At 39.4% G+C, this 244965-nt stretch overlaps 3 protein-coding genes and 1 pseudogene across 14 annotated transcripts; 2 read left to right on the forward strand and 2 right to left on the reverse strand.

The window, feature by feature from the left end:
- Positions 1-10213: 10213 nt before the first annotated feature.
- LOC105475836 (probable C-mannosyltransferase DPY19L2) lies at positions 10214-136260 on the reverse strand. 12 transcript variants are annotated; one of them, XM_071095014.1, is made up of 22 exons: positions 136196-136260; positions 110842-110866; positions 108764-108851; positions 106378-106515; positions 89815-89935; positions 86979-87072; positions 79421-79478; positions 77003-77094; positions 74221-74320; positions 71111-71188; positions 70254-70340; positions 61164-61223; positions 52933-53013; positions 50432-50533; positions 48597-48668; positions 46590-46636; positions 36622-36646; positions 35211-35330; positions 33378-33552; positions 23273-23372; positions 21237-21362; positions 10216-12428 (listed from the first exon to the last, which is right to left on the reverse strand). In XM_071095014.1, the coding sequence occupies exons 1-22, from the start codon at positions 136257-136259 to the stop codon at positions 12278-12280; spliced, it is 2004 nt and encodes a 667-aa protein (XP_070951115.1). In that variant the 5' UTR covers position 136260; the 3' UTR covers positions 10216-12277. The 12 variants fall into 12 exon arrangements, 11 of the variants coding, with proteins under 11 accessions (XP_070951113.1, XP_070951114.1, XP_070951115.1 ...); XM_071095010.1 differs by lacking the exon at positions 136196-136260 and adding an exon at positions 113396-113909; XM_071095016.1 differs by lacking the exon at positions 136196-136260 and adding an exon at positions 113718-113902 and having other exon boundaries at positions 10217-12428.
- On the forward strand, positions 96389-96727 carry LOC105475835 (protein S100-A11 pseudogene; annotated as a pseudogene).
- A 13575-nt stretch (positions 136261-149835) lies between the features above and the next one.
- Positions 149836-161071, forward strand: LOC105475833 (protein C-mannosyl-transferase DPY19L1-like). The gene is made up of 6 exons (XM_071095021.1): positions 149836-149849; positions 150586-150705; positions 152162-152336; positions 153387-153486; positions 154640-154765; positions 160759-161071. The coding sequence occupies exons 2-6, from the start codon at positions 150640-150642 to the stop codon at positions 160913-160915; spliced, it is 624 nt and encodes a 207-aa protein (XP_070951122.1). The 5' UTR covers positions 149836-149849; positions 150586-150639; the 3' UTR covers positions 160916-161071.
- Positions 161072-194430: 33359 nt separating this feature from the next.
- LOC105475855 (kelch repeat and BTB domain containing 2) lies at positions 194431-206422 on the reverse strand. Its single transcript, XM_071094046.1, has 3 exons — positions 206054-206422; positions 201321-201486; positions 194431-197151 (listed from the first exon to the last, which is right to left on the reverse strand). The coding sequence occupies exons 1-3, from the start codon at positions 206221-206223 to the stop codon at positions 195616-195618; spliced, it is 1872 nt and encodes a 623-aa protein (XP_070950147.1). The 5' UTR covers positions 206224-206422; the 3' UTR covers positions 194431-195615.
- Between the last annotated feature and the right edge of the window lie 38543 nt (positions 206423-244965).

The raw sequence follows: 244965 nt of genomic DNA on the forward strand, positions 1-244965 counted from the left end.
TTCTCTGAGTTTTGATGTCTGCTCCTACTCCTCAGTTCCATAATTAGGGCCACTTTCATTTCAAAGCAGTGAGATAAAAAAGCAAAAATAACTCAGGATTCTCATCCTAATACTGGTTTTTCTTCAAGTTTTGATTTTCAAACTATCTTCTGGTGTTTACTTTTCAGAGTCCTTAAATAGTTGCTTTCTGTATTCATTTTTAGCTGTAATCTGTGAGAGACCGACTATAGAGGGCTGGCTTTATCTTGGCCAGCAATGACAGTCTCAGTAATATTTAACGTCTAATAATTATTGAATTCCATGTACGACTCGCATCTCCTATCCTACCTTCTTTAGGAGGGCTTTTAAGAATGTTGGATAGTGGGAATTTTAGAGACATTATAGGATGACTTCTGTTTTCACTGGGAGAGGTGGTAACAGCTTTGTTAGGTAAGCATTTTCTGGCATCTACTTGGGACTCATTTGCATATTGGTAGCTTCAACCTCACACAAATCACATTGATCCGGTATCCCATTTTTATGTTCACACTCTGGAAACAGGTACTACTACTGCCACCAGTATCTGCAATACTTAGTGTGATTGCTGGTTTATATGTCTGTCTCCTCCTTGAGATTCCTTAAGGACAGAGAATGTTCTCTACTTTCTGAGCTCCTAGCACAAATTCTGGCACATAGAAGGAATGTAATAATTTTTTTTTTAACATGGGACCTTGCTTTAAAATTGACTTTCATATTCTCGGAATGAGGGATAGCATTTTTCTTGTCTTGTTAAACAGGTATGATAAAAATGCCCCACACATCTCTGAGAACCATCGTGTAACTGCAGCCTTCTCATGCCTGAGAAAGGTAAACACTACACACAAGAGTATCATGGAGTGGCCGCACTGTGTTTTCTCTGCTTCAGAGATAGGTAAATCAAGGCACAGGAAAGTCAGGTGTCTTTGTATTCAACCTGACATTATCAAGCACCTCAAAGAACCTGAAATGGACAATCTGCGTCAACTCTTACTTAGAATGGCAGTTCTGATCTCAATTTCCTTCAGCTGCATAATAGAATACACAACTCAGTATCTATTTACACATCACTGCTTTTTCTTTTTGCAATAAAACATCATTTTAGAATAGGTTTTCTGACTTCCTCTGTGTCTCTGGCTGCATTAACTACCAAAAACGTGGCTGAGCCACACTTCACTGACATCATTGTGCTCCCACCTCGAATCATTTTCATCCTATTGTGAAGCAAAAGCCTTAAAAATGCTCTTTAGGTTTTTTATTATTATTATTTTTAAAGGGCATTTACATTCAGCCATTTTATAAGTGCAGTCAAGGCAATTTCATGTTATTTTCCAAGGCTTTTACACACTTGGAGAGCCTGGCAAAATGCATCCAAGACGTTTGAGCAAGAGGTCCCATCAGTCATTCACATGCATGTTTTAAATTGAGTGCCTGCCCTGTCCGGCTGAACGCTCCATTCATTGAATTGCCTGGAACAGCTCCATGGCCCTCAGGAGCCTCACGCCACCTCACACTGTTGCAAAATTGCCTTCAGACAGGATTCTGATTTCCGTCAGAGAATTTTAAATTCTAGCTAATGGAATGCTTCGAAGGCATGTGCCACAGACTTCTGCCCAGTGCAAGTCCTGTGTATGAGCAAATCTAGCAGGGATTCCAGAGTCTGGACAGCAGAAAGCTGCACTTCCTCAAGAGGATGCAGGATCCTCTCACTTTCCCAGTTATCCTACAGCAGACTAGTCACTGAGGGATTCACCTGGAGTCTATATCTCCCCACTAGCTTCTTACTGTGGGAAGAGAAAGAACAGGATCCTGCTGGGAGCCAGGAGCTCCTGGGTTTAACTAATGGCCTTTTGGCTTGCTTCCCTTCCCCTCTCCACCGTGTGTACTGGTGGACACTGGTCCCCATCCCTGAGGTTCCGTCCTGCCCTGGATTCCAGGTCTACACCAAGCCCGAGAAGGTTTTGGATGAGAAGAGCTGAGTAATTTGCTTGGTCAACAATTTTTGAAACAATGCTTGAGATAACCTTTGGAATCTGAGTTCTTCAACTACAGGGTTTCTGTCTTACTTTTCTCTTGCAGGAGGGTCAGTGCTTTTATTCTCAGCCAGCTATTCCTTGTTCTTCATGTCCTCTACCACCTAGTCCAAAATATACAGTGAGAACTCCTGGATCTCTTAGTTTCTAGTTGTCCAGTTCTACTTCCCCTTAAATTAATGACACAATGGTTTTGTTTGATTGTATCAATGGATCAGACAGGCCCAAATTTAATTGCAAGCTTTGCCCCTGTCTAGTTGGAGGGCCTTAAGCATTGCACTTGACATCTCTGAGACCCAATTTTCTCATCTGCAAAGCAGTTTTACTAAGATGTCCTAAAGATTAAATTACATAATATATAAAGAGTCTAGCAGACAGTAAGCCTGTAAATGATGGCTATTATTATTATTTTTAGTAGTATTTGACTATCCATTTATTCCGTGACTATTGCCCGAGTTTCCAATGCTCTTCAGACTTATTTTTCTTTGACCACACATCAGTGAGTCCATGGCTAAATGAGTCTATCTTTGGCCCAACTCTCACATTCAGATATATTCTATGCTTTCACCTGAACTTGGGGATCCTCTGTGGATTACTGGTCCTACCTGAATTATTTTTCCTGCTTGTTCTCTGCTTTATTTGTCCTTCTACTTCCTGCGCCCCTAATTTATTCATGTGAAAAAGCAAAATTGTACAATGTAAATTCTGTGAGAACAGCTTCACTCTAAGGTAAATTGTAATGTCTTGTCTTATTCAGGAAATGACTGGATGTTGATGGTCATGTATATCATCTACTAAAATGACAGAATGAATGCTTTAGACACTCTAGAAATCGTTTGTTCCATTTTTCTCTACTTGACTGATGATCTCTTGGGATCAGAACAGATATTCACAATATTAAAACTATAGTAAATTGTTTTGTGGTTGTAACCAATGACAAATAATTTTTTTATCTTTGAATCTGACATCCTCCACATCTACTCTCTGGGATGGAAATGTCTTTAGTGGTACTGCCAAAAGAAGCATCAGAGAGCAATTAGATAGAGATGACCTTTCCGTGAATTTTAAGAGGAAGACTCTGATATGGTTTGGCTTTGTGTCCCCGCTGAAATCTCATCTTGAATTGTAATCCTCAGATGTCAAGGGAAGAACCTGGTGGAAGGTGATTGGATCATGGGGATGGTTTCCCCCATGCTATTCTCATGATAGTGAGTGAGTTCTCATGAGGTCTGATAGTTTTAAAGTGTGGTACTTCCTGACTCTCTCTCTCTCTCTTTCTCTCTCACTCTCTCTCTCTGTTGCCTGCTACATGTAAAATGTGCCTCGCTTCCCCTTCACCTTCTACCATGATTATAAGTTTCCTGAGGCCTCCCCAGCCATGCAGAACTATGAGTCAATTAAACCTCCTTTCTTTATAAATGCTCAGTCTCTGGTGGTATTCTTCATAGCAGTGTGAAAACGGACTAATACAGAGAATTGGTACTGAGGTAGTGGGGTACGGCTATAAAGATAACTTGAGAATGTGGAAGCAACTTTGGAACTGGATAATAGGCAGAGGTTGGAACCATTTGGAAGGCTCAGACGAAGACAGGAGGATGAATGAAAGTTTGGAACTTCCTAGAGACAGGAAGTTTGGAACTTCCTAGAAAACAGGAATAAATAATATACAAACACTTTTATTAAGTAATTCAGAGTTCAATAAAAGACTTCAAAGGAAAACAGATCATTTTGAAATGATTGAACTATGTGACAGGTGGAGTGGCATTAGCAGATCACAGAGGAGTCAGGACTGGCTGCTGGCAGGAGGGGACATCTGAGCAGGTGAGAGGCAGGGGTGTAGGAGGAAGACAGGTAAGACCTTAACAGGCAAGGGGACAGTGTGAGCACTGGCAGGAAAAAGAGTTGCTGGACATTTCCAGCAGTTCATTGTTGCTGAAGCAAAAGGTGTGATGTCGGGGAGTCCCTGATCCTGGAGAGCAGGTGGGATGCAAAGCATGGAGATCCTTTTAAGGCACCAGAGGAGGGAGAGAGATTGAATTAATAGAAGAAGTGGGTGGGTGAGGGAGAGAGGGGCCACTGAGATCATCACAACTCAAACAAAACTAAAACAGGTGTAGTTCATGTCCTTGAGTTCTCTTCCTTTCTCGCATTTTCTATTAAAACGTGCAAACTAGCACCTTAACACGTTTTGTAATTTCATGGCAAATGCTATCATATTTCATAACCAGCAGATGGCACTAAGTATACATAAAATGAACATTTTGCACGCCATCACTTTTTTTTTTTTTTTTCTTGAGACAGACTCTCACCTTGTTGCCCACACTGGAGTGCAGTGGCGCAATCATGTCTGTCTGCATCCTGGGCTCAAGGGATCCTCCTGCTTCAGCTTCCCGAGTAGTTGGGACCACAGGCGCCTACCTCCTACTTATTTTAAGAGTTCAATCCAGGCTCTACTGTTCTCAAGGGACTTTTCTCCATACTAGAACTCTAAAATTTGACAGGGATCTGGATCTGTGAGATAGGGCAGGCATCTTTCAGGTACAGGGTCCTCTCTTCTGCCACGGGCTACTGTGCTGTAGTCCTGGAGGGAATTCGTCAGGGGATCCCAGTAAGGTTGTAAAATGAATAATGGTCTTGGTGGCACCATCTCTGTGTAGTGAGGAAAACTTATGTAAAACTGGAATGGGTGAAGGGGTGAAACTAGGAAGGTGTCATAGCTGTTAGAGGAGGGGGAGCAGGATTGGGTAGGTAAAGCCTTCAGCTGTGAGGCCCGTTGATATCTATGAAAGAGGAAGAAAGCAGGAGAGCCTCCAGCTGCAAAGGACGGCTGACTGGGGCTTGGCTTGCTCAGTGAGGAGCTTAGAGCAAAGATTGCCTGATGAAGCAGTTCAGCATCGGGCCAAAACAGCCAGGCTCTACAGTACCCTTCTCATCTGGTTTGGCTCTGTCCCCACCCAAAATCTCATCTTGAATTGTAATCCCCATAAGCCCCACATGTCAAGGGAGAGACCAGGTGGATGTAATTGAATCATGGGGGTGTTTTCTCCCATGCTGTTCTCGTGATAGTGAGTTCTCACAAGAGCTGATTATTTTGTGTTTGGTAGTTTCTCCTGCGTTCATTTCTCCTTCCTGCCGCCTTGTGAAGAAGGCGGCTTGCTTCCCTGTCACCTTCTGCCATAATTGTAAGTTTCCTGAGGCCTCCCCAGCCATGCTGAACTGTGAGTCAATTAAACTTCTTTCCTTTATAAATTACCCAGTCTTGGGTATTTCTTTATAGCAATGTGAGAACAGACTAGTATATCTTCCTTGCTTGGTCATTGGCTGGGGGTTGCCTAGGAAGAATGTGACCCAGCGTGAATGCAGCGCAGATGCTGATGGTGCTGCAGTTGACGGCTGTCAGTTAACTCTGCTCCCTGCAGCTGGACAGCAGGTTCTCAGAGGAATACTCTAGAGGTGGTGTACTTTTGTGGCTGCCACACCATCCTTGTTAAAGAAATAACTCTCGTATGATACCCATTGCATTTCTTAGGTCTATATGAAGCTGTGTAAACAGGCTTGCTCTTTTCAATAGCTGAGGTGCTTTTTAAATTCATAGGTTCTTGGATATGATTCAATCCAGTATATTCCGTGAACTGGCTTTGCAGCTTCATCTGAATAGTCTCAATATTATATATGAGTTATATGTATCTCTTGGATAAAAAATTTAAAAGTAAAGGCCATTATCTATATGTGCTCAAAGAATATAAAAGAATTTTAATCTCAGAAAAACATAATAAGGAAGTCAATATCTATTTTAATCTCAGGCAAGCATACTAAGGAAGTCAGTAGCTGCAAAAGCTCCTCAAATAATTATTCAAAGTCAAATATAAATAATCTTATTGCTCTTTTGGATTATGAATACATCATAGCTTTTTTATTGACATCCAATTCAAAGTTGGCCTATTGTCTGGTGGTATTAAAATGGATCACACGTGTAGCCCTTAATCATGCACATTGACTTGGAACACCTTGCTTAATCCTCATAATTCTATGAGGTAGGTATTACCACCTATGTACAGATGAAGAAACACATCCTGAGAGATGTGAATTTTAATGCAATTTCTATGAATGACATCTTTTTTTCAGAATCCTATGAAACACAATCCGGTAATTTTTAAGACGCTATACCATTCCTTCCTTACACCATATACAAAAATCAACTCCAGATGGATGAAAGACTTGAATGTAAAACTTAAAACTATAAAAACCCTAGAAGAAAACAGGAAAGGCCATGCACATAGGCCTTGGCAAGGACTTTATGATGAAGATGCCAAAAGCAATTGCAGCAAAAACAAAAATTGAAAAATGAGATCCGATAAAACTAAAGAGCTTCTGCACAGTAAAAGAAACTATCAACAGAGTAAACATACAACCTACAGAATGGGGGAAGAACACCTGCAAACTGTGCATCTGACAAAGGTCTAATATCCAGCACCTGTAAGGAACTTAAATCAACAAGCAAAAACAAACAACCTCATTAAAAATGGGCAAAAAATGTGAACAGACACTTCTCAAAAGAAGACATGCATGTAGGCAACAAGCATATGAAAAACTGTTCACCATCACTAATCATTAGAGAAATGCAAATCAAAACCACAGTAAGATACCATCTCACACCAGTCAGAATGGCTATGATGAAAAAGTAAAATAATAATAATAATAATAAGATGCTGGTGAAGTTCTGGAGAAAAGAGAACACTTATACACTGCTGGTGGAAATGTAAACCAGTTTGGCCACTGTGGAAAGCAGTTTGGAGATTTTTCAAAGAATTTAAAACAGAGCTATCATTCAACCCAGCAATCCCATTGCTAGATATATACCCAAAGCAATATAAATTGTTCTACCATAAAAACACATAGACACGTATGTTCATTGCAGCATTATTCACAATAGCAAAGACATGGAATCAACCTAAATGCCCATCAATGGCGAAATGGATAAAGAAAACGTGGTACATATATACCATGGAATACTATGCAGCCATATAAAAAGAATGAGATCATGTCCTCTGCAGCAACACAGCTGGAGCTGGAGGCCGGTATCCTAAGTGAACTAACACAGAACAGAAAACCAAATACTGTATGTGCTCCTTATAAGTGGGAGCTAAACATTGAGCATACATGGACAAAAAGAAGGGAATAATAGGCCCCAGGGCCTACTTGAGGGTGGAGGGTGGGAGGAGAGGGAGGACTGAGAAAATGCCTATCAGGTACTATGCTTATTACCTGGGTGACAAAATAATCTGTACACCAAACCCCCATGATATGCAATTTACTATATAACAAACCTGCAAATGTACTCCTGAACCTAAAATAGAAGTTGGAAGGAAAAAAATACATTGCACAAATGGAAACAATAAAATCTACAATTTGAACATTTATTTGAATAGCTGGATGTGTCATCAGAACAACTCTTGATGCTTATTTAAGCACCCAGAGCTACCTAAAGAGAACATGAGGTTTAAGAACCACTGATGAGGAATCAAAGCCCTACTTTGAAGAGTATAAATATATATTAAGCAGTATATACATATATACACACACACATTTTAAAGAAGTGTAAAATGAACACTTGTATACTTAACACCAAGAAATTGAATATTAACATTGAAGCACCCAGGGCTTCTCCTGTATTGCATTCTTCCCTAGAAGTGATCACCAGCCTGTTTTGAATTATGCCTATGCTTTCGCTATTTTGCCACACCGTATCTTCTATAATATTGTCTTGTTTGCTTTTAGGCCATATGTAAATGGCGTATATATTGACATGCACACACATCCCCTTTGATGACTTAGTTTTTAATCTTTAACAGTCTATTTGACATTGGTTCCTGCTGATGCTTGTGACTGTGGATCACATTCACTCCTTTACAATATTACTTTGTATTGAAGTATTCATTTTGTCCATTCTGCTGGTGGGCCTTTGAGTTATTTTCAGCTTTTTTTCTCAGGTACAAATAATGCTTCCATGAAGATTCTTGTAATTGGTTTCCTTGGTATATTTGTACCAACATTTCTTTAGGGTGAAAGTATAAATCGCAGAGACTACATACCTTAAAACCTATTAGGTAATAAAAACTTATTTTCTAATTTACACTGCTACTATAATTTCATGAGAGTTCTTGTGGCACCCTGTCCTCACCAATTCTTATCCAACATGTGAATGTTACCGTGTGGTTTTCATCTGTATTTCCCTATTTTCTTCTAAGACTTTAAAAGTTTTGCTTTCATTTAAGTCCTTGACCCATTTAAATTTGACTTTTGTACATGAAATTATATATATACCTGTCCTTTGGAAAATTTCCTTATATTTCTCATATTAAGAATTTTCAAAGATTTTTCTTTCCCCTTATCTCAATCCCCATCCTTTATGAAGAGACTCAATGAATTAAAGAATATGAACCCATACGGAGCTTCAGAGATGTACACTTTCTAAAGAATATGGTGAGTTTTTCTGAACATAGACTAAATATAAATGAAAATAATAACTACTATGTTGGGCCTCACAAATTAGCAAAATATATTCTTAACAAGGCTAATTAATCCCAGTGAGAGTGTTGTAAAACAAGCATTGTTATACACACTAACTGTTGATGGTGCATACAATCCAAAAGGTTTATACATACCTTTGCAAAGGTAATTTGAGGCTAACTGCATTGAAGGCTTTAAGGGTGTCCACCATTTTTTAAAGGAAATTTAACTTAATGAAATCTATAACTTTAAAATCATAAAGTATGAGCTAAGATGTTCATCGCAGTGTCTGTCTGTATATCTTAACCACTTTTGAGCTATTGCCATTTTTGCTACTATGTGTGTGTATATATATAATTGTCCCCTTCTTTAAAATGTTCTGTTTTATTCAAAACTAATTTTTCTATGATTTTGTCCTTCATATATAATAGACACATGTAATGTATAAAAATATAAACATCATTTTGTTATTAAAGTACTCAGATTTTTGGTGCCTGTCAGCAGCAAAGTGGTAGGACACATACTATTTGTCGAGCTGTGCATTAGCTTCTGACAACTGGATGATGGAAGGAATTGTTGCAGCTTGTGTGCACCTCACTTCTGGCCATAGTTTCAGATTAGCGCGCAAAAATAGGATCCTAGAAACTATGGAAAAAGTTTCATTGCATTAAGTGAACATCTTCTGTTTAAAAAGAATAAAAAATAAAATATATACAGGCAAGAATTCAGTAGAACAATTTGTATAAGAACGAGCTGCAGCCCAGTACTCCTATTTGTTGACATCAAATAAAGGTGAGACTATTTGGAATTCTGAAATGAGCTAACCTCACTCTGTAACTTGATATTACTGAAATGGTTATTAGTGAGCTGTAGGGGGCGGTGCAGAAGAAACTAGTGTTTGTTGAGTGCCTTTATGTGCCAGGTACTTCAAAACATTGTTTCACTAATCCTCATAATGACCCTGCTAAGTAGGTACTGTGAGTTCTGCTTTACAGGTGAAGAAAGCTCATGGAGTTAAGTAACATGACCAACCTTAGCACGGTGCCTGAAATACAGTAAGGGCTTAATGAGTATCTTTTGAATAGATGGTAAGCAATGTACCTAACTAATGGAAGAACCAGTATTCATACTTAGATCCATCTCATTGCATAGCTCACACTATTTCCATCATAGTGTATTGCCTTCTGTGTAAGACTACACAGAATCATTTTTAAATGCCTAAGAAACAGCACTGCCAATGTAAACACAGCTAGTAAGCCCAGCAACCTGTGATTTCTCCCTTTATATCAGAACAATTTCAATTTCAAAATGTATGCATTGTGAAGGATGAGAAAAGACAGAAAACAGGATCTTCAAGGGCTTTACAGTTACTTAACACAGATAGTACATGAAAATAACAAATATATATGAAAACATCATATGTGTATGGAACATTTTATTAATACAGCTCATCCATTTTTTGTTGAGTTCAACTGACTTTTTAAAATTCATTTTACTTTTAAGTTCTGGGATACATGTGCAGAACATGCAGGTTTGTTACATAGGTATACATGTGCCATGGTGGTTTGCTGCACCTATCAACCCGTCATTTAGGGTTTAAGTCCCACATGTATTATGTATTTGTCCTAATGCTCTCCCTCCCCTTGCCCCCCACTCACACCCACCACCAACAGGCCCTAGTGTGTGATATTCCCCTGTGTCCATGTGTTCTCATTGTTCAACTCCCACTTATGAGTGAGAACATGTGGTGTTTGGTTTTCTGCTCTTGTGTTAGTTTGCTGAGAACAATGACTTCCGGCTTCATCCATGTCCCTGCAAAGAACATGAACTCATCCTTTTTTATGGCTGCATAGTATTCCACGGTGTGTATGTGACACATTTTCTTTATCCAGCCTATCATTGATGGGTATTTGGGTTAGTTCCAAGTCTCTGCTACTGTAACATCATCTGAAATGTGTTAATTTTATGAATGTTAGGTGTTATGTCTCTTTTCCTTTTTTGCCCCACACATCACTGAAACAAATTATTTGAAAATGCTAAAATAAGTAAAATGTGTGGCATGCTTTCTTAGATGCTTTGTCTCCTGTACCAAAATAATTTACAAATACAAAAGTTGAAAATAATTGTTATTAGTTTTTTAATGCATAAATCCAAACATATATTTGTACTGAATATTTTATTAGCTAATAGAGTACCATTTTTAAAATTCTACCAACTTATTTAAAATATTTCCTGTAAAAACATCATCCAAAATGTACTTTGTTAATTTTTATGAATGTTAGGTGTTATGTCTCTTCTCTTTGATGCTTTCTTTTTTATCCTGTGCTTACACCAAAAACAAATTATTTGAAAATGCTAAAATAAATAAAATGTGGCATGTTTTCTTAGCTGTTTTGTATCCTGTTATAAAATATTTTACAACTGTGAAAGTTGAAAAATAACTTTATTGGTTTTGCTGCATATAACTGCCTGTCTACTGTAAGAGAACTCATCTATACAATTAAGGCATTTTGTTATTTCAAGTACAGAGGGGCAAGAATATAAGGGAATTATAAAAACCCCAAGATGACTCATTTAAAGTAGATGCACATTAAAATGCTATAGATCTGGCATATTTCATATTTATAAAGCAGACAAAAAGAATGTTTATCTTTGCATTTGGCAAGAGTATCTTCAAGATAACTATTTACCACTTTTCAAAGCACTATTGTTGGGAAGGTTTTATTAGGGGAGAGGACTTAGAGAACACGACTTTCCTCATCCAAAACCAAAAACAAATGAGGGCTTAAAATATATTATTTAAGAAGACAGTGGCCAGAAATAAAGACCATGACCAACAAGCTTTGGGGCCATCAAGATGAAAAGATCTTTGCTTTATTCAAGATCTAGGATCTGAAAATCTCACTTGATAAATTTAACTGGATTTTATTTTCTGATTATGTTTAACTCCAAAATTTGGCTGTATACTGTAGCAATTTCTATTTTACCTGGATGTTGAAAGACAAACCACTGGAATCTAAAGAGAGATGAATAACCTCTTGAGCTTAGATGGAGAACTAACCAGTGGCAAATATGTATCTAGTGGGGTAAATACATCTCAAGAGAGTCAAACCATTACAAAACAAGGTGTTTTTAAAAATACTTCAACTTGAAATTATTAAAAAAAAAAAAAGCATTAAAAGGTATTAGAGATTTTTCTTAAGTGCTGGTAAAATAAAAACACCTTAAAAGACACACTGTTACAATTTCCTCACAGAGGTAAAGAGGTTGTGACCAGCATCAGTATCGTAAGGATGTCGTTTCCGAGCTTGATTCTTCTGCCCTAAGTGGTTCAAAGAGCTTGAGCGGGTACACTCTGGTACTAGGGAAAATCTGAAGCAATTCACCTAGTTGGATGAAAAAGGACTTACGTGCCCTTGATTTATTAAAATTCATTGTTCTTTTATATACATTTCACTTTAAAACTCTGAAATGAACGTTTGTTTATGCAGTATGACATGAATGATTTCATAATGTATATGACAAGCTTAATAAGGCTGACATTCAATGAACAGAAAAGTAATTTACCTTTTAGTAATCAGAAAAACTTTCAATCCATTTTTATCTTATTTTTAAGTGTCTGTTATTAAAGCTTGTGATTTTTATTAATGTAAACAAGCCAAAGGGTGATTGTTTTTGACACACGGCATTGTACCATAGTGTAATGGGTAGTTTCCTTCTCAGTTAACCTTCAATACTCTGTACACACTATTCTGAAACACTGTGGTGAAGTAAGGCCTCGCATCTTTGAGCAGGACGCTACATAAGGGAGGGTTCGCTGCATTGGAAGGGTCTTCCACATCCCAGATTTCAAGCATACTGCAACCAGGCCTGAGAAAAGATAGACATATATATCCATATCAGAAATGTATTCCTGTCCAGAAAAAATAGATACATAACACAACATCCAGATTTTCAGAGACAGATTTATTTAATAAGTTAAATATTTTAAAGCGTCATTTCAAAAAACATAATTTCAATGTTTAGAAATTTTAAAAATAGAAATTAAGTATGTTGCATTTTCACATCTCATCTTACCAAATGAAAGACATATCCTAATAATAAACCTTCAATATACATTCATAAATATACATTTAAAAGCTCACTTTCAAGATGAAACAAACATAAATATACTCTCCAAGTGCCATCACCATCTAAACATAAGGCCCATTTGTAGTAAAATAAGACAAAACCTAATCGAATTCCTGATGAATTTCATATTTTTTAGCATAAACTGTCTTGGATTAGCATGAAATCATCCAAGGCAGGGACAGGAGACTCTCATGGCAGTTTGCTTTCTTCAGTGCTTTCCCGTTTTGGGCGGCTGTATGACTGGGCTACACGAGACACTGTTCCTCCCCGGAGAGTAACCCTGCATGGCAGCCATTAAAGGGAAGGAGTCAGGCAAAACTGATGTCTAATTTTTTAACATCTATATTGAAGTATAAGTTACACACAACAAAATTCACCTACTTTATGTGTAAAGTTTGGCAGGTACGGACAAATGTGTATAGATGTGCAAGCACTACCACAATCATAATACAGAAAATTTCCATCACCCCCACAAGTTCCCTGTGCCCTTTTGCAATCTACCTCCTTCCCCAAACATGGCCTCAGGCAACTACTGTGCTTTCTGCACTATAGTTTTGCTTTTTCTAGGATTTCATATAAATATATTATTAGTCTTTTCACTTTTGGCTTCTTTACCATAGCATGTTTTTGATATTCATATCTGAGCTGTAGTTCCTGCTTCTGTTGAGGTTCAGTAGTTCCTTCCTTTTTGTTGCTAAATAATATTTCATTGTATACAGAGAACACAATTTGTTTATCCATTTGCAAGTTAATGAACATTTGAGATGTTTTGAGTTTTTGGTGACCATGCACAATGCTGCCATAAGCATTCATGGACAAGGCTTTTTGTGGACATGTGTTATCATTTCTCTTAGGGAAACACTTAGGAGTGGAATTCCTGGGTTGCATGGTTATGTATGATTAAGTGCGGATTTATCTTTATAAGCAAGTTCAAAACTGTTTTCCAGAGTAGATGCACCATTTTCCATTTCCACCAAAAATGCATGAGATTTTAAGTTGTACCAGTTTTTGTAATTTTAATCATTATAGTATGGTTATGGATGATTCAAAATATCTTCTTTGGTGGAATGTCTATTCAAATATTTTGCCACATTTTGTGTTGTTTCTTATTGAGCTGTGAGAGTTCTTTGTATATTCTGGGTAAACGTCTGCCAGATATTTTTAGCAGATGTATTAAGGTGTAATTGCTCAATAATTACCCAATAAGCTGCACATATTTAGTATCCACTTGGATACATATTAACATGTGTATACACCTGTAAAACAGCAGCCACAATAAAAATCATGAACATATCCATCTCTCCCAAAAGTTTACTTCTGCTCTTTTGTAATCCTAATTATTGCATGCTTTCTTTTTTGACTGGCTTCTTGTCCTCAGTAGAATTATTTTGAGATCCATCCATATTGCTGTATCAATATGTTGCTCATTTTTATTAGTGAGTAGTATTTACATTGTTTGGATATTCTAGTAGTGTGTTTATACGTTCATCTGTTGATAAATAAGTGGATTATTTCCAGTTCAGGGCTATTACAGAAAATAAGGTGCTATGAACATTTGTGTACAATTACTGGGATGGATATATGCTTTCTTTTATCTTAATACATACAGTAGTTGTATGTTTAACTTTTAATAAAATTGCTAAACTGTCTTGCAGAGTGGGTGTACCATATTACTTTTGCACCACTGGTGTATGAGAGTTCTAAGTCCTCCATAGTGTCAGCAACACTTGGCATCATCAGGTTTTCTTTTTTTTTTTTTTTCAATTATAGCTATTTTAGTAAGTATTTAGCGATATCTCACTGTAATTTGCATTTGCATTTCACAAATCACTTGTAACATCAAGCATCTTTGTGTGTGATTTTCCATCTGTCCTTTCGTCCTTTTTTTTTTTTTTCACAAGATCTTGCTCTGTTGCCCAGTGGAGTGCAATGGCACAATCTCGGCTCACTGCAACCTCTGCCTTCTGGGTTCAGGCGATTATCCTGCTTCAGCCTCCTGAGTAGCTGGCATTATATGCACCCACCATCACACCTGGCTTTTTGTATTTTTAGTAGAGATGGGGTTTCATCATGTTGGCCTGGCGGATCTTGAACTCCTGACCTCAGGTGAGCCTCCCAAAATTCTGGGATTACAGGCATGAGCCACCCACTGCGCTCAGCCTATTTTGTCCATTTTTAATTGGGTTGTTTTCTTATTATTGGGTTTTGAGAGTTCTTTATACATCTAGAGAAAGTCCTTTATCAAACATAGGCTTTGAAAATATTTTCTCCCAGACTGTGGCTTATCTTTTAATTCTTAACACTGTTTATAAAAAAGCAGAGGTTTACAGTTTTAATGAAATCCTATTTATCAATATGTTCTCTTGTATATCATGATGTTACTGTATCTGAGAAATCTTAGCCTAATCCAAGGTTACAATAATTTTCTTCCATATTTTCTTCTAGAAATTTTATATTCTTAGATTCTTAGTAGCAAGTTACCTTCTACTCCTAGTTTCCTGAGGGTTTTTAATCAGTTATGGATACTGAATTGTGTCAAATACTTTTTCCTGAATGCACTGAGAGGATGATGCGGTCTTTCTTTTTCAGTTTGTTACTATGGTGAATTCACTTGATTGGTTTTCAAATAGTGAGACAACTCTGCATTCCTGGGATAAACTCCACTGGTACATTATGTATTGTCTTTCTTTAATATATTGCTGGATCCATTTGTTACAGTTGTACTTACAAATTTCACATACATGTTCATGATACATTTTGATTGGTTTCCTTTTATTGTAATGTTTCTCTCATGTTGGTTTCAGGATAATGCTGACCACACAGAACCAGCTGGGAAGTAATCCCTCCTTTTGAATTTTCTGGAATAGTTAGTAGAATTGGAATTATTTCCAGTGAAGATATCCGTCTTAAAGTTTTCTTTGTGACAATTCTTTTTACTACAAATATAATTTTATTAATAGATATAAGGTCATTCATAAAAAGGTATAGGTATAAGTTTTTCTATTTCTTAAGTGAGCTTTGGTTTTGCATCTTTCAAGGAACTTGTCCATTTTATCTATTTTGTCCTACTTAGTGAAGTTGTTCCTAAAACTCCCTCATTATCCTTTTCATTTCTTCAGATCCTGTAGTGATAAAATCTTTCTTATTCCTGATATTAGTAATTTCTGTCTTCAATCTTTTCGTTTGGGCAAAATTTATCAATTTTATTAATCTCAAGAATCAGTATTTGGTTTTATTTACTTTTCCCTGTTTTTGGGGGAAATTCACACTGATTTTGATTCTAATCTTTATGCTTTCTTTTCTTCTCCTTACTTTGGAGTTTACTTGTTCTTTTTTTCTAGTTCCTTAAGGTGAAGCCGAGTGACTGATATGAGGCCTTTCTTCTTTTTCTATTATAGGCATTCAACATAAAAACAAATCTCTCTACTGCTGTATCTGCATCCCACAAATAGCGGGATGGTGTTCTCATTTTCCCTTAGGTCAAAATACGTTGAAACTCACCCTCCTTTTGTTTCTTCTTGACCATGGATTATCTGGAAGTGTATTGCTTAGTTTCTAAACATTTGAGGGAATTTCCATATAGAATTCTGTTACTGATTTCTAATTTAATTTCATTGTAGTCAGAGATTGTACTTTACACGACCTAAAGTATTTTAAATGTGTCAATACTTGTTTTGTGGCCTAGAAACTGATCTTTTTTGATAAATAGTCTGTGTGTGCTTGAATGTCTACTTTGCTGTTCTAGGGTGGTGTGTACTATAAATGTCAATTAGGTCATAATGGTTGATGGCGTTATTCAAGTCTTCTGTATTCTTGCTGGATTTCTTTTTATTCTACCAATTATTTAGAGACGGCTATTAAAATTTCTAACTATACTGTAGATTTGTCTATTTTTTCCTAAAGTTCTATCAATTGTGCTTCATATATTTGAAGCTCTGTTATCTGAGTGCATAAATGTTCAGGGTTGCTACATCCTCTTGAAATATAAATCCCTTCATTTAAAAATCCTTGTTTAACCTTGATAATATTCTTAACATTCGAATGTACTTTGATGTTATTACAGCCACTCCAGCTTTCACTGACTAGTTGTAGCATCACATGTCCCTTTCCTATCTGTTAACTTTTAACGTCTTCGTTTCTTTATATTTAAATAAATTTTTTGAAAGTAGCCTATAGTAGGGTCTTGCTTTGCTATGCAATCTGACAATTCTTGCTTTTCATTTGTGGTGTTTAGAGCTATATTAGTTTCCTATTGCTGCTATAGCAAAGTACCATAAACAGTTGCTTAAAGCAACATGTATTTATTCTCTTTCAAATTTTGGAGCTCATAATTCTAAAATCATGGTATTGGCAGGACTCCAATCCTTCAGGAGGTTCGAGAAGAAAATCCACTTCCTTGCCTTTTCCAGCTCCTAGAAGCTGGCCTCATTCCTTGGCTCGTGGCCTTATATCACTCCAACTTCTGCTTCTACCATCACATCACCTTTTTGATCTCTTACTCTTTTGCCTCCTCCTTATAAAGACTTTGTGATTACATCTGTCCTACCTGGATAATAAGGATAATCTCCACATCTCATGAGCATTAATTTAATCACATTTGCAAATTTCCTTTTTCCATGTGAGTAAGGTAATTCACAATTTCTGGGAGTTAGGACATGGCCATCGTGGGGGGCTCATTATTCAGCCTACCACAAGTCCATTTACACTTAATGTGATAATTGATATGGTTAGATTTAAGTCTATCATCTCGATGTTTTCTCTTTGTTCCATCTTTGTCTCCCTTTTCCACTTCTTCTGTCTTATTTTGGATTGAGTGATTTTTATAATTCCATTTTAATCTTGTTTGTTGCCTTTTGGGTTCTGTCAATTTTTGCTTCATATATTTTGAAATTCTCTTTTAAGTTCATATGCACTCAAATTATTACATCTTTCTCCTGTACTGAACTATTCTGCATTATAAAACATAGTCATTTCCATAATATTCTTTGTCTTAACATCTGTCTTATCTGATATTTATACATTTTTCACTTCAGCTTTCTAATGTTTACTCACATGATATCTTTTCCATTCTTTTTCCTTCAGCCAATATACATATTTGCATTTAAAATGCACCTCTTGCAGGCAGCCCATAGATAGGTTTTGCTCTTATATTCAGTTTGCCAATCTCCGCCTTTTGTTTGGAAGAATTTAGTCCTCTTTCACTTTGAAATTACTGATATGGTTTGATATAGGCTTGCTATTGTGCTCTTTTGTTTTTTTAAAAAAAACTTTATTTCAAGACATTTGGAGATCCACATTAAGTGAGAGATAATACAAGTAGCTCTTGTACAGTCTTTAGACAGTGTCCCCCGCCATGGTAACATCTTGAACATTTGTATAATATCACAGCCAGATAATTCACATTGATAGAATGGTGACAGAGAGCATTTCCATCACCATGGAGATCGCTTGTATAGCCACACATACTATACTTCCCCCACATTCCCACCCCACCCTAACCCCTCGCAACCACAAATCATTATCCACATTTATAATTTTGTCATTTGAAGACAGTTATATAAATGGAATCATACAGTATGTAACCTTTGGGTATTGTCTTTTCTGCATTCAAACAATTCTCTGGAGATCCATCCAGGATCTTGAGTGTATCAATAGTCTGATCCTATTGCTGAGCGGTATTCCATGGTATGAATAGATCACTATTATTTAACCATTCATCTTGTGAAAAACACCAGGGTTGTTTCAGGTTTAGGCTATTACAAATAAAGCTGCTATAGACATTTTTCTACAGAATTTTGTATGAACACAACTTTTCACCTGTCTGCAAAAAAATGCCCAGTACAGTTGCTGGGTCTTAAGTTGGTTATATGTTTATGTTTTTTCCCCTTTTACTTTTAGTTGACAAGTAATACTTGTACATATTTATGGAGTATAGAGTGATATTTCAGTGCATAATTACAATGTGTAATGATCAAATCAGGGTAATTAGGATATCCATCACCTCAAATGTTTACCACCTGTTTGTGCTGGGAACATTCAGAATCCTCTGTTCTGGCTTACTTGACATATACGATAAATTACTGTTAACTAATCTTCACTCTACAGTGCCAGAGAACACTAGAACTTATTCCTTCTATTTATCTCTAATTTTGTATCTCTTAACCACCCTCTCCTTATCTTCTCCTCCTCCTTACCCTTCCCACCTAGCCTCTAATTACCACAATTCTACTCTACTTCTATGAGCTACTTCTTTTAGCTTCCACATGAGTGAAAATATGCACTATTCATCTTTCTGTAGCTGACTTATTTCACTTAATGCATCCAGGTTCATCCATGTCTAGGCTTGCCATTATGATCTTCCCCCCCCCCCCCAGTTTTATTTATTTTTTTAGTGGTTTTTGTTAGGGATGACAACAAGCATCTTTAACTTGTTTTTTTTTTTTTTTTTTTTTTTTGAGACGGAGTCTTCTGTGTTGCCCAGGCTGGAGTGCAGTGGCGCAATCTCGGCTCACTGCAAGCTTTGCCCCCTGGGTTCACGCCATTCTACTGCCTCAGCCTCCCAAGTAGCTGGGACTACAAGCATCCGCTACCATGCCCGGCTAATTTTTTGTATTTTTAGTAGAGACAGGGTTCACCGTGTTAGCCAGGATGGTCTCAATTTCTTGACCACGTGATCTGCCTGCCTCAGACTCCCAAAGTGCTGGGATTACAGGCATGAGCCACTGCACCTGGCCAACATATCATGATTTACTTACCATTTAAATTGGGTTATTTCTAGTAAATCATACATTTCCATTTACTCAATTTTTGTGCTGTTGTCATGTATATTTAATTTCTATCATAAACTAAAAAATATAATGGTATCACCTTTGCCTTAAATAATATCTTCTAAAGATTTTCAGAGAAGAAAATGTGTAGTGATTAATATCCACATATTTACCATTTCCAGCGCATTTCAGTATTTCTTGTATATCTGAGTTACCATCTGGCATCATTTCTCATCAGCTGATAGAACTTCTTGTCCATCTTGAAGTATAAATCTGTTACCAACAAATTATCTTAGATTTTGTTGATCGGAAAAATGTACTTTTGGCCTCCATTTTAAAAAGATACTTTCATTAAATATAGAATTCTTGATTTTCCTTCTTCAGCACTTTGAATTATCATTCCAGTGTCTGTTAATTTCCACCATTTATGTTGATAAGTCAGATGTTTATATAGCATATCATTTTTTTCTCTTCAAGATTTTCTCTTAATCTTTGATTTTACCACTTTGACTATAATGTGCCTTGCTTTGGTTTTCTTTGGGCTTAACCCAGTTGGATTTGTTGAGCTTAGCAGATCTTTAAGTTAGTAGCTTTCATCAAACTTGAGAAATTTTTGGCCAACATTTCTTCAATATTTTTTCCTTCATGTTCTTTTTTTCATTACATCTAATGCTAAAATTATGCATGTGTTGAACTACTTAATGTTACACAGGTCTGTGACGTTGGTTATTTTTCAATATTTTTGGTTCTGTTCTTTTGATTATTCTGTCTTGATCTATCTTCAAATTCACTGAATTTTCTGTTCAAATGTTCTGTTTTCATCTCAAAATTGTTGAGTACATTTAAATAATTTTCATTTCATTTATTATACTTTTCAGCTCTAGAATTTCCATGGGGGCTGGAGTATTTCTATTTCTCTGCTGAGATTCCACATCTCTTCACTCATGGATACCATGTTTTCTTTTAATTCGTTGAATATATTTTTCTTAAGCCTTTGAATGTATTTGTAATAGTGGCTTTGCAATCTTTGGCTGCTAAATTCAACATCTGGACCTACTTGGATCGGTTTCTATTAACTTTTTTCAGAGTATTGGTCATACTCTCTCATTTTAGTTTGCATCTCTGAAACCTTTTGCACATTGCAAATGATATATTGAAGTGACTGTAGAACCCGTTTTGTTCTTCTGATTGCTAATGTGCTGTTCTAGGAGACAATTAATGTGCCTAAATTTCCTGTCATGTGCAGGAGCTAATATCTCTGCTTAGAAGCCTAAACAAAGGCCTCAAAAGATCAATTACACATCTTAGAATTTTACGATTTTTAGAGATTCAAAATTCAGAAATTAAAACATTTTAATTGGGAATGTTTTTCTTATGTCATTTTGGGTTTTGTCACTTTTCTTTTAAGTCTTACAAATCCAATATAATTCAGCTATATAGTACAGAATGCCAATATCTCACTTTGTTGTGAATTCAAATCCATATTTCAGATATCTAATACAAATTTTCATAAATATTTCAAAAATTATGAAAAAAGCTAAGTTGAAGATGTTAAATTGAAAAATCAGTATATTAAAGTATACTATAATGTTTGGAATTAAATTCTTCTTCATTGATAGCATAGTTTTACTTCTCTAGATGAAATAATTTAAACTGAGATACCAGGATATTTTAATAAATTTAAAATAAAAATTCTTAAAGAATCAGGACTACTGTAATAAACTGAAACATTTGTTGCTTAAAAATATACCATATCAGATAGCATAGGGTTAATACTCACTTAGTTCTCACAACACACCATGCCTCTTCTAAAACACAATAATTCACATGTAACTCCAACAATTTATCTCTTACTTCTTTGGCAGATTTTCGACTATATGTAGAATAAACTATTTTTGTCCGGGCCCTTTAAATTTAAACAATAGTTTAAAAGATTTTAAAATAAATAATAGAATAGACTAAAAAAATCTTACCGGCAAATTGAAATCTCAGTACTTACTAGACAGAACACTGATATACATGACTCAAAACAGCATCAATTATTTTGGGGATGGCAGTTTCCACATTCCTACTTATATTTTGAATGTAATAAAACTTACAGCAATTTAATTTTGCATATACTGCTCATTAGTGTATAAAATAGTCTGAAGTTGTACTGGGTAGCAGAGAGCAGCTTAGGATATAAAATTTTCTTCTCATAACTCACAAAGTTTTCAGAGAATATATTCTGACAGAGACAGAATGCAGTGAAAACCTATCTTTCAATGCTTACTTTCATCTAAAGAAGCTCTGACAAACACATGAATTGAAATTGAGTGTATCAAGTAGAACACTTAGACAATGGGCATCCAGGGTGTCAGAACAGGTGGGAAAAGCACCTTCACAGAATCTTTTTTTTTTTTTTTTTTTTTTTTTTGAGACAGAGTCTCACTCTGTCGCCCAGGTTGGAGTGCAGTGGCACAATCTTGGCTCACAGCAAGCTCCGCCTCCCGGGTTACGCCATTCTCCTGCCTTAGCCTCCCGAGTAGCTGGAACTACAGGCGCCCGACACCACGCCCAGCTCATTTTTTGTATTTTTAGTAGAGATAGGGTTTCACCGTGTTAGCCAGGATGAGCTCGATCTCCTGACCTCCTGTTCAAATGTTCTGTTTTCATCTCAAAATTGTTGAGTACATTTAAATAATTTTCATTTCATTTATTATACTTTTCAGCTCTAGAATTTCCATGGGGGCTGGAGTATTTCTATTTCTCTGCTGAGATTCCACATCTCTTCACTCATGGATACCATGTTTTCTTTTAATTCGTTGAATATATTTTTCTTAAGCCTCCTGATCCACCCACCTCGGCCTCCCAAAGTGCTGGAATAACAGTCGTGAGCCACCGTGCCCGGCCCACAGAACCTTGAGAAATGGGGATGGTCACCAAAATACGGTACAATAGGTGATTTGACCATAGTGGGAGTTCTTACAAAATCCTGACAATCACTTATGCATTGGATGTTGCTTAGAATTTCAAGCATATGCTTAGTCACCACAGTGGTTTCCATGCCAGTTCACCACAGTAGAACAGAGAGCATCAGGTGCATTTCTAAGGTGTCTGACTCCAAGCCCTGGCTCCTAGACAGCAGACCTAAAACTTTTAAATAATTTAAACATTTGCCTCTAACAATAGGCCAAAAATCGCTTTAAAAAAAGATTACCCTGACAACTACTAGAATAACCAAAATAAATTTTTAAACCAGCCATTTAAGGAAAGCAAAACTTTGACATCAATGGAAACTAGAGTTCTTATAATCAGCTAACAAAAATACTCTAAATTTTCATGAAAGCAGGTAACATATAGTAGCAACTTTCATGTACTTTTTCTAACTGTCACAAAAGGCTAGTCATTAGCCACCACTAAGATCTAGAAGTCATTTCTTAAATCAGAGTGGGGCTTGTGCTGTAGAGCAGGGGTTGGCAAACCATGGCTGTGAGTAAAATCCATCCTATCTCCTGTTCCAACTACCTAGTAGTTTTACTGGAATACACACACACATCATAAATATGTGACACGTTTGTCACTTTGGGAAAAACTGGCTTTTGCATTTTTCAGTTTTCAGAGGTCTGCTTGCTCCAGAGGCAACAGGTATGTATTGTCATTTCTGGACTGGTTATTGTCATTTTTTTTTAACTTCCAGCATGAAAATAAGGATGAGTTTGTGTGTGTGTGTGTGTGTGTGTGTGTGTGTGTGTGTGTGTGTATAAAAATGTTCCAAATTCCTAAGAATTGGGAGTCACCAAGTGAGTCTTGGTGAAATACTCATCGGCTGCCAACCTCAAGTCTGCATCTTCGTAAAGTGGATGATTCACAATGGGATGAAGTGTAGACAGCTTGACACTTGCCATTGTAGGCATGGCACCTGCGAAGACAGCACCTGGAAAAAAAAAAGGCTATATTCTTCAATGAAATGTTTTAAAGAAAATCAGAAGTTAAACTTACCTCTAATACGTGAACCCAGATTAAGAAGGATGATGCCAATTTACATGACCAGGGACCTCATTCTTTTTATTGACTCAATAGTTATTCATTGTCTACTATAATAATAGCTGACTTTTGTTAAATGCTATCTTGGTGCTAGAAACTGTGCTCTATATTTTAATAAGAATTAAATAACTTAATTTGCACAATTCTAAGAGGTGTATCCTCTGTTCTTACTTTGTAGAATCTACAAACTGAGCATGTGAGGGGTCTGGGTTGTGCACTCATTAGAATCTAATGCCTGATGATCTGAGGTGGAACAATTTCATCCAGAAACCACCCCATATCCTCCAGTTCTGTGGAAAAAATGGTCTTCCATGAAACCAGTCCCTGGTGCCAAAAAGGCTGGGGACTGCTGTTATAGACGATGAAGAGACAGAGCCAAGTTAAATGACTTGCCCAAGACTGCACAGCTAAGAAGTTCCAGAGCCTGCCCTCTTAGCTGCTTCACTAAAGCTTCCTGCTATGCTAGAGCACCACGCGAACAGCAGGACTACAGACACACATGAAACAAAAGGAATGTAAAATGTCATATCTGTTCCAATAATGTGGAATGCCAGGAACTGAGAGGCTGCTATGAAGGGCAAGTCTCAAGAGACATTTTTTCAAATGACTTTTGTGGCTTGTGAACTGTAGTCCTGTGGATGTGCCATAAAAAAACAAAAGCATTGTTTTCTTCCCTCAGATCATCTTTAATAAAGTTCTCAGAGTTATCGTTTGACTTGACACCATTTATACATGCCATGAAATCATTTCATTACTTGCTGCTAGTACTTTTTGGAGTAATAACATGTATAAATTTGGTCATAACTACAGATACAGCAAAATCTACTATCTGGCTTCCATTTCATCTTTTTTTTTTTTTTTTTTTTTTTTTTTTTTTTGAGACAGAGTCTCGCTCTGTCGCCCAGGCTGGAGTGCAGTGGCGTGATTTCCACTCACTGCAAGCTCCGCCCCCGGGGTTCACGCCATTCTCCTGCCTCAGCCTCCCGTGTAGCCGTGACTACAGGCGCCCGCCACCACGCCCGGCTAGTTTTTTTGTATTTTTTTAGTAGAGACGAGGTTTCACCGTGTTAGCCAGGATGGTCTTGATCTCCTGACCTTGTGATCCGCCCGTCTCGGCCTCCCAAAGTGCTGGGATTACAGGCGTGAGCCACCGCGCCTGGCCCATTTCATCTCTTGAAACACCAGAAGACCAAATGCTTACTTCTTGGTACTTTTATATAAAAAACAATTATATAATTGTGAAGATTATTATCATTTTTAATCAGCACAATAAAATCAGTAATAAAGACAAGACATATTTTTCAGATCCACTGTAAAAAACTGTATGTTGGAGAGGAGGTAGAGCATGATAACCAAACAGAAGCCTCCACTGTTCATCCTCCCTTTAGGAACACCAAATTTGATAAGGATCTACACAAAAAGCATCTTCATAAGAATCAAAGGTCAGCTTAGGTACCAGCGTGGCCGCAGTGGGGAGGAGCACCAAGCAGGCTCTTGTGGTCCCCGATTCCAGGGCTCTTGGATGGCATTTCTCGACCTGCCATGGGCTGGAAGAGAGCCCGTTGCTCCGAAGGGCGAGTCCCAGGCCTGGCAGCACTCACCACAAGCTGACTGAAGGGTCCTTGGGCCTTAAGTGGATGTTGGCGGTAGCCAGGCAGTACCTCCCAATGGGCCTGTGGTAGTGGTGGAAATGGAGAGAGACCCCTCTGCCTGGGGAAAGGAGAAGGAAGGGTGGGAAGGACTTTGGTGGTTTCAGCACCAGCTCAGCTGCAGTAGAATAGAGCATCAGGTAGATTTCTAAGGCATCTGAGTCCAGGCCCTGGCTCCTGGACAGCAGCATCTCTGGACCTGACTATGACCTGGGGGATCTTGCCACCCTGAAGGGAAGGTCATCAAAGTCTGGTTTGCTTTGCCACCTGCCGACTGTAGAGCCCTACACCCTGAGCAAACATAGGTGGTAGCCAGGCAGTAGTTACAATGAGCCTTGGGCAAGACCCAGTGCTGTGCTAGCTGCAAGTCTGACCCAACACATTCCCAGTAGTGGTGGCCACAGAGGTGTTTATATCACCCCACTCCTAGCTCCAGGCAGCTTAGCACATAGAGAGAAAGAGAGAGAGAGAGACTCCATATGGGAGAGAGTAAGGGAAGAGAACAAGAGCTTCTGCCTGCTAATCCTGAGAATTCTGGATTTTATCCAAGACCACCAAGGTAGTACCTCTAAAAGTCTGCAATAGCTTCAGCATTACTGGGCATGGGGTGCCTCCTAGTGCAGATACAGCTGCAGTGACCAGAAACTTAGATCACAACACTGAAGTCCCTTTGAATACCTGGAAAGCCTTTCCAAGAAGGATGGGTACAAACAAGCCCAGACTGCAAAAACTACAATAAATACCTAACTCTTCAATGCCCAGACACTGACAAACATCCACAAGCATCAAGACCATCCAGGAAAACATGACCTCACCAAACAAACTAAATAAGGCACTAGGGGGCCAATCCTGGAGAGACAGAGATATGTGGCCTTTCAGACAGAGAATTCAAAATAGCTGTGCTGAGGAAACTCAAAGGAATTCAAGATAACACAGAGAACGAATTGGTAATCCTATCGGATAAAGTTAACAAATAAACTGAAATAATTAAAAAGAATCAAGCAGAAATTCTGGAGCTGAAAACTGCAACTGACATACTGAAGAATGCATCCGTCTCTTAATAGCAGAACTGATCAAGCAGAAGAAAGAATTAGTGAGCTTGAAGACAAGGAGTTAGAGAGAGAGATAGCAGTAGGAAGTTTATTCAAAAGTATAACAGAGAACCTCTCAAAGCTAGGGAAAATATCAATATTCAAGCACAAGAAGGTTCTAGAACATCAAGCAGATTTAACCCAAGGCTAACTCAAGTCATTTAATATCAAACTCCCAAAGTTCAAGGATAAAGAAAGGATCCTAAAAGCAGCAAGAGAAAAGAAACAAAAAACATACAATGGAGCTCTAATACATCTGGCAGCAGACTTTTCAGTTGAAACCTTAACAGGCCAGGAGAGCATGTCATGACACACTTAAAGTGAAGGAAAAAACCTTTTACCCGAGAGTAGTGTATCCAGAGAAAATGTCCTTCAAACCTAAAGGAGAAGACTTTCCCAGACAAACAAAAGCTGTGAAATTTGATCAACACCAGACCTATCCTACAATAAATGCTAAAGGAAATTCTTCAATCTGAACGAAAAGGACATTAATAAGGAAGAAAGAATTGGAAGGTACAAAATTCACTGGTAATAGTACGTAAACAGAAAAACACAGAATATTATAGCAGTGTAATTATGGTATATAAACTACTTATAGGATAAGTAGGAAGACAAAAAGATGAACCAATAAAAAATAACTACAACAACTTTTGAAGAGACAGACAGTACAATAAGATATAAATAGAAATAACAAAAAGGTAAAAAGTAGGGAGATGAAGTTAAAGTTTAGAATTTTTATTAGCTTTCCTTTGGCTTATTTGTTTATGCAATCAGTGTTGTCATCAGTTTAAAATAATGGGTTATAAGATATTATTTGCAAGTCTCATGGTAAACTCAAGTTTAAAAACATACAATGGATATGCAAAAAATAAAAAGCAATAAGTTAAAACACACCACCAGAGAAAATCACCTTCAATGAAAGACAAAGAGGAAAGAAGAGAAGACCACAAAACGATGAGAAAACAAATAACGAAATGGCAGGGGTAAGTCCGTATCAATAATAAAACTGAATGTAAATGGACTAAACTCTCCAACCAAAAGACAAAGAGTGACTGAATAAGAAAACAAAACCCTAAGAATCTGTTTCACCTACAAGAAACACACTTTACTTGTAAAGGCAAATATAGACTGAAAACAAAGGGATGGAAAATTATATTCCATGCCAATGGAAACCATAGAAGAACAAGAATAGTCATACTTATATCAGACACAATAGATTACAAGACAAAAACTATAAAAAGAGACAAAGAAGGTCATTATATAATGATAAAGGAGTTAATTCAGCAAGAGTATATAACAGTTGTAAATATACATACACCCAATACTGGAGCACCCAGATACATAAAGCAAATATTATCAGAGCAAAAGAGAGAGACAGATCCAAATACAATAATAGCCTGACACTTCAACACCCCACCTTCAGCAGTGGACAGGTCATCTAGACAGAAAATCAATGAAGAAACACTAAACTTAATCTGCACTATAGATCAAAAGGACCTAATAGATACTTACAGAACATTTCATCCAACAGCTACAGAATACACATCCTTCTCCTCAGCACATGGATCATTCCTCAAGGATAGACCACAAAACAAGGATAGGCCACAAAACAAGTCTGAAAACATTTTTAAAAATGGAAACAATATCATGTATCTTTTCTGACCACACTGGAAAAAAACTAGAAATCAGTAGTAAAAGGAATTTTGGAAATTCTACAAACATAGAAATTAAAAAATATGCTCCTGAATGACCAGTTGGTTAATAAAGAAATTAAGAAGGAAATTGAAAATTTTCTTGAAACAAATGATAATGAAAACACAACATATCAAAACCTATGGGATACAGCAAAAGCAGTATTAAAGAAGGAAGTCTATAGCTATAGGTGCCTACATCAAAAAAGAAGAAAAAGGCAAACAAAACCCAAAGTTAGTAGGAAAAATAAAATAATAAAGATCAGAGCAGAAATAAATGAAATTGCAATGAAGAAAACAATATAAAAGATAAACTGGTTTTCTGAAAAGACAAAATTAACAAACCTTTAGCCAGACTAAGAAAAAAAGAGAGAAGGCCCAAATAAATAAAATCAGAGATTTAAAAAAAAGGAGACATTACAACCAATATCGCAGAAATTAAAGGATCATTAGAGACTACCATGAGCAACTATATGCCAATAAATTGGAAAACCTAGAAATGGATAAATCCCTAGATACATAAAACCTACCAAGATTGAACTATATAGAAATCCAAAACCTGAACAGACCAATCACAAGTAATGAGATCAAATCTCTAATGAAAAGTCTCTCAGCAAAGAAAAGCCCAGGACCCGATGGCTTCACTGCTGAATTTTATCAAACATTTAAAGAAGAACTAATATCAATCCTACTCTAACGATTCCAGGAAATAGAGGAGGAGGGAATACTTCCAAACCCGTGGTATGAGACCAATATCACTTTAATACCAAAACCATACAAAGACCCATCAAAAAAAGAAAACTATGGGCCAATATCTCTGATTAATGTTAATGCAAAAATCCTCAACAAAATGCTAGCAAACTGAATTCAATAACACATTAAAAAGATTGTTCATCATGACCAAATAGGATCTATCTCAGGGACACAAAGATGGTTCAACACAGCAAATCAATGTGATACGTCATATCAACACAATGAAGGGGAAAAAATCATATGATCATCTCATCTCCATAGATGCAGAAAAATCATTTGATAAAATTCAACATCCTTTCATGATAAAAACCTTCAAAAAAACTGGGTATAGAAGGAACATTAATCAACATAATAGAAGCCATATATAGCAGACGCACAGCTAGTATCATACTGAGTGAGGAAACAGTGAAAGTCTTTCTTCTGAGATCTGGGACATGACAAGGATGCTCACTTTTTACCACATTATTCAACATAGTATTGGAAATCCTAGCTAGAGCAATCAGACAAGAGAAAGAAATAAAGGGCATCCAAATTTGAAAGGAAGAGGTCAAATTATCATTGTTTGCAGATGATATGATCTTATATTTAGAAACAACTAAAGTCTCCACCAAAAAAACTGTTAGAACTGACAAATTCAGTAATGTTGTAGCATACAAAATCAGACAAAAATCATTAACATTTCTATATGCCAACAGAGAACAATCTGAAAAAGAAAATTTAAAAAGTAATTCCATTTACAGTACCCACATATAAAATTAAATACCTATAAATTAACTAAAGAAATGAAAGGTCTCTAGAATAAAAGCTATACAAAACTGGAGAAAGAAATTGAAGCAGACACAAAAAATGGAAAGCTATTCCATGTTCAAGCATTGGAAGAATCAGTATTGTTAAAATGTCCATACTATTCAAAGCACTCTACAGATTCAATGCAATCCCCATCAAACTACGAATGATATTCCTCACACAATCCTTATTTATATGAAAACACAAAAGACCTAGAATAGCTAAAGCTACCCTGAGCAAGAACAACAAAACTGAAGGAATCACAATACCTGACTTCAAATTATACTACAGAAGTATAGTAACCAAAACATCACGGTACTGCCATAAAAACAGACACACAGACCAGTGGAACAGAGTGGAGAACCCAGAAAGAAATCCATACATCTACAGTAAACTCATTTTTTATAGCAGTCCCAAAAACATACACTGGGGAAAGGGCAATCTCTTCAATAAACGGTGCTGGGAAAACTGGATATCCATATGCGGAAGAATGAATGTACACCCCTATCTCATGCCATATACAAAATTCAAATCCAAATGGATTAAAGACTTAAATCGAAGACCTCAAACTCTGAAATTACTACAAGAAAACTTTGGGGAAACTCTCCAGGACTTTGGATTGGGCAAAGATTTCTTGAGTAAATACCCGCGAAGCACAGGCAACCAAAGCAAAAATGAACAAATGGGATCACATCAAGTGTAAAAGCTTCTGCACAGCAAAGGAAACAATCAGCAAAGTGAAGAGACAACCCAAAGAATGGGCGAAAATATTTGCAAACTACCAATCTGACAAGGAATTAACAACCAGAATATACAAGGAACTCAAACAACTCTGTAGGGAAAAAAAAAAAATCTAAAAGTCTACTTAAAAATGGGCAAAAGATCTGAATAGACATTTCTCAAAAGAAAACATACAAGTCACAAACAGCTACACGAGAAGGTGCTCAACATCACTGATGATCAGAGAAATGCAAATTAAAAACTACAGCGAAATAGCATCTCACTCCAGTTAAAATGGCTATTACTCAAAAGACAGGCAATAACAAATGGCTGTTATCCAAAAGACAGGAAAAGATGTGGAGAAAAGGGAACTCTCGTACACTTTTGGTGAAAATGTAAATTAGTACAACCACTATGTAGAAGAATTTGGAGGTTCCTCAAAAAACTAAAAATAGAGTTACCAAATGATCCAGCAATCCTACTCTTAGATATATACCCCAAAGAAAGGAAATAAATGTTTAGAAGAGTTATCTGCACTCCCGTGTTTATTGCAGCACTTCTCACAATCGCCTAGATTTGGAAGCAACCTAAGTGTCCATCAGCAGGTGAATGGATAAAGAAAATGTGGTACACTGACACAATGCAGTGCTATTCAGCCATAAAAAAGAATGAGATCCTGTCATAAAAAAAGAATGAGATCCTATCCATAACATGGATGGAACTGGAGTCCTTTACATTAATTGAAATAAGCCAGGTACAGAAAGACAAAGTTTGCATGTTCTTACTTATTTGTGGGAGCTAAAAATTAAAAGAGTTGAACTTAGGGAGATCAAGAATAGAATGAGGGTTACCAGAGGCTGGGAAGGATAGTGAGGGGGTAGAGGGGAAGTGAGGATGGTTAATGTGCACAAACAAAATAGAAAGAAAGGATAAGATGTAGTGTTTGGTAACACAGAAGGGTGACTATAGTTAACAAAATTTAATTGTACAATTGAAAGTAACTGAGAGAGTATTACTGGATTGTTTGTAACACAAAGGATCAATGCTTCAGGTGATGGATACTCCATTTACCCTGATGTGATTATTACACATTGTATGCCTGTATCAAAATATCCCATCTACCCCATAAATATACACACCTGCTATGTACCCACATAAATTAAAAACTTTGAGAACCCTGAGTGTTTCCTTTCCAATATAACTAAGCATTCTAAAAGCAACTTTGAATGAAAATTTCTTTATATGCCTCAAATTTGAAAATATGTAAGCCAATCAAAGAATGTGTATTTATTATTGGAGACTCAATAATTAATGATGACAAGCTGTTAAGGTAGAGAAGTGGTTCTCAAGCAGGCATGATTTTGCTCCCTAGGGAGCACTGTCAACTCTGGAGACATTTTTGGATGTCATGCTATGGGGAGGAGGGAGGAGATGCTGTTGGCATCTTGTAGATAGAGGCCAAGGATTTCTTGTAATACACAGGACAGCCTCAATGTCAACAGTGCTAAGGTTGGGAAATGCTGGGCAAGAAGAACTGAAAGCCCAGGGCCAGGGTCTTCCAGAAAAAACTAGGCACACCTGTCCAGCAAGAGCTGGACCCACTGAGTTGTCGTCTATGGCAGACAAAGAGGAAGAAATACCCTCCCCCTCCACCTTCTGTTTTTTTGGCCGTGAAGTCAATGAGCATAACAAAGAAATATCAGATATTTTCCTATCACCGTATGGAAGTTTCCATTTAGCCTACACACAGATTAGAAAAATGTATTCCCCTGACTTGACAGAGCCCCCTTTGTACATAGCATGATGAGTGGACCACAAGCTGGATTTAAGCTTTCACTTATCCTCTCAATTGGTCACCTTTGTGCAGTGCACAAACTATACAACCTTATATGGCAGACCTCAACATAAGCACCAGTTCCATTAATACTACAAAACTTCATACAGCTTTTAATATGTGGTAACCATGAGATAACTCATAATAAGAGTAATTAAAAGGAGAACAAGACAGATTGAAAAGAAGAGGCATCTAAAAGTGAGATAGGGGTTTGTGGCAGTTATCTTAGAAGGATAAGTTGCCAAATGTAGGCTCTCTGTAAGGAACCCAATACAAACACCAGAACAAAGAAAGACACAAGAAAAGATTAAAAGGGCAGCTATCTTTAAAAGCTTGGGAAAAATAGCCATAACTGGGGAGGGGCAAGAGAGAGTAAAGAAAGGGAGTGATTATCTTGAGCTTCTATGTGGAAAAAGTCTGTTGGGGATTACTTTTAAAATTCGAATTAAACTGGCTTGGCAGTTTAATGAGGCGCTGTCACCTACACCCTTTGAAAGCTATAGACCAAATATCTTAGTTAATGCCTATAAAGATTTACCTTAATGATGGTTAATTAGCAAAAAAGTGGCTATCAAATAAGAAATAAGAGGAAACAAGCTCAGGAGTCATAAGAAAATTTAAATAAACCATAGTGAAGAACTCGTACCAGAGAAAGTTTCTAAATATCAAAAATAATCTTAGATTTACAAATTTAGTTACAGAAAATGTTATAGAATATACTTATTCTCTGGAAAGGTATTTAAAAATATCTATCTGCTTGAGATAGTTCTGAATAAAGACAGAAAGAAAAGAAGGTAAGCTAAAAAGAAAATTTTGGAGTATTTAAAAGTCGGGTGTATACTATCTCTATGAGATGATTTTGTGAAGAAAATAGAATATCCAAGACTTTAACTCTTCTGCCAATGACCTGTTTACAGAATTAGAGGAGAGGGCACTGATTGGAGTGACAGAAGCGGTGCCAGTTCTCCCCACCATCAAAAGTATCTTCTGCTGTGCCTGGCACAAGGTGTGAAATTTCATTTTTAAAGATTTATTTCTTTGATTTGTCATTGTTATGGTTAAAATGCTATAGTGCTCTCTGAGAGTTAAAGGACATAACTTGTGAAAAATCATTAATTTCCTGGTGCTAATTTAAATTTGATAATTATCTGGGAGGGGCTTAAAGGGGGCGCAAAATTGTGTTTTGGAAGGGTTTAATTGATTGACATTGCAATAGTCTGCTCAAAGTCTGTGAGAATATGAATGTCTATTTGTAAATCTGTCATACACACATAAACACATATATCAGAAATAAGAATTATATAGTATACACAAATGTGTTTGTGAGTATGTTTGCGCAAAACTAGGCATATAACCAAAATACCTACACACCTGGTGTGGTATTGTATTTGATCCACTGTAAAAGTTCTTCCTGAGGCAAATTATTAAATTCTCCTATTATGCTCCATTGATTATGGAGGTTTGCATAACCTTGTATTGACATCACTGTTAGAATGCCAAAGATAACATTCTCAAAACGAACTCTGCGAAAAAGCCAGCCAAAGAGCTGAAACGACAGAAATCATTTATTTATAGTTCTTATAATGAAGCGTACTGTAGGGTCAACAATAAATTCTCACCTTGTTACTCAAACCAATGTGAATTACCCTTTGATATCAGCACACACGTATACAGAATTACCATCTCCGGTTGTTTCTAAAGCAACGAATATGTTAGCATTACAGGGCTCAGGTGAAAACGGAACTTTCTCTCCCCTGGGAAGAATTAAGGAAGGAATGCCTGATCCTTCTAGTACTAATTTACTACCAGGGATTAAAATAAACAAATCACAGCTGTGAAACATCTTAGAACTAAATCCTTTCATCCTTGGCTGCCTTTTGTGGACATCGTTAGTAGACAGGGAAGCCCTATTAGCTTGACATATATAGATTCTTCTCAGGAAAACAGGCATTATGGTATTTTAAGGCTATACACTCATAATCAAAACTAAGTAAGGTGTTTGTAGAAATACCTCTGGCCCAATATTCTAGCTAATTTATCTAGTTCTTTTGTATGTTAGATACAGTGATAGAACCCCAGAATTTCTTACAGATTCTTTGAGCCAAACAGGACCGTACTAGAGCAATTACTCTGCATCTGCTCTGGTATTGGATGAGCACTTCAGGGTACTTTTTTTTTTTTTTAGAGGTAGTCTCACTCTGTCTCCCAGGCTGGAGTGCAGTGGTGCGACCTCAGCTCACTTCCACCTCTGCTTCCTGGGTTCAAGCAATTTTCCTGCCTCAGCGTCCTGAGTAGCTGGGATTACAGGCACACACCACCATGCCCGGCTAATTTTTGTATTTTAGTAGAGACAGGGTTTCACCATGTTGGCCAGGCTGGTCTTGAACTCCTGACCTCAAGTGATCTGCCCACCTTGGCCTTCCAAAGTGCTGGGATTTCAGCTGTGAGCCACTGTGCCTGGCCACCAGGAAACTTTTTTTTTTTTTTTTTTTTGAAACAGAGTCTCACTCTGTCACCCAGGTTAGAGTGTTGTGGTGCAATCTTGGCTGACTGCAGCCTCTGCCTCCCAGGTAAGCGATTCTCCTGCCTCAGCCTCCCAAGTAGCTAGAATTACAGGCACTTGCCACCATGCCTAGCTAATTTTTGTATTTTTAGTAGAGATGGGGTTTTACCATGTTGGCCAGGAAGGTCTCGAACTCCTAGCCTCAAGTGATCCACCCATCTAGGCCTCCCAAAGTGCTGGGATTACAGGTGTGAGTCACTGCGCCAGGCACTCTTACACAAACCTGAACTCCAAAAGGTTATGTTCATGGACAGGATATTAACAGAGGGGAAATATTTGCCTAATCGCTTGTTATAGAACTATCAATTAAAATCTAGAAATACTTTTCAAAGCCACTTGAAACTGCTTTTCTTGCTTATAGTGAATCATTAAGTAATATTTTAAATCATTTAAGTTAGTTAAGTTAAAAACATTTAGTGTGTTTATATTTTGAATTAGTTGGCAAAGCCGCAGTAATTATAAGTGTAGCTGCTATAGCTGAGGTCGCACCCCTGCACTCCAGCCTGGAAGACAGAGTGAGACTCCGTCTCAAAAAAAAAAAAAAAAAAAAGTACCCTGGAGTACTCAGTCTGAAACTTTTGAGTACCAATATGATGTTCAAAGGTTATGCTTGTATTGTTATAAAAGAATGAATCCCTTACCCGCCGAGAGCATATCAAGGAAGCCATAACACACATGTGTGGCGTCAAGAACAGCTTTAGCCTCATAATTAAAATGGCAAGGGCAGTAAACGCTAACAACTGCAACGTGTGAAAAGCCAGCTATAAAAACACAAATAAGACAAAATCATATTTTTGCTTTTCATATTTTTAAATTAATGAAGTATATTAAAACTGTATTATTCATTAAGACAAGGACCTTCTAACTTAGTAATGAGCCTATTAGCATTCATTCATTCAGCAACAATTTATCGAACGCCTACTATGTTCCAGGTCCTCTTCTGGGTGCTTCAGATACAACAGTGAGCAATTTCTGCCCTTGTATTGTATTTAAGTACATTTAGTAATGAAAGACAGACAATACATAGACATAGCAAATAAATAAATACATTACATAGTCTACTGTAAGGCAATAAGTGCAGCCGGCAAGAAAATGGAGCAGGCAGAGGAGCCAGGGAGAGCAGGAGGTGGTGCGAGGAGGCGGAGGACCAACACAGTGGGCCTCACTGTAAAGTGACAAAGTTACCAATGCATCCCTGATGCAAACATCTGAAATCTACAATGCTCCAAAATCTGAAACTTTTGAGTACCAATATGATGTTCAAAGGTTATGCTAAAACAAATGCTCATTGAAGCATTTTGGATTTTGGATTTTCAGATTAGGGATCTCAGCTAAGTAACTACAGTATAAATATTCCAAAATTCAATAAAATCTGAAATCTGAAACGCCTCTAGTCCTAAGCATTTTGGATAAAGGATACTCAACATGTGTCATAAACTATCCCTATTAAGTTCAAATTCAGTTACCCACTCCTGTCAATTTGACCTTTACCTCAACACCCACTTAAAGTTCTATCAAATAGGAAATTATTTCCAGCCCACACTGATCTTTTCCTTTTTATGCCACAAAATGATTTTGCACCATATAAAATGTTGTCTTATTTGTCTCCTTTGTAAACTTACACATACTGAAAGGCAGGAACATTACTTTAGTATCTTTTGAGTCCTTCAACACTTCTGAGCTTGTCGCTGACTGACCAGCAAATCTACGTGGTGGCAGATGGCCACCAGTCACAGGGCGAGGGGTGCCTGCCCTAATGGACTGTAGCTGATTAGCTCAGCAGGCTAGAAACCAAATGCTTGTTATTGTTAAATGAATGCAATTTAATTTAATTCTGTACTATAGTCACAAATCAGCCTTCTAGCTTTTAAATCCTTATTACTATTCAAAAGTAAGAGCAGATGAAAGAGCGAGAAGGATCAGCAGAAATGTATCACCAATGCTGACAACTCACGACTGATGGTGCGTCAGCAGCAGGTTATACCTTTGTCAATTATCTTCAAACTAGAATGTAATACACAAGTCTACCAGAGATTAAAATGAAAGCTTTACCTCACCGTGTTCAAGGAGCTTTTTTCTAGAATAAAACAAAAATATTATCTATTTACTGATGTCTCTTATACTATGAATACATAAAAATAAGCTTCATTTGTTTGATCTTAGATTTTAAAAATCTGAATATCTCTAAACTACTTAGGAACATACATAAAAATAAAAATATCAGATAATACTACAAAAATTACAACAATTTAAAAGTCATAATTTATAGTCATCATACTCAAGATATGTCAAAAATTTGTTCTTTGGTTAAAACAAAATAGATTTTACAGACCCCTGGAGACTGTACCTCTCATGAATAAATGAATAGGATGACCTTCTATTAAACCTATATATACAGTGTATACAATACTTTAGATGACCACTGTTAAAACTTTTGAGTTGTTTTCATTTTTCACAATTACAAATAACATAAACACTCGTGCATAAAACTTTGTAAGCATCTCTGAATATTTCCTTAGCATAAATTTCCAGCAGAAAAATTGGGTAAAACATAAATATTTTTAGTTTCAGAAAAGTTATCCCTTTACAAAACACTTACAGTACACCTACTGTATTCTAGGCACTGTGCAACGAAATGAATACCACAGTCCCAGCTTATCCTCCGATCCTCACTTTCCACAGTTTCAGTTACCTGTGGTCAACTGCAGTCCAAAAATATTAAACGAAAAGTTCCAGGAAATAAACAATTCCTAAGTTTTAAATTGTGCACCATACTGAATAGTGAAATCTCAAGTCATCCTGCTTCATCCTACCTGGGACGTGACTCACCCCTTTGTCCAGCATATCCATGCTGTATACGTCACCAGCCTGTTAGTCACATAGTTACCATATCAGTTATCAGATGGACTCTGGTGGTAGCTCAGTGCTTGTTTTCATGTAACCCTTTTTCTGACTTAATAATGGCCCCAAAGTGCAGGAGCAATGATGCTGGCAGTTGAGATATGCCAAAGAGAAGCTGTAAAGTGCTTTCTTTAAGAGAAAAGGTGAAAGTTCTCAAAAGAAAAAACATCATATGCTGTGGTTGCTAAGATTTACAGTAAGAATAAATCTATCCATGAAATTGTGAAGAAGAAAAAATTAATGCTAGTTTTGCTGTTGCATCTACAACTGCAAAAGTTATGGCCACAGTCCATGATAAGTACTTAGTTAAGATGGAAAAGGCATTAAATTTGAGGGTGGAAGACATGAACAGAAATGTGTTCCAATGATGGCAATCCGGTGTGTTACTCTCTGCAGTTTCAAGCATCCACTGGGGGTCTTGGGATGCATTGCCCTGAGATAAGGGCAACTGCTGTGCAGCATGAACAGTATGGACACAACACTTACCTTCATGGAGTTTCTATTAGAGTAAGACAAGAGGTAGGAGGCTGCCTATTTTATTCTTCTCTTGAAAAGACTGGGTATTTTACTTTTATGAAAGGTTTTATAGCCTGCAGGGGCATTCTGATACGGATTTTGGGGGTGTAGAGAGAAATAAGTGTAGAAACTAAATTCAGAGGTACACAGACCCATAGGTTTTTTTTAAAAGAGAAGTCAGGGGAAGGTCTCTTAAGATAGTAGTGGAGCCCAGATTATTCTATCTGCCTTGTAGCTCCTACCCTTTGTATGCAGTAGTTTTTTTTTACACAGAAGACGGGAAGGTCTCTTAAGGTAATAGTGGAGACCAAATTATTCTATCTCCCTTGTAGCTCCTTCCCTGGGCATGCAGTTAACAGAGTGCGGTTTCCCCACTTGTCCCGAAATCTTCTAGGCACAACAGATTCCTGTAGTGAGCTGCATGCAAGGAAGAAGCCTGGTAGGTGAGTAATTATTATAATCACCAAGAACTCTGAAAGTAACTACTGATACTTTATTTAAATCAGGTAGCTAATTAAAAATGTGATTATACAACCAAATCCCAAGACACAAATAGCATGAAAAGGAAACATCAAAATAAATGAGTAAAAAACTTGACCTCTCATGAAATGGCTAATGCAAATGAAAACTCCAGTTATTATTTTCACAGAAGTTTAAGAGGATAATGCATCCATATAATTAAAATAGGCTTCAGTGAAAAGGAGTTTTCAGAAATTCTAAGAAAAATATATTTGCCTAATTTAAAGCCTCAAAAGGAGGTTGAAGAGCAACATGTACACAGCTGAAGTTGACAGTATTAAAGACTCAGCGATGATATTCTCTGACAACACAGAAAGAAAAGAAATAGATAGTATGATAAAAGCAGTAACAGAAATTCAAAAAAGAGAGGCTAAAGTGAAAGAATAAGAGAACAACAACGCACATACATCACCCCTCCAAACCTTATAAATTTCCAGAGAGAAAAACTATATAGGAATTTTCATCTGTAATGCTCAATGCTAGAACACAAAGAAGCAATGTCATCAAAATGTTGACTGAAACCCACAAATATCTATAAACCTATCTATCCATCAAATGAGGGCAAAATAAAGCCATTTTTCAGGTGAGAAAGCACCCAGAAAGCATGCCAATTCTACATGTCAAGGAAAAATAAATCAGTAAAATTTGAAGTCAAGTCCAAAGATTCCTGGTGTCTTTAATGTAAATGTTTAGAGACTTCTTAAAACATAACAGATAAGACAACAATCTAGAAGTAAATTTCAGCATAACCTGGAAGGAGAGGGTGCGTAGGCAGGGACAAGTAACAATATTCCGACAGCTCAGGGCTGAAGCAAGCAGGTCCTCTAAGTACAGAGCCTGAGTATGAATTCTGCCTCCACTACTCACTAGCTGTGTGCCTTTCGGAAAATTACTTACCTTCTTACTGGTTTCCTCATCTGTAAATAATGGGAATAACTGACTCCCTTCTCACAAGATGGTTGTGAGGATTTACTGAGTTAATACTGGTAAGAAACTTAAAATACTGTCAGACACACAGAAAATAATAACTGTTAGCTACTATCGGTGGTGGTAACAGGTTTTAGATGCTGATGAATTCTTAATATCAAGATGAATATATTTGCTAATAATTTAAGAAAAATCACCAGGAAATACAGAAATAGGATATAGCTAACAATTCAGCAAGTATCAAGAAAATAATTTTTGAAAAGCACAATGAATAGAAAACATAAAATCAGACGGCAGAAAGAAGTACAAACACAGCAGTTATCACAGTTAATATGAAAATGGGTTAAATTCACCAATTAGAAAATGAGTATTAGAGGAATTTGAATAGAAAAAATATAATAATGAGAAATATACCTAAACCAAAATGTCACAAAAATGTTAAAAAATAAATAAATAAATAAATACAGGTAAACCAGGCAAATCTATAAAAAAGAAAGCAGATGTGGCAATATTAATTTTCTACAAGGAAAAATTTACAGCAAAAACCACTAAGTGAAGCAAAGAATATCCTTTATAATAATCAAAAGTACAATCCTATAATAATCATGCAATGAACAACAGCACTATCTATATAAAGCAAACACTATTAAAATTACAAGACAATTTTGAAAAATTCATTTTTAATGTTGTATGTGAAGATAGCATTCTAAGAAAACAGATAAAGTAGAAAAATAAGTTGGTGTACTAGACCATTTAGGATAGCACATTAATAACATGATAATAACATGTAACATTGAACTTCCCCCAAATAAGGAATGAACATTTAAAAAAATCCTCATAGAGCATTTACTAAAACTGAACATCCATCTCAATAAATAGCAAGTTAATTTTAAAGGCAAAATATACAACAGAAGAAACTAGTTAGACATTTTTAAAAATTATTATTATTATTATTTTGGAGACGGAGTCTCACTCTGTTGCCAGGCTGGAGTGCAGTGACGATCTTGGCTCACTGCAACCTCCATCTGCTGGGTTCCAGGGATTCTCCTTCCTCAACCTCCCAAGTAGCTGGAACTACAGGTGCGTGCCACCACGCCTGGCTAATTTTTGTATTTTTAGTAGAGACGGCGTTTCGCTGTGTTGGCCAGGATGGTCTCGATCTCCTGACCTCGTGATCCACCCACCTCAGCCTCCCAAAGTGCTGGGATTACAGGCATGAGCCACCACACCCGGCCTAAAACTAGTTAGACATTTTAGGACATTCTTCTAAATGATTTTGGATTAAATGATCAAAACTCAAATCACAGACTACACGGAAATAACATTAATGGTAATGCTACACACATCGTGGGATGCAGTGTGAGTTTTCTTCAGAGAAAAAGTTATAACTTTTAAATGTATTTACTAGGACACAATAATGATTGATAATAAATGATGTGAACTTTAAACACAGAAAAACAACAAAAGTGCGCCAAAAGAAAAACTAAGGACATAAAAATATAAGCAGAGGTTAATAAAATGGAGAACCTTCATAAATATAATAAAACCAAAAGCTGGTTTTATGAAAAATCCAAAACAGAATTACCCTGTTATGGACTAACGCAGCTGGCGACTTTCCGTTGAAGCCAATGTTCATTTACCACTTTGAAAATCCTGAGGCCTTTTTTCAGAATTATGCTAAATCTACTCTGCCTCTACTCTACAAATGGAACAACAAAGCCTAGATGACAGCACATCTGTCACAGCATGATTTACTGAATATTTTAAACCCACTCTTGAGACCTACTTCTCAGAAAAAAGATTCCTTTCAAAATATTATTGCTCATTAACAATGCAGCTGGTCACCCAAGAGTTCTGATAGAGATGGACAAGGAGATTAAGGTTGCAGGAAAGCAGTCTGGATCAAGGAGTCATTTCAACTTTCAAGTCTTATTATTTAAGAAATATATTTCATAAGGCTATAGCTGTCATAGATAGTGATTCCTCTGATGGATTTGGGTAAATTGAAAACCTTCTGGAAAGGATTCACCATTCTAGATGCCATTAAGGATATTTGTGATTCATGGATGGAGGTCAAAATACTAACATCAATAAGAGATGGGAAGCAGTTGATTCCAACTTATTTTCTACTTTATCTGTTATTTTCTTAGAATGTTTTCTTCTCATATAACATTAAAAATGATTCCAACCCTCATGGGTGACTCTGAGGGGTCCAAGACTTCAGCAGAGGAAGTCACTGCAGATGTGGTGGAAACAGCAAGAGAACTAGAATTAGAAGTGGAGCCTCAAGACGTGGCTGAATTGCTGCAATCTCACGATAAAACTTGAATGGATGAGGAGTCACTTATTATGGATAAGCAAAGAGAGTGATTTCTTGAGATGGAACCTACTCCTGGTGAACATGCTGTGAACATTGTTGAAATGAAAGCAAAGGATTCAGAATATGACATAAACTTGGTTGATAAAGCGTGGCAGGGTTTGAGAGGACTGACTCCAATTTTGAAAGTAGTTCTATGGTGGGTAAAATGCTATCAAACAGCATTGTATGCTACCGAGAAGTTTTTCACGAAAGGAAGAGTCAATCAATGTGGCAAACTTCATTGTTGTCTTATTTTAAGAAATTGCCACAGCCACCTGATCAGTAAGAAGCTATCACCATTGAAGCAAGACCTTCTACCAGCAGAAAGATTACAACTCTAATGTACATGTCAGGATAGACATTATCCAAAAAACAAAAGATAATTAGTGTTGGCAAGAATGTAGAGAAATTGAAATCCTTGCACAGGTGGAATTACAAATGACGCACCTGCTATGGAATACAGGATGGAGGTTCACCAAAAAAATCTTTAAAAAATTAAAAGTAGAACTACCATAAAATCCAGTAATCCCACTTCTAAGTATTTATCCAAAAGAGTTGAAATCAAAATCTCAACGAGATATTAACACTCTCATGTTCACTGCAGTGCTATTCATAGTAGTCAAGATGTGGAAACCGACTAAATGTCCATCAACAGATGAATAATAAAAACGCAGCATACATAAGCAATGGAATATTGTTCAGCCTAAAAAAAGAAGGAAATTCTTCAATGTGAGACAGCATGGATGAACCTGAAAGGCATTATGCTAACTGAAATAAGCCAATCCCACAAAATACATAATGCACAATTCCACTTCCATGAGGTACCTAAAATAGTCAACGTCATAGAGTCAAAGAGTGGAATGGTGTCACCAGGAGCTGCAACGAGGGGAAATGGGGAGTTACTAATCAACAGGCTTAAAGCTTCAGTTAAGCCAGATGAATAAGTTCAAGAGATTGACTGTGGAATGTTGCATCTATAGTCCACAACACAGTATTGCACAGTTAAAAAATTGTTAAGAGAGTAGATCACATGTTAAGCGTTCTTACCACAAATTTTAAAATGCGTGTAGTTATTAATAAGGAGAAAAAATATATAGTAATCACCAAAATAGTTTTAAAGCCATTTAAAAATTCACATTCACTTTTTACTGCTTTATTGAGTTACAGTTCACACATTATACACTTTCAACATCTATTTTTAATTTTTTAAATTATCCTGGCTTATATAAACCCAAAGGAAACTTTCTTAATGAAATGAAGGCTCCCTATTATATACTAACAGCAAATGAAACAGTGAGACACTAAAAGCATTCTTCACTTTAGAGTCAGAAACAAAGTAAGGACAAGCCCATTATCACTGCAATTCAAAGTTGTTCTAAAAGTTCTAGCTAATATGTAAGACAAGGAAATAGAGAAATATAAATATTAGAAAGTTAATATTATTTGTGGATTAAATGATAACCTGCCTAGGAAATTCAGAGCATCAGTAGAAAAACTATTAGAACTGGAAAGAAAGTTTGGTGATGTGGCTAGATACAAATGTGATGCAAAAAAAAAAAAGAAAGTAATACAGCTTTCCTATAAACTAACAGATCAATATAAGAGACAATCTAAAACAGACTCAAGTATAATGAGAATTGGTAAGTGATAAAAAACTGACATTTCAAATGACTGGAAAAAAGATTTATGCAATACTGTGTTGGAACAATACCTCGTTTGAGGGGGAAAAGGTAAACTCCTCTGTGTCACTATACCACAGAATTAATGCAAGAGTAATTAATCACCTATATGTAATAGAAAATTATAAAAGAAAATCTGAAAACATATTTTAATGTTTTTGATGTAGGGAAGAGTTTCTAAGCAACATATGAACCCAGAAAAAAATTTGTCACTGTGATTATACAGAAATTTAGAAGTTCTATAAAGCAGAGACCATAAATGAACTATAAGTTGACATCTTAAAAGATACTATGTAATGCACATAAGAGACAAAAGGTTACTGTCCATGGACAAAGCAAAAACATAACGCATGGCTAGGTGGGCGTAGGGGCTCATGCCTGCAATCCCAGCACTTTGGGAGGCCAAGGTGGGCGGATCACCTGAGGTCAGGAGTTTGAGACCAGCCTGGCCAACATGGAAAAACCTTGTCTCCACTAAAACTACGAAAATTAGCTGGGTGTGGTGATGGGCGCCTGTTATCCCAGCTACTCCAGAGGCTGGGGCAAGAGAATCGCTTGAATCCAGGAGGCGGAGGTTGCAGTGAGCCGAGATCGTGCCACTGCATACACAGCAGCAAGACTGAAAAAAAAAAAACAACCCACAAAACAACTTCTAAAGGTCAAAAAGAAACATAGTAAACAAACACATGAAAAGCTGCAAAACTTCACTGACAAAGAATTTATACAATAAAATGAACTTTTTTTTCCTATCAGAAAAAATTAGAAGCTTGATAACAATGTTGGTGGAGGTGCAGGGAAATGGACACTCTCCTCATTATTATTTCTCAGTATTTATCAAATTCTAACATATGCAAGCCTCATAATCAGCAGTCCAAATTCAAATATTTTATACTATAGAAATACATAGAATAAGTGTACCAAGATACAGGAACCAATCCTCAAAACATTGGTTTTTATGACAAAAGTTATATATATTCTAAACTTTCATTGATATGGGAAAGGCTAACCACATGGCAGTCACACATGATGGTCAACAATAAAATCCTAAGACCATTATAAAGTATAATGAAGATCAAGGCAGAGGCCCAAGACACACTATTAAATACAAGTAACAAGCTGCAGATAAGAATACTACAATTCTATTTTTTAAAAATACTGTGTTCCTATATGTGTTTTCTAAAATAAAACATACAAAGCTACTTACAGTCAGCACCTGGAGGAGCAGATCTAAGAGAAGGGAGTATTCCCTCTCTTTTTGATACACTGGTTTTTCAGAATGTATTACTACTAGCCCCTGCTATTATTATTTTTGCAATTTAACCCAGAACCCTCTGCCCATACACAACAGGCCTGTCACTTTCAAATATGTAATCAGTACATAAGACTTCCATATTCTGAGTAATTATCTTCCATCCACTGGCCCCTGTGAGTCTGATGCTTCCACATTACACCCTCTGCAATATATGAAGACAGTTGCCACATACCCTTCAATCTTCTATTATCCAATTAAATATCCCAAGTCCCTTCATGCACTCCTTATGGGAATAGTGTCCAGGGTTTGCCATTCATTCTTTTTTAGAATGCCAAGACACATTTCCCTGGGCTCCATCTGTCCAGAACAATATAGAATGGGTCTATTATCCCCTTTATTTTGGAAACAATTTCAACAGATGCACCTAACAGCTTAATTAGCTCTTCTGACAACCATACACAGCTGGTTTATTAAAAATACAAGCATGGAGGATGGGGTTCAGGGAAATTCTTTCTACTGTCTTCACAATTTTTCTATAAATCTAAAACGATTCTATAAAGTAGAAGTCACAAAATAAAATCAAATATTCTACTTACAAATATAAAATGTAACTTGAAAACTACTACTATGTTCACTACCTGGGTACAATATACCCATGTAACAAGCCTGTACATGTGCCCCCTGTATCTAAAATAAAAGTTGAACATTAAAAAACATGTCATTTGAGATATTTCCCTCAGAAGGAAATTTTCTTCACAATTTACTTCTTGAGTCCTGTAGCAATTTACTTACGTGTGACTGATACAATACATTTTGCTGGCATCTGCTTATGCTAGTGACATTACTAAAACCATCCAAAAATGTTCTACAATAAATAGTTTTAACAATAAGTTTAGAAGAAAATTCATAAATATTCGGGAACACAATTATACCCCCTCTGAAAGTTAAAAAAGAAAGAAAAGCCTGACCAATATGGTGAAACCCCCCTTTACAAAAAAATACAAAAATTAGCTGGGCATGGTGATGCACACCTGTAGTCCCAGCTGCTTGGCAGAGCTGAGATGAGATGATCGCTTGAGCCCAGGATGTCCAGGCTGCAGTGAGCAGAGATCATGCCACTGCACTCAAGCTTGGGTGATAGAGCAAGACTCTGTCAAAAGAAAGAAAAGAAGAAAGGAAAGGAAAGGGAAAGGGAAAGAAAAGGCAAGGCAAGACAGAGAGAAGGAAGGCAGGCAGGAAGGGAGGGAGGGAGGGAGAGACAGAGCGAGAGAGGAATTCCAAAAATAAATCTTTAGCTTACTGACTTTAAATTCTAATGATATATTATAATTTATCAATTTAAACTTTGAGTTAGTTCACAAATATAAATATCTCCAAAACAAGTCCAAATACATATAAGAAATCTGTAAGAGGCTGGGCACGGTGGCTCACGCCTGTAATCCCAGCACTTTGGGAGGCCGAGACAGTCAGGAGATCCAGATCATCCTGGTTAACACGGTGAAACCCCGTCTCTACTAAAATACAAAAAAAAAAAATTAGCCAGGCGTGGTGGCGGGTGCCTGTAGTCCCAGCTACTCAGGAGGCTGAGGCAGGAGAATGGCGTGAACCCGGGAGGCGGAGCTTGCAGTGAGCCGAAATCGCGCCACTGCACTCCAGCCTGGGCCACAGAGTGAGACTCGTCTCAAAAAAAAAAAAAAAGAAATCCATAAGAATAATATTTTAAAGAAAACATTTACGTTTGATTCATATCTCCTTTCTTAATCATAATGCTAAATTTTAATGCATATTCATTTGAAAAATTAATGTTACAGTAAGTTATTTAATAACTGAATACAGTATATTTTAAAAACAATGATGATATATTTACCTTAGATAAGTGTTTGTAGCTAAAACACACGAAATATCACGAATAGTCTGTGAATCGAATCAAATCAATGAAACTTTTCTAAGGAATACTGCAATATTTAAAATGCTCTGATTCATTAATGTAAACACTCCGCCAAGGAAAGAAGTATTTTTTGATGTTTAAGGGAGTCCTCAGGAATGGGATGGTCATACTACACACACCTTCCTTTTCTCCTTCCGAGAAGTGACTTCACATGATTGAAAACTAAATGACCATCAGAAGTATCCTTGGGGTGAAAAATAAGCCACAATAGGACAAATAAAGACTGAGGAGTTTATAAGAAAGCAGAAAGGAAGGAGTGAAACTTGGCTGGCTGCAGCGATGAGAGAGAGAGAGACAGAGTATGTGTGTATGTGTGTGTGTGTGTGTGTGTGTGTGTGTGTGTATGAAACTTGGCCAGCTACAGGGATTAGTGTGCGTGTGTGTGTGTGTGTACGTGTGTATGTGTGTATGAAACTTGGCTTGCTGCAAGGATGAGTGTTTGTGTGCACATTTGTGTATGTGTATATGAAACTTGGCTAGCTGCAGGGATGTTTGTGCGTGTATGTGTGTGTATGAAACTTGGGCAGCTGCAGGGATGTATGTGTACGTGTGCGTGTGCGTGTGCGTGTGTGTGTATGAAACTTGGGTGGCTGCAGGGATGTGTGTATGTGTGTGTATACGCACATGCCCCTGCTAGTGCACATGCATAGTTCAGGATGTGGTGTGTTTGGAGACTAGTAATGTATTTATAAGTCTTGGATCTTAATTTTTTTAAATATAGCAGTTGCGGATCTAGCTATCAGTTTCTCTCACATTGGCTGACTCTCTGCTGAATAGTTAATTCGTGCATTGGCCTCTCTAAGTGGAGCCTTGTAAGAATAACTTGACATTTTGCCTTGATGGAAAAGAAACAGGTCAGTAGAGAAAATCTTCATTCTAAGCCAGCATGGGCCGAAAGGATGCAGGGCAGTAAACCTGCTCACATTTTACTCATTCCTCCTTGTTTCCTTTATCCTGACTTTCCACATGGTCCCCAGGGAACTGGATCAAGGGTAGAACAACAGAGATGTTGAGGGAGATACCTTTCTCACTCTTAAATTATTCACATCTATGTGTAAATAAAGGAGTGAGAAGTGTGGCAACTAAAACTACATAGGGAAGATATGCAATTTGACTTTAAATACAGAAAACTCCTTTCAACAAGAATACAACTGGTATGGTGGTAGGGAAATTGCATTATTGTTATCTGCTTAAAAGTATAAAATAAATACATACTGGCTTAAGACAAGATAGCTTGTAAATAATATAAATAAAGATGGCTCAAGACTGCTAAATAAATAAATAAATAAATAAATAAAACCCCACTGTCTTTAACCATGCTTTTAGATAAACTCTACCCAGACCAAGAAAACCTGCCACTGGTATTTTAAAGATTATTTCTTTTATTGAGATATTATTTTCTTCTGTCATGGAAACAGTGAACATATAGAAAAATATTTTTTAATTAGCTATACAAATTTCTTCTACGCAGGCCCACTCAAAATAGATCAAGACTTCACCGTGCTTTGTATTTGAAAGACATTAATGTTGTTGTCACTGGACTTTTCTTTCATAGTACCTATAAAAATTTTAATTCTTTAGACATTTGTATGATTATTTGCTTCATGTCTGCACCCCCACCCCCAGTAATCCAGGACTGTAAGTTCCAAGACAGGAGTGGCCACATTTTATTTGTCCAGGTGTACCTACAATATTAATGTAGTCCTTGATACACAGCTGGTGACTGGTATGTATCTTTTGAAAGAAAAAATAAGAATACCTTTTATCATGGCTTTTTATAAAAAGATCAATAATGAAATATCTAAATAAAAAACAAACTTTGAGAGAAAGAATTCATCCTAAAAATAACGTGGAATTCTGAGCAATTTGCATTATTATAGTCCTTATATTGATGCCAAAAACAAATAATAATTGGTTTAAAAATACCTTTTTAAAGATAAAACATGTAATCACCATAACAACTGGAAGCAATAATGTCTTTGTGTATCTCAGCGGAGTCTGAAATATACCAAATTATTCAAAATAGTTACTTACGAATTTTACATTAAATTAGTAAACATCTAAGTCAAACTAAGTGCCATGATAACATTTCTTAAAAGTAAAAGGTAAAATTTCTTTGTCACCAGCAGAATATATATTTATCCTCTTCCATGCATTAATAAAATAAAATTATAAAAATAGTTATAAAAAGTATTCCAAAAATTTAATGAAAAATGTACTATTTTAATAAAAATAGAATTGCTATATCTATTTTTTCTTTTCTTTTTTAATTTACATAATACTAAGTTTTAAAATGTGTGTTTACCAATCCCTGGGTCCTACATTGTAATTTTCCGTACTACATAGCTCCATTATTTTCATTAGTGAAACTAGAGCTAACAAGAAAGAAAGCTAACCAAAGTTAATTACTAAAACTATGAATAAATACAGAAATAACATTGGCTAACTAATTCTGATGACCTGTTATTGTGATAAGGAGTAATTTACCACGTAACTAAATTATACATTTCTTAAAAGCAAGAAACCAGTTCCTTTTCCTCTTTGTCGTGCTATAGCAAACTGCCTCATGGATAACTAGTGGTCAATAGTAGTTTCTGAATGAATGGATGACTGATTGGATGGATAAGAGAAGAATGTAAAATTTTATTATATACCACTAAATCATAATTCATAATGATTACACAAGGAATAATCAATTCAGTAGCAACTTTGTTACATTCTTTGAAAACAATTAAGCTACATATAGAGGAAAGAGCCCTGGATTGAGAGTTCTAGAATCGATTAGAATCCATGTCCTGATCTTAGCTTGTGTGTGCTTTAAGCAAATCTTTTAAGTTTTTCTTTATCTGCAAATGAAAGAACTATATGGCATGGCCTCTAGGAGCCCTTCCTGATCTTGTGTTCCATGATTCTACAAAGAGGCCAATTTTTTTTCTTTTCTTTTCTTTTTTTGATACAAAGTCTCACTCTGTTGCCCAGGCTAGAGTGCATTGGCACGATCTCAGCTCACTGCAATCTCTGCCTCCAGGGTTCAAGCAATTCTCCTGTCTCAGCCTCCTACTCAGGCTGGGACTACAGGCATGCACCAACATGCCTGGCTAATTTTCATATTTCTAGTAGAGATGGGGTTACCACCATATTGGCCAGGCTGGTCTCAAACTCCTGACCTCAAGTGATCCACCGCCTCGGCCTCCCAAAGTGCTGGGATTATAGGGATGAACCACCACGTCCAGCCTATATTCTAAAGCTTTATGGCATGAACTTTTTAAAAAGAATAATACTTTGCATATACTTAAAATGAATTTTTATATGTTCATTAAAACTCATCAGTAGCATACCTTTCTTGGTAACACTTTGTTAAAAATGTTATAATATTTGGGGTGTTAACTGTAATAAAACTGAATTTCTTAAAAACAGAAACAAGAATTGAGACTTTTTCCTGAATGGTCCCATATTTCTTATTGGCCTAGATTATTAAAATTGATTTGTAATAATAGTAATTATTATGGGTCATATTGTATGTTAAACACTCTCTCAGATTATCTCATTTAACCATCATCAATAACTCTATAAGATAAAGGCTATCTTTTTTTTATTTTACAGACAAAAATACAAGTGAGGAAGGTGGATTAGCAAAGTTACAGTAAAAAAATATAAAATAAGTTGACTTTCTGAGTAAAAATTTTGAGTTTCAGATAAAAAAAAAAAAAACTAGAGCAAAAACTCCTATTAGTAGAGAAGGAGAAAAGAAACATTCATACCGCTTTTTCCATGAAGTCAAATTCAGGAGCACAGGTGTATATTAAAGTATCAAAATCTGTATACCTTAAGATTCTGGCTGCTATAAGATCACTCAGGTGAATCTGGGAGAAAATAAAGTAAAATGAATTAAAATTATACAAATGAGTATAGCCTATAGCCAGTAATACTTTATTGATGTAAGAATAACAAAACTTATAGACCAGATAAATCTAATATATTTAGACATCCCTCTAAGAAAACAAAAAACTACAGTGAACCAAATATACGATGTGCTGACTTCTCAAGCTAACTGAAAATAAAGAGAAATATCATGAAAAATGAAAAGTAGAAAGAAGTCAGAAAAAAATAAAGAGATGATAAAGAGTGAGTTAAAATCAATATCTGCTGAGAAGAAACCACCATGGAGTTAATTACCCTTTATAAGAAGACAATTTACGATGAAAAAGTATTTTACTTAACCTCTTTCAACATACATTGTAGGTCATAAGCTTTCTGTGCACTGTCATTTTCACAAAGCCTCACAGACTGATTACAATATTTGGTACTTCTTGATGTTTCACAGACATATATTTAAACCATTGAATATGAGACCTGATCCTCATAAGAATTACCACAAGTATACATACCACTTTGATCTTTGACTTAGCTATTTGATCTCTAAGGCTAAAAATAGATACCAACAACCAAACCCAATGCAGAACTTCTATTTTTCCACTGATTATTTACAACCTGCTCTTGGTGAGACAATTATTTTTCCACAGCATCCTCAGAAGGCCAGAAAAAGGAAAATATTTGGCAAGCAAACTCTTAATTCAAATTATTTTATAGGGATAGGAATTATTTTATAACAAGTTTGATGATTATGAGTGGTTTTCATTCAATTATTTTTCCTAATCTACCAGTACTCAAGGATAATTTAGAGTTGCACTTCATTTTTCTAATTTAGAGTAGGCCTGCTGACTAACAGTAATTTAACCAAACCACTATAATTTCAGGTCTTCCTCATAACTGTCACATAAAGGAAGTCACTCAGGACTACCAAGGAAGCATGTTTGTATTTTTTTTGTTTGTTTTTAATTTGTAGGGCAGGGATGGTGGTTCACACCTGTAATCCCAGCACTTTGGGAGGCCAAGGCAGGCGGATCACTTGAGGTCAGGAGTTTGAGATCAGGCTGGCCAACATGCTGGAACCCCATCTCTACCAATAATACAAAAATTAGCCGGGCATGGTGGCACGTGCCTATAATCTCAGCTATTCAGGAAGCTGAGGCACAAGAATTGCTTGAACCTGGGAGGTGGAGGTTGCAGTGACCCGAGATTGGCCACTGCACTCCAGCCTGGGTGACAGAGTGAGACTGTGTTTCAAAAAAAAAAAGATTTGTAAAGAGCTGGGGGTCAATGTGAAGTAAGTGTGAAGTAAGGCAAGAAACATAATCATGAACAAACTTAACAGATAAATAAGTAACTTAGAAGGTCTAAATAAAGTTTATCATAAGACATATATAATAAAGTTAAAAACAATAAAAAGGAAAGGAGAATGGGGAAATATATCAGACATACCAGAGAACAGCAGCAACAAATAAACTAATAAACCACCATGCAAAGCTAGCAATAAATGGCAAATGCTTACATTTAGAAATTTTATGTAATATAAACATGTTGCATGTTATATAGAGATAGCATTTGACCTTTTAGAGAAGTAATACTATAACCCCTTGTCAAACTACATAATTTCAGCATCAAACAGGGCCCTAATTGGATAGCATTAAATGAAGTAAATTTCAAAATTGATTATTGTATGATATACTCATGTATGCTTATTTCTAAACAGAAAATGCTAGAAATAAAAAGTAGATTCATACATTGTTTTCTATTACCTAAACCAGTTAGTTAAGCAGGGACTTAGGCCTTGAAAAGGGCTACTCTTTAAGACATTAACAAACAAAATACCACATGAGAGAGAAATGTTCTGCATGTATTTCCTAGAAAATGAAAAGATCAAAAATTTTTAACATTCTCTTTTTATATAACAAGAAAGGCCTTAAAACATCAAATCATAAATTGATTTTAGTCCATAGTTATAAATACATAAAACAACACTGAGATTGTAAGAGTTCTGTATTTTCAAAGCTGAGGACAGCCTCCCATATGTTAACATCTGCAATAACATCATAAATGGATAACTTACGATGTAAACAACTAATTATTTCTATTTTAACTGAAATATAAACAAATAACTACTTAACAAACTATTAGTGTTTTTTTTCCTAAAAGGCCAAGTCAGCATTGATGAATATTCTTTCTTTTTAGTGGGTTGCAAAGATCACTGAACTTTTGACTTGCAGCTATTGACTTATTGACTCTGCCAATAACTCGTCTAGAGACCTTAAAGAAGACACTTAATCTCTGTAAAATGAAGAGATAAGAATAGATGGCTTCAAAGTTTTCATTCAGCTACATATTTATAAGAACTTTTATGTTTTAACTAAAAAGTACTTACGTGGTCTGAAACACCTAAGATTTTAGATGTCAGAAATTTCAAAATGATTGTTCCACACCACCAGGCACTACCTTGAATTAGCTAGAAAATAAAAGAGAAGTCCAGTATTTAAAACTACAAATCACCCAGTTAAAGTATTCAATTATATCTATAAATGACATAGAAAAATTTTAATTATGTGAGATATAAATGGTGAGGTTAAAAAAAATTTCCTTTAGAAAATCTTGTTTAAAAGCAAAGAATTAAAACTGATGACACTGGTATGAAATATATAGCAACACTAGAATTCTACATATCCTAAATTTTTTTTTTTTTTTGTCTTAAGGAGTGAAAAGGTTAATAGGCAAGAAAGAAAGAAGGAAGAAGAAAACAGCTCCCCATACAGAGACAGAGGGAGGGGGATTTGAACAAAGAGAAAACCCCGTGTGCGTCGGAAAAGTGGCTGCTTATACATATCCTAATCTAAAGGAAGTTTTAAAAGCTTACTTCTTTTTGATTTCTGTTAAGAAAAGGGGGTGTTTATGTGTTTGTTTCCAAATATTATTTCTCAGCTGAAAATCCATTTTTCAAAACACTACCTTAAAAGTTCTTCTACCACTCCTGTGGAAATATATGAGCCCATCTTCAAGAAATAACAGTGTGAAATGTGAAAACTTAAGCTTTCCTTTAAGAGAGAAGGATATGAACTAGAACTGGCCATGAGGCTTCTATTTTGTTGTTGTTGTTGTTTATTTTTTGACTAGCCTTGATTAAAAAGGGAACAATTGTGCACTTCTGGTTAGCCTGGGGAAAGTTACAGCAGCCTAAATTCAAATCTTTGCATATATCAACCAAGTAGAACAGTACAACCACATATATGGAAAAAAGGTAACAGCACAAACTTCAAATTACCTATGAATCGAAAAGGAAGCAACGAATATATAGAGTTATACCTCAAGTCCCTGACCTAAGCCTTTGCAGGGAATGAGGGGAGACCCACAAAAGGATAAAGAAGAAAAGGAAAGACAGGGGTCAAAATTGGAACTAAAATAACCCAAGAAAGAGAAAAGTCCACCCTATGTGTAAAAAGAGCCCTGGGAAATTGGTAAATGGGAGTACAGAGCAGGGCCTAAGAGTGAGTAGGGACAAAAACACCGATGTCAGAAAGCCATCATTTCTGGAAAGAAAGGAGAATAAAAAGGGGAGTGCAAGAGGGAAAAAGTATCCAGCAGGAAAAATGAGAACCCAAACCAAAAGACTATCCATCACTACTGCCATCACGCACAAAAAAAAAAAGTTATTCGTTGAAAAACATCACACTATGCTACATTTTCAGAAGAGGTTTGCACTTGGACTAGAAAACACAAAATAATTATTAGATGAAAAAATGCCTATATAAATATCCAGAGCTTCTTTAAGAAGATAACAAACATGAAAGTCAAATATTTCAGCTAATGAAATCCACACCACTGAAAGATAAAATCTCACAAAGCAGAAGAAAATTATGCAGAATTAAAAGTTGAATTAAATATCCTCAAACGAGCATTCAGAAATATTAAAAAAGCAATTTAAACAAGAAATTCAAAAACCAAGAACAGAAATGGGGAAAAAATCAGAAAGAAAGAAAGAGTTTATTAGACATAGAAAGGGAATGGAAGAAAAGAAGAACATGATCAAAAATAAAAACGAAATCACAAGATGATTAAAAGAAAAGAAATTCAAATAAGTTAATGAAGGAATTGAAGTAAAGGCACTAAAACAATGAAGAATGAAAATGATACCAGAGAAAGAAGTGAGAAGTATCAGACAAAGTGGCAGAAATGGAAGAAAGGCACATACTTACAACTGAAGTGCCTGAAAAAAAAAACAAACAACTCACAGCAATGAATCAAAACTAGTGTTTAAATTATAATCCAAGAAAACTTTCCAGAAATAAAAGAAGACATGAATCGGGATTTAGAAAGGATCCAGGGGTACTGGAAAAAATTAATCTGGTATGGTAAACTAACTCAAGACATCTTTCAGTAGAACTATGAAAAATGAAGAAAAATTCCTCAGAACCTCCAGGCACAAAAGTCACATAATTTATAAGGGACAGAACAATTTGGCTAGCATCAGACTTGTTAAACGAAACTTACAAACCAAAGCAGTGCTGTAGACGCATTTTTAAGAAACTTTAAAAAGTGAGAACCAAGGATTTTATAGTTAGCCAATCTGTCATTCAAGTATAGAAGTTATAAAAAAGTTTCAAATATGCAATAATTGAGGAAATAGTAACTTTCCTAAATACAAAAAGTTTAAAAAAGAATCATATACAGAAACAAAGCAAATATAGTCAAATACACTAAAACTTACAACAAAGGTTTTCACATTATCTCACAAAGCAAAGACACAGGGAAGACAAACAAAAACATTCAGAAAGGTGAAAAATAGAATGATGGCAGCAGCATGGCAGGCAAATACCATTTCCATATGGAAACTAAGGAAGACATTTAAAGCAAGGATAAGGAGCAAATTCATGGCCTCAAAAGCTTTATCCATAAAAATGAAAGAGTGAAAATAAATGAATTAAATCCTTGACTTAAAAATCTAAATAAAGAATAACAAAATAAAGTGAAAAAAGTACACGAAAGGAAATACTCATGAGAAGAATAGTCTATTATATCTACCCCTCTGTGTATCTATTTTGCTGTTTTATATTTCTTCCCTATATTCTAGGATTCCTTCTTTCATTTCCTTTTTGTTTTCAGAACTTTTTAAGTTTTAATTTCAGGGGTACATGTGCAGGATGTGCATGTTTGTTACATAGCTAAACATGTGCCATGGTGGTTTGCTGCACCTATCAACCCATTACCTAGGTATTAAGCCCAGCATGCATTAGCTATTTTTTCCTGATGCTCTCCCTCCCACTACCCTCCCCTGACAAGCCCCAGTGTGTGTTGTTCCCCTCCCTGTGTCCATGTGTTCTCACTGTTCAGCTCCCACTTATAAGTGAGAACATGCAGTGTTTGGTTTTCTTTTCCTGCATTAGTTTGCTGAGGATAATGGCTTCCAGCTCCATCCATGTCCCTGCCAAGGACATGATCTCATTTCTTCTTATGACTGCATAATATTCCATGGTGTATATGTACCACATTTTCTTTAGCCAATCTGTCATTCATGGGCAATTTGGGTTGATTCCGCGCTATCAAAAAAGAGCTCATATAGCCAAGACAATCCTAAGCAAAAAGAACAAAGCTGGCCGGGCGTGGTGGCTCACGCCTGTAATCCCAGCACTTTGGGAGGCCGAGGTGGGCGGATCACAAGGTCAGGAGATCGAGACCATGGTGAAACCCCGTCTCTACTAAAAATAGAAAAAAAAAAATTAGCCAGGCGCAGGGGCGGGCGCCTGTAGTCCCAGCTACTCGGGAGGCTGAGCCAGCTTGCAGTGAGCCGAGATTGCGCCACTGCACTCCAGCCTGGGCAACAGAGCGAGACTCCGTCTCAAAAAAAAAAAAAAAAAAAAAAGAACAAAGCTGGAGGCCTCAGGCTACCAGACTTCAAACTATATTACAAGGCTACAGTAACCAAAACAGCATGGTCCTGGTACAAAAACAGGCACATAGACCAAAGGAACAGAATAGAGAACTCACAAATAAAACCACGTATCTACAACCATCTGATCTTCAACAAACCTGACAAAAGAATTTCAATTAACCATTCTTTAAGGTTCTCTGCTAGCCACAAATTATCTTAATTTTCCTTGATTGGAGAATGTCTATTTCCCCTTCATTCCTAAAGGAAACATCCACTGGATATGTAATTCACCTTGACAAATGTTCTGCCACAACCTTCTGGCCTCCCTAGTTTCACATGAGAAGTCTGCTACAATTCAAGTCAGTTTTGCCCTGTAGGTGATGTGTCATTTCTCCATACCTGCTTTCAAGATTTTTTTTCTTTTAGTTTTAAAAGTTAACTTATAGTGTATCTTGGCATGGATTTCTCTGGGTTTGTCTTACTTGGGAATCGCTCAGTGTCTTCACTCTGCAGGTGTGTCTTTCACCAAATTTGGGGAGTTTTTAGCGATTACTTGTAAAAATACTATTCAGCCCCACTCTCTTTTTCCATTCCTTTGGAATTTTGATGATACAAATATTAGATCTTTCGTTACTACACCATAGGTCCCGGAGGCTCTATCCTTTTTCCTGTGATTTTCTCTCAATTTACATTGGGAGATTTCTATTGTTCTATCTTCAAGAGCACTGATTGCTTCCTCTGTAAAATTCACTCCACTACCAAGTCCATTTACTGAATTTTAATTTCAGTTATTGTATTTTCCAGTTCTATAATCACCAAGTTGTTCTTTAAAAAAAAACACACAATTCTTTAGTGAGATTTTATAGCCTTTTCATTCCCTTCCAGAGTATTTAAAACTGCTCACTGAAGTGTTTTTATGAGACTGCTTTAAAACCTTTGTCAAATAATCCCCACATCCTATTCATCTCAGTGTTGACATCTGTTGATTGTCTTTTCTCATTCAAGTTTGCTATTTTCTCCATTCTTGCTATGATAAGTGGTTTTTCTATTGTGTCCAGTACACTTTTTATATTATGTTAGAGACTGTGGATCCTATTTTAAATTTCTGTTTCAGCAGAGAGTCACTTTGTTTTTAGGTTTATCACGCAAGTCCTGGCCTACTTCTGTGTGCTATAGTTACAATGACGTTTAGTGTTCAGAGCCTTTGCAGTGCTAGTGCTATTCTGGTCAGCTTGATTCATCTGGTGCCCTGGTACTCTGTCTCCGCCCCAAATAATGCTGCCGACGCAGGAAGAATGTACTTCCCAAGTCCTGTTGCCATGAGGTGGAAGGTACAGACATCAGGATTGTGGGGTAGGGGGTCGGCAGAGGGCAGAGGGCAGAGGGCTCTTTCCTGGGCTGCCTAGTCCAAGCAGGGCACCTATTAGATCCCTGCTGCTGCTACCTGCATGGGCAGCCTCCCTGGAGGGAACAGTAGACACCAGACCCACAGGATGGAGAGCATTTCCCTGGACCCTCTTTCTGAGTGTCTTCTGCCACTGGATGGAGTTTCAGGAGATGGCAGCCTGTGGTGTTTTTCTGGGAGTTCTGAGGTACCTAACTAGGCTGCCTTTCTATAGCATTGGGCTGGGATTGGAGCTATAGTTATGAAATCATGATTTCATACACACACACGTGCACATATGTGCAGTGAAAGGGCCTAGAAACAAGGACACACTGGTAGTAATGAGTGCACATACCACTCAGGTCTTGGTTTCCAAATACCATTCTCCTCTAAAAGGAACCAGGGCTCCTTGGAAAAAATGGCTGATTCCAAGGCTAGCACAAGGAAAATCAAGAAAAGCCTGGAGCATGATAAATTTATAAAGACATGTCAAAAAGACATCCAGCTTAGGAACATTCAAAATGGCTAGGCCTGGAACTGATATTTGTGTATAACATACGGTTTTTCTCATATAGGCTATTCCAGCATCATTTAGTGAACAGTGACCTGCAAGCCAATCTGGCTGAAATTGCTTTGAATCTGAACATCAGCTGGGGAGAACTGCATTACATGAACCTTCACACACATAAATGTGTTTTATTTTTCTATTTATGTCTTAGAATTTTTAAAATAAATTTCCATACAAATACTATATGTATTTTGTTAGTTTCATTCAGATCCTATGCATTTTTCTTCCTAATACATAAGGCATAGTTTTAAAAAATATATTTTCTGTTTGTTGCCAAAGAATAGAAATGCAACTGATTTTTTAATATTAAACTTAAATCTAACCATGGTATTGAATTCTTCTAATTCCTAATAATTTGTCAATAATTTTATTCTTTCTAGGTAAATATTGATACTATAATAAATTTTCCTTCTTTTTGTTCCTTTCCTTTTCCTATTATTTACTTTTCTTGCATTACACTAGGCTAGTTTGGACTTTAATAAAATGTGAAAAAGCATATTTATCTTTATCTTGATTTTAAATAGAACACTCTAAATACCTTATTATTGGTAAGATTAGTGACTGCTGAAGAATTTTACTGAGTTAAGAAAACTGTTATTTGTATTGTGTTACATGTTTTCATTATAAATGGATGTTCAATTTTATGAATTTTATTTTCTGCATCTAATGGGATGATCATAAGACATTTTTCTCTTTTAATCTATTAGTATGATAACTTATATTTTTGGATTTTCCAGAAACATCTTTGGATTCCTAGAATAAGCCAGTTTTATCACAAATGGATTATCTTTATCATATAAATGGCTGTTCTTGAGCTACTAATCTTCTACACTTTTGTGTGTATGAAATATTTTTAATCGAGGTGAAATTTTGAATCTATGTTCATGAGTAAGAATATCCTTTCTCATACTATCCTTATCTGGCCTGAGTACTGAGCTTTAGATTATCTTGGAGGTTCCATTTCCCTTCTTGTAATGATTCTCATGCCTCATGGCACACACAAAGTTCCCCTTTGTAAATTTCAGCATGAGTTCAATTCAATAATTACCTTGCCACCAAAAACTGGAGTCTCCCATTAAACAGTTAATTTGCTTCTATTGACGTTAAACTCTAAAGTGAATCACTTAGATCTAAAAATACCTTGTTCAGGTTGTGTGTAATAAATACTTATCTTTGCCAAAGATATACAGAGCTAAAAACAGAAAATAATACCTAGGGAGGCTTAAAAAGCTGAACATTTGGTTAAATCTCAACTTTTCCCTACCTAGATTTTTTGTTTCTTTGATATTCCTGAATTTAAAACTTAGTCAATTCATGTTCTTTCCAGTCTACTCCTGAAAATGTTGTTGAAAATGAAGACAGCAAATGTTCCTTTGAGTGCAGCCTTGGCAGAATTTTTTTGATGTTTATGGACACTCTTCTATTTATTGTCATTTTTCAATAGTTTGCAACTGAAATTCTGACCTTCTTTTGAGTTACTAAATTGCTCAATTTTTCTGAAGTGAAAGAATTATATATTACAAGCGTAATGTCGATATGTGAATTTCTACAAAGCCTGCAGGCCTAAGGACAAGTGGCCTGGGTAAAGAGTCAAATTGGTAGAACCAACAAAGAATAATAAAAGACAAAAAAACATCATGTCATTCATTCAACAACTTAGAGGACAAATCTTTCTATATTTTCACCATAAAGGATGGGAGAATGCCTCCAACAAGGAGAAAATAGCAACTCCTTTCATTTTGTTCTCTTGTATTATAGGTAGAAACTTTCCCTACCTCCTCAACTTGCAACATTTCCAAATTTATCCTCTCAATATATAACATATAAACATACAGTTCATTTCTTCTGTCACCCAGGGCAGTGGGATGATCGTGGCTCACTGTAATCTTCCTGGGCTCAAGCAATCCTCCCACCTCAGCCTCCTGAGTAGTTGGGATCACAGGCTCATGCCACCATGCCCAACTAGTTTTTCTATTTTTTGTAGAGACGGGATTTTGCCATGTTGCCCAGGCTGGTCTCAAACTCCTGGGCTGAAGCTCTCTGTCCACATTGGCTTCCTAAAGTGCTTGTGACTACAGGCGTGAGCCACTGTGTGTGGCCCAGGGTTTATATTTTAATAGAAGTACATCACAGACCAGAGAAAAAGAATATCGTCTGTCTCATATTAAGAGAATTTAGGAGTTGCACTACCTGCCTAATAACTTACTTTACTAGGAAACCATGGAGATAATATGGGCCATCCATCTGCATATTTGGAAAGAAGCCAAACAAAAATTAGGTAGTGGCTGAGCTCAAATTAGAAGGGGCTGGGAGACTGTAAGGAAAATGTTAAAAGGACAAAAGTAATAGAGTCTAAAGTTGGAAGCAGAAGGAAAGAGAGATAGATGATGGATAGATGCAGAGGAAAGAAAAGGAGAAAGCTGGAAAGAAACTACAAACTTGAGTTATTTTGAAGGGAAGGTTAATTGAAGCTAAAGAGAGAAATGCAAGACAAACCAATTTTAAAAAGCAAGGCTGTATGGATATAGCAGGATGAAACATAAAGGAAGAGTGGCCTGGAAGTGAGTTGTGAAATACGTGTGCTAACTTCTTGAAAATGATTTCTAGTCCTTGCTAAGGACTATTTCCTTATGTATCTATCTACCTTAGATAGTAGCTATTTTTAAGTCAGTAGCTATTTATTGGCTATAAATCATTACCATTTTAAAGATTATTAACTGTGTTCAGTTTATAGAAATAAAAAGTAGAATTTAAATAAACTGCATTAAAAACATTGAATCTTACCCAAAAGTTGAGTTCAGATACTCCCAGTTTTTTAATTTTATTTCTCTTTAGAATTATTGCCTAAAATGCACATAAGGGAAAATGAAACAATTAAATTCAACTAACATTTACATTTTGTATAAACGGTACATTTCAAAAATTACATAGCCACCCTGTTCCATCTCAGCTATCACCAGCCATTTTCCTCCTTAACTGTTTATTTTTCAAATTTTGGACATGGCAAATTTCCTTGAGGTGAGAGTTAAATGGTTTGGGTGTCAAAAAGCTGCCTCTTGAATCAAGTTATTTCCTCACGTAGATACCCTGGCCGTTTTCTGCAGGATAATTCCTCTACAAAGGTAAATGGTATATAAGCATATGACAGCATCCATGCAAGTCTGTATGTGAGTTATCCAGCAACATTAATGAACTAAACTAACATGAAAATCCTTCCTCTCCAAACTGCCAAATAAAATATTTAAACATGTTTAAAAAATATTTACTGATGTGAAAGAGAAGGAAGTTGTGATGCTAGAAAAAAGGTGAATTTTAAAAAATACAATATTAATTAGCAGATAACCACCACCCCTGGCAGTCTTTATAAAGGCCTGTAGAATAAGGTTACAACTACAGGCTTGTATTGTAAGGGGAGGGCAGCAGAAGAGGACTTCGGTCTATGCAAGGTAAGAAGTTGGAATTGAGACTAACACATAAAGCTAGGGTCTTCAAAAACTATACCTGCAGTGCTATGGACTGAGAATTTGTGTCCACCTCAAATTCATAGACTGAATCTTTATAATCCCCCTTGTGATGGTGTTTGGAGGGTGGGTCTCTGGGAAGTAATTGAGTCATGAGGGTGAAACCCTCATAAATGGGATTAGGGTGCCCGTATTACAAGACTAGAGAGTTGATGTCTCTCTCTACCATGTGAGGACACAGCAAAAAGGCTTCTGTCTGCAAACCACCAAAAGGGCTTTCACCAAGAACCAAATCAGCTGGCACCTCGATTTTGAACTGCTCAGCCTCCAGAGCCGTGAGAAATAAATTCCTGTTGTTTAAGCCATCCTGTCTGTGGTACTTTTGTTATAACAGCCCAAACTGACTAAGACACACAGTGCCTAAGAATACTTCACCTACCATCTCTACAAGTTGATAGGTTATTTGTTTATTCCCAGGTTTGGGGTGAAAACAGTGCTCTCATGAGAAACTGAATTCTTGGACTTGCATATTATTTAGATTTGGATTCAAATTTTGTATCATTTAGCTGGTGTAGAAATTCCGAAAGTGAGCTAGGATTACTAAACTTCCAATAGGAAAATATAAATGTATCAGATTATTCATTGCAACATTGTTTGTAAATGCAAAATTTAGGAAACAACCTAAATGCCCAGACATAGAAGAGTGACTGAATGACAGTAAATCCACAGTAGAATACTAGGAAACCACCAGAAAGAATTAGGAAAATCTCTATGAACTGATATCCAGGATAGGTTGTTAAATGAAAAAAAAAAAAGTGCAAAAGACTATCTTTAATATAAGAAGAGGAGATGTAAAAAATATGCATGTAACATTTATTAGTACTCAAAAAAGCCCAACTAAATGGGTCAACCAGAAAACAAATGAGATTTCTTACCTACAGGGAATAGGCAGTAACAGGTGAAAAGTAAGGTGGAGAGAATGGGCTGGAAGGAATAGTGGGGAATATTTTCTGAGTATAATTATATATATATATTTCTTCCTCATTGAAACATGGTAATGTTTCACCCAAAGTAACTAAAATCAATCAGAATGAAACTTCTGCTTCTGTCCAAGTTTGTATAACAGGAACCACATTTACTTTCTCACCCTAAAAAACTAAAATACCAAGCAAAATAGATTATAGAGACAACTATGAACAATTATATGCCAACAAATTAGATAATTTATAAGAAATAAATTTCTAGAAACATACAACCTACCAAGAGTAACTTATGAAAACACACAAAAAAACTCAAGAGACCTATAATAATAAGATTATTAAAATAAATAAATAAATAAATAATTTTCTCAACAAAGGAAAACCTCAAACCAGATGGCTTCACTGAAGAATTCTATGAAACATTTAAATAAGAATTCATACCAATCCTTCTCAAGCTCTTCCAAAAAACTGAAGAGAACACTTCTATACACATTTTATGAGGCCAGCACTACTCTGATACCAAATCCAGAAAAAGATACTACAAGAAAACTACAGGCCAGTATCTCTGATGACTATAGCAGAAAGAAATCACACACAAATATTTCTATTAAAAATGAGCAAAGAACTTGAATAAACATTTCCCAAAAGAATCAATACAAATGTCCAACAGGTATTTAAAATGATGTTCAACATCACTAATCATCACGGAAATGTAAATCAAAACCACAATGAGATACCACCTCAAACCTGTTAGGATGGCCATTATAAGACAAACCAAACCAAAACAAAACCAGAAGTAACAAGTCTGGGCAAAAATGTAGAAAAATTGGAATGCTTATGCATTGTTGGTGGGAATATAAAATGGTGCAGCCAAAGGGCACATCAGGTAGTCTACATGGAAGAGTTTGCTTCCGAGTCCAGTAATATTAGCCATAAACTAACCAGTAATTTAATTCCAGCTAACAAATCTTAAAAGCAAGGCCCGGAAAGATCAGCCTATGTTCAAGTGGCTTAACTGCATCACAGAAAAAAGCTCGAGAATATCTCTAGGAATAAGAAAATACCCAGCAGCTAACAAGGTAAAATTCACAAAGCCTGGCATCCAAGTAAACATTGCCAAGCATGCAAACACTCAAGAAAACACAACCCCAATATGAGGAGAAGAAAAAATTAATTGAAACTGACACAGACAGAATTCACAGGTGGAGGCACTGAGGCAGTTACTATAACTGTATTACACATGGTGAAGAAGTGGTAACAGAGACAGAACATTTAACTAGAGACACAAAATACTTCAAAGATCCAAAATGAACTTTTAGATATGAAAACTACAATGACTTAAATGAGAAATACACTGGATGTGATTAACAACAGGTTAGATACTGCAGAAAAACAACTAATGAACTCTTGAAGACACAGCAATAGTAACTATGCAAAATTAAATAAAGAACAAAAATAAACAAAGTCTCCATGAACCACTGAACAATTTCAAGCAGCTCAATATGCATGTAATGAGAGTCCCTAAATGAAAGTGAGGTGGGGAGGCAGAAAAATATTTGAAGAAATAATGGCCAAAATTTTTCCAAATTTGATAAAAATTGTAAACCTAAAGATCTAAGAATTTCAACGAATCCTAAATACAAGAAACATAAAGAAAGTTATAGTAAGGCACATTATATAAACAAACTGCTCAAAATCAGTGTTAAACGCAAAATCTTATCTCTAGCTGGGAACAGCTAGAGAAGTAACATATTATTTACAGACGAAAGCGCAGGGATGTCAACAGATTTCATAAGGAAAAAATGCAAACAATAGGACAAGTCAAGCAGCATCTCTTAAATTCTTAAAGAAAATTGCTGTTAACCTGAAATTCTACGCCCAGGAAACATACCTTTCAAAAATGAAGGCAAAATAAAGACTTCATGACCAGGTGATTTGCACTAAAAGAAATGTTAAAGGAGGTCTTTCAGACAGCAGGAATACAGTAGGTCAATCTGGCTGTACACAAGTAAAAGGCACTGAAAATGTAACTACGGGGTAAATATATAACGTTTTAAAATTTTTAAATACTTTTATAAGGTAATTTACTGTTTAAATAAAAACAAAAAGTCATTGAGATTTCTATATCACATGTTTCAGTAAAATGTGTGACAATAACATGAAACAAATTTAAAAATGCACTTTATCAAAATATGTGGGATGCTGATAAAGCAGTGCTTGGAGAAAAGTTTATAGCACTAAACACCTGTGTTTAAAAAAAAAACAAACAAGAAAGGTCTCAAGTCAATGACCTAGATTTATACCTTAAAAAAAAAAAAAACTAGAAAAGGAGAGCAAAACCCAAAGTAAGCAGAAGAAATGAGGTAATAAAGATTGAGTAGAAATCAATGAAACAGAAAACAAAAACAGTAGAGCAAATCAATGAAACCAAAAGCTGGTTCCTTGAGAAAATTAATAAAATTGATATACCTCTAACCAGACTGATCAGAGAAAAAAAAATAGAACACAAACATCTAATACCAGGAATGAAAGAGGAACTATCACTACAGATACTATAGATACATAAAAGAAAGAAAACATTATGCCTTTGTCAATAAATTTGACATCATAAATAAAATTTAAAAATTCCTTGAAAGATACAACCAAAGTTCACTCAAGAGGAAATGGGTAACACGAATAGCCTTATATCTTATTAATGAAATGGAACTTGTAGTTAAAAACATTCCTACAAAGAAAATTCTAAATGGTTTCACTGGTAAATTCTACCAAATATTTAGAGACGAGATCATAATGATTTTACACAAATTCTTCAGAAAACTGGAGAAGAGAGAACACTTCCTAACTCATTTTATGAGGCCAGCATTGCCATGTAACCAAAAAAGACAAAGACATCATAGAAAACTATGAACCAATTATTGTCATGAACTTAGGTGCAAAAATTATAAACACAATTTTAGAAAGCTATATCCAACAAAAAATAATAATACAGCATGACCAAAGTGAGGTCGATTCAAGGAATGCAAAGATGCTATAACATTTGCAAATCAACCAATATAATGCAGCACATTAACAAAACAGAAAAGAGAAACTATATGATTATATCATATCTTCAAAATTCATTTTTGAAAAAACTCAGCAAACTGAACAGAAGGGAACTCCTTCAACCTGATAAAGGGCTTCTCTGAAAAATCCTATGGCTAACACCGTTACTTAAGGATGAAAGACTGCATAATTAAACAAAACTTACATTTCAAAATGAGCCATTTAAAACAAGACATTTAAAAATACTAAAATATGTGAAAGAATGACACAAATCAAAATTAGAAAAACTGAGAAATGAGCTGACAGAAATCAAAGAATTTGAAATAAAACAATAATTTCAGACATAAAAATTAAAGTAGAAGGAATATGAGGAAATTAATAATAATGCCTTAAGAGCTATAAAAGGTGAAGAGATGATAGCCGGGCGTGGTGGCTCAAGCCTGTAATCCCAGCACTTTTGGAGGCTGAGACGGGCGGATCACGAGGTCAGGAGGTCGAGACCATCCTGGCTAACACGGTGAAACCCCATCTCTACCAAAAAAATACAAAAAGTAGCCGGGCGAGGTGGCGGGCGTCTGTAGTCCCAGCTACTCGGGAGGCTGAGGCAGGAGAATGGCGTAAACCCGGGAGGCGGAGCTTGCAGTGAGCTGAGATCCCGCCACTGCACTCCAGCCTGGGCAACAGTGCGAGACTCTGTCTCAAAAAAAAAAAAAAAAGAAAGGTGAAGAGAAGAAACTTTTAGGAATAAAAAAAATAAGATAAAAAGTATTCAAGAGAAAGTGATACGTTTATAACATATCAAAACTTATAACACTTTTAACAGCAACCGTTCTGAACAGAAGTAAAACAAGTACTCAACGCAAAAAAATAAAAGAGACTGCCAGTTGTGGTGGCTCACACCTGTAATCCCAGCACTTTGGGAGGCAGAGGAGGGCGGATCATCTGAGGTCAGGAGTTCGAGACCAGCCTGGCCAACATGGTGAAACCCCATCTCTACTAAAAATACAAAAATTAGCTGGGCATGGTGGCGGGCACCTGTAATCCCAGCTACTCGGGAGGCTGAGGCAGGAGAATTGCTTGAACCCAGGAGTTGGAGGTTGCAGTGAGCCAAGATGGCACCATTGCACTCCAGCCTGAGCAATAAGAGCAAAACTCCATCTCAAAAAAAAAAAAAAAAAAAGAAAAAGAAAAAGAAAAAAGAAAAGAAAGAAAAAGTAAAAATGAAAGAGACAAGAATTTTACATAGAGCCAACCTCACTTTCAAGTAAAAGGTGACAAAACAAACTGTGACAAACACATCAGAATTGAACAAACTGTCTTGTAGAACAAGACTAAAATAACCAAGATAACTAGGAGATAACGACATAAAGATTGCTGATAAATAAATGCATATTTGTTCACATAAAAACACGAAATAAGGTTGATAAGGCAGAAAGTATAGTATGCAATACTCCATGTTCTGACAATATAGATACAGAATTAGTTTAAAAATGGGTGAAGAGAATGAAAGAAGGATATGCAAAAAAAACTTTATTTCTCATAATCATGTGCGTGGTGCAGTATAGCAATTCTCATGCATACACTTTGGGAGAAGGCAACTGGATATGTGATATTCTATCATCCCCTGGCTTCTTGAGACCCAAGAGAAACAAACAAAAAAGAGTTAAGTAAAAACCCTATATTCTTGAATTTGATTTGGAAATATCCATCAGAACTTGTGAGCTAGTTTACCATAAATGCATGCACACACACACATGCACACACACACGTTTTCATGGTAGATTTTTAAAGAAAGAGAGAGAGCCTGCACCCTATGATATTTCCTACCTCTGTCCACTAAGAAGGCCTAGAAACAATGACCTACTCAGTAGCAGTGAGTATCCTTGGGTCCCAGACTGCGGTCTTAAAACACCATTTCCCCAGTGAAGGCGAGGAGGGTGTCTTGCAGGAATGGCTTCCTCCAGGGTTTGGGCAGGAGTCCACAAGAGAGACCTGGAAGAACCTGTCATACATGACACAAGTATGCTGCTATCAGACCACCAGGGTCACGTCAGAGAACTCAGGAGAACCCTAAAGAGGCTCCCCTGGTCAACAAAGAAACAGTCTGAGAATGAGTAAAGATAATAATTTCAATTAACTTGAAATACTTAAAAAATGTTTAAATCCCTATGTTCCTAATGAAACTTAAACACACACATACACAGCCCAAAGAGCCCACATTTGGAAGATGACAGGGAACCAGTTCATTATTTGTAAAACTTGCAAATAAAGAGGTAAATCAACACTTACTTAACTTTTCCTAAATGAACTCTAGATGACGGATTAGAATGTGACCACTTTGCAATCCCTGTTGAATTAACAGATCCATCATAAGGCACTGAAGTCTAGTACCATAAAGAGAGACATTACATGCCTTTTAATGAAAGAACAACACTATAGACTTGCCAAAGTGATCAAGCCTGAAGCAATCCAAGTTTCAGATCCAGTTTCTAATATATTAAGCTATACCATGAGACAAAGGAACATGCTTAGCTACACCACAAGAACTCAAAAAGCAAAATCTGGACCATGAAATCCTCCACATGTTCTATGACTCTGGTTCTTCAACAAATAAATTTCATGAGGATAAAACCAGGCAGACATTCAGGAAACTTGTAGCTAAAAAGAGAAACTTAAGTGATGAAACCATAAAGGAATGCTGGAAAGTTACTATCATAGCAATCAAGACAGTCATTATGGTTTTAGGGCAGTACAAGGGAGTGCTTTGGGACGGGTCACATGGAGGGCTTCTACACTTGCTTAGAAAGTTATAATTTTGATATAATGGTAGTTTAAGAATGTTGGCCACATAATACATAACACAGTCAGCCCTCCACATCCATGAGTTCAATCGCTACAGATTCAACCAACAGCAGATAGAAAATATTTGAAATAATAATAATAATACAATTTAAGAAGTACAAACGAAAAAACAATCATACAGTATACAACTATTTGCATAGTATTTCTATTGCATTAGACATTATAAGTAATCCAGAGATGATTTAAAGTATATAGGAAGATGTGCATAGGTTATATGTAAATAGCACACCATTTTATATAAGAAACTTGAACATCTGCAGATTTTAGTATCCACAGGGGATGGGGGTGTCCTGGAATCAATCCCTGCAGACACTGAGGGGAGATTGTACTCATCAGTATTAGCCAGCACTAAGTCAGCACACAAAACATTTGCTTTATGCAGTTTTTATCTGTACTACATTTCAAAATAAAAAAGTTTTCATTAAAAGAGGTAGATGAGCACACTATTAGGAGTCCTCTACTCTGTAATGGTGAAACAGTTGGAAAGAAAGAGCATTTTTTGGGGGGAGAGAAAGAGGAGGGATTAATTACTATGAAGGAAAAAGGATATGGAAAGCAAAAATGTTAAAACATAAGGGCAATCCCAAAAGATTAAACCACTGCACCATACATGGAAAAGTGCTGTATTTTGGCGTTACTGTAGTTGGTACCATTTCTGATCAGTGTGGAGATGGGAGGTACAGGAGAATATTCTAGGTTCTGGCTTATAGATATCAGAAAGTTGGTATCATTTCTGATCAGTGTGGCGATGGGAGGTAGAGGAGAATATTCTAGGTTCTGGCTTACAGATATCAGAAATATGACTACAATGTAATAGAACTGATTCACTAAACCACCCTTCCAAACACATATCCAAATGAGTGTCATTCCATATAGTTCCTGTGAGCAGACTACACACTTATTCTAATTGTCTTGCTATTGCTCAAAGTAGTTTGGAACTACACTTTCTAAACTGCCTTCAGAAATAATTTAGTTTTAGGTGCAAAACAATTGGTCTTATGACTTTACTGTCACACCATCGTTTGAGCAAGATCTGTATTTCCCAGCCCAATCACACAAAACATTCACAAAATTTTGGTCATTTCCAAAAATCAAATCCACTCTTGAAAGGCAAAGATTTGCCATCAGTGAAGACATTCTAAAGAATGTGCCGTATCTGTGAAGGAAACTCAGAGGAGTTCCAAAAATGTTTTGGGCAGTGGCAGTGTCACTGCAACGAGTACTTAACCTCCTCAAGTGACTTAGGAGAAAGAAGTCGTTTTTATCATAAAATGAGATATGTTTAAAGTAAGTCTTATTACTTTATGATAATTTTTAAATATTTACTTGGGCATTGTCTTAAAAAGAAAAACTTCCTACTATAATATTTTTCAAGGATAAGATAGATAAAAAGGTTTGCTTGGGAAGAACTGTGTCATGTTGAATGATAATCAGGAAAGGGTCTATTTATTCTGTTATACCTGTTTTAGACAGGAAAACATGCTATTTGATAGGTTAAAAAAGACCAGCTTTATGAACTAAACACTTACCCATGTCATTAACAAAGATGAAGAATAATAAGAAGATAAGCACATTAAATTTCCAAACATCAAAATGAAACTAAGGATAACTGAAATCTGAAAAAAAAGTGAAAAAAATACATTTTATGGTTATTACATATATCAGCATAATGCATACTTTGTAGGTATATAGCCATTTCTAATGCAAATGTATTTGCATAAAGATGAATGACTCTTGGCCAAATGACAATAGAATTTCAAGTCACTGCTAGATTGTAAGTATTAAAATTCAAGACTATAAACTCTATCTGGCAGAATTTAACTTTTTCTCCATCTGCTACTTGGAACAATGAAAAATAAGTCTATGATTTCTATTGTTTTATCAATGGAGTAATATACCAAGAAAGACTTAGTTATAAATACTAGTTTTACTAATCTTATTTTTGTTAGACTTCAGGACTTCTATTATTTATGAGGCTTTACTAACTTTTTATGTTTTTAAGGAAGCTATGTTTGGGACCTAAGCCAAAAACAAAATTGCAAGAATATAAAATTTCAGTTAGAGTGTCATATTCAGGCAAAATGCTAAAAATCTCATGTCTGAGAAAGAAAAGGCAGTTTTAAAAGCAGTAATAATAATAATAAATAAAACATAAAAATAAAGTTTTAGAGAGCAAAACACATATACAGTCTACTTGAAACTATAATCTGTTATAATATGACATCTATAATATACATTTCCAGTTTTCCTTCTGGGTATCACCAATAGCATATGTATTAAATGTTACCAAAGAGGAGGTACCCTATAAAACAGAATCACTTCGATTTTATAAACTCTGAGGACCTATCTTAATATTTGACTTATATATATTAAAAATGTTAGTTACCATGTTCACATAAATGATCTTCCGAAATTTGCTTGGTTTAATGTATCCCACAACATACATGGGAAATAATGATGCTATCTGAAATAATATAAAAAAGCAAAAGTGATAAAAAGTATAGAAAACTAACACTTTACTATTCACAGGCAAAGTAAATATAAGAGAAGAGCTACAGTTCTAATAATGGTAAGCAAAGGAATTTGAACCAGCCTTCCCACTAAGAACTAGAATGGCTAGGAAAAATATAAATATATAAATAAAAATATTTTTAAAATATGTATGAAAGCCACAGATTATTAACAAAGCAAATGAGGAATTAAAAAGATAGATGGCAATCTATAGCGATGAGCATGACGTTTTGGGCCACTTTTCTCCCAGAGGTATCTGCCAATTTCAACAGAGGCAGATGCCTGCCAGCTGAGAGGCAGTTGGGAGACCAGCAAGCTAAGCAGGCATTTCAGCAGATTCAGCAGTCAGAGTGCACCAAGAAGGGTGCTTTAGTTTGGAGTTTGAAAAGGCCATACTATAATAGTGAACCAGAAATCAAGCAGCCCTCAGAAAGACTGAAACCCATCTACGGATCATCTCAATCTGATTGCATGAAGGTGGTTCAAGATTTATTAGTGCTTTTGACCTGCCTCTCCAATTTTTCATGTATAATGTCCAGCACCAAATCAAAAATAACCCAGCATAGATGGAGATAAGACACTATCACTAACACAACAAATAGATCCACAAAAGATTTAGATCAGGGACCAGCACATTTGTTATATAAAAGGCCAGATAATGAATATGTTATGCTTTGTTGGTCACATACAGTCTCTTGTATATTCTTTTTCTATTTTTGTTCTATAACCCTTTAAATATATAAAAACTATTCTTAGTTTGGAGATCACTCAAACACTTGTCTGGCATAATCAGATATGTCCTTAGTTTTGCTTCAAATGTTCCAGGAAATAACTGATAGGATTGAAAATTCCAGGAGAGCACAGAAGTCATTTAAAAAAAAAAAATGGGTCAGGCATGGTGTCTCACGCCTATAATCCCAGGATTTTGGGAGGCCAAGATAGGAGGACTGCTTGAGCCCAGGAGTTCAAGAGCAGCCTGGGCAAGATGGTGCTACCTCATCTCTACAAAAAATTAAAAAATTAGCCAGATGTGGTGGCACAATGAACTAAGTTTAACCTTAATCTATGAAAAACACAATTAAGAATCAAATCTTAAAGTACTCCCAGAAAATAACAAATAACATTGAATTATCCCTCTGTAAGCATGAAATGCGCACATACAAACAAAACTATATACGTTAGTAAAGAAAAACAAAAGCCTAGTATATATCCAGAGAATGACTAGAAAATCATTACAGCGATATCAAACTTACCCAATAGCTTCTTCTTCTTCTTCTTTTTTTAACTGAGTCTCGCTCTGTCACTCAGGCTGGAGTGCAGTGGTGCTATCTCGGTTCACTGCAACCTCCGCCTCCCCCCGGGTTCAAGTAATTATCTGCCTCAGTCTCCCAAGTAGCTGAGATTACAGGCACCCGCCACTATGCCCAGCTAATTTTTTTGTATTTTTAGTAGAGACGGGGTTTCACCATCTTGTCCAGGCTGGTCTTGAACTCCTGATCTCATCATCCACCCGCCTCAGCCTCCCAAAGTGCAAGAATTACAGGTGTGAGCCATTGTGCCCGGCCCCAAAGAGCTTCTTAGTTTCATCAGTATCACTGCATTAATAAATTTGCTTGCAATGAAGTGCTGCTCATTAAAAATCGATTCTACTCTGTTGGCATGTGCAAATAATGAAAACCATAGAATAATGTCTGTGTTATAACCTGAAAGGGGCCAACTATTATGAAGTAAAACAGAGGGAATACTTTAAACATGCAGCACCAATTGAGCTGGGGTTATAATTTCATTCTTTGTAGGCTATTGGCAGCATGAGACTTCTTGGCAGAATTTCTCACTTCCAATATAGAATATTATTATTATCATCAGTATTTGTTATGCAGGAAGGAGCTCTGATGGAAAATCTTAGTATCATGAAATTTCATCAAAATTCTCCATTTACTCTCTGCTTTCCCAATTCAGTTTCTTGGTACTAGTTACGTAGCTGCTTTGGAAATAGGATATGTGCTCAGCTCACTTAAGCAATGATGAGCTTTATGATTAAAGCTCATAGAAATGGTGCCAGGTAAAATTCTGCTCCACAGACAAAACAGCCAACATTTAGCTGGATTGGAAGCAGAACGTCCTGCTGTGAAGAGTATGATTGGCCCTCAGAATGCTGTGTAGCTTGGCACCCAGAATGATCACCAGGACAAAAGGAAAATCTATAGGTAGATATATACAGATACTATCTCAAACACCAAAAATAGCATTTGTGAATAAAAATAATAGAAAAACTCTTTCACATGTTGAGCCTTAAAATCTGTCAAACTAATCAATACAATAAAAGAATGTGGAATTATATTATTTCATAAAAATCATACCTTTAAGTAAACTTTATTCCTTATTTTGAAAATCTTTTAGGGCATAAATGTAACCATATTTAAAAATTTCTATGGAAACAACCAAGTACATTTTGCATTCAACTTAATTAATATACGCAAAGGAATATAAATCATTCTATTACAAAGACACATGGGTTCACTGTAGCACTACTGACAATAGCAAAGACATGGAATTAACCCAAATGCCCATCAGTGACAGACTGGATAAAGAAAATGTGGCACATATACACCATGGAATACCACACAGCCATAAAAAGGAACGAGATCAGGTCCTTTGCAGGGACATGGATGGAGCTAGAGGCCATTATTCTCAGCAATAGGAACAGAAAACCGAACACCATATATTCTCACTTATAAGTGGTTGCTGAACAATGAGAATACATGGACACAGTGAGGGGAACAACATACACTGGGGCCTGTCGGGGGATGGGGTGGGGAGAGCATTAGGAAAAATAGCTAATGCATGCTGGGCTTAATACCTAGGTGATGGGTTGATAGATGCAAAAACCACCATGGCATACATTTACCTACGTAACAAACCTGTACATCCTGCACATGTACCTCAGAACTTAAAAATAAAAATTAATTTAAAAAATCATCTTACCTGTGTAAAAAGAATAAACTGAGCAAATTGCCAAGGAAGCATAAAAGCCACATTGGAAAGACAGAGTGCAATGAAGGGCCTTCTATCATTGCTCGAGGTCCTTAATAGAGGGAATTGATATCAATAAGTTTCACCCTAAAAACAGGCTGTCATTAAAAAGAAAGACTAATTGCAAAATGATAAAATCTAAATTATTCCATTACCTTTACTATAATACAACAAAATATAGTTAACTTTTTAAAGCATACTAAAAAGAAATTGAAATACTTCATGCCTTGCATGAAGCAATCAAAATTAGAGTTTTAAAAATAACATTGTAATTTACCATTGAATATTTTAAACACAAAAGCTCATCTTCCTCTACATATGCATGACATTAGAAATTTAATACTCCAGCAAGGAGGTCAGAAAATAGGACGCGGCGCTGCCCCTGCACACCTCAACATGCTTCTCCTGTATGTGCAGCAACAACTTTTACATACCACCACTTTTATGTTTCAAAATACATTGAAGAGAAATATAAGTGCTGGCAAAGTAGTAAGTTAACAACTATGGAAAAATTTAAGGAAAAAGAATCTTAAAAAATTAAAAAATGATTCTAGAATTCAGCTGAAGCATGTAGAAGTTTAAATTGTCCATTTCAATTACTGAGATGTACTGGGAACCAATATCTTTTACCACAGAGAATTACATTAACTTTTGGATATGAAAAAAGAAATGCAAACATTTCACCTAAATAATAAAACTGTAACTGTTCCTTTTATAAATGCTGTATTGGATTTTGATGAATCTTTGTACAATCATATATAAATTTTCAAAAACAAAATTCTAAATGTTCATATTGTTTACTGTTATCATAAAATACTCATTATGTACTTTGTAATCTTATATTTTTCAAACAAAAATTACTTTTGTCTAAGATACAGAGTATAGCACATGCCCTCAATGATACAACCCCAAATGTTCTAATTAAAGCATTTTATTCCATGAAACCCCTGACTGACCAGAATGATATCACTTCAAAAAAATATAACCCACCTTCCTAGGAATTAAACTGGGAATGAATAGCAAGCGGTGATGAAGAATGGGCAGCTTCCATCACCTAATCTTTGAGAGAAGGCAAAGTGTAGAGCAAAGATATAGAGATCTGAATGAGGAGGAAGTTCCTAAATCCAAATTTAACCCCAGAATATACTCGTCAGGTTGGTAAGAAATCAGAAGTTAGCCTGCTCCATTCTCAAGGTTTGTGCCACCCCAGTACACTACTATTTACCACTCTTCAATTAGCTTTATCTGAGTGCCACAAATATTTGCATGGACGTGTGTAGTGTTCTGTGGTTAAAGAGATAAATATGGCATGGTCTCTGTTTCCAGTAGTACTTTTAAATACATATAATTGGCTGGGCACAGTGGCTCATACCTATAATACCAGCACTTTGGGAGGCTGAAGCAGGTGGATCACTTGAGGTCAGGAGTTTGAGACCAGCATGGACAACATGGTAAAACCCTGCCTCTACCAAAAATACAAAAATTAGCTGGGGGTGGTGGCATGCACCTGTAATCCCAGCTACCTGGGAGGCTGAGGCAGGAGAATCGCTTGAACCCGGGAAGCAGAGGTTGCAGTGAGCCGATCGTGCCACTGCACTCCAGCCTGGGTGACAGAGCAAGACTTCATCTCTAAAGAAATAAATAAAAATGTGTGTGTATGTGTGGATAATTCATAAATTTACTGTTTTAAAAAACAAGGAAGACAAATAAATGATTTTTATATAAGGCAGAATCTGCCAGGGATTAGTGGGTGAAGAATGGGGTCCTCTGGGAGTTTGGAGGAGATAGTGATCATGATTTCATTCAGTGAGAGTTCTCATTAGTATTCTATCAAACTTATTTCTCTGATAAGGCTATTTATACTATTCTACCACTTATGGTTTTTTTTGTTCATTTCTCAGACCTCTTAAATATCTAAAATGCTTATAAATGTAATCCCTACAAAAAAAGTGTATTAAAAAAAAATTTGAAATGAAACTGATTGCCCTGTTAGAAACATTGGTTGTTCAGAAATCCTTCATAAATAAGTGAATATATGTACTCCTTATCCATCTAACTCCGCATTTCCCAAATTCGTTTGCACACAGAACACTTTTTTCATGGCACAGTCATCAAAACCACAGGTTAGAAAACAATGTCAGAGTACCTAAACTTTGAAGAGAAAATGTAATTGTTTCTCAAAAACTTTTGAATCTTGGCAAACTATACACAAACACATACCTTTTGGTTTATTAAAACATAACGTAGCTATCTAAAACCTGCAGCCTACACTCTTAAATGGACAGCCATTTTTACATAGCAATTTTGAATTATTTTCTTAACTCTATATTCAATTTACTTTTAAAATAACTAAAAAATGGTCTAAACTTGGTAATTACAACCTCATAGGTTGAAGTATATATATATTTACAATTTTTTAGAGGGAGTCTTGCTCTGTTGCCCAGGCTGGAGTGCAGTGGCACAATCTCCGCTCACTGCAACCTCCGCCTCCCAAGGTCAAGCAATTCTCCTGCCTCAGCCTCCCAAGTAGCTGAGATTACAGGTGCACACCACCATGCCTGACTAATTTTTGTATTTTAGTAGAGATGGGGCTTCACCGTGTTGGCCAGGCTGGTCTCGAACTCCTGACCTCAAGTGATCCGCCCACCTCGGCTTCCCAAAGTGCTGAATTGAAGTATATTTTAAGAAACTTCAATTATAATTTATTTGCCTTCATTTTATAAATCAAAGTTACCTGAGAATCAAAGTTAAAATATACATCTGAAGTACAAGGAATGGATAGGAAAAACTTTCACGGAGAGGTGGTGTCCACATCACACGGGTGGCCTGAAATCAACAAAATGCCCACTTTACATCATGTTTACTACAACAAACATATTTAAAAACCAGGGATGAGTTTGTTTTAGTAATTTTAATACTAAGTTCACTATATCCCATTTCTGAGTGTCTGGCATAGCTTCTCAGTTTTTGAAGCTCTCTTAACGCATGAGGCCATTAAGTAGAGAGCAATTAACTACCATGTCCAGAAACCAGCAACAGATATATCAGACCCAGCAAAAGGAAACCCAAGGGACAAATAAGATTGTACATATAAGAGTTGTGAGAATTCTGTGACTGACCAATTAGATCCACAGTCCAGCTCTGAAGGCATGATCCTGGCATATATGATCCTGGCATCCCAGGCTTTGGGATATACGCATGCCAAGACAAATACCTGAACAAATGTCACCTAGATCATTCGCAAGCACCAAGAGAGTTTCTACATAACAAGTTTGAATGAATATAAATACACACTTCGAATAGCTAAGATTGCCTCAGAATTTGTAAAATGTACCTTAAAAAGGGTTAAGTATGTATTTTAAAAACAACTAGAAGTATTTGGGAACTACAAATGTGATGCACGTAATGAAAGTATTAAATTTTCATACAAACTTTAAAATTACTTCTAAGACATATGGGTCAGAGTATTAGAAAAAATTTCCATCAAAAACTCTGAAATTCTAGAAAGAATGTGAACTCTTATTACTTTGCAAGAGTCTTAATTACTGCTCTTCTTCCAAAATATCAAAATTGTAAATGTTGAAAGAGGAATTATGATACATATAAGAAAGTCAACTTATACCAACCGTTGTCTCTCACACTCAAAGAAAAAGCTTTGTCTTTATATCAGCACATTGTTGAATGACAATGCATTTGTTTGCTTTAAAATAATATACATGACTTTTATGTATAATTTTTATGATTCCTTTATCTAACTGATTTTTTAAAATTAACCCAACAGCAATGGATACTTCTACCTGGCTGGGCGTGGTGGCTCACGCCTGTAATCCCCAGTACTTGGGGAGGCCAAGGGGGCGTGGATCATGAGGTCAGGAGTTTGAGACCAGCCTGGCCAACATGGTGAAACCCCATCTCTAGTAAAAATACAAAAATGTAGCTGGGTGTGGTGGCACATGCCTGTAATCCCAGCTACTCAGGAGGCTGAGGCAAGAGAATTGCTTGAATCTGGGAGGCAGAGGTTGCAGTGAGCCAAGATCACACCACTGCACTCCAGCCTGGGTGACAGAGCAAGACTCCATCTTGGAAAAAAAAAAAAAAAAAGTACTTCTACCCTATGTAACTTGTGTCATACCTATTAAATATTTTGCTACCAAGAGCTAGTAGTCAGAATCTCTCTCTTTTTCATTGTCATATCCTCAGCATCTAACAGACCATGGACATAGTATGTACTCAATATTTTGTTGAATGAATCCATCGTATTTGAAATAAGCTTCTATGAGCTCTTTTTTAGGTGGACTACGTTTCATTGGGCTGAATTCGTTAAGTTAATGTCGATTTTGAATTCAGCATTTTGCATTACTGAACAGACAGCATGACGTAACAGAAAGAAGTGAGGGAGCAGGTGGCAGTGTCTTAACTGTGTCCCTGCTGTCAGGCCTGAGGCCTCTTTCATTGTCAAGGGAAGTGCAATGCATACAAAGTTTCAGTTAGGCAAGATGAGTAAGTCTAGAGATCTGCTATACAGCATTGTGTTAATACTGTATTGTACACTTAAAAATCCGTTAAGAGGGCAGATCTCATGTTACTGATTCTTACCACAATAAAAAAGTTGAATATATATGTTATATATAACACATAATATGTTTTTATAAAATATAATTTTATAATTTATAAAATATAAAATAATATATATATGTGAGATTTTAGAGGCAGACAGACATAGAATGGGAAATCCAGCTTCATCATGTAGTAAATATGGAATGTGGATAAGTAACTTAACTTTCTCTAAATTTAAATTTCATAACTTGTATGGTGAGGCTGCCACCACCCACAAAAAATGTTTAGTGGGAATACATCAGCTAATGTGCATGACATGATTCAACACAACAAGTATACTATTTCCTTTTCTCTACAGAATATATGTGCATGTATATATTTACTAAAAATAAGGCAAGAGATTTTATGTTTGAAATTCTAGCTATTTAAACATTTCAATCAACATGATTAAAATATCAACTTATAACACAAGGGTCTTTAAAATATTGTGGAAACATAAGTAGTATATACAATTATATATTGTTTTGATGAGTATATTTCCTTGTTCCTCTGTAGCCCCTTCTATTTCTTAAAAATTGCTTTCTAGAAAACAAACCTCTCCATGGTTGAAAAAGAAGCACAGTACTGTAATAAGACCTCCTAGTTGAGTCCCACTGTAAAAAAAAAAAAAAAAAAAAAAGAGTATACGATCAAATTAAAACCATAGTTTAAATCATATTTAAAACATAATAGTACAAAACCATACCCATGTGGTTGATGTTTAAATCCTGAATGTACAATTCTAAAAAGTGTACATATAAATTAATCTCAATTTTATAATTTATCATAGCTAAAATACTTTCTAAATAAAATACATAACGTGTGAACATAAAATGATTTTTTTTTTTAGATGGGGTCTTGCTTGGCTGCCCAGGCTAGAGTGCAATGGCAAAATCTCGGCTCACTGCAACCTCCGCCTCCAGGTTCCAACGATTCTCCTGCCTCAGATTCCCAGGTAGCTGGGATTACAGGCGTATGCCACCATGCCCGGCTAACTTTTTTACTTTTAGCAGAGATGGGGTGTCACTACGTGGGCCAAGCTGGTCTCAAACTCTTGACCTCATGATCCACCCACCTCGGCCTCCCAAAGTGCTGGGATTACAGGCATGAACCACTGCACCCAGCCACATAAAATATTTTTTAAGAAACAAGCTAGCACTTTAGAGTCTAGATCACATCCTTTGAATACTCTGAATAAAGGCAACTTTTTATCTTTTGAAATTGGATTTAAGGGATTGAGAGATGAAGACAAGAGTCTGACAGTTTCATGTAGCATTAACTTAGAACTGTCTAAACTACTGCAAATATTCTTTACTGAGTGCCAGAGAAGCAATAATGCAGAATACAAAAATCAGATGAAAGATAAAAACCATTTCTTTTCTTGTTGTTGTTTTGGTTTTTTGCTTGTTTGTTTGTTTGAGAAGGAGTCTAGCTCTGTCACCCAGGCTAGAGTGCAGGGGTGCGATCTCAGCTCACTGCAACCTCTGCCTCTCCGGTTCAAGCCAATTCTTCTGCCTCAGCCTCCCGAGTAGCTGGGACTATAGGCATCTGCCACCACACCTGGCTAACTGTTTTGTATTTTTAGTAGAGACGGGGTTTCACCATGTTAGCCAGGATGGTCTCCATCTCCTGACCTCATGATCCGCCCGCCTCGGTCTCCCAAAGTGCTGGGATTACAGGCATGAGCCACTGTGCCCAGCCCAAAAATAGAACTTTTTTTAAAAAATAGAACATTTTTAAACCTGCCCAAACAATCTCAAAGCAATCCTTTTCCCTCAAAATACTTTAATGAGCTTGTATTTTTCTATATGGCATATAGAAAAGTGTGTAAAATTTCTAGCTTATAGAATTACTGTAAAGGGAACGTCCATGTAGTCACCATATAATTAACTGAAATAGAGAATATACTGAGTCTCCACTTGCCAGCCTCCAAGATAAGAATCAGCTACTGACCTGATTTTTGAGATTATCAACATAACTCTTTCTATATACATATCAAATTATGATTTACTTTAATCTGTTTTTAAACAACATACAAATGGAAGAATGCAGTATTTTTAAAAATTTTGTACCTGGATTCACTCATTCAAAATTATATCTGTAAGAATCAACCATGTTGTGTGTAGCCGTATAGTTCATTCATTCTCATTATTGTATACTGTTCCACCATGTTAATAAACCAAAATGTAGTCATTTCTCTGTTAATGGATATTTGGGTTGTTTCCAGTTTGAAGCTTTTGCAAATGATGCTACTATATTATTGTATGTACTTCCTAGTCCACATGTGCAAGACTTTTTTTGGGAATATATACTTTAAATTAGAATTGCTGAGTTACAAGGTATCTATACCTTCAACTTTACCAGATAATGTACACTGTTCAGCAAAATAGTTGTACCAATTTATGTGTCCACCTGTGGTGGATGAAAGCTCCTTTATCAATCTATTAGATGTGAGTTGGCATTTCACTGTGGTTTGAATGTGTATTTTCTTCATGACTAATGATGGTGGTCAACTTTACATATGTTTATTGACCATTTGGTGTTCTTCTGGGAAATATCAGTTCATAAACATTTTGTCCATTTTTCTATCAGGTTGTCTTTCTTTTTTGTCTTTATCTTCCCACTCTAATATAAACTTCACAGGGACAGAGATTTCTGTTCTGTATTCCAAGCACCCAGAACAGTGCTCCAAGTCACAACAGGCTTTCAATAAATATTTATCAAGTTAATTAATGGAATTTCTGGATAGTAGGTGGGGTATATACTTTGTAAATATCTTCACTCACTTGGAGGTTTTTTTTTTTTTCATCCTATTGTTCTTTTGAGGAACTGAAGTTCTTTCCATCCAATTTATCAGTTTTTCTTCATGGCTGGATTTTTGTATCTTGTTTAAGAAATCATTTCTTATTCCAAGTGACTTTTTCTATATTATATGCTGAACACTTCATAAATTTGTCTTTCATATTTGAGTGTTTAATCCAGCTTGGATTTATTATTTATATAGTTCCAATTTCTCCTTGTTCCATATGATCTCCCAATTATTCCAGCACTATTTATTAAAATGCCTGTCCTCCTTACCCACCAATCTGCGATACTCACTCTTCCATATATCGAATGCCTTTAAATGTACATTTCTGCTTCTGGGCTGTACTCTATTTCAGTTATCTATTTGTCTATTCCTGTGCCAATATCATAGTGTCTTTTTACATTAGCTTTATAATATAGCAACAATTGATAGTGCAAATCCTTCTTTTTCAAGAATACCTAGACTGTATTTGGCTCTTTGCATTTCTGAATAACTTTTAAATCAGCTCATCAAAGTCAACAAAAAATATGTTGGAATTCTGACTGGTAGAGCATTGAATCTATAAATCTTTTTAACATCAAGTCTTCAATCAATGAATGTGGAATATCTCTCCACTCAGATTTTCCTAGACATATCTTAGGAATGCTTTAATAATTTTCCCATAGCTGTCATATATATCTTTTGTTGGATTTATTCTGAGGAATGTCATGCTTTTAATGCTATTCTAAATAGCATCCTTTTAAAATTTCATTTTCTATTTGATGCTAAAGTATAAAATTTATCATTTTGAATTTTAATATTAATGTTTACATCTAGTAACATTGTAAATTTTCTTATTATTGCAAATACTTATCCATAAACTTTAAAAATTTTTCTAGATATACGACGTAATCGACTTTTAAAAACACTTATTTCTTTTTTTTTTTTTCAAGTTTTCCAATGCTTATACTTATTACTACTTTTCTTTTTATGTACTGTGCTGGATAGTATCCCTGGTACAACACTGACTATGTCACTAGTTTTCATTGATTCTATGCTAGTCTTTTTTATGCTGAAAACTTCCTAAAACAAAGAGTATGTATATTTACTAATCTCTATATCGACAAAAGCCCTGTTAAAACTTAACAAATATTTGTTGAAAGAGTAAAGCTATTAATTAATTTTAATTTTAAATGTTTTGCACAACAAGAATAACATTGTAAAGAAATCTGATGATTCAGCTAGGAATATGTTCCACTGAAAGAAACAGAAAACCTAACAAAAGTGGCTCACACAATATGGATGTGGTTTATTATATCATTCAACAAGAAAATGAAAGATAAGTATCTGTTGGCATTGGTTCAGTAGCAGAAGGATGGTAGGCCAGATAAATCTCCTATTTTTATGCCTTTCCATTATGGTCACAAGATGAGTGCTGCAGCTCTGGGCATGACATCCTAGTGTAATAAAAGCAGGAAGAAACAGAGAAGGGGCAGCTAAGTCTGTCTTTTTGTGAGAAAGGCAGATACCTTTCTAGATGTAACCAAAACTGCTTCACCTTAGTTTTCATTGACAGAAACTAGCTGATATAGCTCTCTCAGGGAGCAATTAAGTGTGGGAGCAAAACACATGACCGTTGAAATTAATTTCAACTTATCACCTGAGACAGGTCTCACTGCTGCTTCCCGTGGTACTCTTATCAAGATAAGACAGGCTAGCAGATGTAAGTGCCCACCACATGTGATACACAGTTGTTCCTACTGCTTTCTTAATTTCATCCTTAGAGAATACAATTAGAAATAAGCTGCTATTGTGTGTAGAGGGAAATTTATAGCACTAAATGCCGACAAGAGAAGGCTGGAAAGATCTAAAATTGACACCCTAACATCACAATTAAAAGAACTAGAGAAGCAAGAGCAAACACATTCGAAAGCTAGCAGAAGGCAAGAAATAACTAAGATCAGAGCAGAACTGAAGGAGATAGACACAAAAAACCCTCCAAAAAATCAGTGAATCCAGGAGCTGGTTGTTTGAAAAGATCAACAAAATTGATAGACTGCTAGCAAGACTAATAAAGAAGAAAAGAGAGAAGAATCAATAGACGCAATAAAAAATGATAAAGGGAATATCACCACCGACCCCACAGAAATACAAACTACCATCAGAGAATACTATAAACACCTCTATGTAAATAAACTAGAAAACCTAGAAGAAATGGATAATTTCCTGGACACTTACACTCTCCCAAGACTAAACCAGAAGAAGCTGAATCCTGGAATAGACCAATAGCAGGCTCTGAAATTGAGGCAATAATTAATAGCCTACCAACCAAAAAAAAGTCCAGGACCAGATGGATTCACAGCCGAATTCTACCAGAGGTACAAAGAGGAGCTGGTACCATTCCTTCTGAAACTATTCCAATCAATAGAAAAAGAGGGAATCCTCCCTAACTCATTTTACGAGGCCAACATCATCCTGATACCAAAACCTGGCAGAGATACAACGAAAAAAGAGAATTTTAGACCAATATCCCTGATGAACATCAATGCAAAAATCCTCAATAAAATACTGGCAAACCGAATCCAGCAGCACATCAAAAAGCTTATCCACCATGATCAAGTGGGCTTCATCCCTGGGATGCAAGGCGGGTTCAACATACGCAAATCAATAAACGTAATCCAGCATATAAACAGAACCAAAGACAAAAACCACATGATTATCTCAATAGTGCAGAAAAGGCCTTTGACAAAATTCAACAGCCCTTCATGCTAAAAACTCTCGATAAATTCGGTATTGATGGAACGTATCTCAAAATAGTAAGAACTATTTATGACAAACCCACAGCCAATATCATACTGAATGGGCAAAAACTGGAAGCATTCCCTTTGAAAACTGCCACAAGACAGGGATGCCCTCTCTCACCACTCCTATTCAACATAGTGTTGGAAGTTCTGGCTAGGGCAATCAGGCAAGGGAAAGAAATAAGGGGTTTTCAGTTAGGAAAAGAAGAAGTCAAATTGTCCCTCTTTGCAGATGACATGATTGTATATTTAGAAAACCCCATCATCTCAGCCCAAAATCTCCTTAAGCTGATAAGCAACTTCAGTAAAGTCTCAGGATACAAAATTAATGTGCAAAAATCACAAGCATTCTTATACACCAGTAACAGACAGAGAGCCAAATCATGAATGAACTTCCATTCACAATTGCTTCAAAGAGAATAAAATACTAGGAATCCAACTTACAAGGGATGTAAAGGACCTCTTCAAGGAGAACTACAAACCACTGCTCAGTGAAATAAAAGAGGACACAAACAAATGGAAGAACATACTATGCTTATGGAGAGGAAGAATCAATATCGTGAAAATGGCCATACTGCCCAAGGTAATTTATAGATTCAATGCCATCCCCATCAAGCTACCAATGACTTTCTTCACAGAATTGGAAAAAACTGCTTTAAAGTTTATATGGAACCAAAAAAGAGCCCGCATTGCCAACACAATCCTAAGTCAAAAGAACAAAGCTGGAGGCATCATGCTACCTGACTTCAAACTATACTACAAGGCTACAGTAACCAAAACAGCATAGTACTGGTACCAAAACAGAGATATAGACCAATGGAACAGAATAGAGCCCTCAGAAATAATACCACACATCTACAGTCATCTGATCTTTGACAAACCTGAGAAAAACAAGAAATGGGGAAAGGATTCCCTATTTAATAAATGGTGCTGGGAAAATTGGCTAGCCATAAGCAGAAAGCTGAAACTGGATCCTTTCCTTACTCCTTATACAAAAATTAATTCAAGATGGATTAGAAACTTAAATGTTAGACCTAATACCATAAAAACCCTAGAAGAATACCTAGGTAATACCATTCAGGACATAGGCATGGGTAAGGACTTCATGTCTAAAACATCGAAAGCAACGGCAACAAAAGCCAAAATTGACAAATGGGATCTAATTAAACTAAAGAGCTTCTGCACAGCAAAAGAAACTACCATCAGAATGAACAGGCAACCTACAGAATGGGAGAAAATTTTTGCAATCTACTCATCTGACAAAGGGCTAATATCCAGAACCTACAAAGAACTCAAACAAATTTACAAGAAAAAAACAAACAACCCCATCAAAAAGTGAGCAAAGGATATGAACAGACATTTCTCAAAAGAAGACATTCATACAGCCAACAGACACATGAAAAAATGCTCATCATCACTGGCCATCAGAGAAATGCAAATCAAAACCACAATGAGATACCATCTCACACCAGTTAGAATGGCAATCATTAAAAAGTCAGGAAACAACAGGTGCTGGAGAGGATGTGGAGAAATAGGAACACTTTTACACTGTTGGTGGGATTGTAAACTAGTTCAACCATTACGGAAAACAGTATGGCAATTCCTCAAGGATCTAGAATTAGAAATACCATATGACCCAGCCATTGCATTACTGGGTATATACCCAAAGGATTATAAATCATGCTGCTATAAAGACACACGCACACGTATGTTTATTGCGGCACTATTCACAATAGCAAAGACTTGGGATCAAACAAATGTCCATCAGTGACAGACTGGACTAAGAAAATGTGGCACATATACACCATGGAATACTAGGCAGCCATAAAAAAGGATGAGTTCGTGTCCTTTGTAGGGACATGGATGCAGCTGGAAGCCATCATTCTCAGCAAACAGAAAACCAAACACTGCATGTTCTCACTCATAGGTGGGAATTGAACAATGAGATCACTTGGACATGGGAAAGGGAACATCACACACCGGGGCCTATTATGGGGAGGGGGGAGGGGGGAGGGATGGCATTGGGAGTTATAACTGATGTAAATGACGAGTTGATGGGTGCTGATGAGTTGATGGGTGCAGCACACCAACATGGCACATGTATACATATGTAACAAACCTGCACGTTGTGCACATGTACCCTAGAACTTAAAGTATAATAAAAATAAATAAATAAAATTAAAAAAAGAAATAAGCTGCTATTACTGCTAACCAAAGATCTCCTCCAATAATTTATTAATTTTACACATGAACTAGGAGATATTCCATTAAAGCCTTTGTTAGGAAATCTTAATTAGTTAAAAAAAATCCTTACAGGATAAAAGGGATGCCTTTGAGATAGAGTTTTAGTGACATCTCCAGTTTCTGGTTACATGATATTGGTTAAGCTTCTGAAAAAAATCAAACAAATCCACAAACTTTCCTGATATGAATCTAATCTCGTTAATTTTCCTTTTCATTTAATCAACAAATATCAGCCAGTCTGTATAAGCCCACTGGAAGGTCTCTTAATTCAGTAGTAGTCTTACCTCAGGTATGCTCCATACATGAAGAACAATCCCATCATTAGTCCATTTAAAATAAAGATTACACCAACATAAAAGCAAGCAGGATCTCCCAATCCTTTGAAAAGATACAGATAATCAGTGTTTAATGAATATATGATTCTAAAGCAATTGAGCATAATTATCTCAGTGCTTTGCAATCAAGAGCTCATGAATTTGCTGAAAGCATTTGCTTTCCAGATTGCTGCTGTGTTTTAATTCTTTACCCTTATAAGAGTTTGTGTGTGTGTGTGTGTGTGTGTATGCAGACACATATATATGCGTGTGTGTGTATATATATATGTGTGTGTATATATATACACATACACATATGTATGCTCACCCTTAATGAGGTATTATATAGTTACACTTACACTTTATACTTTTTATAATTGCATTTGTACTTTCCTCTAATGAATTACTATTATACTGTAATGATTTGTTGGGGATTCATATTTATTTAGCTGATGCTGCTAGTGTTCAGTGTCTGGAACTGTCTGTAGAACCACTTAATGAATACGAAAGAAAAACCATTGCATTATCTTTATCTTTTGCTAGGCTGTAGAAAGAGTTAAGATATGGTTTTGACTTCAGGATACAGCTTTAGTCTATACGAAACGATCCAGTCATTTGATCCATTATTATGTATAGCTAGAATCTTAGTATATTCCATATAGAAGATTGTGCATGTGTGTGGCAATATGTACTTTACAATCATCCCACATTTTTCTCAGAACAAGTTTATGATATTAGCTGGTATAAAAATACTTTTCTTATGATTGAGAAAACAGAACATAGGATATTCAACTTGTCAAAGGTTATTTCACTTTAACTGGCTGGAGCCAAGGTCTGAAGGCTGGCCTTCTGATTCCCCCTGCCTCTCTGATCACTCCTTTCAGTGAGTTCTAGTAACTTCTCTTGTTTTATGTACCACTCTTTAATATTGGACCACCCTAGGCTCTGTCATATGCCCCCTCTATTTCTCCATCTGCACATTCTCCATAAAGAAATTCTTCCACATCCATGGCTCCAATGATCTATATACAGATGACTCCAACTCTACATTTAATCCAGAACTTTCTCCTTATTCTCATACCCAGATAGCCACTTCATGTCCCCACTCTGAGGTGTCTTAAGTACCTCAAATTAATGCATACACAATGAAACATAACAATACAAACCTGCTGCTGTTCAAATGCTTCTTACCATTCAAAGGAGCTCAGTTACTTAAGCTAGAAACCCAACTGTGTTTCACACGATTCTTCACTCACCTTCCCCTCTCTTACCAAACAATTACCAAGTCTCGTCCATTCTACTTCCAAAATCTCTCTCACACCCAGGCATTTCCACATTATCTTTCCTGCAGTCACTTGCTGAGAATAGAGGAAGTCTCCTGCCTGGTCTCCCTGAACCTACTTTTGTCCCTTTTCTAATATTCTTTCCATACCATTGACTAAATAATGTTTTAAAATGAAAATCTGTTAAAATTCTTCAATGGATAAAGTATAGAATCCTTCGCCAGTGCACGCCTTTCATGATCTGATCCTCCTTATATTCCCAGCACCATTTCACATCATTTTCTTCTCCATTGTTTCCAGGAATTCTAGCCTTCTCTCAGTTCTCTCTTGCTTCAGGATATTTGAATATGCTATTCCCTATTCTTAAAATACTTACCCTCTCTTACTCCTAATGTCGGGAACCTTATTTTCTTATTTATAATATCCATCACAGTTGTAACTGCTAACAGCCCCCTTACAGCATAAACTCGATGAGGGTAAGGCTCCACGCCTAGCTGGTTCATCTCGGTGTGCCAAGTGCCAAACACGAACCTATCACTTATCGGGAATGTAACTAACACCATACTTAGGTGATCATTTTCACCACTCAGACAGGGTCACACCTTCTAGCTGACTGAATCATTGCTAAGTCTCTCATTTTATGAGACATTTTCTCCAATCCTTTACATCGTACACAAAAAAGTATAACTGCCCCTCAAATATCCTCATCAATTCTATTTTTACTGAGGGAATCAGTAAAAAATGTAAGGAAAATAGATTTAGTTTATAACCCAAGAGTTGAATGTAGTTACAAGTCTAAAAATTTATTCATAAAATATAGTAAGTCATGTTCTTAAGAATTTGAAGAAATAAAGAAAAAACAACAGTGTTAGTGTTATGAAAAGAGATATATGTGGCTCTGAACAAGAGTCTCAAGGGACAGCACCGTACTTGAATTGTAAAAGTGCTGAAATGCAAACATCTTAAATGGAAGTGACCACTATGTATCCTGGAAAGCTGTTAGATGATTCCAAAAGCAGTTCTTTGACAAAGAAACCAATGTAGAAGATAAATAGGAAGAGTTTTATTAATACTACTCATGGACTATGAGCATATATAAAAAAAAATCTAAATCAATCTATTATTGCATATCTGATTTTTAAATATGTATGAATAAATTTATACATTAGCTATTACAAATAGATATTTGACTATTTAGTCTATCCTCAAAATTTATATATTGAAGCTACCCCAAAAACCATCTTTCTGTATCTTCACATTCTGAAACAGAAGACTAACTTACAGTCAAGATTGCCTGACAATGGGATATGTTAATACTCAAATTCCAAAATTTGTACTCAAATTTGTAAGCACACAGCCTTCTCAGAAAACTACTTTAAAATGTAAAATACTCATTGAGGTGAGTCAGTTCTAATTTTTTTAAATCAACAACAGTATTTTACAATAATTCTTAAAAGTGAATCATATTATTATTAAATGTTGATGAATGTTTACAAATGACAGCATTTTTGGAAGAAACATGCCTTCACAGCTTTGAACTTCATTAAGAGGTTCTATTCTGGTGACATTCCAGCAGGTCTTAGTTTCTAGTCCAAATAAATTCATTATTCCCATGAATGTGCGATACCAGGAGGCTATGACTACCTTAAAAAAGATAAAAACAAAGAGATAATGAAGGAAAATACATTCTCTTCATAATAATCTTTCCAAAATACCATTTTGTGATGGTTGCCTTAAACATTATAAACTCTGACAAGTTTATTTAGATCATTTCACTTGGGAATCAGTCACTTCAAAATTATACATTATGCTTCTATATAGAAAAATATTACATATGTGGTAACCAATTCTGTAATATAATAATAGTAACTGTAAGTCAATATAAAAATATATAATTAAAACATGGTGATTAATAGAAAAATACAAAGATTTATAGAAATGTTTCATAATTCATTTCATTTAGATCCTTGAATTTATTTTTTCAGAAAATATATAAAAGATATTATAAAAACTGGAACAGAATATGCCCATTACAATTTTAACCAAGCAGAAGATTTAATTGACCAGTTGTTTCCAATCTGCAAGCTATTTTTAAAAGTTCAAAGACAAAGGAAAACAAACACAAGAAAAAAATTTCCAACAGAATGTTCATGTCTCAGAGGTTTTTAAAAAATAACATTATACATTCTAGAAAACTAATGTGAGATCACTGTGGGGAAAAGTCAACAAATAAAGATTTGAAAAGAGAAAGCAAGCACCTCTTAGAGCTAATCATTTTTAATATTTTGGTGATTGGCCAGGCGCAGTGGCTCACACCTGTAATCCCAGCACTTTGGGAGGCCAAGGTGGGTGGATCACGAGGTCAGGAGTTCGAGACCAGCCTGGCCAACATAGTGAAACTCCATCTCTACTAAAAATACAAAAATTAGCTGGGCATGGTGGCAGGCGCCTGTGCTGCCAGCTACTCAGGAGGCTGAGGCAGGAGAATCACTTGAAATCGGAAGGCAGAGACTGCAGTGAGCCAAGATCATACCACTGCACTCCAGCCTGGGTGACAAGACCGAAACCCCATCTCAAAAAAAAAAAAAAATGTTGGTGATTATCTTTCCAGTCCTCCCCCTAGGCATTTAAAACATGAAATTAGAGTTACTCAATACTACCTAATGAGATCATATTATCAATGTTAATGTAATATACATCACTAAACATCATAAACATCTTTCCACGTCTCATAAGTATAGGTTTATTATGCAGCCTGATATAGTAGGAAAAACATAGCTTTGATGTCAGAACTGAACTGAAATTCTGACTCCAGAAGTTATAGTTTCTATGGTCTCAAGAAATCCTTCAACAGCTGTCAACCACTTCATCTCTCAAATGAGTTTAATAATAACTATTCTACAAGAGAAGTGAGATAAGAGCTCACATATACAGTCATATGTGTCCTAAGTATAGTGCTGGCACATAGTATGCAGTGAATGCTTTTACCTTTTTAAAACATTCTGTTCTAAACTTACATTTTTATTTGTAAATGAGAAATTTATCTCCTGTGAACACAGTAAGTATGAACATAAAATTCAACATTGCAGTACTACGTAGTGTTGGAGTAAATCTAGATCCTCTCAATTTTTTATCTCTGTGATGTGAAAAGACTGGGAACAAGTCCTGTTCTTCATAATGCTCTCAAGTTTTAAAAACAACTGAACTACATTATAATTACTTTTGACATTTTTCATAATGTTGAGAAGAAATTGAAAACTGTGCTTACTAATTATTAAATAAACATGTCGAATAATTTTAAAAAATGTTGTCACTGGGACCATACTGTTAGAAATTAATGAAACAAGAAATAGAGAACTTTACCATGTAATTAAAATATTCAGGTATAACCAAAAAATTAAAAATACCAATTATCAAACACTGAGAGAAATGGGGCTAGTGTAATAAGTTAAACCCTCATTTTATATATACAGAGAAAGTCAACATTAACTGAAATTGAAGATACAGGAAATAGGTTTTTGCATTCGGGTTTTTGCATTTACATTAGAGTTATGAAGATAGCCACTAGAGTAAATAAAAACAGAAGAGTGCCTCCAAAGAGTAAGCAGGGATGCAGAGAAAGTCGGTGCAGAAATTTGTGGCTTTAATCTTAGGCAGATCTATATTATCCAATTGTTACTATTGCAAATTACATTTAAAATTACAGAAATCAAAATCTGAGAAATTTTCCAAGTACCTGGAAATTAAGCAACACAATTTTATTTTATTTTGTTATTTGTGTGTATGTGTTTCTAGAAGGTTTTTAAAAATTATTATTATTTTTAAGTTCCAGGGTACATGTGCAGGATGTGCAGGTTTGTTACATAGGTAAATGTGTGCCATGGTGGTTTGCTGCGCCTGTTGACCCATCATCTAAGTATTAAGCCCAGCATGCATTTGCTCTTTTCCCTGATGCTTTCCCCTGCCCTGCCCTTCCCCTGCAAGCCCCAGTGAGTGTTGTTCCCCTCCCTGTGTCCATAATAACACAATTTTAAACTGCTGATGGATCAAAGAAGAAATCACATGACAAGTTAGAAAATAATTTGAACTGAATGAAAATGAAAATACAATATATAAATATTTAAGTAATACAAATGTTTGCCATTGGGAAGATGGAGTGGATGTACTTTTCCTGATTACTCCCTTGAAGTACAACTGAAAACCCTTTGAGTTATATACAAATCAAACATAATAAGACTCTGAAAAGTAGAGAGAAGACAGACTTGAGACCCAAAGAACAACATGGTTATGAGTTCCATGGGCTCTCTCTGTGCCTCATTTTCTCAGATTTGGAGTTAAAGAGGCTGGCAATCCAGAAACGCCAATGGGCACTGCTATGGTTTGAATGTGTCCCATCCAAAATTCAGGTGTTGAAACTTAATGGCCAATGTGATAGTATTAAGAGATGGGACCTGTAAGAGGTAATGGACACCTCTTACAGGTCTGCCATGTGAGGACACAGGGTTCCTCTCCTTCAGAAGATGCAACATCAAGGCACCATCTTGGAAGCGGAGAGCAGCCTTCACCAGACACCAAAACTGCTGGCACCTTGATCTTGGACTTCCTTTGACTCCAGAATTCTTAGACTCCAGAATTGTGAGATATAAATTTCTATTCTTCATAAATTACCTAGTCTCAGATACTTTGTTCAAACAGCACAAAACAGACTGAGACAAATATACAAAAAGTACCAAAAAAGTCCAAAGACCAGAAAAGGGGCGGCCTAGAAATACAGAAAACCTTTAGATGATAATCTCTCTGCTCCAACTAATTGCCACAGGGAAAAAAAAAAAAAAAGTGGTTCCACCCCTACCATATAAACAAAGGTCAAATGGGAAAGCTAGACTTCTACCTTCCCTGGGCATTTTTTTTTTTTTTTTTAAGATGGAGTCTTGCTCTTTTCACTCAGGCTGGAGTGCAGTGGTGCGATCTCAGCTCACTGCAACCTCTTCCTCCTGGGTTCAAGCCGATTCTCCTGCCTCAGCCTCCCAAGTAGCTGGGATTACAAGTGCCCGCCACCATGCCTGGCTAATGTTTGTATCTTTAGTAGAGACAGGGTTTCACCATGTTGGCCAGGCTGGTCTCAAACTCCTGACCTCAGGTGATCCTGAAAGCAACAAGATGGTGCCTTCCCCCCTTTCCCCTTCCTTTGCTTGAGTTATGCCAGAGGTATCCAGTTAAAATAGCAGGATTAAATAAAACCCAGTCTCATAATACTCAAAATGTCTAGGTTTCAAGTGAAAATCACTCATCAAGAACCAGAAAGGTCTCAAACTGAATGAGAAAATAAATAGATTCCAATACTGAGATGAAAGAAATATTAGCATTATCAAGGATTTTAAAGCAACAATAATAAATATACTCTAATGAGCATGCTTAAAACAAATGGAAAAATTGAAAAGCTTACCAAAGAAATAGAAAATCTCGCAAAAAACCAGAAATCAATACTAAGAACATCTCTCAAAACCACACAATTACATGGAAATTAAACAACCTGTTCCTGAATGACTTTTTGAGTCAACAAAGTAATTAAGGTGGAAATCAAGAAATTCTTTGAAACTAATGAAAATAAAGATACAACATACCAGGATCACTGGAACACAGCTAAAGCAGTGTTAAGAGGAAAGTTTACAGAGCTAAACGCCGACTTCAAAAAGTTAGAAAGATCTCAAATTAACAACCTAACATCACACCTAGAGGAACCAGAAAAATAACAGCAAACCAACCCAAAATCTAGCAGAAGATAAGAAATAACCAAATCAGAGATGAATTGAATGAAATTGAGACACAAAACACCATACAAACGATCAACAAAACCATGAGTTGATTCTTTGAAAGAACAAGTAAGTTTAATAGACCACTAGCTAGACTAATAAAGAGAAAGAGAGAGAAGACCCAAATAAACACAATCAGAAATGACAAAGGAGATATTACCACTGACCCCGTAGAAAAGCAAAAAACTCCAAGACACTATTATGAACAACTCTATGGACACAAACAGGAAAACCTAGAAGAAATGGCTAAATTCCTAGAAATATATAATCTCCAAAGATTGAACCAAAAAGAAATGAAAACCCAGAATAGACCAATAACAAGCTCCAAGACTGAATCACCAATAAAAAGCCTACCAGCCAGAAAAAGTCCTGGAACAGATGACTTTACAGCCAAATTCTACCAGACATATAAGGAGAGCAGATACCAATCATACTGAAACTATTCCAAAAAATTGAGAAGGGATTCCTCCCTTACTCATTCTATAAGGCCAGCATCATTCTGATGCCAAAATGTGGCAGAGTCACAGTGTAAAAAAGAAAACTTCAGGCCAACATCTCTGATGAACATAGATGCAAAATCCTCAACAAAACACTAGCATACTGAATCCATCAGCATATCAAAAAGCTAATCCACCATGATCAAGTAGGCTTTATTCCTAGGATGCAAGGTTGGTTCAACATAGGCAAACCAATAAATATGATTGATCACATAAAAGAACTAAAAAAAAAAAAAAAAAAAAAAACCCACATGATTATCTAAACAGATGCAGAAAAGACTTTTGATAAAATTCAACATCTTTTCATTTTAAAAACCTTCAACAAAGTAGGCAATGAAGGAACATACCTCAAAATTAGAAGAGCCATCTATGACAAACTCATAGCCAACACCATACTGAACAGGCAAAAGCTAGAAGCATTTGCCTTGAGAACTGGAACAACAAAAGGATATTCACTCTCCCCATTCCTATTCAACATAGTACTGGAGGTCCCAGCCAGATCAATCAAGAGAAAGAAAGAAAATAAATCCATATAGGAAGACAGGAATTCACACTATCTTTTTTGTAAACAATATAATTTTATACCTAGAAAGCCACATAGTCTCTGACTAAAAGCTCCTAGATATGTCTTTTTAAAACTTCAGCAAACTTTCCGGATGTAAAATCAAGGTACCAAAGTCAGTAGTATTTCTATGCACCAACAATGTCCAAGCTGGGAGCCAAATCAATAATGCAATCTCATTCACAATAGCCACAAAAAAGTAATAAAAAACTTATAAAAGAATACCTAGGAATACAGCTAACTAGAAAGGAGAAAAATCTCTCCCAATGAGACTTACAAAACACTGCTGAAAGAAATCAGAGACAATAAAAACAAATGGAAAAACATTCCATGCTCATGGATAGGAAGACTCAATATTAAAAGGACCATACTACCAAAGCAATTTACAGATTCAATGCTATTCCTATCAAACTACCAATGACATTTTTCACATAATTAGAAAAACTATTCTAAAACATATATGGATACTCCTCCAGCATAAATAAGGTTACATAAATAAATAAAATAAAACACATATGAAACCAAAAAATAGTTCAAATAGCCAAAGCAATCCTAAGCAAAAAGGACAAAGTCAGAGGCATCATACTACCCAACTTCAAACTACATTTCAAGGCTACAATAACCAAAACAGCATGGTGCTAGCACAAAAACAGACACATAGACCAACGGAAAAGAATAGAGAGCCCAGAAATACAGTCACACACCTAGAACCATCTGATTTTCAACAAACCTGACAAAACAAGTCAATAGGAAAAAGGACTTCTTATTCAACAAATGATGCTGGGATAATGATGCTAGCCATATGCAGAAGACTGAAACTTCATCCTTTCTTTTCCCCATACACAACAACCAATTCAAGATGAACTAAAGACTGAAATGCAAAACCTAAAACAATGAAAACTCTAGAAGAAAACATAGAAAATACCTTTCTGGACATAAACCCTGGCAAAAATTTCATGACGAAGATGCCAAAAGTGATTGCAACAAAACAAAGATTGACAAATGCAACCTAATTAAAGAGCTTCTGTATGGCAAAAGAAACTACCGAGAGAGTAAACAGACAACCTACAGAAAGGGAGAAAATATTTGCAAACTATTCATCTGACAAAGGTCTAATATCCAGAATCCATAAGGAACAAATCGAAAGTAAAAAACAACCCTATTAAAAAATGAGTACTCCGTGCCACTCCCAGTCACAGCCTCCCGTGCCTCGCTCAGCTCCAACATGGCAAAAATCTCCAGTCCTACAGAGACTGAGTGGTGCATCAAGTCCCTGATTGCTGTTTTCCAGAAGTATGCTGGAAAGGATGGTTACAACTGCAGTCTCTCCAAGATGGAGTTCCTAAGCTTCATGAATACAGAGTTATTCAGCTTCCTGAATACAGAGCTGGCTGCCTTCACAAAGAACCACAAGGACCCCAGTGTCCTTGACCGCATGAAGAAACTGGATGTCAACAGTGATGGGCAGTTAGACGTCCCAGAATTTCTTAATCTGATTGGTGGTCTAGCTGTGGCTTGCCATGACTCCTTCCTTAAGGCTATCCCTTCCCAGAAGTGGACCTGAGGACCCCTTGGGCCTGGCCTTCAAACCCACCCCCTTTCTTTCCAGCCTTTCTGTCATCATCTCCTCCTCACAGCTCACACGTCCCCTGAGCCCAGCACACCCACCACATCATGCAGGCCCCACCTGTGGATAGTAATAAAACAATGTCACTGTTTTAAAACATGAAAAAAAAAGTGGGTGAAGGACATGAACACAAATTTCTCAAAATTAGATATTTATGTGGCCATCAATCATATGAAAAAGTGTTCAACATCACTGATCATTAGAGAAATGCAAATAAAAACCACACTAACCCAGCTGGAATGGCTATTATTAAAAAGTCAAAAAATAACAGATGCTGGTGAAGTTGTGGAGAAAAGAGGATGCTTATACACTGCTTGTGAGAATGTAAACTAGCTCAAATACTGTGGAAAGCAGTTTGGAAATTTCTCAAAGAACTTACAACTGAACTACCATTCAACCCAGCAATCCCATTCCTGGGTATATACCCAAAGGAATATAAATTAGCCTACCATAAAGACACATGCACATGTATGTTCACTGCAGCACTAGTCACAATAGCAAAGACATGGAATCAACCTAAATGCCATCAATAGTGGAATGGATAAAGAAAATGTGGTACGTATATCCCACGAATATTACGCAGCCATTATAAAGAACAAGATAATGTCCTTTGCAGCAACATGGAAGGAACTAGAGGCCAGTATGCTGACTGAATTAATGCAGGAACAGAAAACTAAATACTGCATGTTCTCACTTATAAGTGGAGCTAAACACTGAGTACACACGGACACAAAGAAGGGAACAACAGACACTGGAGCCTACTTGAGGGTGAAGGGTGGGAGGAGGGTGAAGACTGAAAAACTGCCTATTGAGTACTACGCTTGTTACCTGGGTGACAAAATACTCCATACACCAAACCCCCACTGCATGCAATTCACCTATGTAGCAAACACACACACACGTACCCCATGAACCTAAAACAGAAGTTGGAAGAAGAAAAAGTGTCAGCAGAAAAATAGAAGACATAAAGAAAAGTCAAAAGTTTCAGAACTCAGAAATAAAATAATCAAAATAAAAAACCTTAATGGATGGTACAAGAGGAGAATGGCAGAGATAGAAGAAAATAACCAGTAAACTAGAAGAAAGAACAATAGAAATTACTCAATCTCAGCAAAAGAGAAAAAACAGATGCTAACAGAATAAAAAAAACAAACAAACAAAAACAAAACAGCCCTAGGGACCTGTGGAACTTTAACGAAGGATCCTGCATTCATATCATTGGAGTCTTGGAAGGAGACGGGAAAGAGGCAGGGCTGAAAAAGAATTCAAGGAAATTACTGAGGCTGGTCACGGTGGCTCACGCCTGTAATCCCAGCAGTTTGGTTGGCCAGGGCAGGATGATTGCTTGAGCCCAGGAGTTTCAGACCATCCTGAGCAACATAGTGAAACCCCATGTCTACAGAAAATTCAAAGAAATTAGCCAGGTATGGTGGTTGCCCATCTCAGAAGGCTGAGGTAGGCAGATCCCTTGACTCCAGGAGTCAGAGGTTGCAGTGAGCTGAGATTGCAACATTGCACTCCAGCCTGGGCGACAGAGTGAGATCCTGTCTCAAAATAAATAAATACATCAATAAATAAAAAAGAAAGAAAAAGAAATAATGACTGGACTTCACATATATGGCAAAAGATACAAACCTAAATATTCAAGGAGCTGAGCAAATCTCAAACAGAAAAAATCTAAACAAATCCATACTAAAACACAACATACTTTAGAAAACACTTGAACTTTGAACATCCTACTTTGATACACTTTTGAAGACTAAATTTTAAAAAATGAAAACAACAAGAGAGAAACAAAACCTTACCTAAAGGAGAAAAAGAATTCAACTAACAATGGATTTCTCATCAGAAACTATGGAGGGCCAGAACAAAATGGCACAACACTTGCCGAATGCTGAAAGAAAGGAACTATCAACTCAGAATCCTATGTCCAGCAAAAATATCCTTCAGTAATGAAAAGAAACTGCATTCTCTGAGTTAAGAAAAACTAAAAACAAAAAACAAAAAAAAAAAACAAAAAATGCAGCCAGCAGAACTTTTAGAACAGACATATATTCTAAAAGTGTAGCTAAAGAAAATTCCCTAAACTGAAATGAAATGATAAAAGGAGGAATCTTGGAACATCAAAGAGGAAGAAATAAAAAACATGGATAAAATAAAACAGGCTTTCACTTTCTTCCTGAGTTTATAAAATATGTGTAAAACTTGAGTTTAAAATAAGTTTGATGATTAAAACATACAGTAAAATAACAGCAGCAACAGACTGTAATAAATTGTGTTAATATAATTGCTAGAACCACTAAAAAAGCTTTGTAAAGTGATATATTTAAAAAATAGATAAATCAAAATATAACTCTAAATAATGTTCAAATAAAATGTTCTGCCACAAGAAGGTTGAAAAAAAAAACAGAAATTGAAAACAAAGAATAGAAAGCACAAAATAAAATCGCAGACTTAAACACTAGCATATTAATAACCATATTAAATATAAGTGGCCAACTGGTAAATATACAATTAAGACATACATTGACAGACTGGATTTAAAAATACCACCTGGCCGGGCACGGTGGCTCAAGCCTGTAATCCCAGCACTTTGGGAGGCCGAGACGGGCGGATCACAAGGTCAGGAGATCGAGACCATCCTGGCTAACACGGTGAAACCCCCTCTCTACTAAAAAAAAATACAAAAAACTAGCCAGGCGAGGTGGCGGGCACCTGTAGTCCCAGCTACTCGGGAGGCTGAGGCAGGAGAATGGCGTGAACCCAGGAGGCGGAGCTTGCAGTGAGCTGAGATCCGGCCACTGTACTCCAGCCTGGGCGACAGAGCGAGACTCCGTCTAAAAAAAAAAAAAAAAAAAAAAAAAAAAAATTACCCAACTGTCTACAAGAAACTCATTACAAATGTAATAATAAAGTCAGGCTGAAAGTGAAAGGATGGAAAATGATGAATTTATCATACACACAGTAATGAAAAGAAAGCAGAAGTGACAATGCCATTATCAGAAAAAAGCACACTTCAGAGCAAACAAAATTATCAGAGAAGGAAGAAAAAGTCACCATTAAATTATTTTTTTAAAAATCCAGCAAGAAGACCCTGCAATCCTAAATGCATATGCACCAAACATAGAGCTACAAAATGTGTGAAGAAAAAGAGATAGACGTCAAAGGAGAAATGTACAAATACATAATTTTACTAGGAGACTTCAGAATCCCTCTGTCAAAAAACTAGAATTAGTATTTTCACCTAGTTCTCTTAGTTGATAGAAGAACTAGACAGAAATTCCCCCAAAATTGACAAAAGACCCTGTTTAAGAGAATGAAAAGACAAGCTACAGACTGGGAAAATATATTTGCAAGCCATATATATGAAAAATAATTAGCATCTATAATATGCAAAGAACGTCCTAAGACCCAAAATTCATAAAACAAACAATTCAAATAGAAATGGAGCAAAATACATAAAGACATGTTTCGCATACAGATGGCAAATAAGCACAAAAAGATGTACATCATCATTAGCCAATAGGGAAATGCAAATTAAAACCATAATGATATATCACTACATATGTGTAAGAATGAGTAAAATAAAAAATAGTGACAATACCAAATGCAGGTGAGGATACAGATAAACCTAATTTTGGTTGTGCTTAGGTTGTATCCATTGACTCCTGAGTATGCAGCACAAGGAAATTTGCATAGTTTCATTCATTCAACAAATATGATACTGAATCAACTCCATATTCCAGGAAGTAGGCACCTAGGATACAGCTAGGAAATACATAATGGGCACAGGAAAACAGTAGAAAACAAGGTCATTCGCTGAGAATGAAAGGGGGAGAGGAGGTTTGGGATAACTGGAGAGAGAAGATATGAAACAAGCATCAAGGGGTTAGTAAAAGTAAGGCTCAGGGACCATATCAGGATCTGTGGCCTATTTTTGTACCAGTAATGTGAAAAGGACAGTGTTTGTTACCGTTCCCCCAGCAGTTTAAGATAAGAGAGTTTAAGACTCATAGCAGAGAGAGGGAAGAGGCAGGTGGGTGGGTTTCATGCCTTTCTCTAAGTGGCTCCTGTTCTCCCAGGCTTCACGATGGAGGAAGATTTCTGAGCACTCTTGCTAATCTTTTGTCAGCACCTTATAAGATCTGTGTAAAAATGTCTGTAAGCAATTGCAAATTCCCTTGCTAACCCATACTAGGCATTTACCAACTGACTGGTGAACAATTTGAGCTGAATTCTTACCATTGTGTCTAGTGGCATGACCCGTGTAATTAAATGCTTGTTTCTGTTCTCCTTGCATGTGCTTTTTCTTTTTAATTTATTTTGGGTTATTTGATTGCCCTGTCTCCTCAGCTCCCTGACTGCTTCACGGACTGCTTTTGTAAATTTGAAGACGCTTTTGTTGTTGCTGCTGCTGACATTGCTGGAAGGCCACAAGCAATGTTCTTTTTGGCTTTCTACATCCAAGGGGCTGACCCAACATGATTAAATCCAACTCTCCATTTTCTCTGTGTTCATACTTGGGAATCTAAGTATAGCTGGAGAAACACAATTCTGTTGGCTGGTTTTGTTCTCAGTTCAAGACCATCAACCTCAAATGAAGCCCTTGGTGCTGCACAAGAAACTCACATTATATCCCTATTCATTCTCTTAGATAAGAGGTCAGCAAGCTTTTCCTATAAAGAGCCAAATGAGATAAGTATTTTAGGCTTTGTGAGATACTCTCTGTCTCATACTCTTTAATGTGTTTACATTTACCCCTAGGTTTGTATACGCATGTTTGGTTTGTTTATCTATTCATTCATGCATTTGTTTGGTATTTATCCTTTTTGATGTTCTCTGAGTTTCTTGGATCTGTGGTTTGGTATCTGTCACTAATTTTGAAAAGTTCTCTTTTTCAAATATTTATTCTTCCTCATCCTTTCCTCTCCCACTGGGATTCTAATTATGCATATATTAGAATATTTGATATGGTGTCACAGCTCTTAGATGCTCTATCGTTTCCTTCCTCTACGTTTTTTCTCTTTGCATTCCTACTGACCTATTTCTTCTGCTGTGCTGTGTCTGCTGATGAGCCCATCTAAGGCGTTTTTTACTTCTTTTTTTTATTTCTAGCATTTCCCTTTGATTCTTACAGTGTCCAACTCTCTGCTAAAATTATCTATCTGATCTTGCATATCATCTGTCTTTTCCATTTGGGTATTTAAAATATTAATCATAGTTACTTAAATCTCCTGTCCAGTTGTTCCAGTATCTGTATCTTCTTTGGGTCTGGCTGCTCTATCTCTTCAGACTGTGCTTTTTCTTACCTTTAGGTATGCCTCAAAATTTTTGCTGAAAGTTAGACATATTGTATAAGACAGTAGGCACAGAGGTCAGTATTTTTATGCTTGAAAATAAGAACATCTTTCTTACTGTTACGTCTTTATTGTAGGGATTTGTGTTAATCTAGTTAGGGTGGGCTGGATTTGAAGTTTGTAATTGCTATAGTTACCAAAGCTGGAGTTTGTTGCTGCTATGGACACTAGCGATTTCAAATTCCTCTAATGGTACCTTGTTTTGAACTTGGTTTTGGGTTTTCCTTTGTGCTGCTCCCTAGAAAGAAAATGCCTTGCAAAACTCACTTGGTCACATTCCACTGTGATTTTTACCAAAGGCTTGTTAATGTAATGGGGGAAGAGTGACAGGTTTTCTGATGTTCCAATTAAGCCTCAGTCTTAGGCAGGTACTGTGAATTTGGGACTTGGGGCTGTACCCTTCATAAGTGTTCCTTCTTCAAGGAATATGACTGTTTTTTAACATTTAGGGGTTTTTTTGTTTGTTTCCTGCCTGTTCTCTTTCACCAGCTTCACTGAATACCCACCAGTGTCCTCAGACAATGGGTTTGATACCGTTCTCCCTGCAGATAATGGCTTTCTTTTCCTTAGGAAAGATTTCACAACATGGGTGTAAGCAGAGTCTGAGCAATGATTGCTTTTCCTGTCCCCTAACCAGCATCATAGGAAAGCTTTCTCTAAATACTTCCCCAATCTTCCCTGAGAGAGCCTGCTCACCTTCACATTTCATGCCAGCTCACAATAAGCCTGTATGCTGTTCATTAAAAATTTCTGGTTTAATCTTTGTACCAGCTTATATGGCATTCAAAAGCATCTATCTCAGTCAAGCAGTCCCTATTCCAGAATGCTCAGTTCCTATTGCCTTCTGCAGGCACCTGTCCTTCTTGAAATTCTGCGTTGGTTGTCCTCTGACCTCAGTTTTCTGAAGGATTCAAGAAAAGGTGTTATCTTGCAGTTTGTCCAGCTATTTTCCTTGTTGTAGGAATGAGAGTGTCATCATTCCCACTTTCTTCATCACCAAACTGACACCTGAAGCCTCCAGAAGCTAAATATATAAAGAATTAAGAGTTCTTTATATATTAGGTGTATTAACCCTTCATCTCCAAAGTATATTACAAATATTTTCTCCTGGCCGGGCATGGTGGCTCACGACTGTAATCCTAACACTTTGGGAGGCCGAGGCGGGAGGACCACCAGCCTGGCTTTGAGGCCAGGAGTTTGAGACCAGCCTGGCCAACATGGTGAAACCCCGTTTCTACTAAAAATACAAAAATTAGCCCGGCATGGTGGTGCACATCTGTAATCCCAGCTATTCGGAGGCTGAGGCTGGAGAATCGCTTGAACCTGGGAGGCGGAGGCTGCAGGGAGCCAAAATCACGCCACTGCACTTCAACCTGGGCGATGAAGTGAGACTGTCTCAAAACAAACAAAAAGAATCCAAACAAATATCTTCTCCCAGTTTGTCAACTGTCTTTCAATTTGTTTATTTTCTTTTTTAAATTCTGCCCGGTTTTGCCTTTCCCATAGACACCCCAATAAAAGTGACGCCTAGGCTTTACCCTCAATACTGCTTCTGCCTGACCAAACTGTATCTCTCCTGTGGCTCTGTGTGATGTGACTTGTCCTCTTCTCCATGGAAGTATTAATCATAAATTCTTCTTTTGGTGGCACTGATCTATCTGTGTCATCACTCAATCAATCGCATAAATTAAGACCTAGGCACAGAACAACTCTATTTCTATTTCTATAAAATTCTAGAAAATGCAAACTAAACCATAATGACAAAAAGAATATTAGTGGTTTCCTAGAGATGGGATGTGGCCAAAGAGAGATGAAGGAAGGAGGGATTACCAAGGAGCACAGGGAAACTTTGGGATGAGGGATATGCTCATTGCCTTGACTGGTGATGGTTTTACAGGTGGGCCAAAACTAATTAAACTTTACACTTCATCTATATGACCAGCTATCATATGTCAATTATACCTCAATAAAGCTGTTTTAAAAACACTTAGGGTATACCTACTGAAAATAAAACTGCTTTTAATTAGACTATATCATCATGTGCATAGAAAAATCCAAAGGATTCTATAACAAAGCTACTAGAACCGCTGACTTCATCAAGATGCAGGTACAAAGTTAATATTCAAAATCAACTATATTTCTATACAAAAGCAACAAAAACTGGAATAATAAAAATTTTTAAATAATACAATTTATAATAAAAGAGTACAGGGAAAGACTGTTCATTGAAAAAATACAAAATATTGCTGAGACAAATTAAAAATAATCAACAAAATGGAGATCTACACCATGATCGTGGATTAGAAAATTCAATATTGTTGTCAATTCTTCCCAAATACATGTACAAATCCAACATAATACCAACCAAAATCCCAGCAGGTTTTTTTTTTTGAGAAATTAATAAGCTGACCCTAACATTTAGATAGAAATGCAATTTTAAAAAGGAAAAACAAAGTTAGAGAACTATCTACTTTCAAGATTTATTTCAATCAAGACAGTAATCAAGACAGTGTGGTATTGGCATAATTATAAATCAAGAGAATAATAGAGTCCAGAAACAGATTCACACATAATGTGGTCAATCAATTTTCAACAAACATACCAAGACAGTTAATTCAACGGGGGGAAAAGACAGTTACCACAATGAAGCATTTTTTGGCATTCTAAAAATGTTTTGTAATTCAATTGTGGTGATGGATATATAGCTTCATACATTTGTCAAAACTCAGAGAATGGTACACTCAAAATTGCACATTTTATTACATGTAAGTCATACCTCAAAAAAGCTGATTTGGTGACAAAGATTTATATATGTCATTGATAGAAGAACAAATCCAAATGCTTATTAAACATGGAAATATATTTATCCCCATAAATAGTAAGGGAAGCACAAATTAAAACAAAAAAGCATATCACAGCCATCATAAGAGTAAAAATCACAGGGTCGGACAATTCAAAATCTAATAATGATATAAGAAAATTCTAGACAGCAGTGTGAACTGCTACATTTGCTTCAGACAGCAATTTAGCAATATCTGGTAAAGCTGAAAAAGCACACACTCTATAACAGCAAGTCCACTTCTAGGTATATCCTAGACAAAATACTGCACATATACAGAAGAAAATCACACAGAAGTGCACATTTGAGATTACATTGCTTGTAATTGAAAAATTGGAAATAATATATTAAGATGGGGAAATACATAAACTTTGGAATTCATAAAATGGTTAAAATTAAAGAAATATATATATACAGAAAGTTCAAAAATATAATTTTGAAGAAAAAATCCTACAGTGACACATTCAGTGTGAGATCATTTATGTGGACTTAAAGCACATAATAAAACAATCTCTGAAAACAGAGATTGGATGGTTACACACACCAAATTTTAATAAAGGTATAAGTTGGACTAGAAGCAGAACAAAGGTATTTATAATATTTTAATTATTTTAAAATAGCTGATGCAAAAATGACAAAGATCAGCATTTATTTATTTTAGATGGTTGATCGCACATATTTGAATATTATTTTCTAAGTCTCTGTAGTTTTAAGCATTTCAAAATCTAAAGAATAGTAATTTTTAAAAGCTATAAAAATATTAATAAAGGATTAGAAAGCAGTAACTTTTAATTAATATGCTGGATTCTGAGACAACTTTAAACTCAACAGTAGTATTTACCATGGTGTCAAATTTAGCATTTATCTTGAGTTCACAAACTGAGTTCACTAATTTTGTCTCCGTTTTTCAAATTTCTAGCATTTACAGACTACTATAACAACTATACTCTTTTAGGCTAAGTGTTGGAAGATAGTAATAGATTTCTGGCTGTGTGACTAAAGAAATCTTACTTTACTAACATAACCCCAAGATCACTATTCAAGCTCATCACTCTCACTGTCCCTTCATGTGGTCATCGTGCCCACCTATGAGGTGTCCAAAGCCAAAAGCCCATCCCTATTTAGAATTTGGCTCCCATGACTGTCTTTTCCATTTGGTTTGTCTATTACCCTGGCCATTATTTACACACTAAGGTTCATTCTTTGAGTTCATGCAAGAACAGTTTCTGGGGTCTTTAAATTTTACGAAGGAACTTACGGCATTCTGCTCAACTGTTACATTTAATGCACCTGAAAGCTCCCCTCCCTTTCTTAACAAGATTGTGCTGACTACTTTTATCTGATAAAGAGGATCACTCTACAAATAATATTTGTCTCAAATGATGACTCACCTCTGGATAAAGATGGAAGCGTTTTACTGTATTAATTACAAGAGGATATTCAGTAAGCCTGTCATTCATAATCATCCACAGTCCTTCCAAAAATGAAGGTGCTTCAATAATGGTCTTGAAGTAGGAATAATAAAGTCCCTTTATTAAAAAAAAAAAAAGGCACATATTGTCAATGTAATTAAAACTTTAAAATATTTATTTTTAACACTTCTTTAGAACATTTTTTTTCTGGAAAAAAAAGGTCAATAAGAAGATTTCCTAATTACTCCTCGCTGTTTTGCATTCTTGGACTTTAAAAAGCACGTATTTTCAGGTGATCACTGTACTATTCTTTCAAATTTTCTATAGGCTTTCAAACTAAAGAGTTGGAGGGATGGTCAAACGATTTAAAGAGTTTCTCTAATAATGTCTTAAAAGGTGTAGACAGTATATGTTTAATTTTCCCAAATCTGGTTTTATCCCCCACATTTGAGATGCTTGAAGGTTGACATCTGATTAATTCTATCATAAACAGGGATGCCTTCATGCCTCTGTACAACTTTGCATATAGAAAATTACTTCTTTTTTTCCCATGCTCTTAGGAAATATAATGACCATAAGCATCATGAGCAAGGAATCCAATGCTTCTGGCTTACTTCATAGCTCCATCAAATCCTCTGTGCAAAGTGAAAGCTCAATGTCGATTGACTATTGTTGCTCACAAATGCTATATACTAAAAAGCAGATTATTTTAGTGTCTTACACTTCAGCATATAAAATAAAGGATTCATTAGGATAGTAAAAGTGCTGTTGAGTTAAAATTCATGGATTAACAATAGCATGTTGTGTCTTATTTCCCCTTCAATTTCTTGCTTTCGCTCCTAAAATCTAAAAGCAAAAAAGGGTCACATTGTTTAAAATGCACTCTCCCTAAAAAATGCTATATGCTATAATCTGCCTCATCCAATATGAGTAACTGCTAAATTAAAGGTCTGTTTTAGCTGATGTCTGAAAGGCCATTACCTCGTAGTTGATTGGCAAAATATGAGTTCATAAAGAATTTTCCTTTTTGCTTAGGAGGATAACAAAGCAATACAATAATTAAAGGATATCTAATATGCAAAAGTCTGTATTTACGGAAATATTAAATATATAAATAAGTTACTAATAACAGCTATTGTTTTGTGTTAAGTATTCTGCTATGTGTTGCCATTCATTATCCCCCTTCATTTTCCCTAAACCCTTCTAAGGTTGGCATTGTTTCTATTGAGCAGATCAGATTACTGAGAATCTGAGAGGTTACCTGACTAGCCATCATAGAGTAAAGCACAGAACTGCTATTAGAATCTAGCGATCTGTCACCAAAGTCCAGACTGCCACAGTTACACTCTTTATTTAATAATATTTTATATTCTGTCTTTAGAAATGTTCAAATGTCATACATATGTTAATGTATCCAATGCTTTGAAACTTTATAGGGGCAATATAGGGATGAAAATTAAAAAGCAGTGACTGAGGGGCCTAGCATAGGCAAATTCATAGAGACAGAAAATAGAGTTGGGTGTGATTAGTGTTTAGTGGGTAGAGTTTCTGTTTGGGATAGCAAAAAGTTCTGGATGTGGACAGTGGTAATAGCTGCAAGACAACATGAATGTACTTAATGTCACTGAGATGTACGCTGAAATTATAAATATTGAAATTTTTTATTACAAATTTAAATCTAAATTTTACCATAATTTAAACAAAAAGCAATGGCCAGAGTGAGGAGAGCCAGTTTCAATGCTTCACTAGGCCCCGGACCAGCTGCAAGCAGATCTGGAAGATGGACGATTGTGGTGTCTTCTAAATGTAAAATTGTGCAATTTTGGCATTCGCTATCCCACTTACTCCTCACAATAATTACGTGAGATGTCTATGGCAGAAAACTCCATTTTAAATATTAAGTATCGAAAAAAAGAAAATTATTTAAAAATTATATCAAAAGTTATCTCTTAAAAGAGATTATCTTGAAACCAAAAGAGAGCCAAATAATCATCATCACCATTAAAAGACCCAGGTGAAACATGGGATCTCCCAACTGTAGCCAAAGAGAAAGCAATTTCTGATAGCATCTCATTTCATTCCCCTTTATCACTTCCTCAGTGCTTCCTTTGTCCTCCTTCCTCACCTATTATAATTCATCTTTATTATCTTAAAAAGAAGTCTGCAGTAGGAAAGAGTGAGAGATAATGAAATAAGTAACAGAAAAATAATCTCAAACACTTTACTATTTAAATAATAAACCTGGGTTATAGCTTATGAAACAGTGCAGTTCACCAAAAGTTCGTTTCAATGCCTAATACATTTCTACCTCATAGTCTCGCTATTCTTAAACCACAAATTAATTCGTTAGAAAAAGAAACCTAACCATTTCAGTGCGAAAACTCATCTCCCGTTCCAAAGATGAGAGGTGAGAGAAATGACGATCATTTTCAAAAAGTGTTACTAAATGTAACCTAGAAAAAAATGAAGTATCATATTACAATAGAACAAGTTTCAAAACCAACATTAAAATAAGTGATAAGAAAGCCACACAAAAGAAAACAATAAATTGTTACAATATTATTTTTATAATTTGCATGTTTTTAGGCATTTATAATCCAGTATGGCACACACCTGAAATTCCTTAACTCAGTGGTTTTTAAACTTAATTGTGGCCAGATGTGTCGGCTCATGCCTGTAATCCCAGCACTTTCAGAGCCCGAGGCGGGCAGATCACTTGAGGTGAGGAGTTCGACACCAGCCTGGCCAACATGGTGAAACCCTGTCTCTACCAAAAATACAAAAATTAGCCAGCCATGGTAGTGTATGTCTATAATCCGGCTGCTAGGGAGGCTGAGGCAGGAGAATTGCTTGAACCCAGGGGGCAGAGGTTGCAGTGAGCAGAGATCATGCCACTGCACTCCAGCCTGGGCGACAGAGTGAGACTCTGTCTCAAGGAAAAAAAAAAAAAAAAACTTAATTGTATAACTAAAATTCTTGTGGTGTTTTTCACCCTTCCTTCCATCCCAGGCCTCTAAATAAGAACAGAGGCAGGTTATTGTTTGTTTTTTAAGTTTCAAGTGATTCTAATATACCAGCCTTGGGAAATACCTCCATAAGTGTTGAAAAGGGTTCAGAATATAATTTTGAATAAAATTACTTTAAATCAAAGCAGACTTACAATAAGTATAATATCACATAAGGGATCAACTTTCAAGTGCCTAAGAATGCAGGTGTGTGCTTGAAGACATTTTAGCAGTGAATCAACAGCTGTAGGCAGTGAAGAAAGGAGCATATGTGATAAACAAAATTAGCTGCAGTCAATAATCATGCTACAGCTAACTTATGTAGTCATGAGTTTCCAGTGAAGTTGAAAATAAAGCAAAGTGCCATATATTAACCCTGTTTTCCACTAACCCTTCTTTACATGTAGGACATATGCCAGGGTACCAAAAACTGCAGAAATATTCCCTACCATTGCAGCCTCAGTTCTAACATCAAAATCTCCCTGCAGACTAAATATCTAGAGCAGCACTGTGTCAACAGAACACAGGGGCAAATCTCATACCTCCCAAGGGTAGAAATCGCTAAGCCCAGGTAAAAATAAAATATTCCAGAGGGAAGTATTATTTTACAAATTTTTATAAACACTTTTGTAAAATAATGTACACAGGCTTGCATACTGAAAGACTCAAAGCCATTTAACTCTGTTAAGCCATTTAACTCAAAGCCATTTAACCACTGCCGAACCTTTATCTTCTTTTTTACCTGATTTCCAATTGGCAGGTGTTTTCTAAACTTTATCACCAAAGTTATTTCACTGGCTGGGTGGGCTGGCTCATGCCTGTAATCCCAATACTTTGGGAGGCCGAGGCAGGTGGATCATTTGAGGCCAGGAGTTTGACACCAGCCTGGCCAACATGGTGAAACCTCGTCTCCACTAAAAATACAACAAATTGGCTGGGTGTGGTGGTGCACACCCGTAATCCCAGCTATTTGAAAGGCTGAGGCACGAGAATCACTTGAGCCTGGGAGGCAGAGGTTGCAGTGAGTCAAGATCGCGCCACTGCATGCCAGTCTGGGAGACAGAGCAAGACTCTGTCTCAAAAAAAAAAAAAAAGTGATTTCACTAGCAACATATAATTACCATAAAACAAAGGAGGGTTTTAAATGAACTACACATGCAAAATACACTAGAAAAGCTAGATATTTAAAGAAACGTGGTGAATTATTTGGTAAAGCAAAAATATTTTAATTCATAAGTTACTATTCCCCTAATGCATCTATTTTGTAAATGCTGTTTCACATATTAGGTTTGTAAAAAAGCAAAATATATGTATAAATTGGCGCACATAAAGATGTTCTACAAATATAGCCAGAAGTTATTGTTTAATGTATGCAAACAGTGTCGACAATTTTTAATTCAAATGTTTTTAAAAATTTCAAACTGAAACTAAATCTTACCAATGTAAAATTGCCACAAAGACAGCTAGAAAAAAGAAAAAAAGGAAAGTTATTAAAAGCTGCTTTATTATAAAATACCTTTAAAACAAGTATTTCAAATGTATTATTTTACATGTCTAGAAAGATAGCACACAAAGCAAGATGGCCAGCTAATCCTGTCTCTATGAGCATAGGAAAAAATCCAAGACACAAAGTAAATTCTGAACAGAGCTTACCTCTCTGCAGAGGGGCTTGACAAGCAAAGGGAAAGACTTGAGAGGGTTTTTTTACTTCAGGTAATTGGTAAGAGTGATGGAATTATGGAAGATTGTGACCTTTTTTGTTTTGTTTTATCAGTTTTATTTTCTATTCCTTTATATGAAATTTTTAAAAGAAGTAAATATATACAGTATGCTTCACTAGTTCTAACCAGGAGGAGCCACTCTAGATCAGTTTCCCTAGCATTCATCAAAAGACGATTAAATATAGGCAATCACTTCCTCAGCAGCACATCTAAAAGCCTCATTGTGCAACTCAACCCTTGATGAACTGCAAGCTCTTTGCAAGCGCCCAGACCTAGGAGCTACTAGATGGCCTAGGAGACTAATCTGGAGTCACCTGTGCCAGCGCCCCATGTATACGTAAGACTTCACCAGGGAGCTGGGAGACACTGCTCTGGGTATGGAGCTTTTACAGGAGCTGCAAACGCAGCCTGTGCCCCTGTTTGGTTGGGGAATTGCTTGTTTTCAAAGGTACCATGGAACTGGAGAGAGAAGAGTGGGGAATAGAACAAGTTAAAACACCACAAACTTTGCTGTTCTTATAGAGGTTCAGCAGCTTTTCTTGAATTAATGCCCTTCGGATTGTTGTAAACCTTTGCTTAATTTCCAAAGTTTTGAAGAAAATGATTTTGAAAACTTTCCAAGTATTTTCATTGTCGTCATGGAGGAGTGCATTTCCTTGGCTATTCCAGAAGTCCTACCTCCCCTCTGAGATTTTATAATGGTATTTCTTATGGTGATCCCAAATATACTTGGCAGGTCATCTTATAACCACCAATAATAGCCTCTTAAAAATTCAAAAATTACTCCACTTGGCTAACAAAATAAATGCAAATTCATTCAATAATTATTGAAGAAATTAAATTTTAAAAAATTAAAAAATTGCAATGTTGAAATTCTCAACCATGTTTATCCAGATCTTTTCCTATATTACTAACTGTCCTGGGCTTATCTTAAATACTTCTCAGATTTACTTGTTTTATATCAGGATAGGCAAAGTATGGCCTATGGTGTATTTTTGGACTGTCTGCAAGTGGGGTTGCTATAATTTTTAAAAGATTGAAAATTTTAAATGGTTGTAAAGACGCTCATTAACTGTTTATTAGGCTTCATTGATTTTAAAATACACAGAGACTATCCTATTCAACTATATTTGTATCCTATTTCTAATTCTCCTAACAATTATATACACTGGCAAAAACTCTTCAGATGATATATAAGGAAAAGGTCAAATATACTACCAAATTCATCCAGCTTTCCAAAGATGCTCAAAATCTTTCTGTGTCTCTCACTCCCTCCCTTAACCCACATACCACATCTGAAAAAAAAAGGATACGGTGTAGTGATGCCAGCATTCTAAATGCTTGAAGGGCTTATCGCATGCCCTTTCCAAGCTGTGACAGAAGCATGTCCCCTGGACCCGGGCATCCTATCAATCTCACCTCTGAAGGTGACTCAGCCTCATACTTCACTGAAACGCCAGCACTCCCAACTTCTTTTATCTCCACTTTAACATTTCTCCGTATAGTAATCCGCGCTTTTCTACTCCCTGCCATCTCAGAAAAGGAATTCTCTCTCTTTTCCACAGTTAGCTTCTCAGATTTGTGCCTTTAATTCTACCCTCCCAAATATTCCAAGCCTTGCTCCACTAATTATTTCCTCTCTTGGAATCTTAATCTCATCCTCTTTCCTTAATCCTTCCCCCTCAGTCTTTAAAACTCCTAGACCTGGCCGGACGCGGTGGCTCAAGCCTGTAATCCCAGCACTTTGGGAGGCCAAGACGGGCGGATCACGAGGTCAGGAGATCCAGACCATCCTGGCTAACACGGTGAAACCCCGTCTCTACTAAAAAATACAAAAAACTAGCCGAGCGAGGTGGCGGGCGCCTGTAGTCCCAGCTACTCGGGAGGCTGAGGCAGGAGAATGGCATAAACCCGGGAGGCGGAGCTTGCAATGAGCTGAGATCCGGCCACTGCACTCCAGCCTGGGCGACAGAGTGAGACTCCGTCTCAAAAATAAATAAATAAATAAATAAATAAATAAATAAATAAATAAATAAATAAAACTCCTAGACCTTAAAACACTCTGCGATCTGACAGCCCTTCAAACCAATATACTCCCCATCTCTCTCCCCTGGTTCAGTGACAAGATCTTTGACCAACTTCTTTCTACTCGGACCTTGCTATTATTTACTACTAGGCACCCACAAACCCTTGCTTGTTAAACTGATCTCCTTCAAGACTCAAGAAAAGCGCCATGCGGCTCCCTCTAGGGCTCTCCAGTCTTCTCCTCACCGATGCCGAGAGTGGTCCTGCTGGAGAACCAAGGAGCCTGCAGTTTGTGCACCTTTTCCCGGAGCTGCGCCAGGAAATTACGGAGGAACTGGAAGGGGCCGAGAAGAAGGCTCTTGGCCATCACCTCCAACTGCAAGCCTTTTCGCGCTTTCAGATTTCGGATCCTCCGCGGGGAGGACCTCCTGGTGCCCCTTGGCAGGTTCCCGCCGCATAGCGCCGACCTTCCCACCTCCTCCTCCACCTCCGGCTCCCGGGCGGGGGAGGCCCCGCGCCGCCGCTTAGGCTGGCTGGGGCGGGAAGATTGTAGCGGCTTTGAGCTTACTCCTTGTTTTCTCATAATCCCTGGTGGAGCTGGGTCAATTTCAGGCACAGGCCAGGCGAGTCGGGCGAGGTTCAGAAAGGCCTGACTCGCCTGGCAGCCTCAACGGACTTGTCCCCGCAGCCGTTGCGGACCTCCCGGTCGTCATGGCGACTGTGAAATGTGGGGTGAGGCGCGTGCGGTCGAAGCCATTCGCGCGGGCAGTCCCTGCGTGTCCGCCCACGTGCTCCCCACCGCTCGCAGCAACCCCGCCTCCGCGCTTCCCCGAACGTGCAGCTTCCGGTGAGAGCAGCCCCACGCACAGCTCACCACACCCTCCCCTAGCGCCTGCAGCCCGCAGTGCGCCCAGTCCCCAAGCCCGCACGTGCAGTCGCCACCTTGCGCGCAGCTCCATGTACAGCTCCCCACACGCTGCCAGCCCCCCGGCGCAGAACCCATCCCCGCTCTCCTTTCACGCGCTTCGCTGGGAGTGCAGCCCCCGTCCCCCACCCCAAGCGTGCAGCTCCACGCAGCCTCTCCACACTCTCCCCAGCGCCCGCAGCACCCCGTGTGCGCACAGCTCTGCCGGTCGCTTCCCCGCGTGCCGCTTCGGGCCATAACCTTGCTGGCGACTAAGTCTGAAGAACTTCCCGTGGCTTCATTCCTTCGGGTTTAGTCTTTGCTTTGACATTTTAACCAAAAGGTTACACGTTAATTAACGAAGTATTAAAGGGGAAGATCTCAGCTGCAAGAAATGACTGTAGGAAGTGTGTCAGGGAAGCTAATGGACCCGCCCGTGGTGTACCAGGCATTAGGAACGTCTCTGCTCTCCTACGATCGCGGGGGTATCGGACAGTCCGTGCCTGTTATCAACGCTGAGGGAACGGGTCAAGACTGCGGGCAACACGTGGCACAGCCCGCCTGAGTCCGGTGGGTCTGACCCCAGAGCCTCAGGTTGACGCCAATTCCTTGGCACGGGACAGCGTTTACTGAATCTTAAAGCAAAATCCTTTTCCAGTAAGGTTCCGAGAAGTCGTCAGCCCTAGGAGCGGTGTGCTCAAGCACTTTCAGCACCAGCCAGGACCAACTGAGAGGGGAGCGCTTAGCTCCCAGTCACCGCTCAGCCCTACCGGAGGCCTAAGCGGCTGGCACAGACGCACTGGGACCGCTGACATTTTCCGTGTCCTCTGTCACGGCCCCATGCTGGAGCCCACACCGCTTCACTTCCCATCTGTTTGATGATGGATCGAATTGAACTCCCATATCCTAACTGACCCGTCTAAATCATGGCTCATCGTGGTCAGGTTAATTTTTCCTGATGCAACACAGCACAAAAATGTTCATGGCTCCCCATAGCCCACAAATCAAGTCCTAGGCTTGCTCACCAATGCCTTCAATAATTGCCCAATATACATTTTCAACTTTAATTTCCCACTTTCTCGGGCACAAATCTTCCATCCCAGTCATTTCAGGTGAGGTCCACAGCTTGAGACACCATAACTGCTGAATTCCTTTACTCACATGGAAAAGTCACCCCTTGGCTTTTACATCCTCTTCTCCCCGCCCATCTGAATGCTATCACCTTCCAAGCCCCAGCCCATTTCTCCAGCCCATATTAATTATGCTTTTTCTGAAGGTCTAGAACACTTAACTGACAGTACTATTTATCTTGTCACTCATTTAAATTCAGTAAGTGCTATTACTGTTCATATTTTGTTTTGGGAGATTTTTTCAAGGAGCATTTCTACATTCCTGGCATTGTGTTTGGTGCTCAAAATGTTTTCTCACTTAATTCATGCAATAACTATATGCACATTTTAAAATCAAGCATCAGGGATGTAGTTATTTGCCCAAGTTTTAACAGCTAATAAAGTGGAGTGATTGTTTTTCTTTTTGGTCAGTTTGTTTTTTCTGGAGTTTCCAATTGCCTTTTGCATCTCTTGGTGTCCTGGTGGGATACAAAATGCTCTTACCCGTGGTCTAGCCCTTGAAAGTACAAATCTGGTTATTTTTATCATTTAAAAAATTAATCTTTTTATAAGAGTGTTCATTGTGCTATTATTTATATCGTTGAAAAAATAGAAATGGCCTCAATGTCAAACACTCAGTTATGAAACATTCATATAGTGAAGCATTACAGCCACTAAAGTCATTTTGCATAGATATTTAATGATATAGGAAAATAGTCATGATATAGTGTTAAAGGAAAAAAGAAGCAGGATATATTTTATGATTCATATGTTTAGCAAACACATAAAATTAACTGTGTGCCACATGCTGCTCTAAATCTTTTACACAGGGGACTTATATAGGAAGATTACCGATTTATGACCTTGAGCTAGTAATTTAGCCACTCTAGGATTAATTTCCTCATCTGAAAAATGAAGAAGGTTATATTTGTCTTCCTGAAGGTATGATCGAATGAATTAATGCTTGTAAAGCATCAAAAACACAGCACATGCTTAAACAAATGTTCCTTTATTATGTTCTAGACTGGCCATCCTATAGTGCACTAGTGAGTATTTTTAGGTTGGTGCAGAAGTAATTGCTATTTTTGCCAATACTTCCAATTAATATTTTGCTCATTTGGTTTCTTTGTCACCAAGTGATATGTTAGTAATTATTGAACAGTAATACATGTTTTAGGTTCATTAGTTAACTGAGAGATAGTTGCCTAAATAATTACGTACCTACTCCTACTAAGGAGAGGAGTAGATTTGTGTATAAGAGGGAAATCCTGACACTTAGTTTTATGTGCGGTTAAATAGAATCATGGATGTTTTCACCTTTTTACAACCTCTCTAACAGTGGTCACTTATTTTGACCTCATTATTTTGAATGGTTGAGTCACATTTTAGCTGTATACTAACTAATGACAATAATTTAAAGCAGTTACCCTGATACTTTAATCTATGATGAACTGACAAAATAGCACATTATAATTAGGTATGATGCAATATGTTCTTGCATTATCTTATCATCTTTGAAACAGAGATGCCTCATGATTTAGCTTTTTGTTGTTGTTCTCAAGATAGGGTCTTACTCTGTCACACAGGCTAAAGTGTAATGGTGTTCACTGCAACCTTGAACTCCTGGGCTCAAGAGATCCTCCTGCCTCAGCCTCCTGAATAGCTTGGACTACAGGTGCAGGCCACCACACACAGCTAATTTGTTTATTTTTGCAGAGATGGGGTATCAGTATGTTGCCCAGGCTGGTCTAAAACTCCTAGCCTCAAGCACTCCTGCCGCGTCTGCCTCTCAAAGTATTGGGATTACAGGCATGAGCCACTGCACCTGGCTGCAAATTATTTGTCTTACGTAGAGATCTCTAATCCAGTTATGGATATCTAAAACTTGCCTCAGTTTTTCCTTTGTCTTTTAGTAAAGCAATTGGGGGGGAAAAATGCAGTTAAACTATGGAAACAGCAGATGGCAATAATGATCTGTAAATCAAAATTTCAAAACTTTCACTTATTAAATTCATTCTTTAAAAAAATCACTGTTCTTATAATAAATCCACTTACTAAATATGAAATGTAGGAAAATTCCAAATGGAACCCCACATAAAAATTAAATTGCACATTTCATATATCAAAATAATTAAGATATTCATCATGGTCAAGATTTAGTTTTCCAAATAATAATGACTTCGTTTTAATTGATTCAGATAATAAATTATTCAAATAATTTATTAGATTTAAAGTTTTAGCTTTGCACAAATACATAGATATAAATTTAAGTGGATAGTTAAGTTCCATCTCTAGCCTCCAGGCTAGATAGAGATAGTTCAGTGAAGACCATTTTGAAAACATTACAAATGTTTCCACTTATAATTTGGTAATTTAAAATATGAATTTCACTTGAATTGAAACTTTCCGCATAAAACATTGGTTTTTACTTTTGCTGTCTCATAATTTCTTGTGCATTAAGATACTTTTCCCCCTTTGTACAGTGCAAGGAGTTGGAACTGGCACCAAAGTATTAGCCTCTAGTTTATCAGCATTAGTTATTCCCAAAGATGGTGGCAAAATTCTTAGGATCTCATAGTTATTTTATTTGTAATTTTATTTATTTTCATTATCCAGCTCTAAGACTTTTTCTACAAATTCAAACATGAAATACATCCTTTGTTTAATTTTGTAATTCCATTTTTGTCTTCAAAAAATGGGATAGCCATAGGTATGTTCTTCTTGGAGCTTACTTATTTTCTAAGTAATTGCAAATTGGTCTGTTTATAAATGTTAAAAGATCCTGTCAAATTCTTCTTCAGCAAGTTGCCTCCACTAAAAAAAGTGTCTTTGGACGTGTGTATTTTATAAAACCACTGCTTCAGTCTAAAACTTTTCTTGGATTTACATATCTTGGATTGACTCATTCCTAAGTAGCATATTTGCTGCTGTTGAATTACTTTACAGAGCCTCTTTAAATTCATATTGGATGCAGGTACTTCATCAAGGAGACAGTGAAAAGACACCAACTTGCTGTGTCAATCAGAAAAGGCCACAAGCCTGAGTCTGAGAGAAAAAAGGAAAACAAAAATACATTTAACAGGAAATAAAGTGATTCTACTCTTCTAGAATTGTCTTAGGTGAGCTACAGACCTGTTGCTAACTCCAATTTTTTCATCATCATTTGAACATACCTCATCTTATATGCAGATCGACTAGTGTTCCCTGAAGCTTTCCAATTGCATTTAATTGAAGGGAGACCGTTGTAACTGTTTAGGTGCCAATCTCTGTGGTTTTGGAAACATGAAAAACTCATGCCTCATTTCTCTGCAATTGCATTTTAAGAATACATTTCTACAATAGGGCTGGTCCAGTTAACATTTTAAAAGTGCAATTCCAGGCTTACAGAATGTTAAAGTGGATGGAGTCTTATATCATCTGGTCTCATGGTTTTCAGATTGCTCAGAGACTCCAAAGCTGTTCCAAGGAGGTGACTCAATATTAATATTTTTACACGGCCAGGCATGGTGGCTCATGCCTGTAATCCCAGCACTTTGGGAGGCCGAGGAGGGTGGATCGCCTGAGGTCAGGAGTTCGAGATCAGCCTGGCCAACATGGTGAAACCCCGTCTCTACTAAAAATACAAAAATTAGCCGGGTATGGTGGCGGGCTACTTGGGAGGCTGAGGCAGGAGAATCACTTAAACCCGGGAGGAGAAGGTTGCAGTGAGCCGAGATCACACCATTGAACTCCAGCTTGGGCAACAAGTGGGAAACTTCGCCTAAAAAAAAAATTCTTACACACAACAATAGCATAGAAATCTAGAGGCGACTAAATGTAGTTAAATAGTTTCAAGTTTCTTAATTGTCTTGTATGCAAAATGTGGATTAAGATTAGTCATTGATGCACCAAGAATGCATGTTACAATTTCAAGGTCATCACTAAAATAATAGAAATGCAAACATATATATCTTTCAGACTAAAAGAGAAGAAAAGCTGAGTGACAAGTCACTCAAACAGTTGGAAAGAAAGCAAGAAAAGAGAGAAACAGGGACATAAAACAGCTGGAATAAACAGAAAACACATAGGAAGATGGTGGATTTTTTTATCCAAACTTATTAGTAATTATAAGTGCAAAGAGATTAAATGCCCCAGTTAATAATCAAAGACTATCAGACTGATTTTTTTAAAAAAATAAATAACTGTCTGTTGTTTACAAAAGACATGCCTAAAACATAAGGATACAGAAAGTTTGAAAATCGAAGAATGGATCCAGGTGTTCCATGGAAACTATAGCTAAAAGAAAGCTAGTTAGGCTATATTAATAAAGACTAAATACACTTTAAGGCAAAAAGTATTAGTAGAATTAAACAGGGACACTTCATAATGATAAACATTTTAGTTTAATAAGATGAAGTAATAATTCTAAATTTCCATGCATTTAAAAACATGGCCTCGGCCGGGCGCGGTGGCTCAAGCCTGTAATCCCAGCACTTTGGGAGGCCGAGGCGGGCGGATCACGAGGTCAGGAGATCCAGACCATCCTGGCTAACACGGTGAAACCCCGTCTCTACTAAAAATACAAAAAACTAGCCGGGCGCGGTGGCGGGCGCCTGTAGTCCCAGCTACTCGGGAGGCTGAGGCAGGAGAATGGCGTAAACCCGGGAGGCGGAGCTTGCAGTGAGCTGAGATCCGGCCACTGCACTCCAGCCTGGGTGACAGAGCAAGACTCCGTCTCAAAAAAAAAAAAAAAAAAAAAACATGGCCTCAAAATATATACTTTTAAAAGTTGTCAGAACTATAAAACAAATAGAAAAATTCACAACCATAATGGGGAATTTTATCACACTTAATGCCAGTAATTAAAGCAGACAAAAATCAGGAATGATCTGAATAATTTGAACAACGTGAATAACACAGGTAGAGCACTTTACCTTACCACCCCCAAATAGACATTTTTTTCAAACACATATGAAGCAGTTACCAAAGTTGACCACACGCCAGGCCATAAAACAAGCTTCAACACTTTCACAAGATTGAATTCATAGAGTCTGGTTTTTCTGATCACGCTATAATTATGCTAGAACTCAAGAGTAAGAGGATAATTAGAAATTCTGATAGGTTTGGAAATTAGGAAATACACTTCTAAATAACTTATTGCCAAAGAAGAAAGTATATGAAAATTAGAAAACAATTGTACTGAATGCTAATGAAAATGTTATGTATTAAATGTATGGCATACAAGTAAAACAATACTTAAAGAAAAAAGAGAAGGATTAAAAATCAATAAATTATCTATCTTATGAAGTTAGAAAAATTTTCCAAATTAAACTCAAGGGAAGTATAAAGAATAAAATAAAATAATAAGAATAGGAAATAAGAAATAAACATAATAAAAAGCCTCAACAAAGATCAAATCTTGTTCTTGAAAAAAATTAAATTAATAAACCTCTGATGAGACTGATCAAAGGAAGAAAAAGAGAGAAGGCACAAATAAACAGTATTTTTTAAAGGATATCACTATAGATCCTGGAGTCAATCAAAAGATAATAAAAGGATATTATGATCCAGCTTATGTCAAAACAAATTGAAAATATAGATAAATGGGAAAACATGTAATTGACCCAAGAAGAAACAAAATCAGAATAGTAGCATAACTGCTAAAGAAAGAGAATGTCTTCATTGGTGAGCTCTACCAAAATTTAAGGACAAAGCAACACCAATTTTATAGTCTTCAGTAAAATAGAAAAAGTGTGACTTTTCAGATTATTTATAAGGCTAAAGAAACTTCAATACCAAAATCTACAAAGGCATTATAAGAAAAAAATTGCAAGTCAATTTTGCCATAAAAATACATGTAAAAATTCCAAAAACAAAAATTATCAATCAAATCCAGCAAAACATAACAAGGCTAACATACATGACAAAACTGGTTTCATTCCAGGAATGCAATGTTGGCTTACTATTAGAAAATCACTGAACTCATTATATTAATAGATTATAGGATAAAACAATATATTAACAGATGCAGAAAAAATGTTTGATAAATTTTTTTGACCTCCAATTATGCTAAAAGATTTTCACAAACTTGGGATAGAAGACAATTTCTTAAACCTTCAAGTTTATCTGCAAGAAAGCTACAGGAAACCTATACTTAATGGTGAAGCTTTGAAGATGTTCCTTTTGAAATAAAGAATGAGTGAAGAATGCCAGCATCATCACTTCTATTCAATGTTGTAAGAGATCCTAGCTAATGCAGTAAAACAAGAAAAAAAAATAAGATAAAAAGCATATGGATTCCAAATGAATAATAAAAACTGACATTATAGATATAAATATATAGCTGAATATCCAAAATAATATACAGATAAATTATTAGAATTAATCAGAAAGTTTAATAAGGTTGCAGGATATAAAAATCAATATTTTTCCACATAACAGCAATAAATAAAAAATTTAATTTTTAAAGTTTTGTAGCAATGAAGGGAAAGCTTCCTTTTTGCCCTTGGAGGCTTCACTGAAAAATCAAGTCATAAAAAGGCAGATAAATAAGAGAAAAAGCATATGAATTTATTACTCCTATGCACACGGGGAAAATCAGAGTGATTGACCAATACTTCAATGGGTGCAGATGCTTGTAGAGCCTTCTTCTTAGGGGAAAGAGAGATGGGGAAGTGTGGATGATTTTAGGGGAATAATAAATGATTTTTAGGAATTTGGTGGGCTTGAAGAAAACAATGGTCCAGGACAGAGTCTGCTGGGCTCACAGAGCAGACTTTTGTTTGTGACAAAAATCTGCCCAGGTTTGTTGATAGACTTTAGTCTTCCTTCTTGTGATATGGTCAAGATTAACCGCGACATTGTCGACTCAAAAATGGGAGATTTTATCTGACCACATATCAAACTTATCATGAAAGAATAATAATGAAAGCTGTGGTATGGGCGCTAAAGTAGACAACTTCGCAAATGGAATAGAAAAGGAGTCCAGGGAAAGATGCCCACATATAGGTAAACTCGACTTGTTTCAGAGGTAACATTGCAAAGCAGTAAGGAAAGGGTGTTCTTTTCAATTATATAAAAAACTGGACATTTATATGGGAGAAAATTTAAATGAAAACCTACTGGATTGTATGTCAGATTGGTTCCAGGTGGATTATAGACCTAAATTCATAAGACAATACAACATCGAAAAAATAATATGAGGGAATATCCTTAAAGATTTCAGGGGAAGGAAAGAGCTCTTAAACAAAACACAAAACCACTGTACTCAAGAAGGAAAATATTGATACATTTAATTACCTAAAACTAGAAATTTCTGTTCAACAAAGTATATTAAAAATGTGAAAAGACAAGCTATAGAATGGAAAATGACATTTGCAAACTATGTAACTGACCAAGATCTAGTATTCGTAATATATAAAAACTGCAAATCAGTAAGAAAAAGATTTTAAAAGACAATAGAAGACATAGAAAAATGGGCAAGAATTAACTTCAGAAAAGAGGTTATCCAAACGGATAACAAACCTATGAAAAGGTGTTTAATCTCATTAAAAAATGAGGAAAAGTAAATTAAATCACAATGATATATAAGTATGCATATTGGCATAACTTAAAACCTTTGACAATATCAAATGTTGGTGAGGATGTAGAGCATCAGAAATGCTTATCTTGTGTGAACTGGAGAATAATTAGTACAACTATTATGGAAAATTACATGCCTTAAACTAGTAAAACTAAGGATTTGTTTTTCCCGTGACCTTGAAATGCCACACTGAGTACACACCCTACAGAACTGTGAATTATGTGCACCATAATACATATGAAAAAATATTCATAATAGCACTAATTATAAGAGCTTCAAATTGGAGGCAAAACAAATGCCCATTAGTAGTAGAATAGATAAATACATTATGGTATATTTCACACAATGGAATACTTTATAGCAACTAAAAAAAATGAAACTGCATATGCTTGTAGCAACATAAAAAAACTTTTAAAAACATAATATAAAGGTCAAAGACAGAGTCATTAAAGATACCATATGATCTCATTTATATGAAATTCAAAACTAGCCAAAATTAAGTGATATTTGGCAGTGCACGCAAAGGTAATTGTATTAGACTGTTTTTCACACTGCTGATAAAGACATACCGAAGACTGGGCAATTTACAAAAGAAAGAGGTTTATTGGACTTGCAGTTCCACATGGCTGGGGAGGCTTCACAATCATGGCAGAAGGCAAGGAGGAGCAAGTCACATCTTACGTGGATGGCAGCAGGCAAAGAGCAAGCTTGTGCAGAGAAACTCCCATTTTTAAAACCATCAGATCTCGTGAGACCCATTCAGTATCACGAGAACAGCACAGGAAAGACCCGTCCCCGTGATTCAGTCATCTCCCACTGGGTCCCTTCCACAACACGTGGGAATTATGGGAGCTACAAGATGAGATTTGGGTGGGGACACAGAGCCAAACCCTATCAGTGATAAAACTCTAAAGCAAAGCAGGAAATCACTTTTTATAAGAGTCCAGACTGAAATATATTTGCAGGGAGAGGGAAAAGATGTACAGAGAGGGGATGTCAGAGTCTCTTTTTTGCTCTAGGTGGCAGATTCAAGGGTGTTCACTTTATTTTGGAAGCAGTGCAGAGAAGGGAGCCAGACTAGAAACGGAGGTGATCAACTGGGTCTCAGTTACATACAGAAAACAGCAGAGACGGCTGAAAGATCCTTCTCTGTGTTCAGAGCCATCATCTATCATTAGCATCCAGTGACAGCAGGAATATTGATGCCAATATTTTTCAAAGTCTGCAGAAACGACTTGGCTCCTCTGCAGAGCCTTGTGAGTCACTTCAGAAGAAATCAATATCCATCTTCTGTTCTCTTCTTGCCTGGCGAGGGGACCTGGAATCCTTAAGCTTTTGCTCCTGGTTTCCCACTTCAATATTCATCCAAAGAGTCTCCTCCTGCTTGTCCTCATTCTTTCTGCCCTTCCTTGCCCCCCAGGGTGGAGATATCAAGTGTATGATACCCCACTATGTGGTGATGTTAGCCCCAGAGCACAGCTGAACACAGCATTCCTCAGGAGAGGATTCGTCCTCTATATAGGGAACACTGGAGATACTGCTGCCCTAACCCCAAAGAACTAATCACCAAAGCTTGGTACTTTGAGCCCATGGTAGGCAACTGGAAGAGCTATTTGGGGCAAACAGTGTAACTCAAACATCATCATAATTATCTGACAGACTTTAAGTAGGCCGATCCAATGTTCTCAAACCTGGCTGTATCATGAATCACTCAAGGAATTTATTTTTTATCCAGATTTCTGAACCCCCAACCTCAGAGATTCTGACTTACTGGGTTCTGGGTAGAACATGGAAATCTATATTTATAGCAACTCACCCAGGTGATGTATCCAGGTGGCTCTCATGCAACTCTTCAATGGACTGGTACTTAAGAGCGTCCCAGGGGGTCAGAGCTCAAGTACCTCACGGCCAGGAACTGTGTAGGCCTCCTTTGCTTACATCTAAGTGGTTTCCCCTGGTCCAACTGGAACATGAATGTTATCTCCTAAGAGTCCAACTTTATTACTTCTAACCGTCTAGATATCTGCTGGTAAACTCAAGACATCTCTAATTCTTCCTCTTTCCACTAGAGATTAAATGCATTTTTTTCACATAAAGATAGACTTTAATCTAATGTAGTTATGCATGCATATAAATGCCCAAACAAGAGCCAAGTTGGGAAATATGGCCATGTGTTGATGTGATGTCTTGGAACAAGTAAGGACACCTCTGCGGAGGTGTTTTGAGGGCTACACCAACATGCTGATGTGATACCTTATCAAAGCACTCTAGAGCAGCCATTCTTAAATATTTTGGCCTCAAAAAGACCAAACAAGTCCTTTATGATTGCTTATGTGTATTGTATGCATTAATATTTATTTACATGGATATTTATAATCCATTCATGTTAAAAATTTTAAATGAAAAAATGTTTGTTTATAAATCATTTACAAATAATAATAAACTCACTGTATCAACATAAATATCTATTATATGAAAATAACATTTTCAACAAAATTTAGTGAAAAAAGTGACATTGTTTTAACTTTATGCAAATCTCTTTAAGTTTGACTTAATAGAAGACAGATTTTCCTATCTTCTGCATTCAATCTGTTGCAATATGCTGTTTTGATGGAAATATATAAGGAAAATCAGTCCTCACAAATATGTAGTTAGCAAAAAAAAAAAAAGGAGTGTTTTAATCTGCCTCTGCACTTAATCTGTTGCATTATAACATGCCATGTAACCTCTGGAAAATTCCACTGTACACATGACAGAACAAAAATGAAAAAGGCAAGTAACATCTTAGTACTGTTAAAAAAATAGTTTTGACCTCACAGACCCCCAAGATTTTCAGACTTGGCCCCACCTTCCCCACTCATCCCACCCCCATCCTAGTTCTAGACCATGCTTTGGAGACTGAAGACTGCTTCTTCAAAAGGAGCAGTGTGCTCCTTTCTTTGCCAATAGACAGCCATTGCTGTAACACTGTTCTCTTGGACGCAAAGCTGAGGCAGGTGAGGCGGGCAAGCTAAGGGACCATTCGCATCCATTTGCAGAGCTGGTGAAAGTGCTAACTATAGCCAGTGCTGATTGAGGCTTCGTTCCAGGCAACAAACACCTCAGCAGGTTCACCTGGTGATTAAACCCGCCTCTGCTGGGGGCAAGAACCTGATGCCCTGCTCCTACTGGGGACAGGTGATTGCTTGAATTGGGGAAGAGAATAGTCAAGATTCACCTCAAAGTCGATGGCATTTGCCAGGGTTGTGAGTTTGAGCAACAAACAGCACTCATGTTTGTCAGAATGAGCTTCTGAGCCACCTCCCCATGAACTTGAGCACTTCCCCCTCTGACAATATGTTTTCCCCAGATATCTGCTTGTCCAACATCCTTGCTTTCCTCGGATCTTTGCCCACATAGTACTTTCTAAGAGAGGCCCACCCAGACTACATCATTTAATACTGCAGCTGCCAGCCCAGCAATCCGGATGCCCGACCATCCGGCATTTTTCTTTTGTAGTAGTATGTGTTGCTTTTTAACATACTGTACGATGTGCTTATTGGCTATGTTTATTGTTTATTGTTGATATTTCCCATGAGACAAAGATCTTTGTTTTATTCAATGGTGTATTCCCAAGGACAGAACCACACCCAAAATTGAGTAGATACCAATAAATATTAACTCAATGAACGCACAGGTAATGTTTACACATGGAGGGGCAGAGGAGAACATCAGCTTCCTGTAAGCAGCCTACTCCCAAGAGAAGGGGAAGGCAGAGCTGAGCGTGCTTGGTTTATTCTCTGCAAATTCATGATGCATGGTTCAGCCATTCCTTTTCATCAGAGTGATTGAAGGGCAAATAGGAATTGGGAATGTGACATCTCCACAGTGAAAGAAGACATCAGGTATGGAAAAGAAGAACCCACCCCGATATCCCCAACTGTCTGTTATTTACTCATTTGCACTTAACTCCTAAGCCCATGCTCAGTTTAAGCCTGTGGTGATCCTCAGAGATCAGAAGTTCCAGCAAGAGCATTCTGCTCCCTCTTCAACAGGCACTCCCCCAGTGCCAACCATTGCACCTGTGCCCTTTATTTCCCTATTGTTTCTCAGCTCCAAAGCCACCTTTCTATTCCCTTCTCTTGATGGTGGGGCAAGTACTTTGCAAACCAAATTTCTCAGACTACCTCAATCATTGACTTACTGTCTGCCAAAAGGAGATAGGCAGGAGACTAGAAGCAAGCAAGAACATAATTGCAGGGGGGAGGTCAGGGATGGCAGCGGGCAGTTCTTCCTCCAAGCCCCAGCCTTGCCATCTTCTCAGTTACTAGCAGCATCCAGGCACTATTAGTCCTCAGTTGCATGGAGCTCACCCCCAGAGTCCCAGCATCAGCCCCGGGGCCTCTTCTGAACTCTCAGGACAATTCTACCCTTTACTTTTTGTTCCTCCAGTCTTAGGAATATTAGCAGCTTTCTGCAGTTAGAATTTCTATGTTACTCCTCTTTCCTGCTCTTTCAGTCCTCCAATAGCCATGGGATAAGTTCCCTGCATTGAGTCTGTCTATCTGAAATACCTAGTGTGGTTTCTCTTTCCTTGCCTGGATGGACCCTAACTCATACAGCTTCTCTGTAGATACTTTTGGGAACATCAGTGGACAAGTTAAAATTCATCCCCAGGGAGCTCTAATGTGGGTCAGAAAATTTACTAATTAAATTTCTAAAAGACTGCAAATCCATTCCTTATTCCATTTCTCTTTCCAAAGTATGCTATTCCGAATTGCCCAATGTAACTGAGGTGACCATAAACACCAATGCACCCAAGACAGTCCAGGTTTTTGCCTGTTATCCCAGCAAAATCATTAATATAGCCTCCTTTCTCTCTCAAAACTATCTAGTTTGAGTGATAAATTATATGGTCACTCTAAATATAGACCATCGTATGTTCTACAGCAAAATTCAATGACAACATTAAGATACTACAGCAAGGAGGCATCACGCTACCTAACTTCAAACTATACTACAAGGCTACAGTAACCAAAACAGCATGGTACTGTGTACCAAAACAGATATATAAACCTATGGAACAGAACAGAGGCCTCAGAAATAATGCCACACATCTACAACCATCTGATCTTTGACAAACCTGACAAAAACAACCAATGGGAAAAGGATTCCCTATTTAATGTATTATGTTGGGGAAAGAGGCTAGCCATATGCAGAAAACTGAAAGTGGACCTGTTCCTTACACCTTATACAAAAATTAACTCAAGATGGATTAAAAACTTCAATGTAAGACCTAAAACCATAAAACCCCTAGAAGAAAACCTAGGCAATACCATTAGGACATAGGCATGGGCAAAGACTTCATGACTAAAACACCAAAAGCAATGGCAACAGAAGCAAAAATTGACAAATGGGATCTAATTAAACTAGAGAGCATCTGCACAGCAAAAGAAACTAACATCAGAGTGAGCAGGCAACCTACAGAATGGGAGAAAATTTTTGCAATCTATCCATCTAACAAAGGGCTAGTATCCAGAATCTACAAAGAACTTAAAACAAATTTATAAGAATAAAACACCCCCATCAAAAAGTGGGTGAAGGATATGAACAGACACTTCTCAAAAGAAGACATTTATGTGGCCAACAAACATATGAAAAAAGGTCATCATCAATGCTCATTAGAGAAAGGCAAATCAAAACCACAATGAGATACCATCTCACGCCAGTTAGAATGGCAGTCATTAAAAAGCCAGGAAACAACAGATGCTGGAGAGGCTGTAGAAAAATAGGAATGCTTTTACACTTTGGTGGGAGTGTAAATTAGTTCAACCACTGTGGAAGACAATGTGGCAATTCCTCAAGGATCTAGAACCAGTAATACCATTTGACCCAGCAATCCCATTACTGGGTATATACCCAAAGGATTATAAATCATTCTACTATAAAGACACATGCACACATTTGTTTATTGCAGCACTATTCACAATAGCAAAGAGTTGGAACCAACCCAAATTCCCATCAATGTTAGACTGGATAAAGAAAATGTGGCACATATGCGCCATGGAATACTATGCAACCATAAAAAAGGATGAATTCATGTCCTTTGCAGGGACATGGATGAAGCTGGAAACCATCATTCTCAGCAAACTAACACAGGAACAGAAAACCAAACACTGCATGTCCTCACTCATAAGTGTCAGCTGAACAATGAGAATACATGGACACAGGGAGGGGAATGTCACACACTGGGGCCTGTCAGCAGTTGGAAGGCTAGGGGAGGGATAGCATTAGGAGAAATACCTAATGCAGATGACGGGTTGATGGGTGTAGCAAACCACCATGGCATGTGTATACCTATGTAACAAACCTGCGCATTCTGCACATGTATCCCAGAACTTAAAGTATAATAAGAAAAAAAAAAATGACAAAAAAAGATACTCCAGCAATAAAATACCAATTACAAGATGTTCCAAATTAGAATATAAACTCCTTCTCGTCATGAATTTTCTGAAATTAAAATTAAATGGTTCAATGATTAACGTACAAAGATATTAAACCCCAAAGGAGTTAAAATCCAAAATCATATTCTCTTCACCTTGTAATTAAAAGTTCAAAGAAAATTAATGTCCAAAATATATCCCGATTTCTTATTCAACTGCTTTGTTATATTTCTCAATGTTCCCAGGCCATGCACAAAATGTTGGAGTTGAGACGTCCAAATATCACTTCTTTTTTCCTCATGAGCATCTTGAACAGATTATAAAATAAAGAGAACAGAGAAGAGACTAAAACAACACCCTTATTACTAACAAATGTAGCTTGTGCCTACAGGCAAGAAAGCCTGCTAACAGTGAACTCTAGAACTGATCTTCCCCACTGTGGCATTAACAGCTACTGTTCACCCATGTCTGTCTTTGTCCCCTCTTCTGGGCACAGCTATGCTATATCTTTCTCAGCCTCCCTTATGGTTAACTCTGTTCATGTGATTGAATTTTGGCCAATGGAATATGGAAAAAAATTCTGTGCACTCTCCTAATGGTCCATAAAAATTTCCCAAGTGTGTTTCACGCTTTCACAGCCTCCCCTCATTTGCAAGCTGAATGAAGAGGACTCTCAGGGCTTAGAAGAGGGCAAAGCCACCAGAAGGAAGAACACTAGGTCTCAGCATTACTGCATGGAATAGAGACTGTTTCTTTACCACCAATCCTCATTGAACAGTGACATAAGTGAGAAACAAACATTTATTTTTGTTCAGCTATGGAATGTTTGCAAGTTGTTTGTTTCACCGGTTAGCGTATCCTGCCTGATACACCCAGAAGATCCCTGGAAACCCTGATGCAGGACAGGTTTCCTGTGGCAGGAAGTGAACTGCTCAGGAGATCCAGAGCCACAGAAGAAACTTCTGACCCTAGGGACAGCTCCCCCCACGAAAAAGAGGGCCAGGCTGAGCTGAGCATGCTCAGTAAAATCTTTCCACATTCAATCCAAGCAGCTTAAGCCCCTCTTTCTTCCCTGGTAGGAGTGAGGGAGCTTCTTTCCAGAGGCTAAAATAATCACCCCGCCACATGGAAGGAAACAGCTCCCCACCGAAAATGTGTTTTCTTTTTGTGCAGCTCTTTTCTTGATCTCTAGAGATCTTTCCCTTTATTCCCCATCCAGAGTCTATGTACTGTTTCTCAAGACACGCCCGCTCTTAGCATCCTTAGCAGGTATAAGACAGAGGGGCACTACGTTTCTCTCTTCTGACTAGCCCATGAACGCCAGTCGTATGGTCGCCTTTGGGCAAGCTTGGGTGAGAGTTACAGGAGAAACAGCCCTTCCCGACCTCTCTCCCCACCTGCTTCAGATTGCAGAGTCCATGAAGGGTCATTCTCAGCAGACATAATAAGAATCCTGGATGCATTCTTCTATTTAACAATGAGGTCATTTCCTCACAAATCACCAGGCTCTTCCTAAGGGAAGTTTGTGCCCACAGTAATGCCCAGAGTCCACCTGCCTTTCAGACCCACCTTCCTTCCCTGCCTTTATTTGAAAAGGAGAGAGAAAAGCTCCAACCTTCATCATAACAAAACTAATGTTGGGATGAATCCACTTCAGTGTGCTTGCCATACTTTGTAGTCCCTACTGAGGGACAATGCCCTGCATAGCCCTGGATACATGGACCAACGTTTGGTCCCACATGGCCTCCACCTGCCAACCAAAACAGATGAGGCAGAGGTGGACGCCCATAGATTCGTCGGCACATTATGGCTGAGAGATAAGCCAGTTAATGGGAATTAAAACCCAAAGTTCATGATGTAGAATTCAAATGAGATAAGTCACAATGAACCATCTCAAAACCATAAGACAGCAGGAGCCGTGAGTAAAGGGAGGAAGTCAGCTCATGGAGAAAGCACAATGGCACAGTTGTAGAGAGACATGCAAATGATAAGAGGATAGCAGAGGGACAGGAGGCAGAATGCACAGCTTGGAGGAAACTATTCACGGAGATATTGTGGAACCTGTCCATTGTTCAGTGCTTTCTTTCCATGTCTATGTTTATAATAAGCCCCTTTTTCCTTGACCTGACTTGGGTGGTCAAGGTCACTGTGCCTTGCCTGATTGAAACAACTCATTTGCACAACTGCATAATGAGACTGTGACAAGTGATCCAGAAAACCGTGATCATATGGGCTTCTCCTCTTCCTACCTAAAATAGCAGATGCCTTGAGCTACAAACTTTGGGAAAAGGGTATGAATAAGCACTAGATAGTTTTGCAAGATTTGCACTTTAAGGAGAAAGGAGACTAAGCTAGGTGAATTATTGGGATATTCTTTAGGTTACTATGAGGTTTGGAGGTTACGGTTAGAAAAAAAGTTTCCTGCAGCAAAACCCCTGCCAAATTGAAAAATTCTTTAGACCACATGGGAGATCTTCAAGGAAATCATGGTGCTGGTTAAAAAAAAAAAAAAAAAAAAAGATTTTGACTTTCTCCTCTTCTGGGGATGGGAGAACTAAAGTCAGGCCTCAGTGTCATCTTTCCATCCAGGAGCAAGACCGAGCCCTTCCACTGTGGGACGTTGAGGCCTGAATAAGACCCTTCTAAGCAAAGGTGAAAGAGGCTCTGAGTACAAGTACCCATAAACATGGGCTGCTGTAACATAGGCACCCAGAACCCTAATCATCAAAGCCAATGAATGTCTCTAAGAAAGGGACTGACTGTCCTGACAGAGTTTTAAGAGCCAAAAGCTTTGTGGACTGAACCTCCAAAACAGAGCAGATGGGAGGAGGGATGGTGAGAAGGCTTATTCCCAAGCCAAGCCCTGGAGAGGATGGCAAAGTGGCAGGTGGAAAGCGTGGTAGATGTGGAGTGCCATGTGAGATAGGATATCCCAGTTGATGCCTCACAAGTCCTGGTACTTGCTGCCTCTCATTGCACCTCCTGTTTCTATCTTCAGTAAAGGCTTGAGGCTATTTGGAGCTCAGAAGCCAGCAGCTGGAGGGAACAGGCAATTGGCCAGGCCAAGTCCTCAGCCCAAGGAAGGCAGGCCTGGGGCAATGCCTACTGGCCAGCAACATTAGAGGGTCCATTGGAAACACATCCAAGTCCCCATGACTCACAACTGTCATAGCTGTGAAGCAGTGTCATCTTTCTTCCTGAAGATTTCCCGTATCACCCCAGGAGCAACAGGGATGATTGATTTTTGCTCTGGAAATAAATAATGGGTCACTGGGGACATGAATAGAACTATAGCTTCCTTAAGAAGCAATCTCTCTTAAGAAATTATAAAGCAATCGGCTCCCCTGCTCAGTGGCGTCTGTGGCATTGTACTCCCAGCCTTTCAGGATAAGTCTAAAACAGTTTGGCACTCAGTTCCAAGCTCACCTATGGAAAAGGGGGAACTCCAAAATCTGTAGAATAAATAAAGTAATGAGGTATGCCTACCCTAAATGGAGAAAGTCCAGCCAGTATTATTAAAAACTTTCAGTCTTTAAAATTTATAACATGGAAAGCTATACTATACTGAAGTATCTGAGTCTCCCCAAAAAACAATGACGCTAGGGAGGAAATCAAACGAGAGGAATCTAAGATTGACAGTTCAACTAGCCAAATCGCCAAATAATCTGCAGGCACAGTGGGATAGTGGACTGTTATTAAATAAACCCCTGGTGAATTTTCTTTATTGAAGAGCAAGAAGTCAGCAGGTTTCAAAGTCCCAGGAATGTGGGGATGTAGGCCCTCTCAGTGGTAGCCAAAAGTGAGAGTTAGGAAGGGTCTAAAACCTCTGCTCCCCCTTCACCAGAAAGCCAGCCCTGGGGAGGGAGGGACCAGGCGGCAGCCCCACTCTGCACCACACAGCCCTCTGTTACTCCCGTCTGGCCTATTAGTCTCTCCCTTAGCCTGACCTAAGTAACTCTAACCCAAGTAAGGAGAAAAACAAAGTTGGGAATTTCAGCATTCCTGACCAAGAAAGGTTGAGGGTCAACCTGCAAAAAGTAAGCCCCAAAGTCAAGGAAAGGGAATGAGATCTGGACACAGAGCTGCACTCAACATCTAGCATGACCCTCAGCAGGATGCACCACTGGACACAGCAGTGTCTACGCTTGTCCAGCAGAAACGGGGGGATGAGTGAGCTTGCTTTCGGCAGAAGAGAGAAACCTCCCACTAAGGGAAGAAGGAGCTGGGTGCATGAGATTGGCCCAGTAAGACAAACCTTCTCCTCAAAATAAGAGGGGCAGCTCCCACAGTATTGTGGTCTTCGTCACTGTGTTTGTCCCCTGAGTCAGTTTCCATGGACTTCCATTTAAACCCTGGGGGCAGGCAGGCAGGATCACTAGAAATCTGTGAGGCATTAGGACTACTCTGTCCCCCTGTGACAAAATATAACACAGATGGAGAAAGAGGTGCTGCTGACCCTCAAATTTCCAAAGGCCTGAATGGGGGTGGCCCAGAGCAACAAACTGCCTGCTTGCACCAAGCCCACTTGCAGAAGACAGGACTTTGGCGGGAGAGACCAACCACTCCTGAGGACCTGCCCCTTGCTGCCTCTCATTGCACCTACTGTTTCTATCATTGATAAAGGAAAGATGTTGCATGCACCACTCTATTTAGCATTTAAGGTCAAGGTTCTGGGGAAATGAGTCCCACAACACTGGCAGGAAGAAGGTCTACTCCATGACAGGGCTGCCACAGTATGGTAGCAGACAGGACTTTTCATCAATGACAGCCTCTGGAAACCATGGGGAGAAAGTGTCCTGCATAACCAAGTGGAGGCAAACACCAGTGAAGCGTGGATTAGACGTTGAAACGATTCAAGTGAAACAACAGAACAATTCAAGGGAGGAGGGACATAAAGGCCCAGTGATTCACAGTACTGCAAAGTGATTAGTCTAAAATGCAAATTTGATGACATCAGATCCTGTTTAAAATCTTTACCTTTTCTCCATTCCCACACACCCTCTCCTATCAGACATAATAAACTACTGCTAGGATTATTGCAGTAGTCTTCTGACTGTCACCAGTCTCACCTCACTGCACTCCTCCACTTCCCCACTGCTTTCACAACAATCCATGTAAACCTCCAAACTCTTCGGGGCCCTTCTTACCTCTAGCAATGTTCCCTGACTTCCTATACCCTTGGGGCAAAAGTCTACACACATTATAGGCCTTATAACAGCCTCCATCCATTCATTCATTCATTTAACAAATATTTATCAAGTGCCAGTTCCATCCCAGACTACTGTTAAGAGTGGTAGGGAACAGTAAACCAAAGACCAAAAGTCCCTGACTTTAGGAAGTTACATTCTATGGGCAAAATTTAGCACCCTCTGTGTTCAGCTCTTCTGCATTCAGTGGTGTGGGCACGGGCTTTTACCAGCTCATGTAGACCAAGGGTGCACATCCCTTCCCAACATTGCATTCAGTGATATTGCTTTGGTAGCCTGAAATCAACCTGGATGGGAATATTTACACTGCGGAAATCAGAAGAAGTCACTACAAATAAGCAGACACTAGGCTTTTTCTTTTTCAAGAACAGGTACGTGAACATTTACCAGCATACTTTTGTACCTTAGTCCAGGCTGCTCTCTGTGCCTAGAAATCACTTCTTCTTGTCATCTGCCTGATGAATACCTACCTTCAAGACTTAATTCAAATATCAAAGCAGTTTTGGACCCAAGAGGGAGAGCAGACTCCTCCTCCCTCTGAGCTGCCTCTGTACCGTGCGCACACCCAGAACACCTTCTGCACTTACCTAGTCATGTGACTGTCACCCCACTGTACTGTAGATTTCTTGGAGCCAGGGATGAGTCAGACGTGACTCATCAATATCCCCAGCCCCTGGTATAGTGCCTGGCTCAGTTTTTGGACCACTCTAAAATAAATTCCTGTTGAATACATTTGGAGCCAGGAAAAAAAATATGTATCTTATTTTAACAGCTGTCATCAGATTTCATTTTAGGAAAGGAATCAAGTATGAGGTGAGATGAGCTCAAGTTGTGGAAATGACCATGGGATATTTAGGTATAGTAATATGTAACACTGAGATTTCCTTTTCTGAGCTAAAATTATTCCATACCTACAAGATATATTCACAATGTAAATGCCTTATGTAAACGGTTGCACTGGTGAATGTTAAGAAAAATGGCTGAGTTCTATAACTGAGTTAATGGTGTGCAGAACAGGGAAGAGAAGACATGAGCAACAAGCATGGTGATCCCTAGACTGAATTTCCTCAGAATAAGGAGGCTGGAGCCAGAAGTGACCACAATTAATAAGCCCCCCAGGAATTTATGAAAATCTTGTGAAGCTCTAGATACTTCAGAATCCTTGGACTAGAGCTTTAAATTCATCTCATCTAGACATGAAAAAACAGCGTGGCCTAATTTGACAGCTTAATCAGGAAGAAGTGGGTAAGATGGATGGATGGATAGATGGATGGATGGATGGATGGATGGATGAAAGGAAGGGTAGATGAATGGATAGATGGATCTCTGAAAGCAGAGGTTGTGAATGGCTTAGTAGTAGAGGTGGCAAGTGAGATTATATTAGACCATTCTTGCATTGATATAAAGAAGTATCTGGGGCTGGGTAACTTACAGATAAAAGAGATTTAATTGGCTCATGGTTCTGCAGGCTTTACAGGAAGCATGATGCTGGCATTTGCTTCTGCTGAGGGCCTCACAAATCTTACAATAATGGCAGAAGGTGACAGGGAGCCAGCACGTCACATGGCAAGAGAGAGAGAGGGAGAAGGCACCACACTCTTTTAAACAACCAGATCTCACGTGAACTACCAGAGCAAGAACTCACTCATCATCAGGGGATGGGGCTAAAACAGTCAGGAGGGATCCACTCCCATGACACAAACATCTCCCACTAGGCCCCATCTACAACACTGGGGATTACATTTCAACATGAGATTTGGAGGGGACAGACATCTAAGCCATATCATTTCATCTCTGGCCCCCAAATATCATGTCCCTCTCACGTTACAAAATACAATCATACCTTTCCAGTAGTTCCCCAAAGTCTCAAATATTTCCAGCATCAAGTCCAAAGTCCTAAGTCTCATCAGAGACTCATTCTCCTTCCACCATGAGCCTGCAAAATCAAAGACAAGTTATTTGCTTCCAAGATACAATGGTGGTACAAGCATTGGGTAAACATTCCCATTCCAAAAGAAAGAAATTCACCAAAAGAAAGGGGCAATAGGCATCACACAAGTCTAAAACCAAGCAGGACAGTCATCGCATTTTAAAGCTCCAAAATAATCTCCTTTGACTTCATGTCCCACACCCTGGTATGAGGGGTGGGCTCCCAAGACCTTGAGCAGACCCACCCCTGTGGCTTTGCAGGGTACAGCACACATGGCTGTTCTCAAGGGTTGGAGTGGAGTGCTTGTGGCTTTTCCAAGCAAAGTTTACAAGCTTCCAATCTACCATTCTGTGGTCTGGAAGGCAGTGGCCCCCTTCCCATAGATCCACTAGGCAGTGTCCCAGTGGGGACTCTGTGTAGAGGCTCCAATCCCACATTTCTCCCTGCTATTGCCCTAGTAGAGTTTCTCTGTTGGGCTGCAACAGGCTTCTGCCTGGGGACCCAAGCTCTTCCATAATCCTCTGAAATCTAGGTGGAAGCCTCATTCATGCTTACATTCTGAGCATCTGAAGACTTAACATCATGTGACAACTGCCGAGGCATGACTTGAACCCTCTAGAGCTGCAGCGCAAGCTGTACCTTGGCCCCTTTGAGTCATGGCTGAAGCCAGAGTGGCCAGGATGCAGGGAGCAGTGTGGCAGCACAGGGAAGCAAGGCCCTGGGCCTGGCCCCCTAAGCCACTTTTCTCTGAGGTCTCTGGGCCTATGATGGAAGGGACTGCCCCAAGACTTCTAAAGTGCCTTCACGGCCTTTTTCCCATTGTCTTAGATATTAACATTTGGCTCCGTTTAGGTCAGGCTAATCTCCCTAGCAAGTGGTTACTCCACAGCCTGCTTGAACTTCTGTCCTGAAAATGATTTTGTTTCCTGCTATGTGGCCTGTGTATTTGTCTGTTTTCATGCTGCTGATAGAGACATACCTGAGACTGAGTGATCTATACAGGAAAAAGGATTTAATGGACTTGCAGTTCCACATGGCTGAGGAGGCCTCACAATCATGGTGGAAGGCAAGGAGGAGCAAGTTTTGTCTTACATGGCTGGTAGCAGGCAAAGAGAGAGAGAGAGAACTCCTCTTTAGAAAATGATCAGGTCTCATGAGACTTACTCACTATCCCGAGAACAGCACAGGAAAGACATCCCCCCATGATTCAATTATCTCACACTGGGTGTCTCTCACAACACATGGGAATTCAAGATGAGATTTGGGTGAGGACACAGCCTAACCATATCAGCCAGCATGAAAATTTTCCAAACTCTTACACTCTGCTTCCCTTTTAAATATAAGGTCCAGTTTCAGGTCATTTCTTTGCTCGCACATATAAGCATTGGCCGTTTGAAGCAACTAGGCCACTTCTTGAACGCTTTGCTGCTTAGAAATTTCTACTGCCAGATACCCTAGGTCATCACTCTTAAGTTGAAACTTCCACAGAGCCTTAAGACCTGGACAAAATGCAGCCAAGCTCTTTACTAAAGCATAACATGGGTGACTTTACTCCAGTTCCTAATAACATCATTTCCATCTGAGACCTCATCAGCCTGGACTTCAATATCTCTATCAGCATTTTGGTCACAACCATTTAACCGGTCTACAAGTTGCAAACTTTCCTTCATCTTCCTGTCTTCTTCTGAAACCTCCAAATTCTTCCAGTCTCTGCCCATTACCCAGTTCCAATGCTGGATCCACATTTTTAGGTACCTTTATTGCAATGCCCCACTCCTCAGTACTAATTTTGTGTTATGCCATTCTTGCATTGCTATAAAAAAGTACCTGAGGCTGGCTAACTTATAGAGAAAAAAGGTTCAATTGGCTCATGGTTCTGCAGGCTTTATATGAAGCATGGTGCTGGCATCCACTTCTGGGGAGGCCTCAGGGAGCTTACACCATGGTGAAAGGTGAATGGGGAGCCAATGTGACACATGGTCAGAGCAGGAGCAACAGAGATATGGAGGTACCACACTGTTTTAAACACCCAGATCTCACATGAACTACCAGAGCAAGAACTCACGCTTCACCAAGTGGATAGAGCTAAGCCACCTCCCACCAGGCCCCTACCTCCAACACTGGGGATTACATTTCACCATGAGATTTGGAGGGGACAAACATCCAAACCATAACAGAGATGAATGCCAAGACAGCTGGACTAGGTGGGGCAAGCCAGGAACAGCCTTCAGAAACAGCCTAGACAGGAGACAGGAAGACAAGGTGGCAGGAAGTAGTGGGGAACAAAGCAGGCTCCTCATCATTCAACTTCCCCTGAGTGCAGCAAAGGGGCTTTATTGTCAGCCCCTAACTGAACTGATCACTGAACTTTAAAGAGAAGACTGAGGCCCAGAGAAATGAGTAAATTTCCCAACAAGCAGAGAGTTGAGACTGGAATCTGGCTTCCCACCCCAGCCCAGTGCTCTTGGAACTAGAGGACTGTCCTCACCCTGTCAGCTAAGGGGAGCCTTGGCACGCTGGCCACCACCAGCCCAGTGATGCTAGGAAACTTGCAGTGCTTATCTATCTGTGTGTGCCTCCCTTTGCTCAAATGTAAAGTAGAAACAATAATACTGCCTGTCAGGATCTTCTTGTAAGAATTAAATTACTTAATATTTTAAAACATAGTGGTGTCATATTTGAGTTCACATTACCCTAAGATTCACCCTACCATCAGGCTGCTCCAAGGAACTCAAAGATTCCTGGGTAGAGGCCTGATGAAAATGGGCACTGGTTAAAAAAAAAAAAAAAGGAGGGATAATTTGTCAGTGGGAGTGTCATTTATGTTGTCCCCAGGTCCTACCCCTGGAATTGTGCAAGGGCCACAATAGTCAGAAATGGATTGTTTCATGGGATGTTCAATGAAACCTCAGTGAAACCATGGGACCATCTTGTCTTATTGCTTAAAACCACTGAAAGCTGAAAGGGTTGGATCTATGGAGCTTCCAGGTAACATCCTCTGAGGACCCTAGGAATGGTGAATGAGGGAGGAAGGGAGTAACGAGAGAAGAATTTAAACTGAGCAGAGCCAGGCAAACTCTCCCTGCATGCGCAACTAACAGGAAAACCCAGGTCCCGTGGGAAGTACCAAGTTACAGGACCCCAGCAGGCCATGTCAGTTCCCTTTCCCCTTTCTGTACTTACTGCTCCATCAAGGCTCAGCAGACCATTGGCTCTCCCTTTTCCTCTGTTCTCCTGGCTCCCGCTACCTCCGCTTTTTTCAGCAACAGATGTATTTTTCAAGGATCCTGCTCCTGGGAAGTACTTCCTCTATCACTTCACTTATCTCACCTGATGCACTATACCTAGTTATCAGCTTAATTGCCTGCTTCCACCACTGACAGTTACAATCAGGTGTATTCTATCTTCATCCCTGTGGCATTATCACTCCAAAACAATAGTAGACAGTCTTTGCATATTTATTGGATGAATGAATTAATGAATGAATGCATGGAACTCTTCCTGACAATGAAATTCAGGCCCTAGTCCCACACATAAGTAATTAAAGGTCAAAGTGACCATACTGAGCAAGTTCCTGAGCCCTTGCTAGTAAAAACAGGGCCCCTGGAGCAACATTGGTCTTTCTTGGAAGTTTATTAAAAATACAGACTCTCAGGCTGAATCCAGACTTGCATTTTAACAAGATCCCCAGATGATTCCCACATATTGAAGGTTAAGAAGCCCTGTTCTAAGGGGTAACGTCTTCCAGAGAGCTTAGCTGCTTCCAGCGCCCTACCTCAAGGGTCTGATTCAAGGAATGAGATGGAAGGCTGCAAATGCAGGCAGATCATTAAGGTCTCTGGCCCTGGAGCTCCATCATCAGTCCACCCTCCACCCCAGATAGGCCTAGAGATTCCCAAGTGTGAGGCAAGGAATCAAGTGCTCCCTGAGAGGGTGTCAAGCCCCAGCGCCTCCTGGAGGTCTCCAGCTGTGCAGAGTCATGCTCTTGGCAGCACCTGGCTGCTATTGTTCGGAGAGAATGCGGAGCTGCGGGGACAGTGGCACTGTACATGCTGACTAAAAGGCGGGGCTCCTATCTGCATTTGGAATGACAGACCCAATTCTATTTGGAAAAGAAGCACAATTACCCTTTATTACAGGATTTCAATGGCAGGAACCAGCCAAATGGACCAGGAAATGATTAAGAGACAAAAGTCAAGGCATTGTGTGTGCACCATGCTTAGTCCAGGCCTAAAAGCCCTATTGTAATGGCCACTGTTCCTGTAGCCCCTCCTGAGCCCCACCACCCTCCTCAGAAACACTGACTACTTGGACACACTATTTGTCTCTCCTCGAGGAAAAGGGTATAAAGCCACAGCAAACTTGCCAGGGACTGGGAGGGATGGTGGGGCAGGGAGAGATGAAGGGGCAAAAGACAGGCAGGAAAGGAGGTAACAGCCATAGACCACAAGCAGACCAGGGAAGGATGCAGACAGCAGAATTTGCAAATGTTGTGCTGCAGCTTGGAAGAGGGGAGGGAAAGAAGAAGGCAGGGAAATATCACTGCTGTCCCCCATCACGGGGCAGGATGTCAGGAAGCCCAAGTTCAAAACCCTTTCCCCACGTACTGGCTATGTGACTTAGGCATTTTGCTTATGCTTTCTGGATCTCATTTTCCTGGTCTGCAACATGCAGATGCTGATATTAGCTGTATGTGGTGACATGCCAATGAAATTAACTGAAATGAAGCATAGGAAAGTGCTTAGCACAGTTCTTGACACATAAACTGTGAATTCTAGTTCAGAAAGAACTAGAAATTGCTTCCCTTTGCCTGTCAACTAGTATATACATCACCACCCCAGCGCTGCCCATGTCACCCCCTGAGAAAGGCTTAAGGCATGATTCCTCCCAAGATATTAGAGGTTGGTGCAAAAGCTATTGCAGTTTTTGCCATTACTTTTAATACAACCTAATATTTGTGTTTAAGTGGGGACTTCAAAAGAGTCAATGGCTTCTGTTTCAAAAGAAAGACTCAGCCGGGCGTGATGGCTTATGCCTGTAATCCCAGCACTTTGGGAGACCAAGGTGGGCGGATCACGAGGTCAGGAGATCAAGACCACGGTGAAACCATGTCTCTACTAAAAGTACAAAAAAATTAGCTGGGCATGGTGTCGGGTGCCTTTAGTCCCAGCTACTTGGGAGGCTGAGGCAGGAGAATGGCGTGAACCCGGGAGGCGGACCTTACAGTGAGCCGAGATCGCACCACTGCACTCTAGCCCAGGAGACAGAGCTAGACTCCATCTCAGAAAAAAAAAAGAAAGAAAGAAAGAAAGAAAGACTCTCTAATCATGGAAATGGTATCAGGAAGTCTGAGAAGGACCTAGGCTGATATCTCTTGAGTCATGACCGCTATGGGACCACTTTCCTACTCAGCCTCTGTCTGAGACCATTGAATAAGATCTGAATCCAGTATTCATTGAGCAAGGTTAGAGAGGAATGCCCTGACAGCAGAAAAAGACTTGGAATGCTGGGGGCTCCCCTGCAGGACTCCCGTAGTGAGGGTCAGTGGGTGGCAGGAATCACTGGGGAATCAGGCCCGGGAAAGTCAGGGCTGCGGGTCACATGGCAGAGCCTATGAGTCCCCCAGACAGACACACAACCTGGGCCTGCCCCCCACTCCTGGATAGTAGACACCTGTACCCACTGCTCCGAAGGAGCTAGGAAGTTAGAAGGTCTACGTTTGGTTCATGAACCACAAGATGGAGCCACCAAGATGACAATGATTCTGATAGCCAAAAGGATCTGGGTCTCAGCATGGACAGTGGAGTAACTGAGCACTGGTGAGCCACAATTCTCATGGGTGGGGCCAGGAAGGTAATGTTCCCACAGGTGGTAGGACTTGGATGCTTGGGGGTGTGGGGGTGGCAAGAGCACAGAGCCAAGCTGAGATCAGACTAGTGGCCCTAGGGCCCCTTATCCCAAACCTGACACAAAGAGGGTGGCCCACTCCTGCCTCCTTGCAGACAGTCTTGAGGAGAGGGCAGTGGAAGACAAGACAAGAGCTTCTAGAGAGAGTGTGGCAGCCAGGCCCTGGGTGTTGGGACAAGTGTCACTGCACTATTTGGGGGTCTGGGAAGGGGATGGTCAGAGGCATAGCCTCAGAAAAGCTGGATGGAGCAATAGTGAGTGCCCAGGTAGCAGACTGCACATGCCTGATGAGGACTGGTCCACCCCCTCGAGGAGTCGAGGGAGACCAGAGGCAGAGGGGTCAGTTGGCTGAGGGGTGGCCGTCAGGGTAGGATTGGTGACAGATGTGGGAGAACATGTTGGTACCCATTAGAATTATAAAACTGAAATGGCTGCAGAGTCACTAGAGTAATTCTAAAGCCTCCAGGGAGGCTTTGAGTCAGGTGCTTGAAGATGCTGTCCACATTCAGCTGGAGTGGCCACAATGCCAGTTGTCACTTCAAAACAGACACCCAGAAGAGGCAGCAGGGCCCAGCCCTTAGGAAAGAGTTGAAGAAGATGAACGAAGCAGAGCTGTCACCCAAAATAAAAGGCTATTTGTGGTGGTATTAAGTAGAAAGTGAAGAACCGAGTGGGAGGTAGACTGTATCTTATGAGAAATGACCACAATGAGGTCACACATTCCTTCCTTTTATGCAAATAGGAAGACCCAGGTCCCTATACATTTCAATAAGCCTTTCTTCTTTCCCAGGGTCATCTCTCCCCATCAGCTCCAGGAGGTTGCTCTGCCCTCAAAGAGAGAACCGGAAGGGTACTTGGCCGGGTGTACCTTCCTGGGCTCTTCCAAGATGACAGCTCTCACCCTGTGCTGCAGGTGGCCCTGCGCCTGCTGCCACTTCTCACTGCTTACCAGGGCACATGGACACCGTTGGTTCCAAAAATGGGTCACAGCAGGATGGGCTGCTTCAGAATCACCAGGGAGAGCTATAAGAAGGCAGACTTCTTCTTTCTTCTTTTTTTCTTTTTTCTTTTTTGAGAGACAGAGTTTTACTATTGTTGCCCAGGCTGGAGTGCAATGGTGCGACCTTGGCTCACTGCAACCTCCACCTCTTGGGTTCAAGCAATTCTTTTGTCTCAGCCTCCCTAGTGGCTGGGATTACAGGCCCCCGCCACCATGCATGGCTAATTTTTCATATTTTTAGTAGAAATGGGGTTTCACCATGTTGGCCAGGCTGGTCTCGAACTCCTGACCTCAAGTGATCCACCCATCTCAGCCTCCCAAAGTGCTGGGATTTCAGGTGTAAGCCACCGCGCCCAGCAAAGAAGGCAGACTTGTAAACCTAGAAATTCTGATGCAATAACATGTAGGAAAGAGCCCAGGAATTTGCAAAAATGTTTCAACTCCCCAGACAATTGTGAAGCACGGCCAAATTTGGAAAATATTGATCTACACAAAACAATAAAAACAATACAACTATCCAAACATTAAAAATGACTTCACAAAAGGTAGCTAAGAGTGTGTCCGATTTTGTAAATATATATGCAATATACTTTGTAGTATATAATAATTGTATAACACCGATTCTGTGAACACACACACACTCACACATGCGCATATATCTGAGTTGTAGGATGATAGAGGTTTTTCTTCTTTATTCCTTTCTCAGTTGACTTTCTATAATAAACACGTATTCTGTTCATAATGAAAATATGATTTTGTGAGTGCTGGGGAGCAGATTATGACATATTTGGACTCCCAGAGTGGCTTAGCTCAGACTCCGTGTGTGGGTTTCCTGGAAACACAATGCCTCCCGGAGAGGCGTGCTGTCCCCTTCCTTTCTTCTGGAGAGCGTTCGTATGTGTTTGTTTCAATACACTTCATTCTGACTAGCAGATTGCATGGCTGGTTTTGTAAATGAACACTCATTTCACTCGATTAAATTAATATATTGACTTTTTTTTTTCCCACAGTAGTTAAGGAGGAGATCGGGGCTGGGGGGCTGGGCATGCATTCAGAATAGGGCTCTAGTCAGCAGGAAATGAAAGAGCTAAGCAAGGAAACTGAGGTTGATATCAACATGGTGGGGAGGAGAGGCTGCTGTGCGGAGGCTCCCCTGTGCTGCAGGTGGCCCTGTGCCTGGTGCCAGGGCTCTCATTGGGGACCCCAGATCCTCTCAAGCCAGAGCCCCGTCTTGCCAGGGCTGAGTCTGCTGTTGCTCTCCCTGGGGCAGGAGGGGAGAAGATCTGGTGTGAGTCCAGCGTGAGTGCTTCACACTGGTGAAGAACAAGGTTCTGGAGTCAGAAAGAACTAGATTCAAAATCTGAGTCTGGCGCTGAACACTCAGGCAAGTTACTGTCCTTCACTGAGCCCAGTTTCCTCTCATCTAGCAGGGATGATAACAGTATCTACTCAATGGATTTCTTGATCACGACCATCGTCCAGCTCCTACAGACCCCATCACCACCCACCCTCAGGATGGAGTGACAATGTGGGCCTGCTCTGAAGACTGAGGGTTGGGGCCTATTCTGAGTGGCCCACCTGAGTTGAGTGGCATTCCATATCTGCCAAGAGGGTGAGGCAATATGATTGACAGATCCCTCAAGCCCACATGGAAAGAGGTGATTTCCTAAAGCAAAGAAGGTTGAGTCAAACAAATACCACTTGTCTACTTTGACATCTAATGAAGAACTCCCATCTTTTGGTTCTCATTGAATTATCTGATTGATCAGCAATCCTTATCTGCTCATAAGTGGTATGCTTCAGGAGTGTTAGTAGGATTGGAATACTTGTCATATTGGTCTTGAAAACACAAGACTCTTCCCACATATTAAAAAGTAATCTTACTTATGTATTTATTTATGTATTTATTTTGAGACGAAATTTCGCTCTGTCACCAGGCTGGAGTGCAGTGGTGCTATCTTGACTCACTGCAGCCTCCACCTCCTGGGTTCAAGCAATTCTCCTGCCTCAGACTCCCAAGTAGCTGGGACTACAGGCGTTTGCCACCATGCCCAGCTAATTTTTGTATTTTTAGTAGGGACGGGGTTTCACCATGTTGGCCAGGCTGGTCTTGAACTCCTGACCTCGTGATCCACCCACCTTGGCCTCCCAAAGTGCTGGGATTACAGGCGTGAACCACTGTGCCTGGCCAATCACCAAAATATTAAAAATGGTTAGCTCTAAGAGGTGCTTACTTTCTCTTTTCAACTCTTTATTTTTGACTCCCCCCCCCCCCCGCAGTGATCTCACATTAGTTTTCACCATGCTAGCCAGGATGGTCTCGATCTCCTGACCTCGTGATCCGCCCACCTCCGTCTCCCAAAGTGCTGGGATTACAGGCTTGAGCCACTGTGTCCAGCCTCATGTGGAATTTTTAATCCGCACATGTTAGGGTAGGGAACTGGTAGAAACCCTGTCTCTACTAAAAATACAAAAAATTAGCCAGGCGTGGTGGCAGGCACCTGTAGTCCCAGCTACTTGGGAGGCTGAGGCAAGAGAATGGCATGAACCCAGGAGGCAGAGCTTGCAGTGAGCCAAGATCGTACCACTGCACTCCAGCCCGGGCAACAGGGCAAGACTCCGTCTAAAAAAAAAAAAAAAAAAAAATAGTTCCTGCTGTGTGCTAGGCTTTGTGTGTGCTTTGCACTTTTATATACTTTATATGGATTTGCACCTAGTGGGTACTCAAAAAATACTAAGCTTTGGCCATCCAGAACATATGCAAAAGACAGCAACCTGAGTGGTGAGAGATGATGAAAACCATTAGCTGAGCTGTTTCATTTAAAGAAGAAAAGATTCAGATGGAAAGCGGATAATTATTTTGAAATGTGTTAAAAGCCTGCCCCTTGAAAATAAGGTTACACACAATCTGGCTCCTTAGAATCATGGCCAATTCCAGGTGGTAGGACTTTTGACCAGAACTGATCTCGACGGATAAGGAAAGTGCTATAGATTCAAGCAGCAGCTGAGTGGTTCTTCTAAGGGCTGGATTACAACCTGTCAGCAGTGTCGTAGAGAATGTTTTACTGGAGATAGGATTTTAGATTAGATGACCTCCCGTTATTGCTAAGTATGAAAGCACAGTGACTGTGTTTTGAATGCTTCTAGCGGTGATTATCAACCTTTGAGCCAGCTCTCCAGTTTTCTGTGTGTACTGTTAAGAAGAGGTGTTGCCAACAACGTTGGCATGGTGGAAGCAGCACTGAATGTGAATTTGAAGCCAGAAGATCTGGTTTCAAGACTGCAGTGCTTCTTAGTAGTTGTCTGCCTACAGGGCGATCATTTAATCCATCTGAGCTTGTTGCTCATTTACAAAATGAGGATGATATCATCTACCCAACAGAGCTGTTGAATATTGACTTTGATTGGATACTACACAAATACAAGATTATGTTGTTGTAATTATTATTTTCTGAGTTATCTCTTATCTCTATACTTATATTTTTCATTAAAAGTTTTACAGTTTAGAAGATACTTTAAAATATCATTTTTCCCAACACAGCCTTTCTAAAGTGTTTCAAAATCTATTTACAGCTTTTTAGTGATACGTGGGGTGTCTTAGCTAAACAACAGACACATGTAAGGTAAATATGCTCTCAAGAATTTTATTACCTCTTCTGTTCATTTATTAAATAGATATTTACAGTGTATTAATTTTATACTTACATGTTGTATACCTAATATTTGATAATTTTTTTTTTTTGTGGTCCATTCCCTTCTTGGCGTTTCTTCTTATTTCCTATCTGTGTAGAACACAGCACATCACTTATTCATCCTTCAGATGTCATCCAGTACAATCTGACAGTAGCCCTCCCCATAATCTACACTCGAAGGACGCAGTTTTGTACTTAAGTTCAGCAGGGAAAGTAAATTATTATGTGAGTGGTTTTAGGACCAGTGGACTGCCTTTTGGGAAATGAGCAGGGAAATATAAAACTGGATTCATACTTCTCACTTTTCACAGAAAATAAATTTCAGATGAAGCAGCAAATTAGGTATAGGAAAAAAATAAAACCCCAAAATTAACCAAGAGAGTATGTTTACAATCTGAGAGTTAGAGAGGCCTATAGCATGCTTGGTATTTTCCTCCATCACACCCTTTATCTTACTCTTTCCATTTATCACCCTTTGTACTTAAATGTTGATGTGTGACCTGTGTCTCCTGAAGGGAGCGACCATTTTTGTTCCACAGTTTATATACAGTGCCTGCAAGATAGTAAAAAATAGTAGTTGAATGAGTGAGTATTTACATATGACTAATGAACACGAAAAGGTAGTCTTGATCCTATGGTAAAGACATTCAGGTTAAGGTGAAGACCTTTTCACTTCTCATATTTCTAAAAATTAATAGTATATCCAGTGCTTGCAAGAGTGGGAGGTAGTGGATGGGAGGGAAGTTTGGCAGTACACAGTAAAACATGTAGTGGGCCTGCCCTTCAGCCCTGCAGTTCCACCAGTGCAAGTATACCCTCTAGAGATGCTCACAGAAATACAGAGATGATGGGGAGAAATGCCTTTGGTAGTACTGTGTGTAATGTGAAAAATGGAAACATCCAAAATATCTCCTATGATCCAATCATAGAGTGGAATGTTAGGCCATCTTTATGGAAATAGGTCCAGTATACATTATTGAATTTTAAAAATTGCCAGTGTGTGTGTGTATAGGATGAATATACTTCTGTTTAAAATTTGGAGATTTTTGTGTGTTTGTGCATAGAAGTGATCTGGAAAGATAAATCCTGTAATTATTAAGAGTGTGGGATTGGAGGATGGAGTGAAGGTACTTTTAACTCTACTTTTATTCTTTTGTGGGATTTTGGGGGGACAAGGATTGTCGAATGTATGTATCTATATTTTCTTTTCTTTCTTTCTTTCTTTTTTTTTTTTGAGCAAGCATCACTCTGTTGCCCAGGTTGGAGGAGTGCAGTGGCACAATCTCGGCTCACTGCAACCTCCGCCACCCGGGTTCAGGCATTTTGTCTGTCTCAGTCTCCTGAATAGCTAAGACTACAGGCAACCACCACCATGCCTGGCTAATTTGTGTAGTTTTAGTAGAGATGGGGTTTCACCATATTGGCCAGGCTGGTCTTGAACTCGTGACCTCATGATCTGCCTGCCTCAGCCTCCCAAAGTGCTAGGATTAGCCACTGCACCTGGCCCTATATTTTCTTTTATAATTTGAATATACACACCCTTATATTATTCCCTCACCTCCAAGTCTCTGCCAACATAATGATAAATTATTGCACATACTCCTGAGAGGATCCTTGTTCTCATTTAGAAACAATTTGCTGTAACTATGCCTTTGTTTATACCTGTAACATTTGAGTTGAGGACTAAGGGGGAAAGAAAAGGTTCTGGTTTACAATGCCAAAATTTTTCTTCATTTGAGGTGCAATTATTTTTGAAGAGCTGAGGAAGAAGCTACGAAGTTTCAGCTCTAGTATGCAACTCTGGAAGAGGAAGGTAGAACTTTTCACAGAAACAAAGCTGTCCCTTCAAGAATAATAACTCACCTGTGGAAACAATTATAGGGAACCATTGAGTTTCATGGGGTTTTCAGTTCAAATAGGATCAGAGCTCTTTTTTGGAAGAGGAGTGGCATGCTGACATTTTATTTTGCATAACTACCAAAGCCCGTGTAAAAAGGGGAAGAGTAGGACATAAATTTTAACTATGAAAGATGTGAATGCCAATATTCTCTTTACTCAAAGACCCAGGAAGTAAAGTGGGATAGAGGCAGCATGATGTAGTAAAAAGTATATTGGTTCTGAAGTCAGTCAGAATATAGTCCTGGCTGCCACTTAGTAGCTCTGTGATTCCCTTTCCTTGGCTGTAAATTGGGGTAATAAATGGTTGTAGGATTAGAGTTAATGGAATGTGCTAAGCATATTAACATTATAAGTACTCAACAAATGGTAACTGATGGTTTTTACTTGGTGTGAAAGAAGAATAAAGAAAGAACTGTTTCATCTCCTTCACTACCCCCTTATGTGTCCTGAGTTTGCTAATATATTTTGAGGCCAAGTTCTCAAATTAGATTATATGCTACCTGGATTAACAGTTAATTGATACACTTGTTCATTCATTAAAAATGTTGAGCTCTAAGTGTCAGGTATTACTCTAGGTCTTGGGAACATATCCGTGCTTAAGAAAGAGAAGGTGTGTATTGTCAACTCACACATTCCCGTCTCTGACCCAGACTTCTCCCTTTAACTGAGATTTACACATATAACCACCTATTTGTCATCCCTACTTGGTTGCCTAGTGAAAATCTCAAAGGTGTTTTTCATTCCATGCTTTGCTGGGGTATCACCAGTGAGGGAGCTGGGACACCACAGTGTGCCTTTGTTGTCCTAATAAATACCCATCTAGGCAAATAGTTAGGATATAATACAACATTGTCCTTCTTCATTAACTTTCTTAAAAGAATATAGCACTAGTTTTGGCATGTGACTTTTAGTTATTTTGATTTGCCTCTATGTGTCCTGAGAGAATGTTATAGAAGTTGTAAACTCCTATTTGCAAGCTGAAATGCAAATATATGAAGTAAGTGCTTCAATAATGAATTGGTAGCAATATATTGTTTTCTGTTCCAGAAAACAGTTTGATCATGGAGAGGTAAAGACTTAATATCACTATTATTTTACTTATCTTAAAGTTGCATGCATTTGGACTTTCCTTTCTAGTTCCAGTTTCTAACTTTGTTAGCAATTGTCAGCAATCATCTTGAAAATAGCCTGGTATGTGTTTTTATGAGAATGCTACATGCAGATTCACTGATCGTTCATTTGTTAAAATTAACTAGGAAACTCATTTGTTCTGCTCTGATCATCTTTACGCTAATGGCAGTTGATTTCTGGAGCCCATTTAGATATATAGGTGAGGTGTCTATTGCATGACTGGAAATCACTTTCCTCTCTGCTCACTTTGCTGGAGGCCTCAGAGATGTGATTGGTTACTGCTCCCATCTCCTAGTGGTCCAGTCTGGTTTTGAGGGCGGTTCCAAAATGGAGCCCTCAGATCTTGAGGCAGCAGTCATTTCTTTTACCACTGTCTTTTCTTGGTCTGATGGTAGCATCCAGGTAGATTCAAAAATGTGGGCTTTATTAACCACAGGTTTGACTCTGAGAATCACAGAAGCACTTGCCTTAATGACTTTATAATTTTAGCCTTCCACTAAAATGGAACAGTTTGAAAGTGAATTTTAAGAATTGTTTTGTAAATTTCAGAAACCAAAGTAGTAGTAGTACTTTTTGTTACTAAGGAGAACGTACCCCTTTCTACATATTGCCAGCTTAGTATTCTTAAACTTCACTAACAGTAGGAGTAAAAAATTTTTTCTTCTTTCTTTCAGCTGGTTTATCATGCTTTGCAATTGTTAGCATATACAGCCCTTGGTATTTTAATTATGAGACTAAAACTCTTCTTGACACCACACATGTGTGTTATGGCATCACTGATCTGCTCAAGACAGGTAACATGTTATGTTGGAGTATAGCTACTGTAATAATTTTAGCCTTTATTATTGAGTGGCCCTAAAATAATGAATTACAAAGTCTTTTAAGTGATTATAGTTAAAGCTCTTCATGGTTTTGTACTTATCTTTCTTAAAGGGTAAGGGCCAAAGCTGATCATTTTCTATCTTTCTAAAGACTTTAAAATAGCTGTTGGTGTACAACAAACACTGATTTAGTACAGACTGAGTTCATGAGTGGTTACTGCAGGTGCTGATAGAAAGCAGAGCTTAATTGTACAAATAATAACTTTTTTTGTTTTGACATTCATATCACGAAGAATTGTAACAATGTCAAGTTATAAGTGCTTGAAAATTATATGGTCTTTTTTTTTAGTGTCAAACTTAAACTTTTTTTTTCATTTGGTACACATTTGGTGCACATTCTTGACTTGTGCGTTTTAAAATTTAGTTTAAGCCTTCCTTGGGGGTTTGCTGCTAATTTTTCCTGGATAACTGCCTCCTTGCTCTGTATTCATAGATTTATGCTTCTTCATAGTGTCACCTTTCCTTCAGTCAACCAGCCTACGTACAACAGCAGCACCTCCCTTAAACATAGCAGATAGTCACTAAGCACCTACACTGTGCACTCTGGGGATGGAGGATACAGTAGTGGACAGAAAAGTCAAAAGCCAGTGTTTGTAAGCCCTCAAACACCTTGAAATCTAGCTCTGTAGACATGCAGAGAAAGATCAAGAGAACAAAGTGTTGCTATGGAGTGTGGACTATTTGAATGTGGAAAAAAGTAGCCAGCCTCGAGGTTCCCAAGCAGAATGTTGATTATATTAGAAAGGCACTACTTTCCTCCTTTCTGACCCCTTCAGGCTGGCACAGGAGAGGAGGCTGGTTGGAAGCCTTTAATCTTGAATCTTTATCCCACAGCATGACTGATGATATAGGTTGGTGCAAAAGTAATTGCGGGTTTTGTCATTAAAATAGCAAAACCCGCAATTACTTTTGCACCGATCTAATAGAAAGTGTCACCCAGGGCAGGTTTTGCAAATGTGGGGTTCCTGCTGGTCACACAGGACCTCGCATTCAGAAGGACCCTGAACTTGGTTGAATGTTTGCTGCTGCTGTTTTGAATGTCTTAATAATTTTTTAACAAGAGACCTCACATTTTTGTTTTGCACTGGGCCTTGTAAATTGCATAGGTGGTTGTGGCTTTACTTGAATCTGGGAGTAGAGAAAGCAGGTTGAGAAAAGAACTTCCTACATTGTGTTCCACTTACATGAGGCTGATGGTAGAATTCTTTTGATCCCAAAGATTATTATTTGGGGGCTTTTTCTTTAGGATAATTAATCCTTTTTTTGGGACTCTAGCAGAGGCCACATTCTTCTCTGGGAAGAAGTTTTGCATAACATTGCATACTACTTTATACTAACAATTACCAATGTATTCTTAATTCGGTTTCAGCTATTTGGATGGCTCTTTTGCAAAGTACATCCTGGTGCTGTTGTTTTTGCTATATTAGCAGCAATGTCAATACAAGGTTCAGCAAATCTGCAAACCCAGTGGAATATTGTAGGGGAGTTCAGCAATTTGCCACAAGAAGAACTTATAGAGTGGATCAAATATAGTACTAAACCAGGTAAAAAAAAAAAAAAAAAAAAAAAAAAAAACTTAATTTTTTAGCTGTTTTTCCCACAATTTTGTATACCACTGCAAACTCTTAAACCCTAGTTACTTCCGCTGATCTTACTCTTTCTAAGCAATGTTGCTTTTAGAATATCTAAAACAAAGGAGATATCAATCCTGTTTAAATGGTTTGCAGGGGAAATGTTATACATAAGTTCTTAGTAATTTATTCTGCCATTTTTTATAGATTTTAATTTTTTCAAAATTTATTCACAGTCATAAATGCCACATTTAAAATAATTTTTCCTGTGCTTATTTTCTTAATGAATTTTTAATATTAGTCCTTCACATTCCTTCTTGAAATAAACTCACTCATGGAATAAAATAATTTTTACTGTGTTTATTTTCTTAATGAATTTTTAATATTAGTCCTTCACATTCCTTCTTGAAATAAACTCACTCATGGAATAAAATAATTTTTACTGTGTTTATTTTCTTAATGAATTTTTAATATTAGTCCTTCACATTCCTTCTTGAAATAAACTCACTCATGGAATAAAATAATTTTTACTGTGCTTATTTTCTTAATGAATTTTTAATATTAGTCCTTCACATTCCTTCTTGAAATAAACTCACTCATGGAATGTGATATTTTACTCATGTGTGGAAAGGGAGTCTTTGTTGTCATCTGAGTGTCAAATGATTGAATACTAAATCATCTTCCAGAATTCCTTGTTACTATAAAGCTTTCCTAGTCCATTTGATACTTCTTTTCTAGATTCAGGAAAGATTTCTAAGATTTTTTTCTTTAAAGAAAGAAAGAAATCTTTAATGATAAGATGATGAAGTTCTATTTTCCAAGGAAAATAGTTTTCCCAGACCTGGCTGCCAACCGCTACTTTATCAACCATCTGACTTCATTCTAGCTCTGCCATTGAATCTTGAAGTCATGAACCTGCTGGGCCTCCACTCTGCTACCTGTGAAATAATTGATTTAAACTTGAAGGAGACCCCTTCTCACCCTCACTGAGTGTCTTCCTGAGACCTTCCTCTTGCTTTCCAGATGCAGTGTTTGCGGGTGCCATGCCCACGAAGGCAAATGTTAAGCTCTCTGCACTTCGGCCCATTGTGAATCATCCACATTATGAAGACGCAGGCTTGAGGTCAGTGCACAGTCTTGCATCATCAAAACAAACCTTCCATGCAAACAGACAGTGAGTGGAGGACGCCAGCAAAGGAATGAGGAATGTTCCAAAAGGATATGATGAACTGAGGCTTATCGCGTCGGGGAGCAGAAGGCTGAAATAAGACTGCTAAGCTCTAAACAAATCCGTTAAGGCTTCACAGGGCAGGAAAGCAACAACTTTGGGGGCCATCTTCTCTACCAGGCAGAAAAAGGAAGTCATACTATAGCACTTTCCCACAGGTTAACAGGGCTCTAAAATGTCCAAGTTCTTTTCATCCTGTAACTCCCTGAAGAGTTTAGCTTACAGTGTTTATTAAGGTTTTCTCATAGGTGATTCTTCTTGATTTTGGAGAAGTCATTTGAAATAGAATCCCATTCAAAGAGGAGTTTATTCTGGTTTTCACCAGTATAGCCTGTTAGAATGATCCTGGGTGTTTTCTGTTTTTTTAGATTTTTTTGAGACTTTAGAAAATAATTTAGAGACGTGTTGTCTAAATTATTTTTTTAATTTAATTTTTCATGCAGTTTCTAAGGCAGGTGAAGCTATTCATTTTCTCAGTGATTAGGTGAATCTTATTAGCATCTTCTTTTGCATAACAATGGCATGTACATTTACAAATAAGCTTTTTCATTAAAAAATCTCATCAAGCTAATTTCCAGACCAATTTTGTTAAATAAGTTTAGTTTTTCTTAAGTCTAGAAATAAAATGAAAAACCGTTTAATGTGAATTACTGTTGATGTCGAAGTTGGGACTGTGGCAGCTTCAGAGTAGTCCTGTAGTTGTGTTTGCTATAGTTCATCCCTGTTCACACACAGGGTACCTCACTCTTACATGTGATGGAGCAGTGAAGAATTTAAGACAAATAAATAGGTGAACAAACACAAAGATGACCAAGTTTGGAAATGTAGGGTTGCGTTAAAGGTGACCCTCATCTCCCACGACTTGGCCTCCTTCTGCCTTCTGCTTTTGACCTCACTGATGCCCGTTAGCCGGAACTTCCATGGGGAATTTCCTCCTGACTGGATTCCTCTTCATTGTCGTCTAGTCTAATTCAGTGCTTTCTTCCAAATGTGTTGATTATATTATTTTAATCTTGAAAATTTTGTGCCTAATTATTTTTCTTTAAAGAGCCAGAACGAAAATAGTATACTCAATGTATAGTCGGAAAGCAGCTGAAGAAGTGAAGCGAGAACTGATAAAGTTAAAAGTGAACTATTACATTCTAGAAGAGTCATGGTGTGTAAGAAGATCCAAGTGAGTATCAACACAGTTAACATTTTATAATCAGAAGACATGAAGGTTAATTCGAGCACATGGCAAATACTTTGCTGGTGACAGGGGTGTGTATATAACATAAAGTATACGTGGAAAAACTTTTTTTTTTTTAAACAGGCTCTCACTCTGTCGCCCAGGCTGGAGTGCACTGGCATGATCTGGGCTCACTGCAGCCTCCGCCTAATTTTTGTATTTTTAGTGGAGATGGGGTTTTGCCATGTTGGCCAGGCTGGTCTCAAACTCCTGGCCTCAGGTGCTACTCCTGCCTTGGCCTCCCAAAGTGCTGGGACTACAGGCGTGAGCCACCACGCCTGGCCTGAAAAAACCTTTTAGATAGTGATTTGGAGACTTTCTTTTCTAGTCTTTATAAATATCTTTTTTAAAAATAATGATTTGTATGTGTGCTACCTTAAAGAGATTTTTATTGGCACTAGTTGATAATCTCCCAAATTGTTCATATTTGCTTTTGATGTTTTTTAAAAAAAAAATTCTATTTAAAGTTGGATGTATTTTCTTTCAAAAGACTTCCAGGGTCTGAAACCAAGTAATAGGGAGTCTCTTTTGGTGAAGTCAGGCAGCTGAGCACCAGGGGCCGCATTATCCGTACTGGGTCTCTGTGCTACACCATGTCCTGTCGATGGATGGGATACCATGTCGGCATCAACTCAGAATGAAACTTTTCTTTCCCAGCGTTTCACATCTTATTTGAATGGGAAAAGAACTTTACTGTGACCCACATTCTTTTGGGTTTATAGTTTTTAAAAGTTTCTATTTCCACAGAGATGTTTACTAAGCTGAGTATAGCTCCAAGTGACAGTAAGATCTTCAAAGCAGATGTGAGTCTAAAGCGATCTAGAAATGTGGCACGTAAGTGACTGGACAGCAGGTGACAGTAGCCTGCTTTTAAAGTACCAAAACATTCACTTCATGAAGAGCACAGTACGGGAAGAATTTTGTCAGAAATAAACACTATTTTATGAAATAATAATATTTTTTAAATTCTTACTACTCTGTAACTAAACAAAAGCGTTCAAGAGATTGTTATATTTGTGGCTTGATCATACTTGCCCACCATAGATTTCAATGACACATATGGTATTAAGACAACATTGTTAAATACTGAGTCATGAGTGAAAAATAGTTCTGTGACATAGTATTTACAGCTTTGTTCACAAGGAAACTAAAATAATTGATTATAGAACGATTTTCCTATGAATGTGTGCTACGTGGTTTGAATTCAGTCAGGATTTATAGAAAATGTTATTTTGTAATAATTCAGAAAGTGTTTTAAGCATTTGTGAATATATATGAAATTCACATACTCACCTTTAACATTGTTATATAAATTTAGGACAGAAAAGTTCTAAGCATCTCATGACGATCTTATCAGGAAATTATATGAAATGAATGGTAGGCTGACATTTGCAATAGGAAGAACTCAGTTCTTAGCATAGCTTTCTACCAGAATTGGGATCTTCTTTATTTCTGTGGGTTTCACTCTCTTGAAACAACTGTAAGTTACTGGAACATAAAAATAATTTTCATAACCTTTTTTCTCCAAGCTAACAATGAGCCTTGATTCGAGAGTTCATTTTTCCCTAGACCCCCGCGTAGAGTCTGAATATGTGAAAGTTGCAGAGGCTTTGTGCTGTAGAGTGTTGGGAGAGCTCCCTGGATTTGCACAGCTCTAACAGTCTCATGTTCGGGTTCATGCTGTTTGCAGAGTAGGCAGAGCACTGTTTTACCCACACAAGAAGGGATACGAAGTCAAATTCAGGAAGTATGGCAATAAACTTTGCACACTAAACAAAATAGCAGACATTGAACTGACTTCAGGTCACTTACGAGCACTCAGACTGAGAGGTGGGGTGCAGAAGAGGGGGTGCTGGATTTCCCCGTCTGGACCTTGACTTGCCATTTATTGTGTCTGTCACAGCAGGAGTTGAGTGGGAGGAAGTTACGAAAGTGACTCTCTCATCTGTTTTCCCACTCATCAAAACAGCACTCTCCATCTAGTACAAGATCTAAGCCAGGCTGATGACGCACTGGCAGGAAACCCTGGACAGGGCCACTCTGCTTCAACCTTGACACAAAACAGAAGCTGTGCTTTCTGTCCCGACAGGGAAGCAAATGGGGAGTTCAGATAGGAGGGGAAAGTGAAGAATGACTAATATTTACCTAGTGTTTACATTCAGAGTAGGAAGTTTCTTGACAAAGCTTTCTGCCAGGTTTGGGACCTTCCTTATCTCCTTGGCCTTCACTCTCCATTTCAGTTGTGATCAGCCTGAAATCACCCTGTAGACTGCTGGGACATGAAAGTCTGTCGGAATGGGGGAAGCAGCTGGGGAACTCAGACAGGAGAGGAAGGGAAAGAGGGACCAGTATTCATCTAGTGCTTAATCTGTGCCTGGCAATTGGTGAGCACTGTGTTTAAATGATCTCATTTACAAGTGGCTTAATTGTATGGCTTGATTATTCCTTAAATATTTGACACTGTGTTTAAATATAAACACTCAAATCTATTTGCATGCAAATTGTAGATTAGTTTTTAATTAACTACAGTTCTCTGCTTTCTTTTACTCCAATAATAGAGTTGACATAAAATACATGTATTTAGAAGAAAATTATTCAGATTTCCACTAATGCTATTTGCAGATGGCTGGCCTGGGGAAACCTTGGGAAACTCAGATGAGGACTAAATAGTGTTGCACAAGTCACCCAGAGCTCTCCAAGACAGCTGTTCACCCTCTCTTTTTCCTAAAAGCTGTTAACCATGGGTCGTTCTCTACTTTCTGTGTGTCTCACTCTCTGCCACCACGGCCCTCAGTGTTGTAACAGTTCAGCCTTGACGTGTATGAGAAAAAAGGTAGAAAACCCATGTCCAGCCATATGATCATAGGTGTTCCATGTCAGCAGAAACCAGTGTCAGCAAGGGGGTGCAAAAAGTGTGCACTTGAACCCTCTTCATGGGAACTCTCATTGGCAAAACATTTCTAGGGGATAGTTTGATGAAGGGAAGGTAAGAAAAAATTGTGCAGTCCTTTGGCAGAGTGATAATGCTGCCTCTGGAGCAGGGGTCCCCAAGCCCCCAGCCATGGACCAGTACTGGTCTGTGGCCTGTTAGGAACCCAGCCTCACAGCAGGAGGTGAGTGGAGGGTGAGTGAGCATTACAGCCTGAGCTCTGGCTCCTGTCGGATCAGTGACAGCATTAGATTCTCATAGGAGCACGAACCCTATTGAGAACTGCACATGCGAGGGATCTAGGGTACATGCTCCTTATGAGAATCTAATGCCTGATGATCTGAGGTGAAACAGTTTCATCCCAAAACCATCCCCCTGACCCTCCAGTCCATGGAAAAATTGTCTTGCACTAAACCAGTCCCTGGTGCCAAAAAGGTTGGGGACCGCTGCTCTAGAGGTTTAGCTTGTAGAAGGGAGCTCGGTACAAGACTGCTTATAGCTGCATTGCTTTATAATGGCAAAATGGGAAACAATTAAAGTATCTGTCTGTAAAGAATTGGTTAATACATATGAGAACTAGCAGTTTTTAAAAACAATAGAGTAGGTCTTTATGCACTGAGATGGAAAAATAGTGCCACATTTTATTGTTCAGTATAGAGTCCCAACATAACTCCATTTTTGTAAAAACAACTCAAGAGCATCTGTCAGGGTTTTCCAGAGGGACAGAACTAATAGGATAGATGTATATATGAAAGGGAGTTGATGAAGGAGTACTGACTCACACGATCACAAGGTGAGGCCCCACAATAGGCCATCTGCAAGCTGAGGAACAAGGAAGCCAGTCAGAATCCCAAAACCTCAAAAGTAGGACAGCTGACAGGGTAGCCTTCAATCTGTGGCTGAAGGCCCAAGGTCCCCTGGCAAACCACTGGTGTAGACCCAAGAGTCCAGAAACTGAAGAACTTGGAGTCTGACGTTCAAGGGCAGGAAGCGTCTAGCACAGGAGAAAGATGGAGGCCAGAAGACTCAGCCAGTCTAGTCCTTCCACATTCTTTTGCCTGCTTTTATTCTAGCTTACTGGCAGCTGATTAGATGGTACCCACACAGATTGAGGGTGGGTCGCCCTCTCCCAGTCCACTGACTCAAATGTTAATCTCCCTTGGCAACACCCTCACAGACACACCCAGAAACAATACTTTGCATCCTTCAATGCAATCAAGTTGATACTCAATACTGACCATCATGGTATCTATGTATATAATGATATCTGTGTCTGTATGTGTGTCTGACATTGGATAACAAAAGATCCAGTAGACACCAAATATTGTATGTTCTCACTTATAAGTCGGAACCAAGCTACCAGGATGCGAAGCATAGAATGCCATGGACTGTGGGGACTCGGGGGAAGCAAGGGGTGGGGTTAGGGATAAAAGACTACACATTGGGTACACTTGACACTGCTCTGGTGATGGGTGCACCAAAATCTCAGTAGCTGCCACTGAAGAACTTATCCACGTAACCAAAAGCCACCTGTTTCCCAAAAGCTATTGAAACAATTTTTTTTAAAAAAAGGTCCAGCAGGATATATGCTGAATTGTTTATAGAAGTCACCTCTGAGAAGTGCTATTGGAGATGATGGTGACTTTCACTTCTTAAAATGTATGTAGGTCTATATTTTAATACTTCTATAATGACTGATTACTTCTAAATTAAAGATGTTATTTAAAAAGGGAAAATGATGTACATCCCTGCTGCGGTGTTTGCCTCATGGTGGAGAGTGAGGGAGGGACTGCTACTAAACCTAAGAGAGACTTGTTGGGAATTTTTTTTCTCTTATTTAAAAATAAAAAGGAAAGCAATTATGACAAAACTTGAGCAGTTGTCAATTCTCTATAATTTTCCAATATGTTTTTCTGTTTTTTAAAATTCCTCAAAAGGTAGATAGCAGTATCCACAGTTACATCTATAAAACTGTTATTGATTTAAAATAAATGATACTGTTATTTTGAAGAACTTATTTAGGCAAATGTCATATGATGCCAATTTTACTCATTCTGTTCTTTATAAAGATATATTGCTTTTGAGATTTAATTATGTTTTTAAGATGTATGCTCAACACTACCAGAATGTCTTTAAATTGATTCATTCTAGAATATTGACTGTCCAGTTTAAGATGGTTTGACCTACTGATTTTTTGACTTTGTGACAGTGTTAAGGCCATATGCATTCAGTGGAAAGCACACTTCAAATATCCATACCACCATCTGTTTTTCAATTTCAGTACAGCATTCAGTAAATTACATGAGATATGCAGCATTTCGTCATGAAATAGTATTTGCATTAGATTATTTTGTCCAGCTGTCAGCTAATGCAAGTGTTCCTAGCATGTTTCAGGTGGCTCGGCTAAGCTGTGATGCTGGATAGATTAGGTGTATTAAATGCATTTTCAGCTTATTATGATGGGTGTATTGGAACATACCCCATTCTAAGTTGAGGAGCATCTGTACAATTAATGCAGCTTCCCTGTGAACTAAGCATATTTGTTCATTATAATTTTTTAAATCAATGTTACACATTCTTCTGTGTGCTGGGCATGGCGCTAGATACCTGATCTCTCATAATCCTCACAACAAACCTATGTCATGGGTGTTTATTTCCTCATTTTACAAATGTGAAAACTAAGACCAAGGGAAGCTACCTGCCCAGAACCACATTCTTGGTAAGTAGCTGCGGCAGAGTTTAACTGAGGTGTCTCTTTCCCCAACACCTGGATATATGTATCTGCAGGTCTGTGTCTTTCCTTATAGGCACCTTTGCTGCATTCACCTTGTCCTAAAGTGAGTCATGGCAGCTTATAAAATCTTAAAATAGCTATATGAAAGGATTGTTTAAAAACTAAAGTAATTTAAGTGGAGAAAAGGAAATGAGGTCAGGAATATAAGAAGTGCCCTGCTTTATCTGCAGTTATGTAATGCACATTGATTTTTAATGTGTACATTCATTTTTCTAGGCCTGGTTGCAGTATGCCTGAAATTTGGGATGTAGAAGATCCTGCCAATGCTGGGAAAACTCCCTTATGTAACCTCTTGGTGAAGGATTCCAAACCTCACTTCACCACTGTATTCCAGAACAGTGTTTACAAAGTCCTAGAAGTTGTAAAAGAATGACTGCTACATGAACTGCTGCCTATGGAGAACTACATCAGTAACGGTTTTAATGTTTTGCTAAGTCATGTGTTGTTCATATCCCAAAAACTTTTGTAGGTAACTGTTTTCAAATAGAAAACGTTTTATTTGGTCAATTTGAATGTCATTTTAATTATAAAAATGACTTATACTTTTATCAATTGGTTACTGTTTCAATGCACCCTTTAAAATTTGCTATGCAAATGAGTATATGCTTGTACTTGACTTTGATATTTGTGCTAAGGTGAGCAAAGCTACCTGTATAAAGAAAACACAATGGGTTGAGATAAGGGTGACATGAAAATACAGGACAATTCTGACTATGTAGGGGCTGATTTTATAGTGTAAGAACTTTTAATACTTCTTTTTTCTGCCTCTCACTCTGTCTTTTGGACATTTCAGTGATTATTGTAAGTTCTTTGGTCACGTCAGCCCCCGTCATCAGCTTGAGTTACAGTAGATGGGGCAGAACGTTTGCTGTGTAGAACTGTCTATCTGTTTTACTTCCTTGTGCTCTTTTTGTTCTCTGTTCTCTTGTTAATGAAGCTTTTCCTGCCCCTTATTAATCCAAACTCTCGGACCTTGTGGTTAGGAAATTCCCTTAACTGCCAGCCATGTGGCATTACCATGTCTCTCTCTCTCGCTCTCTTCTCCTTGTCCCCACATTTTCTGTCAAATAAGTACTGTTTACTCATTTAGTTGCTTATCAGGTACTTATTCTTGGTTTTAAAAAAATTAATGGTAATTGTATTTTTCTCATTTTTTAGCATTATTCAAATGTTTATATTTTAATGCCTTGAAACCAATTTAAAATTTTTTCATGTTTACTTACAGTCTTAAGAAAAACCATTTTGAACAACTCCAAATATAGTGCATCTAGAAACTAATGTATATTTTAGTAGACATCATTTATAGTGGAACAGTAGACTGTAGTGCATGGTAATTTTTCTTTTACTATTAAGATACAATAAAATATGACTAATTTTGCTGTCAAAAAGGTAAAGAATAACAATAAATGGAGTTTTTATATTTTACTTTTAAGATTGCCTGTCTTTAATAAGACAAAGCCTTAAGCTTTATGTTATAATTTTCGTTCTAAAAACCATCATTTCAGTATGAGGAATGTGTCATGCGCGTCCGTGTGAAGAGATCACCAAACAGGCTTTGTGTGAGCAATAAAGCTTTTTAATCACCTGAGTGCAGGCAGGCTGAGTCCGAAAAGAGAGTCAGCGAAGGGAGACAAGGGTGGGGCCGTTTTATAGGATTTGGGTAGGTAAAGGAAAATTACAGTCGAAGGGGGTTGTTCTCTGGTGGGCAGGTGTGGGGGGTCACAAGGTGCTCAGTGGGGGAGCTTTTTGAGCCAGGATGAGCCAGGAAAGGGAATTTCACAAGGTAATGTCATCACTTAAGGCAAGGACCGGCCATTTTTCACTTCTTTTGTGGTGGAATGTCATCAGTTAAGGCAGGGGCAGGGCATTTTCACTTCTTTTGTGATTCTTCAGTTACTTTAGGCCATCTGGGCATATACGTGCAAGTCACAGGGGATGCGATGGCTTGGCTTGGGCTCAGAGGCCTGACAGAATGAGTATATTTCGTCTTTCTCTTTAGTTTTTTTTCTTCCTATTTATTTTTATTTTGAAAAATTTCTACACCTTCTTTGAATTCCTTGTATGAATTTTTGTTTCTTAGAAGTTAATTTGTGTGAAATGAGATTCTTTAAAATGATGAAATCTCATAGCTCTGAGAAAAGGCTTTTAAATTCTAAGCACACCATGCCTATGACTGATTACACATTTAATTATCCAGCTTCTCTTTCTTAACCACAGGCAGATTAACCTCATTGTGGATTGTCCTTGAGACCTTAGTCCTCAGGGATGGTTTCTGGTGCCCACTCCTGGAAGCCGCTATTCCCTTTCTACCTTCTGACCAGAGCCCAAGGGCAGGCCTGGTCTCGGGGAAGCAGCAGCTTGCCGACCTGGGTCAGCTGCAAAGCCTGAGGGGTGTGGCCTCAGGGAAGCCCTGCCCCCAACCCTGTCCCAGAGCCCAGAGCAGCAGCTCCCAGGGATGCTCCTTCCCTGGGAGTTGCCCAGGAGAGGGACTCTGGCAGTGTTCTTCAGATTTGTGGCCACTGTTTCTCATTTGCTGGTTGACTGTTTTTATTTCTTAGGCTTTTGCTAGTTTTAGAAAATAGGGAAGCAGCCCGTGATTTGTAGATTAAAGGCGACATTTGAGCGATGATGCACAACAGTCCAGAAAAGGGGCAGTGGACACTTGAGGCTGAGGATGGGAGTCGACATGGGCGGGGAGAGGGAGGTGCGCTCTGCTTATCTGTGACTGTTGCTCACCTGAGTGTGGCTGATTGTGTACATCCAGCAGTTACAATTTTTAAAAATTTTACAGTTATTCTATATTTTTCTCACCCCCGGTAATTTCCTTCCAAATAAGTTCACATGTAATAAGTAGAAATACTGTATAGGAAAAAAGCATTAAAAATACTATTATAACTGCTTCATTTGCTGGGAACCATTAAAAGTAGTGTAAATTAGCTTTTTCCAGAAGGATCCTTTGTAGCAGTGTTCAGGAATGTAACCCCCAGCAAAATGTGGCTATATATTAGGGAAGCCAGTCTGGAGCAGAGGCCTGAAGGTCCCTGCTATGCAGCCGTGGCCACAGCTCACCGCACCAGCGCTGTGGAGCACCCGCACCTTTGATGGCAATGCAGAGTGGTAGCAGGCTCCATAGGCGTGACAAAATAGTATTAAAGCTCAGTGTTGGCCGGGCGCGGTGGCTCAAGCCTGTAATCCCAGCACTTTGGGAGGCCGAGACGGGCGGATCACGAGGTCAGGAGATCGAGACCATCCTGGCTAACACGGTGAAACCCCCCCTCTCTACTAAAAAATACAAAAAACTAGCCAGGCGAGGTGGCGGGTGCCTGTAGTCACAGCTACTCGGGAGGCTGAGGCAGGAGAATGGCGTGAACCCGAGAGGAGGAGCTTGCAGTTAGCTGAGATCCGGCCACTGCACTCCAGCCTGGGTGACAGAGCAAGACTCCATCTCAAAAAAAAAAAAAAAAAAAAAAAAAAAAAGCTCAGTGTTTTGCATACTTTTACCATTTAAAAATATTTTTGCTTTAGTGTGAGGATAGTAAGGATGGGCAAAGAGGTGATCAAAATAGCTATAGCTATGACATTTTCGAAAACAAAGTGGGGCTGTATTTCTTTAAAAAGATAAGCCTCTAAAAATGCTTGGCTGAAAAAGTATAGTGTTAAAACAGGCAGTGATATTGAGAAAATGAAAGTATGTATCAGGAATAAAGTGATATTGCATAGGAGTATTGTATTTTTATGAATTTTATACCTGTTGTTTACATGTACTATATATGTTAAATTTTTTAAAAAATGAAAAATGAGGGAAGTATTTTTCTTGATTGTTATTTTCATTTCCACCTTGATTGTGATCAAGTTCGGCTTCATTTTGTAGTCAGATAGCCATGAACTGGTTTGAGTCAGATGGCAGTCCTGAGAAGAGAGGGAGGGATCACAACAGTGGGAGTAGTCTCTTTGATCTTGTTGTTGGTAGTGGTAGGTACTGAGAGTATCCAAACGTTTCCTGTATTTATGGTATAGTCACTTACATTCCTTTTTCCTTTTCCTCAAGGGACACAATAATTCATTCAAACTATATATTGGGAACAATTAAAGAGTTGCTAAAAGTTGCTTTAATGTATTTTAAAAATACATTGGTATCAAAATTTTCTAAATTGTAGCTCAATGTTTTACTTGATACAAACATCACTTCTTGGTTCTTTCTCTGTAAGAAAGACATTTCAGCTCTCTTCATTCCTGTGTAATTAATTTCTTAACACAATGGCACCTTGATTCTGACATCTTTGAGGAATGAGGTGTTCTAATACAGTGGTTCTCAAAATTAGCAGGCATCAGCAGCACCTGGAAGGCCTGTAGATTGCTGGGCCCCATCATAAGGGTGTCTGATTCAGTTGGCCTATGGTGCAGCCCCAGAACTTGGATTTCTTAACAGTTCTCAGGTGGTGTCGATGCTGTTAGTCCAGGGACCGTACTTGAGAGCCTCTGCTCTAATCAATGGGAACAGACTGGCTGGATGACTGGCCTCCAGAGGGCGCTCCATGCCTGACAGCAATCCCACCAGAGCTGGTTGATGGACACTCTACCAGGAGCTGAATTTTACCACGTACCGTCTTTGCCTGTTAGGGGGCGCTGCTTCAATGAAACTTGCAAGGAGCAAAGAACAGATTAGGTAATTTTTAATCGGAACACTGATATGAGTTATAGATTAGCTACATATTTTGAAGCTGCAAACTGCACCTTGTTTCTTTTCAGTTCAGAGATGAAAAAGGAGTGAAAATCCTTAAAATAGAACTTCGTTTTGTAGGATTACTTTGTCTAGAAGATAATAGATAAATTCAGTGATGTGTGGGAATTGCAAAAATTCATTTTCCACTTTATTACTTTTGTTTTGGCACCAGAAATCCGAATCTTCTTCCTGTGTTAGAGGACAGCCAATAATCAGCGCTAGGTCACAGATTGCTTGCTTCTCTCTTCTTCCTCCTTTTTCTCCTGCTCCCAACTAGAAGTTTCTAATTTGAATCAATAAAATTGTCCTCAGTGCAGAAAAAGAGAAGTTACTTTTTTACATTAAACTTCATTACATTCCTGAATTGGTCTTTATTTCACAGCATTGTATCAGGACAAATACATTTTACATTAGAAGTTGAAAAAGATATTAAGGTACAGAAAGGTCTTGAAAACTTCCCTTTTACATTTCCTCCTGTGAGAGAGATTTTAAAATTCTGAATGAATATACAAGAGCTGAAGACTCGATTCAATTGTAGTGTAATTAAGAGATAGTTTTCTTTTTCTGCAAAGAGATTAGGATAACATTGATACTGGCTCCACCTTCAAAGCAATGTTTTCTATAATTTTCTATACTCAATTATCTTTAACCCAAAACTCTAAGTATGCATAGTGTTGTCAAAATGACTTTCAAATAAATGGTAGCACTACATGGTATTCTGTTTCGTAGGCATGTTCTTTTTAATGCAGCATAATATCATTTCGTTGATTTTTTTAAGTACCTGGTAGGCTTTTTTCCTGTAGGCAAATTTAGTATCTTGGCGGGGGGAGTTGACTTTAGCAAACTTCAGCTCGTGTGGTTGTTATGCTGACCCTGACACCCTTAGTCCTTATGCATTTCTGAAAAAATAGAAATGAAAATAAGAAATGACCCATTGCTAAGTAGATTTGGCATCACGTCATGAAAACTGGGACAGAAAGATGCCTGCAGGCCACTTCTGGCTCTGCCCCCTGCTGCTGATATCCTGCTCTTTGGCCAAGCTCCTCAGGTCTTTACTCTGGTATCCTCTCCGCTTAGTGACCAGACTTCAGGTTCAGAGGCCTTCCTGTTGCTCTGGAAAATTTTCTTCCCAGAAGAGTACAATTTGGTAATCCCTTGAACCCTTTACATGGGTAACAAATTTGACTTTTTTGAACAAAGACTTCTATGGCAGTAATTCTCAAACTTCTCTGCACATTGGAATTACTTGGGGAGCCTCAAAAAACCCTGAAGCTTTTTTCCCACCCCTAGAGATGTGTGGCCTGAGATTTTTTTTAATCCCCAGTGATTCTAGTGCCCTAGGGCTAACATTTTAGAACTTGCCCTCCCTACTTCACCTCTGAATAACAAGGTTTCCACATCTCCACCCAGTCAAAGTAGGAATGGCAAGCGTCTGTCATGTACACTTTATTAATCATGATTATTAATTTCTACATTATTTCTAATCATGGCACCTAGTGTTGAGTAGACTCTTTAGGAAAGAATTCTGTCTTCAGTTATAGATGCCTGCCAATGGCAGGGAGAAGGGGGCGAGTGGCAGTGCGGGTGCCACGTATTTGTAAACCCTGATTAGAGTGTGAAGAAGAAATGGGAATATAGCAGCAAAAAGAAAAAGAATAAAAATCACTTTGAAAATTTAATGTGTGAGGAATCATGTGTCTTCTCTGCAGATGCTTTTTGCCCCTCCTAGAATACACTTTTCTTAGTATGTATTTCAGATGCAACTCAAATGTCACCTCCTCTGTGAAGCCTTCCTGACTGCCTGCCATTGGTTGAGTGCATTGCCTCCCACTGCCCACGTGCCCATAACCCCTTTGTACACATTTATCAACATGACTTTCCCCCCACTCTATTGTGTTCTTCATAAAAAGAACACGCCTTACTCCATTCTGAATCCACAGTGCCTCCTAGCACAGTTCCTGGAAATTAGTACCGCTTAATGATTTTTTGAAATAAACCATACTTTATTCAACAATGCAGTACATTCCAGATGGCAATAAAAGTTATTTTTAGGACTAAAAGACAGTTTATGTTTTCCAGTCATGGAGAAGAAATAACAAGGAAATGCAGGACATCATCAGATGAGATAAATAGGATAGGGGAAAATATCCTTGTCAAACAGCTAAACAATAATTAACCTCATAACATATCCTTGGTAGGTACTTTCAGACATGGCTAGTGACCGTGTGAATTTATTGGAAGGCAATATGATAAAGACAGATACATATGTCCGGGGCGGGACTCATTGACCCGATTTCAGTGTATGGCTCAGGATACTATGGTGACGAGCCATTGACACGTTTGCTGCTGAACAGGGAGCAAGGAACTCTGGTAATTTGATTAAAAGTCTGGGAAAAGGGATTTCCCAAAGGATGGGAAGGGACTGGTGTGTTATTATTGGGTGTAGATATTAGCCAAAACAGATGACAACAGTTGCACAATTAATATTGTCATAATAGAGACAACCACACTGGAATCCATAATCCATCCTTTACAAACTTAGTGAAATAGGGCATGTTTCTTGAACATCAGTTTCTTGTCTTTTAAAAGAACATGGCTTTTAGGATAGTAATTAGAAACAAGAGTAATGGACAAATGAACAATCACAGCAGGAAATTTTAATATACCTCTCCTTAGAAATTGAGATAATAAGCAAGCAAAAAGATCAGTAAGGAAATGCATGATTTGAGTAATAAAAGCAATTTGACTTAACAGTCATATGTAGAACTGCACCCACAAGTGAAGAATATACATTCTATTCAGGTATATGGGACTTTTCCAAGAACTGACAGTAGAACATGAGCTCCTGGCCAGCCACAGTGGCTCATGCCTCTAATCCTAGCACTTTGGGAGGCAGAGGTAGGCAGATCTTCTCTTGAGCCCAGGAGTTTGAGACCAACCTAGGCAACATGACAAAACCCTGTCTCTACAAAAAATTAGCCAGGGTGGTATGTGCCTGTATTCCCAGCTACTTGGGAAGTTGAGGTGAGAGGATCACTTGAGCCCAGGAGGTTGAGGTTGCAATGAGCCATGATTGTACCACTGAACTCTAGTCTGGGCAACAGAGTGAGACCCCTGCCTCCAAAAAAACAAAAACTCTTGAACATGAGCTCCAAGAAAGCATGACATTTTGGCCTATTTTGTTTACAGATGTAACCTAAGCATCTAGAATAGCACCTGACACATGTGGGTGCCCAATATTTGTTAAAGGAAAGAATTGATCATACCTGGGGCCAAATGGCAATTCTTAGGGGGGGAAACAACCTTAAGGATTGAAAATCCTTCAGTTGGAAATTAGCACAAATGAAACAGTTTTAAATATTAATTCATAATTTATTATGAAAATTTGAGAGAAATAGAACAATTATACGATACAAATTGCATGTGGAATATGACTAAAGCAGTTCTAGAGATTTTTTTTTTTTTTTGGCCTTTAGTCTAAAATGCATTCATTAAGCCAAAAATCAATAAACATCTATATCAGGAATATAAATAACAGAATAGTTCCTCCACCCCAATTTGAAGGGAATAATGAGCAGAAATTGATGAAACAGAAAACAAATAGATGAACAAAATCAAAGTTGGTGTATTAGTCCTTTTTCACACTGCTGATAAAGACATACTTGAGACTGCGCAATTTGCAAAAGAGGTTTAATGGACTTATGTTCCACATGGCTGGGGAGGCCTCATAATCATGGCCGAAGGTAAGGAGGAGCAAGTCACATCTTACATGGATGTCAGCAGACAGAGAGCTCGTTCAGGGACACTCCCCCTTATAAAACCATCAGATCTCATGAGACTTATTCACTATCACGAGAACAGCATGGAAAAGACCTGCCTCCATGATTCAGTTACTGCCCACCAGGGGCCCTCTCACAACATGTGGGAATTCAAGATGAGATTTGGGTGGGGACACAGCCAAACCATATCAGTTGGTTGTTTGAAACCTTAATCAGGAGATAAGAGAGAAGGTATAAAAAATAAGGAATGGCAAACTACAGAAGCTGCAGAGAGTAAACAGGTAATGGGGATATTACAAACAAACTTTGTCAATAAATTTGGACACTTTCACAAAATGTTTTAATTCCTAGAAAAAACAGAGCTGATCCAAGAAGAAATAGAAATTAGAAATAACAGTCATCCCCTGGAAAGAAGTTGGATTAACAACTTTTTAAAATCTTCCCCTGAAGAAAACAACATATCCAGTTTTACAAGCTTTTCCTACTGAACATTCAAGATACTGATTATTCTGGTCTTACACAAACATCCAAAGAATAGCAAATAAACTCAGTTCTTTAGGTGACTGCAACATTAATACCAAGAGCTCAGTAGGGTCAATGCAATAAAGGAAAATTGCATGTCTATTGCAATCATTAATAAAAATGTAAACAAGAACCTAGTAATAAATTTAACAAGATATAAAAATATCATTTCTCAAATTTATCTAAATTTTTAATCAAAATTTCAGTAAGACTTTTTATGGAGCCCAACAAACAATATAAAATTTTTATAGGTAAAGAATAATCAAGATAAGTCAGAAGAACATGAGATAAGGGCATTTTTCCTATAAGATGGCAAGATTTATTACAAGACCTGTAGAAGTATTGGCACAGGAATATTTTAAAAATTGACTAATAGAGGGCCGGGCACGGTGGCTCAAGCCTGTAATCCCAGCACTTTGGGAGGCCGAGACCGGCGGATCACGAGGTCAGGAGATTGAGACCTCACGAGGTCAGGAGATCGAGACCATCCTGGCAAACACGGTGAAACCCCTTCTCTACTAAAAAATACAAAAAATTAGCCGGGTGAGGTGGCGGGCTCCTGTAGTCCCAGCTACTCAGGAGGCTGAGGCAGAAGAATGGCGTAAACCCTGGAGGCGGAGCTTGCAGTGAGCTGAGATCCGGTCACTGAACTCCAGCCTGGGCGACAGAGCGAGACTCCGTCTCAACAACAACAACAAAAAAATTGACTAATAGAGCAGAATAGATGGCTTGGGAGCAAGTGTGCATACATTTAATAAATGAGGCTGTGATAATTGATTATCCATATCAAAAACAATGGTATTGAGCCCCTACTTCACATTATACACAAAAATAAAAGTCCCCAGATGAAATTAAACATCCACACATGAAAAGCAATCTTGTAAAACTTAGAAGACAATATAGGATAATATCTTTACCTTCTCAAGGAGATTTCCTTAAAGAAAGACTTCCTGAGACCCAAAAAACACTCCCTGTAAAAGATCAATACATTCACTGTTATGGTTAATAACTTCTGTTCACTACAAGATATCAAAAAGAGAATGAGGTAAGTCATGATGTGTTCAAGGTATTTGCAACTTGAGTACCTGACAGAAGATTAGAGAAGAGAACTGCAAACAGTAAGAAAATGCAAAGAACCCTTTAGAAAAACTCCAAAGACACGGACATTTCACCAAAAAAGAAATATAAACACCTCATAAGGGAAATGCAAAATGAAACAATATTTATAACTCATAACATGGGCAAAATTTTTAAGTATTGAGAAACGTGGAACATCACGAACTCTCCTTTACTCCCAGTGGAGGGTAACTACTTTGGACATAAATGGCATTACCTAATAAATACAACCCAGCATCTCCACTCCTTAGATACATACCCCAGAAAAATTCCTACATGTATGCATGGAAAGGGATTGGCAGACATGTTTCAGATGTTCACAGCTGCATTGTTCAAAAAAGCAGAAAACCCAGAAATCACTTGAATGTGTGCCTGGAGTAAATAGTAGAAAGGATAAAGACATTGAGTATAATCATCCAGTATGATCCTATCGAATATGTAAAATGGTAAAATGGCGATAGGCAACAATATTGATGACTCAGGAAGATGTTGTTAAGCAAAAATATGTACGTATAATTTGCAGAAGAATACATGTGATGTGAGTTCGTTTATACTGTCTTATTTATGAGGCCAGCAGTGGCTACGTAGGATAATAAAACCACAGACTATTAGATGAAAGTGTTTGTCGACAAAATTGAAGCCAATATCTTCTTTTTTACAAATGAAGAAACTGAGGCTCTGGGAGGGGAAGAGATTTTCCCAAGCTCACACTAATATTTAGTAGTAGAGTTGAAATTTAAAAATTGGTCCCTGGATTCTAACCAAGACACCCCATTCACCATGGGCCTGAGGATATACTGAATCTACTGACACTTAGCTGTGTGAGCCAGCACAGGTCAATTACGTTCTTGAAGTCACATTGCCTCCTGAATGAAATGTGTATGAGAAATAATGAGCAGCATCTCATATGGCTGTTAGGACATTTGCATTGAAGTACTGTATGCAAAAGTTTATAATCCAAGTGTAATGAATCCTGGTACTTTACATCCTGCCCATGATAGCAGCAGAAGGGGAGTAGGCTGAAATGGTATGGTGTCATCAGCCGAACACACACCCAGGCAGGAAAGCACCATACTCCAATGACAGATAAAGAACCCAGGACTTCTCTGGGTGTGCTTACACACAGGAGGGAATATTGGTGTTTCTAGTTAAGTGTTTTATACTCCTTGACTTTTACTTTTGATACTCATACTGAATTTATTTCTGGTTCCAGATGACTAGACATTCACTTTGCAAATAATTGTTGTGGCTCCATGTTTGCTCCAGACACAGAGCTTTTATTATCACCCAAAGATCCCTATAGGAACTAAAAGAATCGGACTCCTTTGTTGATTTCTCCCTTTACTCCGCCTCTCCTTGCCCCTTATTTTGCCCTGACTTTGGGATCTCACCCTGCATGGAAAGGGATTGGCAGGCATATGCCTACTTTGGGGGGCACTATGTGACACCATCTGTCAGCTCTGACTCAGGACCTTTTGCTTGGCCCTAAGCAGAGGTGTGGGAGGCTGGGGCTCTCTGATGCCCACAACAGGGTCATTGGGAGGTTGGCCGAAGGATACCAAGCAGATTGCTGCCCCCAAATATGACTCCCTTGCCTATCCAGGTGTCTATAAACCCATCATGAGAAAGACAGTCTTTAAGACTCATTTCCAGTACTTTCTGAAAAAGAAAGCAAATTCCCCTGAAGGCATAACACACTAAGCCCCTCTCAATCAGCAGTAGAGGGAGGCTGGGCCAATGGAAAGGTCAAAGTCATGAGCCAGGTGCACCCGGCTTCTAATTCTAGCTTGGCCATTTACTATCTGAAATCCTGAACTCCTGTGAGCCTCGGTTTCCTCATCGGAAAGTATGGAATCAATACTACTTAGCTCGCAGGGTTGTTGTGAGAGGCAGCAACAAGAAACCCAATGCAATGCCCCGCACTCACATCAAAGGGATCCTATACATAGACACCATAATTGTCAACATCTTTGTGGAAACATCTTTGTCAACATCTTGTTAAGGAGGCTGGATGGAGAAGGCACCGCGTTCTTCTTAATAGACATCCACTTTGATGTGGGTCTAATGTTAGAGAGTGATGTCAGGACTCTGGACACACTGTGTTCTGAAGCAGCAAACAGGCAGTAAAAAGACAGCTGAGCCAATGGGACAGGAGCAGCCTCTGTCCTGGCCAAGAACTGTCACTCAGCTCTCCACAAGTCAGGAGCACTGTCCCAACTGGGATGACTTCTGGGCAAGGTAAGGCCTTGACGGGTCCCCAGAGGAACAAGTGGCACACATGAGACTCGGGTCAGACCAGAGGGCATCTTAAGGCAGGGAAGAGGGGTGATGTGAAAGGAAAGGGTTGACAGGTAGAGCCTTCAATAAGATGTGGCATGCCTTCACTGGAGAAGCCAGGAGGATTTCTGACTACCATCTCACAGGAAGAGAATGTAGACCAAGGACCATGAGGGGAACTTTGTAGGATTACAGAAACTTCATCATTTCCTTCTGATGTATTTCTGTGCTTTGCTGAAGAGTTCAGTGATTTGCCCAAAGTTATTCGATTCACCCCCTAAGGGGCAGAAGCATGCCTCAAACCTCTGGTGGAGCTTTCATCTCTTGGGGAGAGAAAATCTAGGCTTCATTTGAAGAACTGCCATTTAGGCTGCTTGGCTGGGGAAGAACAAGACAGTACTCAGCTGAACAGCTTGCTGAGGAATGTGGGCTGGGAGAAGAGCTCGGAAAAATGCGTGGCAACCTGACGTCACTATGAGGGTCAAGAGGTGAGCAGGGCAGTGGGGCTGAAACACTCAGAAGAGAGCAGCCCAGACTCAAACTCCTCAGACTGGGAACCAGGGGAGACTAAAAATCAGGGAACAATGGGAAACTGGCCAGAGAGAATATGCCGTTTACTTCCATGCCAGAGTTCCAGGCCACCCTGGGAAGGCAAAGCAGCCCTAGAGCAGCAGAGTCCAACAGACCTTTCTGCAACAATGGCACATTCTACAACTGTGCTGTCAGTAAGCTGGGCACAAGCCACAAGTGCTTATCAAACACTTGAAATGTGGCTAGTGTGATCGAGAAGTACTTTTAATTTTATTTAAATTCAATTAATTTAAATTTAAGTTTAAATAGCCACATGCGGCTCGTGGCTACCATATTGGACAGTGCAGCCCTAAAGAGTCAGGCTGTTTAAATTTTGCAGGAGCTGAGGACCCTTGAACTGATTCTATTTGATAGAGTAAGGACAGACAGCTCCTGAGACTCAAGTTCAGGCAGGGAGGTCTGGGACCAATTGAGATGGACATCTGTGTTGGAAATTCTAAGAACTGACCCACATTATCCGGAGAAAGAAGCCATTGTTCCCTCCCATGCCTCCCTGCTTCAGCCTTTGCCTTCACTGAAGACTTGGCACTTGGCGTCTCTCACTCATTGGTCAGGTGACAGGTGTTACCTGCCCAGTAACTAGTCCTTACCCCCTCTTCCTTCCGCTCAGCTGGGAATCCTCCTCTGTGCTCCCCTAGTGCCTGCAATACCTCACTCGTAGTCCCCTCTTTACTTATCTGCTTGACTAGCTTCGCCCTGCACATAGTATGTCCTCAGTGAGAGTTTGCTTAGGGCTGACAGGGGTCACATGACAGAGCATCACATTCTTGCTGTACGACTCAGGCAAATTAATTACCTTTGAGCTATCTGGGGAATATTCTTCATGACAGAACTAGTAGGACTTCATTTCACATCTGTGTTCCAATTTACCATACTCAGATTGAGCGCCTGCTGCATGTCAGGCACCAGCCATTACAGAGTGAGTAAGTCACACTCCCTGCCATCAAGGAGATCCACAGTTAAGTTCAAGGACATACAAGTTTTATCAAAAGCAGACTGGTTAAGAGCACGTGTCTTGGAGTGGGTCGGAGCAGGGTAGGCAGCCTGGCTTTGCCATGCTCTAGAGGCAAAGGCCAGGTGATCTTAGGTGATGAATTCACTTTCTCAAGTTCTGTTTCTGTGTCTGTAAAATAGCATCATGATTCCGTACGGCCCAGGTGTGAGGTTTAAATGAGAGCTTATTTTTCTTACCAAGTTACTGCCAGCTCTCAGTGCTTAATCTTCCATTTAATTTAACAATAAAAACAGCTGGGGATCCTGACACAGGTGCACGGCTTGCTCTTGCTGGCCTTTGACCACAGCGGCAGCATCTTTCCTATGGCTGTTCTCTCCTCCTCACCCTGCACTGCAGGCAGCCTGTTTTCCTTTAAGCCCTCCAAACACTGCCAACTCAAGACACAGCATGTCACGGACTTGCACTGAGGTTTGGGACAAGTGGAAGGGATGGGTCACACTTACAGCCATCATGTTGTCATTTCTGCCACAAGGAATTTCTTGCTGACTATGTTTCTTCCCTGGCCCCTGCCCACTGCCCTTCTGTGGGGCACTGTCCTTTGCTCCCCCTCACTCTCATTCCTCCACTGCCCAAGAGACCCCACCCCCACTTCCAGCCACTTCTGGCCAAATCCTAGATTCCTCTTCATCATGCAGGACAATTTATTTCCTTTTTGTCTTACTTTCTCATCTAGGTTATCTGTTCCTAGGAGGCTTCCTGTTCATAATCAAATGCGTCAATTCAGTTGTTTTTCCCAGCCAGAAAATCAGAACTATTTTTAAAGATTGATTCACTGACCATCAAGCTTAAATAGCAGGCAGATTCAAAAAATAACATTTCCTCACCCCCTTCCGTTTCCTTAATCCCAAAGCCAGGCGCAGATGAGCAAATCTGTGGGCTGGGTGGGTCTGATTACTAACCATTTTAATACCATAAACCCCTGGGGTTTTCCTTGTGTGCGTTTCCTCTCAGGTGCCATCCAGAATCATTTCTTACTGTTCCTCTTTGCTTTTCATTGAGAATAGAAATAATTCACCCACACATATAGAGATGCAATAGTCTTCTGGAGGGGAGAGGGGAGAAAGTGAATCTTCTGTCAAAATAGTCTGGGCCCCACATCTGCCCCTTTCACTCAGCCTTTGCTTATAGTGGGCCTGGCTGGGTGGGGTAGCCGGGGGCTCTGCTCAGCCCAGCGTCTGTCACTCCCAGCAGAGCCAGGGCTGTCTTCAGAGCTTGAGCAGGGAAGTGACTAAGTGATGACAGAGAAATAGCTGCCAATTCCAAGTAGAACTGCCACCTCTGAGAAGGCACAGCATTGTCTTTTCAGATGGCATTTTCACAATGAGCTAGCTACAGAGCCTGAGGACCCGACTGGATTCCTGTCCAAATGCCCAGGCATCCGCTAATTCACAGAGTTGTGGAGTTTTACGCTAGGAAGAAACAATCAAACTTGATAGTGAAAGGCAAAGTTGTAGGCCATGAGCTTGATTTGGAACAATAGAAAATTCCTAAGGGAAATTTCAAGAATACCAAGATTTCTGGGTGAATGCTGAGGAAAGAAGGGTAGTCTTATTCTAGAGACTTCAGTATTAGCTGCTGCTCTGACACTAACATCCTGTGTGATCGTGGACAAATTCCTTACTTCTCTGGGCCTAAGGTTTCTCTCTTATAAACTGAGGACATAGGATGGGATTAATAATTTTCAAATTGTGTTCCAAGGTTCTTGTAGACAATATGTTGGGAAAATCCTGGGATCTATAGCATAGAATAGTTCGGTAATGACTTTCTCAGAAACTTTAATGTGCCAATATGCACCTGACTTTCCAGGACAAAGTTAACGTGCAAGTTTTCATAAGCAACTAAAAAGATTCTAATGGAAAAGATGACATCCAAGCCACTGTGTCCTTATTGACACAAACGATGCTTGTTTTGGACATCTGGCTACACAGTTCAGGAAGGTGGGGAGAAGCTAAAGGAGGTGGAAAGAGGAACAGCATAAGTCTCGAAGAAGTAGAAAGCGAGTCCCGTGAGAAGAGAAAAATCATAGTAAAAGGATGTTAAATGAAAAGGAAAGATGAGTAAAAGGCGTTAGATTGATCTCCATTTATATAAAGGACTTTAATGAAGAATTGGAGATCATGGAGGACCAGGTGTGAAACAGTAACTTAAAATGTAAATATTTAATAGTAAGAAAAAAAGTCCATATTTGTTCACGTTATTACCATTCCCAGTACTCTTCATTCCTATGTGTAAATATAGATTTCCATTTGCTGTCATTTTCATTCTGCCTGAAAGACTTCCTTAACATTTCTTAGAGTGCACGTCTAGTGGTGATGAAGTCTTTCAGCTATCGCGTGACTGAAAATGTCTTTATTTTGCTCTCGTTTTGGGATATATTTTTACTGGGCATAAACTCTAAGTTTACAGTTTTTTTTTTTCCTTCAGTGCTTTAAAGATGTTGCTCCACTATCCTTCTACTTTCACTGTTTTCAGGGAGAAATCTGCTGTAATTCTCGTCTTGGTTTCTCCTGTGTAATACATTGTTATTCTCTGGATGCTTTCAGGATTTGCCCCTTTTCTTTTTTTTTTTTTTTTTTGGTTGGTTTTTTTTTTGTTTTTTTGTTTGTTTGTTTGTTTGTTATTATACTTTAAGTTCTAGGGTACATGTGCACAACGTGCAGGTTTGTTACATATGTATACCTGTGCCATGTTGGTGTGCTGCACCCATCAACTCGTCAGCACCCATCAACTCGTCATTTACATCAGGTATAACTCCCAATACAATCCCTTCTCCCTCCCCCCCGACCCCGTGATAGGCCCCGGTGTGTGATGTTCCCCTTCCCGAGTCCAAGTGATCTCATTGTTCAGTTCCCACCTATGAGTGAGAACATGCGGTGTTTGGTTTTCTGTTCTTGCGATAGTTTGCTGAGAATGATGGTTTCCAGCTGCATCCATGTCCCTACAAAGGACACAAACTCATCCTTTTTTATGGCTGCATAGTATTCCATGGTATATATGTGCCACATTTTCTTAATCCAGTCTGTCACTGATGGACAATTGGGTTGATTCCAAGTCTTTGCTATGTGAATAGTGCCGCAATAAACATACGTGTGCATGTGTCTTTATAGCAGCATGATTTATAATCCTTTGGGTATATACCCAGTAATGGGATGGCTGGGTCATTGGTACATCTAGTTCTAGATCCTTGAGGAATCGCCATACTGTTTTCCATAATGGTTGAACTAGTTTACAATCCCACCAACAGTGTAAAAGTGTTCCTATTTCTCCACATCCTCTCCAGCACCTGTTGTTTCCTGACTTTTTAATGATTGCCATTCTAACTGGTGTGAGATGGTATCTCATTGTGGTTTTGATCTGCATTTCTCTGATGGCCAGTGATGATGAGCATTTTTTCATGTGTCTGTTGGTTGTATGAATGTCTTCTTTTGAGAAGTGTCTGTTCACATCCTTTGCCCACTTTTCGATGGGGTTGTTTGTTTTTTTCTTGTAAACTTGTTTGAGTTCTTTGTAGGTTCTGGATATTAGCCCTTTGTCAGATGAGTAGATTGCAAAAATTTTCTCCCATTCTGTAGGTTGCCTGTTCACTCTGATGGTAGTTTCTTTTGCTGTGCAGAAGCTCTTTAGTTTAATGAGATCCCATTTGTCAATTTTGGCTTTTGTTGCCGTTGCTTTTGGTGTTTTAGACATGAAGTCCTTACCCATGCCTATGTCCTGAATGGTATTACCTAGGTTTTCTTCTAGGGTTTGATTTGCCCCTTTTCAATGGTTTTAAACAATCTGATCCCATGTGTCTTGGTATAGTTTTCTTTATGTTTCATTGAGCTTCTTTGATCCATAGATACACAGTTTTCATCAAATTTGGAACATTTTCAGTTATTAGTTCTTAAAATATGTTTTCTGTCCACACTTCTCTCTCCATTGCCTCTTGGCGGCTCCAGCTACATAGGTATTATGCTCTTATAATTGCCCTGCAGCTCACTGATGCTTCTTTCTTTCTAGGGGGAAAAAGAGGAGGGGTCCCTTTTACTTTCAGTATTTCACTTTGAATATTTTCTATTGCTATGCCTTTCAGTTTAGTAATCTTTACTTTAGAAATTTCTAATCTGTTGTGGATGCCATCCAGAGTATTTTTTATCTAAGACATGATCGTCTTCATTTCCTCAAATTTCATTTGGATCTTTTAAAAACATCTTCTATGTCTCTACTCAACTTTGTGAACACACTGGAGTACAGTTACAACAAACACATTAATGTCCTTTTCTGCCTGCTCCATCATCAGTGTCAGTTTCTAGTGATTGACTATTCTCATTCTGGGTCATATTTTTTTAGCTTCTTTGCACTGCACATTCGATAACCTTTGATTAAATGTCAGACATTGTGAATTGTACCCTGCTTGGTGCTGATTATTTTTATATCTCTATAAATATCTTTGAACTTTATTCTGGGATGCAGTCAAGTTGCTCTGAAACAGTTTGATCCTTTTGGGTCTTGATTTTGTCATTGTTTAGGTGGGTCCAGAGCAGTGCTTAGTCTAGGGCTATGTATTCCCTACCACTGAGGCATGACTTTCCTGAGTACTCCACCAATCTACCACGAATCATATTTTTTTCCAGTCTGGCTGGTTAGAACAGGCACTATTCACTATCCTGTGTGTGCCCTGGACACTGTTCTCTGATCCTTCCAGGTGGTTCTCCCTCAGCCTCAGGTCATTTCCTTAAAAACATATGCTAATCTGTGCTCTGCTAAATACTTGAAAAGGAACCTCCACAGATCACTCTCTGTGCAGTTCTTGCCTTTTTGGTACTCTGTCTTGCAAACTCTACCTCTCTTCATCTTTCTAGACTCTCAGCTATGTTTCCTGACTTCAAGGAATTTGTCAAGTTCTATCCAGACTTTTCCTCCTAATGCTGTAGCCTGTAAACTCTCTGAAAAAGGTATTATGGGACAATGACAGGGCTCACCTCATTAGCTAGTCGTCTCAGGAATCACTGTATTTGTTGCCTAATATCTAGTAAGTTGAAAATATTTGTTTCATATATTTTTTCTGTTTTTCTTGGTTATTTCAGTAAGAACATATATCCAACATATATTCAGTTCCTGTTACTCTATATCTGGTGGAAACAGAAGTTCTTAACTTTATATTTGAGCAGAAATTTTAAGTTAAATGTAATTTTGGTTTTGCTACCACTTATTATAAAAACAAAAACCATTGAATTGAGAGACCCAGGAATATTGTAGGGTCCTCATGTTTGGAGATCTTAACAAAGGGGACAGATGGCATTAGTTAAGAGGGGTTATTTATTAAGAATTCCTTCTGATGTATGTGACAGAAAATGAATTCAAATCTTCAGCAAACACACACACACACACACACACACACACACACAACTTTTTGGCTTAATACAACTCCTGGGAAGTCCAAAGAGTTGGGCCAAGCAGATCTATCACTCAAAGTTTGAATGACTTTCCAAACACACATCTTCTGTTGACTTGTGAGCCAAGATAAAGGGAACAATCCTCTTCTCAATAGAAATAGTCTGATCATCCCTGTTTGAGTCATGTGAACACTTCTGGATTAATTAGTTTCCAGAGAAATAAATATTTAGGTTGCTCTGAGAGTTTAGCTTAATTTGGATTTTGTTCTCTAGCCTCTCTGAATTCACTGACTCCCTACCTATCTCCATGATTGACAGTCTCATTAGAATCTCATGCAGTTGGGGAGGGACCCTGGCTGGTCAAAAATTTACCTGTGAAACAACAGGGAGCTATATCAGATGGTCTGGCAAGACTTCCACCTACTCTAAAAATTTGTAGTTCTAAGGATCAAAATGTTATTAAATGAGTTTGAAAAATATCAACTGTAGGGCTTCAAACAATGCATTATAAATTGATTCTCAAGAATCATTTCTTAAATCTTCATTGTTTTTCTAATTTTTAAAGTAATACATGCTTATTATTAAAATTTTGGACAATTGAGAAAATCTCACTACTCAAAGAAGACCCCAATAACATTTCAGTGTATGTCTGAATAACTTGATTTATTTGAATTAAAAGAAAGAAGACCTTAATAAAGACTGTGAGCTCTCTTTATTTTACATGCTTACAGGTGGAGCTGAAACCAAATCCTGACATTTATGCCCCCAGTAAAAATGAGCAGATTTTTCCATTAATTCTGGCATATGTGCACTAGTGAAGGTCTTATGGCTCTAATTACTTGCTAGTGTCTGCTCTGCCCTGTGCACTACTCAGTAAGATGCACATCATTCAGGTCCAGTCATTGCTGCTGTATTCTGTTGCATCCAAGCTTCACTATAATTTGCATTTTATTTTGGTATATTTCAGAAGAATCTTATATACAGGCAGGAGTGGTGAGGTATGTGTTGAATGAAACCCATGGTTAATTTTGTGTTGATTCTACTTATGCATTCCGGCATTCATCCTTCATTTACCCATATATTCAATTACCTTTTATGGAATTCATACTATGTTCCAGGGACTTACAGGGTAGTCGAGAAGTAAATGTGAACAAAACAGACACAATTTATTTCTGCTTATAGCTTGATATTTAGTGGAAGATATGGAAAAAATAAACAAGTCAATGAAATAATTACAGACTTCCATAAGTGCTGTGAAGGAAGCAGAGTGTTGAGACATAGAATTTAGACAAGGCAAGGTTCTTCTCTGCTTTAAACCTTTCATAGCTCTCCATGGGCTATGCAATGCAGTTCTGAAGTGATCCATTCTTTAAGACTCGGTCATGGATTGGCTGTGAGGGCGAGGAGAAGGGGATAGCAAATGACTTCCAGCTCCTAGCCTCGAACAGGTTGGTGAGCTGCAGACTGAGGCAGTAAAAGTGGCAGAAAAGTGGTCTTAAGGTAGTAACACTCCTTTAATCAACGTATAAATTCTTCCAGAGAAAAGTAAGAAATAGGTTTTTTTTTCCTCTGGGACTGATTAGAATCATACGAGAAAAGTATCCAGACTTCTTGCCAGTGGTGCTTGCGCATCAAAGGGCATGGCAAGAGGATTATGTTATGAGTCTGTCATCTGGGGGTTCACAATTGTGACCTGTAGGTTGACACTTGCTTGTAGACAAAGAGCTAATTTTTCTTGCATTTTTAAACTGGGAAGTTCTCCACAGAATTCCTAGTTTTCATACTCGAAAAAACAAGATGATTTGTTAACATTCTGACATGACAACAACTGGCTAAAATTGAGGGGTGACCTTCTCCTTCCGAAGGCATCTGCACCTTTGGTTCACCACAAGCCTCACCACTCCCTAAAGTCTATCTCAGCTGCAGACTGAGTCCTCAGTGACTGCCATGTTGCAGCGCCCCTGTGCGATAAGGGCAGGGACATGGAAGTCTGAGACCACAGAGCACATGGGTGATCACGGCTGTAAACACACAATCAATCTTCCCTAATTGCCAAGGAGGCTTGAATTTCCTCCAAGGTGCTCCACCAGCTGCCTTTCCCCTGGTAGTGCTCCCAGGCCATAGGTGCTCTCCCCAACCAGTGCATGCTGGTGTCTTGGTTGGATTGAACCCAACAACCCACCCTGTACCAAGGAGTCCTGCAAGTTAACTGCAGCCTATCAACTATTCAAGCACTATTAACACTAATATTTTCAATAATATTAACAAGAACAAGGATAAACCACTTATTATATTCTAGGCACTCTTCCAAGGGCTTTGCATGTATACAGGACTCCTTCAATGAACCTGGGGTAGACACAATTATTCCCATTTTATAGATGTGGAAACACGCAGAGAAGTCCCTTATGCAAGGTTACATGGTGTGTGATTAGCAAGAAAGAGGATGCTAGATTAAACCCCTGGCAGTACTGCTCTTGAAGAATCTCTTGACCTGTACTATTGTTTTAAAATACAATACTGTTATTTTTAAATAAAAATTATTCCTGTTTTGTTTTACTTATTTTTCAAGTTTAGTGAAGCATACTTGAAATCTTCCAGTGGTCACATCAATCTGAAATCACTGATTAATTCTAAATGGTGTGCCATGTGGAGCTTTCCTGTCCTGTGTCTTTGTGCACACGTTTCTCTCACATGAATCGTGCCTCTCTCCTCCTCCTCCTCCTCCCATGCAAGTCCTGAGTCACACGTCCTCTGTTCTGGGCAGCTTCTGGTAGCAATTTGCATATGCGTTTTACAGGTGGCATGACCACATTTTCTGAGACAGTCTTGATTTTAAATACTTGGCCCCATTGTTATACTTTCTCATACCTTGGAGCCAGATTGTGGATCCTTGATTCAGAATATGTGACTATGACATATTTATAGCCCTTTCCATCTCTATTGAAGGTTTTACAAAATGATGTACAAGTCTCCCCTATGAGACAGTGAAGTCTTTCAGAGTAGAAGTCATGTTTTTCTCATTGCACACTGCAGCACGGAGCCCAGCTTGGGACTTACACATAAGACAAATGGTATGAAGAATATTGCATGAAGTGGACCAAAAAAAAAAAAAAAAAAAAGGAGGAAATCTTGTACCTTTCTAGATCTCAGTTCTATGTCCTTTTCTTTACTAAATAGCACATTCAGTTTCCTTTTTCTCTCTCCCTTCAAACCAGCTTTGCTGAAATGATGGAAACTCACTTTGAGGCTGATGACAGCTTTGTGTGTTACCTCCCCAGGCACTTAAGTTTCAACCAGCATCAAAGGCCTTAACCAGAAGCAGCCATATATAAAAGGGCAGTGGCCAGAATCCCAAGTGGGTGAGGGAAAGTGTAGAGTAAATGCATAACCATGCTGAGTTTAGAGGAGCGGTTCTGAGCCAGGGGTGATTTTTTCCATCCCTCCTCTCCCACTCCCATCCCCTGGGCAATGTCTGGAGACATTTTTGATTGTTACAACTTGGGAAGGAGGAATCTACTGGTATTTAGTGGGTAGAGGTGAGGGATCCTACTCCATATCCTACAATTCACAGGATAGCCCCACAACAAAATATTTCCCAGACAAAAATGGAAATATTGCTGAAGCTGACAAACCCAGGTTGAGAGAGTGTATCGGTTTCCTGTGTGCTGCTTCCAGTGCTGCTGTCACGGTGTTCCACAAACACAGTGGCTTAAAACAGTACAAATTTATCATCTTACAGTTCTGGAGGGCAGTGTCTGAAATGGGTCTCTCTGGGCTAAAATCAAGGTATCAGCAGGCTGCATTCCTTCTGGAGGTTCTGAGGAGAATCTATTCCCTGCCTTTCTTTACTTCCAGAGGCCACCACATTCCTTGGCTTGTGGCTCCAGTCCTCCATCTTCAAAGCCAGCAACGTTTGCCAAGTCCATCTTAGGTTAGTGTCTTTCGGGTTCTCCCTCATATACCTCCTTCCACTTACTAGGAATCTTGAGATTACATTGGGTCTACCCAGGTAAGCCGGGATAATTTATTTATTTTCAGGTCACCTGATTAACTGCCTTCATCCTATTTGCATCCATAATTTCCTTTTGCCGTGTAACCAGCATGTTCACAGTGTCTGAGCATTAGAATGTGAACATTTTGGGGGACCACTACTTTGCCTACCACAGAGGATCTGCCCTGGTTAGGCAAGTATTGGCCACAACTCAATCCTAAATCAAATGTATTTACTGGCTTTATCAAGCCGGTAAATCAAGCCAGTATATACATTCATCAAGCCAGTAAATACATTTGATTTACTATTGAGTTGTGGCCAATACTTTACTTGACCCATGTTCAAGTCATTTCAATAATGCCCAAATACTATAATGTGATTTCACCATAATTAAGTGTGGACCATTCAAACTGTGTAATTGATTTCATTTCCTTTCAGTTAGAGTTACTCACTGACCAAGGCCTGCCACATGACCTCCGATGGCACTGTTTTCCAAGCTGTAGAAGTTGTTAACAGCTCTGGGCTCAGCCACGCCTGCCTCTCACTGTGATTACCAAGTGAGAGGCTTATACACAAGGATTAATAGCCAAGTGGAAATCAATATGCATATTCATTAAGTGCCGGATGCAATGACTTCCAATGCAGAGACAGGAGAGCCCAGAGAGACTTTGCTCTCCTTCCCTGAAAGTTTAAGACACCAGCCTAAATCTGCCCCTCAGTTACAGGCAGAGTGGAGGTGGAGAGAAAGAGCCCTGACTAGCCTCCCCTGAGAAGGCGGCTCAACCAGGTGTGCTTACCACGGGGAGCAGGGGCATGCATGAGTGAGTGCACAGGAACATGGACCTTTAAGGCCCAGTAACCCAGCCCACTAATAAAATATGGCCAGGCGGATGCCCTGGGCTCTGACCAATCAATGATCACTAGGCAGTGCTCCCTTAACCCAACTTAGACAATTAGGTGAAAAAAAGACTGGCTGACATGAATTTAGGTAGCCCCAGATTACACTCTTAGGAGGCATGCAGTAATTTGGGGGCCTTGGGCAAAAGTATCATCCACATAACCTCTGCCTGAGATGACTGCCTTCTACAGCCTGCTGGAGCCTGGACTGCGGCTCCCCACTGCCATCCTAAAACCCGGTCTTCCAGCCCACTTCAAGCAGGGTAGGTGCCTACAAACTAATAATCCCTGGAACATACAATGATCCTTATTTTAGGAGCACAGTAGGAACACAGCTATTAGGTTGGTGCAAAAGTAATTGAGGTCTTTGCCATTACTTTTCATGGCAAAAACCATAATTACTTTTGCACCAACCTAATACAGTTGCAGGCATGCTCCAACTCTTGACAGGAAGACCCTAGTGCTGCCTTGGTATGGAATGGAGACTGTGGTGCTGTTATCCTTGACCTTGGGGTGTCACGTGAGCCCAGATATTCTCCTTTAGAAACGGCAATATGATTTGAAAGAAATTATATAATGAATATGTGCTTCAAATGAAAGAATCAGGATGATACATACTGTCAGGGCTCAGCCTGTTAGGCTAATGCTCTGCGGGGAGGTAGCTTGGAAATTGCTTTTAGGATGAGAATGGGCCACATGGAGTAAAGAAAGCGTGCCTGCTGGCAGCCGGAGGTCTCCTGTCTCTTCGCCTTCATTGTGCATGTGCCTAGGATGCCGGCTACAGTTGTGCATGTTCACTACAAGTTAGTGAACATTGTTGCTGGATGCTGACCTCATGGGCTGTCTGGGCCTTCCTTTCATTTACCGTTGGCCTGAACTTGCCATCCCTGGCTCTCTCTGCTCTATCTAAGTGTCAGTCAGGAAAGAAGAGCAGACTCCCTAGTGCCCCCCACAGTGCAGAGTGAGGCAGCCCATGGTTGAATTAAGAGGTGTGGTGAGTGGTTGAGTAGCTGTGCCTCACTGGCACTAACAAGTGCAACTGCCAACCTGGAGGAGGATTTCAGAGGGGTCTGGCCTGGAGAGAAGGGGTGAGGCCTCAGAAAGGGATGACACTGCCATATACAGAGCTGCCCAGCAGCATATCTTGCCCCCTGAAGTTTTGGCAAAGGCCCAAAGTCCCCGGTGTGCACCCATCAAACCCCCTCCACTATATGGGAGTGTATTCGTTTCCTATTGCTGCTGTAAAACAACTATCACAAACTTAGCGACTTCAAGCGACACAACTCTATTCTTTTACAGTTCTGGAAGACAGAAGAAAGCAAGGTATCAGTGGGGCTGTGTTCCTTCTTCAGGCATCAGGGAGAATCCATTTCTTCATCTTTTTCAAATTCTAGAAGCACCTGCATTCCTTGGCTCAGGGCCCCCTCCCCACCTCACTCTGACCTCCTGCTTCTGTTGTCACATCTCCTACTCATCCTGATCCTCTTGCTTCCCTCTTATGAAGACCCTTGTGGTGACCTTGGGCCCACCTAGATAATCAAGCATACTCTTCCCAGCCCACGATCCCTACTTCAATCATATCAGCAAAGTCCCTTTTATCATATAAGGTAACAGGTTCCTAGATTAGTGCATGTACTTCTTTTGGGGGGCTCTTACTCACCCTGCAACAGGGGACCACAGCTGGTGGTGTGTGATGGGAGACCACAGCACACCTGCACAATTCGGCCCTGCAATGCCACCTCATCTGACCCACACTGGAAACCAAATCAAATGCCAGCACCAGCACCCCCTTGCTAGTCTAGGCCCACATTAGCAGCTCTCTGAGTTCTCCCTTGCACCTGAATCTGCTCATCTTCACCGTCCTGGCCAAGTGATCTTGCTGCTCTTTTTCTCCTTCTTACTTTTTCTTAATGCCCAGAATGATTGCGTTGTGCCATTTCCCTGGTTCTATCTAACTTTGGATTCTCTTATCCATGCTCTGCCCCTCCTCCCTGTGGCCCCGCCACAGTTGAATATTTCCCCAGAAAGCTCTCCATGGTCCTACAAGTTTTGTAAAGTGTGAGTATGTCAATGCTCACATGGAAAGTCACAAGTATGTGATCTCTGGAGGCCAAGGATAAAACTTGAGGACAGCAAATGTGAACGCGGATGAGGTCATATGCTTCCTTCTTTCAAGCAGAGCATCATGCACTATGAGCAGGGGCAGAGAAGAAATGGAGCACTTTGAATGACGTGGGGACAGAAAGCAGAGAGCTTTGCCATAAGCTAGTGTGCCCCAAAGGGAGATCTGCTTAGGAAAGACTTGAAAATAAATGAGGAACACTCAGTGGGAGTGGGGGGAAGATGCTGATGAGTGACTCTGCTCAGAGGTCTTGTCTCTTAGACACAGGCAATAATTGCTTAAGACATCTGGGGGCCACCCCCAGGAAGCAGGTTATGAATCCAAGACAAGAGGATCAACCAGAGAATAGACCAGGAGACTGGGAGGCCAAGCTTGGATTGGAACCAAAGGTGGTAGCAGCAGGGACACACCCAAGAAAGGAAGCAAACACAAACATCTGGCTGCTGTGTGAGACACCAGGCTGTTATGAACAAGCCGTGTAATCGGAAATTGCCTACTTCAACAGTCAGTCCTTATCTCAAATGACATAAAAATGCTTTAGCTAGAGCTGGCTGAAAAAGAATTAATTCCCGGGGAGAAAGGAAAGGGGAATAGATTCTGAAGCATGGCAGGGTGGATGCCAGATGGGGGTCTGAGGAGTGACTGAGGGTAAGGGATGGGGTCCCTGTGTGTGTAATGATCCCTCCAGGGGCCTTCTGGAAAAGGGAGCAATAGGGGTATGGCCGGAGGAGCACATGGGGCAAAAATGGTGTCTGTTTTGTTTGGAGGCTGCTTGAGTGCTGTTGGAAATGATCCAGCACAGGCAGGTGATGACCTAGCCTTTGCTCTAGCACCGGCTGTTTCCTTTAGCAGAAGCCAGAGATTCCCGACTCCCATCATTCAAGGATTCGCTCGATTCCAATCACCGTCTCCCTCCTTTTGCTCATTTTCTGCTCCCCCATTTCTGTTCTAAACACTCTCATACCAGAGGGTCTGACCCGCCAGTAGGCACAGACACCTGGGCAGGGGGGCAAGGAGAGGAGAGAAGCATCAGGGAAGGGAAGCATGAGGGCAGGGTTGAGTCAGGGATGGGAGACGAAACAATAGGCAATAAAAAAATGGGTGGGGAGGAAGTGGTAATGGGGGCTCAGGGAGTATGGGTTATGGGTCAAGCTGGCAGGGGGTGCAGGGGACAGAAGCTGTGAATAAGCATGAGGAACAGGGAGGTCACAACCAACCTGAGAGTGAAGCACAGAGTGAAGCCCAGGAGTGGGCTACGGCCCCAAACCTCTCCGAATTCCTCTCGTATGGTGCTCTATGGTGAGCCTGTTCCTCCCACCTTGATGATGTAAGACCCTAAATTACTCAACCCTTCAGACAGCACCCCCAGAGGTGCATTGGCTGCAGCCTCCACAAGGCCCCCAGGGCAAATTATTCCATTTGCTTTCTTGCTCTCCTGTGGATCAGTTCCAAATCTTTATCCCCTCCCCACCCCCACCCCATTCTGTCCCTTTCTCAACAGAGACTGTACTTAAAAAAAAAAATCCTGTCTGGGCGTGGTGGCTGATGCCCGTAATCCCAGCACCTTGGAAAGCTAGCTTTGAGCCTAGGAGTTTGAGACCAGCCTGGGTTAACAGGATGAAACTCGATCTCTACAAACCATAGAAAAAATGAGCTGGGCATGGTGGTTCACACCTGGAGTCCCAGCTACTTGGGAGGTGGGAAGATCACCTGAGCCTGGGAGGTTGAAGCTTCAGTGAGCTGTGATTGCACCACTGCACTCCAGCCCAGGCAATAGAGACCCTGTCTCAAAAAATAAAATCCCAATACAAAAAAATCCCTTGAAAAATGATCTACCTCAGCTTTCTTTACTAATTAATCTGCCTCGAAATCACCCTAACCCTTCCTCTTGGTGAAGAAACTAAAATACATCCCAGTTTAAGATCTGTGCTCCCCAGGAGACTTGATCCCCTCTTCTTCCTCCCTTGCCCCAACACTTTATCCTGACCCTTCTATGTCATCAAAGTCTCCCAGGAGTCTCTAAGTTGTAGACTGCTGAAGTCTCCTCTGCCCTTGACTGTGGTCCATCTCTCTCTGGTGACATCCCCTTTCTCCTTCATTCTCTGCCACGCATCTTTTAGATGTTTACTTTCTCATCTACCACTCAACCCGAACCAGGGCCACTTGCCCTCTGCTCCCTCGACTGGTAACACCGCCACCCATCACATCTACCTTTTTTTTTTTTTTTGTGAGACGGAGTCTCGCTCTGTCGCCCAGGCTGGAGTGCAGTGGCCGGATCTCAGTTCACTGCAAGCTCCGCCTCCCAGGTTTACGCCCTTCTCCTGCCTCAGCCTCCAGAGTAGCTGGGACTACAGGCGCCCGCCACCTCACCCGGCTAGTTTTTTTGTATTTTTTAGTAGAGACGGGGTTTCACCGTGTTAGCCAGGACACATCTACCATTTTTAAACCACGGACTTTTCATGCTGTATCTTCCCAGGTTTCTGCCCTTTTTACAACACTGACCACATTCATCTTCTTGACGCTGTTACAGCTTCCAAGACACCCTACACTCCCAGTGCTGCCCTTTCAGCTTTGCCTGTCACTTTCTCGTCTCTTGCCTGGGCTCCTCTGTCCACCACATTCATGATGTTGCTCAGGGTTCTCCCCTTGACACTTGCTTTTTCCAGTCTTTGCCTACTCTCTGACCTTAATGGCCTCCATGCTGTTGACTCCCAAACATTTATCTTTGTGTATTACATCTCCCTAAGCTTTAGATTTATACATTCAACTGTATGCTGAACATATTTATATATTCCATAAGCTTCCCCAAATCAGCATGTCAAAAACTGAATTCATCAACTCCCTTTATTCCCCAAACTGGCTTTTATTCCTCATTTTTACTGCAAAATCACCATCCACCTAAGTTTCTCCCACTGCGTTGTCCCAACATTCAACCAATCAACAGATCTTGCCACTTTTGTCTCTTGTATATTTCTGGCAGCTGTCACCTCTCGCACCTTATTTCTGTGGTCCTAGTTAGGCTCAGGATCCACGGCCTCTCACTTAAGGTCTTGTGTGGCTGGCTCCTACAGGCTTCTCCAGACTCCAAGTCTATAAAGCACATCTTGCCTTCTGTGCCCCAGTGGCTTTAAGAGGGTTGTCTTTACTGTTCCCACTTTTAAGGCTGGTAATTCCCACCACACATCTTGTTTCAGTGCCTATTCATTTGCTAATTGCGTTCCTTATGTTGATGTATTAGTTTGCTAATGCTGCTCTAACAAAATACCACAAACTGACTGGCTTAAAACAATAGATGTGTATTCCCAAACAGTTCTGGAGAGCAGGATTCTGAAATGAAGGTGTCAGCAGAGTTCTATGAGTCTGTTCTTGCACTGCTATAAAGAAATACCTTAAACTGGGTAATTTATAAAGAAGAGGTTTAATTGCTCATGGTTCTGTTGGCTGTTCAGGAAGCATAGTGGCTTCTGCTTTTGGGGAGGCCTCAGGAAACACAATCATGGAGGAAGGTGAAGGGGAAGCAGGCACGTCTTACATGGCCAGAGCAGGATTAAGAGAGAGAGGTGGGAGGTACCACACACTTTTAAACAATGACATCTCGTGATAACTCACTCACTATACCATAATGAAGGGGATAGCTCTAAATCATTGAGAACTCCACCTCCATGATCCAGTCACCTCCCACCAGACCCCACCTCCAACACTGGGAATTACAATTAGACTTGAGATTTGGACAGGGTCACATATCCAGATCATACGATTCCACACCTGCTCCCTCCCAAAATTTTATGTCCTTCTCAAATTTCAAAATACAATCATGCCTTCCCAACAGTCCCCTGAAGGCTTAACTTATTCCAACATTAACTCAAAAGTCCAAAGTCCAAAGTGTCATCTGAGACACAGCTAGTCCTTTCCATTTTTGATCCTGTAAAATAAAAAAAACAAATTAGTTACTCCTAAGGTACAATGGGGGTACAGGCATTGGGTAAATACTCCCATGGGGGTACAGGCATTGGGTAAATACTCCCAAAAGGGAGAAGGTGGTCAAAAATAAAAGGGCTACAGGCCCCATGCAAGTCCAAAACCCAGCACGGCAGTCATTAAACCTCAAAGCTCCAAAATAATCTCATTTGACTGCATGTCTCACATCATTGCATCCACGCTGGTGCAAGGAATGGGCTCCCTGTGGTGTTGCAGGGTTCAGCCTCTGCAGCTGCTCTCAAGAACTGATGTTAAGTGTCTGCAGCTTTTCCAGGTAGAGGGTGCAACCTGCTAGTGAATCTATCATTCTGGGGTCTGGAGGATTGTGGCCCTCTGTTACAGCTCCACTAGGTAGTGCCCCACTACCCAACCCCACATTTCCTGTCTGTACTACCCTAGTAGAGGTTCTCCATGAGGCTCTGCCCCTGGAGCAGGCTTCTGCCTGGACATCCAGGCTTTTCCATACATCCTCTGAAATCCATGCAGAGGTTCCCACACCTCGATTCTTGCATTGTGTGCACCTGCAAGCTTAACATTATGTGAAAGCTTCTAAGGCTTATGGCTTGCACCCTCTGGAGCAGCCACCTGAGCTATAAATGGGTCCCTCTGAGCAACAGCTGGAGCTGGACTGGCTGGGATGCAGGCAGCAGTGTCTGGAGGCTGGGTTGGGCAGTGGGGCCCTGGTCCTGGACTAAAAATACCATTCAGTCCTCCTAGGCCTCTGGGCCTGTGATGGGAGGGGCAGCCACAATGTTCTCTGAAGTGCCTTCAAAGCCTTCTCCCCATTGTCCTACCAGCATTTGGCTCCCCTTATGCAAATTTCTGCATCCAGCTTAAATTCATTGCCAGAAAAAGAGGTTCTTCTTTTCTACCACATGGCCAGGCTGAAAACTTTTCAAAGTTTTACACTCTGCTTCCCTTTTAAATATAAGTTCCAGTTTCAGGTCATTTCTTTACTCATGCATGTGCACGCATAGGCTGTTTGAAGCAGTTAGGTCACATCTTGAATACTTTTTTGGTTAGAAATTTTTTCTGCCAGATATCCTAAATCATCACTCTTAAGTTCAAGGTCCCACAGATCCTTAGCTCTTTGCTAACATATAAGTGACATTTTCTCCAGTTGCCAATATATTCCTCATCTCTGTCTGAGACCTGGGCCTCATTGTCTATATCACTATGAGTATTTTGGTCACAGCCATTCAATAAGTCACTAGGAAGTTCAAACTTTCCCTCATCTTTCTGTCCTCTTCTGAGCCCTCCATACTCTTCCAACCTCTGCTTATTACCCGATTCCAAGGTTGATTCCGCATTTTCAGGTATCTTTATAGCAATGCACCACTTTAAGTACCAATTTTCTGTATTAGTCTGTTCTTGCACTGGTATAAAGAAATACCCAAGACTGGGTAATTTATAGAGAAAAGAGGTTTAATGGCTCACAGTTTTGCAGGCTGTACGGGAAGCATGGTGGCTGCTACTTCTGGTGAGGCCTCAGAAAACTTATAATCATGGCAGAAGACAAGCAGGCATGTCTTAAAACATGGCCAGAGCAGGAGCAAGTGAGAGTCGAGAGGTGCCACACACAAAAAAAACAGATCATGAGCACTCTCCCACTATAAAACCAGTACTAATGAGGGATGGTGCTAAACCACTCATGGGAACTCTGCCCCCATGATCCAATCACCTCCCACCAGGCCCTATCTCCAACACTGGGAATTACAATCTGACATGATTTTGGGTGGGGACACAGAGCCAAACGATATCAGTGGCCATGCTCATGGTCCAGTTTCTGTGGTTGCAGGCAATGCTTGGTGTCCCCTGGTGTGCAGCTACATAACTCTATTTTCTGCCTCTGTCATCACACAGCAGCTTTTCAAAAAAAAAAAAAAAAGAAGAAGAAAGAAAAAGAAAAAAGAGGTAAGGAAGATGGAGTTGAATTCATGTAAGGCTCAGGTTTTGTCAGTTATAAGTTAAGGCAATAGGGCAGAGGCCGGGCGCAGTGGCTCAAGCCTGTAATCCCAGCACTTTGGGAGGCCGAGATGGGCAGATCACGAGGTCAGAAGATCGAGACCATCCTGGCTAACATGGTGAAACCCCGTCTCTACTAAAAAATACAAAAAACTAGCCGGGCGAGGTGGCGGGCGCCTGTAGTCCCAGCTACTCCGGAGGCTGAGGCAGGAGAGTGGCGTAAACCCGGGAGGCGGAGCTTGCAGTGAACTGAGATCCGGCCACTGCACTCCAGCCTGGGTGACAGAGCGAGACTCCGTCTCAAAAAAATAAATACATAAAAATAAAAAAAGGCAATAGGGCAAAGGAGTTTACGATATTGCTATGATAGTGGCAGAAGATGACAGATCTAAGTTGGATGGAGAGGTAAATTAAAAGGTGACTAATGGAACTACTGAGAATTTAAAAACTGGCATATTGGGTTTGACTCTCAAACTTTCCAAAGCACTTTGAATTTATCTGCTTTAATTTAACAGTTTTATCACCAACTATACAGTGTGCTGTGCTACACTGCAGGGGCATGCAGCCGTAAATAAGAAAATCAACACTGATCATTTTGTAGAAAAGCATGAAGACTAGTAATATTCATTTATTTTATCTTTTAGAGATGGAGTCTCAGTCTGTCACCCAGGCCGGAGTGCAGTGGCACAATGAAGGCTCACTCCAGCCTTGACCTTCCAGGGTTAAGTGATTCTCCCACCACAGCCTCCCTAGTAGCTGGGACTACACGCCACCATGACAATTTTTTTTTTTGGTACAGACAAGGTCTCCCTATGTTGCCCAGGCTGGTCTCAAACTCCCGGGCTCTAACAATCCTCCCACTTGGGCCTCCCAAAGTGCTGGGATTACAGGCATAACCCACCACACATGGCCAAAACTAGTCATAGTCAATAGAATGATCAGTACAATTAATAAGATCTAGGTACAAGGTAGTTAAGAACATGAGAAAGGATACTTTTCACTTCATGGTAAGACATGGTTATCAGGAACCATTCTTTAAAAACTGCCTTAAATAGCTCTTGAGACAGCTGCAAGTAAAGCTGGGATAAAGAAACCATTCTGAGCAGCATGAATAGCATAAAAAAGCATAGCAAAAGCCTAATCAGAAGATAAGGCTTATGGGAAAACAATGCAAGATAGGGCTGTAAAGATAATTTAAAGCCAAATTAGAGAGAGCCTTAAATGTGGTAAGGAATCTGGACTTCATTCAGCAGGCAGTGGAGAGGCAGTTCAAGTCTATAAACACGATCAATTATGTGCTCTAAGAAGAAACCATTTTGTTTGAGGTGAGGTTCAGGCATCATCTCAAGCTTCTAAAGATGGTGATCAGAATCAGATGATTCTAACATGCCAGCAGGGTAGAAAGACACTAGTCTAAGGAAAGCCTATGCATATCTCTCAATCTTTATCAAACAAAATTTGGAAGAAACCACCTGTAACTAGCTAGGCTGACCTAGTAAAATCAAAATTTAAAAAGCAGACCATTCCCATAACGAAATAAATATAGATATTGAATATATACAATTTATTTAATAAATTAATGTCATTCAAAATACAGTGCCAGAACATGATGCAGTTGAACATGCTAGTAATGTTTGTCATGAAGCACCTGTGCTCATGTTAGATTGGCGGCGCCCCACTACTGCTAGTGGTTCCTGGGATTAATGCCAGAGCAGCGCTAGTTATCTGCTCTTCTGCACAGCTAGTGCAGAGAATTCCTGAACAGTTCACCTTACTAATCCTAACCCCCACACGCACACAACAGGTTAAAAAAAACACACCCTGACAGCTAACAGATCTATACACAATCACTCTACAGTAATGCTTGTTATTAAATTAAGATGTAATGACCTGGTTAACCCACTCTAAATCTTGAAGATGGAGAACTACATCAGCAGCAGGTAGTTATATGCATGAGCCAATGTTAACATAATACAGAAAGTGGAGGCTTTTACTGATTAAAGCTCCACGCAGACCCGCACAATGAGGGGCTGGCAATTCTTACTGCAAGCCCAGCAACGTAAGTCCACACCTGGTAAATGACCAGCTGACCGGAAGACCTGTATTCTAGATAGACAAGTATAAGTTAGTGAAAAGAGAATACATGCACCTAATAGTATAGTTAGACTGATCCTGCAGTCATAGCTTTCCCTGTGTAATACCATAAAATTATGGAAGATCTTCCTCAACTAGAGTATAGGATTTAGACGTTTCTATACCAACATGGACATTAGTGTTAAGTGCAGTTGAATTAATTACACTGAAAACTGTATTCCAGGACTTCAGAACAGAAGCACGGGAATGAAATACACATACTAAAATAACCTCAGCACAATTTGTGATATACCACACTAGGAACAGGAAACTACTTTTATAAATGAACTTTTTGAACTGTAAATACACAGGGCTAACAATGTTAGATAATCCAGATTCTTATACTCTCATGATTACACATAAAGTTTCTCAATTATTGAATAATCTATTTCATATTATGGAAGCATATCTTTCTGTAAGACTCACTGATATATATTATACTGATGCAAATATTAAGTAGGGCATAAAAATAAAATTTATCAAAGATAGATTTTTATGTAGTCATATTTAGTTCTTTCATAGCCTCTTTTGTTTAGCAAAGAAAATGACAAAGCACATAACTCAGGCGTGCACTCCCTGAACTTCCCAACTATACAGGTGGTAGTGCGACCATTTCTCCATCCAGTTCAAACTCTTCTGTCCCATCCGTTGAAAAAAGGTAAGTTGGTGGTTTCCATGGAGACTCTTCAAGGCAGGATGGATAGAGTTTCCCCACAGTGCATCGAAAATCTCTCCCCAAGTCCCACAGTACACGTTCAGATATATGCTGCCGCAGAGACCACCGGTCAAGTTCCAGGTCATATTGGTAGGTGACGTATTTAGCTCGCTCATTTAAATGAGTTTCTCGCATAAACACACACAGAGAATTTGAGATCACAACAGCTCTAACACAGGGGTCAGAGTACCTCTTAGCAGGGATGTTGGCTGCCATTTTCCACTCATTTTTATTCACGTCATAAATTTCCACAGTTACTGAAGACCCATCTACAGTGCCAGAGGGGAGTCTTATGCCGGAATTGGTAGCAATATGCAACCCTCCAATATAGAAAATTTTATCACCAAAAGCTGCAGCTGAAGCAAAGGACCTACTAGTCTGTCTCATGGCCATTTCTACCCATGAGTCAGACCTTGGAAAATAACAGTACATGAGGTTCAGTGTCATCACGTAAATGCAGTCATGAACCACGACTGCTGCACTCCATTGCCAAGCACAAGGTAAAGGGCTTACCATCGTCCACTCATCTTTCTCAGTGTCGTATCTTTCTACGGTCCTCCGATTAAGTTCTCCACCTACGCTATCTCCTCCAATTGCATAGATATAGCCTTCACAGCAAACCAAAGATGGCTTTATGCGGACAAAAAGCATTGGGGTCTTTGGAAACCAGGTATTTTGCTGTGCATCAAACCAATAAAAGCAATTCACAGTTCTGAAGGCAGTCTGAAGTTTGCTTGTTTTACTGTGATTTGTTTTTGTGTTTTTCAGAGGAACTTGACCCCCTGCTATGTAGATATCATTATCAGGTGTTACAACAGTCCCAACTTTATGCAAATCAGCTGGCGGGCTACATAGCTTGTAAACTTTTTCTGCTTGGGGGCTGTAACAGACAGAAGAGTAAAGACTACAAGGATTTTCTGAAGATGCTTCAATGAAAATCATCATTTCCTCTTTAGTCATCCCAAGTCTTGGTTTGAAAAACTTGGGCATGGACTTATATAGACCTTGAACCACCACTGACTTATCATTGGGTGGCAGACCTTGAAACCAAGCTCTCTGTGTTACTTCTGAAAGTGCATCAATTCTGATTTGGCTAAGAACAGAAGACAAATACTGGGATCGTGATTCTGTGTTATACTCTAGCCACAGCATAGCAGCTTCTCGAACGGTTTCTTCCTTTTCTACATTTAAATTGTCACTACTGAGAATGTCTATCAGTAGGTCATGTGACAGCTGCATGAACGCGTCCTGATGATACACAGCAGTGAACTTGTGCTCCACCATTCTTTTAGCACTCTGTTTTAATTCCTCACAACTGAAGAGATCAGCAAAACTCAACAATCGTACACAATTCTCTGCATTTATTTTTTTAATTAAATATTCTCGACAACGTTGTAACACATCTTCTACCTAGAAGGAGAAGAAAAAAAACAGGCTGATAGGGCCAGGACAGACACATTTTACTTTTATGTAAGACATTAAATATATTAATCAGACGCCCACAGTGTAATTTTTATTTTCAGATACACACATCTGGGCTAAGAGATAAGGTCTTCTGGTAGTAATAAAATCAGAAGACTATATAATTTTGCAGTAATTTTTCCTGCTCAGTGGCCTACTTAACTGTTCTATTTAGGAACCAGTAGTACAACAATAAACAGGTTCTTAAAAAACAAAACAGCCTTAAAGAATAGGCAAGGAAATTCATACATAAGTCATACTTTCCTAGACTTCATATATAATTGAGAGAACTATACGAAAAAATGTAAACAAATCATAGTATACAGAAAATTGTTGTTGAGTAACTGGATTCTGGTTTCCTCAACTTGGACGAGACAGTCACATAAAACCAGCAAATCATGCACAATGAGTAGTAGTTATTTGCCATTCTTATCTAGAGAGGTAAGTTATCAAAGCAACACGAAATAGACTTATGTGCAGTTATAAATTACCTATATTTAAATGACCCATCTTAGACACTGTAAGCTTCCTAGATTTGTTTTTTCTTAAGAAGGTAGATCTCAGTTGAATCAGGTGTGCTACCTACTATATTTATGCAGCATCATAGTGATTAACTAGAAACTGTTTACACTGAGAAGTCAGGTTGCTTGGATTTAAAGCTTAAAAGGTTGCTTGGATTTAAAACTTAAATTAGCCAATTAAACTACTTATTAGGAAAGAAGTTTCAAATCTCTAAAGTTCAATTTTCTCTTATATAAAATGGGGAAATAACGGTTATCTACCTCAAATGAACACTGCAAGGATCAGATGAGAATATATGTAAAGTATTAGTACAGCATCTGGTACTGAAACACATGATCACTTCATGTGGTTGATAGTGAAAGTCACATTGGTAGTCACAGAATGCCCCATCTCAGGCTTGCCAGGGAAACAGTCTAAGAGGCAGAGTCCTGTTTTGCATTTGAGCAAGCAGATGTAGTATACGGTTTTCATTAAAATGGCAGAAAAAAACTATAAGGAGCAGTGTCAATATTTACAGTAACAAAGTATGCTGGGATTAGATTTTCTTAAAATTCCTTAATGCCTTAAGAATTCGAGAAATGCCTGCTTTTAAAAGAAGGACCAATAAAGAATTAGCTGGGTGTGCTGGTGCATGCCTATGATCCCAGCACTTTGGGATTATAGGAAGGAGGATTTATTGAGCCCAGCAATTCGAGATTGCAGTGAGCTATGACCATGCCACTGCACTCCAGCCTGGGCAACAGAACAAGACATGTCTCTAAAAATAAAAAGTAATGACAACTCGCAAGCTATATAAAGACAGTGCTTACAGTAAACATTTCTCCCTTTCAAGTGTGGAATTACTAGCGCAACAGCAAGCTACCCCAGCCTCAATTTCCCCAGAGTTGTGGGTAGAGTAGGACACTAACAATAAGGTTAGTGGTAATAAGGAGTAAAAGTTGGTCATGTATTGTAACTCACACCTGTAATCCTAGCACTTTGGGAGGCCTAGGTGAGAGAACCGCCTGAGCTCAGGAGTTTGAGACTAGCCTGAGCAACATAAGACGACCTTGTCTCTACAAAAAAATTAAAAAATTAGCCAAGTGTGGTGATGCACGTCTATAGACCCAGCTACTCAGGAGGCTGAGGCTGGGGACAACTTGAGCCCAGGAGATCGAGGCTGCAGTGAGCTGTGATCTCACCACTGTGCTGCAGCCTGGACAACAGAGCAAGACCCTGTCACACACACACAAAAAAGAAGTAAAAGTTGAGTATCCCTAATTCAAAAATTCAAAATACAAAATGCTCCAAAATCTGAAATACCCTGAGTACTGACATGACACTCAAAGGAAATACTCACTGGAGTATTTCAGAGTCTAGATTTTTAGATTAGGGATGCTGAACTAGTAAATATAATGCTGCAAATATCCTAAAATCTGAAAAAATCTGAAATCTGAAACTGGCTGAACTGGATTTCTGGTCCCAACCATTTTGGATAAAGGTTTTAATCAACCTATGGAAGACTAAAAAGGAAGGAAACTACATAAAGCGTGAACTGAGTTCTGGTTTCCAGAATTACACCCAGGTGTTGGCATTCAACCAGTGTCATGCATATTCATTCAGTGCATATTTATTAAGTACTTAACAAATATCATGAACAGTGCTCTCCAAATTTAACCTTTGGTCTAAAGGTTCTCCCTTTGAAGAAGCTTTGTGAAATACAACGGTATTCCAAAACAGGAGATGAAATGAAGAAAAAACTTATATTCCTCTTAAAATTTAAAAAGAGAACATGATGGGGAAATAAAGAGTAAAACAGTTTGTCATCCATAAATATATCAGCCATCACTTGTTTTGTTTAAATACTTCTCCTTAATTGCTCAATATGGTCACATAGCCATTATAAATATTTATCATAATTTCCAAGTTTTCTGTGAAAAATAGTATCATGAAAAATTAGTACATCTAAGCTCTAAGCAAAAAAAAAAAAAAAAAAAAAAAAAAAATCGAAACACTTAAATTTAATAAACACTGTTAAAAATTACTTTAATTTGGCTGGGGGTGGTGGTGGCTCATGCCTGCAATCCCAGCACTTTGGGAGGCCAAGGCGGGTGGATCATTTGAGGACAGGAGTTCCAGACCAGCCTGGCCAACATGGCGAAACCCCGACTCTACTAAAAATACAAAAATTAGCCGGGAATGGTGTAATCCCAGCTACTCGGGAGGCTGAGGCAGGAGAATCACTTGAACCCAGGAGACAGAGGTTGTAGTGAACCAAAGATTGTGCCATTGCACTCCAGCCTGGACAAGAGTGAAACTCCGTCTCAAAAACAAATTACTTTAACATGAAATCAAAATTCTCAGGTATGTTAGGCAGTAAAACACACAAAACCAGTATAAAATTTTCACCTATCTCTTTTATTAACAGATTTACATTCCCATCACAAAACTACTTAGTTTACTGGGTAATCAAATCCTATCGTTTTTCGCTTACACATTTTATTAAAAAAAAAAACCTTTTACCTTCTAAAATACGTTAATAAAGAAGTTACATACATAAAAGACATTACTGGCCCAGGCATGGTGGTTCAGGTCTGTAATCCCAGGGCTTTGAGAGGTCAATGCAGGAGAATTGCTTGAGCCTGGGATTTCTGAGACCAGCCTGGGCAACACAGTGAGATCCTGTCTCTATAAAAAATAAAAATATTGGCCGGGTGCAGAGGCTCACGCCTGTAATCCCAGCACTTTGGGAGGCCAAGGCAGGCGGATTACGAGGTCAGGAGATTGAGACCATTCTGGCTAACACGGTGAAACTCCGTCTCTACTAAAAATATTAGTTAAAAAAATTAACAATAAATTAATTAATTAAAATAAATAAATAAAAAATTAGCCAGGCATGGTGATGGGCGCCTGTACTTCCAGCTACTCGAGAGGCTGAGGCAGGAGAATGGCATGAACCCAGAAGCGGAGCTTGCATTTGAGCCGAGATCGCGCCACTAGACTCCAGCCTGGGCGACAGAGTGAGACTCCGTCTCAAATAAATAAAAATAAATAAATAAATAAATAAATAAAAATACTAGCTGGGCATGGTGGTGCGCACCTTTAGTCATCCCAGCTACTCAGGAGGCTGAAGCAGGAGGATCACCTGAGCCCATGAGTTCAAGGCTTCAGTGAACCATGACTGCCAGTGCACTCCAGCCTGGGTGACCAAACGAGACCCCGTCTCGAAAACATAAATAAATAAGGTTTAACAATGTTTCCTCACAAAATAAACCACATAATAAACCAGTAAGCCACAACTCATGTATGTAACTGAGGAAAAAAATGCTTACCTGTAGGCTGAGCACAGTGGCTCACACCTGTAATCTCAGCACTTTGGAAGGCCAAGATGGGTGGATCACCAGATCAGGAGTTCAAGACCAGCCCGACCAACATGGTGAAATCCCATACTAAATATACAAAAATTAGCGCCTGTAATCCCAGCTACTCAGGAGGCTGAGGCAGGAGAATAGCTTGAACCTGGGAGGTGGAGGTTACAGTGAGCTGAGATCGCGCCACTGCACTCCAGCCTGGGCAACAGAGAGAGACTCCGTCTCAAAAAGTATCTATATGCTTACCTGTAGGAAACAAGCTGTTTCATAAAGCTGTTCTACAGTACTGTCATTCATTGCCAAGTTACCCGTGTATGCGTAAGTTATTATTATCTGTAAGGTGGCAGCATCCACATTCCTCAGGTGTACATGGGTTTGTTTGCTTTCACTTAGTCCACTCATAAACATGGCCCTACAGGGGAGATGGAGAAAATAAAGTTGTAAGGGTTTTGTGTAAAACAAATGTAGAGCTGAAAAGAACAATTAGACAACAAGAGGTGTTCATTTAGGATATTTACTTATAAGTGAACCTTTTTTTTGTTTTTTGAGACAGGGTCTTGCTCTGTCCCCCAGGCTGGAGTGCAGTGGTGCGATCATGGCTCACCGCAGCCTCGACCTTCTGGGCTCAAGCGATTCTCCTCAGTCTCCCAAGTAGCTGGGACTACAGGCATGCATCACCACTCCCAGCTATTTTTTTTTTTTATTTTTAGTAGAGACGAGGCCTCCCTATGTTGCCCAGGCTGGTCTCCAACTCCTGAGCTCAAGCAATCTTCCTACCTCAGCCTCCCAAAGTGCTCGGATTACAGGCATGAGCCACTGTGCCTAGCCAATGAAATTTTTAGGGAGACAGATACGAATAAAATCCAGTCCCAAAGATATACCAGACTATTCCATCATGCCATTTTGAGTGAAAATCTCAAAATTCTATTTACTCCTTATATTCATACCATGAAATAATATTCAGCAATAAAAGGAAACTAAGTATTAATATATACTTTAACATAAATGAATCTGAAAACATTATGCTCAGTGAAAGAAGCCACATAGAAAAACCATATAGTGTATGAGTCCATTTATATAAAACGTCCAAAAAAAGAAAATATAGAGAGACAGAAGGTAGATTACTAGTTCCTTAGAACTGTAAGAATGGGGTTTGTGACTATAAATAGACACAAAGTGATGAAAATGCTCTAAATTTAGATTGTGGAAATGGTTATATAACTCTGTAAATATACTAAAATTCATTTAATTATACACTTAAAATGGGTAGATTTTGTGGTATGCAAATTACATCTCAATAAAGCTGTTAAAAATTCATTTACTCAAACCATTATCTAAAAATATGCAGGACACTTTCCTAAAAATCTATTATATACAGGAAATCATGATGGAAAGGCAACTGGCATGATGAAGAATACAAAGTAGAATGCCCATATATAGGTAAGAGATGAAAACAGGGGAGAAAAGCCTCTGCATGTAGCGGTCAACAGTGAGCGTCACAACAGTCACTAATTTGGCCCCTCAAGGACAGAGATGAAGAAGCCATTCAAAATGGATAAAACGGGGTAGAACATAAGAAGCGATTGTTCAAGGGGCATAGCTTGAACACAAGGGCTTATGCAGGAAACCAGAAAATGAATGGGAAAAATGGAGGGCAGTTAGATCACAGAGGGCCTTTAAATGAGACAAGAGAGTCTGAGCTTTTCCTTGTAGATAGTGGGGAAAACCAAAGGGTTTCAAGTCTGAAATTAGCACGACAAAATGTAAGTGATAAATGTAGGATGAATACTCTAAGCTGACAGGCTATTCAGAGCTAAAAGCTAGAGACAGGAAAACTGGCCATGAGGCTATGACAATAATATACCTAAGAGGTAAGAAACTGAGTTACACTGGCAGAAATGAATACAAAAACCACTATAGCCGGCGCTTGGTGGCTCACACTTGTAATCCCAGCATTTTGGGAGGCCAAGGTGGGCGGATCCTCTGAGGCCAGGAGTTTGAGACCAGCCTGGCCAACATGGTGAAACCCCATCTCCACTAAAAAATACAAAAATTAGCTGCATGTGGTGGCAGGTGCCTGTAATCCCAGCTACTCAGGAGGCTGAGGCAGGAGAATCACTTGAACCCGGGAGGCAGAGATTGCAGTGAGCCAAGATCGACCCACTGCACTCCAGCCTGGGTGACCAAAGTGAAACTCTGTCTCAAAAAGAAACAAACAAACAAAACCCACTATAAAGAGCCAACAGGATCTGGTGATTTTCTTTTTCCTTTTCTTTTTTTAAGACGGAGTCTCACCCTGTCGCCCAGGCTGGAGTGCAGTGGTGGTATCTCGGTTTACTGCAACACCCAACTCCCAGATTCAAGCGATTCTCCCACCTCAGCATCCCAAGTAGCTGGGATTACAGGCGCCCGCCACCACGCCCGGCTAATTTTTTGTATTTTTAGTAGAGATGGGGTTTCACCATGTTAGTCAGGATGGTTTCAATCTCCTGACCTCGTGATCCACCCACCTCGGCCTCCCAAAGCACTGGGATTACAGGTGTGAGCCACCACGCCCAACCAGAAACAGCAAATACGTAATTTCATAATACTGAAACAGGCTGAAGTACCACAACAGAAGAAGTGCTGAGTAATTCTCAAGCAATTCTCTCATTTTGGGTCTATAATGAACTATACATGTTACCAAAAAATATTAAAACTATTATTCAGGGGTACCTACTAATTCTTGGTGGGACAGACAGAACTGGTAACTCAAACTACAAAGGAAGAATGTATTTAGTTCAGAAGGCAAAATCTCTAACATTAAAGATGTGTAGGAGCATTACATGTAAAGATCTTGAAATCTACAATTCTGGGAGCGGAATCTAGTTGAAGAACACTTGGGAAATATCCTGTGGATATGAAACTGTCCCAGGCACAAGATTTTAATGATGGGTGGCTTTAATCCCAAACACATATTGAACTATTTTATTTATTTAATAAATATCTGATTTGTTTTAGGGATAATATACAGTTATCCCTTGGTATCTGTGGGGGACTGGTTGGTTAAGAAATTTCCCAGACTTGGCCAGGTACAGTAGCTCACGCCTGTAATCCCAGCGCTTTGGGAGACCGAGGCGGGTGGATCACTTGGGGTCAGGAGTTTGAGACCAGCATGGCCAACATAGTGAAAACCCGTCTCTACTGAAAACACACCAAAAAATTAGCTAGGCATGGTGGTGTGTGCCCGTAATCCCAGCTACTTGGGAGGCTGAGGCACAAGAATCGCTTGAACCTGGGAGGCAGAGGTTGCAGTGAGTCGAGATAGCACCACTGCACTCCAGCCTGGGTGACAGACTCTGTCTTTAAAAAAAAAAAAAAGATTGTAGGCACAGCAAAGGCAACAACTGGTATTGAGCCTTAGCTTTTGAAATCGTCATGGGATGTGTTAGGGAATGTGAAGTTTCTATATCTTCATATAAAGTAAGTCAGCCCTCAAAGTTCAAATGAAATCTGTCCTGTCTACAGCTGCCATTAAAGAACAGTAGAACAGGCGGTGCGGAGTGGCTCACGCCTGTAATCCCAGCACTTTGGGAGGCCAAGGCGGGCAGATCACGAGATCAGGAGTTTGAGACCAGCCTGACAAACATGGTGAAACCCCATCTCTACTAAAATTACAAAAATTAGTCAGATGTGGTGGTGCGCGCCTGTAATCCCAGCTACTTGGGAGGCTAAGGCAGGAGAATCACTTGAACCCAAGAGGCAGAGGTTGCAGTGAGCTGAGATCGCGCCACTGCACTGCACTCCAGCCTGGACGACAGAGCAAGATCGTCTCAAAAAAAAAAAAAAAAGAACAGCAGGACCAAACTCACTAATGATTGCTGCTTATGGCTGTTAATATTTGTAGTAGAAATATACTGGTCCACATTTAATTCACCTTTATTCTTTCTGTCCCTTTCAAATATTAAGTCAAAATTACCTAAAAGCAAAGAACAAATTAAGCAATTTCTATGCTTTGGCTTCTATTCTGCTCGGGAAACGTACAACAAAGATGCAGAAGATCATAAAAATGTAAAGTTAAGCTTTATGTATCTGTATTAGCAAAGAGTAACTAAATTCACTTCTACATTCAGAGGCACAGAGAATACCAACAATGTTACTAGTTATTAAATATTTAAATCTGGCAAAGAGTCTAGTTAGTATAAAGAAATATGACAAATGGTAATAGCAAAGAGTGAGAAAAAATACATTTCGTAAAGAAAAGTCTTAACGAGGCCGGGCGCAGTGGCTCAAGCCTGTAATCCCAGCACTTTGGGAGGCCGAGATAGGCAGATCACGAGGTCAGGAGATCGAGACCATCCTGTCGAACACGGTGAAACCCCATCTCTACTAAAAAGTACAAAAAAAAAAACTAGCTGGGCGAGGTGGCGGGCGCCTGTAGTCCCAGCTACTCGGGAGGCTGAGGCAGGAGAATGGCGTAAACCCGGGAGGCAGAGCTTGCAGTGAGCCGAGATCCGGCCACTGCACTCCAGCCTGGGCGACAGAGCAAGACTCCGTCTCAAAAAAAAAAAAAAAAAAAAAAAAAAAGAAAAGTCTTAACGTATCTAACAGCACCAATTTTTACTCTCTAAAAATTACTATTTGAGCCTATGATAACTTGTCAGTTTAAAAACAGGGATCACTGTTTTCTAAAGGTAGCATTTTAAAACCTCAAAGTATAAATTATCCCATTTTTCTTTCTCTTTTAATGGAAAAAGAATATTCTAAACTTTTCTGCCTTCCCAACGTTAAAACTTTACCTTAACACATTTCTTGTATTCAAACCTTTATAAAACTTCTTTCATGTGTCCCTTACACATGCAAGAATGAGATTTGCCAAGTACTACATCATCTGAACAGAAAACTTAAGCAAAACTTAAAAACAAAAATTGAGATGTGGCTTCTTAAAAAATTAAAAAACATTTCAAAGAATTTCCATTTAAAACATTAAAAGTACTTACCTGAAATAAGAGCTACATGTTGCAAGAACCATCTTATGACAAGGGAATTCAGTGCCCTCAACAATTAACACTATGTCAGTAAACAACTGCTGTTCATAAAACAGTTTCAACTGTTCCAACAAGGACACAGCATATTCAGTATTGATCTGCCTCTCGTCTTGAGTGGACATGACTGTATTCCATTAATATCTCCAGGAACAGATTTAAAAAGTCCGTCTTACTAATGGAAGGTCAAGTGAATACTTGAGAAATAAAGGAGAAACCACTTGCTGTTATCTGCAGCATTCAGTACCAAGACTGACACATTTCACTAATGAGTAATATCTTGTTACAGACTTAGAATCACTCCTAGGTCATCCTGTATTAATTAGGTTCTTCAGAGTTTTTCAACACAGTCTGCAGACATTGTGCTCAAATCTGCAATTGCGCAGCTCATGAGTGAAAGAGAAAAATACACGAGGTAGATTTTGTGGCAACATCCTATGTTCAGTGGATCCTGTGGAGTCACTAAAAAGAAAGAAAGTTAAGTTGTAGTATCTAGGCCAGTACAGTTTTAGAATATAACGTTTAAAATGGCAGCCTTAAATAGAAATCATGTTTATTTGAAGTTCAACTTTAGATATTACCATAAAAGCGAAACATGACAAAAATGAAGATCCTTAGTCTATATTTAAAATTAAAAAACAGAAGAAAATTACCAGTTGTAATTTCAAGTTAACTTTTGCCTTCTATACAAAATATAACTGTCACAGAAAATAACGAATACATTAATAAGTACACATTTTTAAAGCTCTTTCAAAATAGATAAATTACCAAAGCCTGATCTCTTATTTGGTAGCAACAAATGATCATAATATATAAGAAAAAATATTTTTTAAAAAACTCTGTTCTCTTACATAGAGATTTCTCATTCTCTGAATATATTTTAAATACGTTCACAAAGTCTTCATATTTAATTTAAACTATACGGTAAATAGATTCAAACTGTTTATTCTCAAATTTGCCATTCAATTCAGTAAGAGAAGTATATGTAATCTGTCTCTTTGAAGAGTGGTTCTTTCCTAGGAATCTTTACGAATAAGAACATATAATTTTACTTAAAAAAAAAAACATAAAATGTAATGGATATATGTTTCTACCCAGAATACTCCGTATTACACAAATATGAATGTTCTCCAAATTAATATGTAAGTTTAATTCAAATCCAATCTAAATCCTATATTCAAGGGATTTATCTGGAAGAATACACAAAAGTTGCTAAGATATTTAAAGAAGGCCAAGTTTTTCATGATTCTTATGAAAATATTAAATCTATTATAAAACGTCCATAAACCCAAGTACACATAAGAAACTAGATATGACTGGCCGGGCACGGTGGCTCACACCCGTAATCCCAGCACTTTGGTAGACTGAGGTAGGAGGATCACAAGGTCAGGAGTTCGAGACCATCCTGACCAACATGGTGAAATTCCATCTCTATTAAAAATACAAAAATTAGCTGGCTGTGGTAGTGCATGCCTGTAATCCCAGCTACTCGGGAGGTTGAGGCAGGGGAATTGCTTGAATCCGGGAGGTGGAGATTGCAGTGTGCCAAGATTGCACCACTGCACTCCAACTGGGGCGACACAGCAAGACTCCGTCTCAAAAAAAAAAAAAAAAAAAAGAAAGAAATTAGATATGATAAAGATAAATATGGTATTTCAAATTAAGCTTTAGTCATACTGCATACCATTCATCAAAAAAAAAAAAAAATTCCAGCTGAATAAAAATTTATTTGGAACTCAGTATTCACAACACATGGCAAAGGAATTACAAATCAGGAAAAGAGGAAAATCCCAAATAGAATGCTACTAATATGCTAACTATAAAAACTACCACCTCTTTTTTCACCAACTCTTAAGATGACCCTTGGTTACCATAATGAGAAATGACTCCATCATTAGAATCACTAATATTTTTTCTCACAAAATACCATCCATTATGTCAAAGAGAATATCACATATACTTCCTGACAAACTATACTATTACAGTAACTGCTAACTTGATATACAGTCAAGTTTCCAACCAAGTTAACTGTGAAAGTAACTAAAACAGGTGCAAAGGCAGAGTGAGACTCTGGGTCATTTAAGGTAATAACTTTGCTCTTCCAGAACTGCATGTTACACTATAAATCTGAGTTCTACTATTATAATCTCTAAGGCAAATAATACTTAAAATCACTGGCTATTTCCACACATTAATAACGCAACAAGGCATAGTGTTGTTGAGGGTGTGGAAAAACAAGCATTCTTACACAGAGGAGTAAGCTGATACATACCCACAATTCCTTATTCAAAACTCTTGACACAAGACACGTTCCACAATTTAGACTTCTCCAGATTTTATACAGGTATTGTGACACATGTACCCTATATTATAAAACCCTCTCAAGAAGTCTCAGGTAGCAATGGATAATCAAACATATTATCTTTGCTGAGGGAACTATGAATGGTGTGAAAAATAAAGACTATATATAGCCTCATGTTACTTCAGGTCAGGTTTTACCAGCGAAGTTTTTTTTGTTTTGTTTTAACAACTTGATTTTTCAGAGTTTTTTGAATTTTAGAATTGCAAGTATCATAGAAAATATAGTATCTGACACTGGAAATGCTTAATACCAATCTAATATATTAATCCTACTTCTAGAAATATATTTTACAAAAATATATGCATTAATAAAGTAAAAGTCCTAATCCCAGTAGCTGGACTCAAAATTGTCCCCATCCATGTTTAAACAAGGTAACAGCAACTGGTGGCCAGGGCCAAGACAGATTTAAATCATGTCACTAGACCCCAGAATTTCCTGCAGGCTACCTGTACAGGCTCACTCTGGTCATTTCATTAACTATATAATAAGATGATTTTCTGCAGTGATTTTGGGGACGCCTCATTTATGACTGGGTTTTGCTAGATTTGATTTTTTATCGTATCCATGAAACTGTATTAAAACAAATGAAGTCTGCTTCTAAAAAATTACAAAGTCATTATACTCATTAACACAGCCTTTTTAGATTCCCCTATTTCCCACTCTTCTTTTGTGATCCAGGATACGTTTTCTTCCTGGAGAGATAGTCTACATAAAAGTTACTTTAAAATAGGCAGAAAAAGAAAGTCATTCAGATATGACACTAAGTAAATAAGTGCAATTAAAAATAAATTTAAGGCCTGGAGTGGTGGCTCATGCCTGGAATCCCAGCACTTTGAGAGGTTGAGGTTGGTGGATCACTTGACGTTAGGAGTTCGAGAACAGCCTGGTCAACATGGTGAAACCCCATCTCTACTAAAAACACAAAAAAATTAGCTGGACCTGGTGGCACGTGCTTGTAATTCCAGCTACTCAGGAAGCTGAGGACAGGGAATCACTTGAACCTGGCAGACAGAGGTTGCAGTAAGCTGAGATTGCGCCACTGTACTCCAGCTTGAGTGACAGAGCGAGACTCTGTCTCAAAAACAAAACAAAACAAAAAATAATAAATAAAATTAAGTAGCTCACCCCTCTGGGAGTATAGACTTCAAAAGGTATTAACTAAAAATGTGAAAGCTTGGCCAGGTGTTGTGACTCACGCCTGTAATCCCAGCACTTTGGGAGGCCGAGGAGGGCAGATCACTTGAGGCCTGAGGTCTGGAGTTCAAGACCAGCCTGACCAACATAGCAAAATCCTGTCTCTACTAAAACTACAAAAATTAGCCAGTGGCACATGCCCGTAATACTAGCTACTCTGGAGGCTGAGGCTGCTTCAGGCTGAGAATCACCTGAACCCGGGAGGAGGAGGTTGCAGTGAGCTGAGATCACACCACTGCATTCCAGCCTGGGCAACACAGCAAGACTCTGTCTTACAAAAATAAAAATAAAAATGTGAAAATGTGCAAAGTTTAGGATGATCAACCAACAATCTTCAAATGCCCACAACACAAACATTTTCTGTAAAAGACTCCTTCCCTCCTAAAAACAAACCTTGAAACCAATACCCTAAATCCTCTGAAGCATTTCAGCATGTACCATATTACCAACCGATGGGACATATTTTACATTTTCTCTTTTCAATAATTATATTTTGTGTATCATTCTATATCTAAAATCAGCATCAAAACGTCACAAACCCTGTTATCTGTGGAAGCTAGCTTCCCCAGATTAATTCTCAGGCATCAAGCAAACTGCTGACTTAATTTTCTTTGCTGAATGAATGGCTACTTAAATTTAATTCCACAAAAGTTTATTGAATACTAAGTGCCAATCATCGTACTTTACATACTCGGATTGAGAGAAGCCAAACACTAAAGCTCCAAAACACCAAGGGCTTTTACTCTTACTACAGATCACAGCCAAAACTACAGCTGTCATTCAAAAACATGGTGTTTTAAAAACCAGCTATTCTAGACAAACTCAAAAGCCAAGAAGCAAGCAAATGAGTGAGGCAAGCTGGGTGTAAGAAACATTTTTCTTGAAATGTAGCTATCTTGATATTTTACTTCCAAACTTTTAATAGAGACATGAGTGCAAGAAATTTTACTCTTCACCATAAGAAAAATTGTAGTACAGATAAAATGAGCAAAGGTATCTGGTGCTCAGCTCTACTACAGTGGATCACACAGGAGAAAGGAAAAACTTACTGAAGACCTATTTAAACCTTCTGGATTTTATTAATATACGCAATGATTACCTGGTTTTTACAAAATAAACTTTTGGCCAGGTGTGGTGGCTCATGCCTGTACTCCCAGCATTTTGGGAGGCCAAGGCGAGAGGGTACCTTGAGGCCAGGAGTTCAAGGCTGCAGTGAGCTATGATCATGCCACTGCACTCCAGCCTGGGCGATAGCTAGACTCTGCCTCTAAAATTAAAAAAAAAAAAAAAAAAAAAAAAAAAAAAGGTTGGGCACAGTGGCTCCTGCCTGTAATCCCAGCACTTTGGGAGGCTGAGGTGGGCAGATCACCTGAGGTCAGGAGTTTGAGACCATCCTGGCCAACATGGTGAAACACCATCTCTACTAAAAATACAAAAATTAGCCTGGTGTGATGGTGCGTGCCTGTAATCCCTGCTACTCAGGAGGCTGAGGCAGAAGAATCGCTTGAACCCGGGAAGGGGAGGTTGCAGTGAGCCGAGATTGCACCACTGTACTCCAGCCTGGGCAACAAAAGACTCTGTCTCAAAAACATAAAAAAAAAAATAGTAATAGTAATAAAACTTCAAAAGGTACACTACTCTCTCTTCTCATAACAAAGACAAAATATTTTAGGCTTTGGGAGCCATAAGATCTCTATCCCAAAGATTTAACTCTTGCTGCAGCCTGAAAGCAGCCAAAGACAATATGGAAACAATGTTATTTCAATAAAACTTTATTTACAAGAATAGGTTACAGGCCACATTTACCAACCTCTGCTTTATTTTAAAAAATTTCTATTTATATATATATACATATATATATACACACACACAGACACACATTGATTTTTTTTTTAAGAGACAGGATCGCACTATGTTGCCCAGGCTGGTTTTGAACTCCTACGTTCAAGCGATCCACCTGCCTCAGCCTCCCAAAGTGCCAGGATTACAGGCGTGAACCAGAGCACCTGGCCTTACACTGCTTCTTGATGAAATATTTAGTTGATGAAATATTTAATCAGTGACTAAAATACATACCTCAAGTTGTTTCTGCAAGAAGCATGTTTCTCTTCAGATCACAAAAACAAGGAAAAGCACAAACTTTAAATTCTTGAATAATGAATTAAATATAATTAATATAATCTGCATAGATTCCACTTTTCTTCTCAACCAAAGTATTCTAACATCTTTTACCTAGTCACACAACTGCTTTCCCCAATTCCTGCTAATTCCACGGAACTTCTGAAACATGTTCTTATCTAGTGTGAGTACCCTTTAATTAAGGTTAAAAAAAAAAAAAAAAAACCAACATCTCTCCCCAAGATAATGTCAAATAAAAATCCATAATGAGAAACGGCTATTCAAAAACACTTAGATTACTTTGGGAAATCCCTGTTACATGCCACAATTCCTGGTATCAGGTGCTTCCAGATTAATAAGAAAGTCCTATATTCTAACACTAATCATTAGAATATATTCCATAGTAAAAAATGCTAACCAGCATAGGAATTAAATCAGTCATGCATAAAATTCAGAATCTATTTAATAAAGTGCAATATACTTTGACATAAAAAGTGTACATATTCTTATTCCTTAAGTCCTGGGCTCAATTCAGTGTTTTTGACTGATTTGCTTGATCGCACAGAATGGCAAAGATAAGGTTAAAATGTTATACACAGGATGAAATCCTCTCCTCCACTGTCTACACGTATTTTTTTTTTTTTTTTTTTTGAGACGGAGTCTTGCTCCGTCATCCAGGCTGGAGTGCAATGGCGTGATCTAGGTTCCTCCACCTCCATCTCACAGGTTCAAGCAATTCTCCTGCCTCAGCCTCCTGAATAGCTGGGATTACAGGCATGCACCACCATGACCGGCTAATTTTTCATGTTTTAGAGATGGGGTTTCATCGCATTGGCCAAGCTGGTCTCAAACTCTTCACCTCAGGCGGTCTGCCTGCCTCAGCCTTCCAAAGTGCTGGGATTATAGGAAGGAGCCACCATGTCCGGCCTCTACCCACTGACTTCTACGAATTATTAGGGGACAAAGTCCTATTTATTTTTAAATCCGAGGACTTCCTACAGAAGTCAAAAATTTATAAACTGATTGAAAACAAATGCTTCTAATACATTTTCTCTAGGACGTCCAAGTCTCCAAGGTTCTACTGAGTGAATTCCACCACATAAAAGTTATGAAACATTGTTACTAAATGATTGTCAGGATTAGGTCAGCAATCGATAGTAACATATACAATTCTACTTAAAAATCTGAAACTCTTCCCACAGTATATTATTTCTAGAGATGACAAAGTATTGGGAGGATATTGAAAATACTACGGCATTTTATATCAGAGACCTGAGTGTCCTTCGATTTTCATACCCCAAAGGGATCTAAGAACTAATATTCCACTGAAACCAAGAGACAACTGTGTTTCTATTCAACAAATTTAAGTTGGTTGTCTGAATTCCTCACTTAACTTTCCTATAAAATAACAGTATTAAAAAGAGGTTTAACTCTTCACTGTAAGCAGCAAAATATGACCGAAAGTGTATCAGCAAAGAAAATTTACACAAAGCAAATACTACTTTAATACTCATAAAGAGATAACAGTGACAGTGAATTTTACAGATTCTGATTATTAATATTAAAGGATAAGGAACCAAGATGAAAGGTATGAAATGTTGAAATTTTAAAAAATCCCAAATACTTTAAAGTATCAGAGGTTGATGGCAGTGTTTTGGTTTTTTGAGGTGAGGTGGGGGGGGGGGGAATGATAGATGTCTAATTTCACTTTGAAACCAAGTATTCATTCCTAGAGGTGTGTACTTTGTAGCATCCTCCCACTGAGTAGCCTGGAAACACAAATAGAAGCAAAGCAAACTTTTCCAATGTTAACCAGGCAGAATATAGAGATCGAGGAACGAATAAAGGATTAAAGAACTATTGAACGTGATAAAGAGACCAATCAGCAATTAACTGAGCTGTGGATGAAAAAGGAAGAAAGGATAAAAAGATGGGAAAGACGCTGCTAGCAAGGCCTGCTACAGTAAGTACAGTAGTAGGTACAAAGTTTCCACTGGACAGGAGTTTTAGTGATCTATTACACAGCATGGTGATCATCGCAGTTAACAATAATATATCACATATTTCAAAACTGCTAAAGATTCTAAATGTTCTCACCACAAAAAAGTAGATGAGGTGATAGATGTTAACAGCCTGATTTCATCATTCCTCAATGTGTACATAGATTGAAACATCACATTGTAGCCCACAAATACATACAATTATTATTTGCCAACTAAAAAATAAAATAAATTATATAGTAGGAATGAAGGATAGGTCTCCCCCCAGGAACGGCAGTGCGGCTATAAATAATTCACCTGTAGGAAGCACATTCAAACTGTACATTACTAACTTAGGGATTGCTGCATCTCCCAATGCTACAAATGTTAACAGAGAAGATTAAAAATGTTTTTTGGAAAAGATCCAAGGCATTCTCCATGGAGGTCAACTGTTGAAAAAAAAAAAATTGAGTACAAACCCAAACTACTTGGGTTAAAGCTCCAGTTCTGCAACTTAATAGTTCTGCGGCCCTTGGTAAGTTATTTATTCTCTATGCCTCAGTTTGCTCATCTATAAAATGGGGTTAAAAGTAGAACTCTCAATGAATTGTTTTAGGGTTACATTTCATACTTGGTTCAGTACCTGATACATAGCACTACTACATAAATATTCGAAATTATTTGTATTAACCCACCCACTGGTGAAGCTTTTGTAGCACTTTCCCAACTCCTGGATTCCCCACCTACACCAGGTCTAAAGATTCCAATTTCAGCCGGGCGCGGTGGCTCAAGCCTGTAATCCCAGCACTTTGGGAGGCCGAGGCGGGTGGATCACGAGGTCAGAAGATCGAGACCATTCTGGCTAACACGGTGAAACCCCCCTCTCTACTAAAAAATACAAAAAACTAGCCAGGCGAGGTGGTGGGCGCCTGTAGTCCCAGCTACTCGGAGGCTGAGGCAGGAGAATGGCGTAAACCCGGGAGGCGGAGCTTGCAGTGAGCTGAGATCCGGCCACTGCACTCCAGCCTGGGTGACAGAGCGAGACTCCGTCTCAAAAAAAAAAAAAAAAAGATTCCAATTTCAAGGTCTCAGCACTCTCTTTTTATTCTGTCTAAATGGTATTTTACATAAGAGAAATCCAATGTTCTTAGAGAATATTGGGGCTTTTTTGCAAACATTTGACATTTGAAATCTGAATTCAGTGTTCTAAAATAATAAGATTTTTTTTTCTTTTTTCCTTTTCTCACACATTATATTTTGATGGTACAAATAATGAAACAAACTAGCGCTTAAAAAAGACTAATCTTGAGAAGGCTGATGTCAGTGTAAAAAACTAAATCAGAGTCCAGGAAGGCACCAGTCATAAAACAAGCCTTTCTTTATTTCAATGAGATAGTTTTCTCCTTAGGAAGGACAAGAGATCGGCGCTAGAAACAGTATGCTTTCAAGTTATCAAAACAACCATGACAGTTGAGAAATGTCTGGAAAAGACCATTTGGTCTTTAGATTGTCAACTGCTATACAAACAGAATTTTCTTGGAGTTGTGACAGGCATCAATTAAAAAACAAACCAAAAAAAACCAAAAACCTGGCCTTTTGAAGAATCTATCAAGTTTTAAAAATTTCAGCATACTCGCAGTGAGCCGAGATCGCGCCACTGCACTCCAGCCTGGTGGACAGAGCGAGACTCCATCTCAAAAAAAAAAAAATTTTTTTTTCAGCATAGCCTCACTTACTCTAGTCACATTCAGAGCTTAGGTCTCTTCCTCTGTGTTCTCTTTCCAATCACACTGAGAGATGACATGGCTCCATCAGGTTAATTATGCTCAGCACTCTAAGTAAATTCAGGTCACAAGTATAAGCTGTACTATATTATGATTAATAAGTTATTTCACTTCTAAAAAATTAAACAAGAACATAAAGGCAATGCCACCTGTGATACAATAATTATGAGTATAGTATGTCCTTTTATTTTGGATATCACTTTTCCTTTTTCCTCTCAGCTCTGCACAGTGACTTAAGAAAGCTGGGGAAAGGTGGCCAGCGTGATGGCTCACGCCTGTAATCTCAGCACTTTGGGAGGCCCGGGCGGGCGGATCACGAAGTCAGGAGATCAAGACCATCCTGGCTAACTCGGTGAAACCCCGTCTCTACTAAAAATACAAAAATTAGCCGGGTGTGGACTACTCAGGAGGCTGAGGCAGGAGAATGGGGTGAACCTGGGAGGCGGAGCTTGCAGTGAGCCAAGATCGCGCCACCGCACTCCAGCCAGGGCAGCCTGAGCGACAGAGGACACTCCGTCTCTTTGGAAAAAAAAAAAAAAACAAAAAAAAAACTTACTTTAGATGGGCCAGAAGCGGTGGCTCACGCCTGTAATCCCAGCACTTTGGGAGGCAGAGGTGGGCGGATCACAAGGTCAGGAGTTCGAGACCAGCCTGACCAACATAGTGAAATCTTGTCTCTACTAAACATACAAAAATTAGCCGGGCCTGGTGGCACACACCTGCAATCCCAGCTACTCAGGAGGCTGAGGCAGGAGAATCGCTTGAACCCCGGAGGCGGAGGTTATAGTGAGTCGAGATCATGACACTGCACTCCAGCCTGGTCACAGAGCGAGATTCCGTCTCAAAAAAAAAAAAAAAAAAAAATTACTTGAGATCAACCTGTCATTTCTAATACTGAGTTATTTAAGTATCACTTGGTCTATTGAAACTCTACAAAACTGAAAACATTAAGCTAACAACTTCAAAATTTTCACTCATATTTTACGACACCAGAACCAATCCTTTTTCCTGGCCTTAGGAAAGTGGGCAAAGAGAAGAGGGGAAGGGAAGGGGGACTCTTTTTTAAATGTGTAACATCTTTGGAAAAACCAATGTATCATTTGGCTTTTAAGACTGCATTCAAGTTTCTAGGAATTTACCTTGCACATTTAATGTTCAATGTTTAGGAATGAAAAGCTCGACATTTCTACCAACCAGAAGAAAATCTATGGAGGAGCATGGACATATGTACTGATACCTCTATTCCCTCCCATCTCCTTACATGCCCTGTGAATAACATAAGTTAACAGATTTTATAATGCTTCTTATGGGAACAAAAAAGGGAGTAGAGTTATAGCACTCATGAAGTCTTCCTACAAAACTGTGCAAAGAAAACAGCACTATGTGGAAACGTGTGGACTACAGAGCATGCTCAACAGAAAGGCCACAGCACTCCAGAGTTACTGACAGAAGACAACCTCTTGAGGATTCCAGGCCCCAACCTAAAAGGGCTTCAATAAGCACTAAGCCAACAGAAGATCAAAGGAAGAAGTAAGCTTAGTTATCAGCCAGATGGAAAGAATAGCAAAATTCCACATCATCGAGATTGGAAAACAACCGACTGGCTTTTCAATTTACTTTAGGTCAGAAAAAACAGTCGGGAAAAAAAGTCCTTATCAAAGGTTAACCAAACTAAGTCATTCACAATTACAAGGGATCTAAGATCCATACTACTCAAATTCGGCAAAAATGTACAACTCAGAGGGAAGCGGGGGAATCCCTGTTAATTAGTTGCCTCGATAAAAAGAAAATATCCTTTTGGTCAGTGCACAGCGTTGATAGGGTTTCGTTTCTGAATGCCTGAATGCTCAGTGAGCCCGACGTACAGATTCATGTATAAACAACACGTGACCAGTCCGGTCCCCTACGTCTTCAGGAGGCTAATTGACACAGAAAATAGTTCACACAAACATCCCTTCTTAAAGTTCGTTTGTATTTTGAATTATTTTCCTGTTTTCACTGGTAGGCGTCACCGTGGTAGCCCGTGGAACGGACACTCCTCTACCTTTTGAGGCAGGTGAAGAAAGAGTTCTTAGATAGCTAAGCCCAGGGGAAAAAAAAACGTTAACTCAAAATAACTACTCCACATCAAACTAAGACATTTTTCTATTCCCCGGTTTCTCAATTCGTAGGGAGAGGGAGGTGGTCGAATTCAAGGAAGTCAAAGATTTCACAAAGTAAACACGTACACAATTTTCCGTTTCAAAGGGCAGTTTCTGCTTTCTTTTTTAAGTCGATATAGCCCGCAATAGGAGCTCTGTTCGTCTAGACCTCTCTTGGTACTCAAATGTACCGGGGGAAAACACAGAAGGAAAGGGGTGTCCCCCTTCGGCCCACCATGTCGCGAACACGTCGCGAGTCTTTAAGAGAAACAGCTCTACTTCGGTAAGGGCGGGCGCGAGCAGAGGCCAGGGCGCCGCCCGGGAGCCCCGTGGCCGCCAAGGCGCCCGGTGCCGGGGCCGGAAACGCCCAGCGAGCTGCGGATCGGGCCGCCCCTTCCCCGCGGACCGGCCCGGAGCCCCGCCGCCCTGGGGCCGCCGCGGGATGCGGAGGGCGGCGCCGGCCGGCCGCGCCCCTCCCCCGCCCGCGACGGAAGCGACTCCGGTTTGAAAGATGCCGCGGCCGCCGCCCCCCACCAGCGGAGCCACAAAGGGCCGAGCCCCCTCCCGCCACAGCCCTCCTCCCTGGCCCCTCCACGGGTCGCCGCGGGCTCCCCGCCCGCCCGATGCTGGCGTCGCCTGCTCACCCGCGTCCCTCGGTCTTGAGGGGTGAGATCCGGTCCAGCCGGCGGCCCCGTCCACACTGGGCCCCTCCGGCGCGGCGGCGGGGGCGTGGCCCTCCTGCCGCGGCCTCGACCGGGGTCTCGCCTCCGCCTCCGGCCGAGAAAGGTTGGCGCCGCCGCCTCTTCCTTCCGGTTTCCCCTCGCACCCTCCCTCGCTCGGTCAGTCCAACGCGGAAAGCAGCGTCCTCTGCGGGCGCCGCCGCACGCTCCTCAGGGCCCGACCACCGCCAGACTCCTCCCCCGGGAGCCGCGGCGCCCGCCCGCGCCGCCTCGTCAGCCCGGGGCCGCGAGACGCCGGGCCCGCCGCTCCCGCCCCGCCCCCGCCGCGCGCTCTCGCCCCCGCCCGCGGCCCGGGAACGCGCGGGCAGCGGACCGTTGGCCCGCCTGCGGCGCCCGCCTTCGCCACGCTGCCCTCCCGCCTCGCGCGCGCGCCTGTCGGCACTAGCGGCAGTTTTGCAGTTTCCCGGGTCCTCGCGACTGTCCCCCGCCCCTCCCTTACTCTAGCTGCCCCCGCCCTTTTCCTCTGCCGGATACCACCGGAAAGCCAAAACAATTGGGGCCGCGCAGGCGCGAAAAAGGAAACGGAAAGAGCAGGAAGGGTGGGGGCGGCGCGAGGTGACGGGAAGCGTAATTGAAGGGGGTTCCCGGGAAAGGTCACGGGAGAACCCTAGAGGGGCGCGTGCGCGGCAGAAGGGCGCTCCGAGGAGCCGCGGCAGCCGAGGCCTCGGGCTTAGACTGGCGGATGGAGAGGTCCGACAAGTTCATTGATAGGAAATATAGACAGCAAAACACCAATTGTTTTGCCGAAGGAGATGTTTTACCCCTTGGAATTTCCCCTGAAATACAGATTTTTGCAGGCTGGCTCGGAGAGTGGGAATGAGTAGGACTAAACAATACCAGCCCGGGGGCAGGAGAAAGTTGAGGCGTTGGGCGGGTCGCTTTGTTCCCGCAGCACGTCTTCTCCAGATCATACTCTCCTCTCTAGATCATACCCTCCTCTCTCCGGCGCCGCTTCGGCTTTTTCCGAGGCTAAGGAAGAACTCAGAGCAGCACCCGAAAGGGCCCGCAGTTGGGAGAGGTTAGGGGAAAAAGGAGAGGCGTCTGGGTGCGGACGGCAACCCCGGCGTGTGAAGCCTTCCGTTTTGTGTTGCAATGCAGTGGCTGCACCGCAACCCCCCGAGTTCCAAAAGAGCGCCTTCAGCGTTGCTTCACAAAGCGAAGCGTTTGTAGCAGCAGCTAATGGCTGTGGCCCGTGCTGGTTTAGTTAACTTGGCACAGCTTGCTGGCAGGCAGGCTGTAAATTTGCTCTCTCATTTGCTAGAAGCTATTCGTGGATCAAAAAATTGTCAGAAATGCCCACACAGACTCCACCTACCTTCCTAACTTACAGTCTTGGCACAAGCCCAATCTAGAGAATATAGATGACTAATTATAATCTGAAAGGCCATACAGTACATTACTGAAGGGAGCCTCTTCCTGTAAACTAGGCTAGATCAACTGAATGCACACCAAGATGCGTGTTATCAGGAACTACTGATAAAGGATTGTTTTACAGTAGAATCTGGAAACTACATTCAACAAACCTTTGAGTTTCCAGCATGCTACCACTGTACTTAGTCTAATTAAATAGTTAAGTGGTATGATATCAAAGAAGCCATACAAAAGATTAAAGTCTTTTAAAACACACTGGAGTACCTACTTTGTGCCAGATTGGGTTTGAGATGCGGTCTAAACATGCAGACGACAATAACAAATGATACCTGTGGCAAGGAGTTTGTATTCATCCTGTGGGCAACAAAAAAGGCACTTAAGATTTTTAATCAGTAGAATATCTTGATAAGATTTTAGAGAAAAAATTCTGAAGCATGGTAGATAGTAGACTGGAAGCAGGGATACTAGTTAGGAGGCTGTTGATGCAGTCCAGACATGAGTTGGAGAGAAAGTCCAAACTAACAGTGTCAGTGAGAATGGCGAAGCAGAGATAGATTTGAAAACTAGCCAGCTATGATAAATAAGACTTGATTACCTAGAGGATGAGGGGAAATAACAAATCAAGGATAACTGAGTTTTTTAGTTAGGGTGATTAGATGGTGTTATCAGTGACTATAAGAGGAGTAATGAATTGTGAAGATGAAAAAGGACTGAAAGATGTCCTTTTAACGGCTGTACAGTTAGGAATGTATTTGGGCCCACATTTTTTCCGAAAAGATTCCATTATAATAGCTTAAATAAGACCTCAAATCTACAGGTAGGTCGTTACCTTTGTTGGTTCAACAGCTCAAGAACAGGGCCATCATTTCTGTGATTCTCTTGACGTTAACTTCATGGTTGCAAGACTGCTGCAGCAGTTTTAGCCTTCGCACCTTTGTTCAAGGCAGGAAGAGGGGAAAAGGGGTGGCTTCTACCATCCATGGTGTTTTTTTTTTTCTTCAGGAAAGTGAAAGCTTTCTCAGGATACTACATCTCCCAAACTCAGCAGACTTCCACAAACATCTCATTGTCTAGAATTGTAATTTGGCCACCTATAAAGATTACAAAAGAGAAAAACACTGGGAATGGATATTGGGTGAGACAAGTCACAGAAAGAGCAGTTGGCTAGTTAATATTTAAAGCATCCTTCTTTAACACTTAAAACCCTGAGAACTGGTAGGATGGATTGATGTTTCTAGGGTTTCAAAAAAGGCCAATCGTTTTGGTGTGTTATCTTAACTGGGAAAAGAACAGGTTGAACATTTATACTCAAATATTTGTATTTGTTTGCCATCCCTTATCTCAAGGTTCCCATCCCCTTAAACAAAGTCTCAGAGGGGACTGGAACAATGAGGAAGAAGGGACTGCTGGAATTAGGGGAGGGTGACTCCCGTTCAGCTTTCCTTTTGCAGCTGCCATCTTAGAATTACTGTAGGTGCTTGGCATCATTAATTTGATGGTCCACCTAAAACATCATCTTAACTCCCTTAGACATCTTGTCTCTGAGCTTAGAAAGCTCTGAATGATCACAGTAAGTTCCAGTGTCCATTTTAGGGAGTCATAAATCAGTATTTTCCAGCAATTACACAAACTTTTTTGGAACGTACAGCATCTCTTTTGTGATCCGTATGCAAAACATTATTTCATGCAACCCTTTTCCATTAATTGTTAACAAGGCATCTTTCCTTTCAACTGATGGCCACAAAAAGTATCATCCTAAAACTGTACTTTAAACATTGTCATGATTCTGGAACAGAAAGAAGACAGTAATGATTCCTAGAAAAATAAACATGCAGCCGAGCACAGGTGGTTCATGCCTGTAATCCCAGCACTTCGGGAGGCCGAGGCGGGTGGATCACCTGACGTCAGAGAGTTTGAGACCAGCCTGGCCAACATGGTGAAACCCCATCTCTACCAAAAATACAGAAATTAGCTGGATGTGGTGGTAGGCGCCGTAATCCCAGTTACTCAGGAGGCTGAGGCAGGAGAATCACTTGAACCCGGGAGGCGGAGGTTGCAGTGAGCCGAGATCGTGCCATTGCACTCCAACCTGGGCAACAAGACTTAAACTCCATCTCAAAAAAAAAAAAAAAGAAAAAGAAACATGAGACTAAAAATTTTCTAAAATTAAGTGTTTAACTGTTTCTGACTGTTACAAATCATTTAAGATTGTAATTGATGAGATAAGATACAATTAAAGTTAATTTTAATATTGTTAAACTAAATTTGCCTTGAGAATGCCTCCAACCTTGAGTCCCTACATAATGACCTCAGCCTAACAGTATAGGAACAAACTGAAAGCCTAACTAGGAGTATATGTTTTTGTAACAACTGAGTTTCAGACAATCACAGGCAGCATACTGATCAGACCATGCCCATATACGGCAAACGTCTAGCTGTAACCAATCAAGCTGTTTCTGTAACTCACTTACATTTTCTGTCCATAAATGCTTCCTGCCCACATTGAAGAGCAGAACAGAACTTTCTGAATCTCTTCTAATTCTTATCTTTTTTTTTTTTTTTTTTTAATTTTTTTGGCCAGGCGCATTGGCTCATGCCTGTAATCCCAGCACTTTGGGAGGCCGAGACGGGCAGATCATGAGGTCAGGAGATCAAGACTATCCTGGCTAACATGGTGAAACCCTGTCTCTACTAAAACTACAAAAAAAAAAAATATTAGCCGGGTGTGGTGGCGGACGCCTGTAGTCCCAGCTACTCGGGAGGCTGAGGCAGGAGAATGGCGTGAACCTGGGAGATGGAGCTCGCAGTGAGCCGAGATTATGTCATTGCACTCCAGCCTAGGCAACAGAGCGATACTCTGTCTCAAAAAAAAAAAAAAAAGAAAGAAATTTTTTAATAGAGATGGGGTTTCACCATGTTGGCCAGCCTGGTCTCAAACTCCTGGCCTCAAGTGATCTTCCTGTCTTGGCCTCGTAAAGTACTCGGATTACAGGCATGAGCCACTGCGCTTAGTCCCGCTTCTAGTTCTAGTTCTGAAGGCAGCTTAATTCGTGAATTGTTCTTTGCTCATTTAAACTCTATTAAATTGAGTTTGTCAGAATTCCTTTTTTTTTTTTTTTTTTTTTTTTTGAGACGGAGCCTTGCCCTTTGCCAGGCTGGAGTGCAGTGGCACGATCTCAGCTCACTGCAACCTCCGCCTCCTGGATTCAAGCTATTCTCCTGCCTCAGCCTCCCAAGTAGCTGGGACTATAGGCACGCACCACCATGCCCAGCTAATTTTTTGAGTAGAGCTGTACAGGGTTTCACCATATTGGCCAGGATGGTCTCCATCTCTTGACCTCGTGATCAGCCTGCCTCAGCCTGCCAAAGTGCTGGGATTACAGGCATGAGCCACAATGTCCAGCCCAGAATTTTTTTTAACCCTATTTTAACCTACTTAAAAATCTTAGATTTGTGGGAGAATGTTACCAGGAGCCTTTCTGAGGGGGAGAGTGCAATGCAGAGCTAATATGCAATATATCTTCCCTGTAATAATACAGAGAAAATCCAGTTAAAATGGACATCATTATTAATGGGTAGCACAAGGGAGTTCTTTGTGGTAACAGAACAGTTCTGTATCTTGACTATGTGTAAATGTATACATATGTGTTAGTCAGTTTTGTGTTGTTATAAAGGAATACCTGAGACTGGGTAATTTATTTCAAAAAGAGGCTTATTTTGGCTTATGGTTCTGCAGACTGCACATGAAGTATAGTGCAGGCATTTACTTCTGGTGAGGGCCTCAGGAAGCTTACAGTCATGGTGGACGGCAAAAAGGGAGCCAGTACATCACATGATGAGAGACGGAAGGAGGTGCCCGGCTCTTTTAAACAAACTACTCTCACATGAACTCATTACAGTGGGAGTGCACCCAGCCCTTCATGAGGAGCCACCTCCATGACCCAAACATCTCCCACCAGGGCCCCACTCCAACATTAGAGATCACATTTCAACATGAGATTTGGAGGGTACAAATATTCAAACCATAACAACATATGATAAAATGTTATAGAACAAACATATATATGTTTAATACATAATACACAGCAAGAAATTAGTTCATATAAGAGATGATGAAATCCAGTAAGATCCTGCCTCAGCCTCCCAAAATGCTGGGATTACAGGCATGAGCCACTGGGCCTGGCCAGCTTTTTTTCCCAGACAGGGTTGCATTCTGTCACCCAGGCTGGAGTGCAGTAGCATGGTCACGGCTCACTGCAGCCTTGACCTCCCTGGGCTCAGGTGATCCTCCAACTGCAGCCTCCCGACTACCTGGGACTACAGGCACCTGCCACCATGTCTGGCTAATTTTGTATTTTTTGTAGAGATGGTGTTTTGCCGTGTTGCCCAGTCTGGCCTCAAACTCCTGGGGTCAAGTGATCTGTCTGCCTTCACCTCCCAAAGTGCTGAGATTACAGGCGTAAGCTACCATGCTTGGCTTTTTTTTTTCCAAAAAAAATTCCAAGTCAAGCCTAGTAAATAACAAAATTTTGGCCACACAAAAAAAATTCCTAATTTGGATAATGTACTATAGTTTTTGGAGTTTCTTTTTATTGTTGTTATTTTCTTTTCTTTTGCTTCTCCAGAGCCGCCTTTATGGATAATGTACTATAGTTTATAAGATGTTACCATTGGGGGAAGCTGGAAGATGGGTACACAAGCAACTCACTGTACTATTTTTGCTACTTCTTGTGAGTCTTATGGTAAAGTCAAGATAAAAAGTAATCCTGTAGAGAACGGCATGAACCCAGGAGGCGGAGCTTGCAGTGAGCCCAGATCACCTCACTGCAGTCCAGCCTGGGCGACAGAGTGAGACTCTGTCTCAAAAAAGAAAAGAAAAAAAAAGTAATCCTGTAATCCCAGCACTTTGGGAGGCCCAGGTGGGAGAATCACATGAGCCCAGGAGCTCAAAACCAGCTTGGGCAACATGGGGAAACCCCGTCTCTACACAAAATACAAAAATTAGCCAGTTGTAGTGGCGTGTGCCTGTAGTCCCAAGCTACTCAGGAGGCTGAGGTAGGAGGATGTCTTGAACCTGGGAGGCAGAGATTGCAATGAGCTGAGAGCACACCACTGCACTCCAGCCTGGATGACAGAACAAGACTGTCTCAAAAAAAAAAAAAAAAAAAAGTTAAAAAGTCAAAAACATGGACATTATTTATTCAATAAATATATAATACCCTGGGATACAGAGATAAGAGACCCATAGAGGAATGAGTGTGTTGGAAGGAAAAACCCAAGCAAACCAACAGTGGGATACATTATTTGAAAGCAATATGCACAGGGTGTTATGAGAGCACAGAAGAACAAGTAGATCAAGAAAGGATTTTCAGGAAAAGGGAAGCAGGTTGGGTGGAAAAAGAAAACCAGCAGAAGAACATACAGGGATCATGATACAGAGGTTTAAATGAGCTCTGGTAAGTTTTATCATTATGTTTTTATTACATACAGTACTTTTATGTCATTGCCCTTATCGTGATTATATAATAATTAAATGTTTTTATGAGGTAAGCTCCCTGAAGGCAGAAACCAATTTTATATCCTGTTGACTCACTAGTTTTACAGTTTCTGTCTAGGTACTTGTTAATATTTGTTGAGTGAATGAGGTTGTTGGCCATGCCTGGAACATGGAGTACATATGAAGGAATGGCAGGACATCTGGAGAAGAAGGTGAGGGATAGATACAGATCGTGAAAGAACTCATATGGTAAGTTTGGACTCTATTCTAAGGTAATGGGGAACTATCAGAAGAACATGATTAGTTTGGTATTTTAGGAAGATAACGTGTACTTTAGGAAGATAACGAGGCAGGGTAAGTAATGTTAGGAGGCCATACAGACTTGTCCCCTTGTGTGAAGCCCAGTGGGCCCCTTTGGCAGCAGGCTCCTCTTGCTAGCACCCTAATGTGTCAGCACCTAACTCTTTTGCAAGGTAAGCAGTTCTACAGGATACCAGCCGACCGCCACATGGTTACAAGTTTCTGATACCTAGTACAGCCAGGGAAAGAGAACAAAAGTCCCTTATTCCTAATGTAACTTCCCCAATCTCCAACCAATCAGTACCAAAAGCCCAGGAAGCTATTAGCTACAAATTCTTGCCGTGGGAGCAGGGGCCAAGGACGTCTCTGGGTCTTGCATGTGCAGCTAGGCTCCAGGTTTAGCTTATAGTAACCTTTTCCTCACTTTAATAGTAAAAAAACACCCCTAGTGGAGATTTTATATGCTAACAATACATGTGTGTTGGAGCATATAGAGACCTAGCACATGCTCCAACCGTGGGTCCACCTGTGCCTACCGGACCTCACCAGTATTTTATAAATATTCACATACAGAGCCCATAAAAGGAATTCCTCTAAAGACATTAGCTGCTATCTCTCCCTTTGAGCAACCCGCTCTGCCTCTCAGAGAGTACTTTTGCTTTGCAATAAACTTTTTTGCTTACTCTTACTTTGGACTCACTCTTCAAATTCTTTTAAGAAAATTTTTATCAATGAGAGACAGCGTCTCGTTATGTTGCTCAAGCTGCAATCCTCCTGCCTTGGCCTCCCAAAGTGCTGGGATTACAGGCACGAGCCCCCACACCCAGCCCAAATCCTTTTTTTAATATTTTTTATTTTTTTATTTTTGAGATCGAGTCTTACTCTGTCCCCAGGCTGGTGCAGTGGTGCGATCTCAGCTCACTGAAAGCTCTGCCTCCCGGGTTCATGCCATTCTCCTGCCTCAGCCTCCCGAATAGCTTGGACTACAGGCGCCCGCCACCATACCCAGCTAATTTTTTGTATTTTTAGTAGAGACAGGGTTTCATAGTGTTAGTCAGGATGGTCTCAATCTCCTGACCTCGTGATCTGCCTGCCTCGGCCTCCCAAAGTGCTGGGATTACAGGCATGAGCCACCGCACCCAGCCCCAAATCCTTTTGTGCAGCAAAATCAAGAACCTGAACCAGGTCACCAACAAACAACAACATGAAAAATAGTATAGAAGCAGCAAAATGTAGCAATGTTTTAAAAGGTCAAAATACAACCTGAGTAGTGTGTTTTTAAAGGAAAGGAAACCAGGCTTTTAGTAATTTCAGGTCCCACTCCAGGGATTGTATGTCTGCCAGCTGCTGCGTACGTGTCCTAGGTTTTTGTTTTGTACCTATCACAACAAAAAAATAGCTAACATTTGGTGAGTCCTCATTACGTACAAAGCACTTATTTAATCCTTACAACTACACGAGCTTGCTACTATCCCCACTGCACCAGTAAGCTGAGTGAGGCACCAAGATGTTAAGAACCTCATTCTAGGGCCGGGCGCGGTGGCTCAAGCCTGTAATCCCAGCACTTTGGGAGGCCGAGACGGGCGGATCACGAGGTCAGGAGATCGAGACCATCCTGGCTAACACGGTGAAACCCCGTCTCTACTAAAAAATACAAAAACCTAGCCGGGCGAGGTGGCGGGCGTCTGTAGTCCCAGCTACTCGGGAGGCTGAGGCAGGAGAATGGCGTAAACCCGGGAGGCGGAGCTTTCAGTGAGCTGAGATCCGGCCACTGCACTCCAGTCTGGGCGACAAAGCGAGACTCTGTCTCAACAAAAAAAAAAAAAAAAAAAAAAAGAACCTCATTCTAGGTCACGCTGTGTCCAGAATTGGTTCCTTCCGGTGGGTTGTTGGTCTCGTTGACTTAAAGAATGAACCGCGGACCCTCATGATGAGTGTGACAGTTCTTAAAAACTGTGTCCGGAGTTTGTTTCTTCTGACCTTCAGATGTGTCTGCAGTCTCTTCCTTCTGGTGGGTTGGTGGTCTTGCTGACTTCAGGAGTGAAACGGCAGACCTTCACAGTGAGTGCTACAGCTCATAAAAGTAGTGTGACCCAAACTGGGAGCAGCCCCAAAGCTTACTGCAGCCAGCGAAGCAACAAACCTCCCACTAGGTGGAAGGGTAGCAAGCAGTTGCCGCTGGTTGCTCTGGTGGCCAGCTTTTATTCCTTTATTTGGCCCCGCCCATATCCTGTTGATTGATCCATTTTACAGAGCACTGATTGGTCCATTTTACAGAGTGCTGATTGGTCCGTTTTTACAGAGTGCTGATTGGTCCATTTACAAACCTTTAGCTAGACACAGAGCACTGATTGGTGCATTTACAATGTTTTAGCTAGACAGAGAAGTTCTCCAAGTCCCCATCTGATCCAGAAGCCCAGCCGGCTTCATCTCTCAACACTAGTAGTAAATTAGCTGACCCAAGATTCAAAGCTAGGCTGCCTGATTCAAGTCTATGATTTTCTTTCTTTCTTTTCTTTTTGAGACGGAGTGTCACTCTGTCACTCAGGCTGGAGTGCAGTGTCTGGATCTCAGCTCACTGCAAACTCAGCCTCCTAGGCGCAAAAGATCCTCCTGCCTCAGCCCCCAGAGTAGCTAGGACTACAGGTGCACCGCCACGCCTAATTTTTGTATTTTTTGTGGAGACGGGTCTTGCCATGTTGCCAAGGCTGCATTTTCTTTTTTTGAGACAGGATCTCACTCTGTCGCCCAGGCTGGAGTACAGTGATATGATCACGGCTCACTGCAGCCTCGAACTTCCGGGCTCAAGTGATCTTCCCACCTCCACCCCCCACTTGGCTGGGACTACAGGCATGTGCCACCACACCCGGCTAATTTTTAAAAACTTTTTGTAGAGATAGGATCTTGCTACATTGCCCATGCTGGTCTCGAACTCCTGGCCTCAAGCAACCCTCTGGCCTCAGTCTCCTATAATGCTGGAATTACAGATGTGAGCCTCTATGTTCCACCTAGCATCTATGATCTTAACCACTCTGCTTTACTGCCTTCTGTCCTCCTACCAAACTGCTTCCCAGCATCACTTCAAATCTTAGAAACTGCCATATTATCTCAGCAACATAGTTTAAGTAGTATGAGCAGAAAGGAAAAGGGGGTGATTTTTCTTCTCCCTTCTCTCCTTTTATCAGGTAGGAAAAATATTTCTCAGAATCTTGAACAGAGTACTCCTTATGTCTTCTTGGCCAGGATAATGAGATTGTTGTTAATGGTCTCCAGTCATTAGTTGGGAGAGAGAGAGGAAAGAGTTCCCCTTTCTCTGAGCACATTCCTTTTTCTGTTTTTGTTTTTTTTTTTTCTTCAATCTGGACAACATCTTGGTTCTCTCAACAAGGAAGCAGTAGATGAGACCACGAACCATGTTTCCCACAAAGACAATCAAACTGTGAGACCCACATAGGAAATGGAAGTGTATAAGCACCAAACTGGGTTTTATCCTTAATCTGCCATTCAGTAGCTATATGATTCTGGCAAGTTTATTTAACCTATCTGAACCTGGTCATATTATGCTGAATGAATGAGGACCGGGTAACCCCAGCACTTTGGGAGGCAGAGGCAGGCAGATCTCAAACACAGGCTGGAGTTTGAGACCAGCCTGGCCAGCATTGTTAAATGCCATCTCTACTAAAAATACAAAAAAAAAAAATTAGGTGGGTGTGGTGTTGGGCACCTGTAAGCCCACCCACTGGGGAGGCTGAGGCAAGAGAATCGCTTGAATCTGGGAGGTAGAGGTTGTAGTGAGCCAAAATCGTGCCACCGCACTCCAGCCTGGGCAACAGAGGGAGACTCCATCTCAAAAAAACGAAAAAGAATGAATGAGGATTCAAGACAATGTAACAAAGTGCCTAACACATACTAAGCATTTATTAAAAATAGTTTTTAATATCATATTCTTTCTCACATGTTAAACATAGAATTGCCGTATTATCCAACAATTCCATTTCTAGGTATGTTGACCTAAAAAAATAGACAGAGATAAATCTCTAAATTTAAAACATTTTATGTGGGAAGCAAGGATTGCAATTCAGGGCATACGTACAGACCTAGTGATTTTTGCTATGTCCAAAGAAGAAAGAGAAGGCTGGCTGTTTTATAAAAAGGAGAAATGTTATGTATTGTTTTGAAAGAAACTGCATTGGCACTAGTAAAGTTTTGAGAAGCTGGCAACTTCTGAGTAGTGAGAGACAGCGGTGGGTAAAATTAGTCACAGAATTGTAGCAGGCTGTTTTAGTAGCTATTAGATAAAACTGGTTTCAGGCAGTTTCAGCAGCCAGCTTACAGAGAATTACATTCTTAGAGCCCAAGGGCTTTTTTCCCTGGCCTCTCAACTCTGTTTTAGTTGAAAATGACAAGAATGACCCAATTCGTATGATCAGTTTTCACAGGTAGATACCCAAAATAATTGAAAGCAGCAATTTGAGTAAACATTTGTACACCAATGTTCATAGAAGCATTATTCACAATAGCCAAAAGGTAGAAGCAATTGTCTGTCAATGGATGAATGGATAAACAAAATGTATCTAAATTGGAATATTACTCCAATGGAATGGAATATTAGCCTTTTAAAAGGAGGAAATTATGATATGCTATAACCTGAACCATGAATACATTATTCTGAGTCAAATAAGTGGAACACAAAAAGACAAACATTGTATAAGGCACTTACAAGGTATGCAGAGTAATCAAATTCACAGCCACAGAAAAGTAGAATAGTGGTTGCCAGGGAATGGTGGGAGAGGAGAATGAGGAGATGTTGTTTAACAGATACAGAAAACATTTTTTTTTTTTTTTTTTTTTTTTTTTGTGACACAGTTTCACTCTTGTTGCCCAGGCTGGAGTGCAATGGTGCAATCTTGGCTCACTGCAACCTCTGCCTCCCGGGTTCAAGCAATTCTCCTGCCTCATCCTCCCGAGTAGCTGGGATTACAGGCATGTGCCACCACGCCCTGATAATTTTGTGTTTTTAGTAGAGACGGAGTTTCTCCATGTTGGTCAGGCTGGCCTCAAACTCCAGACCTCAGGTGATCCACCTGCCTTGGCCTTCCAAAGTGCTGGGATTACAGGCATGACCCACCCACCTGGCCTGCAGAAAACATTCTTATCAGCAGAGGCGGGGAGTCCAGGCTAAGTGTATTCTATAAAAACAGACCTTGTTAAAGTACCTCTTGTCTTCCTTCAGTCTCCCCATCTCTTTTAGGTACTTTTCCACAATTGTCTTTGTTCAACCTGATATATGCCCACTTAGATTTTGCCACTTCTTTGGGTCTTCATTTTCCTGTGGAGGTTCCCATGTGCCTGTAGAAATATGTAGGCTTTTCTCCTGTTAATCTATCTTATGTCAGTTTCATTCTCAGTCTCAGCCAGAGACCCTAAGAGAGTAAAGTTGTGTGTGTGTGTGTGTGTGTGTGTGTGTGTGTGTGTATCTTGTTTTTTTAGAGATGGGGTTTTGCTATGCTGCCCAGGCTGGAGTATAGTGGCAATTCACAGGCATGATAACGTACCACAGCCTTGAACTCCTAGTCTTAAATGATCCTCTTGCCTCAGTCTCCCAAGTAGCTGGGACTACAAGTGTGGGTGCCACTCCACCTGGATCAAAAACAAAAAAAAAATTTAATGAATGAAATTCTGATACATGTTAAAATACTGATGAACCTTGAAACACTATGCTAAGTGAAATAAGCCAGGCACACAAGGACAAATATTATGATTACATTTATATGTGGTACCTAGAATAGTCAAGAGAGACAGAAAGTAGAATAGAGGTTACCAGGGGTTTAACGGGTACCAAGTTTCTGTTTGGGATGATGAAAAAGTTCTGGAAAGGGATAGTGGTGATGGCTGTACAACATTGTAGTAAACATACTAAATGTCACTGAACTGTACACTTAAAATTATTAAAATGATAAATTTTATGTATATTGAAGGGGTTAAATATTTGACTATTTAAGTTAAAGACAGTTGAAAAACAGCGGGTGCAAAAGATCACTTTGAACTTTGTGCTGTTTCTTTTTTTTTTTTTTGAGACGGAGTCTTGCTCTGTCACCCAAGCTGGAGTGCAGTAGCACGATCTCGGCTCACTGCAACCTCCACCTCCCAGGTTCAAGCGCTTCTCCTGCCTCAGCCTCCCAAGTAGCTGGGACCACAGACACCCGCCACCACATCTGGTTAATGTTTGTATTTTTAGTAGAGACAGGGTTTCACCATTTTGGCCAGGCTGGTCTCGAACTCCTGATCTTGTGATCCACCCACCTTGGCCTCCCAAAGTGCTGGGATTATAGGCGTGAACCACCACGTCCGGCCTGTGCTATTTCTTAAAAGCAGAAGATGAAATTCCCTTGCGAAAGATACTCTCCCTGTTCTAGAAGGAAAGACAATATCCTTATCTTCAAGAATGAGATGTTGAAACTGAGAGAATACTGTACAGACCTTGTTAGAATAACACTTTTTTTTTTTTTTTTTTTTTTGAGGCAGGGTCTCGCTCTGTTGCCAGGCTGGGGTGCAGTGGCATCATCTTGGCTCACTGCCTCCTTGACTTCCCAGGCTCAAGCCATCCTCTTAGCTCAGCCTCCCAAGTCGCTAAGACTACAGGGGCACCACCACACCCAGCTAATTTTTTGTGGAGACGGGGTTTCGCCACATTGCCCAGGCTGATCTCAAACTCCTGAGCTCAAGCAATCCACTTGCCTCAGCCTCTGAAAATGCTGGGATTACAGGCATAAGCTACCATGCCTGACCAAGAATAACTTATCTTTTATGCTCCCCCACATAATTTCATCACATTTTCACAGTTTACTGTTCTTTGTCCAATCCAGAATGGAAGTAACTGACTCTAACTGCTTCTTTGGGTCTTCATTTCTTTATAAGGGTTCCTGTGTCACACAAACCTTGTAAAAACACTTTGAATGTTCTTCTCCTGTTAATCTATCATATGTCAATTTAATTCTCAGGCATAGCCAGGACCCTAAGAGGGTGAAGGTAGAGTTTTCCTGCCCCTATAGTATCTTAGCAAAGAAAAGTTTAAAACAAAACAAAAAAGCACTGGACAGAAGCCTGGCTTTACCAATTACTAGACCTGTGACCTGAGGCAAGTTACCTGACCTACCCAAACCTCAGTTTCCAGGTCTATAGATTGAAAATTATAATAGTACCTACTTCCTGGGTCTTTTATGAAGTTCAAATGAGGTAACTTGGCAAAGTATTACTTTGTCTTAGGCTTAATTCTTCCTAGCTTTAAGGGAAAATACTCTAATTCTAAAAATCATGAATGTCCTTAGTACATTATCTAGCAAAATTGTTACTGTGACAGTGGCAGAGATCAAATGTACTATTTTTGATGCTTGGCCACATATTTTGTCTTTTCAAGGGGAAAACCCTCTATTTTAGGAAAATGTTTTAACGGGCATATTTATTCTTAAGATGAGGGCCTACAGGCCGGATGAGACATGCTCTGCGTGAGAAATGAACAGGAATTTCTGAGGTTCTAGTAAAAAAAAAAAAAGGTAGCTGAGCAGGTAGAGAAAGGGTAGAGGGCAGTGTGGCTGAATCCTAAGACAAAATGTCTTGGTGGTGGAGACGATGGAAGGACTTTTTAGGAGAGGATTTCTAGGATTCATTTTTAAATTGTTTGCTGGCCGGGCGCGGAGGTTCAAGCCTGCAATCCCAGCACTTTGGGGGACTGAGGCGGGCGGATCACTTGAGTCAGGAGTTCGAAACTGGCCTAGCCAACATGTTGAAATTCTGTCTCTACTAAAAATACAAAAATTAGCCGGGCGTGGTGGTGGGTGCCCTTAATCTCAGCTACTCGGAGGCTGAGACATGAGAATTGCTTGAACCTGGGAGACAGAGGTTGCAGTGAGCCGAGATCTTGCCATTGTGCTCCAGCCTGGGTAACACAGCGAGACTCCATCTCAAAAAATAAAATAAAATAAAATAAATCGTTTGCTGTACTATTCTGTGATATAAATACACTCCAATACTGGCTTTCCTGGCCACGATTAAACCGCTAGGTGCACAACTTTGATTCTGTGTTCAAGGGGGTAAAGAGAGGGGACAAAGTCTATCAGTGTAGAGCATGAAAAGGGAAAGTCCTTATTGAAGCATGTAAGGGAGACCTAGGATTCAGCCAGAAGCAGGAACTTGAAATCAGGGATCTAAAAGGAAACATGTCCCAGATTTCCAAACAGATATTTATAAGGGATGATAGGCCTCCCAATGTGTATAGAATGGGGGAAAGAGCTAAATTTTATTTAAATCTCAAAGTATGGAATGACCCCAGCTGGTACCTGAGTTTACATTCCAGGCTAAATGCCTTACTTCTCATAAAGCCCATAATCTGACAACCCATGGGTCATTAATTGGTATACAGGAAAGACCTTTGGAACAAGACTTAGGAGAAGTGGATCCTAGTTCAACTCTTAATTAACTGTGTAATAATGGTGAAATATTAATTGTTTATTCTCTTCTGATCACATGTTCCCCATTTAGAAAGTGGGATGATCACTGAGAAGCCAGCTTTGGGGTCTATGCTACTTCTAGAACACCTCCTTCCAAATTTCTAAAGCTAGTTGTGGTAGCTAGCTTTAAAAATGGCCCCTAGTAAGCAGGGCATGGTGGCTCATGCCTGTAATCCCAGCACTTTGGGAGGCTAAGGCAGGTGGATCACTTGAGGTCAGGAGTTCAAGACCAGCCTGGCCAACATGGTGAAATCCTGCCTCTACTAAAAATACAAAAATTAGCTGGGCATGGTGGTGGGAGCCTGCAATCCTAGCTACTTGGGAGGCTGAGGCAGGAGAATCACTTGAACCTGGGAGGTGGAGGTTGCAGTAAGCTGAGAGTTGCATTGCACTCTAGCCCGAGCGACAGAAGGAGACTCCGTCTCCAAAAAAAAAAAAAAAAAAAAAAGCCCCCCAGTGTATTTTTTGCCTTGTGTAGTCCTCTCCCACATTGTCCAGTTTGGTATGTGTGACCAATAGCATAGGGCAGATGTGATGGTGTATCACGTTTAATGTTAGGTTATAAAGACTGTAGCTTCCATCCTGGGAGCATTCTCTCTTTCTCTCTCTCCCCCCACCTCTCTAGCTCTCGCTCTCATTCTCAGTCTGTCTTTCTCTCTGGGATGTTTTATATCCACCCATCCCCATTCCCTCTCTTTCATCACTTGTACATGGAGAAGCTAGCCCCCATGTCATGAGGACACTCACACAGTCTTTGGAGAGGTGCAAGTGATGAGATCTCTGGCCAACAGCCAGTGGTGAACTGAGGCTGACCAACAACTTGAGCGAGTTTGGAAGCTGATTCTCCGGCTCCAGTCAAGCCTTGGGATGACTACCACCTTGTGACAGACCGTGCACCAGAAGCACCCAGGTGATCCACTTCTCAATTCCTAACCCTTGGACAATGTTAGATAATAAATGTTTGTTTTTGTTTGTTTTGAGATAGGGTCTCACTTTGTCACCCAGGCTGGGGTGCAGTGACATGATCATAGCTCACTGCAGCCTTGAATTCCTGGACTCAACTGGAGTTGAGCCCACCTCAGCTTCTTGAGTAGCTGGGACTATAGGCTTATGCGGCCTGCTAAATTTTGGGATAATTTGCCACATAATAATAGATAACTGGCTGGGCCTGGTGTGGCTCACATCTGTAATCTCAGCACTTTGGGAGGCCGAGGCGGGCAGATCACTTGAGGCCAGGAATTTGAGACGAGCCTGACCAACATGGTGAAACCTCATCTCTACTAAAATACAAAAATTAGCCCAGCTTGGCAGTGTGCTCCTGTGGTCCCAGCTACTTGGGAGGCTGAGGTGGGAGGATGGCTTGAGCCTGGAAGGTGGTGGTTGCCGTGAGACAAGATCATCCCACTGCACTCCAGCCTGGGGGACAGAGCAAGACTATGTCTCAAAAAAAAAAAAAATTAAAACTTAAAAAATAATAGGTAACTAATGCATTAATGAAATTCAAAGATACTTCAAATTTGTTTGAACCTATTAGTAGTTGACAGTAATCTGCAAACAATAATCTATAAATCTAACCATTCAGGCAACAACTATTTACTGAGTTCCTGTGTCTTCCTACCACAGGCTATTTTAATTACAGCTGTGATATGATTATTTTTCTGGCCTTGAGAATAGAATTGTAGAGATCTGGTTGAAATCCTGGTGTTCATAGTTAGAGAGAATTTGGAAAAGCTACTTAATATCTACGTGCCTGTTTCCTCAACTATAAAATGGTGATAGTACAGTATTATGATGAATAATCAAGTTCTGAAGCTTATTAAAACATAATTTGAAAGTTAAGGCATAGATTTTTAAAACTTAAAGTATCTTTCCCAGACCATAAACAAGACTATTTGTTATTTTGCTAATTATTTTTCTCTCCTGCAGCCATTGGAAGATCACAATCTTTAGCTAAAATAAATAAATATAGCAATTTAAACAGGGTCAGCTATGTTTTTAATATACTTGCTTCCTTCACTTGCCATTTATTGCTAATTTTTCAATCACATGTGAAATCCCTGATAAGGATCTGCATGTTACAAATATCCACAAATTTCCTATTTTCCCTCCTAATTATTAGAAGTTCAGATACAGGCCGGGCACGGTGGCTCACGCCTGTAATCCCAACACTTTGGGAGGCTGAGGTGGGCGGATCACGAGGTCAGGAGATCAAGACCATCCTGGCTAACATGGTGAAACCCCGTCTCTACTAAAAATACAAAAAAAAAATTAGCCGGGCGTGGTGGTGGGTGCCTGTAATCCCAGCTACTTGGGAGGCTGAGGCAGGAGAATGGTGTGAACCTGGGAGGTGGAGCTTGCAGTGAGCAGAGATCCCGCCACTGCACTCCAGCTGGGGCAACAGAGGGAGATTCCGTCTCAAAAAAAAAAAAAAAAAAAGAAGTTCGGATACAATTATTATAATAGAAACTTTATTCTAGCAAAATATTTGTGTGTATACATGAATACACATATTTTTCAGTGACAGAAAAGTAGTAACAATAATATAAAAACAGATATATAAATTCAGTAAAAACTAGAGAAGTAAAAATCTGAAACTGTGAGGTTATTTCTCAAGTAAATGAAGAAACTATCAAGAATCTTTCCCAGCACTTTTTTTCTTTTTTGACAGAGTCTCACTCTGTCACCCATGCTGGAGTGCAGTACCGGTGATCTCCGCTCACTGAAGCCTATGCCTCCCAAGTTCAAGCAATTCTCCTGCCTCAGCCTTCCAAGCTGGGACCACAGGCACATGCCATCATGCCCAGCTAATTTTTTGTATTTTCAGTATAGATGGAGGGGGTTCTCACCATGTTGCCCAGGCTGGTCTCAAACTCCTGAGTAAAGGCAATCCACCCACCTCGGCCTCCCAAAGTGCTAGGATTATAGGTGTGAACCACCACGTCCGGCCAGCATTTCTGATCTATAAATACAACTGTCCTCAACCAACAGTTTACTTCATTTATTGTAATACATTCATAATTCAAAGATGTGATTGCCACTGAAAACTATTTTTCAGGGGAGGGGTTGGGAAGGGGAAAAAAGTATTTTTCAAAGGAAGTTATTGGCTGGGTGAGGTGGCTGACACCTGTAATCTCAGCACTTTGGGAAACAAAGGCAGGTGGACTGCCTGAGTTTGAGACCAGCTTGGGCAACATGGTGAAGCGCCATCTCCATAAAAGACACAAAAATATTAGCCAGGCGTAGTGTTGCGTGCCTGCAGTCCCAGCTACTCAGGAGGCTGAGGTGGGAGGATCATGGAGCCCAGGAGGTCAAGGCTGCAGTGAGTTGTGATTGCACCACTGCACTCCAGCCTGGGTAACAGCGACACTTTATCTTGAAAAAAAAAAGTTATTTACTGTGAAGAGGGGCAGAATATGCCACACCAAAATATGCCACTTTAGTATAAGGATTATTTTGAGCTGCTTGAAAAACATCAGATGCAAGAAGGGCATCCTGATCTCTTTTCTTCCCGAAAACAGGAAATAAGAACTCCCACATGAAAGATGCCTTCCTTGTACCAGGAGAAAAGAAACATTCTTCAATGGGACATCATAGCTGAGAGAATTCATAGAAATAGACCTTGTTAAAATAATTATTATTTTGGTGGGCGCCTGTAACCCTAGCTATATATATATATATATACACACACACACACACACACACACATATACGTGTATATATGTATATATATAAAGTTATTTGTAGCATCCACACATAATTTAGTCACTTTTCCACAACTGCCTCTCATTATTCAACTTAATATAAAAGCATTTAGATTTCGCCACTTCTCTGGGTGTTCATTTCCTTATGAGGACTCTAAATGATTCGGGGCAGGTGAGCCCCCAAATCGGGGCCTAGCCCAGGAAGTTTCTTGGCTTCACCCAGCAAAGAATTCAAAAGTGAGCTGGCGGTGTTAGACAGCGACATTTATTGAAGCGGCAGTGCACAGCAGCAGCGAAGCACTAATCCTTGTGGAGTGGGGCTACCAGGTAGTGTGTGTGCCTAGAGTAGCAGCTCAAAGACAGGTCTGTAGTCATGTTCATATCTACTTGTAATTATATCCAAATTGAGGGGTGAATTATGCAGAAGTTTCTAGGAAAAGAAATGCAGACGTTTCTAGGAAAACAACCCCGGTGGTACGGTCATTACCAGGAAAGGGATGGCAACTTCTGGGTGTTGCCATGGCAATGGTAAACTGACATGGCACATTGGTGGGCGTGTCTTATGGAAAGCTGTTTCCTCAATCTGGTCCCCTCTTTTGAGCCTCGCCTGTGGAATCCCACCTCCTACCTCACCGTGTCATGTAGAACATATACATTTGTATGCTTTTCTCTTGTTATTTTTTTATTTATGGCAATTTAATTATCAGGCTCAGCTAAAAACCCTCAGGGTAGAAGTAAATTTTTGCATCCCCTTTTCTGAAATAGAAAAATTGGCATTCGTATCAGATAAGTTCATTCTATCTGCGAGATCATAATTTAAATGCTAGCAGATTAATTTTGAGGTCTATAATGGCAAGTGAAACAAAAATCTGGAAAAGTTATGTTGGAGGAGAGGAGAAGGAGCCCTTGGGAGGCTACTACAAAATAATCTTATAATCACATAACTTGAGGTTTTTATGTGCTTTAGATAGAGAGTGCTGGACCTTACCACCAGGTAATTGTATGTAAAGAATCTTGAGGCCGGGCGCGGTGGCTTACATCCCAGCACTTTAGGAGGCCGAGGCGGGTGGATCACGAGGTCAGGAAATCGAGACCATCCTGACTAACACGGTGAAACCCCGTCTCCAATAAAAATACAAAAAATTAGCCGGGCGCGGTGGCGGGCGTCTGTAGTCCCAGCCACTCGGGAGGCTGAGGCAGGAGAATGGCGTGAACCTGGGAGGCGGAGCTTGCAGTGAGCCGAGATTGCACCACTGCACTCCAGCTTGGGCGACAGAGCAAGACTCCGTCTCAAAAAAAAAAAAAAAAAAAAAAAAATTCTTGGATTTGGCCGGGCGCAGTGGCTCACACCTGTAATCCCAGCACTTTGGGAGGCCGAGGCAGGTAGATCACGAGGTCAGAAGATCGAGACCATCCTGGCTAACACGGTGAAACCCCGTCTCTACTAAAAAAAAAATACAAAAAATTAGCTGGGCGTGGTGGCGGGTGCCTGTAGTCCTAGCTACTCCGGAGGCTGAGGCAGGAAGTTTAACAGGCGAAAGAAAAAGCTCTCTGCACAGAGACGGTCCCAGAGAAAATGGGTTCCTGCTTCCGCAATGAAATGCAGAAGGTGGTGGTGGTGGTGTTTTTGAGATGGAGTCTCGCCCTGTTGCGCAGGCTGGAGTGCAATGGTGCGATCTTGGCTCACTGCAACCTGTGCCTCCCGGGTTCAAACTCTTCTCCTGCCTCAGCCTCCCTAGTGGCTGGGATTACAAGTCCCTGCCACCACACCCAGCTATTTTTTGTATTTTTACTAGAGATGGGGTTTCATCATGTTGGCCAGGCTGGTCTCCAACTCCTGACCTCGTGATATGCCTGCCTTGGCCTCCCAAAGGGTTGGGGTTACAGGCGTAAGCCACCATGCCCGGCTGAAATGCAGAAGGTTTTTTGTTTTTTGTTTTTGTTTTTTTTTGAGACGGAGTCTTGCTCTGTAGCCCGGGCTGGAGTGCAGTGGCCGGATCTCAGCTCACATGCAGAAGGTTTTAAAGATGAGCTTGGGGAGGTGGTGTCTGATTTACATAGGGCATGAAAGATTGATCGGACCAGGTGTGTTATTTGCATAGCACACAAAGAAGCTGGCTGCCCCACCCTAATCTTTTCCTATGCAGATGGGTTTTCTACCTGGCTGGCGTCATGTTGCCTGTTCCTTTACTGTACACGTGGTGACAAAGAAAAGGGAAGATGGAGCCTCCATGTTTAACGTGCCTGGGCCTCAGGTAGCCCTTTTCTATTGGCACACCTGTGCAAGTGTGCAGCTTGCTTATCATGGATTACATAGGATTTTGTAAGTTACCCCAGTGACTTCACTATTACAATGTCCCAGTTTAGAGGTGAGCACTGGAAGCTTAGCTCATCCAGTCAGAGAGCAAGCAGCACCAAAGAGTCTTGGTGTTGAGTATCCCTGCCACTCTCCAAGCCCTTGTGCTGGGCTGTTAAAGAGCAGTCCCTTGACTCAGAGGTCGTATCTGCCCTGCAGCGATCATAAAGACTAACTAAATTCAGGCAAAATGTCAAGATAAGGCCTTTAGCTTCATTATAAAATGGAAACTAAAGATACATTGATAGTAATTCTCTGTATAACTTATCTTGCATCTATTACATGAGATATTTCAGAAAATGTTTTGATTTCCATTATTTCCTAGGAAACAAATTGCTGCGTTCCACCTAAAGGAAGACTTTACTAATGCCAATGTCACGTTAGGAAGATCTTTCTTCATTTCAACTAACAAAGCTTTGGTATACCAGTGAACAAGTTAAATAATGGGATATATAAAACCTTTTCAAGTAGAAGTTTGTTTGTTTTTGAGACGAAGTCTCACTCTTTCACCCAAGTTAGAGTGCAGTGGTGCAATCTCAGCTCACTGCAACCTCCGCCTCCTGGGTTCAAGCGATTCTCCTGCCTCTGCCTCCTGAGTAGCTGGGACTACAGGGGTGTACTACCATGCCCAGCTAATTTTTGTATTTTTAGTAGAGACAGGGTTTTACTATGTTGGCCAGGCTGGTCTCGAACTCCTGACCTCGTGATCTGCCTGCCTCAGCCTCCCAAAGTGCTGGGATTACAGGCCTGAGTCACTGTGCCCAGCCTCAACTAGAAGTTTTAAAATAGTAAATGGAATTGCATGTCTGTGTGATTCTTAAGCCATTTTACCTTCTCGCTCAAAGTGACTATCACTGATACCAAATCAATACCCATCATGCCGGTTGCCATATGTACTTCTGCCTCATCTCCAGGGAGGTTTAGCTAAGGGGAAATGATGGGGTCAAATCAAGCCGAGGGATGAATTGCAGACAGATGGGAACTGCCCTGAGGATGGGGTCTATGTCCTATTCATTTTTACAAATAAAGACCTGACACATAACAGTGATAATAATAAGGGAGGAGACCACCCCTCATATTGTCTTATGCCCAATTTCTGCCTCCAAAGAAAGAAAAAGTAAAAACTAAAAGGCAGAAATGAAATCTACAGGCAGACAGCCTGGTGCTGCACCCTGGGCCTGGTAGTTAAAGATCGACCCCTGACCTAATTGGTTCTGTCATGTATAGATTACTGACATTGTATAGAAATGCACTGTGAAAATCCCTATCTTGTTTTGTTCCGATCTAATTACCGGTGCATGCAGCCCCCCAGTCACGTACCCCCTGCTTGCTCAATCATGACCCTCTCACGCGCACCCACTTAGAGTTGTGAGCCCTTAAAAGGGACAGGAATTGCTCACTCGTAGAGCTCGGCTCTTGAGACAGGAGTCTTGCCGATGCCCCCGGCCGAATAAACCCCTTCCTTCTTTAACTCGGTGTCTAAGGAGTTTTGTCTGCTGCTCATCCTGCTACAATAACACTGACAGATGTAGGCAGCAGTGATTTGGAGTATCATATGTTCTTCCCTTTCAACCATTGTACACTCTAGAAACAAAGAAATGTTTGTTTAGTAAACGCAACTTCTTTATACTCAGAACCTAGGACTTAGTCAATTGACACAATCATCTTCCAATAAATACTACACGTTAAGTTGGTGACTAGGTGCCAAAAAGGTGTAGTGAGGTTGAGGGGTATACCAAGGTTATCTGAAAGAACACACCACCATTGGATTTATGGTGTTGTATATGTGGGAGAGGGCAGAGGTGCCTCCAAGAACTCCCTGGGTGGTAGACTGAAAAGGATGGTGGTGCACATAGATGGGTCCCCTGCATGTCACCTCCAAATTAAGCTGTGATGAAGACGTCCCTGCTACACTGTAACTCACTGTCCGAACCAAGCACCTTAAAATGGGGTTTGAGGAGATGGTGAGAAGTGATAACAGTGTTGCCAGATGACATCCCAAAGGCAAGCAGAAGATAAGAGCTTTTCCAAAGCTGCTGTCCTGAGAAGGCCTCACTTCCTGCCTAAGTAGTGCCTACCTCAGTACTCGATTTAGAGACTCCAGGAAACCCTCTCTAACCCAAGGCTAGATTAGGTGACCTGATATGATCCTGTAGCACCTGTTATTACACTTTGATAGCCTATTTCAGGTCATGACTCTGGAGACTCATGGCATCAATTCTGTCCTCAACCAGACTCCATCTGTTTCTTAGGGCCATGGTTATTGTAGCCCCTGTGGCATCCCCATGGAGTAGTTAGTGTGGAGCCTCGTGAAGAGTATACACCCAGGTCATTGTGGAATGGATCATGTAGTCTTAACCTTAGAGGACTCATTTGGCCTTGTCCCTGTTTCCACCAGCATTCCACACCAAACACAACACGATGTGCAGAGGCTGAGATTAGGAATGAGTTGGCCAGAATCACAGAAGGTTGGGGTAGGAAGACCATAGTGGGGTTCTTGTGAAGGCTTCTTGATTATAGGTGACCCAACATCTTTGCTTCTGTTGTAGGATCTGGAAAGACATTCCACTTCCTATTAAAACCATCCAATTCCTACTTCCTTAGATTACATGGCAAGATGAAAGGGAGTGAATTTTCCTTAATGTGTTGGTGTGAAGCCATTGAATCTGATTGCCTTAACACTTGTACAATACCAGTACAAGTAGTGTGGAAAAAACTGACTCAATGTTAGTAGTACTTAGTAGTTACTTCGATGGACTGGGGCTGTCTTTACAATAGGAAGATGTCAGGACTCTAGAAGGTTGGAAAAATTGACAGTAGGTGGATAAGAAGCACAAAAATAGAATGGGGCCAATCAGTGGATACTTCTGCTTTGTAGTTCTGCCCATAGTTGGACCTTTATCCTAAAGGCTAGATGAAAAGTCTGGTTATGTTTGGAAGCTGTTGGACTCCTGTGGCAGGTTGCATGTGTGGGGACAAGACTCTGAGAAGGAGACTGTGGGAAAATTCACATTGGTGCTGTTGGGAATAACATCTCAGAGGGCAAAGAGAATGTGACTGGGCAGAGGGAGAAGCTGGGCTGTGAGACAGTCACAACAAAGGCCTCAGCCATTCCCACTTAGGGCTTTCTTGCCAGTTAACAGGAACTACAGGCATGTGCTAACACACCTGGCCAATTTTTCTTTTATTTATTGTAGAGATGGGTTCTCACTATATTGCCCAGCCTGGTGTCAAAACTTGTGGCCTCAGTAGTTGACTATTTTAGTTTCATCTTGTTAGTGGTATCATGGAGTATTTGGCCTTTCGTGTCTGGCTTATCTCACTTTATATAATGTCCTTTGGGTTCATCCATGTTGTCATAAATGGCTAGATTTTCTTCTATTTTTAAGGTGAAGGATATTCCATCATACATGGATAGACCACATTTTCTTTCTCCATTCACTCATCATGGATGTGTAGTTTGCTTGCATGCCATGGCTACTGTGAATAAAGCTGCACTTAACCTGAGTGCAAACATCTCTTCAAGACTGATTTCAGTTCCTTCTGATATACCCAGAAGTGGGATTGCTGGATCATATCGTAGTTCTAACTTTTTGAGAAACTTCTATATTGTTTTCCACAGTGCTCACACCACTTTACTTTCCCATCAACAGTGCCCAAGGGCTCTTTCCTCATGTCCTAACCAACATTTGTAATCTTCTGGGTTTTCTTTCTTTCCTTTTTTTTTTTTTTTTTTTTTTGAGATAGTCTTGCTCTGTCGCCTAGGCTGGAGTGCAGTGGCGCGATCTCGGCTCACTGAAACCTTCGCCTCCTGGATTCACACCATTCTCCTGCCTCAGCCTCCTGAGTACCTGGGACTACAGGCTCCTGCCACCGCGCCCGGCTAATTTTATGTAGTCTTAGTAGAGACGGGGTTTCACCGTGTTAGCCAGGATGGTCTCCATCTGACCTCGTGATCCGCCTGCCTCAGCCTCCCAAAGTGCTGGGATTACAGGCGTGAGCCACCATGCCCGGCCTGGTTTTTTTTTTTTTAAAAACAGTCATCCTAACACACGTGAGGTGACATTTCCTTACTATTTTGATTTGCATTTGCCTAGTGATTACTGCTGTTGAGCACCTCTGAATATACCTACTGGTCATTCTTCTTAGGAATCAATGTCTATTCAGTTCTTTGCCTTTTTTTTATTTTTTTGAGACGGAGTCTCGCTCTGTCACCCAGGCTGGAGTGCAGTGGCGCGATCTCAGCTCACTGCAACCTCTGCCTCCTGGGTTCATGCCATTCTCCTGCCTCAGCCTCCTAAGTATCTGCGACTACAAGGCACAAGCCACCATGCCCGGCTAATTTTTGTATTCTTAGTAAAGATGAGATTTCACTATAACGTTCAGGCTGGTCTCAAACTCCTAACCTCAGGTGATCCACCCACCTCAGCCTCCCAAAGTTCTGGGATTACAGGTGTTAAGGCACCGCACCCGGCTCTTTGCCTATTTTTTAAATTTTATTTTTTGAGACAGGGTCTTGGTCTGTTTCCTCAACTGGAGTGCAGTGGTGCAATCATGGCTCTCACTGCAGCCTCGAACTCCTGGCCCTTTGCCCATTTTTGTAATAAATGGGATATCTGGTTGTTTGCTATTGAGTTGTAGGAGTTTATTATATTTTGTAGATATTAACCCATGATTAAATTTATGGTTTGCAAACATTTTCTCCCTTTCCATGTATTGCCTTTTCGTTTTGTTGATGTTTCCTTTGCTGAGAAGCTTTTTAGTTTGATGCAATCCCACTTGTCTATTTCTGCTTTTGTTACCTGTGCCTTCAATGT

This window comes from Macaca nemestrina, chromosome 4 (assembly GCF_043159975.1).
Source record: "Macaca nemestrina isolate mMacNem1 chromosome 4, mMacNem.hap1, whole genome shotgun sequence".
Taxonomy (NCBI): domain Eukaryota; kingdom Metazoa; phylum Chordata; class Mammalia; order Primates; family Cercopithecidae; genus Macaca; species Macaca nemestrina.

What these genes read in the sequence shown, in the direction of transcription:
- LOC105475833 (XM_071095021.1), top strand. Translation starts at nt 150,640, where the DNA reads ATGAGACTAAAACTCTTCTTGACACCACACATGTGTGTTATGGCATCA. An exon ending in CACTGATCTGCTCAAGACAG is followed by an intron (nt 150,706 to 152,161) that starts GTAACATGTTAT and finishes ATTCGGTTTCAG; the next exon opens with CTATTTGGATGGCTCTTTTG. An exon ending in TATGAAGACGCAGGCTTGAG is followed by an intron (nt 153,487 to 154,639) that starts GTCAGTGCACAG and finishes TTTTCTTTAAAG; the next exon opens with AGCCAGAACGAAAATAGTAT.
- LOC105475836 (XM_071095010.1), bottom strand. Translation starts at nt 113,732, where the DNA reads ATGAGAAAACAAGGAGTAAGCTCAAAGCCGCTACAATCTTCCCGCCCC. An exon ending in TTTGTGGCAATTTTACATTG is followed by an intron (nt 108,852 to 110,841) that starts GTAAGATTTAGT and finishes ATTTTTTTCTAG; the next exon opens with GTTACATTTAGTAACACTTT. An exon ending in CATCTTTGTTAATGACATGG is followed by an intron (nt 61,224 to 70,253) that starts GTAAGTGTTTAG and finishes TGTGCATTTTAG; the next exon opens with GCAATAATTCTAAAGAGAAA.
- LOC105475855 (XM_071094046.1), bottom strand. Translation starts at nt 206,223, where the DNA reads ATGTCCACTCAAGACGAGAGGCAGATCAATACTGAATATGCTGTGTCC. An exon ending in ACATGTAGCTCTTATTTCAG is followed by an intron (nt 201,487 to 206,053) that starts GTAAGTACTTTT and finishes TCTCCCCTGTAG; the next exon opens with GGCCATGTTTATGAGTGGAC. An exon ending in AAACAGCTTGTTTCCTACAG is followed by an intron (nt 197,152 to 201,320) that starts GTAAGCATATAG and finishes TTCTCCTTCTAG; the next exon opens with GTAGAAGATGTGTTACAACG.